The sequence below is a fragment of the Durio zibethinus genome, chromosome 10, assembly GCF_047325235.1.
Source record: "Durio zibethinus cultivar Kanyao isolate XHJ-2024 chromosome 10, ASM4732523v1, whole genome shotgun sequence".
Classification (NCBI taxonomy): domain Eukaryota; kingdom Viridiplantae; phylum Streptophyta; class Magnoliopsida; order Malvales; family Malvaceae; genus Durio; species Durio zibethinus.
The window spans coordinates 4,310,856-4,556,041 of record NC_143171.1 but is presented as its reverse complement, the minus strand read 5'-3'; the positions used below and the strand labels follow the sequence as shown (position 1 = coordinate 4,556,041).

At 32.3% G+C, this 245,186-nt stretch overlaps 24 protein-coding genes, 1 long non-coding RNA gene and 4 pseudogenes across 45 annotated transcripts in view; 15 read left to right on the top strand and 14 right to left on the bottom strand.

Annotated features, from left to right (window-relative positions):
• The first annotated feature begins 29,514 nt into the window (after nucleotides 1-29,514).
• Nucleotides 29,515-31,416, top strand: LOC111292440 (putative N-acetyltransferase HLS1). Its single transcript, XM_022884840.2, has 3 exons — nucleotides 29,515-29,841; nucleotides 29,949-30,124; nucleotides 30,252-31,416. The coding sequence occupies exons 1-3, from the start codon at nucleotides 29,662-29,664 to the stop codon at nucleotides 31,117-31,119; spliced, it is 1,224 nt and encodes a 407-aa protein (XP_022740575.1). The 5' UTR covers nucleotides 29,515-29,661; the 3' UTR covers nucleotides 31,120-31,416.
• A 6,897-nt stretch (nucleotides 31,417-38,313) lies between these two features.
• On the bottom strand, nucleotides 38,314-44,348 carry LOC111293006 (phototropic-responsive NPH3 family protein NPY5-like). Of its 2 annotated transcripts, none has more exons than XM_022885685.2 (5): nucleotides 43,468-44,348; nucleotides 42,194-42,913; nucleotides 40,940-41,009; nucleotides 39,368-40,537; nucleotides 38,314-39,171 (listed from the first exon to the last, which is right to left on the bottom strand). In XM_022885685.2, the coding sequence occupies exons 2-5, from the start codon at nucleotides 42,253-42,255 to the stop codon at nucleotides 38,605-38,607; spliced, it is 1,869 nt and encodes a 622-aa protein (XP_022741420.2). In that variant the 5' UTR covers nucleotides 42,256-42,913; nucleotides 43,468-44,348; the 3' UTR covers nucleotides 38,314-38,604. The 2 variants fall into 2 exon arrangements, with proteins under 2 accessions (XP_022741420.2, XP_022741421.2); XM_022885686.2 differs by lacking the exon at nucleotides 43,468-44,348 and adding an exon at nucleotides 43,120-43,465.
• Nucleotides 44,349-51,673: 7,325 nt separating this feature from the next.
• Nucleotides 51,674-52,880, bottom strand: LOC111292632 (zinc finger protein AZF1-like). Its single transcript, XM_022885106.2, has one exon. The coding sequence runs from the start codon at nucleotides 52,570-52,572 to the stop codon at nucleotides 51,871-51,873; it is 702 nt and encodes a 233-aa protein (XP_022740841.2). The 5' UTR covers nucleotides 52,573-52,880; the 3' UTR covers nucleotides 51,674-51,870.
• Nucleotides 52,881-58,516: 5,636 nt separating this feature from the next.
• On the bottom strand, nucleotides 58,517-60,628 carry LOC111292635 (glucan endo-1,3-beta-glucosidase 1-like). Its single transcript, XM_022885109.2, has 3 exons — nucleotides 60,134-60,628; nucleotides 58,866-60,035; nucleotides 58,517-58,762 (listed from the first exon to the last, which is right to left on the bottom strand). Exons 1-3 carry the CDS (start codon nucleotides 60,189-60,191, stop codon nucleotides 58,731-58,733), a joined length of 1,260 nt encoding a protein of 419 aa, XP_022740844.2. The 5' UTR covers nucleotides 60,192-60,628; the 3' UTR covers nucleotides 58,517-58,730.
• An 11,509-nt stretch (nucleotides 60,629-72,137) lies between these two features.
• On the top strand, nucleotides 72,138-77,677 carry LOC111293074 (formin-like protein 6). Its single transcript, XM_022885792.2, has 4 exons — nucleotides 72,138-73,900; nucleotides 73,994-74,193; nucleotides 75,945-76,186; nucleotides 76,311-77,677. Exons 1-4 carry the CDS (start codon nucleotides 72,393-72,395, stop codon nucleotides 77,103-77,105), a joined length of 2,745 nt encoding a protein of 914 aa, XP_022741527.2. The 5' UTR covers nucleotides 72,138-72,392; the 3' UTR covers nucleotides 77,106-77,677.
• Nucleotides 77,678-79,056: 1,379 nt separating this feature from the next.
• LOC111292879 (BTB/POZ and TAZ domain-containing protein 4-like) lies at nucleotides 79,057-82,263 on the bottom strand. 2 transcript variants are annotated; one of them, XM_022885497.2, is made up of 6 exons: nucleotides 81,945-82,263; nucleotides 81,096-81,432; nucleotides 80,478-80,608; nucleotides 79,875-80,181; nucleotides 79,473-79,786; nucleotides 79,057-79,364 (listed from the first exon to the last, which is right to left on the bottom strand). In XM_022885497.2, the coding sequence occupies exons 2-6, from the start codon at nucleotides 81,360-81,362 to the stop codon at nucleotides 79,196-79,198; spliced, it is 1,188 nt and encodes a 395-aa protein (XP_022741232.1). In that variant the 5' UTR covers nucleotides 81,363-81,432; nucleotides 81,945-82,263; the 3' UTR covers nucleotides 79,057-79,195. The 2 variants fall into 2 exon arrangements, with proteins under 2 accessions (XP_022741232.1, XP_022741231.1); XM_022885496.2 differs by having other exon boundaries at nucleotides 81,096-81,454; nucleotides 81,945-82,244.
• A 5,458-nt stretch (nucleotides 82,264-87,721) lies between these two features.
• On the top strand, nucleotides 87,722-90,181 carry LOC111292963 (cyclin-D5-1-like). The gene is made up of 5 exons (XM_022885629.2): nucleotides 87,722-88,501; nucleotides 88,611-88,697; nucleotides 88,772-89,063; nucleotides 89,148-89,281; nucleotides 89,404-90,181. The coding sequence occupies exons 1-5, from the start codon at nucleotides 88,220-88,222 to the stop codon at nucleotides 89,623-89,625; spliced, it is 1,017 nt and encodes a 338-aa protein (XP_022741364.2). The 5' UTR covers nucleotides 87,722-88,219; the 3' UTR covers nucleotides 89,626-90,181.
• Nucleotides 90,182-90,593: 412 nt separating this feature from the next.
• On the bottom strand, nucleotides 90,594-92,247 carry LOC149516366 (uncharacterized). The gene is made up of 2 exons (XR_016345953.1): nucleotides 91,215-92,247; nucleotides 90,594-91,103 (listed from the first exon to the last, which is right to left on the bottom strand). It is a non-coding gene; the product is annotated as an uncharacterized LOC149516366 (long non-coding RNA).
• Nucleotides 92,248-93,685: 1,438 nt separating this feature from the next.
• HEB1 (ARM repeat superfamily protein) lies at nucleotides 93,686-99,144 on the top strand. Its single transcript, XM_022885751.2, has 5 exons — nucleotides 93,686-94,826; nucleotides 95,317-95,781; nucleotides 95,889-96,956; nucleotides 97,336-97,519; nucleotides 98,081-99,144. The coding sequence occupies exons 1-5, from the start codon at nucleotides 93,792-93,794 to the stop codon at nucleotides 99,052-99,054; spliced, it is 3,726 nt and encodes a 1,241-aa protein (XP_022741486.2). The 5' UTR covers nucleotides 93,686-93,791; the 3' UTR covers nucleotides 99,055-99,144.
• A 628-nt stretch (nucleotides 99,145-99,772) lies between these two features.
• Nucleotides 99,773-105,398, bottom strand: LOC111293047 (calcium-transporting ATPase 2, plasma membrane-type). 2 transcript variants are annotated; one of them, XM_022885753.2, is made up of 7 exons: nucleotides 104,671-105,398; nucleotides 104,178-104,232; nucleotides 102,145-104,090; nucleotides 101,882-102,040; nucleotides 101,219-101,390; nucleotides 100,799-101,097; nucleotides 99,773-100,377 (listed from the first exon to the last, which is right to left on the bottom strand). In XM_022885753.2, the coding sequence occupies exons 1-7, from the start codon at nucleotides 104,842-104,844 to the stop codon at nucleotides 100,138-100,140; spliced, it is 3,045 nt and encodes a 1,014-aa protein (XP_022741488.1). In that variant the 5' UTR covers nucleotides 104,845-105,398; the 3' UTR covers nucleotides 99,773-100,137. The 2 variants fall into 2 exon arrangements, with proteins under 2 accessions (XP_022741488.1, XP_022741487.1); XM_022885752.2 differs by having other exon boundaries at nucleotides 102,145-104,232; nucleotides 104,671-105,129.
• Nucleotides 105,399-115,400: 10,002 nt separating this feature from the next.
• LOC111292975 (mitochondrial outer membrane protein porin 2-like) lies at nucleotides 115,401-117,890 on the top strand. The gene is made up of 6 exons (XM_022885652.2): nucleotides 115,401-115,554; nucleotides 115,690-115,757; nucleotides 116,600-116,710; nucleotides 116,801-116,887; nucleotides 116,973-117,181; nucleotides 117,288-117,890. Exons 1-6 carry the CDS (start codon nucleotides 115,506-115,508, stop codon nucleotides 117,592-117,594), a joined length of 831 nt encoding a protein of 276 aa, XP_022741387.1. The 5' UTR covers nucleotides 115,401-115,505; the 3' UTR covers nucleotides 117,595-117,890.
• A 1,032-nt stretch (nucleotides 117,891-118,922) lies between these two features.
• LOC111292026 (large ribosomal subunit protein uL24z pseudogene) lies at nucleotides 118,923-119,616 on the bottom strand (annotated as a pseudogene). Its single transcript, XR_016345610.1, has one exon. The product of XR_016345610.1 is annotated as a large ribosomal subunit protein uL24z pseudogene (transcript).
• Nucleotides 119,617-120,854: 1,238 nt separating this feature from the next.
• On the top strand, nucleotides 120,855-124,054 carry LOC111293239 (BTB/POZ domain-containing protein At3g49900). The gene is made up of 4 exons (XM_089767273.1): nucleotides 120,855-121,104; nucleotides 121,217-121,286; nucleotides 121,614-122,129; nucleotides 122,822-124,054. Exons 1-4 carry the CDS (start codon nucleotides 120,959-120,961, stop codon nucleotides 123,563-123,565), a joined length of 1,476 nt encoding a protein of 491 aa, XP_089623399.1. The 5' UTR covers nucleotides 120,855-120,958; the 3' UTR covers nucleotides 123,566-124,054.
• Nucleotides 124,055-142,674: 18,620 nt separating this feature from the next.
• LOC111292062 (adenylyl-sulfate kinase 3-like) lies at nucleotides 142,675-146,613 on the top strand. Of its 2 annotated transcripts, XM_022884249.2 has the most exons (7): nucleotides 142,680-143,125; nucleotides 144,356-144,496; nucleotides 144,907-145,056; nucleotides 145,159-145,277; nucleotides 145,419-145,503; nucleotides 145,587-145,633; nucleotides 146,035-146,609. In XM_022884249.2, exons 1-7 carry the CDS (start codon nucleotides 142,900-142,902, stop codon nucleotides 146,131-146,133), a joined length of 867 nt encoding a protein of 288 aa, XP_022739984.1. In that variant the 5' UTR covers nucleotides 142,680-142,899; the 3' UTR covers nucleotides 146,134-146,609. The 2 variants fall into 2 exon arrangements, with proteins under 2 accessions (XP_089622634.1, XP_022739984.1); XM_089766508.1 differs by lacking the exon at nucleotides 145,587-145,633 and having other exon boundaries at nucleotides 142,675-143,125; nucleotides 145,419-145,538; nucleotides 146,035-146,613.
• A 3,144-nt stretch (nucleotides 146,614-149,757) lies between these two features.
• Nucleotides 149,758-151,888, bottom strand: LOC111291928 (uncharacterized). Of its 2 annotated transcripts, none has more exons than XM_089766507.1 (5): nucleotides 151,549-151,888; nucleotides 151,017-151,164; nucleotides 150,553-150,623; nucleotides 150,230-150,433; nucleotides 149,758-149,826 (listed from the first exon to the last, which is right to left on the bottom strand). In XM_089766507.1, the coding sequence occupies exons 1-5, from the start codon at nucleotides 151,819-151,821 to the stop codon at nucleotides 149,794-149,796; spliced, it is 729 nt and encodes a 242-aa protein (XP_089622633.1). In that variant the 5' UTR covers nucleotides 151,822-151,888; the 3' UTR covers nucleotides 149,758-149,793. The 2 variants fall into 2 exon arrangements, with proteins under 2 accessions (XP_089622633.1, XP_022739794.2); XM_022884059.2 differs by having other exon boundaries at nucleotides 149,758-150,093; nucleotides 151,549-151,877.
• Nucleotides 151,889-152,171: 283 nt separating this feature from the next.
• Nucleotides 152,172-157,861, top strand: LOC111291929 (peptidyl-prolyl cis-trans isomerase CYP65-like; annotated as a pseudogene). The gene is made up of 13 exons (XR_016345609.1): nucleotides 152,172-152,434; nucleotides 152,541-152,602; nucleotides 152,694-152,797; nucleotides 154,060-154,151; nucleotides 154,240-154,329; nucleotides 154,449-154,524; nucleotides 154,625-154,997; nucleotides 155,440-155,711; nucleotides 155,794-156,085; nucleotides 156,318-156,431; nucleotides 156,547-156,745; nucleotides 157,405-157,583; nucleotides 157,724-157,861. The product of XR_016345609.1 is annotated as a peptidyl-prolyl cis-trans isomerase CYP65-like (transcript).
• A 5,139-nt stretch (nucleotides 157,862-163,000) lies between these two features.
• On the top strand, nucleotides 163,001-165,009 carry LOC111292533 (protein SHORT-ROOT pseudogene; annotated as a pseudogene). Its single transcript, XR_016345608.1, has one exon. The product of XR_016345608.1 is annotated as a protein SHORT-ROOT pseudogene (transcript).
• Nucleotides 165,010-167,474: 2,465 nt separating this feature from the next.
• Nucleotides 167,475-172,644, bottom strand: LOC111292600 (uncharacterized). The gene is made up of 3 exons (XM_022885041.2): nucleotides 172,193-172,644; nucleotides 171,035-171,641; nucleotides 167,475-168,629 (listed from the first exon to the last, which is right to left on the bottom strand). The coding sequence occupies exons 2-3, from the start codon at nucleotides 171,587-171,589 to the stop codon at nucleotides 167,778-167,780; spliced, it is 1,407 nt and encodes a 468-aa protein (XP_022740776.2). The 5' UTR covers nucleotides 171,590-171,641; nucleotides 172,193-172,644; the 3' UTR covers nucleotides 167,475-167,777.
• Nucleotides 172,645-175,288: 2,644 nt separating this feature from the next.
• LOC111293238 (uncharacterized) lies at nucleotides 175,289-178,475 on the bottom strand. The gene is made up of 9 exons (XM_089766506.1): nucleotides 178,171-178,475; nucleotides 177,894-178,093; nucleotides 176,916-177,191; nucleotides 176,758-176,816; nucleotides 176,524-176,560; nucleotides 176,346-176,417; nucleotides 176,121-176,271; nucleotides 175,859-176,026; nucleotides 175,289-175,753 (listed from the first exon to the last, which is right to left on the bottom strand). Exons 1-9 carry the CDS (start codon nucleotides 178,369-178,371, stop codon nucleotides 175,382-175,384), a joined length of 1,536 nt encoding a protein of 511 aa, XP_089622632.1. The 5' UTR covers nucleotides 178,372-178,475; the 3' UTR covers nucleotides 175,289-175,381.
• Nucleotides 178,476-179,681: 1,206 nt separating this feature from the next.
• On the top strand, nucleotides 179,682-183,106 carry LOC111291967 (ADP-ribosylation factor-like protein 8a). Of its 2 annotated transcripts, XM_022884121.2 has the most exons (6): nucleotides 179,682-179,906; nucleotides 181,034-181,115; nucleotides 181,414-181,446; nucleotides 181,597-181,718; nucleotides 182,602-182,763; nucleotides 182,859-183,106. In XM_022884121.2, exons 1-6 carry the CDS (start codon nucleotides 179,869-179,871, stop codon nucleotides 182,974-182,976), a joined length of 555 nt encoding a protein of 184 aa, XP_022739856.1. In that variant the 5' UTR covers nucleotides 179,682-179,868; the 3' UTR covers nucleotides 182,977-183,106. The 2 variants fall into 2 exon arrangements, with proteins under 2 accessions (XP_022739856.1, XP_089622631.1); XM_089766505.1 differs by lacking the exon at nucleotides 179,682-179,906 and having other exon boundaries at nucleotides 181,102-181,185.
• A 122-nt stretch (nucleotides 183,107-183,228) lies between these two features.
• On the top strand, nucleotides 183,229-188,191 carry DG1 (Tetratricopeptide repeat (TPR)-like superfamily protein). Its single transcript, XM_022884120.2, is given in 10 exon segments — nucleotides 183,229-183,890; nucleotides 183,982-184,173; nucleotides 184,361-184,442; nucleotides 184,538-184,729; nucleotides 184,834-184,947; nucleotides 185,508-185,601; nucleotides 185,716-185,873; nucleotides 186,496-186,933; nucleotides 187,199-188,011; nucleotides 188,013-188,191. Coding segments are annotated over 10 exon segments (2,709 nt in total). The 5' UTR covers nucleotides 183,229-183,309; the 3' UTR covers nucleotides 188,058-188,191.
• Nucleotides 188,192-190,890: 2,699 nt separating this feature from the next.
• LOC111292108 (telomere repeat-binding factor 2-like) lies at nucleotides 190,891-195,364 on the bottom strand. 3 transcript variants are annotated; one of them, XM_022884327.2, is made up of 7 exons: nucleotides 195,175-195,364; nucleotides 194,249-194,408; nucleotides 193,828-194,039; nucleotides 193,289-193,373; nucleotides 192,917-193,000; nucleotides 192,093-192,439; nucleotides 190,891-191,312 (listed from the first exon to the last, which is right to left on the bottom strand). In XM_022884327.2, coding segments are annotated over exons 2-7 (879 nt in total). In that variant the 5' UTR covers nucleotides 194,399-194,408; nucleotides 195,175-195,364; the 3' UTR covers nucleotides 190,891-191,311. The 3 variants fall into 3 exon arrangements, with proteins under 3 accessions (XP_022740062.1, XP_022740061.1, XP_089622630.1); XM_022884326.2 differs by lacking the exon at nucleotides 190,891-191,312 and adding an exon at nucleotides 191,855-192,023 and having other exon boundaries at nucleotides 195,175-195,313; XM_089766504.1 differs by lacking the exon at nucleotides 190,891-191,312 and having other exon boundaries at nucleotides 192,089-192,439; nucleotides 195,175-195,313.
• Nucleotides 195,365-195,913: 549 nt separating this feature from the next.
• LOC111291749 (NADH dehydrogenase [ubiquinone] iron-sulfur protein 4, mitochondrial-like) lies at nucleotides 195,914-198,424 on the top strand. The gene is made up of 5 exons (XM_022883713.2): nucleotides 195,914-196,171; nucleotides 196,306-196,394; nucleotides 196,837-196,966; nucleotides 197,304-197,333; nucleotides 198,156-198,424. Exons 1-5 carry the CDS (start codon nucleotides 196,007-196,009, stop codon nucleotides 198,210-198,212), a joined length of 471 nt encoding a protein of 156 aa, XP_022739448.2. The 5' UTR covers nucleotides 195,914-196,006; the 3' UTR covers nucleotides 198,213-198,424.
• A 312-nt stretch (nucleotides 198,425-198,736) lies between these two features.
• On the bottom strand, nucleotides 198,737-206,715 carry LOC111291748 (putative amino-acid acetyltransferase NAGS1, chloroplastic). 2 transcript variants are annotated; one of them, XM_022883710.2, is made up of 10 exons: nucleotides 206,223-206,715; nucleotides 204,614-204,701; nucleotides 204,091-204,299; nucleotides 203,692-203,843; nucleotides 202,782-203,205; nucleotides 202,593-202,690; nucleotides 201,925-202,036; nucleotides 201,471-201,630; nucleotides 201,003-201,075; nucleotides 198,737-199,132 (listed from the first exon to the last, which is right to left on the bottom strand). In XM_022883710.2, exons 1-10 carry the CDS (start codon nucleotides 206,601-206,603, stop codon nucleotides 198,982-198,984), a joined length of 1,848 nt encoding a protein of 615 aa, XP_022739445.2. In that variant the 5' UTR covers nucleotides 206,604-206,715; the 3' UTR covers nucleotides 198,737-198,981. The 2 variants fall into 2 exon arrangements, with proteins under 2 accessions (XP_022739445.2, XP_022739447.2); XM_022883712.2 differs by lacking the exon at nucleotides 206,223-206,715 and adding an exon at nucleotides 204,796-205,368.
• Nucleotides 206,716-216,997: 10,282 nt separating this feature from the next.
• On the bottom strand, nucleotides 216,998-222,882 carry LOC111291673 (transmembrane protein (DUF2215)). Its single transcript, XM_022883534.2, has 12 exons — nucleotides 222,722-222,882; nucleotides 222,231-222,450; nucleotides 221,955-222,112; nucleotides 221,718-221,863; nucleotides 221,552-221,614; nucleotides 221,315-221,407; nucleotides 220,320-220,481; nucleotides 220,098-220,204; nucleotides 219,785-219,954; nucleotides 218,052-219,669; nucleotides 217,826-217,949; nucleotides 216,998-217,225 (listed from the first exon to the last, which is right to left on the bottom strand). Exons 1-10 carry the CDS (start codon nucleotides 222,825-222,827, stop codon nucleotides 219,404-219,406), a joined length of 1,491 nt encoding a protein of 496 aa, XP_022739269.2. The 5' UTR covers nucleotides 222,828-222,882; the 3' UTR covers nucleotides 216,998-217,225; nucleotides 217,826-217,949; nucleotides 218,052-219,403.
• Nucleotides 222,883-223,044: 162 nt separating this feature from the next.
• LOC111291674 (zinc finger CCCH domain-containing protein 40-like) lies at nucleotides 223,045-227,329 on the top strand. Its single transcript, XM_022883535.2, has 5 exons — nucleotides 223,045-223,208; nucleotides 223,626-223,789; nucleotides 224,588-224,857; nucleotides 225,785-226,008; nucleotides 226,375-227,329. Exons 2-5 carry the CDS (start codon nucleotides 223,685-223,687, stop codon nucleotides 227,231-227,233), a joined length of 1,458 nt encoding a protein of 485 aa, XP_022739270.1. The 5' UTR covers nucleotides 223,045-223,208; nucleotides 223,626-223,684; the 3' UTR covers nucleotides 227,234-227,329.
• Nucleotides 227,330-229,120: 1,791 nt separating this feature from the next.
• On the bottom strand, nucleotides 229,121-231,990 carry LOC111292320 (uncharacterized). The gene is made up of 3 exons (XM_022884634.2): nucleotides 231,467-231,990; nucleotides 231,218-231,375; nucleotides 229,121-229,585 (listed from the first exon to the last, which is right to left on the bottom strand). The coding sequence occupies exons 1-3, from the start codon at nucleotides 231,714-231,716 to the stop codon at nucleotides 229,460-229,462; spliced, it is 534 nt and encodes a 177-aa protein (XP_022740369.1). The 5' UTR covers nucleotides 231,717-231,990; the 3' UTR covers nucleotides 229,121-229,459.
• Nucleotides 231,991-236,174: 4,184 nt separating this feature from the next.
• LOC111292723 (cyclin-D4-1-like) lies at nucleotides 236,175-238,051 on the top strand (annotated as a pseudogene). Its single transcript, XR_016345607.1, has 5 exons — nucleotides 236,175-236,642; nucleotides 236,718-236,804; nucleotides 236,956-237,268; nucleotides 237,358-237,473; nucleotides 237,723-238,051. The product of XR_016345607.1 is annotated as a cyclin-D4-1-like (transcript).
• A 5,433-nt stretch (nucleotides 238,052-243,484) lies between these two features.
• LOC111292088 (heptahelical transmembrane protein 4-like) overlaps nucleotides 243,485-245,186 on the top strand; it is a 4,903-nt gene continuing 3,201 nt past the window's right edge. Inside the window, exons 1-4 of one of the 8 annotated variants that reach the window (XM_022884288.2) lie at nucleotides 243,485-243,612; nucleotides 243,762-243,852; nucleotides 244,015-244,281; nucleotides 244,958-245,186. The exon at nucleotides 244,958-245,186 is cut by the window's right edge and continues 96 nt beyond it. In XM_022884288.2, coding sequence (XP_022740023.2) covers nucleotides 244,022-244,281; nucleotides 244,958-245,186 — 489 coding nt within the window. In that variant the 5' untranslated portion in view covers nucleotides 243,485-243,612; nucleotides 243,762-243,852; nucleotides 244,015-244,021. The other 7 variants (XM_022884286.2, XM_022884291.2, XM_022884285.2 and 4 more) reach the window with 7 other exon arrangements.

Below are 245,186 nucleotides of genomic sequence, written 5' to 3'. Positions count from 1 at the left end.
GTCTTCGTCGACTTGCTGGCTTGAAATTTTTTGATCTTTTTCTTGAATCTCCGGAGGTCATGTTCTTTTTTTCAGCTGGTTTCTTCTAGTTCTAATCCCTCTCATTTCACTAAGTATTCACAAACTAGTCTTTGAGATACATTAGTTTCCCTGTTAGCTAAGATATTTTCGACTCGACGTTCTGAAGGTGACTTCATGGTGATGACGGCTCTAGTTGGCTTCATTCGACTAGCATCTGTAGGATCTACATGAAAAGATTTCAGGTTGTTCATATGAAATACTGGGTGCACCTTCATCCACTTTGGTGGGTCAATTTTGTAAGAAGCATTCCTTATATTAGAAAAGATCTTCACTGGACCCTCATATTTGTGCACTAATCTATGATCTCTCTTTTTCAAGAATTTGGTTTGTTTAGGGACTAGTCGAACAAGAGCCAAATCACCAGCTTGGAATTGTTGCACCCTGTGACCTTTATCCGCTTATTTTTTCATTCGCTTCGATACCTTCTCTAGGTAGGCTTGTGCAATCTCAATGTTTTATTTTCACTCATTGTCGAGGTTGAAGGCTCTCAATTCTTCCCTTCATATTGCTCCAAGAAAGTATGGGGTAGCCTTGGTAATTATCCAGTGACCACTTCAAACAAGCTCTTATTAGTGGAAGAGCTTTTGTTGAAATTAAAGCAAAGCTGAATAACGTCCAATAACAAAGACCAGTTCTTCTGATTGACTTGAGCAAAGTGCCTTAAGTATTCCTCTAGTAATCCATTGAACCGTTTCGTTTAACTGTCGATTTGAGGGTGGTAGCTTAAGGAGATGTTAAGTTGGGACCCCAATATCTTAAAAAGTTTTTTTACCGTGAATCTCGAATCTTTATCGCTTATAATGTTTTGAGGGAGGCTCCAATATTTGATCACATATTTAAACTGTAGTCGAGCTGTGTCTTCCGTAATACAATACTTTTTAGTGGGAATGAATGTGGTGTATGTAAAGAAATGGTCAATCATCACCAAAATAGCTCCAAGATCACCAACCTTGGGAAAGCCCAAAATAAAATTAAGAGAGATGCTTTCCCACAGTCTAGCAGGCACCGGTAGTGGTTCAAGCATGCCTACAAGTCTTTTCTTTTCAACTGTCTTATTGGTAGATGAGGTAAGTCTTTGTATAGTTCATCACGTCTTATCGTATGTGAGGCTAATAATATCCCTGTTTTAATAAAGCCAAAGTACGTTGCCAGCCCGGATGTCTAACCTATAGTGTGTCATGACATTCCTTCATCAGCATCTGTCTCAGACCTCCTACTCTTGGTAAAAATAATCGGGGCCCTTTGGTCCACAAGACCCTATTTTTTTACCAAAAGTACTTGGACTTTCCTTCTTCAACTAGCTTCAGAATGGCATTGGCCTATGGGTCTTTCCCTAAATGATCTTCAATTAACTTGCGAATGTCTGTCGTGACTCTACTAGTCGCCATTGGAGTAATTCTTCTAAGGGCTGCTAACTTTGTTCGTTTGCTCAATGCATCAACCACTTGGTTGGTCTTTCTAGCGGTGTGCTCAAAATAAAAGTCGAACTCTGCTAAAAATTCTTGTCATCTAGCTTCTTTCGCTGTAAGCCTTGGTTGGGTTTGAGTCTAAGCCATTGGTCCTAGTCCAAATGAGTTAAATTGGCCTAAATTTTTTATTGGTTTATTATTCTGAGTTTTATTTTAATTATTTATTATTTTTTTATTATTTTAGGAGATAATGATTAAATTTAAAAAAACAAAGAAAAATTTTGCTAAAAATCTAAGGTGGTAAGGTTTGATTGGGATTAAAATATTGATAATCTTAAATCCCAGTTAAAAGAGGAATCAACATTGATCAAAAATTCTTCTGATCAATGCTTATAAATATAGGCTTGAGTACACAAAACACACACATGAAAATACAAAAAACAGAAGCCAAAAAAGGTGTTTAGGAGAGCAGAAGCAATTTAGAAATTTTAGGAATTTTTTGAATTTTTGGCAGATTTGTTTTCAGGTAATTTTTAAAAAATTTTTCATATTTCAGCGAAAATTTCAACACCAGTTGAATTTTTTGGCTAGTTTTTTGACACCAGTTGAACTTTTTGGTAAGTTTCCTAGAATTTGGCACAGATTCCAGCGTCGATTGAATTTTTTGATGAACTTTCGACGAACCAACCCAAATTTTGGTGATGTTTTTCAGAATCCGACAGAGATTCAATTGAAATTCATTCAGTTTTAGAGAGAGAGGGAGAGAAAAGAATGGGAAAGAGAGAGAAGTGGAAAATGAAATCTGTTGAAAAGGCTGAGATTTTAGCTTTATATACCCATTGAAAACGACATCGTTTTCTAGCCAAAAAAATCCCAGGATCCATGCGTTTTCTAGCGGGCAACCCGACCCATGCTTCAACCCACTTATATAACCTGCGTCCCAGTTGAATCTCGTCGCTGAGTCGAGCTGGGCCATATCCCAAGCCTCGTCTTCTAGTTGCCTCCTGTGTCTGCAGCCGAGTCGTTTTATTTTTTTGGTTTTTTTTAGTATTTTGTTTATTTATTTTTATGAGTATTTTTTCTTCATTATTAAATTTAGAAAAAAAATAATTTTTTTAGAATAAATATTAATTATCCAATGATGAAATTTATAGAAATTTCAAATGGTAAATTTCTATAAAATTTCTAGGTAAGAAATTTTGTCTAAATTTGTCCCTAATGGTGGAATGATTTAGAAAAAATTTCAATAACAATAATTAATATTTATTTTCAAACAAAAAAATAAAAATAAAAATTTAGGTTGAAAATATTTGATAATTATCCAAGGATGAGATTCTTAGAAATTTCAAATGGTAAATTTCTAAGATATCTCTGGGTGAGAAATTTTATCTAAATTTATCTCAAATGGTGAAATAACTTAAATGAAATTTCAACAAAAATAATTGTCATATTATTTTCTTTTCAAAAAAAAAATTTCTAAATAGGCCCAAATGGTGAAAAATTTAGAAATAAAAAAATAAAAATAAAGAAAGAATTTCTAAATATGCCCAAATGATGAAAAATTTAAAAATTTGAAAAGAAAAAATATTTCTAATTTGACCCAAATTATGAAATAATTAGATATATTTTCGACAAAAAAAATAATAAATAAGCATTTTTTCAATGACAGAGCCTCTTTAAGAAATCAAATGGGATTCTTCAATCTCTTGAAGTGAAAAACTATTTTTAGGAATTCAACCACATTAATGGAGAATCTTAAGAATTATTTTTAATATTTTAACATAAAAATTTGAAACCATTAGACTCAAGACCATAAGATAAATTTAAATAATATGGTACCATCCTTCGGATGGGCATGTAGGGGTGCTATGACTTTTTTCACATGTAATCGAACTCTCAAACTATGTTTTGGTTTGTAGATCAGAACCTATTCTTTTAGGGACCCTTAGTGAAGCTTAGGAGCTCCTTAAAATGATAGATTCCTTAGGTGGTCAATTACACCTAATTAAAAATATTGGTAGTGACTCCATTTGTTAAATTTAGTTATAGATTTATAGATCTATATATTATGATAATATATATATAATTTATTTATAAACTATTTAAATATATAAAAAAGTGAAAACAAGATTAGGAATAACTTTTGGAGAATATTTTGAAGAAGCTTTATCCATAATTTATTATTATCTTCACCAATAAAGAATAGTATAAACTCAATTTTGGTTTAAAAAGGTAAAAGAGAGAAGAGATGGAGGGGTTGACCTTTATATATGACAAAGATCCCTAAAACCAAGTTATGCAAAGTGAAAACGACAAAAACTCTATTACCCAATTTTAGTTGGAGGGCAAGTGTCCCTTTATATATATATACATATATATATATATATATGTAGACACCCAATTTGGTCCAGGTCCGGATCAATTGGGCCTAATCTAAATGGGTAAGCCCAATTTGATTTTTTTATTATATTTTTTTCTTTTGTATTTTATGTATTTATTATTTATTTATTATTACTATGTATTAATATATGTATATCTTTATTTTTTTTTCTGTTAATATCTATATATGTATCTTATTTATCTAGTTATATATTTATTATTATAATTTTTTTATTATTTTTTTATTTATCTTGTAGTATTTTTTATTTATCTTATTATTATTTTTAATTATCTGTTATTTTTTCTTTCTTTCTTTTTTCGTTTATCTGATTTTTTTTTCGTTTATCGGATTTTTTTTTTCTTTTTTTGAGGCTGAGATTGAATTCTGTTAAAGAATCCTACCGAGAATGGGGATTCAATTAGAGTACAGATTAGATTCAAAGATTGAATCCCCATCCAAAAAGGAGTAAGGATTGATAAGAAATTTTTTTGATCAATCCCTATAAATAGATACAGAATACAAAAGTAAAGGACTGACAGAAAAAAAACAATGAGCAAAGCTACTGATTTGAGAGAAAATGGGCGTATAGAGGGCTAATAAAAGGTTTAGAAGTGTTTTGAGAATTAGCAGAAATTTTTTGAAGATTTTTGGTGATTTTTTTTTTTGGGAATTTCTGGAAAATTTCAGATTTCGGTTGCATTTTCCGACCAAAGTTGTATTTTTCGACGAAAATTTTGGCCAACTTTGAAGGATCCCAGAAACCAACCAACTTTTCGGTGAACTTCAAGTGAAAAACCCAGATTTCGAGAAAATTTTTAGAATCTGGTGAACATTCAACCGAAGTTTTTCGGTCATTTAGAGAGAAACGAGAGAAAAAAGGAAGAAGAGAGAGAGAGGGGAGAAGCTTTCTGTCGAAAAACAGAGGAAAGAGCCTTATATACCCTTTCAAAATGATGTCGTTTTTGTTTTAAATGACCCAAAGGATCCGCGCATTTTACTGAGATCCGACATGACCCGAGCGTCAACCCGCTTCTTGACCCGCGCGTGTTGTCCCCCTTCCGAGCCGATAATCGAGCCGAGCCGAGGTCCAAAGCCGCTTCTTCAAGCCGTTTCTCTTTCTTGAGCCGAGCCGAGCCGTACTTCGAGCCGCTCCAGATTTTTTTTAAAAAAAATTTATTTATTTATTTATTTGTTTATTTATTTTTTTTATTTATTAGTTTAGGTTTATTTAATATCCTTTTTATCTTTATTTTATTTTTATTTTTGTTTTACTTTTCTTTATTTTTTTTATTTTTATTTATTTTCACTTTTATTTTGTTTCATTATTCTATTTTCTTTAAATAAAAATAAAAAAAATATTTTTAAGAAAAAGTTGAAAGTATCAATTTTTCTTAAAAATAAATTTTTAAAAAAGAGTTTTTGAGGAAAAGTTGAAAGTATCAATTTTTCTTGAAAATCAAAGTTTCCAAAAAATATTTTTGAGAAAAAATTGAAAGTATCAATTTTCCTTGATAATGAAAGTTTCCACAAAATATTTTTGGAGAAAAGTTGAAAGTATCAATTTTTCTTAAAAATAAATTTAAAAAAAAAAAGGTTTTTAGGGAAAAGTTGAAAGTATCAATTTTTCTCGAAATTAAAGTTTCAAAAAAATAAATTTTTAAGGAAAAGTTGAAAGTATCAATTTTTCTCGAAATTAAAGTTTCAAAAGAATATTTTGGGGAAAAGTTGAGAGTATCAATTTTTTCTGCATAAAAACAATCATTCTTTCCTTTTTTTTTATTTTGATTTTGATTTTGATTTTTCTTTAAATAATCCGATGATGGAGCATCTGCAAGTGAAACAATAATTTTTCTTGCATACTCTTGAGGTGAGAATTTTTTCAATTTTTTGCTAAAAGCATTAGAGTCAATTGAGAATAATTTCTAATAATTAATTACTTGGTAAAATTTTAAGACTCATTGGATAACACAAATTTAAGTTGATATCATCTTTTGATGAGCGTTGTGAGGGTGCTATAACCTTCCTCACATGTAACCGAATTCTTGAACCCTGTTCTGGTTAGTAGACCTGAACCTATTCTTTTAGGGACCCTTAAACTTAGGTGTTCCCTGGAAGGACAGATTCCTAAGGTGGTCAATCGCACCTTGATAAAAAAGATTGGTGGCGACTCCCTAAAAGTCAATGTCTAGCGATAGATCCCCGGATCTAGACGTAATGACAACTTGGCGACTCCACTGAAAAATTTGAGAGTCAGGCCAGCAAATAATCTGTGTTATCCAAAAGCCTAATAAAATTGAACTTTTTTGTATATATGTATTATTATTCATTCATGTTTATTTACTTTGTTAATTATGTCATTCATATGCATGAGCATAACATGAGCTTTACACCCGAGCTTCGTCCCTCTAGGAGGGAGTAAAGTACCTATTGCTTTCGTGAGGTCTAATGCCTCCGCAGTGGCTAGCGAAATACTCTCACTCAAATTGAACTTTTTTCGTTTGTAGCCTGTAATAGGTGAGGATTAAGATGCCTTACTAGTCTGTGATGGCTAAAGATGTAAGGAACAATTTGAGGACCTTTAGACTTTGACCCTAAAACCGCATATAGTGAACCTTAAGAGTGCCTAACCTATAGATAGAGCCATCACTCTTCCCTTTTAGAATTGACCAAAAGCATAGGATTCATCCCTTTTTACTTTGTGTGATGTTTAAATTTACTTAGTTATTTATTCTTTTTCTGGGTATACTAACCTTTTTCTTATTCTTTTGCATTGGTTCATACGCATATCATAAAGTTACATAAAGAACATTTGCTTGAAAAATGGTCTTCAACAAATTTTTTTCATGGACACCAATGAACGCTTAGTTTGTTCTTTATCAGTATTAGCACCCTATGGGACACCAAATGAAGTAAGGATCCAGTCAGAAAAGACTCAATTGAAGATGGGAGATTGCTTGCCAATTGGGTATGATTCTACCCTGTCTCAAGAAACATTTATCCTCCTCAAACAGAATAATTTAGAGGATTTGGTTGATATCTAAAAGAAAATGAATCCGTCAAGACAATAGTAGTTTTATCAGAAACATGGGCATATAGCATACCTTCTAGCAGTGGTTGTTGATAATCAACTAATTAGAGCTGTAACATAATTCTGGGATCCTGCATACAAGTGTTTCATCTTTAACGAAGCTGATATGACTCTCACCATGGAAGAATATTCAGTCTTGTTGGGTTTGCATCTCAAGACTCCTGACAAGATATATGTCAAAAAACATAAGTTAAGATTTCGTAAAAGTTTGGCTCAACTCATGAGGATAGACAAGAAAATTATGGATTCTCATACAAAGAAGAAACAAGAACAAGTTTGCCTACCTTGGAAGTTTTTTCATGAGTTTCTGATGCAACATGCCAATGAAGAACGGGGGTTAGACATATTTGCCTTGGCTATATACGGACTGATAATCTTTCCAAAGGTTTTGGGACATATTGAGATAGCGGTGGTTGATTTCTTCGAAAGTGTGATCAATGGCTGTAATCCGTCAACGGTAATATTAGCAGAGACTATCAGATCTTTAAGTTATTGTCATCGAAATGGAGGGCGTTTCATAGGATGCATATAGTTATTGTACTTATGGATGAAAAGCCATTTTAAACAAGGAAATGGTGTTTTCTCGAAGCTTTATATCCGTAATCATTTTCCAATCAAAAAATTCTACGAAAGTGGGTGGTCAAAGTGAAAGTCTAAACAAGAATGGATAACTTTCTTACAAAAGTTAAAAAGCACCAGGGTGAGATGGTTGGCCCCATGGATGAATCGTGAACCTATATTATATCAATGTAGAGATAGTACAGTGGTTCCACTTCTGAGTTTATGAGGAGTGACGAATTATGCACCACTCCTAGTGAGAAGGTAATTTGGGGGAGAATAGTTTATTCCTATGACTTATGGGCTTCATCAGTTAGATTTTTCTTACAGTGAGCCTAAAGCATTTCAAATGATGAATGAGATGATTAAAGCATGAAATAATCCCCAAAGAGTGAGTCCTAGACCGTTCACTGAAAAAGTCATCCCAGGGTACTTGGTTTGGAGAACAAAGAGAAGACAAGAAATGGTATTCACTTATGAAATCTCTCAACCACCAACAGAAGAAAAACTTGAAGAGACACCATTAGAGTTAGAGCTGGCAACAAAAGAATTTGAGTCTGAAAAGAGCAAGTTAAAGCAAGAGATTCAGAAGCTTCAAGAAAAAAAAAACCCAGTGGAAAGGTAGAGCCGAAAGTTATGGAGTTAAAGTTCATAAGATTGCTAGATAACGTGATACAACTACTGAAGATCTAGCAAAGTTACACCATGAGCATAAAAGGCTATGTGTGAAAGAAAGAGCCAAAGAGATAACCATTGTCGAACTGACTAAGGAAAATACAAGATTAAAGCAAGAGTATGCCGAATTAGAAGAAGAAAGCACCGAAGCACATGTAAAAATTAACATACTAAATAGTTATTTGAACAGGCTAAGTCAAAAATTGGATGAACAAAGAGACCACATCATTGCATTGGTTAGAAAACATAGTGAATTATCATACCAAGTCTGGTGTGGTAAAAGAGAGAACTTAGAAAGGCAGAAATACATTGAGCACTTAACAACCCAAATCCATAAAGGGGTATGTAAGGTAAGAGAGATGGTGGAAGAGGCAGAAGCAGTGAGACAAATGGTGACCCCAGTAGGAGAACATGGACAGCGTCTGTTGAACTTCATAGAAGAAGCCAAAGCCTAGTATGAATAGATCAAACAATTTTATAGCTATAATTCTAGGATGATAAACTCAATGTAGATCAAAGTTTTTTAGAATAAATGAAATTTTTTAGTTGAATACCATTTTAAGGCAAATGGTCTTTGCATACATGTATTTTTCATTCATTGCATTCTCATTCATTACACTTAACAAAATAACCATGTGATGATCATGCAAATTTACTAATCTTAAGATATGGTACTCAAGGTTCCAGGATAGCTCCATCTAGCAAAAACCCTACCTATCGATACAACACAAGATTCAGAGCAAGATAAATGGAGCAGAAAAATTCTCATAGATTTGAAAAGATAAAAAAAGCACAAGAGAAGATTGAAAGTGAGCTAAGCAAGATTCTGGAGGCTCTTAATAACATGAATAAAGGAAAAAGAGTTAAAGAAAATACAAGCCAGCAAGTTTTTCCATTATAAGAAGTGGTTGACCCTTTGTACCCTCCAAGTTTTGGCCCACCTCAAGCCCAGACTACTCAAGAGGTTTCGCCACAATACTTCGCATATCCAACATATCCTGAAATGCCATCAGCTTCGATCTCAGGGCAGTATAATAGCTATGTAAATCCTGTCTTCACAAAAAAGACAACAAAGCCGATTCCTGATCTAGATGATTTAAAAGAGAAGGAAAAAGAAAAGATAAGAGTAGAAGTTCAGGAAAGCTCCAAGATTAGCATGCTAGAGCAAAGGTTACGGGCTGTGGAAGGATTTAGCTTTTATGGGTCAATTGATGCTGCTAGGCTCTGCCTAGTTCCTGATGTGGTTATTTCTCATAAGTTTAAAGTATCAAAATTTAAAAAATATGATGGTACAAAGTGTTTCAAAACCCACATCATCATGTATTGCAGGAAGATGGCAGCTCATGCTCATGATGAAAAACCTTTGATGCATGTTTTCCAAGACAGTCTTACTGGCTCTACGGCCAGATGGTATGTTCAGCTGAACAGAACCCGCATTCGCTCTTGGAGCGATATGGCACATGACTTTATCGATCATTATCGACATATCATCGATTTGGCCCCTAATCGTTTGTCTTTACAGAATCTGAAGAAAAAGGTAAACGAGTCTTTTAAAAAGTATGCCCAGAGGTGAAAGGATGTTGCTTCTCAGGTACAACCTCTTTTGATCGAGAAAGAAACTACAGTATTGTTTGTTAGCACTTTAAAACCCCTTATTATGAAAAGATGATAGAGAATGCAATGAAAAATTTTGTTGATATGGTAATCTCGAGAGAAATGATTGAAAATACCATCAAGAATGGCAAGCTAGAAGAAAATAAAGCATCTAGTAAAAGAGTCCTAAAGAAAAAAAAATTGAAGCTCAGGCTGTGAGCTTTGATAGACAGCAACTTAGAGGTTATTCCTCCTACCTACCACCAGAATATTTGCCATATCATCCCGCTGTAAATAACACTTCTTTTCACCCATACCAACCATTTACATAATCATCATACCCCCAAACATACCAAACCCCTCATAGACCCCAAAATACCATGTACAGTCCTAACATTCAACCTACCCCAAGACCTCAAAATCGCCCAACTAACCCCATTGGTGGCTCGCGGGAGCAATGAACCACTCGTGAGAAACCTGTTTTTAACCCAATTCTAATTACTTATACAGAGTTATATAAGGAGCTATACAACAGTTATTTGATTGCTCCAAGTAAATTAGAACCCCTCAAGCCACCTTACCCTAAGTGGTATGATCTCACCGTCCACTGTGACTACCATTATAGGATTGCTGGTCACTCTACCAAAAATTGCACTACCCTGAAACACAAAGTGCAATGGTTGATCAAAGATGATATGATTTGCTTTGATACTGAAGGGATGACTACGTCAAATGTTAGTGGCAATCCTTTGTTAAATCATAATGTGAATGCTATAGGTGAAGAACAAGAGCGTCATGTGAAGAAGAAAGTGGCAAATATTAAGACACCTCTCAGCCAACTGTTCGATATTTTACGAAGAGCAGATATGATACAATTGGTAAATCCACACAGCTATCATGGAGCATATATAGCTGGTACTAGTTATAAGTATCATAATGGGACAATGGGCCATTCCATTGAGACCTGTGAGCAGTTTCACTAGGAGGTATAAAAACTCTTAGATTCACATTAGATGGAGGTCTATGAAGAAAAAGAAGACTTAAAGAATGTTGAGGTGCACATGACTGATAGGCCTGTAAAGCTGTTTCTAAAACCAGTGACAATTCAGTATGGAAACAAATCAAGATCAATCATAGACAAACTCTTTCTCAGGCCAGTAACTTTTAAAGTCTCGACTTTTTTTTCATACAAAGATGATAAAGTTGTACCCTGAAAATATGGTTGTGACACTGTAATTCAGGGGCAGGAAGAAGAAGTCTCCAAAGCTGACGCTTTCAATATAATTGGTGTAGGAGGCATTACTCGAAGTGGAAGATGTTACATTTCAAAAATGCTAAAGAACGCTAGAAAAGAGAAAGCTAAAAAAAGAGAAAGATGGAATAATCTTGAGATAGAACCTAAAAAAGATCAACCGAAGCCAGTATCAGAAAGAAAGGTTTGTGAATTCCTGAAACTGGTAAAACATAATGAGTATTCTGTTGTGGAACAGTTGAATAAAATGTCAGCTCAAATCTCATTATTATCACTACTATTGAACTTAGAGCCACACCAAAATACCTACTGAAAGTGTTGAATCAGGCATACGTGGCACATAACGTGTCTGTTGAATATGTGAACCACTTGGCTGAAAATCTAGTCATGCCAAATCACATTTCATTCAGCGATAATGAGATTCTTTTAAAGGGAAAAAAATATCAAGGCTCTGCATATCACAGTCAAGTGTAAAAGCCATATCATAGCCAAGGTCCTTATCGATAATGGCTCTACCATCAATGTCATGTCTATGTCAACTTTGGCAAGGTTACCCATTGATTACTCTCATATGAAAGATAATCAGATGATTGTGAGAGCATTTGATGGGACCAGAAGAGAAGTCCTGAAAGATATTAAGATGCCCTTACAAATTGGGCCATGCACCTTCAATGTAAAATTTCAAGTGATGGATATCTCTCCATCCTACAACTGTCTGTTAGGAAGACCATGGATTCACATGGCTGGAGCTATGCCCTCTACTTTGCATCAGAAGATCAAGTTCAATATGGATGGTCAATTAGTAGTGGTAGTTGAAGAAAAAGATATGCTAGTAACCCAACCATTGAGCACTCCATATGTAGAGGCTACCAAAGAAGCATTAGAATGCTCCTATCGATCTTTTGAATTGGTCAATTTTATAGGAGAAAGATTTCAAAATCAATCTTTTTCAAGGATAGTGGTGAGCCAAGTCATCAACAAGGGCTGGTATCCAGGACTTGGGCTAGGCAAAAACTTACAAGGAATTAAAGAACCTCCGATAATAAAAGATAATAGTGACAGGGTAGGCCTAGGCTATGAGATGACAGAGTGGAAAGTCAGAAGAAGGCCATCAAGAAAGATAACAAGACTGATGTTTATCCCACACTTATATGAAACTTTCAGACCTGGAGGATTCATGTATCCAGATACAAGAAAAAATATAGAAAATACTTTTGTCCAGTTAGCCATTAATGCTGTTGAAGATGAAGTATGGTTTAATCGAGAGGAGTAGGTTCACCTTTGTCCACCAGATTATGAGCTGAATAATTTGAGTGCCATCAAGATGCCTTTGACTTTTGATTTTGATACAATATAATTGTAACATCCCAATAGCTATTGCCCAAGGCATTGGGGTGATCTTTCTTTTTCGGACCATTCATCATTTATTATTTTAATAAAAATTAAAAAGTATGCATTTTCATTCATTTCTTCTTGTGTCTTCATTATTTCCATCTTTTCAAGCACATTTTGCCAACATATCCCATTTCATTCAATTTCAGGTCTTTAAATGAACATGAAGATATTCATGATAACAATCAAGAGATTAGCTTTGAGAATTCAATTAACACTGATGAACTTGACAATGAAAAGAATTTTGAAGAATATGTTATGCCTCCGGACCTAATGAAGATGATTGAACAAGAAAATAAGCCAATTGAGCCTCATCAGAAGGTAGTAGACTTAGTGAATCTGAGAAATGAAGAGAATAAGAAAGAGGTCAGAATGGGCACTTCACTTTCATCAAAAAATAGGTAACGATTGGTAGACCTACTTCGAGAATTTATAGATATATTTGCTTGATCTTACCAAGATATGCCAGAGCTAAGCACAGAGATAGTGGAGCACAGATTACCCCTAAAGCCAGAATGTAAGTCAGTTCAGCAGAAACTGAGATGGATGAAACTCGAAATGTTGCTAAAGATTAAAGAAGAGATAAAGAAACAATTTGATTCAGGTTTTCTACAAGTGGCTAAGTATCTAGAATGGGTAGCCAATATAGTCCCAGTTCTTAAGAAAGATGAAAAAGTGTAAATATGTGTAGACTATTGGGACTTGAATAAGGCTAGCCCAAAAGATAACTTTCTTTTACCTCATATTGACACACTGGTAGATAACACGGCCAAGCATTCGATTTTCTCCTTTATGGATAGTTTTTCAAGGTATAATCAGACAAAAATGGCTACAGATGATATGGAAAAGATTATTTTTGTGATCATGTGAGGAACCTTCTGCTACAAAGTCATACTTTTTGGGTTAAAAAATACTGGGGTAATATATCAAAGGACCATGGTAACACTCTTCCATGACATGATACACAAAGAGATCGAGGTGTATGTAGACGATATGATTGTGAAGCCTTGTGAGGATGAAGATCATGTCACTAATCTCAGAAAGTTATTTGAGAGGTTGAAAAAATTTCAGCTCAAATTAAATCCAGTCAAGTGCACCTTTGGGGTAAAGTCAGGGAAGTTGTTAGGCTTTGTGATTAGTGAAAGAGGAATTGAAGTTGATCCCGATAAGATACGGGCTATTCAAAACCTGTCACCTCCTAGTACGCCAAAGAAAGTTCGAAGTTTTCTGGGGAGATTAAACTATATTTTTCGATTTATCTCTCAACTCACTTACAAATATGATCACATATTTAAGCTTCTCCATAAGAATAATTTTGGGAAATAGAATGAAGAATGTCAAGAGGCATTTGATAAAATTAAACAATATTTATCGAACCCTCCAATATTGGTGTCACCTGTTCTAGGGAAATCTTTAATCTTATACTTAACTGTATGCAAAAATTCAATGAGATGTGTGCTGGGGCAGCAAGACAAGGCTAATCGAAAAGAGAGAGCTATTTACTATCTGAGTAAAAAGTTCACAGAATATGAATCTAAGTATTTTTCATTGGAGAAAATGTGTTGTGCATTAACGTGGACTACCAAAAGACTCAGACAGTACATACTTTATCATACTACATGGTTCATAACAAAACTGGATCCAATTAAGTATATCTTCGAGAAGCCTTTTTTGTCTAAGAGAATCGTTAGATGGCAAGTAATGCTCTCGAAATATGATATTATATACGTGAGCCAAAAAATAATAAAATAGGGCGCTATAACAGAATTTTTTACAGATCGTGCTACTGAAGAGTATGAGTCGATAAAGCTAAAATTTCCTGATGAAGACTTAATGACTATCTCCCAACTGAAGGAAAAGAAGCATGGAAGAAAATGTTGGAGAATGTACTTTGATGGAGCTGCTAATGCCTTGGAGCATGGAATTGGGGTAATTCTGATCTTTCCAGAAAAACAATACTACCCTATAACAGCGAGGTTAAATTTTAATTGCATAAATAACATCGCTGAATATGAGGCATGTGTCATGAGCTTACAAGCTGCTATAGATAAAGGAGTGAAGGTATTAAAAGTGTTTGGAGACTCAGCTCTAGTTATATATCAGTTGAAAGGAGAATGAGAGATTAGAGATTCAAAACTCATCACGTATCATAAGTATATTCTAGAGTTGACGAAACAATTTGAAGATATCCAGTTTGATCACTTACCTCGAGAAGAGAATTTGATTGCTGATGCATTGGCTACTCTGGCTGTAATGATTCGAATCAATGATAATACTGACATTCAGCCCATCAAGTTAGATATTAAGGATATACCAGCTTATTGCTCTAATGTTGAAGGAGAAGAAGATGGAAAGCCTTGGTATTACGATATCCTACAGTATATTAAGGATCAGTAATACTCAGTTCAAGCAACAAAAAATGATAAAAGGGTCATTCGAAGATTGGCTATGAGCTTTTTCCTGGATGAGGATGTCTTGTACAAAAGAAGTAAGGATCAAGTATTATTGAGGTGCGTAAATAAGACTAAAGCGAAAAAAATCATTGAAGAAGTGCATGATGAAATATGTGAGGCACATACCAGTGGACATATGATGGTGAGATAGATCACGAGAGTAGGATATTATTAGTTGACGATAAAGAATGATTGCATTGATTATGCTCGTAAATGCCATAAATACCCGATATATGCTGATAAGATCCATGCTCCGCCATCTGCTTTACATGTTATGACACCATCATGGCCATTCTCAATGTGGGACATAGATGTTATTAGTCCAATTACCCCAAAAGCTTCTAATGGGTACATATTCATTTTTGTGATGATAGATTACTTCATAAAATGGGTAAAGATAGCATCATATGCAAGTGTGACACGCTCTGTGATTTACAAGTTCATAAAAAAAGAAATCATCTGTAGATATGAACTTTCGGAGAGAATTATTTTAGACAATACCAAGAATCTAAATAGTAAAATGATGCGAGAAATATGTGCTCAATACAAGATCAAGCATCATAACTCGACACCATACCGTCTGAAAATGAATAGGGCAGTTGAGGCAGCCAATAAGAACATAAAGAAGATTTTGGAGAAGATGATCGAGACTTACAAAGATTGGCATGAGAAGTTGCCATTTGCATTACATGCATATCGAACGTCAGTTCGTACCTCTACTGAGGTAACCCCATTTTCTTTGGTTTATGAAATAGAAGCTGTACTACCAGTAGAAGTAAAGATCCCCTCTTTGAGAGTTTTAAAAGAAGTTAAGTTGAAAGAAGCTGAATGGATTGAGAACGTTATGAGCAATTAAATTTCATAGAAGAAAAGAGATTGGCTGTACTGTGCCATGGTCAGCTATATCAAAAAAGAATCATGAGGGCTTATGATAAGAAGATTCGACCACGTTGCTTTCGAGAATGAGAGTTGGTCTTGAAAAGAATTCTTCCAATCCAGCACGATAGTAGAGAAAAATGGACTCTGAATTGGGAAGGACCGTATGTGGTGAAACGGGCTTTTTCTGGTGGAGCGCTAATACTAACTAAGATGGATGGAAATGATTTATCACATCCTATAAATTTTGATGCTGTGAAAAAAAACTATGCTTGAAAAAAAATGAATGAAAATTAAAAAAAATAAAAAAATAAAAAATGAAAAAATAAAAAATGAAAAATAAAAAAAATAAAAAATAAAAAATGAAAAAGAAAGACTCAAGGCGAAAACCCTAAAAGGACAGTTTGAGTCATAAGGGGTTGTCTAAGTTGAAAACCTGAAAAGGTAGCTTAGATAAGGAGAATACAGCATCAAATTTTAAAGTCCGCTGATATGGAGGCTAACAAATTCGGAAGAGTTTCAAGTTGTTAAATACATCAGAGGATTGGGTTTTCAGAAAAAATTTTGAGATGTGTTATCATGATTATCTGATTGTTCATTTTGGGCTTTGCCCCCATGCCTATTCTTGTAATTCTCCCTTGGCTGAAATTTGCCAACATTTTGCTAATAAAAGACATTCTATTTCATTCTTTGTGTCTTTTTTATATGACTGTTTCTTAACCATTCAGATCATTTTCTTCTTAATACCCCACCATGAAAGAAATGTGCAAATGCATTCTTACTTTTTGAGTTTAAAATAATAATTGATAAATGAAAAAAAACATGAAAGATTGTTTTACATTACATTGAATAAGTCAAGAGTGATAAAGGCAGAATCAAGATGTTCAGTTCCTGATTAGGACATTGAATTTAGGAAAAGATTTCTTACAAGAAGAATGTGAGTGGAAGAGACAATTAAGAGCTACACTGGCTTGATCTTAGAATAGCAGTGTAATTGGATCTTTAAAGAATCAAAAGGCTTGACGCCCAAGAAAAAAAAAAGCTTGAGAAACTTGAGTACCATACATTGAATAGGAATTAATTGGCCAACATTTGCATAGCATGCATTGAAATTCATATGCATCACATAGCATACACTATTTTCAGGAAAGTATAATGTATAAATTCAAGAAGCAGGGGTATCCCAAGATCCCACATAGAGAAGATAGATGTGAAGACATTTTCAAAATTGAGAAAAAAAAAAAAGCTTGTCAGTTAAGTTCTTAATCCTTGAAATAGGATGTCTTTTGGTATCAGGGTTGATTTATAAGACCTTTGGGCATAATCTCCTGAAATTCCTTCAAACATAACTTTCAACTCCTTTGGACATGATTGTCAAGGAGCAATTTACTTTTCAAAGTCGTGGTGCTTCTGTTTAGAGAAGCAATTTATTTTTTCAAAGTTGTTGAGCCTCTGATTAGAGGAGCCATTTATGTTTCTCAAAGTCATTGAGCCTCTGCCTAGAGGAGTTTTGATCAAAAACAAAAAAAAACAAAAAAAGTAAAAAGGTCGAGTTGAGTCCTGATTGGGTGTCTACGTCTTTGCGCAATTTCTGTTTCATAGAAAATGTGCAAAGAGAGGCAGCTGTAGACATCCAATTTGGTCCAGGCCTGGATCAATTGGGCCTGGTCCAAATGGGTAAGCCCAATTTATTTTTCTAGTGTGTATTTTTATTTTTATTTTATTTTTTTTCTTTTGTATTTTATGTATTTATGTATTTAATAATTATTAGTATGTATTAATATATGTATATCTTTATTTATTTTTTTCTGTTAATATCTATATATGTATGTTATTTATCTAGTTATATATTTATTATTATTATTTTTTATTTTTTTATTTATCTTGTAGTATTTTTTATTTATCTTATTATTATTTTTAATTATCTATTTTTTTCTTTCTTTTTTCGTTTATCTGATTTTTTCTCATTTATCGGATTTCTTTTTTTTTCCTTTTTTTGAGGCTGAGATTGAATTCTGTTGAAGAATCCTACCGAGAATGAGGATTCAATTAGAGTCCAGATTGGATTCAAAGATTGAATCCCTATCCAAAAAGGAGTAGGGATTGATCAGAAACTCTTCTGATCAATCCTTATAAATAGATACAGAATACAGAAGCAAAGGACAGACAAAAAAAAAAAACAGTGAGCAAAGCTACTAATTTGAGAGAAAATGGGCGTATAAAAGGCTAAGAAAAGGTTTAGAAGTGTTTTCGAAATTAGCAGAAATTTTTTGAAGATTTTTGGCGATTTTTTTTCTGGGAATTTTTGAAAATTTTCAAATTTCGGTTGAATTTTTCTGCCAAAGTTGCATTTTTTGACAGAAATTCTGGTCAACTTTGAAGTTTTCGGTGAGCTGCCCAGTTTTCGGTGAATGATCCCAGAAACCGACCAACTTTTCGACGAATTTTCGACGAAAAACCCAGATTTTGGTGAAATTTTCCAGAATCCGATGAACATTCAACCGGAGTTCTTTGACCATTTAGAGAGAAGCGAGAGGAAAAAAAAAGATGAGAGAGAGATGGGAGAAGCTTTCTGCCAAAAAACAGAGGGAAGAGTCTTATATACCCTGTCAAAACGATGCCCTTTTTGCTTTAAGTGACCCAAAGGATCCGTACGTTTTATCGAGATCCGACCCGACCCGAGCGTCGACCCGCTTCCTAACCCGCGCGTGTCTTCCCCTCTCCGAGCCGATAGTGGAGCCGAGCCGAGGTCCCAAGCCCCTTCTTCGAGCCGTTTCTCTTCCTTGAGCCGGGCCGAGCCGTACTCCGAGCCACTCCAGCTTTTTTTTTTTAATTAATTAATTTATTTGTTTATTTGTTTTTTTATTTTTTTTATTTATTAGATTAGGGTTATTTAATATTTTTTTATCTTTATTTTATTTTTATTTTTATTTTTGTTTTACTTTTTTTTATTTTTTTATTTTTATTTATTTTCACTTTTATTTTGTTTCATTATTCTATTTTCTTTAAATAAAAATAAAAAAAATATATTTTTAAGGAAAAGTTTAAAGTATCAATTTTTCTTAAAAATAAATTTTCAAAAAAGGGTTTTTGAGAAAAAGTTGAAAGTATCAATTTTTCTTGAAAATCAAAGTTTCCAAAGAATATTTTTGGGAAAAAGTTGAAAGTATCAATTTTCCTTGAAAATCAAAGTTTCCAAAAAATATTTTTGGGGAAAAGTTGAAAGTATCAATTTTTTTTAAAAATAAATTTTCAAAAAAGGGTTTTTGAGGAAAAGTTGAAAGTATCAATTTTCCTCGAAATTAAAGTTTCAAAAAAATAAAATTTTTGAGGAAAAGTTGAAAGTATCAATTTTTCTCAAAATTAAAGTTTCAAAAAAATAAAAGTTTTGAGGAAAAGTCTCGAAATTAAAGTTTCAAAAGAATATTTTGGGAAAAAGCTGAAAGCATCAATTTTTCCTGCACAAAAACAATCATTCTTTCCTTTCTTTTTATTTTAATTTTGATTTTGATTTTTCTTTAAATAATCCGACAATAGAGCCTCTGCAAGTGAAACAGTAGTTTTTCTTGCATACTCTTGAGGTGAAGGAATTTGCTCAATTTTTTGCTAAAAGTATTAGAGTCAATTAAGAATAATTTCTAATAATTAATTACTTTATAAAATTTTAAGGCTCATTGGATAACACAAATTTAAGCTGGTACCATCTTTTGATGGGCGTTGTGAGGGTGCTATAACCTTCCTCACACGTAACCGAACTCCCGAATCCTGTTCTGGTTAGTAGACCTGAACCTATTCTTTTAGGGACCCTTAAACTTAGGTGTTCTCTGGAATGACAGATTTCTAAAGTGGCCAATCGCACCTTGATAAAAAAGATTGGTGACAACTCCCTAAAAATCAATGTCTAATGATAGATCCTCGAATCTAGACGTTATGACAATATATATATAAGCCATTTGTCTTTTTTTTTGTTCAAAATTATGTCAGCCATGTTTCCTTTCCAAATTTTTATTACTATAAATTTAAAATTATTCAATTATAAAAATTATATAAAATTCTTCACTTATAAACTAATATTTTAATAAATTCTACATAATTCATGATTCTAATGGATTAATTATAATACAATAATAATATGATACACGATCTGTTTATGTAACATACATGATGTGTTATTGATAAAAGATATGTAAAAATTAATGTTCGGACACACACATAAGCTCCATTGATTAAACATCAATTTTAAGTATTATTTTATATCAATGCATTATTTTATATAGTATTTTTTTGACATATAGAGCAGTTTGTCTCATTCTTCAACATTTAGCAATCAAGTTTACAATAAAATAAGCTAAAGAACTATTTTAATGGGGGCATGAGAGGGATTCAAAAGCTCATATACCTTCTTTTTGGCTAATTTTTAGTGCATGTCAACATCTGTTAAGATATTTCTTCCGGCAAGTTGTTCTATAATAAAGCAAATATACATATATTTATATATATTTATGTAGTATAAACGTGTAAAGAAAAATTAAATTTGTTGATTTAAATTCCAAGTGTGGGGGCTCTTTTTTCTTCCTGGAAACTCAGATTAAATATATAGCCAATCCTGAAAGTGACCTTCAGGGTTCAGAAACTTAAGCTCAGTCAAATTGTAGTTCAACTGTAAAGTTTAAAATTTTAATATATGCCAACAGAGTTGATTCAGATTTAATTGATAAAAAATTATACGTATTATAATACAAATTCAATGTAAATAGATTTTTGTTTATTAAATTTACAAATTATAATTGTATTAAATTTTTAAATTTAATATAATTACACATAAATTCAATATAAAAAAAGATTCAAATATTTTTATATACCAGTTAAATAGATCTTTGTTTATAAAAAGTTATTCGTAAATTCAATATAAATTTTTAAAAAATTTAATATATATTAATAGGATAATGTTGTCTCTGTCTAACTTTTTTTTTTTTTTACCAATACATACTAGTAATTGTTTTACTTGTTTGATTGCATGCAAGGCTTAGGTGGCTGTCAGATCATTCATGACATGGCCTGCATGGAATAATACGGTCACATCATACATGCATGATGATAATGATGATGATGGTGGGATGATGGTGATGGGAACTGAAAGCCTCCCCTCCCTCTTCCCATGCTGAATTGTTGTCTTTTTATAGGACAGTTGAGGAACGTACATAAACAAGACGCATAGCGCTTGTACTTTCTTACTATATATTAGTAATGGACATAAACAGTATGAGGGGTATTTTTGTACTTTCAGTTCATTTTCATTTTTTTTCTTATTATGTTGATTAATTAAAAAAAAAAAAAAAAACTAAGCCTAACCCCTTAAATTACAAAGGTGGGGAGCCACAGTCGTCACCTGTTAATGAAAATAGGATACATAGTGGTAAAGTCATTGTCCAAATTCTGGCTATGGGTAAAACCGTAAAAGTCATAAGCTCACAAATTTTTTTTTTCGATTTTCAGTTGACATTCACGAACAAATATTTATACTAAATCTAAATCAAACCTAAATAAGAGAACATGATAAAATTTTGAACAACCCAAGCGATCATTTAATTCTCTTATAGGTTACTGCTTTTGAAAGGAAATGATGGTGCAAATTTCAGTACTAAGATATTTTAGGGCAATTTTTAAAGATTCTATCACCTGGTCGAGTTTATATTATGGTTTAAGGTTTTAGGTCGTGTCCTCATTGACCCGAAACAAAACTTTGAAACCTTGTTCTAGATTTCCTCGTGCACCAAATATTGTCTCTTCGAACTTGGAAACATTGTCGAATCATTTTTATTATAATGACAAATGGGTTTTTCAATAGATGAAAAGTGAATATATATATATATATATATTTATATATATATCCACACATCTTTTGGGATGAAAATCTTAAAAATGTCTAATTGCAAAAAAGAAATAAACGAAGATGACCAAATGTTGCTTGAATGATTAGCATTGTCATGTACAAGAAAAATATAAATATATCGTGATGGATTCAAGGTTTAATTTAATGTATTCATGGACATCTAAAAAATTTTAAAAAAAATTTTTTTTATAAAATATTTTTTACACACTTTTAAAATTTTTTTCTGAACATCTTTTTCATCGATAATTTTTTTGTAGATAACATAAATTATTGATAATTCTTTATATATATATATTATATAAATAAACGCTATAAAAAAAAATCTTAATTCACCTCTGAGATATATACAACATGCGGAGGTTTCAAGTTTGATACATGTGTTTGTCTGTGTGAAAGAGGTTATCTAGTTTTGGCTAAAGGGTCAAGATTTGATTCCCAATTAAAATCTTTCATTGTAAAGTCCCATCTTGTTCATTGCATTGATTTACTTGGAACAATATCGTCCAAAAAAGGAAAACAAAAATACTTCATTGTAATACTATAAAAATGTATGAAATTAACAAAAAATATGGACGGTTGTGATTTTGTCTTCATGCTTGAGTTTACAACTCAAATGCATGTTCCCAACGTGTCACCATAACTGGATTATATGAAAGGTCATTTCAAAGGACTCTACATATTTATAATAGGGGATGTATATATATGATATATATTCATGGAAGGGATGGGGTGATGGGGCAAAACTGGAACGTCTGAATGAGGGGACATGGTGCATAATCTTGGGGATTCGGCCGAGCCAGAGCCGCTCCCTGGTGTCGGACTCTTGGCGTACAAATTGCTCAAAACCAAACAAAATAACAGTTTGAGAGAAATGACAGCTCCTCAGCCAGCCCTCTATCGAAGTACGTCCCCCCACCCCCCCCCCCCCTCTCTGACCTTTGTCTCCCCTCTCCTGTCAATCCTCCCAACATTCAAAGCTGTACTCCAATTTAACAGTTGGACATCCCCAAGGGCATCAAAACCCTCCCCAAAATGGTAATTATATTAAATGATTTTAAAAGATTCACTTACAAAATTGGGAGTTGATTGTTTCTCATTGTTTCAGGCATAGCTGTAACATTGCTCATTCTAGGTGTTTTGGTGATTTATGATTTCGTTTTATTGAGTTTCCATCTCCTGGACTCTTGCTCTTGACAGAAATGAACTATTTGTAACTCATTGCTCCATTTTAATGAAATTAACCTAAATGCTGAGAAAAAAAAACGGTTTAATTTATTGGTATAATATTGAATTTTTAGTTTCAATAATTAAAATTTAATTTATGATAATTTTAAGTATAAAATTTATTAAAAATGATATGCAACTCCACATTTTCTTATTCATTTTCACATCTTACTTCCAAATTTAGAATCATGTATATAGCTCTCAAACTAGCTTATAGAACCGACAATGTACAGAAAACAAAAAGAGTGGCATTAATAATAGAATGAGATTGTATTATGAAGTTGAAACCCAAAATTTTAGTTAAATAAGGAAGGTCATTTGTAGGTTGTTGAAGAGGGTTATGAGGGTCAAGCTTCTATTATGTCACCGACCTTAAAAACATGTAACGAAAAGGAAACAAGGGTCTGATTTCAGGTCTTCGATTTAGGCTTAAAATATTAACAAAATCCACGCCTTTTTGACCAAAAAAAATCAGATTCTGATTTTTGCCTGGGTCAAATATTTGAAGGTATCGATGACAAAAAAAAAAAAAAAAAAAAAACTAAGTCGAGCTTGAACTAGAGCAGGTGCTTGTCTAAGTCGTAGTCTCTTTTGTATTTTATTGATTTAATTACAACCTAGAATTATAAATATACTACCAAATTAAAACAAGAGTGACAAGAAGGTGGCACCTAACTCTTTCCATATATCCTTTCTCGAGCCACACCATCCTAATAAATTGGTTTTTCTTTTTCTTTGATGTTTGGTGGTCAACTTGGCTTAACCCTACTTTCCAACTATCTTAATTATTTTTTAATCAACCAATTAACAAGCTTGTTATCCCTTCCTTCCCATTAGACAAGACAATTTGGAAGACAATGGTAAACATGTTGGCTACGTGTTAATTTCTTTACTAACCCATGTTTGGTTTCGTACAATGCACGAGGAGTTCACATTATTTTATGCGATTATCGTCTGAAACCTAGTTACGCTAATCTCATCACCCTATGATATCTAACGAGAGACATTAGGTTAAAAAATTAAATAAACAAAAATAAAAACAAAAAAATAAGAGACATTGCCTAATATGAGGATTTCATGTTTCAAGTCGGCCCTACAATGTTAGTTGTGCTTTGAAATACTTAGTCATTATGTAATTAGTATACGATGAGATTAAAAGATCTGTACGAAGAATAAACTAGATTACAAAAGAGAGGGAACAAGATCCCTACAACCATCATTTCGAGGAAGTTGTTGTGGAATTTGTCACTAACTGTTTTATTTCACTGTTTAATTTTTTTTCATGTGAAACATGTTACCATGATACGTGTCGGGGACCCATATTCTTCCTGGCTGGAATTACATTTATTTTATAAAAATTTGACATCATACGTGACTCATGAGATATCATATTCTCGATATTAGGGTTTGTGGTCCTAATTTGGTTTAAACCCTAGTTATATATTTGGAACAAAGCTAGGTATTTTGATCTATTATCGACCTAATCAATCTTTTTTATGTGCGTAAATCTTGACCAAGGAAGAAAATGTGGGACAAAAGCCAAAAACTTCGCAAGAATCATGTGTTTTATTATGGTTATCATATTCATCAGCTCTTTCGTCATCATAGCCCATAGGTTAAGCATATTCTTGTTAAATAGGCTCATAATTAAGTAATATTATGAACCACCTTCAATAAGGAGACACAATTACTCCTCAAAAATTATTCTCTGCTCGGTCAACAAACTAGGGTCTAATGCTTTTAATTAACAAGATTAGAAGTCACTCGAAATATCTCTTTTGATTACATCTAAAGAAGGCTCAACCATATGTTTAGACAAAGAATAATATTGATTAGTAAAATGTATAGATGGATTCTTAGGATCACATACAATTTTCGAATAAGGGATTAATAAATGATGAGAAAGCAAGAATCTTATCATGACTTTTGTTTTGTATTTAGAATTATCAATTATTGAATTCTTCTCATTAAAATTAAAATTTTAATATTTTATCAACAAATCACATGATTTTTTATCATAACTTATTTATTTTATTGCCACTTTATTCTAGACCCAATATTTATCCAAGAAAAGAAGTATATATATATATATATATATGTAATATGCTTTAGCAAATTTGACCACCAAATCATTTGAAAGAACTATTGGTTTTTTAATTAAAGCCCAATTTGGATGTAATTTTTTTTCATTAGTTACAATTCCAAACTATTTACCAAATTTTGATAATTAATTAATGATTTTATTGTGTTCACATGTATGTTTTTATATTTGTATTTGCATGTCTGCATGTACATGAGATTATGATCATGCAAAATTTGGTGTGGACTTAGGTGAATAAAAATTTTATAATTCAATAATTATATGTGTCAGTGTTAATTAATAAATTATTTATTGTCTCCATCATCCATCATTATCATTATCATTATCATTCATCATTATCATTATCATTGTCATTGTCACATCATTGGTAGCACTACTATCAATTTACACACGTAGTGTCATCCCTGATTTCACTAGTATCATCATTGTAATTTCATAACTCTCTGTCATTGTCAACATAGTCACCTTCTTCAATTTTATTTTTCTCTTTAATTGGTTTTAATCACTTACCATAAATTTTTAAATTCAACTTTAGCACTAGCAATATAATAATATTTGTTGAAAGACACGTAATGTTAATTAAACCCATTTATAATAAAGTATTCTAAACTTAAATAATACTCTAGCATTATATAAATAAGAGATACTCAAAGATAACAAAAGAACCATGAATTTATAGCACAATTAATTATGCAATATGCATCGTGTAGTGAATAATTTTAATTATAAAATGCTTGAACTTCTCCAAAATGTTAAATTAAGGCTTTTGATTTGTTTCTTCATCAAATTGGTAAAGAATTCAAGGGTGAGGTATTGCACTAGTTGATTAATGATTTCAATTTTATTATGAAAGTAGAGTTAGACTATAATATTAAGAAGATGATGTGGATTTTCATATGGAGAAACAAAAGAAATGATTTTGCTAACAACTATCTAATTAGCTAGTTGCTTAATTTATTTACAGACATTTTATGGGCATTATATATGTATATATTATATAATTTATTTGTCTTAAGCTAATTGTGTTTGTTTTGAATATTGGGTTTGATTAAATGGAATGGGGAAGATGCATTATTTGGTTTTATAAAATGACATACATCAATACTAGAAATTACAATTATAATTGAACAATTTTTAATATACATTAATCGCTAAACAAATCGAACTAACAAACAAATAAATTAGTATATAATTAGACGAAATTCACATTTGATAAGACTTGAACTTGGTATTTAATAGTTTCAAAACATCATTCCGATCATTTAAACAAGATTTAATCGGTTGGTTTTACGCCTTAATTTGTGGTTACTTGATTTCATTTGTTTTATAACTAAACCAAATCCAATTATATATGTATGTTAATTTGTAACATTTTATTAAAAAAATAAAGTTGAACCTTATTCTTTAAGCTTTTCTACTTATAGTCTAATTTTTTTAATGTAACTTTTATTAAAAAGAGAACTTTAGCTGGAAAAATAATCAACTTTATCTATATGAACATCTTATCAAGTAAAGATGATAAATCACTTTTAAAAAATTAGAACTTGAAAGATTATATATTTATAGTTTCTTTTATGAAAGAAGACTACATTATTTTTGGTACAGAAATGAAGACTATTCTATTTTTTTTTTATTTTAATCTGTTTTAATCCTTAACTCCTATTTACTTAAATTACTTGAAAAAAATTACACATTTAAATTTTTTCAAATCCACATACATACCATCTCATTATTATAATTAAACCTAGAATTTTTTACCTTTGAGCTTTTTCAATTGAGCTAACAAACTTTGCATTATATAAAATGCAATAATAAGCAATGAAAGTACAGAAACCTTTCTAATTTTTTCCACAAATCTTAATTAAACAAAAATACTTCATTAGCAACAATAATTGCTAGTTTCCAATTGGAGAGGAGTCAAAATCAATCCCAATAATCACATACCACCTCCACCACTAACCCACATAGATATTTCAAAGGGACCCATCAAATGTAGGGTCCCATTTCCCTACTTTAATAAATTTACTTATTAAATTTACATTAAAAAATTTTCTATGCATAAATTACCATAAAAAATTAATTTTAAAAAAATTGGAATTTGTCTATCTCCAAAACTTAGGAAGCTCAGTTCTAACTTCACATGACTTGTCAGTGACTTTCCTTTCATTTTCCTGTTCCTTTTAATTAAATCCTCAATAATTTTATGTCATTTTCGACAAGTTATTTTTAATTAATTAATTAGTGAAAAAAACACACTTTAAAAACCATATTTGTTATAGAAACGATAGGATAATAAATAAGTAATCATATGATGACGTGTCCATTTCCTTTTAAGACCCAATCATTGTCGAAACCTTGTTCAGCTTCCAATTAAACTCCCAACTTTCTCCACTTAACTAAATTGAGATATCCCTAACATGTAACGCCCTTCCATCATTATCCATGCGGATTCACTTTCCTGATCCGCTTGAAACAATGTTGATGTTTTTTGTTTTTCAAAGCAGAGCAAAGTTTGCAAATTTACAAATACTCAGAATCAAATTTAACATTATTGAAATTCAGCTTTTAAAAGAATTTAATAATACTTTTATTTAATTTAAGATTCGATTAATGGATGCTTATAAACATTAGGTAAAATTTGATTAATGGATGTCTAATGGCAATATGGTAGTGATTAGTATTTCTTTAATCTAATAATAATAATTCAATAAAAAGATTATTCTCAATAAACACTTTAGTAATTAAATTTAAAATTTGAGACGAGTAAAAAAAAATTTATAAATAAAAACCTATTCTGCAACTAAATTACATATGTTCATTTAAATTATTGGACAAAGTGGTGATATGAAAGTAATGGATCGCATTATTACTTTTTTTTGTAGTAAAATAAGTATTATATATTGAATAAAGTTTATAAAATATTAGGAACGAGGAAAGCTTTATGGAATTTTTAAAAGGAAGTTAAAAACAATGCAAAGTTCCATCTAAATTATTTAGTCGTGCATAAAAGAAAAAGAAGAAAAATTGCCGATGACAGCGTGAAGAAATGTAGGTACCCATGAAGGGAGCCATCATGACCGTCCATTTGGATTCTGATAAAAAAGAAGAGGTTAACGATACCGATGATGATCGGAAAATACCCAGTAATATGTTATTCTGTTGATGTAAAAAAAAAAAGAGAGCGGTTTTTACGGAGTCCAGTCCACTTACGTCATGTTTGCAATTGGACGGCCAAAATTTCCTGGCTGCCTCATCTCCCCCGTTTCTAACGGTTTCCATCTCGCCACGTTGCCACTTTTTTCGTCCCGTTAATTAATGTTTCATTTGAATCGGGTCATCAAATTTCTCACCGAATTTTTAAAAATTTAATGACAAATGATGCAATGACATGTTGAAAAAATTTTTTTATTGATTCAAATGAAGTATGGATAAATATTTTTCTTATTTTAAATATTTAAAATTATTAAATTTTAATATAAATATTGTAATAAAAAATTTTCTATAAATATATCATGTCTATTAGCAAAATCTCCAATGTAAATGTTCCAATAAAACTGGTATTATTATCTAGGATATAGTAGCGAGGTGGATGTAATTTTTAAATTTCTTTAAAAAAATTAAAATTTATCAATAATTTTATTAGGTTATATTTAAAATTTTTGATCTATTAATAGTAAATAATAGGACATAAAAATATTTTGTAGATTTTATAAATTGGTAAATTTCTTCACTCACACCTTAAAAATTTTTAGATTACAGCTTGTCTCTGTAGTGTTAGTCTTGAGAATGACTGATAAAGGGTTATGTATATAAAAGAATGGCCATGATGGTGATGACGATGATGAATGAAGGACAAAGAAAGAGGCGAAGTAATGATGACAATTGACAACGCCTCAATCCATAGAAATTTAATGATTAAAATGTATTAAGAGTAAAAAAAAAAACCCATAAGATTGCGCAGCCATAGCCGCCATTTCCACTTCCACCCTTTTTGTAATGATTAATAATATAATTTTATTATTTTTATTTATTTACTATCGCCATTTAATTTTTTTTAATGATTAAACTTGCGATCGTCCTGAGGAGAGTAAAAAAAAAAAAAAAACGGGAAGAAGAAGAGGTAGGGACTTCTAAAAGCACTGAATGAAATAAAAAAAGCCAGAAGGGAAAAGGAAAGGTTCGGGGAATCTTGAGATAGAGAGTAAAAAAAATTATTTTCATTTTTCTTTTAATAAAAAACATAAAAAAATAGTATTTAAAGGCAGCTTCATATCATACCAATTGTTTCTCATGCTATGAACTTCTCAAGTGTTTTTCTCTTCCACTAAGAAAACTACAACACCACAAGAAGCTTAAAAGCCCTCTCTTTTCCTATTCTTTTCTTATGATTTGTGAATATACAGTTCTACATACGTGTTTTTCTTTTCTCTGATTTCAAAGTCCTAAGGTTTTCAGCCTGCTGCTGTCTCCTCTTCTTCCTCTCTTATTTCTTGCTTGTTTCAGAAGTTATTCAGCCTATTTTTTAGCCTTGAAAAAGCTGCGTTTTCACCTATATAAACACCTCTTTCGTTGTCATATATTTATCTCCACTCAAAAACCCCACTTTCACTGTCTCTTTATACATCCTTTCGGCTTTCTATTTAGTCTTTACTTTGCATTAATAGTGAAAAAGAAGAGAAAAAAATTATGGGAGACGATGAGTGTGTTATAGTGGTTAGAGAGTTTGATCCTAGCAAAGATTTAACAAGTGTAGAAGAAGTGGAAAAAAGATGCGAAGTTGGTCCCAACGGCAAACTCTCTCTCTTTACCGACCTCTTAGGTGACCCTATATGCCGGGTCCGCCATTCCTCTGCTTTTCTCATGCTGGTATTCGCACATTTTTTTCTCTCTTGTCCTCTCTTTTTATCCATTAATAAAATCCCACTCTTTTTGTTTTTTTCTTACGTTTTCATTTTTCATTTGTAATCAAGCAGGTGGCTGAATTGAGCTCGACCAAAGAAATAGTTGGGATGATTCGAGGTTGCATTAAAACCGTTACTTGTGGCAAAAAAATCTCTCGGAATGCCAAAAACAATGATCCCACCAAACCCCTTCCTGTTTACACCAAACTCGCTTACATTTTAGGCCTTCGGGTCTCCCCTTCGCACCGGTATTTGCATTTAATCTCTTTATCAAAAATGGACCAACAAAAAAAATATTTTTACGTTAATAACAGTAGTAATCAATGATTTTAATTCTGGGTTTTGTTCTGTTTTTGTTTTTTTTCTTTTTCTCAGGAGAATGGGAATAGGGTTAAAGCTGGTACTTAGAATGGAAGACTGGTTTGTCCAAAACGGCGCTGAATATTCTTACTTAGCAACGGAAAACGATAACCAAGCTTCCGTCAATCTCTTCACTGATAAATGCGGTTACTCCAAGTTCCGTACTCCATCTATTTTGGTTAACCCGGTGTTCGCTCACCGACTGCCCGTTTCCAACCGAGCCACCCTGATCAAGCTTTCCCCATCCGACGCTGAGTTGCTATACCGCCGCCGTTTCTCCACCACCGAGTTTTTCCCCCGCGACATTGACTCGGTGCTTAACAATAGTCTTAACCTGGGAACTTTTTTGGCAGTGCCACGTGGATGTTGTTATACGAAGGAGTCGTGGCTCGGGTCGGATAAGTTTTTATGCGACCCGCCAGAGTCGTGGGCGGTTTTGAGTGTTTGGAATTGTAAGGACGTTTTTAGGTTGGAAGTTCGCGGGGCGTCGAGGATGAAGAAAACGTTGGCTAAAACTACAAGGATTGTGGACAAGTTGTTGCCGTTTTTGAGGTTACCGTCGATTCCGGAAGTGTTTAGGCCGTTCGGTTTGCACTTTTTGTACGGGTTGGGAGGGGAGGGGCCACGCGCGGCGAAGTTGGTTAATGCCTTGTGTGCACACGCGCACAACTTGGCTAAAGAAGGAGGGTGCAGTGTGGTGGCGACTGAGGTGGCGAATCGTGAGCCGTTGAAGGTTGGGGTCCCACATTGGAAAAGATTTTCGTGTGATGAAGATTTATGGTGCATCAAACGGCTTGGGGAAGACTACAGTGACGGGTCCGTCGGTGACTGGACTAAATCACCCCCTGGACTTTCCATTTTTGTAGACCCCAGAGAAGTCTAATTTCTAAAGAAAGTCTAACCAAAAAAAAAAAAAGAAAAACATTACTAGTAATAATTTCTTTTTTTTTTTTTTGAACTTTAGGATTTTGGGGAAGAGAAAAGAGGGAATGAGAAGATATGGGTTTTGGAGTAAGAAAGAATATGAATATCCTCTCCTCTTTATTAGCAGATTTTTGGGTTTTGTTTTCTGTAAATGGATGTGGCTTTCAAGATCCTATTCTAGCCAAACAAAGCCTTACATCTTTTTAGGGAATTTCTTTTTTACTTAATTCCAAAGATTAAAATGTTTCTTTTGATAGGGATGAGAAATCATGTGTAATCAGAATATCCCTTCGAAGATAAAAGAAAACAAAAATTCCCCAATTGACTTTTGGCCCTATATTATTCTTTTTTTCCTTTATAAAAAATACATTGATTATATGCTTTGGATAGGTACCCTTACCCTTACCCTATCTTTATTTTTAATTTTTATTTGTTTAGATTAATTGGGTTCTCAGTATCTTTCTAGTTAAGGGGTGGTGGAGAAAATTGGACCACATTGGCAAATTGATCTTAAGAAATATGAAGTTCTCTCCCTAAAAAATAGATATATATAATTCATATTCAATATGAAAAGACATACGGTCATAATTGGGAACTTTTTGTGGATGAACTTTGGTGTTCTTGATGGATTCTTTTTCATTTGGGATTTTACTTTTTTAAAAAAAATATACTATAAGATTTGAGATGGATCAATGATGGGAGTTTGGCTTTTAGCTGCTATTGTTGGTTTGCCTTTGCATTCGCTCTTGAAAGGAAATTAAGATTGAAATTGATAGAGAATAGAATAAAATTTGATGTGTTTATGGCTCGGGTCCGGTTTGCGTTGGGATTATATTTAAAATTAATAATTTATATGTTTGTTTAGGTTTAGTTTAATTCAAAATTTTATATTTTTAAATTTTTTTAAGTTCAGTTCAAATTAAAAAGATAAATTCTAAATTTATTAATTAAACTTAATTTATATAATAAGTTTTTTACTTTAATTTAATAAGATTATATTTAATTCATATATATATAAATTAAAAATTAAAATTATATATGTAAAAATTAAAAATAAAATTATATAAAAATAAAATTAAGTTTAATTAAAAATATTTAATTTTTATTTTTAATTGTTATATATATATATGTGTGAATTAATTTTTATATAATTCATATATATATATAATTATATATATGTGAAATCAAATCAAACCGAATGAATTTTAAATTTTTTGTTCAAAATTCAATCCAAAATTTAAATAAAGCTAAAAGTTATGTCTAAACTCACTTAACCGATTTTAATTTTTTGTTTAATTTTTTTAAAAATTGAAACAAACTTTCAAATTTAAATGAATAATCCGACTCTTTAACACATTTAGACAATAGTCCCAATGATATTTCAAGTGTTTTTCTTTTTTCAATTCTTGCTTCTTTTTTTCTCTCCATTAATTAGGTGGTTCTTGTTTGGAACCGTGGCCATGGAGAAGGTGACTTTTTTTTTTTTTCTAATAACAAACCCAATCCTCCTTTTTCTTTAAAAAAAAACTAAACATAAAATCACAATAATAATAATGTACTATTAACTTATATTTAAGTATGCAACACTACCAATGATATTTTGATTTAATGAAATGAAAGTGATCTTAAATGTTAGAACTTTAAGGTTTTAAGTTTAAGTTTTATTATGTGTGGATTTAATTCAATTTTATATTAGATTTATCTAATTATATTTTAATTTATTGAGTAATTATTTATTAAATTTTTATACTTAAATATAATATTTGATTATTATTATAATTTTTTGTGTACTTATAATTTTAAAAAAAATGCAATAACTATCTATTGGAATGGAAAATATGATAATAACAAATACAATGGAGATATATATTTCCACCAAAAAGGGACAGTGCCAGAGTCAATAGGCTAAAATACTAAAAAAAAAAATTTTTACTTTCTCAAAATTTACAAATAAATTCTTATTCTTTTATATATTGCAACTAATTGAGCCTTTAAAATGTTATTTTTGTTTAATTAAATCTTTCTTTTGCATGAAACCATTAAAATCCGTAATAATAGGGGTTTAATTAAACAAAAAATACTTTAATGGTTTAAGCCGAAAAAATTAATATTCTAAGGGTTTAATTAGATACAATAAAATGATATATAGGGACTTATTTAGAAAATTTGAAAGCGTAGCTCGTTTTGTTTTTTATTGTTTCAAGTCTTCACGGGATTTTGCGCTAAGGCTTCATACGAATCATGAGGAGTGGAAAGCCATTGAGAAATTTTTGAAGCAGAAAAATCGATGAAACCTACAGTTTTAATTAGATGAGCATCTTTTCGGGTCAAAAAGGAACCTTTTACCTTGACCGGAACCTTTTACCTTGAGCAATTAATGGCTTACTTAAAAGAAATTACAATATAAAATTAAAATAATTATAAATGTTGAGATTTAAATTTTAAAATTTTAAAATAATTATATATATTATTATATAAATTATTTGAGTTAAATTTTGAGTTAAAAATAATAATTATTTTATTATATTTATAATGATAATATTTACATATCATGATCTTAGAGATGAGTCATAAATTTTATATTAGTTGTGTATTAGAGTTGAGATTAAAATATAAAAATTTATATTATTTTTTCTTTGTGAGACGTTTTTTATGAGACAAAATCGTGACGTCAGAAGAGTCAGAACAGACAAAACCTCATAAAGATATGAACTGACATTAAATCTATACTAGAGTTAATCTTGGGATATAAGGGTTCACATTATCTTTTTTTTGTGAGATAATTTTTTTTAGAACTAAATCATAAAGTCAAAGAGACCAAAACGGATATTACCTCACAAGGATGTGAACCATGACAAATAAACTGATCTAAAATATCGAATGAGTATATATTCAAATCTTAAAATCGCGCGAATTTAAAAATTAAGTCTCGACCTATCACATCAACACCGAACAAAAGATCCTAGACTTTAACTAATATTATGATAAAAACTGTAATTGTCCTCCAATTAATAAAAGATTGGTAATGCAACGCTCATGAATTTTTGATAAAGCTGTCTACCATTTTTTTTTTTTTTTTTGTGATCGTGAATTGTGATACTTGATAATAAAGCTTTTTGTTGTTGGGTAATATTGGCGGCAGCAACTTTATATTTTGTCAATAAAGTTGATGAATCCAGCATGAAAAAGCTAATTTGCTTTATTGTTCGGATTTATATTATTAGACTTTATGCAACATATAATCATAACATTACAAAATTTTCTTAAGAGATATGAAATGGAAATGATGGGTTTCGAACTTTCATCTTATATGGTTTTTAAAGTTTTTTTGTATCATTAAATCGAGAAATTGACGAGAAAAGGCTTAATAATTTAACCAAGTTAAATCTATTCCTATACACATGAAAAGTAAAAAATAATGTACTACAAGTTAAGGTAAACACTTCGAAAGGTAAGATATGTTACAATAAATCTGAAAGATACTCGTAATTTATGTAGTTTCTGGAATCCATTTTACATTGTTCTAACTTATATTTATACAAGTAAAATTTAAGAAGAAAAAACAGAAATCTTTAACTATTTCCTAGTTATAACTGTTGCCACTTTCTTCCTTGCTTTAACGTTGTTCATCATGAATGAAAACTGCTTCGCATGTTACCTCACTTCATGTAATTGCTTATAAGAAATAATTTATAGGACATTTTAATTCATAAAGCTAACAATTTTAGTATATGGGTACAAATTTAATCCTTAAATGGTCACCCTCCGATCCCCACTTTCTTTCAGCATTGCACAAAAGGATTACATTTTTTGGTATGAAAGCTTCTCGAATTGGACATGAAAGTACACAGGCGCCATTGATGACTAATTGCCAAAGTGGTCCAAACCTTGTCGAAATTGATTTTTTTTGTACTGTTTAGGTTGATGCAATGAACCAACATCTACCAACTTCAAAGTCTTTAAGGGAGTTTAAAGCTTAACTTGGTCGAATTGGACAAACAGATATCAAATCTGTTTTGTAATATTATCGTCATTGTTGTTTCTAATTATCCATTTAAGCAAATGACATGAACCGTTAAACTATTAAAGTTGTACATTGACAGGGTTGATTAATTGATAATTTAAAAAAAAAAAAAAGCTTTAATTAGGCAAAAGTAGGTGAGTATGGAAAGTGTTAACAAGCCAACAATCATTTAAATTTTAATTTCAATGATAAGATTCAAAGTTGAATTCTAAATAGTCTCTCAAGTATAAAAAAGTGTTAGGCAAGTTTTCGACCTGGGTTGTTTTCATTTAATCATGTTTAATCCAACCTAATCATTGATTAATTAACATATAAGTATGAACAGCTACTCTCCAAATTCCCATTATCTTCTGGTGTATACTTTAAAGATGTGGGTGGTTTAGGTAAGAGGAAGGGATGTGAACAAGTGAGCAGAGTGGGAAATTGTGGTCAAATTTGGGGGCTTTTTTTTTTTTTTTTCTTGCTTATCTTTGCTATTCTTTTTTCCCAGTCAATGGCTGAGCGACCCAAAGTTGTCTAGCCATTGTACTTTCCTTTTCAAGGCCTCTTTTCTTTCTCTTGTGGAATTGGAAATTTAACGAGAAGAGTGATGGTAGGTAAAATGTGATGTCAGAGTTTGATCAACTCAAGCAAAAAACAAAACAAAAAAGAAAGATTGTTCCAATTACAAGCATCTTTTGAGGTGAGTCCACTTGGTCTAATTGTCTTAAGACATTGGCTTTTTGTATGCTAATCTTTTAGAATATGAGTAAAGATAAGAGAGAATTTGATATTATCATAAGAAAAACCCACATTGACTAATATCTGGTGTTTCTTTTGAGTTAGAAACATAGCTTAATTTATCAGTAAAGTTTGAATAAAAATATTGATTAAATTTTTATTATTAAATAAATATCGATTAAATTTAAATTATAAATAATATTTTAAATAATTTTTTATATTATTAATTTTTATATTAAACTCTATCAATCTATTAATTTAAATTTTTTTATTAAAATTTTTATTAAATAATTTTTACTAAAAAATTTTATAAATTTTATCTAAAATTTTATGTAAATTTTATCCATAATTGAGTAGACCAAAAAGATGTTAGGTCCGGATCCAAGTCGGAAGACGGATGCCTTAGTCAAAAGCACACTTCCCACTTCCCGGTGAGGTTTCGCAAGTGGGAAATGGCATTGTTTTCTCCCTTGTTTATTGCATGTCCAATGCTTCTTCTCTTCCTTTGTGGATATAAATATAAGGGAATACTATAAATAGGTAGTAAATTTTAAAAAAATTTTAATATAATATTTAAATTATAAATTTATTAATTAAAATAGTATTTACTTTAATATTATTAATTAAAATGATGATACTCATCGGACAAACAATTTTTTATATACTAAATTAATTAACAAATATTTTTAAAATTTAAATATTATATTTAATATTTTATACTATTCTAAAAGTAGTTCGTGATATTATCCTTAAGCCCTAAATATGAAATACCTTCCAAGTCAAACACAAAAGAAAATAGGCAATAGTTTAGACTTTAGGGCAAAAAAACAAAGAAAAAGGCAAAGGTAGAGCTCATATAAAGCCGACATTGCCCAGACAGGGTGGGGAAACTTGGACTTGACCGAGACATGAGTGAGGAAGAAAAGTCTATCGTTATCTATGTCTCTACTTACCCTATCTCTAGTCACATACGTCTCTCAAATAACACTTTAATTTTATTGGGAATACAAAGATATCAAGTAGCACTAAAGTTTTCATATATTTTAAAGTTACTGAAAAAAAACTGTGTTATTGTAAGGATTTACTATTTTTTTTCTTGGTTATATTTCCTTCTTGTCTGGTCCAATTTTGGAACTGTGTAGTATGGAAAAAAAGGCATGTAAGCACATGGGCTTCCAGCTTTGACCTAGCCTGATGAGGCCTGTAGTCCAGACTTAGGCCTTTGAACTTTGTCCTATGGCACAAAGTCAGGTGGGGATCAAATCTGGTTCTCAAAATATTAAGCTTAAGGTGTCTTTAGTTGGGACCATTAATATAATGCTCTCTCTGGTAAAAGGAAAAAAAAGAAAGATGTTGCCAAAATGTTATTTGTATTAACGTTTTCACAATCAGAATTTCCCTTAAAAGTAAAATATTGAACAATGAACATGAATAAGAAAGTTTAATAGCTTTACTTTCTTTGCACTGCCTACCTATTGGCTGTTGCAGTTGCCGGTCTGTGCTTATCTTTCTTAGTCCATACAGTGAAATCGGTTTTGATAAAATTAAAAGTAACTGTAATTGTAAAATTAATTATTATAATGATAAGATTAAATACAATAAAAATCAGTGATAAAAATATATTTGGATGTAAACATAATAGTAATTATGAAATGAAATATAATTAAAAAAATAACTATTAAGAATATTAGATTAAAATTTATATATGATAAATTTTACAAATAATTGAACATTAATAAAATTAATTTTATTTGAAATAAAAATAATCATTAAAAACATTAATTTAAATTAATAAATTATTCTATATTTTTATTTAATATTCAACATGTTAAAAATGATTTAAAATAAAAATTTAAAAATAATAATAGAAATAAAAAATATTTAATGGGGGTAAAAGGGTCCAGTTGATAGACCAATGGTCCACTGGACCCCCAATGTGGGCTGGAAACTTAATCACCTCGCAGATTGTGTTATCCAAACGTATCTTCCAGTGCCATTGAACCATAAGAACAGCTCAATCACACCTCACTTTGCCATCGGTTAATTCCAAACGGGACCTTAGTTGTTTAATACTTTAATGCTTCATTTTAGGGGGTCCAGTGGCAAAACGAAAGCTTCGATGCGATGGAAATCCCTTTCACCGTCCATCCAAATATTTGGAAGCATAAATTAACCAAAGCAGACTATAACAGTATAGCAGAACTTGTTTTAGCACAAGCTCACTTTTAATTCATTAATTTTTTATACATTTCCTGTTTGCAGGGATGGCTTGATTGCTACACCCAGATCAGTACAGCATTCGAAACTTAGAAATGGTAATTACACAAAATAATTATCCAACCATCCATGATGTTAAGCAGTACTGCTTCATATCAGCTTAGTTTGGAATTGTTGCACATTGGGATCCTATTTGAGTTTAAGAATGGATGCTTTTGCAGGATATCAGAATTGTAAAGAAACTTAGCAACCTACTTGTTGCAACAATGAACAATCTAGAGCCTTTCATGGAACAAAATGTGGCAGTGAGCTTACAAATCAATCCCCGGTCTATTCAATATGCCTCCTTCCATTTGCTCGAAAAACCCAAGGGATAAATAAACCACATAGAAAAGTCGGTTCTAATCTTCTACAGTCATTTGAGAAAATTTTACAAACCCTGACAATGGCATGCTCCAATTCTGCTAATAAGAGCATCCTCAACTAAGATAGTGAATGTCTCCTAGTTCTGGACGGAGTGGACTTTGTTTCTTCCGCATTGACTGATCCAGGGCTCTCTGATGTATCAGAGCTGCTAATTTCCCCATGTCTTTCCTTACTTGACCAAAGTTTTGAGAAGATCTTTGACATGACCAAACCTTTCATTTTACTAGCTGCGGCCTTTTCGACATCACTTTTAGCAGCATCATTTCCGTTTCTATCACTGCCACTACTGCCTAATCTTAGAGTAGCAAGCTCCCCTTTCAACGCCTTGATATCCTCAGCTGTTGGCACAGAATCCCAGTCCTCTTCAGTGTTAGTTGTAGTGGTCCTTGAGCTGCCATGAGACCCTCCATGGAGAAGGGCTCTAATGGACCCTGGAAGATCAGGCGTGCTATTGCCAGCGGATGCTGTAGCCCTGACTTGCTCAAAGAAGAGGACCTGCACAACAACACGCATCGGGAGCCTCTCATTTTGTACAGCATGCATGCAGGCTTCGGGTGACAGCTTCTTGCAGTCCATTAACCTGCATATTCTCCTTCTCTCACTCTTGCTGATTCCAGGGTGTCCCTGTATTGAGAAGAAAACAACTAGTTTTAGAGGTTGGCCTGAAATTAAGAGTATAGCTCTTACAAAAACACATTTTCTCAGTTTAAACTGTATTTCGTTTTAGAATTACTTTAACTTGATATACAGCAATGAAGGAAAGAGAGAAAAGATGGAATTCCAAATGGTAAAAACCAGAGCAGAGAAGCTTATAAATTACCTTTAGATACATGTCTATGGCACGGTAAAGTCCATCATGAGAAGGTCTTGAAAAGCTTGCTACACTTTCAGCAAGATTGACAAATTTTGAAAGAGGTAAATTTGGGTCTCGTGCAATTTCAGCTAGGTAGCCATCGATTAGCTTTGCTACCAAAACTGTAGAAGCATCTATTACAAACTTGGGGCTTCTAATCTCCTGGAATTCATTTTCAATGGGGTCAGTTTGGGAACTGTGAGTCACAAACTCCTCGACTAAGTTGTGAACTATGTCAACATCATATATTGTTGCTTCTCCAGCTGGAGCTCGAATTAAAAGATCAGTCACTGCTGCCTCAGGAAGCTGCTGACCGATTCTCCTCATCAACTCATTTCTCTCCATTTCTCCACAATCCAATAAAATTGCTGATCTTAATAACCTAAGCAAGAAGCTACAAGAAACAGTTCCTTTCTCAGTGGGCAGCAGCCACACAATTGTCTGCACCAACGACCTATACTTTATGAAATCATTATTCTGGATCATACCCTTGCTAAAATCAGGCAATCTTCTCAGGGTGTACGCATTTAGGGCTTCTCCAATTACATCACCAGACACTCTGCCTTTTGTTTTAATTGTTGTTATCACACGCTTGTATAAATCAATATGAAGCTCACACAGATCTTCTACCCACCAGTCATTTGGAACCATTTGCGGTTTTCTCACACCATTCCATTGTGGACTATTTCCATTCTCCGATGGGAGCTTTTTCCTATTATAGGTGTATGACCACTCCACCTTAGAAGTATCAATTGACGCCTTGGAAGCTATGGAATCAAGGCAGTGGCTGACCACCTTTAGTTCCTCAGACCATGGAAGTAGAGATTTTGTTGTTTGAAGAACAATGATAGAATCTTTCCAGCTCCTGAATATACTTGAATTCAGGAAGACATCAATCTTATAGATAAGGTTTCCTTTCTCAACAGTTTCATACATTTCAAGGTATTCTGCCGCGCATCGAGCTGCGACAACATTATATGCATTGAGAGTTACTGTCATACCATAAGAAAACTTAGCACATATTTCAAAAGCAGCAGGTCCACCAGGTATATCCTGAATGTAGATTTCATCATTGTTCTCATCATTTGATGTTGCAACCAGCTTCTGCAAGCGCACACTTTTGGATAACAAAGGAAACTACAGAAACATTATAGATACAGACGTTAGCAACCAAAAAGCTATAGGGACAAAAAAGAATTGCAATATAGACAAAATTAAACTGGACCTCTTGGAATTATACTTATTTGCTTAGCCAACAAGTTTGGACCATTAACAGACACCATTATGATGATTAGACCGACAAAAAAATCCATGCACCAGTAGGAACTGGTGTGAAACAAAAGACCTAAGTAAGATGTCCACCTTTCAAGTGAACTTGTAGAGGCAGACAATCTGTTTGACTATTTCAGGTTAATGCCAGAATATATTGGCACATTGGACCACAAAAATAGGACAATTGAGTATATAACCTTTTATATCTCCTATGCTAATCAAAGCACTGTATCCTTTGCATGATGACATATTGATATGGGTCCATACCTTATGCAGATAGAATTTCACATCCCCGATGTTAATGACTATATCAGTTGCCAACTCAGTTGCAACATACCTGTCATAAACGTTTGTCCAGTCATGTCAGCAAAAAATCAAGGCACAATAGTCGCTGAACTTGAATATGGGAAAATATAAGCAGAATTAGGACAAAACATTACAAACAATCACATTGTTAATATTCAAGTAATAAATATAAGTTTCATAATTAGTCAAGGTCGTTCTGTCTTTTCTCTGTCATCAAGATGAAACAAAAAAAGAGGAACAATATACTAAGGGTTACACAAAATAGAAGCAGTTAAGTTGCTACAATTATAAATGGTACCAAGTTAAACAACATTAGTATATAATCGATGTATCTGACATATCTTACAGTAGAAAGGGTTTAAGTTCAACTTTTTTATCATTCCTCAATACATCTGAGAAATACATAATGGTGTTTAAGACATGTCACTGTCAGAAAAATAATTAATAATAATGAAGAATGCCCAAAAATACTTAAAAGAACTGACGATAGCAAAACATACTCTGTTGATGCAATTTTTACCCAAATAATTTTTATTCCTTTTCTTCTCTTCACAGAGGTTAAGAATGATTGATTTCTTCTCTGTATACTGTTACATGTTCTTTCAACAATCAATGTAGAAAATTATTAGGGAAATCTAGCAGACGAGCTATGTATTCGGGTCTCACTGTTGTGTTCAACCTTGAATGTAACCAAACCAGAAATGAATCTAACACTTTAAAAACTGGTATCTGGATATCGGAGCTGGGGAAAGGAAGCTACTTCAATCTTCAAGAATAAATATGTTATCTATATGGCTAATCTCCACCTTGATACTATGCCAACCAGCTAATTCATGGACATTTCTAAAAATGCATTTGCTTCCTCCGCTTATAGAAAACCAAAATTTCTAGTATAATAAATTGTGCCCAATATTTCTTTTGGTGTGTCAAAAATCATTCCACCTTTAAAATACGATGTTAATACGATGTTTAAGATAAGATTTGGTCATTTTGGGCACTGCCCAATGCCAGAGAAGAAAAGCTCAGAAAAATATATGCTCCCATAACTTAACCATACGGGGGAAAAACTAATTGGAAAGTGAAGGAGCAAGTACTAAGAATGCTAAAGAAAGCCATCAGCGTGCATATGATGTCTCTCCAGCATACAGAGAGGGAAAAAAGAAAAGAAAAAGAACATAAATTGTTACCTTACATAAAAGTAGATCACAAACTCACCTGATACTCTCTCCATCAGTCTGAAATGAATCAGGCTTGGATCCCAGTTTCATAAACTTCATCTCGCTAAAGAAAGATTGAAACCTCTTCTCTTTCTAGCACTCAGATTTTTACCTCTTAAATCTACAAAAATACTCCAGTAGTCCAGTGGCACAAATCAGTGCCAAAATCACCACTAACAGAGCTCCTTAATGTCAAAATATACAGGATGGATCAAAAGCAAATCATGTGCATTCCTTAGTATGATCGAATCTTTCACACAAAATGAGGACACATAAGGGGAGAAAAGGAATAAATGGAGATACAGTGATTTTACAAAGTGGTCACTTGACCGGGAAGAGACCCCAAAGAAATGGGTTGCTTCCTCAGTTTGTAACAGAAAGCAAGGACTCCGGGCAGAAACGGTCAGCTAAGAAGACATGGACAACAACACAAACTCTCAAAACATATATAATTCTCAAAACCAAAGACACCCCACTTGCCAAAACTGACACCACCTCCCTTCCCTTATTTGTTTATCTTATTCTCTTTGTTTTTCTATTCTCAATGGATCTCTCTCTCTCTCTCTCTCTCTCTCTCACACACACACACACCTACAACATTACCAAGAACTTTTGAGGTCCACAGAAATCCCTAAACACCAAAACCCAGAATGCACATTCCTTTACAACTCTTCTGTCGAGACTTTAACCTTTTACTCCTATGCTTAAGGTAGAAAACCTGCAAGAAAAGGAACAGCATTTCTCGGTATGAGTTGAAGAAACCAACAAATTAGTGGACATTAAGAATCAATTTTGGAGGTTTCTAAAAGAAATGGTACTTAATTAATCATCAATTCCAATAAAATTGCTTCAAAGTAGAGGAGGTAAATTTAATCACAATCGAAACTTCAGATATGTGACACAAATATCAATTCAGGAACATACCCATGTTCTTTCACCAAAATAAAAGCACTAACAACTGAACCACAAGAATTCATGGTCAGCTCCAAAAACGCCAGTACACAACCCGAAAACATCTCTCCTTTGCCGTTTTAAAACCAAAACAATCAACAAACTTTAAATAGACCCAATAACACAAAAAATGGCATCACATCAACAAGATCATATCTTCATTGTGAATTATTCCTCTGAGGTAAAGAACAGAAGAAGAAAACAAAAAAAAAAGGACTAAAAATCCACCTCAAATTGAAACAAAACAAAGTGATTGATTCAAAATAGGCCAATAAAAAACATGAAGAGAAGTAGACGTGGAGCATTAGAATACGAGCATACCTCTAAGGGGTCACTAGAAAAGAGACTTAAAATGTCCCAAAGCAGCTTCCTTTACTCTCACTCTTCCAAGTACGAAGAATCCAACATCTATCATCAACAGGCAACGAGCAAGCGGGATGTTTATTGTTCAGTGCATGAAGCAACCACTATATCTTTTGAGCCAGGGAAGGACACCAAAGAAACACCAAACCAAAAAAGAAGCCCCACATCGCATAAAAACAGCCCAACCAAAAATAACATCCAAAAGATGAGCTGGTCCTCATCTTTTGACATCCATCACTCCCCCCCCCCCCCCCCCCTCCAACATTTCCCACAAAAAGCCAAATCTTAGAATGTTCCCACTCTCTCTCTCTATTTCATCTTCTTTGAATCAGCACCACCGCCCCCACCGCCACCACTACAAAATCCTTACCCTCTTATCCCACATATATTCTGATTTCAACCCCCACCACCGTTCACTCCAAATATCTGTACTTCTTTTTAAAAAAACCAAACTTGACCACTCTTCGTTTTTGGGTTTTGAAAAAAAAAAAAAAGTGAACTTTTTATAATTCACCTTAGTAAAGCATGAAACTTTGAAAGAGAAAAAAAAAAAAAAAACCAAAAGGACCCCACCAAAGTTAGGAATTTTAACGTCTGTTTTTGGCATTTGGCTTTACTGTCTACATTCTTACGATGAAATAGCACGCCAATTCTGACAAGAATACCTTTGGTGCTCCCTGTATCAAATACAAACTGAATTTCACTTGGTTTTAGTGTGGTGTGAGATGAAAACAATCCCCTGTTTACTAGATAACGACCCATCCATCCCCATCTCGTACTTTCATAATAATGCCATCCATCCCATTTCATTGCTTTTTTTTTCTTTAATTTTTTCAAGTAAATTAAAAAAAAAACACTCTATTCATATTTAATACCAGTGAAGTAGTGAAATATTAGCTACTACTGTTTTCTCGTGATATGTTCCATATTATCGTGCTATTATTATGGGCCTGGGCCCATCTCTGGGTTTCACGTTGCTTTATTATGGCCTTTTCCTTCAACTTGGACACTTTTCACTTCCGTGCTTGCTTTTGACATAAGAATTAAAATTTTTTTTTTTGATTTTATTATTAATTAAATATGAAAAAAATTTTGTATAAGAAAGTTCTTAAATATTATTTTTTTTTAAACTAATTCAATACAATATTTAAAATATCAATTATCAAAGTTGTTAAAGTTTATTGTAAAAAAATTAAATTGGACAATTTATGAAAAGGAAAAAATATAAAAAAATAATTACAAAACCAATCAAATGTCGGTTGATAGCTTATTACTTGCATACCAAAACCCTATTTATTTATTTAATTGAATCTTTATATTATTTCTTTTTCATGTTCATAATCATTAGGTTTAAGTTAGATATAAAAATTAATTCTTTTCATTCCATAAAAATTATCTTTTTTTCTTAAAATTTAAATGCAAACTTTTAAGTTAAAATATTATACGATGATTAATATATATTATTTTAAAAATAATTATATAAATTAATTAAGTTACCTTCCAAATTAAAATAATGAATTTTAATTGATGCTAACGTGACTCCACTCATTTAGAATCATAGCATGATTTAGACTTGAAAAAAAAAAAAGATAGTGATGTACGTATAATTGTTGAGAACTTCGACTCATTTAATATTAGGTTAGTGTTAAAAGTATTTTTAGGTTCAAAAGATATATTGATTTATTTTTTTTTATTAAAGATCATAAGAGGTTTTTAAAATTTTTAAAATTGATATAACATATATAATATCATGTTAATTCGGATACGTTATTATTTTATCTTATAAATTATTCACTTTTTAATTTAAAATAAAAAATATTTAGGTATTATCATTTCATTCTCATTCTCATTCTAACATCTTTTTTTTTTTTTTTTTTTGTGATCTCTTTCGTTCATATTTCTTATTTACGTATCGAAATATAAATATAAAAAATATATTCTATCTTTACCCTTATCATTCATTCTCTTTCCATTTTTGTAATTTCAAAATTTTGATTTTTAGGTCAAACTCACATCTAGTTAGGATTGGTATAATGAAACTTATTAAATTAAGCATCTTTTTATGCAAGTTTTTGGCTACTTGTTCATTTAAAATCATTCATTTATTGATTTAATAAATCTTGGAAACCAGAAAACCGGTGGAAGTTGGAAGAAATTAATTCAATGAAGAATGGAACAATAAAAATTAAATTAAAAAAATTATCTTATTACTATTTTATATAATTGGATGTCCAATCACAATGATGAACAAACTCCTAGTAGTGGACAAAGTGTGACCACGATCTTTTTTCCTTATCCAATCTTTTATTCCCTTCACCTCACATGCATTGCTCCAATCCACTCAAATCAATGTTACTAAAATTTTCAATTAAAAAAATAAATTACTATAAAATTACTTAGATTTTATCATATTCTTCATTTGAACACATCCCCATAATAATAATGCTTATTTTTATTAATATTATTGTTAATTTTTTTTTTCAAAAAGAATCTCGTCAGTTGCCGTGAACTTGTAAATTGTTTCTTTTTAAATATATTTAGACTCACTGATGCATATGCTGATTTCTTGCTGAAAATTTGCATCAGTAGAATCTATGCGATGTGGGATTGATTCTTGAAGAAATGTCGAGACTCTTAGTTGAATATATCCGACACAAAATTGGGTGAAAAACAAAATCTTTTGAAAGATCCTGTCAGCACGAATTCGTCTACTGGGGTTGGGGGCATTTGCTGATGCTTATGGTTAAGTCAAAAGGATTTATTATTTAAAAAAAAAAAAAAAAAAACAAAGGTCCCACGTTTCTCTAATTTGGATGTCCAAATTTCAATACAATAATACCAATTAATAATTCTTTTTAATTTTGATACATGCAAAAAATATTTAAAGTTAGGGATATTTTTTATTCAAATAATATTTTGATCATTCATCTCATTAAAAATTGTCAACAAATTCATACATTTTCATTTTTCTCTTGACTTTCTTTCATCATTTTTAATTTAAACATCGAAATGCAAATATAAAAAATACTTATTACTTTTACTATTAACCACTCTCCTTTTTTTTTTTTTTTTTCATTTTAAGATTTCGACTTTCTCCTTGAAACTCACACCAACACTTAGGATGCATATGAAAATGGGTTTTTTTTTTCTTTTTTTCTATTTTCACAAATCGTAGCTTTTTAAAAATTGTCGATGAATTACGTTTTCAAAGTCTAATTGTTGAGCTGGTTTCTTGAAAATCTTAATAATAATATTTAAAAATGTCGACATTTTTAATATTAAAATAAGTGACATTCCTTGTAGACTAAATTGATTGTCATATATGTTGACATTTTCAAAAGACATATAGATGAAAAAATATATGTTAATAATATTAACATTGGAGAATATTATTGTTCATGGAAAAACATACAAGCACAACCAATTTTTAGTGATGTGTGTGCCCACTTGAAGGAGAAAGGCAGGATTGTGGATGTCAATTTGTGTTTGGCCTATTTGACCCATACCATGTGGTCTGCTTCAAATTGGAACAGGCTTTGCCCTATAGCATCATCATTTTTCTTTCCGAGAAAAACCATCTTTCCAGATCAATGGAAAATTCCTGACTTCAAGGAGGGGACCGGTTAGTTTCCACTAGATTTAATGATTCTATAACTTAAAATATAAATAAATTTGATAATTTGTATATTTTATGTTTTATGTTAAATATATGTATGAACACGAAAATTATCATATTATAATTTATATCGACATATTAAATATAAAATTTTTTTTATTTTTTTAATTTTATATAAAATTTTTATCAATTTTAAACTGCATTATTTTTATATATTTTTCATGCCATATTATTTTTGTGCGTAAAATTACCAAATCAATTAAAAACACCATCAGAATTAGTTGGACAGATCTCATTCGTATTTCTGTGTGCTCTAACTGCCATTGTCGTGAGAAAAGAAAAGGTTGAATCAAACATGAAATTAATGTTTCCATTTACAACTCACCCAAAATTACTAATTTATTGCAGACAGATGATAAAGAAGGAAGCTTTGTGTTACTCAAATTTAGGTAATTATGGCAAGGCACATGGCAACGGATTCTCATGCTCTTGTTAGATGCATTGGCTTAAAAATTTTGAGACAGACGACCATGAACTCTAATCATGATGATGGTCAGTATTATGAGTTTGATAACTTAAAAAGCAAGATCTTCCTGACATGTTTGTAAAGATAAGTTTGATGGGTTTTGCTTTCTAGATTCATAGTTTCAATGGAGAAAAAGGCAAAAAAAACAATCTTTAGTAATGGTGGTTCATTGAACTTGCTGAAATTGACCTCTCTCAGTTCATGCCGTTTATTCCTTTCTGATAAATCATTCGTTTTAAAGATTCCATGTCATATGCAATTCGGCTCATTGGATGTAATTTTCTGCACGATAGGAGTGTTAAATATGATTAATATTGATTATAGTCATGACTCCAACATCAATTTGGAATCTTTTCCACATCTAAACTATAATAATCACATTAGTTCACCTAAATCGACTATATTTTTAATAATTTTATATGCAATGCATTCAAATATTTAATTCAATGATTGATATATAATTTTTTTTTATTTTTTAATAAAATTTCAATTTTTTTCTTCTTTAAATGAAAAAAAAAAAAAAAAAAAACTCATATTCAACTAGCAGTTGATTGTTCATAGCCCAAGGTAATTGGTTCATCATGTTGATTAAATTTGAAAACTAGGAAGATGAATACCTTAACTTAATATTCACAAACATTAAAAATTATAAGCTATTTCAAGCTTAAAGAAGTGAAGAAATGATTTAGTTACAGAGTTGAATGAAAAGCTGCAAACTGATGTATAGGGGAAATTAACTTTGCAATATTGTCACTTGAGTAGGTATATAGATTAGGCTCAGACCTCAGATAAAATTTATTGGAGAAGAAGAACTGATCCCCACTAATAATTTCTCTTGACATTATAGTACTTACATGTCACTTAATCATAGTCTATGTGACAAATTGACAGTCTATGCTGAATGCTTTGAGCTTCTTTGGGGTGTGGTGTGGTCCTGTTCCGGAGAGTTAGGCTTTTTCTTTTACAGCTACTAATTTAATTAAACTTTCTTTCGTTGCCAAACTACCAACCTAGAAATCATGATCTTTGGTTCTTTTTTCGACAGCTAAGTGCACCAAAAAGTAAACACCTCATAAACTCCTCCAACTCACATGAATTATGATCTCACTAGTGCATAAAATTATCAAAATTAAATCCCAATATGTATTGTATAAACGATAGTATAATATCATATTATCCTCTAATGATTCTCGACCAAGAGCGAGAAACTGTTATAATTTGTAAAATTTAATGTATGCATGTGTACATGCACGTATGTATTTAAAAGAAAATAACCCATATGAATCTAGTGATGAAAGTGAGGACAAAGTGCGCGAGATGATTTTGCTGTTTATGATGGCGATGCTGAACTGAAGCTGGGGGGGAACAGGTGAACAGCAGGCTTTTGTATGAGAGTAACAACAAACGAACATGAACATTGCAGGTTCAATCCATCATGTTCATCACCTGTCTGTCTCATTTCGGCATTAGTCACGGAGTTGTCTGCCAATTTGTAGTTATAGGAGCGTTTTGTGCGTGTTAACTTCGATGTATGAAACGACGTTGCTGAAAAAGTTAGAGCTGGACCACTCGAGACAGCTGAACAGAGTAATGGGCCTACAATTGCGGTTCTGGCTTGGGTTAGCAGAAGTAGATGGACCCAAACCTAGGCCCTTTTTTAAAGCCCTGGTCTAGGGCAGTTGAAATTTCTTTGTCCCCGATCAGAGAAAACTTGCAGTTTGAGCTTTGACGTAATCGTTATTAGTTTCCAAACAAAGTACATCACATGCAATGCCTAAGTGGACTTGATCAGCTGGAAATTAAACAAGTTTCAACTATGACCCTGTCAAAGTTTTGGTCTTTGTCTTGAATTATAACCATTTTTATTTAATAGCAAAATTATAAAACATGGACCCAATCAGGTTCCAAGGCCAGCTCCATAGTCTACCCATTCCTTCTTGAGCCAGTTCAAGAGCCAGTGAACATTAAGTGCTTGTTTGTTTTTCTTTAAAAGAAAACCAATAATTCTAACATCAAGACCTTACCTATTGGTTTAGACTTCAGACTTTTAATTAGGTCATGCAATTTTTCTAACATCGATGACTGAGTCGTTTTTGTATCTAAAAGTGTTATAATATAGTCTTAGCAACTAACATTTTTAAAGTTCATTTGGTATTATTGATCTCAAATAGGATAAAAAAATATGACCAAAAAAAAAAAATTCCTGATTGCGGTGACTTTGTGCTTAATCAAAAAAGAAGATAGCAACCCAATTTGGCGTTGTAATTAATTTGTAATTGCAATCGGCAATTGTAATCATAATATGAATTCGAGACTTAATAGAATCAAAATTCGAAGCAAGATGTTTGATCAATAATAATCTTGTCAGTCATATTGATGCTGGAATATGCTTAAACTCTTGCACTCTTAGCATGATCAAATTTGGTAAAACTATCAAAGCAAATTAAAAAAAGAAAGACTTGGATTTGGAGTCATCTCTTTATTGCGCTATCAAAGGGAAAATTAAAGATTTGACCAAACATTTATATGTGTGTCGACCAATCAATAAATCTATTGACAAACAGGGAAGATGAGATGTATATTTAGAGATCCAAAAGTTTTGGGTTAGGTATAGGATTTCACATTTGAAAACCATATACAAATAACCAGAATCTCCTAATTATAGATAGGCCAGAAGGGACTGATCCAGTGGGATCTCGAGGGTGAGCTGGAGACAAGCAACGTGCATGTTTCTAGATTGTTGGTGCCCTTACATATCCCCAAAGTCTTAAGGGATATTAAGGATTTCATTTCATTTATTTTCTTTTCCTCAAATGCATCACATGGCTAGCTTGACCAATCAAAATACTGAGTGTTTTTTTTTTTTTTTTGTTGCCACCCAACTATAGACAGGTTTGGACTAATTGGATAACACCCGTTACTTTAGTTCTAGGTAATGATCTAATTTGATTAAGGCCAGTAGTTATGGTTTTGGACATGTTTTTCTAATTATAAAAAAGATTTTGCTAATTTACTAGCAACTATTTTAATATTATTATATTAAGTAATGTATTTTCTAAATGTATTGTTAGGACTCGTTCCTCCATTATCTAAACACTTCTAACCACTCCTTTGAATGAAAAAAAATATATACAGAAGTTACAATTCACATAGGTAAATTTCAATTATGAGATATAACAGCTTCAAGTTTGATCAATATTTAGATATATTAACTACTATAATCAAAAGTAGTAGTAGTAATTTTTTGAAACTTAGAGCTAGATTTATTGGATTCTTGTCAAGATGACGGGAATTTTCTCCAATCTTATAAAACTTTATCCCTATTAATGTTGAAGTCAACTTTTTCATTGTGTCCTTGATGGTTTTTTTTATAGCTTTTTTTTTTAATAAAAATGGATTAAGTTATATAAAGGAAAATCACATATATTTTTTTATTGAAATTAACTAGTTTTACTTTCACAAGTAAATATTACACTTCAAAACACTTATAGCTTCCATCTCTGGCAGGAATGTTCGTCGTTTATAAAATGTTAAAATTTTAATTTTAATTATTAAATTTCAATCTTTTAATAACATCAAATATAAAAAAATTATAGCTTTCAATCAAATTGTTATATGAATAGAGTTAATTAAAATTTCTTTTCATTTTCAACTATTTGATTTATTGATCAAGATAACTTTAAAGAGGACATCAAGGCTGAAACCTGCGTCTTCTCATTTTTCTTTAATGTAGGGCTCTGATCCCTTTAATGACAAAAAAAAATTATTTTCTTGTGAGTTTGTCTAAATAACTTGGTCAAAATTGTATGAATGCTTTTTCAATGTAGTTTCCTTGATTTCCTTTTTCCTTTACACAAGAAAAAGATACAAGTTCTTCACTGGAATTGGAATTAAAAATGGGTTTTTCATTTTCTTTTTTTGGGTTGTAAATAATTTTAATGAGACATAAACATGTGAAATGTTTCTTAATAGCAAAATTGAAGATCGTTACTATTTAGTTAAAAGAATTTTACTAATCTTAATTCAACCAAAGAAAATTTTTATAATCTCCTCAATCCTCATGTACATAAACATTACTACATTAATGTCCCAACAAAAAAAAAAAAATCATAAACAAGTAACGATGAACCTGCTAAAATAAAAAGAACTAAATAAGACAGCAAAGTCCACTCCAATCATTCGCCTGAGATTCTAAATCTAAACTTTTTTACTATGACATTCAACGAACGTGGCAGCTACCGCGCTTTGCCGGCGGCAAAGGACTCTCCACCTCTTCATCTTTTTGATTAACGTCAATAGTTGTTTCCTCTGGTACAGCAGTTGTTTCCTCTGGTACAGCAGGTAAATTCAAGTCAAAGTCACGTTGACTTTGGCTCGACGATTTAACACCATCGCTGCCGCTGTTATTGTTGCTACCAGCTTCATAGTGGCATCGTTTATGTCCTCCTAAGGCTTGACCTGAAGCAAACGTCTTGTAACAAATCGAACACAAGTGAGTCTTGCCGCCTGGGTTTATGGGAGGTGAATTAGTAGCCACCGTGGCTGTGGTGACAGCAGCAGCAGATACAGCAGCAGTGGTGGTGGTGGTGGGGTGTTCTTCAGCTCCAACAAGTTTCCTGTGACTGGCCTTGTGTCCTCCTAAAGCTTGATAAGATGGAAATGCTTTGTTACAAACTGTACACTTGTAATGATTGAGGGAGTTTTTGGCTGCAGCTGAGGGGCTAGTTCTGGTAGTGGTTCCCTGAGCCAGCATGAGAAGACAAAGGGCTAGGTATTCTTCTTCCGTTGGTGGGTTTTCAATTCTGGGTCGTTTCGTTCTTTTCCTCTTTGTCCACTGCTCAACACAGTGGAGGTCGACTATATCATCATGGTGGAGCAGTGGAGGTGCTGAAGTTGGAGAATTCAACGTTTCAAGAGCCATTAAAGAGACGGTTTTGAATGGTTTTGAGTGATCGTAGTGTTTGAGCGAACAAGAAGGAAGGATTTTTATATGGGGAGGAACTAGCTAGGAAGATGGAAGAGAAGGATAGAAGGAAAGTGCTTAATAAGTGGAGAGAAAGATGGGGGGAGACTGGAGAATTTGTGAACAGTTGAAGAGAGTTTACTCTGAGGTATGTTCTCACGTCTAATAAATTCGTCCTTCGGGATAGTGAAGTGTGGCATGGGTTATTATAGTTCTAAACAGAAGCAAATAGGTCTTTGTAATTGTGCAGGAATGTCAAATGGAGTGAAATTTTGGTGTAGTCTGCTAAGTGGTGACTTAATCATACGACTGTTTCCAAGTCAAAAACCACCACCTGCTCTTCTTCAACTTTCTAGCTTTTACCAGTTAAAAAATAACATTTATATGCAGTAATTTGAACAGGAACTTTTTTTAGGTGAGTTTGGCATTTGGTTTGGATACCCAAATATTGATTTATTCTTCAAGATCCCGATGTCAAACAAGCGTATAAATTCCAAATCAAAATTGAAGCTTCAAGAAAATTGTGACTTTCCAACAGGTTCAAAACATTAATTTTTGAATATAACTATATATAATGCCAAACCTACACTATACTTTAGTTATAAGCATTCGTTTATAATTTAATTTTTGTGAGATGGAAAATTTGTAGTGGAAACATGGGAGATTGTCTGAAATGTAATGTCAGCATCTCACTGTGTTGGATATATAGATGGGTGTGCTTAGCGTTTGCACCATGTTTGCCATAGCAGAAGTGGCCTAGTGGGAACTTGACTTTCCTTTTCGGTCGTCTGATTTTGATTGCGTGGCGTGTCACTTGGTATGCGAGGCGGCCAGCTTGCCACTTTGCTGGTTGTTGAGTCTTCTCGAAATTACTTGGGTCCTTCTATCTTACGACCCTACGGATCCATCAACCGGTGAGTGGTGAGCGGGATCACGCATTGACCCACAAGAAATCGAGCAACGGGTAGGATGCTCAACTGGACCACTAATTGTGAGAGTAAATATCTCAGCCCTTCTCAATGATCGGGTTAATTCCAGCACAAACGTGATAACGAGACGTGGTTAGGACAATTTCAGGCCGAACTCCAACCAGAGAAAATATCCAAAATAAGTGACAATTAGACCAATCAACAAGAAAAAATCGTCTAACATTATAAACTAAAATATCCAATCTCAATACTGGAAATTTGGAATACTTGCAAAATGGACGGTAGGAAAGCAAAAGAAAAGTCAAGAAAAGTCAAGGGCCAACTCTGAAGCATCCAAGCATACCAATTCCTTTTTTTTTTTTTTTTAAATTTGAGATAAATTATTCAATCATTCAAATCAAAATAAAATATATCATATCTAATAATTTAAAATAAATAATTGTAATCTCTAATTCGAGATGATCAGTAATTATCAAAAAATTTAAATTTAAATTTTTTTTATTTATGAAGATAAATTTTAATTAATTGACTCATTAAAAATTTTTGGTATTTCAAATGCGTGAAAAGAAAAAGTAATTTGCTGAAATCTTAGTCATGACGTGTAATATATTTGTTTTTGCTTTGTTTATTTTGGGTCTTTGTTACTAACATGACTTGCTCTACTTTGAACGTATTGCTAGTTGGTAGCTTATAAAGGCAGTGAGTGGTGACCCGAGTGACTAGGTCATGTTTTTGGTTGTGGCCGACGACTTAATGGGGGCCACATTATTCTCTTATGTTCTACAACTGTACCACACGGCAGCCATGTTTTGCTACCATCGAAACAGAAATGAGCTTGGCCGGAACATCCAATACAAGAAAGGGCGGAAAACTCCTTAGTTTTACAGTAAATGGGACTGGTTGAGTTTTTTTTTTTTTTTTTTTTTTTGGAGTTTTTAAAATTTGATATTTTGTTAAAATTTGATTATTGGATAAAAAAATTATTATATTGGTAGATTTCTCGAGGTTTAAGTTTTTATGAATCCGGTGAATCTTGATTTTTGTAGATGTAATTTTTATGTTGATTTGTACGGGAAATTCAAAATTGGTGTTGAATGGATATTGAAATTTATATCTATTTTTTAAATTTAATATTTCTTATTCTATAAAAAGTTTAGTAATATTTATTTATTAAATTAAACAAAAATTATTTTATTGTTAGAAGATCACCAAATGTTAAAAAATTGAATGGTAACATGGATTGATGCCTGTGATTTTTTTTTTCAACTTAATTTAAATGTTGAATCAAAACAAAAATATTATGATGGTTAAATGATTAAAAAAAAAAAAGAATCTAAGTTAAATAATATTTTGACTTATGAGTTAATACATAATAATTGTTGGATTTATGTTTTATTATCTTTTCATAACTAATCGAAATTAACATAGACTAAATTAATTAAGTTTGATATCCTTTGTAATTTTTTATATACTAAAATATGAAATATTGTATTTAGATCTTGAGTATAGATAATATTTAACTGTAATTTTATGTTTCTACAATTATTTTATTGATGTAGAAAAATGGTCCCACGTTTAAAGCAAGGGCAGAATATTAATAATATATATGAGAGCATTTTATTATAAATTTTTATTATAATCTTATAATTGTTTAATCATAAAAAAAATTATATAGAGTTTAATTATTTATAAATGTGAATTTCATATGAAATATATATAACTAACTTGTAACTCATGCAACGCACATATTAATTTTAATTATTAATTAAAATATTTAGAATTTGTAAAATTATTAATTCAAATTTATTGTTACAAATAAATTGAAAATGTTATATTAAAATAGCTATCAACAGTTAAATATCAGCCCACAATGTGAAATTTTTTGTTGCTTATAGGTAAAAAATTATTTTGAACCCAAAAGAAATTCCTGCGGAGCAAATATTATTTAGTAATTTTGTATATTATATTAATATATATGATTTTTACGTTTTAAAAATGATTATTAGATTTTGTATTGGATTTTATTTCTTCTTTTCTTATGATTGGACTCAAAAAAATTACTCGGCTTTTCATTTGGGCCTTGGGAACCACTCAAGCCCAATCTTTTCATCTCTCTCTCTCTCTCTCTCTCTCTTTTATTCGGTAAAATTTATTCTTCTAAATTTCGCCACTGACGACGTCGTTTATTTTTCCCTTTCCTCCCCCTCTTCCCCGCAAGGAAAAAAAAAAAAAGTTTCTATTTAGTTGATCGTTGATTGCCTGGAAATAATTTTCGAATTATATTATTGGAATGTGAAGCTTCAATTTTCTATGGATCCATGATACACCGGGGAGATAATCAATTAGCTTTGAACCAAATTTACTTTTTTTTTTTTAATTGAAAATGAAACTTTGTTTAAAACTGAAACCTTGTTTGTTGTAATTTATATTTTGCAGGTATTTGGAGAAGCAGAATGAGACACTTTCGGAATCTCATTCATCAATTTCTCACGAATTGCATAAACTTCAGCTAAATTTCTCATGAATTACACCCCGCCTTACCTGAGTTAAATCTTAAATATGAGGTTTTTACCGTTGGAGGTAGAAGAAGAGATGTTGATGATTAAATTTTATGAACTTAAGGAGGCTCAAGCTCTGAATAAGAAGGTATGCTTTATTTTTTTAGACCTTATTATAAACTTTATATTCGTTATTTGATTGAATTTATAGTTGAATTATATTTGTTTATAACCAAATTGAGTACTGGAAATAATTTTATGTTTTTAAATATGCTATTACTTCATGTAATTTCACTTATTCAGTTTGTCTGATGATATTGGTTTTACTTGGACAGAATGAAAACATTTCGGATAAGCACTCAACTGCTTTAGCTGGTCCAATCTGCAATGAAGATAATGAAATCATGGCTTCTTTTTCCTATTTAATTTGCAATGTCCAGAACTTAAGCAGCACTAAATTAGAAAAAAAAAATTTCCATGGAAGTATGCAATATGCAAGTTATGGAACCGCTGGATAGTTCACACTTCACGGTATAGGATACGTCTTGGTGCAATGTTAGAATTACTCCACTGTGACTCGCAACTTGCAAATCACAGTTCCTTAAAAATTAATATTTAATGAATTTTGATTCATATGAATATAATAAAATCAATTTTTAAAAATTAAAGTTAGATGAGAATTTTTTTTTTTTTAAGATGGAGTTTAGGTTTTAGGTGATATCATTTTAATTTGATTCGAATATATATATATAAATATATATTATTTATTTAATTTTAAATTTATGTATTATATTAATAAAATTATTATTTAATATATTAATTTAATAAAAATATTATATTATATAATTAAAATATAATATATATTTTAAAAATAATATTTTATAAATATATATTAAATTAAAATTATTAAATTAATTCAAATTAAATAAAATTGATCATGTTTATCTATATACTTATCAAATTAAATATAAAAAATAATATTTTAATATCAAATTTGAATTCAATATTTAATGAGTTTTCATACATTTAAATTTGATAAAATCAATTTTTTAAAAAAACATTAAAGTTAGATGGGATTTTTTTTAAAGATCGGTTCAAGTGATACTATCCTAATTTGATTCGAATATGTATATAAATATATTTATTTAATTTTATATTTATATATTATATTAATAAAATTATTATTTAATATTTTAATTTGAGACATTAACTTAATAAAAATATTATATTCAAAATAATTTATGTATAATTAAATTTTAATATATTTCAAAAATAATATTTTATAAATATATATTAAATTAAAATTATTAAATTAATTCAAATCCGATAAACTTAATCATGTTTATAAATATATATATATATATATAACGAATTAAATATTTTAAAAAAATTTAATATAAAATTAAACTTGAATTCGAATGCAAAATCAAATCACCCGAAAACTTGCTTTGACCCGTTGAGCAAGATTTGAAGGATACTTTATAAAAAGGCTGAACTGGTGGGCAACTCATATTTTCTTGACCTAATAAATGAGAAGACTTAAAGAACTGATGGGCTGCCCATTTTCTTTTACTACGAGTATAAAATTTCACGGGAATAGCAAATTCCTCTAGTTTACTGACTTAAAGATTTAGCGATAATAAAGTTTCAACAAATCAGAGTGGCGCAGCGGAAGCGTGGTGGGCCCATAACCCACAGGTCCCAGGATCGAAACCTGGCTCTGATAAGAGTGGCTTCCTAACGTGCATCTTTTTGCTACCAATATTTCACTTAACAAATCCAAAACAGGAGTTTTTGCCACCCAACAACATTTTTGCATATGTTGGTCTCATGTTGCGGCCGTAAACAAGTTGTCTAAACCAATCCAAAAAGCTCTAAATCCTCTTATAATCCCGCAAAAGTTATGGAGACTTCAATTTCTCATTTTGGTTTCAACTTCCAAAACAATCAGCAAAAATTCCTACTTCAAATAAATAAATAACTTTCATTTATCCATGAAGGACACCTTAGCTTCATTCATGTTTTGAATTGATCACATTGAGAAAAGACAGAAGAATGCAGATCCTCAACAAATCTAATCTTGTTTTATTATGAAGACACACATAAGCTTAAATGAATGAACGAATATCAGCAAAAGTGCAGAAGAGAACGTTGCTATGGCAAGCAGAGATGGTCAAAAACTGGCCGCATCTGCTTCAGTGCTTCACAGGTTTCTGTGCTACTACGATCTAGGAATTTCAAAAATTATCTCTTGAATCATGAAAATGATAGATTATTTGTTTAATGGCAAACATAAGTTAGAGAACATCGCTCAACTGTTAGACATCTTTATGAACATGTTGACATTGATTGAGCAAAGTTGGGAACCATTAGAATAAGCATTCCCAATAGGAAATGGAAAAACACCAAAGAAACTACTTTCTCGGGAAAATCCAGCAAAGAGATATGAAGCAAAAGTGAAGAGATCAAACAAAGATATAATATGACTAAAGCAAAAGGGCATTATATATATAGAATTAGAGTAAAAAAAGTCTTGCAAATTTGTCATAGGATACTCCATGACTACATGGTTAAAGAGGAACAAAACTTTTAAGTCCTACTTGCTACATGAAAAAGCAGACAAATTCACCTTGCAGTCAGACCCCACAAATCATACTTTATTCTGAAACAAACCCACATTCTCCATTGTTCAGCTGAGAACAAACCGACACTGAAGAAAACCTGAAACAAACATTAAGCCATACTGTAATTAAAAACTTTCAAAAGAAACCAAGGCAAGAGAGCTAAAATTTAAATGAGACAAATCATAGATTATGTTAATTACTTGGGTCAGCATTGATGATCATAGCAGTGCCTCCAAAATTGCAAGTTCCTCCATTTCTCTTGGTCTTCTGCCAGTAGCTATTGAAAGCATAAGAAGCATGAGCAACAGCGGTATCTGGATAGAAACAGCTCCCATCAGGCATAATCTCTTCACAATCAGCACCACCTTCACCACAAGCGTAGTCCATTGCTTCCTGTAGAGTCTCAGCGGGAACACTGGGCTTAGCCACACACCACAGCCTTTGTACCACTCCTACTTTTGGTGCTGGCGCTGTGTTATCGGCTGGATTACAAGGAGGCAAATAGAAACCGTTAGGAGAGCTGGCGGGAACGAAAGGCGGAGGCAACTCTGGAGCAATGGGGAAGGAAAATGGTGGTGGAGAATCAACAGGGAAGGAAATTGCAGGAGGTGAAGCAGTAGGGTACTGTGGGGGATGAGGCTTTTTGGCTACATTGGCGGGCCCAGAAAAGCCAATAGATGAATGGAAGGTAGAAGGAGCGATTTCTGGTAAAGGGGTTGGCCTAGCTGAGTGGGGCTTTACGAGCTTGGAATCCATGACTGAGAGCTTCCTGCTTATGATTTGTTTCTCTAGTTGACTCGAGACTACCACATTGACCTTCGTAAGCTCAAAAGATCCAAACCGTTTCATGAAATCCAGGTGGGAAGATAATAAAGTCAAACTTTCATGTAAAGAGGAAGACAAATTCGGAGGAGGGCTAATGGAATAAGTAGAGTTTGTGTTTTGAAGGAACCGCAGCAGAGGTTTAACAACCTTCTTAGCCAAATCATCACTAAAAAGAGGAGACTTTTGGTGCAAACAACTGGAAGAGAAAGCAACCGACACTTTGATATCTTTCTCTAAACCCCACCTGGTAAGAGAATGATAAATGTTCTTAAGAGAGGGTAGTAAAAGATCCAAGCTGTCTTCCTGATCCTTTTGACAAAGAAGACTGTCACCCACAAGAACGGTAGTGATCTTGGTAGCTGGAAAGTGAGCTAGAACATGAAGCCTGAGCCAACTCTCAGCCTTTAAAACACTGCCAGAAACCTCCCTGAGGACATTGCCATTCACAGGAACTGCTACAGGAAGATCGCTGTGAGATAATGCATGAATAACCTCAGGAGTTGTGTCATAAAGGTTAAGGTATTCAACAGATTCTTGACCTGCGCCTGCAAATAAAGAACATGAAAATTTTTCAAAAGATGAAGAAGAAAAAGAACCCACATTTTTATAGGTCTAGTTTTTTGAGGTTTACCCTTTTACTTACCAGTAAGACCCAAAAAGCAGAAAAAGGAAAAGCAAAAGATTAACCCTATCTTCAACATTTTTGTCCACAATAAAGATCTGAAAATGAACTTGGGTTGGGGCGGAGATGAACACTTGGGAACTCTAAAAACTCTTGCAAACCCTTTAAACCCCAACCTGTGTCTCTGACTCCTCCCTCCCTCGGCTCCCCCTGTGCAAGTTATGTCAAGTGGATTTACTCTTTGAAGTGTACAAAAGAAGCCATTTGAGCCTATTTTATATGTTCACCATGGATGGATTATACCTGTACCCTTAAAACAAAACTACCTATATTTCTATATGTTTTTTCACCAAACTCTAGCGCACGAGAATACAAGACCTAAAGAGCAAGCATGGAATGCATTATTGCATGCGGAACAGCATAGAAAGTTTGCAAAATCTTTGGCACCCAGATTTATTACATCTTACATTGAACAGAAGGGTCAACTTTCCTACTGTGCATTGGGACGCGTGGAACGAAAAAAAAAAAGATTGTGCATTGGGTGTGGGAAGTGTGAACTTTTGCAATACCAATTGCCCAAGACCCCACCCCAACATGTTCTATGTAGACCAGAGAGAGAGGACAATTGTCCTTTTCTCTTTCTTTTTTTTCTCTTTTCCGTTTTATGGAATCGAGACTGTTGTCTATATTTGTATTTTGTTCAACAGGACTTGGGGAGTATCTGAACTGGACCAGTTGTAACTTTGTCACATAAAGACAAACTTGCTTTAAAACGACGTCGGTTGATTAAAGAAAAAGGTTACTGAGGGAGTACGAAAGGAACAGGTTTCAGTGGGGCACATGAATGAAAAAGAACCAAAAGAGGCTCAGATATTTGTGGCAGAGTGTGGGGCCTGGTGTGATTGACGGTGGAGATCACCTTCATCAGGAGAAATTGATGATCTTCGATCTTTGACCTGACCAGTATTACCTCAGATTCTAACTTTTTCTATGTCTTTTTAGTGTCCTGGCTCCATATAGGCATACAGCTAATGGCTAATCCTATGACTATGGCAACACGATTTCATTTACCATGATTTGATGTTAACTGAAGCAAAACGAGCCCAAATTTTGGTGGTTCAATGAAAACAGAAAACCAGAAAGCATTCCAAGTTCCAACAAGCAATAAAGTAGGCCAAATCATCCACCCATCGCTACGTCTAGGCTTAAGCCGTGTTTCAACCATCGGTATCTCGGCCCTGTGAAACTGGGCCTCTCTTTCGTTCCGGATGGCAACTTGGGAATCTTTTAAGCTCAATGTGTTGGTCAATGTGACAAAAATAAGTCATATCCTGATTTCCATAATCCATAGACCAGTTTCATAAACTTGAAGAAACCAAACTTTTCCTAGTCAAAATTTTACTATTAAATTTCCATAAAGTATCTTAATTTTTGTTTGAAAGTTGGAGGGTTAATTTCTTCATAATTTACAATGGGGAATGCTCAACCCATTTCTTTCTCTCCTGATACAAATCCATTAAACCAATTTGAAGCTTTTGGTAATTGGGTTTAACTCCTTTGCCTTCCAAAGTCCTCATTTTTTTTTTTTTTCAAAAACACATGGACCATCTCTGATGATCACTTTCAATCAGTATACTTTCCAACACTTTCAGCTCTCTAATATTGGTTTAAAAGCATTAAAGTCTTATTTGACCTTTCTTATATAAATGCAATGTAAATTCAGAGATAGAAAGATTTGAAATTAAAACCTTGTTGTAAAGGAATTTTATTTGTACCAATTAAACTATAAATCTTAAAGTCATATGTCCAACTTTAGTTTTTTATTTTTTAAATGACATATTTGCCAACAATTGCATAATTTATTAATAGAATATTAAAATTTTAATTTTAATGACTTTAAATTCTGATAATTTTAAATGTAAAAAAATATGTAATTTGTTCGTGGATTGAAGCCAATTGCAAGCAAATCTTAGCTTGCAAGAATCATTAATCAAAGGATAAGCCGAACAAGACAATTCATATATTTTATACTACTTATTTTGTCTTCTACATTCTACCTTTGGCTAAGGAGGGAATTTGGGGAAAAAGTAAGAAATCCAAGTGCATTCCCAATTAAGACAAAAAATAATAATAATAAAGTCAATAATCACATGTAGAGTTAGTAAATTTTTTAATTTTAAATTTTTATTATCACAGCTCATAGTTCAAATTTTAATAATTTCAAATACAAAAAATATATAATAAAAAATTCAAGAGAAAACCAAGACAGATTTGACTCCAAGATACTCCATCAAAGAACTAGATTATATTTAATTATAATTGCCCTTTGAATAATATAAGAGATTGAGATTGCAATTAAGATTTTATTTTGATTAACGGTGAGATTAATTATGATGAGATTAAAAATAATAATAATTATTATTATAATTGTAATTAAAAAAAATTATTATAATTATAATTTAAAAAATTTAATAAAAAATTTATACTAAATGAATTTCATTTAAATTAATAATTGAATTTAACTAATAATACGATAAATTTAATTATATTATATTGAATATACGATTAAATCCAAACAGATATTAAGTAGTCCCAAGCGACTTGTTTAAGTATTGCTTTAGAACATAGGGAACCAATAGGGAATAAAGGAAAAAAAAAAAGGCTTATTTGTCTTGTGAACTAGAAATGCCTTAGCGATGTGAAGAAAAAGAAAAGAAAAAAGTTTTCGTGTCCTCCACTCTATGCACCAATTTGATCGACTATCTGTTGCACTCTTACTTCAAACACCGTTCTTACAAAAGCAAATAATTTCAGATAAAAGTTCATAAAAATTGAGGTGGAATTTAAGAGCTTGTTTTTTGTTTTTACCCATCTGCTTCTCCCCTAAGCAAGAGTAATTTTGGTATTTGTGAAAATTCATTATGTTTTGTCAACCATAGTGTAATTTATTAATAAAATATTATTTTTTTTTAATTTTAAATATAAAAAATTATTATGTTTTAAATCAAACGAAAATTTTTCTTTACAATAGATCAATTTTCTTTTTTAGTGTTGGAATTAAGATATTTTTCAGTCTTTTAGAGTAAGATGATTTATCATGCTACAATGATTAGGATATTAATAAAGAATTGGAGTATTTTCACACCAATAATCAACCTTTTCTATGAGTAATGAGTAGGGATGGGGAAGATGACTGATAAGTTCTAACTCATAGTAAATAATCAATCTTATAACACTGTCATAAATATTGGCGTTTTGTTAGTAATTACCAATAAAATATTAATGAAATACTGATAAAATGTATTTATAAAAAATTTTAATCATCAGTCACTAAATATTAACGAAATTTACCGACGAAATTAATTTTATCGATAATCTATAGATAAAAAAAATGATACAATTTATTGCAAAAATTTTTCATTAATAAAAAACTATTTTTCTGACAGTGGAATATGATCAACTCCAATCAATTGTCAGCCTTTCCTAGTAGAAAACTAATGAACAAGCAAGCATTTGTACTTATTCAAGCTTATAAATTCAAGGCTATGATTTTTTTATACTAAAGATCAGTCATCCATTTTACACTACACAAGCACGTAGCTTGAACATTTTCATCAAATTATCATGTACAAACTTAAGTTAATCATTTGACGAAGAATGAGGCAGATGATTTTGGTCATTTTCATTTTTTCCTCCCATCAAAGTGCCTAATAATAACAAGAAATCAACCTCTGAGCAAGCTTCTATGGGGGGGGGGGGGGGGGGGGGCGCTATGATTTTAGAGTCATCAAGCACCGATGAAACAGATGCTTTATCCCTTGGCTCTTGCCTTGCACTTTACTAAATTGCATGGCTACGAAGCAAAGATAGATGCCTGACGTGCTGCATGAAATTTCAGCCACTAGCTGCATGTGCTGCTGACTTTAGAAAAAAAGAGATGAGGTATTCGGTATTCCATAAATGCAGTTAAGAACTAGTCATGTTATGTCGCTTTTAAAGAGGAGATTAAAATTTTACTGGCTTACAGGAACTTTAAATCTTGTATATTCCATGGGGTTAATTTTTCATGAGAAATCTTAACTTTCTTTTATATAAAATCTATTTCACACTCACTTATAATTTTAGAGATTTAAATGAAAAAATATTAAAATTTTTATAAATTATATAAATTTTAAAAATTTATATATTATGTTAACGAGTAAAATGAACATATTAAATAAGTGTATAAACTTTTCCATAATTTGTTCTAACATTTTTTACTTAAAATTGCTAAATCAATTATTGCATTTTGATAACTAAAATTAAAATTTAATATTTTATTAGTAGATTATATAATTATTAATAATTGCTTTTAATAGATAAAGACTTTCATCTCAAGTAACCTTAACAGATCAATGGAGTTCAAATCCGAGTCCCCTTACTGTAAAGATGATCAAATTAATCAATTAGATGAATGATAAAAACATCTGACTTTTTACTGGATATAATATTTTAATTTCTCTGTCAAGAAAGGCACTATTTTCCCACCAACTTTTTATTCCCTAACTTTTATATAAATTTTCAAAGCTTGGTTCGATTGTTGTTTTTAAAAGATCATATTTAATAATTTTAAATTTTAAAATTATATGAAAATAAAAATATCACTCTACCCATTGTTGGCGATGTTGCCGGGCTAGTAAAATAAAAATATTTGTTACTAATAAGCAGTTAGTTCATTTGATTTGATTAAAATTCAATTTTTTCGATGAAAAAAATTTAAATTTAAATTTTATTGATAATTATTTATTAAAATTATTTTAAATATATAATTTATAATTATTTATTTTAAATTATTAAATATAATATATTTTATCTTAATTAAAAAAATTAAATAATTTATTTATCTTTAAATTTTTATTTATCATGTACAATTGAAGTTGACATTCACAAACCAAAATAAAACGACAAAATTAGGGGCCCGAATTTATAGTAAACAAAATCCCGTTCCTTGCGGGCTTTCCAGCATGTGTTATCATTTCTCACCAATAATTTCATTATTAAGATATTGTTTATTTTTATTTTAAAAAGAAAAATCTTCCCGTGATTCCGACCACAAAGAAACTAGTTAATCTCAAAGCACATTTTTTATTGGCTAATCTCCTATTTGATTTAGCTTTTAAGCACTAATTAAACGCTTCCATATGTCTTGTTCTTTGAAGATTGGTTCAACAACAGTGTCAGATCATATGACCATCAACCCTTCAAAATTGTCGGTCAATAGTGCTTTGATTGCAACAAGGTTGATCGGTTTTTCCTTGTTCCTGCTGCATTTTCAGAATATGTAAACACAACTACAACGACCCTTTAACTAATATTTATTATATATATTTTGAGCTTATATTTAATATATTATCAGTATATAAATTAATAAATTAAATAATAATATTTTATTAATAAATAAAATTTTAAAAAATTTTAATTTACGTATATTTATTTTAAAAATTAATATTTATTAATTAATAAAATATTATTATTTGATTTACTGATAGTATATAAAATTTATATATTTATATTAATCATATATAAAATATAAATTCATATATTTTAAAATCATATATACGAGTATAACAAAATGTGAGATTTTATTTATTTATTATTTATTTTGAAAATTTGATAGGATGGGTTTTGTCCTACACTAACAATGCACATATAAAACAATCAAAGAAAATAAAAATAATTCGTTAAGAAATATAAATAAAATTCATTTAATAGTATATTAGACAAGGTTGGAATGGTATCTAATTCTAATGCAACTTTGCCAGAAACTGTTGAAAGAAAACGATTCCACGAATAATGATTAAGAATTAAGTTGTGATTTTATAAGTAACATTCACTTTTTTTTTTATTTTTAATTTTTTTCAAAAAATAAAATGAATCCTTAAAGCAAACAATTCCTCACATAGAGTGAGAGCGACTCCTGACAGTTTTTGCATTTATTTTATTGATTCATTACATTGGCAATGATTCGTCGAGTTGGCTAAATCATGTGGTAAAATGAATAATTTCCATTCTTTTTAATATTGGAGTTATTAATACTTTGTATTATATTGTTCTACCAACCTCAGGAAGATTGTTTCAAAATTTATGCCCCCAACGGTAATGCCCACATGACAGCAAAACATTCAGCCGTTTGTCCTATCAATGGACCCCAAGGAAGTAAATTAAGGACATAGAAACTTCTTGCCTCTAAAATAAAATTGATCAAGTGACCAATGCAACAAAATTTTTTCCTTTTTATATTTGAGGTTTTAGGTTAAATCTTGATCGCTGTAACAAAATATTTTATATATAAATTTATGATATATATATTAAAAAATAATTTTTTTTCAACTATAAAATAAAAAATGATTTGATATTAAAATTTAGCTTACGTAATTCAAATAATTATTTTTTAAAAAATGATATCAAATAAATTTAAGAGTTAAATTTTAATGATTTTAAATTAAAACAAATGCATATCGTTGCATGCATTATTTAACTTTTCATTGATAAATATTATAACTTTTTTATCTCATAAATATTATTTTAAATTGATTTTTGGGATCAAACTTTAAATTCTGATTTTATTATATTTTTAAATATATTATTAATTAAAATAAAAAAACTACTCTGCAAAAATTTTGAAATAATAGGTTTTCAAATAAATTTATAAAATTTTAATTTAATAAAATATTTGAAACATCAATGATTAAAAAAAAAAAAAAACTTGATTGCAAAATGTCAAAATCAAACATTATTTACGAAGATTGAAGGAATATATTTTATCTTTAACTTAAATATTAGAGAGTAAGAGAGAAGGATGAAATATAAAATACGAAGATGAAAGGCAAAAAAAGATCATCGAGAATGGCAATGTCCTAACTCAAAGAAGCAAATCTTTCACAAACATTAAACAATTAGCCCAATAAAAATAAAAAAATAAAAAAAATAATCCAATTGTAAAAGAAATAAAAGAAGGTTAAAAGAAAGCAATTATAAAAAGGATAATATTGTCTTTCCAAGTGGCGTCCCATCCACAACTTAAATCGCGAAGCAAAAGGAATAAAATAAAAAAGAAATAAAGAAAGGTGTTACGTCAAGGCTGTCAATAATTATATGATATTTTTTAGTATGGTTGATAAAATATTTTAATTTTTAATAATTGAAATTTAATTTTTGATAATCTTAAATATAATCTTAATTAAAATTTAATTTATAATCCTATCACTTTTCATTTTTTTTCTATTTTAAATTACAGTGGAGTCCTTTGTCCCTTTCCATTTCTCAAATTCCTCTCGTACATTTTACGTTATCCCTGATCAAACTTCCCATTATTATTGCTATGATCATAGATCAACAAATGCAACATACAAATTGTTATAATTATGCATAATTGAATGTCAACATCTTTACTCATCAAATCAGGGACCAACTATCAATCAAACCAACCAAGAAAAACATTAAAGCAAGATCCCCAAACAGGCAAAAATGGAAAATACTATGGTTTATTATGCAATTAAATGAATATATTGAAGGGTGATTTAAAAGATTTTGAAAGAATAGACCTTTGAAAGTTAGTTCAATAATTAAAGTATTTCAAAATTCAAATCTTATGACCCTTAAAATGTTTGGAACGTGATTAAATTCAGACAAAACTTAAAGATATGTCTAATCATATTATCATTTAAAAATAATGGAGATGCTAATTTAAAGTAGTTGGCATTTTTTGGTCATTGGAAGGAAGATTAAATTTCATTTTCAAAGTTTGTTTTTGAAATTTTAAGATGATCTAAATAACTTCCTTTATTTATTGTTTTTTTTTTTCCAAATTAATTTTGATATCTATTTATGGAGAAACTTTCTTTTAGCATAATGGAGAAAGTAATCCAAATCGGTTTTGGTTTGACTCGATTTTTTTTTTTTTAATTTTGAAATAAAGGTGGAGAGGATTTTTTTTTTCAATAAAATTATTTTGTTGATAATTTTTTTTGAAGTTTGTTTCTTGTTAAAATTTCTTTCTTCAATCTTGTCATTGTAAATACTTGTTTTGTATGGATCTACTATTAAAATTAATAATAATAATAATAATAATAATAATAATAATAATAATAATAAATATATTTTAAAATAATTATTAATTATTTAAAAAAAAGTGAAAATAGGAAAAAGAAAAAGAAAACATAAAGTAAGGTGGCTGGTGAACGGTGTTACTGCTGCCATCGACCAGCCACCCTACAACCCATCTTCACTACCCACTAGCCGCCCACTTTCCTACCCGACCAGCTTCTTATCCAGCCATCAGACCAAACAACCACACTACAGCCACCTTGTCACCACCTGTTTCCTTTTGAACTCATTAAAATTTTTTAACTTCTTCCCCTTGATTGGCTCTCTCGAACCCCCCTCTCGAAAAAAACTTTCGGATAGATCTTCAAATCCTCCAGACATATTGCCTACAACACCCTCTCGGATATCCAGACACACAAAAAAAAAAAACCCTTCAACCCACACCAACCACGAAAACAGAAACATAAAAACAGAAACAAAAAAAAAGACAAACAATTCTCCCCGTAGGAAAGAACCTCAGCACCGAGTTCCCTGCAAAAACAAAGAAAATAGATCAATTTTAGTCTAAAAAAAAAAATAAGACAAAAAACTTTAAGCTCCGATCTACGACGATTTGGGCCATTTCTGACGAAAAGAAAGTAATATCTGAAAAAAAGGCATTGAAGAGAGTTGCCAGAATAATTTTTGTATTTTTCGGCGACTGAAAACCACCGACGGTGACCCAGGTGGCTACCAGCATAGTGGTCCGACGACCGGACGACGAGAGCCCCAGAGCTTTCTTTCTTTTTTCTTTTTTTTTGAAATAGGAGAAGAATGACCAAAAAAAATTTTGGTTTTATATACAAGGCTACTGTCCAAAACGATGTCGTTTCGGTCAATGAGGATCCGCGCGTTGACTTGGATTCAATTCGGGATTCGCGCAATCCGACCTGTTGACCCGTTTTTTCAACAGTTACTGACCGATCTAATTGAATCGGTCTGAACTAGATTGAACCGTAGACTTCCACCTAAACCGCAGATTAAATAGCTAAATCGGTTTAAACCGACTTTGATTGGACCGTTGACCAATCCGGTTCAGGTAAAAAAAAATTTTTTTTTAATTTTTTTTTTCTAATTTTTTTATATATTATTATTTTTGTTATTTTAACTATATTTTTTATATTTATGCATGATAAGTTCTTAAATTTGTTAGGATAAATTTTTAATTGTTTTAATAATAATAAAATTGAAAACAAGTCATAATTAAAAACATATATTAAAAATGGTAAAACAAATTATTATTATTATTATTTTCCTTGCCTAGATGTTAGAGAGAATAAAAAATATATTTCTAAAGAAATAATTTCGCTTAGATGTTAGGAAATTATCATTAATAAATTTTCATAAAAAGATATATATATAAGAAATTTTTAAATTAATTTTTAAAAATCATTAAAATCGAACTTGCTTCGAAAATTCGTCTAGATGTTGGAGATTTTTAGAAATGTTCGTATTTTCTTAAAAATGAAACCTCAAACACTAATTCTTAATTTTCAAAATCTTAAGTTTCTAAAACCCCTAAAATCCAAAATCCCCTAAAATCCAAAATTTTAAAATCCAAAATCCTAAAATCCGAAACCCCTAAAATCCAAAACCCTCAAAAATCCGAAATCTCAAACCTTTAAACTCTTAAATCCAAACCCGTAAATCAAAACCTCAAACCTCAAAATTTAAAACCGAAACCCTAAAATCTTCAAACTCTAAAATCAAAACCTTAAATTTTTCATACTTTAAAATCCAAGCCTTAAGACTCTCTAAACCTTAAAACCAAATCATAAAACCCTCAAAACTCAAACCAAAACCCTAAAATCTGAATCTTCAAAATTTTGAAACTCTAACCTTAAAACCTCTACTCAAGTCATTACTCAAAACATTCTAAAAATCGTAAGGACACGTATGAAAATTTCATTTGAAGCAATTTGTTCTCAAATGCCTCCTAGATGATATGGTATTTAAAAAATTTTACTTCGTTAAGTCTTTTCACACGATTTCTTAATTCGCATCAATAATAAAATTAATAAATAAAAAGTATAACAGTAAATTGAGATCTTAAATATAAACAGTTGCACCTAAGCTCTGCCTAGATGTTGGAGAGTCGGGGTGGCCTCATTATACTTGAAAATCTAACTTTTAAATTGCATCTCATCCTACATAAAATTCATACATACGTTAGCATGTTATTATCAGTATTTATTTGCACTATTCTGTCTTTAATTTTTATTTACTACTTAGTGATAAAATATTTTATAATAAAAAAGAATAATACTTTTAAAAAAATTATGATATTACAAAATAAAATAAAAATAACATTTCGAAAAAAATAATTTTTGGTACTCTACCTAGATGTTGGAGAGTCACCAATAATTTTTTATAAAGAGTGTTATTTCATTTTAAGGATTGTTGTGTTAAATCTTAAGCGAAAAGAGTTATTTTAAATTCTGCCTATATGTTGGAGAATTTTAAGATAATTCATTAACTTAAATATTTTCTTAATATTTCTAAATAAAAATTTTAGTAAAAATATTTTTTAAAACGAAGAGAATTAGTGTTAAATTTTAAATTAAAACCATTTTTATCCAACACCGAAAATAATGCGTAATTAAATGGTACCAATTTATAGGAGTTGTGGGGGTGCTAATCTTTCCCCACACGTAACTGACTTCTGGACTCAACTTGATTTTTCGTAGACTAAAATTTATCTTTTTGATAAACTTTAAACCTGTTTTTATAATTTTATTAAAAAGATAAACTTTTAGATGACCAATCATATCCTAACAAAGATTGGTGATAACTTTTTTTATTTTTTTTATTTTAAAACTCATTTACGTCTAGCGATAAAAAAATTGTTACGACAATCATATATAAAATAGTCAAAGTTTATGTAAAATTAAAGTTAATTAATGATTTATCCAAAAAATAAAGTTAATTAATGACAAAATAAAACTTTTTTTTTGAAAAAAACCAACATTAGCAACAAAATAATTACTCTCTTTCTAATATTCTTACCATTTTAAAAGTTTTATAATTAGGAGAATGAATTTCACTGATTTTCTTTCATAGAACATATGATTTTGTACAGCATAAAGAGGGTTTTAACCAAAAAAAAAAAATCTATGATTTGTTATCTTCAAATTTTCGATTAAAATACTGTTTTAAGTAGCAATTTTATTTTATTAATTTGATTAAATTATTCAATCATTTTTAAAAATAATATTTAATAAATTTATTATTTAAATTTAACACTTACAATTTTTTATTTTTAAATTACAATTTTTTTTTATATAAAGAAGATTTCGACAAAAAAAAAAACATAATATTTTTGTAAATTATTTTAATCTAACCTTAGGCTTTAAAGTCCTAAAGCAGTCAGTGGCCATAGAGATTTAACGACAACAAAGCAAAAAAAAATTTAATGAAATTTGTGCCACTGCAGTTCTCGATCCCAACGAAAGAAGAAACAATTTGATAGTAGCATTAATTAAAAAATGGACAAAAAAAGGCATCAACATGGTCCTTTAATTTTCACCTTGTCCATGCACATTATTGTCCATTTATTTTTGAAAAGAACCAAAATTTTTTTTTTAATTTTTAATATATTATATATTTAATTAAAAAAATTACGTATTTAAATTCTTTTAAATTCGTACAATATAATTGAGTTAATTTAAAAAAAAAAAAAAACCAAAGTCGATTCTCTCTTCCCTCCTCACATTTCATTTTCATAATTTAACTTCAGTTCATATTAATTTTTTTGAAAATGATATTTAAAATTTTAAGCTTATAATCTTTTTCTTAAAAAAAAGTTTAAAATCTCCATTTTTATTAATGAGAATTACCGCAGAAAAAGGTTTTAAATTTTTTTAAAAAAATTATATAAGAAATAAAAAATGCGGCTCCGGCTGATCTCAGCGATTAAGAGGGGGGGCATTCAGATCTTGCTGCAAAAAGAAGCTTCCCCTGACTAAAATAGTCTAATTCTTCTTTCTCTAAATAAAGTAGTATTTTTTTATTTTATTTTCTCTTTCTTTGTTTTGTTTTTGCTTTTTTTTTTTCTTTTGCAAAGGATCGAAAAGAGAAACAAAGTCCTCGCACCATAGATGAATTTGGAGAAAGAACAAAAGAACAGAAGAAGAATTTCGACCCAGAAAAATTCACCATGAGAGCTTATCATTTGAGCCTCTTTTTCATCTTACTATCACTGTCTACATCAACAACAAAAAGTTGTTATTCTCCTGCAATTCATAGAAGAGTTCTACACCAACCATTGTTTCCAGCAGGTTCAGCCCCACCTCCAGGCACTGACAGTTCTTTACCTCCACCTCCTCCTCCGGATAGTCCTATTTTTCCAGACCCAAGTCAGCCATTCTTCCCTGAAGTTCCTTCAGGGGAAACCCCAGATCAGAATCAACAGACTACACCACCAGCTGCACAAACCAATGGCTCAGTTCCAATCCCAACAGCCACACAACCAGCCAAACCAGCTAAAAAGGTTGCAATTGCTGTATCTGTTGGGATTGTCACATTGGGAATGTTATCAGGACTTGCTTTCTTTTTGTACCGTCACAGGGCTAAACACCCTGGAGAAAGGCAGAAGCTTGTTGGAGGGAACTCAGAAAGGTTCGAAGAAGACTCCAGGGTACCACCCTCGAGTTTTCTTTACATTGGAACCGTGGAACCTAGTAGGAGATCGGTGAGTGAAATGAATGGAGGAGCAAATGGTTCACCTTATCATAAATTGAATTCAGTGAAGAGATCGGATCGTTATAGGCCCAGTCCGGAATTGCAACCATTGCCTCCATTGGCTAAGCCTCCTACACTTGAGAATTCACCAACTGCAATGTCACTTTCATCTTCTTCAGAGGAAGAGAGTCGGGGCACAGCATTTTATACCCCACAGGGCTCAACAATTAGTAACGAAGAAAGCTATTATACTCCGGTTTCACGTCTGGCTAATAGCAATTTGGTGACTCCGGTGAGAAATGAAATAAATGGGAATGTTAATTCTGTTCCTCGTTCCAAAAGAACATCTCCAAAAATTAGGCTTTCAGCTTCTTCACCAGAAATGAAGCATGTTATTATTCCTTCAATAAAGCAACAGCAGCCGCCTTCTCCTCCTCCTCCACCGCCTACATCTCTGCCCCTTCAACAACCACAAGGTCTAGTAGCGCAGCTACATGAGACTCAAGAATTTATTTATGCAAAAAGGCCAAAATTCTCCTCTCCACCACCACCTCCAAATATGGCACTACTTCGATCAATTAGCAACAATTCCTCCCCACAAAGAATAAAAGTTCCGGTTCCAGTTCCAGTTCCACCTCCACCTCCGCCACCGCCACCACCACCACGCCCTCCGCCCCCAGCAGCAGCAGTAGGACTGTCAATAGCAAGGACAGTAAGGTCTTTGGAAACCAATGCGTCTCCAAAACCTTCCCAAGTGTTGAAAAAGCAAGACTCTCGGACTCCAAGTCCCAAAAATAGTCCTGGGAGTGGGACTAGAAAATCCATGGAAGAGGTTAATTATAAAGGTGCCAGTTCTTTAGAGAAGACAGATGCGGATGAAATGGATAGTGCAAAGCCCAAGTTAAAGCCTTTGCACTGGGACAAAGTACGAGCGACCTCGGAGAGAGCTACAGTGTGGGACCAGCTAAAATCAAGCTCATTTCAGTAAGTGATAAAACGTGTACATTTCCTGACTGGGTATTAAGTTTCAAGTACAGTCTCTAATCTTGGGAATTTTTTTTTTTTGCTTGTTTGCAGATTGAATGAGGACATGATGGAGACCCTTTTTGGCTGCAATTCCACAAATCCAGTACCAAAAGAACCTATTAGAAGATCAGTTCTGCCTCCTGTCGAACAGGAAAACAGAGTGTTGGATCCAAAGAAGTCACAGAACATTGCCATACTGTTGAGAGCACTGAATGTAACGAGAGATGAGGTGTCAGACGCTCTTTTGGATGGTATGTCATAAGTATCATTCTTTTCCATTTTCTATCAGTAATCACGTTCTTAGGTATGCTGGAAAATTTATCTTCCTTTCCTTCTTCATCTCGTTCCCTTTTTTGGTGGGGGTTCTAGGACTTAAGAACCTAAAATTTATTGGTTTTCACTACTCCCAAGGGTGTAAATTATAGAAAACCACGTTTTACCAACCTGGTGTCATTTGTTGATAGGTTCTTGAGCTCAAACATATTCTCACGCACCCTGTCTAAAAATATGTTTCTAGTTCCTCAAATTTCGAAATCTCGGTTGCATTGCATCTCCAGCCCTTGTGTAAATGAAAGATGAAGAACAGCAAAAATGTTGAATATAATAAAAACATAAATGAAACTTTAAGAACTTAATCAAGAATTCATTATCATTGCACTGAAAGAGAGCAAGAAAAAAGTTTGTAGCCATATATGGCCACTTGTATCCTTGTGTTAGTTTTCATCATGAAAAATAATACTAATTATTATATATAATAAAAGCTTTGAAGGAAAGAAAAACGAAGACTTAAAGGACAAGGACAACCATGATCTTGAAAGACCCTTCCTCTACAATATTTTATCTCTAGCTGTTCATATCTTTATTTACATTGCAATGACTATTTTAATTGACATCTTATATTCTTCAGCTCATCTTATTAAAAGAATCTATTTTATTTTATCGTTTCCTCAAGTGATAAATTGACTTTCAAGTCTTTTAAAATGCCTTTCAACGTCAAATCTTGGACGACATAAATACATTTTTCCATTCTAAACCATATTATCAAGTAATATTATGTTCAGAATCATTATACTGCTCATGCTCAAAGCTATCATATCCTACCTCTGTTTCTCTGCTCTGTAGAGTTAGGCTAACCAAATTTTCAGTGTCTCTGTTTTTCATTTAGATTGGTTCAAAGTTGTTCTTCATTCCTTCTTTTTCAAGGCAATGGGTATTGACTCATTTCAACTTCATTTATAGAGTTACTCTTATCATGTCACTTCTGCTCTAGTCGGTTATACTTAAGTTCTAATGCATTTTGGGCTGCAAACTGCATTTCTAGAAAACACTTGCAGCAACCTGTTGCATTTGCTTGCACTGATATTAAAGGGTGACTCACTGCTATGATATTAAAATGCCTTCATAAAGGTGACATAATTGTCTATAATGGTATTTGGCCAATCATTTCAAGCAATGCATGTCGCAGTTCCCCTGATAGTTACTTGCTGAAGTGACTCACTATCACTTCAATAGAAAATGAAAGATGGAACTGAAGATCATTATTTCAAGCTTATTTAGAGATGCCATTAACAAAACTAACCTTAAACACTAATGATCAATCTCTCAATTTATGATGACAACCATATGGACAAGTGATAACTGAGATTAGCCATAAAATGAGCAATTAGCATGATTTACATTATAGTTTCATCAGAAAAATCTTATCTATCTATCGTTTAAAATATACAGACCTAGCCCTTAAAGTTAAAATATGTATATGCACATGAGTGGAAGAATATAGACATATCAAATAAGACAACACCATGAGTCCATGACAAGAAATAAGCAGTCAAGCATAGCTCGTATTGAAGTAAGCTGCATATGCAGAAATGTATAGATCAAGGAAAGAAGATGAAAAGGTTCTTTGAGATGCCAATTGCAGGTCTTAATTTGCAAATAATTGTCTATTTAAATCTTGAATATAAGTTTGCTACATCACATGCTATTCTGTTTGCATTAACAGGTAACCCAGAAAGCGTAGGCGCTGAGCTTTTGGAGACTTTAGTAAAGATGGCTCCTACAAAGGAGGAAGAAATAAAACTTCGAGAGTACAGTGGGGACATCTCGAAACTAGGATCTGCAGAAAGATTTCTCAAGACAGTGCTTGATATTCCATTTGCGTTCAGAAGAGTTGAGGCCATGCTCTATAGAGCCAACTTTGATACAGAAGTAAAATATTTGAGGAAGTCTTTTCAAACCCTTGAGGTATTAAAAATCATAATGCTCAATGCTTTGTGATTTTAAATATCCTAAGACTTTCACTAAAAAGATTTCCAAAAACTCTCTAGTAAAGGCTACTATAAATTCATTTCTCTCTATGTAATTTCAGGAAGCAAGTGAGGAATTGAAGAATAGCAGGTTATTCCTTAAACTCCTTGAAGCTGTTCTCAGAACAGGAAACCGGATGAATGTTGGCACTAATCGTGGTGATGCTAAAGCTTTTAAACTTGATACCCTTTTGAAACTTGTTGATGTAAAGGGAACAGATGGGAAAACAACACTACTACACTTTGTGGTTCAGGAGATCATTAGATCTGAAGGTGCTGGTACTAACTCTACAAATGGGAATGATGAAAATAAAATGTCCTCCCACATTAAGGAGGATGATTTCAGGAAGCAAGGATTGCAGGTTGTGGCTGGGCTGAGCAGAGACCTCAGCAATGTCAAGAAGGCAGCAGGAATGGACTCGGATGTCCTAAGCAGTTATGTGTCAAAGCTTGAAATGGGACTTGAGAAGGTCAGATTGGTTATACAATATGAGAAGCAAGATATGCAGGGGAATTTCTTCAACTCGATGAAGATGTTTCTAAGAGATGCTGAAGAGGAGATTGCTAAGATCAAGGCAGATGAAAGGAAAGCTTTATTGCTTGTGAAAGAAGTAACTGAATATTTTCATGGGAATGCAGCAAAGGAAGAAGCTCATCCCTTCAGAATCTTCATGATTGTGAGAGATTTCCTGTCAACATTGGATCATGTCTGCAAGGAAGTGGGGCGAATGCAGGATAGAACAATGGTGGGTTCTGCTAGATCCTTTCGGATATCTGCAACTGCTTCACTACCAGTTCTTAGCAGGTATAATGTGAGACAAGATGGAAATTCTGATAACGAAAGCTTGTCTCCATGAAGTTGTGTGAATACAGGTTCGAAGAATATCAATTTAGCTCACATTCCCACAGTAAGACCCTTTTTCCAACTGAACCAACAGCAAAAATGTCTCATTTTCCATTACAAGCATGCAAAAAGTATAATAAAGAAGAAATGAAAAGCTTAGCATATCAATTCAATTTTAAGTTCAGATGGAGACATGGCTGTTGGCGATGAGGTACGCCCTTTTCCATAAGTAGATTCTCATTATGCTCATTTTGTATAAGAATGGAAAGCCTTATAGTGTCCATAGGCCAGAAACTATGTAATAATAAGTATAGCTTGTGGGAAAACTGAAAGGGTACTTTCATCTGCATCCGGCAATGAAATGGATGACCAAATGAAGAACATGCCGGTCGAAAGAAACAAACAAGCAGCATATATTTTTCTTTCTCTACTTCAACACACATGCAATAGTTAAGATTCAGATTTCTTCTTTTAGATCAGATTCCTATAAATTTTTGAGTAAAAGAAGAGTGCTTTTTATATTACTTTATGCCATTGTCTGCATTTATTTGATAATTACTAATAATATATCTAGCAGTTTTGCAACATTGCGTTTGGTTTGGACTTCAGAGCTATCTGCAATTCTGTATCTCAAGTTTTAGTTTTTCTATCTTGTTGGTATAGAAAGATTACTTTTTTTAAGTAAAGCAATAAATGAGATGCTCTCAGCATGAAACTAAAACAGAAAAACACACAGAAATGATCATACAATGAATGCTAAAATGCCAGAATGAAGTAAAAAACAACCAAACAGTTTCCATTCTCAAAGAAGATTTTTGTTACGTCATGGGTTTTTGTACATCAGGATAAGGTAACAAGACAAAGCTTTAAAAACTGAAAAATTATTGCAACATACCCGAAGTAGTTTAAAAGCCCTTTTTCTGACGTGTTTCCTCCATTGTCTTTTTCGGAATGTAGATGAGATGGCGTTTAACATTCTGTACTTCAGTTCACTGTAAAAAAACCAAAAAAAAAAAAAAGAAGGTTTTCTTGTCTTTTTCTTTTTCAGTTTTTCACTTCGCACGGAAGGCAAAATTACATTAGGACATTTTTCAGTCGAGGGAATGCCATGTTGTACAAGCGAAATGAATCAGGATGCAGATATTCCAAATGGCAACGGTCCAATCTTTGTCGGAATTTGTTTGATCCCTACCCAACTGGTATGAATATATATGTTTTATACATGTTGGTGTTGGTTCGTTGATTTGATTAAATTAATTGATTTTTTTTATATAAAATACTTGAATATAATTATAATTTCTCTTGTATTAATAATTTCATTAAAAAAAAAAGAAAAAGAGAACCTCATCATCCTTAAAATACTATGTCACCGACAGTTTTCATACATTAGTTTATTACTGATGAAAATCATTCATGGTCATGCACGTAATGCATCACCAAAGGCTAATGCTTGATCAAAATAGCCAAAAAGAAAAAAAAAAAAAAAGTTTATGCTTGATCCTGTTTGTCCCATTCCCCTCCTCTCACCCCCAAAGCAAAAAGAAAAAAAGAAAAAGTGCTTGACTGCTAAAGCAGATACACTCATCTTTTCCATTCCTTTTGATAATGAAAACTCTTGTATCAGATAGCAATTTTTAAGCGGTAGATTTCCCCACAAGAATAATTGCCATTGAATAGTTTGAAAGGGACCATTATTCATTTATGCATTTGCCATTTGCTTCTGGAGTTGGATTGTCTATCGTGGATCCACCAAACATCATTGCATATTGATGAATGTGACATCATTGACTTTTTTTTTTTTGGTCAAAACTATCTGACAAAAATCTTATAAATCAAATCTTTCAATTTTGTTCATCAATAATAGGTTCCCATTTCACCTATCTGAACTTTTTCATTAATTGGCGATACCCCGTCTTTGAATTAGCTTTTGGAAAAGCTGAACTTGATGGTTAATGATTTGGGGGTTGATCAAAAATTGCATATTGCATATCACTTCTCTAGCTGCAAAAGGAGCCAGAAGAAAAGTTGTTGGGAAGCAGTGATTCTTTGCTTTTATAGTTTTATACATCAAGGGACAAAGTTAAATTAAATTTTACAAATGAATCAGGATCTGAGAAGCCTGGACTTTCTTTGTCGTGAAGAGATGGAATTTAAGTACACAGAGAACGGTGCACCTCCTCCAATTCTCTTTATTCTCAATATCTTTTTCACTAGTATTTTCCACTTGATCTCATCCTTCTTGCTTTGTTTCCTGATCTTCTCCTTGAAATTCCTGAAATGAAGGGTTGGATAAGTAATTGATTTATGCAGATTTAGATTAGTTATTTTAGTTACAAATTGACATCAAGCATGTTGTCAGAGGACAAGAACAATAAAGTACCTGCACAAAGGAACTTTGCACGAACTTGAATCAGCGCAGAGACGGGAGTGTAGCTCCAGTAGCTGCCACATTCTTTTGCAATGAATGCAGCCGCCAGGGACTCTCAACTTGCAACCAGCAAAATGACGAATAAGCAATTCTAGCCCTTTGCAGGCTCTATAATTGCAAGGTTTCTGTTCCTCTTTGAAATGCTTATCGCGTGGACCAATTGTCCTGCAACCATCTCTGCAAATGTGAACAAGAGCCTCCATTGCTTCACATAATTCAAGATAGATTTTCCGCTCATTTGATCTTTTGATTTTCTCCTTTTTCATCTGGAAATTACATTTTAACATTGATTTTAGAGTTTAAGATCAAAGTGCTCATAACAAGGGGAAACATCTTTACAAAGAAATCCCTTACATTTTCTTCATCAATCATGGATTTCACTAGTTCTTTTTCAAGTGCTGGATGGCTCTTCTTCATTGCTTTCCATCCTTCAGTAGCAGAAACAACCTTGAAGTTCCTTAGGATCATACGGTGACTAATCAGCGTGAGCCGAGGTGCATCAAACAGTAATGAAAGCTGGAAGACATCAACTACATTTTCTAGAGTAAGCAAGCCATGCTCTAGTTGCTGTTCACAAACTCGCTTCAACTGAGGAACAACAAATGAGTGTGATAGCACCAACAAGGGCAGGACAAATTCCTTCATTTCCTCTTTCTCATAACTACAATTAAAACCAATAACAATTAACACAGGTAGCATGAATGCATGATGCAACCACAAGATCTCAGTGGCACTAATTTCTACTAATAGTCTTAAAACTAAACAAGCAAAGAGCAGGTTAGCAGTTTCATTATTTTAGCTAAAATTTAAGTTGGCATTTATAATATTTTGAACATGAAGTTATTTTCCCAAAACTTAAACGTCCTTCATAGTGTCAAGATAACTAGTAATTTCCAATTACTTACTGGTTCACAAAGCTGTATTTGAAAAAATCTCCAATGAGAAAAGAGTAGTTACCAGGAAGAGTACAAGAATCGGATGAAAACCCGAACTGCATCTTCTGGAACACCATGGATTGAAATTGATCCCTTTTGACCAAAGCCTTTTGCTTGAATCAACATGCCTCTTAAGACAGGAGACGCCATACCCTGTTAGCAAATATCCAGTGAAGGGATTGAGTCAATAATTTTTTTTAAGATACGATGTCAACATTGTTAGATGGGGGTATTTTCTCTATTTTCTTATACATTCAAACACTTTTTGCAGATAGACTAAAAAGATAAAACATGCTAATGAACTAAATGAAGCAATGTCACAGCCCCAACTAGGGTTTCATTTGAAATATCCGTATGTATTACTTGTTGGGAGGATGAATCAACCTCTATAACTATAACTTCCATATACAACCAAATTTAACCAAGACATCAAAAAAATGCTTAATTAAACCATCAATGAGATGACTTGAGAGTGTTCAAAACTAGTTTTATATTATGAAGGAAAGAGCTAGTTAAAAGGAAAAATCAAAATTTTATGTTATTGGGGTATTCCTCAAAGCATAACATCCATTGATTTCATGACATTAAACAAGCTTTTACTATCATTAAAATCAGATATGGAAATACAGGGAGGGCTTACAAGAACATTAGCATGTGCATAGATGATGCCGCCATTATTAGATTTAATGGTAACGTCCGCCCTATAGCCTCCATCAAAGAGGCTATCCCACATATCCCTGGTGGCTGTAGAAACACAGCTGTTTCCAGTTATTGCTGATCCATTGTTCATCATAAATAACCGCTTTTGCCGAAAATTTGTAGCTGCACCTGGTAAAGGGGGTGGCGCTGGACAAACATTATTGGCACCTTGAGGAGATTGCTTTGTAATAGTTTCCATTCTTCCCATTAGCTTCACTTTTAGAAGGAATTGGAATTCAATGGTAACAAAACTCAGGGTTCCTTTTTCTTTCTTAAATCTGAAAAAAAAAAAGTTTGATACTGCAGAACTTTTATAAGTAACCCAAATCAAAAGCATTAATTTGACACAAATTGCATAGATATAATGCTCTTGAAAATTGAAATGTAAAATAAAGCAGAAGATTCAGATTAAAGAGAAGCAAGGCCAAGTTAACCAAGATTCAAAGAATCAACTTGAAAAATAAATTAACAATGGTGACCGATTACAAAAGAAAACCAAGCAAATATTAAAACAATTCAGGTTTAATCTGACTGTTTTTGATTTGTTATTCCTTCATCAGAACAAGATATGATGTTGGAATTCCTATTTTCCCTTGAGAAATAATGAAATTGAAACGTTAAAAACATTGGGAATTTAAATAAAGTTTTCACCTTTAATCTAATCAAAACGATCCGAAATTTGGAAAATGAAAAATCAATAAGAAGAAATTAAAATGTTTCCGTCCAAAATTCTCTGATGAAATCTCACAGAAAAAATGAAATCTAAGAGAGAGAGAGATGAAAAACATACCCTTTTCTTCTTTTCTTTTGCCTCTCTTCTTAGCGTAATTATTCAATGAAGAAACGGCGAAGGAAAGGAGAAAGGAAATGGCGACGATCAGTTCCTTTCTCGCTTTAAAGTCATCAATATCAATAACCGTCAAAATTTACCACCGCCAGATTCTGCTCCTCCTCCTCCAAATAAACAAACAAACAAAGCTGCCAACACAGAGCTCCACCGCCACGCCACCCAGTTAGGGTGCCAGAGGATGGGAATGAAAAAAAGAGAAAACCAACTTTTGAAAAATCTGTTACTGTCTAAATCCACTCTGTTCCGATCAAATCATTTTATCTGTCAGCAAAACTCCCTAACTAAAAATATCGTCTCGTGCGCGATTCCGCTTGCGTATTTCCACGTCCTTTCCCCACTCATTTCTCACGTGCTTAATTTCCAGCGTTTAACCTCATCTCGTAAAAAAAAAAAAAAAAACCCTGTTTCAACGGTTAATTAGCTGCCTGCCAGCCAGGACGGTGTTCGGGTAAATAATTGTGGAGTTTTGCCAGCAAGTGCTTTAGTATTCCTTAAATAAATTACTACTTATAAATGCAATAATTGTCATCTAATTTTACGAGTGTCAATGCATTGAAAAATATCTATTAATTAACATATTAATTAGTTAGCAGAATGCATAATTGTATTGTATTTATTTTTTTAAGAAAAAATTATAATTTATATATAAAAAAATTATAGGTGTTAAAATTTAAATAATGTATTGAATATCAATTTTAAAAATATTGTTAAACCAAAATTAAAACTTTAAATTTTTATTGTATTTTATTTGTTTTAGACAAAAAGGTTTTGCCCTTATTTTGGTATTTTGATTTAGGTACATTTTATTTTTCAATCAATAACCAATCAATATCGAGCAGTTTTTATATTTTTTTAATTTTTATATTATAATTTTTGTAAAAAAAAAATAATTGGGATGATTCAACCAAGCAATATTTTAAGATTAATTAATTTATTATTTAGCTTTAGAGTAAGATAAAAAAAAAAAAAAGGTCAATGAGACCTTAATTTAATGATAAAAATTTTTTAAAATTTTAAGGTCTTAAATTTAAATTTTATTATATGTAATTTGATCATTTAATTATATTATAATTTGTTAGTTGATTATTTAACTATTATAACTTGATTATAATGCAATATTTTTATGTAATTGAATTTCTTTAAAATTATGATGAATAATTGATTATTTAATTAATTATATAGATATAATATTTTATTATAATTAGATACAGAAAAAAATAGATATAATATTTTATTATCAAATTCGTTTATGGGTAGATATACTATTTTATTATAAAAATGGATACTTGTCTTTACTTCAAAAAAAAAAAGACACAAAAGTTGCTCAAAGTAGCTAGTCAAGCACTGTGGTGGTTACAATTAAAATTAATTCTTTTGGTGGCAATTGACCTACAAATTAAAATTGAAATATTAATTAATTAGATTTAATCACTGGCACTAGTAAACCATAAATGTGACAGACTGCACATGGTTTATCCCAGCTTTGGATCGACAAATTTTTAATTGCCGAAGTAATTATTTTTTAATACCCATCAACAAATCTGATAAATTGTCAGGAACTAAGTGGTTAAAATGTGATAAAGACGGGATGAAGAAGAAACTACATCACCTATATATTTTTTATTATAATTTTGTAATTATTTAATTATTATAAAAATTTATATAAAGATTAATCTTTTAAAAATATGATTTCTATATAATTTTTTATGAATCTTACACAATATTAAATTTTAATCGACTAATTAAATTTCAATAGTTGTAGGTGATATACTTACATAAAAATTTAATAATTAAATTTTCTTAAAGTTGAAAATTAATGGACAATAGGCAAAAAATTCAATAATCATTTAAGTACTTGATATTTTATTATAATTAATTAAGTCCTAAATCTTTTATATTAGATTAGTTGAATCCTTAACTATCTATTTTCATTCACTTAAGTTCTTAATCATATATTTTCATCTAATTGAACTATCAATTGAACGAAAATAAATGTTGACAATTAATCAATTTTCATATAATAAAAGCATGATTGATAAAATAAATATTTGATGGCTTAATTAATTACAGTAAAATAATAAAGACTTAAATGATTATTTAATTTTAATTGATGTACTTTTTTAATACTTATGCCAAAATTAATCATATTTAAACTTGATATTTAAATTAGTTGATTTATTCGGATTTAAATTCCAATATCTATAATTTTTTTCTATATTTTTTGTTAAAAAGAAAAAAAACTAATGCATAAGATTTTCCGTTATCAGCTCTTTAATGACGAGGAAAAGCAAACCAGAAAGAAAATAGAAACTAGTGTATCCGTTTGGATCAGCCCAGGAAGTTGTAAAATTGGTTCTTGGCTGGAATGATTTCATTGGGCTTCAATGAAGGCTCATGCATCTAGACATATATCCATCTTCAAAATTCATGCCTATTGCTGCAGCAAGCAACAAAAGAGATGGTGCTCAATGAGATTTTGCATTTTTATTAAGTAATTAGCAATGATTAAATTTGATTATTTTTAAATTTAAAATTTAATTATGCTTGTTCATATAATCATTCTTTATCTCAAACAATAATCTTAAATAAAAAATTTGGTAATTGCTATATATATATAGAACATGCATGAAAAATTTGTCTATAAACGTGTCATTGCACTATATCCAACTACGTTGGATTTTCATGGCTGACCATAATAACTATCTAATGTCTTGACATCGAGAGCCTAACTCACAATTTCATGAATGAGAAGAACATGGTATTGGAACCATGATTTTCCCCACACGGTGAGATTTTGTAAGAATTTTGTTATGTAAAAATCACAGATGAATCAAAGTTGTTGCTGACCATTTTGGAGTTCCCAAGAATTTTCAGTCAAAGGTTTTAAGTCCACAGCACTAAGACCCAAGCAAAAACAGCACCCTTGCAATGGGGGCACTGTAGTGAATATATAAAACTATAATTCATGGCAATAATAATAGTATTTTGTATGAGAGGGAGAGGGTTGGCAAAGGGCCAAAGGCAAAAGGGGCAAAACTTTGGATAGAGGAGGAGCGTCTTCATCTTCATAATATAAAACCAGAGTGGTCTGGTGTGGTCCAGCCTTTGGCACGTGAAGACGCTCCTCTCTCCCACCTGCAATTATCTTCATGTGTGTTATCATACCAACTATCAATGCTTTTCTTGGCTTTCCCCTTTGCTTAGCCCCCCCACCCTTTTTGCCATGCTTAATTTCCCCCCTCCAATTTAACCAACCAGTGGGACAACCTTATTATATACTTGTTGTGTAGCATTGGGACATTAATGTAGGTTTTCATTTCTTTTCCTGTTTTAAGAATTGAGTCTTGTTTTATCCATTTTAGAATTTAATGTAGTCCCCCTCTAGAAAACAAGCATGAGAAACTATTTGTTAAACTTATTTATGGGTTAAAATAATGTTTGCTTGCACAGCCATGCCTCTTTTTTTAGTTCTTTGCGCAGATGGACCATACATTAATCATTAAGTCAAATACTTAGATATTTTGATAGGGTATTCGGCTAATTAATCTAAAAAAAAAAAAATAAGTTTAGGCAAAAGTTTATCTTGATTGGGAAAATTTATTTATTTTTATTTGAACAATGGATCATTTGAAGAGTTTAAAATTTAGCAGAAAATCATGCATACAAGAATCATTGAACTAAATTTTCGAGCATTAAAAAAAATTGAAATTTTCAGCATCCGGTTGAAAATGAAACTGAAACAGCTATTAACACACTCATCTAACTTTCAAGGTGGCTCAAATTAAGTTTGTAGAGTATGCTACTTGTGTTAGATATGGCCATTTTTCTATCTAAAGAAATGAAGAATTATATAGATTAAAATTGTTTCCAAGGTGCAACATTAATATTCACAACTTTCAACCATCCCCTCTTTAGTTAGCTGCCAAATTTTATATAAATGCTACATCAGTAGTTCAATGCCTCAATAGGATAGCATTTCTTAAAGAAAAAAAAATTACAGCTTGTATTCATATCTTTCAACCCTTTCTTTCAATTAGCTACCAAATTCACATAAACACATTTAATGATTGCCATGATTCATAACATGAAATCTGCATGTTCATTAGAGTTTCTCCAAAAAAAAAAAAAAATCAACTGACACTGTTATTAAAGTTATATACTAAATAAAATAAAACATAAATTTTTTTTTTTGAAAGAACATATTCTATAAATGCAACAATCTTCTGACTGTTAAGAAGTTAAAATGGATTTTAAGCTATAATCAATTAATATCATTTAACAGTGCCAGTTTTTGGATCTTGTGTTCTCTCTTACTTTCATTTTTCTATTCATAATTTACTTTACTGTTTTGCTTAATAAAATAAACTCAAGGGTTAGAACTGCCTGCATATGCCTCCCTTGAAAAAGAATTCACTTTATTCTTCGTGGCTTTGCTCAATTTTATTGTCACATTCTTATTAAAATACTGTTCAATTTTAATAAAGTTTTAAGTTATCCAAAATGTCTAATAAGTTATAAACATTTTAGTTAGAGGATGTAATTTATTATGATAATCTAAGTTGCTAATAGAGCTGCACTGAGCCCATCTGACTGTTCTTAAACAACCCTTACAAGAATTTGAAAGTAATAAATGATTATAGTATTTTACTAGTATTAGGTTTGGACCATCATTTCAGAATGTATAAATATATGAAGGTAGATGACAGTGGGATTTGTTTCCAAACCTAAACACATTCAAAACTTGTACATGTGTAATTTTATAGCAACAAATGATTTTTTTAAAAATACGATTGGGGTATTCTTAGATTTTGTCTAATTATGTTAAAAGCATATTTTTTTTATATTAATTTGGTACATTTAAATTTAAATTTTTAAAATGTTTTCAATAAGAATATGACAAAAAAATATTGTTCCTTATTTATTGGATTAATACTTTGGGTATAATAATTTTTTTTTTTAACAAAAGAAGCCGAAATCTAAAAGGAATTAGGGATGGGAAATTTGCAACTGCTGCGAATTCAACTTCAACCTTGCTAGAATTTATTTTTTATAGGAGTTGGATAAACCTTTTAAGCTAAACCTAATGTTCTACAAAAGATCTTTGATATTGAAATTCCAATCTTTCATTAGACCAAAAAAAAAATGAGAAAGAAAATCATTGGCAAGGTCTTTGGCTATTTCATAGTATCCTAGTAATTGGAGGAAGATTAAAAAAAAAAGGCAAGGAAATTAATTAAATAAATATGTATAAATGAATAATGAATGTTATTGTAAAGCTACGTAGCCTTTTAGGTAATTCCATTTATTTCTGTTGACTTATGTACGAAGTTATTACCATTTTACTCGTTTACAGCTGTTATGGAATAGTGCAGATTTGAACATTGAAATTTTTTCACGAGCTTGAAGAAGATCTATCCTGTAGATTTGTACCATTGTCTCCCTAAGTACTAGGAACTCCGAATTTGTTTAATCAAATCAATGTTATTGTAATTTTTAGAACTTCCCATTAGAAAACAAAAAGAAAAGAAGTGTAATGATAATCGAAATGAATTTATCAGCTATGAAACTTTTGTGTTCATTTTTATAATGCAATTAAGAATTTTAAGTTTTGCTTAAACTTTTTTTTTCTATTTTTTTTCTCATGATTTAGGAAACTTTTTGACATTAACAAAGGGTGTCCCATAATTTCTCAAATGAACAAAAACTTTACCAATTCTACAACTTCCTAAATTTTAGGAATAATAAAAAAAACAGTTCGTTTATTCTTTTATTATAATCTCCCATAATTAATAGCAAATCACTCAAACCATGTAAAGATTTTATAATATAAAAGAGATTTCTAAGGATACCTTAAAATGACAATTCCATGGAGAGAATTATATCTATACTTCTTGTTGTACGTTCATTCTTGAATCTTGAGTCTACTTTTCTACTCTGCACTGCACCGTGATGTAATGCAAGTAACTGCTAAGTAACGCCTCTCTCTATATCTTATCCTCTAATTTTGGCGGCACCAAAACCGCTACTCATCATCAACAACTTCCCTTTCCCGGTTCCCCCTACTTGGTCTCCTCAAACGTGGATTCAACAGTTAACATATATAGTAGAAACTAGAAACAGGAAATAAACGACCAAACCCATGTTTTGTTTTTGTTCTTTTCTTTGAGATTTGAGATTTTTCCAACTGGTGATGTATAGAGAGTTGAGAGAGACAAATGGGAGAGTTCGACAATTTGTTTTCTTGCTCTGGTCTCTTGTGTCAAGAAACTGAAGAAGCTTGTTTTTCTGAAATCGAAGGAGAAGATGATGAAAGTATTTATTTGAAATATTATAAGTCATGTTTTGTTTTAGAGACTGAAGATGAGTATATTGAGAAGATGATACAGAGAGAAACTGATGTGGTATTCAAAACTAACGTATGTTTTAGTGATTGTCCAACTGCCAGTAAAAGTTGGTTGGAATGTGCTCGCTTGGATGCTATTGAATGGATTTTCAATGTTTGCTTTCCTTTTCCAACTTTATATTTTATCCTGTTTGTTTTTTATTGTTTTCTATTTTTTTTTTATGTTCAAATCGGTGAACATGTTTTTCTTTTCTTTGATTCAGACAAGAACAACCTTTGGATTCCAAATTCATACGGCTTACCTGTCTGTCACCTATTTTGATCTCTTTCTTTCAAAGAGATCCATTGATGTAAGTTTTTCTGAATTCTGTAAACAATGGCAAGTTTCTTGTTTACCTTTGTAACAATATTTGTGTTGATATAGGAAGGGAAGTTGTGGGCCATTCAATTGTTATCCGTAGCATGTTTATCGTTGGCAGCAAAAATGGAGGAATGCAGAGTACCTGCTTTATCAGAATTTCCTATACAAGATTATCAATTTGAGAATAAAGTGATTCAAAGAATGGAGTTATTGGTACTTAGTACATTGGAGTGGAAGATGGGTTCTATCACACCTTTTCTTTATTTGCATTACTTCGTCAGTAAATTTTACGGTGAATCTAGGTTTAAAGAAATAGTCTCCAAAGCTCTGGGGCTTATCTTGGCTATGATAAAAGGTAATCCAAGAATTTAGTTTTGAATGGAATTATGAACTTATCCTTGTATGATTACTCCTTATCGAATTGAATCTTGTGATGCAGAAACCCGTTTGGTGGATCATCGACCATCGATTATTGCTGCGGCTGCAGTGTTGGCTGCTTCTGATGGTCGATTAACAAGACAAGCGATGGAGCTCAAGATGGAATTCGTTTCATATTGGGGATCTGTAGAAAATGTGAGCTTTCATTTTTCAATGGTCTGCTATTCTTTATCATATAATTTTGTCAATAAAAATATCATACATATTTGTATAAATTGAACTGTTTACGAATGTGAACCTTACATTGGATTATGCAGGAACAAATATTTGCCTGCTATAATATGATGCAGGAAATAGAGATGAGAAAATCCAAGACACCAAAGTTTGTTATTTCCTCAAATTATTCTTCAGTACATTATAACTCAATTCGTGCCCCTGAGAATTCTTCTGCTGTCACTACTGGAGCTGGCACCAAGAGAAAACTTACATTCAATGATTCTGATCAAAATAGCCTGGCAAAGAAAATCTGTCGGCCATAATGAATGGAGTTTGATATTCTTTTTCTAATAGGATTTGGGTTTATTGATTGGATTATTTTGACAGAAAAAAAATTGGTTCTTGCAATTTGATTTGCTTATAGGTCTAATGAGTGTTTTCTGCCATTTCATTATGATTTGGTGTTGATGATTGGGAGATTCCATTTTCCAATAACAAACAAAAGTTTTTAGCCTGTGACAACCAAGAAGATAGAGAAAAAGGGAAAGTAGATAAATAAAAAGGGATAGCTTTAGCCTACTGTAAGAAGTATGAAGCTCACTGAGAGTCCAAACGCCATTGAGGAGGAAGAGATGATAAGAGAATGCCAGAAGGAAATGAAGACCATTTGTTTATATTTGTTTCCTGTACTGTTTGATTTGAAGAATGCTAGTGTTTCTTACCCACTGTTTTCAATTGGTTTGTATTTTTTTTTCTCTGATATTTTTTGTTGTGACAAAGGATATTTAAATATATATAATCAATTTGCAACTTTGAAGCCTACCTTTTGATAGGGGGGCTTGGGATGCTTCCTATGTATTTCAAAAGCCTGAAAGCCATGAGGATTGAGGGATTGTTTTTGTTAGATTTGATTCATCTGTGTTGCATTTGGGCCATGGAAAAGTATAAAAAAGGTGAATGGTGATTGGATTTGCCTGGAATGTTGGGGTTACTTTTAGATGAGTGGGAAGTTTCCTTTTCACTATTAGCTTGAAACAGCACTAAGATTGGGGACCATCTAAACCCCAGATTATGTTTAAGGATTCAAAAAGGAGCTTCTGTCCTGATAATGTTGCAGCTCAACTCATTTTAAATGATGTCAAAATGCTTGATTTGCGAGTAACTCCACAGTTTGAAGTTGGTAAAATAAGGTCATCTTGAGATGAAATGCAGGCTTTCTCTAACCGGTTAAATTCGAACAGTTTCTAATATCAATCAAGGTGGTGCAGTTAACTGATGTTTATATTCAAAATAACATAAAAACAAAACCATAAAACCAACTTAAATTATATGGCTAAAGTTGATAAAATCCATTTTTCTTGTAGTTTCAAAGAATATAATCTGGAAGGAACAGTTAAAAACATTCTTGTTGACGTTACAGGCGATCCTTTCTCAAAGCTGCTACCCGGTGCACCATTATATATGCGGCTATGCCATTATCTTTGCCTACACGTGAATGCTGATGATATTTTCTTCCTCTGATTGATGTTTGTAGGACCCAAGTAACGTCATGGAATTAGAGAATTTTGTTTTGGGGTGAATTGGATTTTGCGGGGATTTGAGGGGGCATGAGTTTCAAAATGGCAATTGGCAAATTGGGTGTCAGAGGCTCCACCCTTCCACATGCTTCCATGGGGTTCTTAGGATATCCAGTCTGGCATTGTACAGCATTGTATTTTACTTCCAGTTATTACCATGTATCCTGTGAATGGTACCTCTGCAGCAGTCATATCCAGAGGTTCAATGGTCCATATAATGTTGCCTGCATCCATGCCATTGCCAATTAATAATAACATTAGAAATGCATAGCTATTAAAGATTCATTGCTAAAGCAGATTAGGCAGCAATAATTACAGAATTCTGTCAACCATACATGTAGAGTTTTCCATGTCTTCTTTCTTCTGCATTCTTTTCAGCGGTTATTACTTGGTTTTTGTTGAGAGAAGAAAGGCGTCAAAAGTTCCATAAGCTAGTCACCAATCCACTACCAATCCTAACAATCTCCAAGGTGTCTATCAGAAAATGCATTTGCATAGGCAAAAATCAGAGGTACTCTGTTGAAGGAAAGTTTGTGTTTGAATGATAAACTTCAACTCAAATAAGGTTCTCATAGTTCTAAAAATGCACCTATAAAATGTCTTTATTCTTGGCTTCACATCACAATTGAACTTGTCAAAGTTCTTTTGATAAACATTGCTTCGATGATTGACATGACTACCTCTTTATTTTCAGCTGATATTCACACTTACCCGCAATTCATAGCCAAAATCAGGCTTATCCTATTGCAACAGAACAAGCTGATCTCCAAACCAAGATAAAATGCAGGCTTATCTTGATTGCAAAGGTGAGGAAACAATACCATTGTGCGACATTACAATGGAAAAATGGCAGGCAAAAGACACAGCAGGATTTGATTCGCTAGATTTTTCTCATACTTTCTTGAGCTCGTAGCTGGTCAAGGTGGTGACATTTAAGTGAACCAATGGAAGTATCTAAATTCAAACTACGTTTTCAGATTTAGAGTTATAGACAAGGGTCTGAATTGATCACATGAATATCCATATAAAACAGCAAGAATTTTGTTGTTACTATAGTGGAAAATTGGTTTTTCTATCATTGGGTGACATGAAAAAATACAGGGCCCTCTGGAGCAAGGCAGGGAGGGGAGGGGACCGGATTTTGAATAAGAATAAGAATGATTCATTTTTTTTTCCTATGAAGGTAAAAGTAATGATCTCTCTTGTTTGAATTTCATGAAAGATGTTTTGTTGATGCCTGAAGGATTAACCATTATTGAATATTCATAAGAAAGATAAATTCCATTTTTTTTCTTTTACAAAATTATAAGTTATTATCATAATCAAATATTACATTTATATACGAGAAATCATTTAATAATTAAACAAATCAACCAATCAATAAATTAGAATCAGACTAAATCAAGGTCTCATTAGCTAAATTATACATTGTTGAATGTTTGAATTTTTTTTTTTTTGGGGTTAGGAAATACAAATTGGAAAACCTTAATTAAGTGGTTGAATATCACTTGATACAAAATGGATCAGGAAATGGCTTGTGTTTTGATTTACATCAATTGTGAGTAAACAAATACTAACAAAAAAGGTTCTATTGGTTTTACTTTCTTTTCATAATATGCTTGACGTGAAAATGAAGAAGTAGAAGGAAAAAATATTTTTCTTTTTATTCATTGTTTTTGATAGAATTGAAAAATGAGGGGAAAAAAATGAAAAATATATATTATTTTTTCATTATATCCCTTATAAGTTTAAACAAAAAGATAAAATCTAAAAAATAATGGATAATTTTGTAAATTACATACTTGATTCATATTCCCCCCCCCCTTTTTTTTTTTTTGGTTTTGTCTTTTCAATTTGAAATGATTAATTTTTTTGTGAATAAGGATAAAAAATGATATATTTTTCTTCTAACAAACACACTCATCTATCCACTTTTTTTTTTTTTATATATATATTTCACTCTACCAAACACACTCAAAGTGAATTTGGTAAGTAATATTTATCATTTAAAACTTCAAATTTTAAATAAATTTTCAAATATTTAATTTTTTTTGCTAATATTTAATGTTTTTATACATGCAATTTTGAATTATATAATGAATTATTATAATTTTCATTTTATAAATTTCATCTCTTTCTTTTCAAAACTACAATATTTTATTTATGGTGAATGATTATTGTTATTTTGACAATACAATCTCAAATTTTATTTAGATTTAATTCCTTTTTTCAACTCACCTTCTCACCTCAATTTAATATTTTTATGAGTAAATATGTTTATGGGCCGAGTTGGATCAAGTTTGATTTAAATTTATAGTTGATATTAATTATTGATATATTTATTAGAATCCAATTTGACTCAATATTTTAGACTTTAAAATTTTTAAATTTAGCTCAAATTAAAAAAATAAATCTCTAACATACTCATTAAATTTAATTTATATAATAAAAACTTTAAAAATATTTTTTAAAAAACTAAAATATAAAAAATAAAAATGTTCATATATATTTATATAATTATAATTTTTTTAATTATATATAATTTATTAATTGATACTAGACTTAAATTTTTTGATCCAAAATTTGACCTAAATTTTGAATGAACCTTTAGACTTCGGTGGATAACCTACACTTGAATAGATTTATTTTTGGTGAAGCTATGTTGGATGAACCAGGTTTAAACATGGGCCTATTTCAGCAAGTAAACGACCAAATGGTCCAATTATATTTCAAAGGAAGTGGGCTAAAATGATGTTCAGATATGTCCAACTTAGCCCACGGAATATTGGAAAGATTAAATTCCACTTTGAAACCCACCCGGCCCAAACTTCATGCTCCTCAGCTTTTCCGCTCTCAAAAATTAAAAATTTAACTGTTCCTTCATTCCCCCCATTTTTCAAAAAGTAGAAGCCATGGAAAAGATGCTCCGCTCCTCCCTCAAGTCGTCCGCCGAGGACTTCCTCTCCTCCGCCTTGAAGCTGACCCTAAAATCCTCAAAATCAACTCTCAAATCTCTAATCCACTCAATCCCTCCTTCTTCTCCTCTCTCCTCCACTCTCCCTCCGTGCCTCCACCTCTGCATATCCGACTCCATCCTTTCGTTTCAAAACCCACCGACCCGTTCCGAAACCGACCCATCCCATTCTCCGCCCACAAAACGCACCCGCCGGTCTACCCGAAACTCCAAGCCCCAAGACGACGCTAAAAACGACAGCGAAAATCTCCGCGTTCTCGCTCACATCACCGGCTTATGCGTTTCGCATCCTCGAAACGCGTTTCAACACTCCGATTTAATTCCAGCCGTCCGATCTTTACACGATAATCTCATCCTTTTCGAGTCGGATCCGGGTTTATCCAACGAAATAGCGTGTTTTTGTGAAGAGTGGTGGAAACAGAACTTACCGGAAAAAGAAACCCTAATTTCCCAAATGCTGCCATTTTTGCTCTCAAAATCATTAACTTTGAAGAAAAAGGTTGATGTTCACAAAGTTTATACGCTCCGGGAAGCCTTCACTTTCTTCGATTTTGAAGACGAAAGCATCGAAGATTTGAAACTGTTGCTAATCCGATGTGTCATCGAGCCTTTGTTTTTGAAAACGGACGAAGGGAAGAGATTCGTGGCGTTTGCATTTGGGTTAAGTTTGCAGTTTTTGAAGGAATGTTTGGCGATGATAAAAGCTCAGATTCCATTCGGGAGGAAATCAATGTTAGAAGCTTATGGTGAGATAGTGTTTAAGGGATGGAAAGGAGCCGAAGGGGAATTGAAAAGGGAAATTGAAGACGGGTTTTTGATGGGTTTAGTTGAAGGAGCTATACATGCGAGTTCCAAAGGTTTGGGAAGTAGTATTAGAAGAGTTTTAGGTGGGTTTATTAATCAGAGAACTGTTGATGGAGTTGAGAAGTTGCTCTTTAGGCTTGCTGAGCCTGTGATTTTCCGCTCTTTACAGGTAGGTGAACTGATTCTAGTGGTTTTTTATGGAAATTTTTGTTTACTTGTTTTTTTATAAGGTGGATGTGAATTTCAACATTTATCTGGCATTAGGATAGTCTCTTTTAATGTAGAAAGAAGCAGAGAGCCAAATAAAAAGTGTTAGAAATATTTTTTTTTTCTTTTTAAGAATTTATAATCAAAGTTTTGATTTTTTATACATAAACTACATGATTTTATTTTTATATAAAATAATCATGTTTAAATTGTGGTTATATGTTTAGTTAGTTATGATTTTGCTTCTAATAAAAACAAGTAGCGAAAGTAACAATCATAGGAACCTTACAAATTTTCTAACTACTAATTTGTCGGAGATGTTTCCCTTTAGATTAGATATCTTAGCCTTGTTAATTAGGATGACTTTTGCTTTATAACTTGATAGTTTCTAACTCAGTATATGGGTGTTTTGCATGACAAGTATTTAATTAAGCGCCATGGTCCTCTGACAGGTTGCAAATTCAAATGTTCGACAAAATGCATTACTTTTACTTTTAGATTTGTTCCCTTTTGAAGATCCTGATGCTACCAAAGAGGCTAAAGATACATTGCTGGATAAACAATTCTTTTTGTTGGAGAGATTACTCATGGATGATTGTCCTGATGTGAGAGTTATTGCGGTGGAAGGTTGTTGTCGCATCCTCCATTTGTTCTGGGAAATTATTCCGTCATCAACCATTACAAAGATAATTACGAAAATTTTTGATGAGATGGCATATGACACATGCAATGAGGTTAGGCTTTCCACTTTGAATGGCATTATCTATTTGCTTGGCAATCCACAGTCTCATGAAATTCTTAAAGTGCTTCTTCCGAGACTGGGGCATCTGATGTTAGATCATGTTCTTTCCATAAGAGTTGCGACGGTAGATCTCCTTCTTCTTTTAAAGGACACCCGAGCTTTCCAATTTAATAAGGTATAAAGTACTTTTCAAATTTAATTTTACATCAGTAGTACTTTAATTCCTTTCTCCTTGGATGGGGACGTGGGGTTTGATGTTGTTCATTGCTCTATTTGTTAAAGGTGGTCGGTTTAGAAGTCTTGTTGAATACACTTGCAAATGACCAATCTCCAGTTGCTCGGGAAATTACAAGACTGCTTATGCCATCATACTTTCCCATAAGACTAGCCATTGAGGAGGCATGCAATCGCTGTGTCACGCTAATGAAAAGGTCTCCACTAGCTGGAGCAAGGTTTTGTGAATTTGCTTTATTGGAAGGAGCATCTCTTAAATCTCTTATGGAACTGGTCAAGGTTTTCATCAGCTTATTATTGTCGAATGCTAAACTGGATGCAGCTCAGGTTGAGGGTTTACTGGTTGCCTTAGCCAACCTTTGCAGCAGCCTTGCAAATGAGCGAAGTCAGCAGGATGCCCTTAAAGAGTTGTTTTCTGGTGAAAGGGTCAAGAGTTTATTTGCTGTTGCACCTACTGCACATGCTAAGTCTTCTGTTTTTGACATTTTATCCACCACGGCTTCAGATAATGTAGCTGGGCTCCTTGGAGATTGCATGGGCTTAGTCACTGATTGTAGTGATTTATCTGAAAATTTAGAAAAGCAAACTGAAGTGAAGTCTGCCCACAAATTATTGATGTCATGTGATGCCTTTGATAATATGTTTGAGGCTCTAACAAAGCTTTTGCAGAAAACTGCCTATCGCTGCCATATTAAATTTGACACTGAAGCACCAAAACAAAATGTTTCTCCTGCAAAAAGAAAGAGGTCGAAGTCTTCAACAAAAAGTTCTGTTAAATGGAAACATGTTAGTGGGAAAAAGTCATCCAATTTCGAGGATGATTATTCGGTTGCTATTGGAGTATCATGGCAGATAAAAGATATGCTTTCTTCTGAGGACACTCGGAAAGCAATGTTGGGTTCTCAAATTTTGGAACTGCCATTCCTTGCTCTCAAGGTTATCTCTGAGGTCAGCATTGTGCAGTGTGAGTATTACGAATACATGGATCCATATCCAGTGTCGGCATACACAGCTCTTGCTCTGCAGATGGCCCTGCAAAATGTTACCATTAGTAATGGAACCGATTATGATTCGAAGAAGGATGATTGTGTTGACTCTTCAGGATCAATTTCAGAGGCAAGATATGCTTTTCACTTTTCTTAAACTTCAATGCTTATTTTGAACTTCCTTTCTAGCTATCATTTGCATTACAGAGTTGTAGCTGGTGATTACCAATTCTTTTTGGAGTAGGATTGGTCAAAACTCAAAATTAACTAGAGGATTCCTTTTCATTGTTTATTTGCATTGATCCTGGTAAATCAGGTTACATTGTGACTTTGACCTGGCTGAAGTTTGTTAGTAGCAATAAATATTTGAAACTGCAACCATCAATTTCTCTTTGATATTCTCCGCTGGAAATTTTCTCTTTTTTATTTTAACTTTATTGTGGTTCTAAGTAAAATTTGGTCACTGATTTGCTAACTGTTTTGCGCTTTTTTTTTTAATCTTCTGACAGACCATGCTAGACCAGGTAATGGATCACCTGCTTAATTGTACAGATAAGCTCTTTGAAGCAGGTGACTCAGGAAAGAATGGAAAATCACCTACAGAACCTAAGCAGGACAACAGCAAGAGGGTCACACGTCCTGGGCAGAAAAGGAGGGAACCTCAAACAGATGTCTCTAGCTCTAGTAGTGATGGTAAGTGATGAGGAAGAAGGCATATGCACAGATTATCAAAAGGCGTGTGCATATGCATTCAAACGGAACTATTTAGCGTGGATATAGCAAAAAGTGCTTTAACACTAAGTTTAAACGTTTCTAAACCAACAATATTCCATTTGGGAACCTGTATATATGGGGTTGGATTTAGATTTGAGTTTACAAATCAAGTACATTGTTCGGGAATGAAATCCACTAGTAATTTCGAAAGGTCTAAATCTAACATTTCTCTACTAAAAAATCCCCGAAGTGTTACTCAATAATAATAAAAAAAGACTTCAATCACTTCTTAACGCCAAAAGTCAAGATTAGGAGAGACCCCTTGTACTAATATCATTTTCTCGAGGTCTCATTGCGGTTCCTTGTTCCACGGGTGGTTTGAATTGGCATCCCAGATTTATGAATGGATTTTTTGGAAGAACAATGACAGTAAAGAGAATAGATTATGATTTTTACCACCTGCTTCTGATTGTGTTGTAAATAAACACATGCTTACGCTTATTATTCTTATATATGTTACTACTTTTTATATTCATGTAGGATCTGTCTACACCAAACAAAAACGGACATCAAAGAAGGTGAAGATGCTTACGATGGTTCTCAAGTTTATCGTTGATTCTATTGCAATGGGTTTTGCTTCTCGAAACCATAGGAGGTGCTTGAAGTTTACATCGGCATATATGCAGTACATCATCTCTTCCTTAAGGCTGCTATCTACAGATATAGCACAGTTTAAGGAAGAGAAGTCAAAGGAATTTATTATATGCGTGAAGAGCTCCTTTAGCTATGCAACCAAGTTACTCAATCTAGTGCTTAATGCTGCCACAGAAGCTTTACCAGCACCGGTGGAGTCGTTTGGTCTTGCGGGTGACTTGCTTGATCTGATCATCTCAAATGAATTGTTTTTGGGCTCTAATTATGCAGCACGACTTGTTGCAGTAGCGAAGCCTTGGTTACCTGATTTGGTTCTGGCACTAGGTTCTACAATCATGCTTGAGCAGAGTCTAGAGAGGTCATATTTGACTGCATTGAATCACATTAAGCTCCATTTTCCATCATGGCTCCTAATTTTGGCAAAGATTGAGCTCGCTGAAATGAGTGAAGGTGATCCAGAAGAGGATGATAGAGTTTCTGAACCCGAATTCCCCGAGTTTAAGAAACTCATGGGAGTGATCATTTCATTGCTAAAGGGAAATCGCAGCATACTGGATGCAGTTGGCGTGATTTTCTTGGCTAGCTCAGTTGTAGGGCTAGAACGGAAGGACTTTGGTCTGCTACTTGGATTGCTACGCTTTGTTTGTCTGAAGTTAATCGGACAAGAAGACAAAGAGTGGAGTGGGCTTGACATGATGTTGGTTTCTCTGCTAGACATCTATCCTCGTATAGTGAGAGAGATCGAAGAACAAGGTGATGAAAATGAAAGCCATAAATTAAATAGTGCCACGGCATTGCTTGAACCTGTTTGGTTGTATCATGTTTATGAAAGTGGCAGGTTTTCAGAGATGGAAGAATAGACGGGGATCTTTTGTTAAAACTAAATTCCCAACTTTAAAAACAACATAAAAGAACCAAATTGTTAGGTTCCAAAATGCTTACTGATCTAATGCAAGAGTCATCTTGTTCTTGTCACAATGGTATCATATGAATTTTTAGCAGAAACTAATACCTTTTGAGTATATCATTCTCAACTTTGCACTGATGGAAGCAATGAAGTTACCAAAAGGAGTTTTTTTTCATACAAAAGAAGCCATAGCTTATGAATAAAAGAAAAGTTTCAAGTGTTGAGATTTTAAATTCATATTTATTAAATGTTGATTATATAAACTAATTGAGTTAAATTTCACATTCAACCAAAAGAAATTAGTGATAATAGTTCAGGGTTAATTGCAGATTAGACTGATGAATTTGAAACGGTTATATGATAGCTTAATGATCTAATAAATTCCCATCCAGGATTGGACGATTAGAACATAAGATAGATCTTTATACTTATGTGGAGATAAAACTCTAATCTTTTGCAAATGGTAAAAATATTGGCATTTCTCGCTATTTGGTACCGTGTAATGAAACTTCTCGTGCGAAAATAAAGTTGAGAAAAAAGATATAAGATCGTAAGTATTGAAATTTAATTTTCAAGCTTGTTGAATATCATTTCTTTAAAACAATGTCATGAAACAATTGAACTAATCTCCAGATTCACCGCATATATTTATGTTAAAAAAGTAAATAAAATTTTAACACAGGCAAATAAGGTATATATTCAATTACTAGAAAATATGGAAGAAATACTTACATGACTTGTATGTCAATTAGAAAATGAAATTAAGAACAAGAATTACAAAACATATATAGCAACCTAGTACTCGGCTTATAAACAAAAATTCAATCCAGAAAGTCTTTCAAAAAAAAAAAATTGATCACACCTAAATGCTGATCAAGCAGATCCCTGGTCGGAAACTCTATTTACCTTTTTGATTGCAAGAAAAATCAGTCATTTTCAATAAAGCAAAGAAAAGCTATTCTAGTCTAATATTGCAAGGAGGGACATTAAGGCTTTCTTGGAGTCATTCGCCAACAGCATCTACGATTATTGCGGTTCATACTGGGATCATCTTTATGACAGCAGCAATTGGCATGCCTAAGAATCCTATGAACACGCTTAGGAACCACTGTGAGCTAGTGAGAGGCGTTGTACTTGCAAATGTACCCAAAAATTCGATGATGATGACTTGGAAGACAGCAGTGCAACAAAGAACAGCCACGAAAACAGAATTACCTAATATGCCCTTGAAAACGTTGATTTCCTCCATGTTACGGGAGCTGATCTCATTGAAAACCTGTGGGAAAAGACCAATCATTCTTTGTAAAGAAACGGAAATATCATGGATTTTAACAAAGTTTAAATTTTACTTCATGCCTTAGTGATATATCATGTGCTGAGGCTAAACAATGCACACATTGACAGTCAAAAAAGTTAATCATCTAGATAACTAAATAAAATGGAACTTAGATAGCTGGCTATGCTTATCCCAGAAGCTTAAGAATTTAAAATTAGAAGCATGATACATCAAGCATGTATTCCTTTCAACAAAAACAATGCTGAATTCCTAGCCAAAAAAATTTTTCTTTTTGGCCGAGTAGCAAAGTTCAGTATAGATTTTTTTGTCTCCTGATTGCCTCTAGCATGACAAAATAGGTCTTTCAGTGTATGACAACATATATTAAAAGAGTATCAAGGAGTTCTTGATAAAAGGGTACCTGACAGAAGACAAATGAATTGAAAATAAGCGTGTTCAATATCAGGTCAGAATCAGGGCTGTCGAGATTAAACATTGCTTTTCCTCTTGCCTGAAGATACCATATTACCATCAACTGATACAAAGATTGCCCCAAGATATTCCTCCACATGATATTACTGATAAAATTTCCTTTCTTTCCAACTGGTGAACGCTTCATTAGTTCATCAGTTGGAGGCTCAGTTGCAAGTGCAAGTGCCCCCAAAGTATCCATAATCATATTGACCCACAATAGCTGAACAGCTGTGAGAGGGGCGCTCCCTGCAGTATAATTTGGTGCAAAAAAACATAAGCAAATATAACAAAATTATTTTCATTCGCAAGGAAAGCTAAAAAAATAAAAAGTTTAAAATAGAAGTTGACAAACGTATCCCTAACTTACCGGTCAAACATGCTGATGAGAAGTTAACAATCAGTGCAACAATGTTGACTGTCAGTTGAAACTGTACAAATTTTTGGATATTTATGTATACTGAGCGGCCCCATTTGGCCACTGTCACAATTGTTGAGAAATTGTCATCTAGAATTATGACATCAGCACTCTCCTTGGCCACCTGAAATTGAGAATGAGATTAGTTAAATCTTGATATTGTTAATATCCAGCATAACTTCATATAAATATTTTACTAGCATCTAACAAAAGACATTAACTATTAGAACACTCTAACATCAAGTGCATGAAAGATTGTTTCATTCTTTCAAATTAAGTAGCAAACGCCACATTAAAACTCAAGCTAAAATATATTTTTATATTAATAATACTATTCATTCTGGCTTCCCTCCTGTAGTTGAAGCAACTTTCCTCAAGCCTGGCTACCCAAAAGAACTCGTCTCTTCTCCTCATTTAACCCTATGCTATGTCTAGCACTCCACTGAAAACATGCATAGCCATCTGACTCATTCTTATGGCATTGAATATGTACTTCAGTAGATCATAATAATTTTTATTATGATTATAATATAAATTTCTTAGGATTGAAATTTTCTTTCATTTGATTGGGTACAACATGCATGCACAGTGTGAAAATATTAATGCATTGCTGACCTCAGTTCCAGCAATGCCCATTGCTAGTCCAATATCTGCTTCGTGCAAGGCTGGGGCATCATTTGTTCCATCACCAGTCACAGCAACAACTTCATCAAATGTAGTTCGCAAGTGCTTTACCAGTGTATGCTTGTCCATAGGAGAAGATCGAGCCATCACCTGCAAGAGGAAGGAAAATTTAGATATGAATTAGATGAATTCTCCTTGTTACAAGTACATAACAGGTAACAGTTTTCATGCCGAGAAAAAAATGTGGAGAGTACCTGAATCTTAGGAATTAAAGAAAGCAATTCCTCCTCGCTCTTCTCTCTGAAATCTGGACCTTCAATGGCTATACCATCATCGGTAAGAATTCCACATTCCCTGGCTATAGCCTTTGCAGTGTTTATGTTGTCTCCTGTAACCATTCGTACAGTAATCCCAGCAGAACGACAAATAGCAACAGATTGTTTGACACCAGGGCGAACAGGATCTTTAATACCCACAATTCCTATACACGTATACCCAGAAACTGGAATAGCATTATCAGGGGAGAAACCATTTTCCAATTCCACATAGGCAAGACAAAGGGTTCGAAGAGCCTCATTAGCAAACTGATTAATTGTGGCATTAAGATGGTTAATGGATTCTTCATCCAGGGGAACAACCTCCCCATTTGAATTGATCACCTTATCGCATCCAGCCAAAACTATCTCTGAAGCACCTTTAGTGTGTGCTCGTAGCCCTCCTTCAGGAAGCTCTAGCACCACTCCCATTCGTTTCTTTGTAGAGTTGAATGGTTCAACCTTAACAAGTTTTGATGCCTGTCGTTCTGCTTGGAAATCTCCACCCAGAGACAAGCCAAACTCTAATATAGCAGTCTCTGTGGGTGTTCCCAATATCTCACGTTTTCCATCTTTGTTAGTAACAATTTCACCCCCAGTGTTAGTAAAAATTGATTGTAGTAGAAGCTTCACAGCAGACTCTGGAATTTCAGAGCAGAAAGAAGCTTTATTATGGTTACCTACTTCCTTGACACTCGTGCAAATGCATGATTTCACAACCGTCATGTGATTAGTGGTTAGTGTCCCAGTTTTATCGCTACAAATACTTGTTGCTGACCCCATAGTCTCACAAGCTGCAAGGTGTCGAACTAGTGCTTTGTCATTCATCATCTTCTTCATGGCAAAAGCAAGGCTCAGAGTCACAGCCAATGGTAGACCCTCTGGAACTGCGACAACAACAATTGTAACTGCAACAGCAAAGAACTCCAGCATTTTCAATGCCTCATCGCCAGACCAACTCCAAACTGTCCCTTCTTGCAATTTACTGGTAAACAGTCCTTGCACCAACACAGCAAAAGTCACTACAGCAAAAAACAAGCCTACCTTCCCAATAATGGTTGCCACTCCATTCAATTTCACCTGCAGTGGGGTCTCATCATCTCCCCCTTCACTGAGGGTTGCCATCAATTTACCCCATTGTGTTCTCATCCCAACAGTAGTAACCATCATCTTGCATGATCCATCTTGAAGCTTAGTACCCGAAAGCATAAAAGGGTTTTCAGTATTCACCACTACCGGCTCGCTCTCCCCTGTTAAACTTGATTCATCAATTAGCACAGAAAATCCCGAGACAAAAAGCCCATCAGCAGGGACTTGGTCGCCAATATTAAGGTGTACAATATCACCTGGAAGTAAATCATATATAGACATTTTCTGCCTACATTCATTTCTTGTTACCTGAATGGTGATTTTCTTTTTCTCCTTGTCCAAATCCTTGAACTGTAAAGATTGGCGATAATCACTTGTTGCCGTGACAAACACAACCAACAAGATACTTGCAACAATCCCAAGTCCATCATGTGCTCCCTTTGGCCACCCTTCCATCGCTATCCCAACAATCAACGACACAAAAGCACACACCCCGAGGATCATAAGAGTCATGTCCTGAAGAGCTTCCCAAACAAATACCCAGAATCCCTTGGCTTCAGCCTCAGCAAACTTATTGATTCCATAAATCTCTTGTCTTTTATTCAACAAAGCAGCATCAGAAGTTAGTCCACTGGTGGTTGATGTGGAGAGTTTTTCAGCAATACCACCCACTCCACCATGAAACTTCAGTTTCTTTACATCATGGCCTTCCACAATGGATCCTAATTCATCAGCACAAAGTTGAAAACCAGCAGCCTTGACTTCTTCAGGAACAACATAATCACTAGGTTGTACACCTGCAAAAGAAGATTCAGGTAAGGTGAAAGGCAATTTTCGAAATAAAATGTAACAAATTTTACTTGAATTTGCGGCAAAAATCTCACCTGAGATAAATTGAAAAGCAGCTTTGGAAACCAATACAGCAATTCTCAACTTTTCCTGCAATGTTCCAAATCAGAATAAAAAATAAATAAAGAAGCTCTAAAATGCCAATTTGAATTATCATAATCCTATTATATTTAATCAAGGGAGCATAGCAAAGGAGAGGAAAAATAAAAAGGAAATTTGAAACCGCGAAACCAATTAATAAAACTAAAAATTGGAAATAAGTTCAATCAACTTGGAGAAGATAGAATGGCAATCAATAGATATATCACTCTATTTTTCCTATCTTTCTTTTTGAAAAGCTTCGAAATCCTTAAAACTCAAGCAAATTTCTGCCGATTTTGTAAACATCAAAATATAATCTGATAAATATAGACAAATATAGTAACAAAATGCTACCCCTTTACTACATTAAAAAAAATGAAAAACAGAACTTGAAAATGAAATTTCAACAGTTTCTAAATCAGAAACTGGATTCAAAATTGAACGGACCTGATTGGTACGGCGCATAGCAGCAGCCTCGTAACGTTTGGAGAGGTTGGCAGTGAATCGAAACCGCCGTTTCGGATTCTTAACGAAACCACAAACATTTCTCCATTTTTCCAAAGCTTCCTCCGGCGAGTGCTTCGACTTCAGGTCAAAGTTCTCACTCAAATAACTCTCCATCCCTTTTTTTCCAAAACTTTTCAAATCTCTTTCGTTCCTAAAACGGTTTCCTCACCTTCATTCAAATATATAAGAGCAAAATATATCCTGAAAACTACGAAGAAAAAACCTCTTAAACCGAATAAAAATAAAAAGAGTCGCATTCGAAACTTAAACCAACAACGGCGGAGGTTTCAGAGATAATTTCCTGGAAATAAAAAAATCAAAACGGAACAGAAAGAGAGAGAGAGTTTTTTTTTTTTTTTTTTTTTTAAATGGGAAAGAAAGTTTCTCTATTTAAGATTTAGAAACGGAGGATCCGAAGTTTGATGCATTAAAGTAGAGTTGTTTGAGCTGGTCTTCGTCTCCAAGGCTTCTCCTACTATTTTGGAAACACATGGAACGGGTTACTTGGGCTTTAAGTCAAAGGGTTTAATCGGCTTACGCGTTTGAGACTCGAGCTTCCTGAATTTGAAATTGAAGACGGCTTTTCACCTTTTTTGCTTTTGTTTAAAGCCATGACTGAGAACTCAGAAAGAAAAACATAAAAGCCATAAGTGATGGGTTCGACCACTGAGGCGGATTTTTTTGTCTCATTTTTCTAATATAGGAAAGCAGCGGGTGGGGACTTTATCGTACGCGGATTATACGCTCTTGGCACGCGGTGAGAATATTCTTTTTAAATAAATGTCGTTATCTAAGAAATAGTAATATGCTGCTATTAAGTTTACATTTAAATTTTATCGTATTTTTAATATTATATGATTGAAAAAATCACATAATTAATTAAATTTAAATATTAATATTAATAAAATTATTTATATTTTAATCATAATTATAATAATAATAATTATTATTATTTTTTTTAATATTATTAAAATCAATTTTATTATTTATTTAAATGAAACATAAATATTATGTATATTTGTTTGGATACTTATCATTTAAATATATGACTATCTAACTTTTAATTTTTATTTAATTTTTTAATTATAATGATCAATCGTTACATCCTTTAATTTTAAAAGTCTCATTTTAACTACAACTTTGATTGTTCACGCATAACATCTTCTGACTTGTAATACTTTTTTTTTTCTCGGTCCATAATCAATATATTTAAGCTCTCCAAGCCAATCCTAGTGTTAGGGTTATGAGCATCTTTCGACGAAACTTGCTAACTGCCCATTGGAACTCATTTTTTCAACAAACAACTTCTTCTGCAAATTGAAGAAAAAAAAAAAATCAATACCCTCTTTCAGATGTCCCTGCAATACTTGCAATTGAACAATATGTAATCCCTACTCTTGTCTTACTTACATAATATACAGACAGTAACAGTGCCCCATTCAACCAGCCTGTCCTTGAGAATATTCATGATAATGACTTGCGTTTAACTGTCTAGGGTAGCATGAAGCCCTAATGTTCCCCTCTCACTTGTCCCCAGTGTTAGTTTTTTTTTTTTTTTAAATGTATTGGAGACGTAGTTTTTATTTTTTAATATTGGAGAAAAAATTAAGGTTGTCTGAACTCCAACCCAAGTCTTGTAATATATCGTTAGTCTTTTTTAATTATTCCGTTAAGAGATTATTGACATCCAACTGTTAGTTGCAATAAAATTTAGGCATGCATTAGATTAGAAATATTTTCTTCGATGTATCATTTGATTTAGCTACAAAATTTATTTTATATATATACATATATATGATTTGTAATATTTCTGAGAAAATAAAAAGTGGACACTGTCGATTCAATATGGAACTCACAGTCTGATGTTTCTTCGTTTTTTCAACGCAATTTTAAAGATCTTTTCTTCATTTTATTTCATTCTTTCTTCTTCGGTGAATGGCGTCTTATAAAATTCATTTATTATTGGTCTTGATTTTTGCCATGGTCATTGTCGGGTCCACTTAAATTAAGCGTGTGTTGTGATGCTTAAATCTGCCAATTTATGTATTTATTTTATATAAAATATAAAAATTTATATATTTATATTATATTTTATATACAAATTATATATTATAATTATATTAATATAAAATATATTTTATTAATTTTATTAATTTTATATATAAATATTTTTAAAGTTTTTAATTATATTAATATAATATTTATATCATATTAACATAACATATTTTAAAATTTCAAATTGTTAACGGACTGTGCTTTTTATGGCGAAATCAAATAATGTGCCAAGAAAATTTTGAAGTCTTTGACCATATAGGGTGGGAGCAGGTAGGCTTGGCCTGCTTGAATTCAAGTTTGGACCGTTGGCGGTTAAAAGCACACTCGACTTGACGTACCTTCGAACTTTATAAACGACTACTTCTAGAAAAACCCATTGGGGCTTGATTTTTAAAACATCCCATCCGATTTGGAAAAAAAAATTTTTTTCAATCAATCACGTTTTTATGATAATATAATTGATCGAGTTCGAATCGATATAAAATTAAATTTAAATTTAAATTTAATTTAAAATTTAAAACTCAAATTCAATTAAATTTTGTTTTTTAATTCGATCTCAACTCAAAATAAAAATTAAGCTATTCGAATTTATTCAATTAAGTTCAATTAACATATAAAAATAAATTTAATTTTTATATTCAATAAAAATTTGATTATTTATGTTCGAACTCGAATTTGAGTTTAAAATATTTTATTAATTAAAATAATAAAATATATTTAAATATAAAAATTTGATTATGCTCGTAAACTATTTAAGTCAAGTATAAGAATACTCAAACTCGACTCGATCGATAAATCGAATTATTCGAATTCGAACTCGATTCGATAATAATCGAGTCGAATTTAAATTTTATTCGAATCGAATCTGAATAATTTGTGAGTATTAATTTATTATTTATACATTTAATTTTGATAATAATAATAATAATATAATAAAATAAAGACACGACAGAAGAAAAGTTGGTTGGGGGCTTCGGGTTTAACAGCTAAGGTGGAACTTGAAGCTGCCCATAACCAAATCTTGCTTTCAAACTTCAATTATTAGTAAATAAAACAAGAGTTGAAGTGGTTGATCTGTATAATTTATTGTTGAGGTACATTAGTTATGTCAAAGATATCGGGGAATAAACCAATGAACTAATATCTTGGATTTTGATAAAATCTATCCAACTTATCGACTTTGCAAGTCATGTTTAGTAACCACAACTTTTAACCAAAAAATATATATAAATTTGATGTGCGAGTCTATAATTTATTAATAAAAGTAAATTTCATGTAAATCTTTTAGTTTTAGCCAAATTCAACATAAATCTTGTAGTATTAAAAATAGAAAATCCACCTTAAAATTCTTAATTTTATTCATGAATTTTGTGCAATTATAAAATTATCCAAATATTAACCTAATTAAACATGAGCTTTTTGACAAGTTTTATCATTCGTTATTTTTCTTTTCAATTTTTTTTCCTTCAATTGTCTTTTTCAATTTAGATTTTTCTTTAAATTTCTTTCAATCGAATATCCTCTCAATCATTTTCATCTAAAGTTCTTCGAATTTAAGCTAATTTTACTTTTGTTAAAATTAATTTTTCTTCTTTAAATCACTATTTAAGGTTATTTTGTTCAATCCATTTTGTTTCTATTTCATCTAGTAAGTTTCTCATTTTATTTGGCATCTAATATCATGATTTGACTTTTGTTATAGTTTAAAGAAGCCTTAAGGAATCTATTACTTCTTTCATATGTTGTAATTGTTCTCATTTTAATAAAGTTGTTTGTTTGCTTTAAAGTTTGAAATAAAAAAAATATAATTTTGTTCATATTAAAGTTTGAAATAATTTAATGTAGACACCGATTTTATCTAAATTTTCAGAGTTGGGTTTCAATTTTACTGAGTAGCCTTAAGTTTATCGGATTTATCAGGTTCTTGGTCCAAGGCCTAATTTCATTTTTTCGGGCCTGCACCCATTGTTTTTAGTTTCATTTTACTTTTATTTTTATTTTATCATTTATATAATAATTATTAAATATTAAAATAAAATAATAAATAATAAATTAATTAAACCAAAAACAAAAAGATAAAAAAAATAAAAAAAGACAGGGGGTCGATGGTAGTGGGTGCTGTGCATGGCACCATTGGCCACCAATTTCACTGGCAAACCTTGAGACATTGATTATTCCAACCGCACCTACGTTACCATCAACCCATACCTTGAGCCACCAACTGCCCTAACAACCTACCGCTTGTTGCTATATCTTTGGTAGTAGGGATTACGGTCCAAAAACATGGGCTTGATTACCTAGGCCAGCCCTATAAATCAGGTTTTCATATGACCAGAAAGAAGGGGAAACTTTGCTTAAAAAACCAACAAACAAAAAAAAAACTTTGCAAAAAAGGAGACTATATTGAAAAATAAAACCATAAAAATTGATTTGCTAAAAAGCAATTTAAAAAAAAAAGAAAAAAAATCTCTGCAAAATAAAGAAACCAAGAAGAGCTACCAATAAAAAAAAAAAAGCTTCTATCAAACCAAAAACAAAGAACCCATTTTGCTTACACAAAAAACCAAAAAAAAAAAAAGAAACACAAAACTAAAATAAAAAAACATAGTCCCCTAGAACGGGACCCAACGCCATCAAACATAAAAAATAAAAAAAAAAAACTAAAAAAAAGTAAATTTTTTTTTTTTTTTTTGTGGAACTAAAAAGTTTAAAGGTCAATCTAAGCTTGTTGGTTGATTTTTAGGAAAAACGGGTTGAAAACGTAAAACATGTGTCGATAGAAGTTTTTGGTGAAATTTTGGGCATTTTCAATCACTAGGGACGATGCCCAGCAACCACTTGCAATGAGAAGCACGACGGTCGGCACGATTGATGGTGGTCGATTTTTGGAAAATGGGTGGCCAACCTTTGATTTTTTATAGAGAAAAAAAATTTTTTTAGGTGAATAGGAAGAAATGAGTTTTTTTAAAAAAAGTGTCATTTATAGTAAAAACCAAAAGGACAAAACGACATCGTTTTGAGCTTAAGATCCACATGTCAGCTCGTGACTTGACCTTGGATCCAAATAACCTGACCCACGACTTAGCATTCCTCAACTGCCCTTGACTGGTCTAGCTGAATCAACTTAGACCACCCTAGACTAACATTAATCGAACAGATGATCGGTCCAGTTTAAGTAATTTTTAAAAAAAATTTTGAATTATTTTTTATATTATTTTTATCATTTTGAGTTGTATTATCATTTTTCATGCATCTTTAAACTTTAAATTTGTTAGAAAAGATATTTGTTGTTTTTATAATAATAATTAATAAAAATGAAAACAAAAAGATAAATAACAATAAATAATGAAAAATATAGTCTAAATTTTTTATAATTCTATTAAAAAATTAAAATGAACTTTATAAAATAATATAATAATACTAACAACAATAAAAATAAAAATGATTTCTAATTTTGATAATTTTTAAATTTAAAAAATAAGAAAATAATAAAAAAATAATAATAAAATATAAGAAAAGAAATTTTTACCCAATAATGAGATTTTAAAGTATTCTAAGTAACGAAGTCTATGAAATCTTTATGCAAGAAGATTTTTTTTAAATACTACTAACACATTTAAGTATTTATAAAAAATTTTTAATACAATAAAATTTTTTCTTTCTTTATGAAATGAAATAAAGATTAACTAAAAATCATTAAATAAAATAAAATAAACTAAATTATAAAAAAAAATGAAGGAAAAGAAAATTTTTGCACGATGATGGAACTTTAAGGTATTTTGAATAGTGATGCTTTAAAATTCTCTATGTGAGAAGATTTTTTTTAAATACTACTAGTGCAATGGAGTATTTATAAAAAAAAATAAATATAATAAAATTCATTTTTTTTTCAAAACAAAAAAAAAATAAATACAATTTTTTAAAGAAAAATAAAATGTGTGCATCAATATTATCATTCGCATTGCATGCATGATTTTATTTTTTACAAAAAGTAAATATAAACCCCTAAAGATAAGAGTCTAAGGTATTCCGATAAGTAATGCCTAAAAAATCTCTAAGTGAGAAAATTTTTTCATTGTTACCAACGTACTAGAATATTTTAAGAATTACTCTAATAAAAAAGTTTTAATTTATTTTTCTCGAATAAAAAATAAAATAATAATTAATAATAAAAAAACTAAAATTACAATAATTAAAAGAAATCAAGGAAATTATTTTTAAACACTGAAACTAAGATCATTTTTGTCAAAATTAAAGGATAATATATAATTAATTGATATCGTTGTAAACGAGTGTTGTGAGGGTGCTAATCTTTCCCTACGTATAATCGACTCTCAAAGTCAAACTGTTTCATAGGCCTTAAAATTATATTTTTAAATAAATTTAAGTAATTTTAAGATTTTATTAAAATGATATATTTTAATAGGTAACCAATTACACCTAACAAAAAAATTTGGTGGCAATTCTTGTTTTTTTCCTTTTTGTTTTCTAATTGATTGGACGGCTTCAATACCGTTACAATAGTTTGGTAACTCCACTGGAAAAGTCATTTTTTTCGAGAGTTAGGCCAAAAATTAATTACATGTTATTCTCAATTTTGATTTAAAACAGTTTTAATCGGTATTTGATTATAATTTTCTTGATTTTATTTTATAAAAAACCAATAAAAAATAAAAACAAATTGAAAACAAAAAGAATTTCATACGCATTTTTTACTATACTTTTTGTTCATTTTTAATTTTATTTTTTTGTATACATTTTCCTCAATAAATTAGGAGACATTTATGCACACGATGACATGTTGCATTTTATGCATAAGTTCTATATCCAAGCTCCATCTCTTACAAGAGATGGTAAAGCACCTATGCTCTCATGATATAATAACTTTCACAATGGTAAGTGAGATACTTTCACTTAAATTGAACTATTTTCATTTGTAACTTATAATGAATGAAAATTGAAGTATATTACTATTCCAGCATAAGCGATAATGAGGAACAATTTGGGAAACTTTTAGACATGGTTAAATATGAACTAAGCTTATAATAAATTATAAGGGCCAACCTTAGGTAAAACCATGCTGACCATTTCGTAGAATTACTTGGATTAGGGCATGAGAGGAACATTCTAATATAATATACATTTAGGTGTAAGAATAGTGTAAGTATGACTAAAATAATGTAAAAAATAAGAAATAAGGAGAAATAAAAGAAAAATATTCATTTAATAAATTGACATATAGTTATATTTAACTAGTGCTTATTCAAAATTTGCATCTTTAAAAAATATTTAAAAAAAAAGACTTTTTAAAGTTTTTTTCAACAAACAAAAATATAAAAATAAATTTTAAAAAGATTTTTTATTATTTCTTTGTTTATTAACTGAATAAAAAACAAAAGCATAAAAAAAGAGAGAAAATTTTCTTTAAGTATTGGTAATCTTATGTGCTCGTTTTTCTATAAGAAGTTTTTTTGTGAATTATTAGGGTTATTATTATTTTTCTTTTTAAAAAAAGCAAAACCAAAAAATGTGAAAAAAAAAAGAAAAAGGTTTTTTTAATTTCTTTATTTGACTAATAAAAACCAAAAAGCATGAAGACAAATAAAGATTTTACTCCTTTTATTTTAACTAAAATTTTCTTTTGAATTTAGAATCAAGTTATTCTGTATTTATTTTGTGTTCCATATCTTTTTTTTTTTTAAGAGAAGTTTTAAAACTAATCAAATTATTTGGTGCGCCTTACAAAAAATGAAAAGAAAAGAAGAAAAAAAACATTAATTTACTTTTTCGCATTGCATTTAAAAGTCTTTCTTTATTAATTTTTTAAAGTTTTTCTTGTTTTCTTGAGTTTGTTACATGCATAATTTTTTATATAAAGCATAAAAAACATTCATCTTAGATAGTCTATCAATGAAATTTTTAAGGAATTTCAAAAGTCACGAATAGAACCTTCTGTTAGTGAGTAGTAGGTAGAAGAAAAATAAAATGAAAAGATAAAAAAAGATAAAAAAAGATAAAAATATCCATCTAATAGATTTTATTTGAGGCATATTATTTGATTAGTTTAATGTTTGTTTAAGATTTGCATTTGTAAGAATTTGCAAAAAAATAATAATAATAATAAGGAGAGAGTTGTGATTTTGAATTTTATCATTTGCAGTGCATTTAATCATTTTATGGTTTTGAATTTTATCCCTTGCAGTTCATTTAATCATTTTATGGTTATTTTTATTGTGTTTTGCATTTAAAAATAAAAAGTAAAAGATGCATTTCATCTCATACCCAAATGTTCGTGTCATTTTCATTGGATTTGCATTGTACATGCTTTGTACCTCATGCATAAAATATGTTAGTGTTTTTCAGATAAGTATGTTTCATCGATCACATACATGCCTCTCATTACTCATGTAGTATGTCATTGTATTTCATGCATACATATTTCATGCATACATATTTCATGAATGATATGATTCTATAAAATGCACATTGTACAGATTGCATTTTACGTTAATACATCTCACCACCATTGTAATATGATGTTGTAACCCGTTACATACACATTTACATAAGTGGTATAGTTTTTGTTACTTAAATATTGTATGTATGCAAATGTTCATCATCCAAGCATCATGCATCTTAATAATGTTTTAGCACCACTCATGCATAAGGTTCAGTGGTGCTAATTTCTTGCTACATCTTTTTAGCTTGTTTAGTTTTGTTTACAATATGAAAGATTAAAGGACTGAAATAGAATTGATTGAATAGGCTCAAGAATATACGAGGGGAAAAGTTGTGGAAATACAACAAGATATTGAAAGACAATTAATAGACTTAAAACATATATTGTCAGGGCTCTCAAAAGAAAAGAAAATTATTGAAACATTTAGGGCAAATTAAGAAGTTGCTGTTAAAAAACCATTGTACCCTTATGGATCCACACATCCCTATGCTCAGAATCTCCATACTACAAAAACACCATTAGCAGACTACCAACCTTACAATTATATTGGTACTAGACCATCATTGGCTTAGATAAATTCAATCTTGGGGCTACGCGTTATCATCTCGTTGTAATACCTAATTGAGATTATCTTAAAAAGCAGGAAAAGCTGAAAGGGGTGCTAGAACAAAGCAAAACAACATGTAGCTTTAATATATTCATTTGTCTACATAAGAAAAAAAACCAAGAATAAAGTTAAAATCATCACACATTTTCAACCTAATAGATTCTTATATCTTTATAACAGCTACTCAATTTTGTAATTTTAGCATCTTCATCTATTGGGTTGTTGGTAAACAAATATATTGAGTATTCAAACGTAAAATGGTCTCAATTTTAAGATCTTAACAAATTAGTTAATAGAAAACTAATGATAGGACTTATTTGTCTTATTTTTTTGAAATGTTTGGAGCCAGTTATTTATTTCTTATACTAATGGACTTATTTATATTGAAGTTAGCTAAAAATTTTAAGGATTTAGATAAAATTTACTTTATTAATAAATATTAAATTTTAATTTTAATAATCAAAATTCAAAATGATACGATCTTAAACATCAGTTCTTGCACGTGAAGACAACAACTTTTAGATTGCTAAATCACTTTGTTTAATGCCAGTTGCAGGCATAAACATTACGTTATTATTATTATCCCCATAAATCCTGGCTCTGAATAGAAAAAAACAAATAATTCACTCAACCAGGCCCAGCTAGGCTTGGGTCTCTGAATGATTTAGCCATCAAGGTCCAATTTCAAAGTAGCCAATGCCGATGATCCATATATCCTGGTAGTTGGTAGTTTGCAACGCCATGAATCCACGGACCACCATCCAACTCCATACGGAATTGTCTTTGACTTCTTTTGTGTTTATAATTTAATTTTAATCGAATTAAATAATTAAATAATTAAATAGAATTAATTAAATTAATTAATTGATTATTAAATTATTTTAGATAAATTATCAGTAATAATTTTTTAAAAAATTTATTTTCGATTAATTAGTATTTTAAATTAAATTAATTAAAATTTTAATCAAAATATTATAAAAAATATATATAACTAAAAATATATAAAATTATCTATTTCATTTTAAGTTATTAAAGTTTTTAACATAATATTTTAATATTTGAATATTTTTATTGAATAATTTTATTTAATTTATTTCACATATAAAAAAACACAAATTTAAAATATAATATAATATATTTTATAATTAAATTAATTCAATTAATCAAAAAATTAATTGAATTAATCCAATTAATTTCAATTGTTTAATTTTTAAAATAAAAAAATTGATTTAATTAATAAAAATAAAATAAAATAATTTAATTAATTTAATTCAAAATTAACTGAACCGATCGAATAAACATACCTACTTTCCTTTTGCTTAATATTAATTCTACTAACAATAAAATGAAAGCTTACTTAATTATAGTTCATAAATATCATTACTTTTCACCATATCAAGCCTTTTTCATTAAAAAATAAAGCTAGTACAATACCCATAATTCTGATCATAATTTCAATCAAATCAAACGGTCAAGAACACGCCACTTCCAGAACGGCCACACCTGATCGTCACTCTTAAAAATAATTTTTTAGGCATTTTCGTGGTCGTCTCCACCACTTCAAAAAAAAAAAACCCTCCGTCCTACGATTCTGTTTCACCATTTTTTTTTCTCTCCCAATTTCTCAGATCTTTTCCCGGTGATTTTACTGCCATGAGTAAGGGACCAGGACTCTTCGTCGATATCGGCAAGAAAGCCAAAGGTAAATCAAATCCTTCATCTATTTCCCTCTCCACCGTTCGATCTTTCGACCAACTCTCGAAATTTCTTCTTTACGTTTCAATAATGGAAATTCATCTGTTTATTTTTTAATTATCTCTTTTTTTTTAATGCTTAGATCTCTTGACAAGAGATTATACCTCGGATCAGAAGTTTACAGTTTCCACTTACACCGGTGCTGGAGTGGTATGCCAAAATTGTTTCTTTTACACCTTGAATTTTAATTAACGTTTGTATGGTAGTTAGGGCTTGATAGGTTATTCTATAATGAAATGCTGATTTGCTCGCTTAGATCTTTTATCAACTGATTTTGGAGTCCCTGCAATAAGATGTTTCGATTAATGCAAGTGTAAAGAGTTTGTGGCTTTAGTAGATATGTATGTCACTTCTTGTTTAAATTTCTTCAAATAGCCAAAAATCTGGAGGCATTTGAGAAATCAAGATTCTTGTCCTTTCTTTATTATTATTTTTTAATTGAAGAGAATTCTTTGTCTTAGGGGTGATTTCCCTGAATTTCTTATGAATCAGATTTATGATTTATCTTTGAACATGAAGATTGTGATAGTAATTGTTACTTTGAATTTATGTATATTTTTGTACTTATTCTCAAAGTGTTGTTGGATGAAGCTGTCTTAACTCCAGACGGGACTGGTTTCATCTAAATAAATGTTTTGTGTTACCACTTGTTTTGATTCAAAAGGAGTTGATATAAGAGGCAATTTCATCTCATGTTATGCGCTTCTCCTTCTCAAGTGTTTTTTTTTTTTTTCCTAAATTACTACTTTTCATTGTTGAAAGGCGGGTGGTTTGGATGTCAATTTAATCTCATGCTATAGTTTCTCCTTCTCAAGTTTTTTTTTTTTAATTATTACTTTTTATTGTTGAAAGGCGGATGGTTTGAAATTTGATGTGGTCTACCAAGATTAATGAACCTTCATGTAGTGTATGTTAAGCTAGATCCTTATAAATTAAAGTTTTGACAGGTCTTCATTGTGCTAATTATTCATTTTTTGTCCCCTTCTATTCAGGCCCTTACATCAACTGCACTAAAGAAAGGAGGACTTTCGACTGGGGATATTGCTGCACTATACAAGTACAAGAACACTCAATTTGATGTCAAAGTTGATACTGATTCTAACGTGGGTTCTTACTTCCTTTCTTAGGAAACTGTTGAATAATAAGTAGCTTTATCTAGCTGAGCATCGTATACTTTTACATTGTTTGGGCAGATCTCAACGACACTTACATTCACTGAGATTCTTCCGTCCACTAAGACCATTGCATCATTCAAAGTGCCTGATTATAACTCTGGCAAGGTAGGAAGTTGCCACTCCTAAGCAGGAATGCTTGTCGTGAGGATTTTTTATGTTTAAAAGTTTCTATCTGCTCTATATTTTGCAGTTGGAGGTTCAGTATTTCCATGACCATGCAACCTTTACAACAACAATTGGTTTGAACCAGACACCAGGTGTTGATGTCACAGCAACCATTGGCACGTCCGCTATCGCTTTTGGTGCAGAGGCAGGTTATGATACCACCTCAGGCAATTTTACTAAGTACACTGCTGGTATTAGTGTGACAAAACCAGATTCATGTGCTTCAATAATTCTGTAAGCTTTTGTACTCTACCATATATTACAAAGCTTGATTTTAAAATTGAATAGAAGCAACAACTTTCCAATCTTTTGTCCCTAATTTCTTTCTTTTTACTTTTAGGGGAGACAAGGGAGACAGCATAAAAGTATCATATGTGCATTATCTGGATCAGCTGAAGAAGAGTGCTGCTGTGGGTGAGATCAGCAGAAGGTTTTCCACAAACGAGAACACATTTACTGTTGGAGGGGCCTATGCTGTTGACCATCTCACGCTGATTAAAGCTAAGCTCAACAATCATGGGAGGCTTGGAGCACTGCTGCAGCATGAAGTCATACCAAAGTCATTGCTCACAATCTCTGGTGAGCTTGACACCAAGGCCTTGGACAAAAGCCCCCGGTTTGGATTGGCTCTTGCTCTGAAACCTTAATCGGTTCTTAGCTATTCAATGATGCTTTTGGGGTTTGATACCTTTAAAATTCTTTTGTGGTTATTGAAAAGGGGTGTCAATAAGTAGCTCCACAGGTGATTGGTATTCATTTCTAGGTTCTCAGTGACTGTGGATTGATGATTGATACTTTAGGCTTTCCATGATTCAATATGTAAGTTTTGCGCCATTTTGAAAATGGTAAATTTAAACCTTGTTTTATTGAGGCGTTCCTTTTAATTGGTTAAAAGCTAAGTGTCTTCATTTGCTATTTTGAGTAATCAACGAAAGTTTATTTATTCCAATTGCCTTACTTTAAATTTGATTTGATGGTTTATGAATTCGTATCTTATAAAATATTAAAATTTATATATTCATATCATGTTTTATACAAAAATATAAAAATATAAAATGTTTTTTTTTTAATTTATATATAATTATTGCAATAATTTTAAATTATATTAATTTTATGTCTTATTTTCGTATTATGTTTTGTATCGTATTATATTTTGTTATTATTAAATCTAATTTTAAGTTCAACCAAGGCTCCAACTCTTTCAAAACTTTAAGCTTATGGCAAATGCTCCAACTCTGTCAAGCTTATGGCAAATGCCCAGATCCTAAGAAACGATGGCTTTCAAGTTTCAAGTCTGGCAATCAGGCATCGGTCCCGACATGTAATCGTATTCACAATTGTCATTTAAATAGAAAAATAATTGCTTCATTCCTACGTATCTTTTTTCGTCCCTCCCGTTGCAAGCTCAGATTAGCTTCTTGCTTCCAAGCGAGCATAGTTAACTTAGTTATATTTCTATGGTTTAAACGTATATTGCAATGTCATCAAACCATTCATATTTTTTAGACAAACCAAAAAACAAAAAAAAAGCTTAAAGAGACATTAGCTTCGGTTGTATAAATCCATAATTCATATTTCCTATAGCAGAAGAAAACATAAAAACTTGATCCCAACAAGAAAATAGCTTTGGTTGAATTTCCAGATCATATCCTTTACCAATAACCTGCAAATTGGATGGCAAAGGTTTCTCATAAACCAGAGAGTGAATTGTTTTTTGATTCTAGATTATGATAAATTCAAAAGATGCTTTGCTTTAGCTATTCCATGCATTTATCCAAGATTCATGACTATGAAACTAGACCAATATTGAAGATTCCTCAATAACATCCACCAATTAAAAGGAAAATTAAACCATCAGAGCCTAACCCATCAAAGAAATACTAGAGCTCATAAAAAATACAGCAAAAACCAAAAACATACACACATACAATGGAACTCATCATAACAAAAATTGCTACATATAGCAATAGCAAAGTCAACAAAATCCCAGGTTCCTCATTGTATTACGGATTGATAACATTAAAAAAGAAACCATAAAAATAAAGTTCGACAGTTGCAAATTCCCTAAATAGTAACATAACAAAACATATCATAACAATAAAAGAAACAAAAGACAACCTTAATCGACACTCTGCATGATATCCTCAGCAGAGAACTTAGTACCCTTATCCTTATCAGCAGCAGCACGACCCTTAGCCTTACGATCCAGCAACGACTTCCTATCCTTGTCGAGCCTCAGCTTGGTGATGACAACCTTGGATGGGTTGATTCCAACGTTCACGGTCGAACCGTTCACTTTCTCGCGAGTGATGCGCTCGATATGGATCACCCATTTGCGACGGTAAACTTGTACCACCTTCCCTTCGCGGCCTTTGTAGGTACCACGAACAACTTGGACCTCGTCGTCCTTGCGGACAGGCATGGACCGGACATTGTACTTGGACCTCAGATCAGATGATAGCGGTGCGCTCATTAACACGCGGCGGAGAGACGAAGGTGCCGAGAAATGGGCCTTCCGGTTCTTGCGGCGAGAGGAAGAGACTCGTGGGTTGTACTTCATTTTTGCCTGGTGTGCGGGTAGGGATTGGTTCCTCTTCTACTCCGCGACGGCCAATGGAGAAAGAGGGGAAGCAGGGTTTTGAGAAACTATATGGTGGAAGCGTAGGCATGAACTAGGGTTACTTTTTGGATTTGTTGGCTTTATGGGCTAAAGAGTACTAACTGTCCTAGATGGGCCTAATGCTTCAATCAATAGTGCTCATGGGCAATTAAAAAGCTTCATTGGGTAAACTGAAATTCAGTGGCACTGCTCATGTTGGATGGACTTTATAACCAACACATGGGAAACTTTCTATCTCAAGCCCATTTTTACTGTTGAGCCTTTAACTAGTTTTTCCACCCAAAAAAAAAAAAAAATTCTTATGGTCATTTATACGCCAAATGTTTCTTCAAAAAAAAAAAGAAAAAAAAAGTTTTGTACTAAATAAAAAGGGTATGCTAAATCCAGATGAAATTGGCAACAGTGTTTTAACTTATTGCAATTTGAACTCATAAGGATTAGTTCAGTTGATAAGAAAATAAATATTTTTTTGTCAAACTAGTTTGATGTTTATAAATACGAGAGATTGAGTCTTCAAGATTATTCTTCGTAGAGGGTGTTAGTTTCACATAAAATATGAAGATATTCCAGATTGCATTATAAAAAAAAGTTACTTCAATTTAAGCTTAAACCTCATAGTTTCTAAACAATGCACAAAATACTCTTGTTATAGGCAAATACTATGAATTATAAAAAAAAAAAAAACACTACTCTAGTTAGCGCTTTGATGGAAAACAATACCCCAAAAGGCCCAATTACTAAATGCAATTGTAAGAGAGGATTTTGGCTTTTTTATACTCAACGGAGATGCTAGACCCCTATCCACACCCTTCCCCATTATCCTTGATTTATCTTTCTTGGTAATAAAATTTTAAGGTGCTTTTTGAAATCTATGATTGATTCTTTCCCCCCGATATATTGGCAAATAATTCACTGAAAATCAGGTGCTAACATGGCAATGAGCAAATAGCTAGCTTAGCTTAGCTCCCAACACTTGTCAATTTTCAACCATCAGGATTTGGAAGAAACTGGCCTTAGTGTAAACAAATTGACAAATTGGGTTATGCTGATTGGTAGCTGCAAAAATCTAATAGATTTTCCTTCCTTCAAATGAAATGAGGTAACAAGCAAAATCAAATTTCCAATACCATCTAGCCAAGAGAATTTGAATCAGAATCCAAAATATTTTGATTTCAAGCAATGGGTTATAAAAGCCAGCATTTATGAGCCATCACATGCAACCATTAATATCCCTACCAGCAAAGGATTTCCTCACCCTCCATCCCCCAAAACCTAGTGACTAGTGCCAGTGACAATAACAGCAATAAAACATTGACAATCACACCCAAAGAAAAAAAAACTTCTTTGATAAAATTCTTCAAAGAAAATCTGAAAAGAGATCAGCACAAAACATGAAGCCTTGGGGAAATCTAGGAGTAGTAGAAACCATCTATGAAGAAGAAGATTATGATGAGAACTGTTCCACCTCTCCTTCTGTTCTTTCTCCTTCAGTTCTTTCTTCTCCTCTTACACCACTCCATTCAAGAGTAGAGGCTTGGTATATATATTATGTAGTTAAATTATTTCTTTTTCCTTTTTTTTTTTTAAATTTTGATACTTATTTTGTAAGTTTTAATCTTATTTTATTTCTGGGTATTGTATATTATAAGGTCATTGGCAATGGGGCGTAAAACTGATGTGTTGATACATGTCCAAGGAACTGCTTTTCACCTTCATAAGGTATGTTGATTAATCAACAAGTTTAATTACAACAATGCTTGATCTGCTGGGTGACCAAAGTTTGATCCGAAATGTGTTTTTTTTTTTTCTTGGGTTTAGTGTTTATTAGAAATTTATCAATTTATTTCAAGAATATTAATTTCACAATGTGTGCAACAACAACTCATTTCCTGTTTGTCAAATGATGTCATTTTCCTATTAATTCCATTTGATGCAAAATTAAAGGGCACGGTATTTAATGTTAACGACATAAAGATCTAAACGGTGCGTTTAACAGTTGATGAATGATTATGGGTTCCCTTCGGCCTAATTTTTTTTTCTTCGCAGGATCCTCTGACGTCCAGGAGCACATATTTAGGGCGGCAACTAATGGAACAATCAGAATTAACGTTATCCCCGCCGTTTAACATAACGGTCGAAACGTTCGCTCTCGTTGCCGAATTCTGTTACGGGACCCACCTCCTCGTAACCCCTTTCAATGTTGCCTCCCTCTTGTTAGCAGCGGAACTCCTCGGAATGACAGAGACCAAAGGTGACGGTGATCAGAACTTGAAGCAATTGACGGAGAGTTACTTCAGCGGATTCGTCACCGTCAACAAAGAGTACGCGACGATTGTTTTCAGGTCTTGCTTGGCGTTGCTTCCGGAGGCAGAAACAACGGCGTTTCTGGTTAGTAGATATGTGGAGATTATGAATTTAACGGAAGATGGTGACGGTGTGGACGGTTATTTTGACGACGTTATTTCTTTGCGCGCCGAGGATTTTAAAATCGTGGCCGAGTCTATGCACCAACAATTTGAGTACCACGATTTGCTTTATAAAATCGTTGATTTTTATTTCGAGGTAAGGATATTATAATAATTTTATTTATCTCAAACTAACACGTATCATAATAAAAATTTTAATTCTTTTAAAAAATTTAAAATTATGATTTAAATAATAATTTACTAATACCAACAGTATTAATAATTAATATTAATATTAAATTTTAATTTTAATTCAATTAATTTATATAATTATTTTTAAAAATTAAAATACAACAAATTTAAATTTTAAATTTTCAACGTATGCAATTTTTTTTTAATCTTCGGATTAGGTAGGGTTTTTTTGTACCAAAACACTAGTACTAGTAATATTTATGAGAATGTTTATGCACCCAACCAAGTTCTTTATGTGCACATTTTTTTAATAGGTGCATTTAGAAAATTAGGTGAAGTCTAGGGATGAATAAAATTTGTACATGAATTTATTTAAGATTTTATATATAGGCAGGACCAGCTATTTGTTTGGTATCTATTTGTGATGGTTAAGATTAACGATAATAAAATCTAAAAACTTTGCAAGCTTAGTGATTACTATGGTAATTGTTATATTAACTTGTGACATTTGAATGGTTAAAGCTTGAAATTTTATATGGTATATGTTTGATTTTGAATATTAAGATGAACAAATAAAATTAATTACGAAATAGTAAAATAAATTAATAAGAATATTACTCTATCATTGATTGGAATAAAAATTTGTTGTTTGGACAGGAGCACAATGGGAAGATAACGGAGGAACAGAAGACTCAGATATGTAATTCCATTGACTGCAACAAGCTCTCACCTCAACTCCTCCTACATGCAGTGCAAAACCCTCGAATGCCCTTGCGATTCGTTGTCCGAGTCATGTTGGTGGAACAACTCAATACCCGGCGTTCCATTTTCTCAGCTGCTAATCACCATTATTCTCATAGGCATCGGCCTAGAGGCAACAAAATCACACTTGGTGAAATCCTCCAACGCGATGCCACCATGCGTGAAACTGCTCAACTCAAGGCAGCAATGGATGCCACGAGTACCCGCATCCAAACCCTGGAAAAACAACTGCTTTCCATGAAGAAGATCTTGCAAGAATCTGATGATCAGAATGAAGGAATAGCTGGGTCTAGAGATGTGTTGAAATTAGGCAGGTCAGCTAGTTTCCATTATGGTTCACGGAGTAAGATTGAAAGAGCAGATAGAGGAGCTCCTGCTTCAGCCAGTCTTCGATTGACTAGTGGTCCAGAAGAGAAAGCATGTGGGTCTTCATCATCCGAGAATTCATGCATTCACAATCCTAGAATCAAGAAAATTATTGGGCAGAGGTTGATTAAAGGGTTAAAGAGTGCGTTGCGGGTGTCAAATTCTGCGACCAAGAATGGTTCTGATCACAAGAAAAGCTCAAGCAAGTCAGAAAATTTCAAGGTTAGATCAGAAGGAGAAAATGGAATACTCTATTATTTCAGCCAAAGATGATCTCTGTCTTTTTCAAGAGAAGATCCATCTTATTTCACTCCCATTTTACAATCTTACAAAAAAAGAAAAGTATTTCTTACCCATCAACCATATTCATCAAGCACAGAAATCTTCCATTAGCATCACCATATATTATAGAGACAATATACAGGAGGCTAGGATTCTGATTATAATTTGGTTGAATCAACTTAACATGATTAATGGTTGACAGATAGGAGATATTTGATGGGAGTGATTATATATTAGGATCATAGATAGGATTACTCTTGGATCTAACACTATATGTTCTCACCAATTCATGATTAATAGGTACCAGTAGGTGTTTACTTTTAGCTTTTCTCAAAGGTTTTAATGGTTTTTAGGTTTTACTATTTACCCTTTTTAATAAATGACTAATGCTATTTTTCATAACTCATGATTGATAGTGTTTGTGCACATTTCATGATTGAATTTTAATAGAAACAAGTAGTGATTATAAGTTGTGAAAAATTAGTGATTATAAGTTGTGAAAAATTTACATTTGTGAAATTTCGTCATGATGATAAAGTTGATAAAATTTTAAATTGTATCATTTTTATATTTTATTTTCGTGTCTATTAAGTAATATATATATATATATATATATATATATATATGAATTTTACAAATGGAGCATTCTCGTCAAAGTTAGAACATTGATAGTTGACGTTAAAGATCTCAAATTCTAATTTTCAATTCCAAAGTTTCAAAGTCTCAATTGTTAAGGTTTTCCCCAGGGATAAAATCGTGTGTTATCCCTGTGTTTCATGCCTATAAATTAAAAATCAATTGAGTTTTCCGTTGTTTATTTATTTATTTATTTTTGTTTACAAAGGATAAAAAAATATGGTATCATAATGAAGGAGAAAGTTAAAGGTATATTTCACTTATAATTTTTTTTATCATAATTTTATAATTGTTTAATCATATTAAAAAATTGTATAGAGTTTCATAACTTATAAATGTGGATTTATATAAAATTAACAAAATTTATATAATTTTAAATTATAATTAATTAATTATAACATAATAATTATAAATGATATATTCTCAAAATTAAGAGCCCATGCCCCCATAATTTATAGTTTTTGACTTGTTAAAAGCAAGAATAATAACGGTTCGAATTGAATTAGATTTGATTTAATTTTTTCGAATAATACATAAAATTATGAATTTTAAAATTTGATCTGAATTTAAATCAAATATTTATATGATTTGATTCAATTTAATCTGAATTTTATTAGTTTGATTCAGTTCATCAATTTTTTAAATTTATTTTTTATATATTATTTAATATAATTTTTAATATATTTAAATAAATTTTAATATAATTAATTATTTTTATTTTATAAAATTTTAAAAAATATATAAAAGTTGATAAAAATATTAATTCAATTTAGTTTGGTTTATTTTCAGATTTTTAACTTTTATTCAAAATTTTATTTGAATTTAATATATACATTTAATATCTAAATTTAATATAAATTAAATAAAAAAATCATTACTAATCAAACTGAGTATTATAATCTTGAATGGATTTTCGGTTTTCTCACTCTAGTTAAAGGGTGCATCTTGAATGTTCTTTGATGTTATCGTCTCGGTCTCCTTGCTGAAATTATTTCTTCCTTTGAAAGGAGCAGGTAGGGTCACCTTTTCCTCGTGAAGAATTTAGTGGTGCATCCAACCAGGCAGAGCCAGAGTTTGGTGAGGAAAGACCCTTTTTTTTTTATAACATTTCTAATTTTTTTTTAATTAACTATAATATATAAACTTTAAAATTATATATAAATTGATTATAGAAAAAATTTATTAATATTATCCGATTACGTGTTCATTATACAAAATTATCAACATGCTTAGCAATATAAATTAAAATATATTTTTTTATCCAATTTGTATTGTATGCAAAATCAATCAATTATTGATTGTTACATAACATTCACTTTGCATTCACATGGATTTTTTTTATAAAATATTTAATAAATGATAAATATATAATAAAATCATATATACTAAATACTATATAATTGAGTTCAGTTAATGAAATTAAAATTTAAGTTAAAAATATACATCATTTGATAATTCTTGTGCAAATTATATATATATTTTTTAGATAAAAAATAATAACTCGTTTTTTATGCTTGTAATTGGGTATACTTTATTTAATAAACAATCAGTTTATTTGCTAATAGAAGCATTTCTTTTTGGCAATTTGCTAAAAAAAAATTATTTGATATAGGGATTATAAACAATACCAAATTTAAAGACAAAGATTTAACGTAGAATAATTTATCGAACTCTAGGCATTTCTCTTCCTTCTTATTTTTCTTCTTCAACGTCTTTTTTTTTTTTTTTAAATCTAAAATGCTAGAAGTTTTAATATTTTAGATTAGGGATTGGAAGTTCCGAATTGGATAATCAATATAATTGTAGAATTAGCTAAAAAAATTTTGCAAAGTTATTACTTAAATAATATAAATAAAAATAGGTTAGCCAATAAACTAACTTAAACTCTAGTTGGTAGGATTGGCTGCCTTATATATAAAGGATGGAGAGGACTGAGGAGTGCAATTAATAAGATTTTGACTTTGTCTAAATATGACATTTTAAATTTTTAAATGGGTTTTAAATTATATAAGAAAAAGAAGAAACTATTTTTTTTATTTTATGAAATTTTCGTTTAAACATGAGATTATTTATGAAAGTATTAATACAAAAGAAATTATAATCATTTCAACTAATTAATCAAATAATCAAACTAATAATGAATAAATGAATTTAGTTGAAAACTTTTTAAATGAATTTGAGATTAAACTCATACATGATAAAAATTAAACTTAGTCTCTGAGGTTCTTGACCCTAAAATTTAAGGGTGTTCATAATTCAATTTTAGTTGAATTAACTGATTGAATCGATTTAATTCAATTAATCAATTGACCATTGAATTAAATTTGAATGATTATTGAAAATTATTTTAGAGAAATTTTGATTTTTTGTTTATTCGGTTCGAAAATCAAATTAATCAAAAATTTAACTAAAATATAATAAAATATATTTATGACTAAAAATATATAAAATTACCCATTTCATTTCAAATTATTAAATGTTTTAACTTAATACTTTAGTATTTGAATATTTTTGTTGGATGGTTTTATTTAATTTGTGTTAAATATAAAAAATTAAGAATTTAAAATATAATATAATTTAATATATTTTATTATTCGATTAATCAAAAAATTAACCGAATAGATCGAATTAATTTCGGTCTATTAATTGTTGAAATTAAAAATTTTAATTCAATTAATAAAAATAAATTAATATGATTCGATTAATTTGATTTTGAATAATTCAATTTAAAATTAATCAAACAAATTGAATTAACACCCTCCTAAACCTAACTTTACTTTTAAAAACATAAGCTTTAACCTTTTTTTTTTTTTTCAATTTAGAAGTTTCATCAACTGTTGAAAATTGGATGTTGTTCTTTTTGTTTTTCTCTTGGCTCTTATTACTTTTGTAACAATTTGGAATAGTGTAGCTAGGAAGGAAATTATTCAGAATATATAAGAAAGAAAAGGAAATCAAATCTCGCAGATACCATGGCAACATAGTAATGTAATATTTAATTTTTCTCTTTGCTTAAATTAATTACTTTATTCATACGAAGTTAAAAATAAAATTGTGTAGTTTTTATTTTAAATCTATAAAAATTATACATTCAAAATTAAATCCGATGATAACAAGTGGCAAAAAAAAAAAAATTGAATTCAAAAAAATTGAATTTTCTTTTAAGGCAAGTAAAATTATCAATCGAGTCAACTTTGCACTGATGTGCTTCAAGATCTTTATGTCAAGTATTCTCATCACTCGTGATTAAATTATTGTTAACAAGAATAATAATTTAATTAAACATTATATTGTTTTTGGGTTTCCATTACGAGTATGGTTTTGATCGACCATCATGTGCAACGCATGTTCTTCTTGTCCCAATGGATTTCGATTTGTCGTCAACAAGATCACCCAGAATTTGGGTCGTTTCTTTTGTCGAATGGCCTCCATCTTGATGCCCACAAAAGCTGCTTTTGATTTTTTTAAAAAGAAATTTTCATTGTGATTTATGACTACGAATCTTAAAATCTTTGTATCAAAACATTCAATTTTTTTAATTGTAATTGTGTACATCTCTTACTTAAAAAGTGTTTTTTTTTTAATTATTATTAAATTTATTTGATTATATTTTAATTTATCGGTTAATATTTTTATTGAATAGTTTTATATGTAAATATAATACTTAATTATAATAATAATTTATATTTATAATTTAAAAAATATCTTTTTTAATTAAAACAAAAAAAAAATTGAAAATTTGACGGATTGTCTTTCACAATTTCAAGTCATAGATGCATCAAAATTTCATAAAATTACAATTCATTTAAATAAGAAAATAAAAATTTCAACAAAAATAAAATAATTCTAATATACTATTATGAAATTATATGATATTATAATTAAAATAATATATAAAATTACGATATGATATATAATTTGTTTAATAAGTGAAAATATTTTATATATAAATATAACACCTATATACAATATTTTTAAAATCAATAAATAAAAAAAAATTTTATTTTTATTTTTTTTTGTAGGAAACTAGAACTAGATAAAGACATAAAATAATGCGGTGCAAAAGTTTTTTTACTACATCATCAGCAAGTAGGATCAAAATAAAAATAAGAGAATTTTGAAATAACATAAAAGGGTTTTCATAAAATTCATATTTTGCAAAATGATCACTACCAAAACGATCCAAAGTATCAGCACAAGTGTTTCCTTCCTTAAAAATATACATGACTTCGCAGCAATTAATTCCCAACAACAACTTCCTATAATCATTGATTAAAGGTTGCAAGCACAGGTTAAGAGTGAATTGGATTTTTATCAAAGAAATGACAGCAACAACATGTATTTCCACATCTAAATTAGAAATATTTAGTTGTTTAGTCAACATTAACCCATCTCTAAAAGCCCATAATACAACAAACGTATTCTTTTATATCCCATAAATCTAGTAGAGTCAGCCACTCATCTTCCTGTATGATCTCTAATGATGGTACCAACCCTTACTCTCCCTGGATTTCTTATAGAGGATCTATCGGTGTTTAGCTTAAAACGTCTATACTCAAGTGGTTTTCATTTAATAGGAACAAAAGATACTTGTACGTTTCTCAACTATCTCTGGTTCAAGGTATAGAATTCTCTCGTTTTCTCAATCACATGCTTGATTACGTCTACTCTTCTGCTGCTCTCTTTAAAAGTCTTATGATTTTTTTTTAGCTACTTCTCACATGATATAGGCGAATAACAAGCCCAAGAATAGTGTTTCGATCTTCTATTGTCGGTAACATTAAGTTGGACCCAATCTCTAAAATCACCGCTTAAACACAGACCCGCAACCTTCCCTTCGTTCCTCCATACGTGCTTGGTCCACTGGCATTCCCGTAAAAGGTGCTGAATCATCCCTAATATGGTAGTATACACTTGCACACTTATTAATACACACTCCAAATAAAAGGATTGATTTATTTATGCACGTGTTTGGTTTTGGCACCCAACTTAGTTTATTGGTGCTACCAAACTCTACCACCGAAAAAAAAAAAAAAAAAGCTGAAAACTAGAAATTTTATTTTATTTTTATCTTAAATTATGTAAACGGTATTGATTTTTGCAGAATTAAAAAAATAATTTTAATATATTTAATATTAAAATTAATGATTTTTTATAAAATTAAAATTCATAATTTTTAATATTAAAAAAATAAAAATTTTAAATAATCAAAAATAAAAAAAAAACATAATTTTGAAACATTAAAAAAAAAATTGAATAAAAAAATGGAATAAAACAGGCACTAGAGCCAAAGCCAAGGAAAGCTAAATCAAATTATGGCATCCGGCCACTGAGTGCGATCGTGTGATAATGATCAGAGCCAAAACCAATCCACGCATTCTGGCTACTTCACCAACAGCAACTCCTCAAGACTGTAAAGGCCAGGGCCATGGCCGGTTGGATGGTCACTATACTTTTATCAACTCTCTATTTTCTTGCTTTGGTATTATTTTTAATACTAAGATTTAGATGGAATTGCTTATATTAATTAAACTCGTTAAGTTCTTTAATATCGTCACCTAATTAGGTGTTAAATTTATTGATTTATCTATGGGTTTCAAACGATGAGTCAATAATTTTATAATTAATTATTTGATTTTATTGAGAAATCTAAGAAATTTTGTGTACAAAATTGCTCTTTAATCGTCTACTATTAGCTAATTTTCTTTACTCTTGTAAAGTAAAATTTTAAGAAAATTTTTAATATTTAGAATTATTTGTCTTAAATATAATATTTCCGAATAAATAATTTTCTCAGAATTGCAGTCATATAAAAAATGTGATATGCAATTGCATATATGGGATGAAATTTTGATTTCATGGAATCGTGAGGTTCTCATAGAATTTTGACATAAAAGAAACTCTAAAATATTATCTTTATTTTGTAAGTTAAAATATTAGCCCAAATGATATATATATATATATATATATTCATATTCTTAATGCGAAAAAGAAGAAGTATAAATTTGGTTTTTTTTTTTTTTTTTTATTAATATCAACGAGTGATAAAAAGCGAATGCTAAGTGTATTAGCACTCGTCGTTTAAATCTTCTCACAGTTCCTCATTGGTAAGTAATTTGTAACTCAAAAAATCAACCAGTGAAAATTCAATAAATTCATAAATTTTAATTGGATTAACAATTTGTTTTAATTTTAAAGATAAAATAACTTTTTTTATTCTTAAACTTTTGATTTTATTTTCGAAAATAAAAAAAAAAACCTCCATTAAACTACTAGAAAAATTGTTTTTTAAAAAAAACTCGATTAAGTCATTTTAAGTTTTTTTTTTTTTTTATATATATATATATTTTTGATTGCTTCAAGTGGTCTAACCTATGGTGGATAACCCAACTCGTCCTAGTAGATTTCAACCCGATCTAATCTTATAAGATCGATTTTTTTTTTGTTTGAAAAATCAAGTTTCGAGTCGAATTGAATAGTATTAAGAAGAGGTTGGGCTCGGGTTTTAAACAAACCTGACCTGACTTAACTTGATATTATATAAAAATAATTTTTTATTTATATATATTTATATAATTATATATTTAAATATTTTATATTTAAAAATAATATTTTATTAATTTCATGTCGAATCGAATCGAGTACGATTTATATACTATCGGATCGAATTGAGTTCGGGTATGAAAAAAAATTAAAAAAATTTAAGTCGGATCGAGATCAAATTTAACGAATATAAAATCAGGTCATATTTAAAACGAGCAAAAACCAACATCAACTCAACCCGTTGCCAACCCTAGTCCAACCTCATTTAACAAATTGACCAAACTTTTCGGCTCTTTCAACCTCTCTATTCATTTTTTTTTTCAAAAAATGTAAAAAGTAAACATTAAAAGTATCAATCAAACAAAGTTTTAAGTAATAAAAAATAATTGTCGGAAATATATTTGGCTACATGCCTTTTAAATGCATGATGATGGTAGAAACATTATTTATAGACATTAAAGATCATGAGAATTTGTCACATCAAGCCTAATTTATTTGGTAAGAATAACATAAAGAGCAATATATTTCATTCATTTATAATTAATGTTTATAAACTTGACTTGTTTGTAATTAAAAAAATATTAATTGTATTTTTCATATCAATATTTTTTATTTTTATTTATTAAAATTTAATGATTTTTAATAAAAATAAATAAATTAAATATAAAAAATTATTTTGTTAATTTTAAAATATCTTGAAGTATAAATATAAGCATTAAATATAAAATAAAAGAAATATTAAATTTGATTAGGGAATAAATGAATTAAGCTATTTATAAACTATTTAAATTTCACTCGATATTGAATACTCAAATTCAACTTGTTTATTTTCTAATTCAACTCAATCTCAAGCTCTTCAAGTAACAAATTGACCTAGAGCTTTTAAATACCCAAACTAAATAGTTTTTTAGCTACATTTAAGTTTTTTATATCATATACAACAACAATACACTATATCTTATATCCCATACTCTAGGGTCAGTTGTATAAAAAGCTAAATAAGATAATTAAGTTAAGTTGTAGTTTGAATTTTCTTATCCATCAATTTCTATCAACGACTACTGTAAACACCCTAATTGATCCGAACCCAAGCCCATTGAGCCTGGTCCAATAAGATTTGAGCCTAAGCAATTGGATCTAGTCCAATGAGGGGCAAGTTGGCCCAAAATTTTTTTATTGGTTATTTTATTATTCTGAGTTTTTATTTTAATTATTATTTTAAGAAATAATGATTAAAATAAAAAAAAGAATAATAAATAATAAATAAAAAAATGAAAAAGGTTCTGTCGTTGATTAGGCTAGTGGCAGAATTATGGTTGAATTAAATTTCTATGGTATAAGGCAGGATTATGGTCAAAGTGGGAGTTAGAATTAATAAAAAATTCTTCTGATTAAATTCTATAAATACTCACTTATTAGAGAGATGAGACACACAAAAATACAAAAATTAGAAGCACAGAGTAAAAAATCAAAGACAGCAAGTAGAAGCAAAGATAGACGTGTTTAGGAGAGCCAGAAGCAATCATAGAATTTTTAGGAATTTTCTCATAATTTTTGATACTTTTTCTGGAAATTTTTTAAAAATTTCAGATTCCAGTGGGTTTTTCGACGAGATTCATATTTTTTTGATGGCTTTTTTCCAGTTTTCAGTGAATATTCAACCGAATTCTAGACGGGTATAGAGAGGAAGAGGAAAAAAAAGAGGAAAGAGAAAGGGAAGGAAGTAATCTACGAAAAAATAAAAATTGGAGCCTTTTATACCATCCAAAAATGATGTCATTTTAAGTGTTTTAGTTAGTCAGGATCCGCGCGTTTTCATCTGGTAACCCGACCCAATTGCAACCCGGTCTAATGACCCGTGTCCCAACCAGACCCTATAGCCGAGCCCTTTTCTCGAACCGCGTTTCTAAGCCACTATTTGTGTCTTAAGCCGAGCCGATCTAAGTCACTCTTATCGAGCCGTTTCCATTTTTTGGTATTTTATTTATTTATTTAATTTAGTATTTTGTTTTTTTCCTTAGTTTTTTTATGATTAATTTTTTTAATATATATCTATATGAAAAGTAAAAAATAGAAAAATAAAATAAAATTTTGGGAATAAATATTAATTATCCAATAATGAAATTTATAGAAATTTTTAATGGTCAATTTTTATAAAATTTATAGGTGAAAAATTTTGTCTAAGTTTGTCCCAAATGGTGGAATAATTTAGATAAAATTTTAATAACAATAATTGATATTTATTTTCAAAACAAAAAAAGAGAAAAATATAAAACTATAAAAATATAAAATTTTAGAATTAAATACAAATTACTCAAGGATAAGATTCTTATAAATTTCAAATGGTAAGTTCCTAAAAAATCTCTAGGTGAGAAATTTTCTCTAAATTTAACCCAAATTGTGGAATAATTTAGATGAAATTTCAATACAAATAATTGTATTCTTTTCCAAATAAAAATTTGGTTGAAAATATGTGATAATTATCCAATGATGAGATTCTTAAGAATTTCAAATGGTAAATTCCTAAAAAATCTCTAGGTGAGAAATTTTCTCTAAATTTGGACCAAATAGTGGAATAATTTAGATGAAATTTCAATAAAAATAATTGTCATATTATTTTCCTTCCAAGGAAAAAAAAGAGAATTTCTGAATAGGCCAAAATGATGAAAAAATTTAGAAATTAAAAATAAAAAAATATTTTTAATTTGGCCCAAATGGTGAAATAATTAGATATATTTTTAATAAAAAAATAAAACTAACAAAAATTTTCCTGACAACAGAGCCTCTTTAAGAAATCAAATAGGATTCTTGAATACTCTTGAGGTGAGAAAATATTTTTAAAAATTCTACCAAATTGATGGAAGAATCTTAAGAATTATTTCCAATATTTAACATAAAAGTTTGAAACCATTAGACTCAAAATCATATGATAAATTTAAAATAATATGGTACCCTCATTCGGATGGGCATGTAGGGGTGCTATAACCTTCCTCACATGTAACGGCTCTCAAATTCTGTTCTGATTAGTAGACCCGAATCTATTCTTTTAGGGACCCTTAGTCAAGCTTAGGAGTTCCTTAAAAGGATAGATTCCTTAGGTGACCAATCACACCTAGTTAAAAAAGATTGGTGGTGACTCCATTTGCTAAATCTAGCTATAGATTTTTGAATCTATATATTATGACAATTTGACGACTCCACTAGGGACTGGAGAGTCGAGCCATAATTTTTGAATTTATCTTATCATTTGGTCTAATGGTCTTAAATTGTAATTATTTGTTTACTAATGTTTTTTTTTTATTTTTTATTTGATTTGGGGCATGAAACCTATGTGTTCCTTCACACATACTAACACATACAGCATTACATGAGCTTATATCCGGGCTCTGTCTCTTTTAGGAGAGAGTAAAGTACCTACGCTCTAGTGATATTATAATCTCCGTAATGGCTAGCGAAATACTCTCACTTAAATTGAATCATTTTCGTTAGTAGCCTGTGATGGGTGAGGATTGGAATACCTTACTAGTCTGTGATGGATGATGATGTAACGAACAATTTGAGAACCTTTAGTGGTCAAAATGGCCTAACCCTGCATATAGTTCATCCTTAAAAGGTCAGCCTTAAGATAGAGTCATTCCTACCCATCAATAGATCTAACCCAAAATTAAGACACAAAAAGGAACAGTTTGTGATTTAATTATTTTATTTGCTTGATTTTGTGCACCTGTATCATTTTCATTCAACACATCATTTTCATATCATTTCATTCTATGCATCATTTTCATGCTCATGATTTAACATTATCATTTGCGTCATTTTCATATAGGGAATGTTTGCCACATCTCATACCTACATCTATAGAAAGACACATTTCATTTATTCGTCAACATATCATGCATAGCATTTTTTTATCATAATTATGGTATGAAAAGTTTAAAAATAGCTCCACCAAGCAAGAACCCCACTCGTCAATACAATACAAAAGCTCGAGTTAGACAGATAGAATAAAAAAATTTCAATCATCTCGAGAGTATAAAAAAAGCCCAAGAAAAGCTAGAATGAGAGTTGAATAAGATTTTGAAGGCTTTGAACAAGTTGAACAAGGAAAAATGAATGGAAGAAAATACTAGCCAGCAAGACCATCCATCACAAGAGGTGGATTACCCACTGCATCTTTCTGATTTTAGGCCACATCAAGCCTAACCCACTCAAGGTCCACCACCCCAGCAGTTCACATATCCTGTAGGGTACACATACCCTAAAATACCATTAGTTTCAAATCCACCACAGTACCAGAGTTACTTAAATCTTATCTTTACTAAGAAAGTAGTAGAATCAATATTAGTCCCTAATTTGGATGATCCAAAAGAGAAAGAAAAGGTAAGGCTAAAGGAGAATGAGGCTTTAGAAGGTTCCAAAGCTGAATAAAAAATAAACTTATTAGAAGAAAGGTTACGGGCCATAGAGGATATTGATTTTTATGGTTCAGTGGATGCTGCTGGACTTTGTTTAATCTTAGATGTGGTTATTCTTCCAAAATTCAAGATTTTAAAGTTTGAAAAATATGATAGTACAAAGTGCTAAAAACTCACATTATTATGTACTATCAGAAATGGGCACCCATGCTAATAATGAGAAGCTATTGATGCATGTATTCTAAGATAACCTCATTGACTTTGCTGCTAGGTAGTATGTCCAGTTGGATAAGACTCGTATTCATTTTTGAAGTGATATATCCCGTGACTTCATCAATCAATACCGACATATCATAAATTTAGCCTCTAATCATCTTTTCTTGTTGAATATAAAAAATAATGTTATTGAATCATTCAAAGAATACGCCCAGAGGTGGAGAAACATGGCTACTCAGGTGCAACCTCCCTTGACTGAGAAAAAAATCACGGTGTTATTTGTCAACACTTTGAAATCTTTCTATTATGAAAATATAATAGAAAATGTAACAAAAAATTTTGCTAACATGGTGATCTCAGGTGAAATAATTGAGAATGCCATTAAAAATGGTAAGTTGAAAGGAGGAAAAATTAGGAAAGCATCAGAGAAAAAAGAGACTGAAGCTCAAGCTGTAAACTTCGACAGATAATTTAAGGGATATCAACCCTATCCATTTTAAAGTTACTCTCCATACGATCCTGTTATGAACAATGCCTCATACCAGCCCATACCACAACCATCTTACTCATCTACATACTAGCCTATTTTAGCCCCCAAGCTCTCACATACAGTCTTAACATTTAACCTTCTACAAGACCTCAAATTTATCTTGTTAGCCTAGCAAGTGGTTCACGAGAGTAACAAATTACCTGAGAAAGACTTGTATTTGATCCAATCTTCATAACTTATATGGAGTTATACCAAGAGCTCTACAATAACCATTTGATTGCCCTCAACCGTGTAGAGCCATTCAAGCCACCTTATCTTAAGTGGTATGATCTTACAGTCCACTGTGACTATCACTATGGAATTGCTAGTCATTTTACTAAAAATTACACTGTTTTGAAAAATAAGGTACAATGGTTAATCAAGAATGGGATGATAAGTTTTGATCAAGGAAGAGCAACAACACTTAATGTTAGTGACAATCCATTACCTAATCATAATGTCAATGCTTTAAGTAAGAATCAAGAACACGTTGATCCAAAAGGGCTTGAAAAGTTACAATGAATCAGGAGGCAAGATGTCGATAAAGATCCGTCATCTGATTTCATAGGGGCATAATTTTGATAAGGATGCTAAGGCTAGTTAAGAGTTGCTTGTCATTTTAAGATTTTTTAGAGTAATGATAGGATTTCTTTTATGCAATAGGATTTCATTTGTTATCATTTTAATAAAAGGTAAGGATAATGCATTTCATTACATTTTTTCTTTCATTCAACCATGGTTTCATACTTTGTTACCTTTCATACTTTTTATTCTGTTTCTTAAATTTCAGGTGATGAATGTTTAGACAATTATAGTAATAATTCTGAGATTTAATTTTGAGAACTCATTCACATTGATTTGAGGAGACTATTTGAGCAAAAGAAGCTAGTTACTAGTAGATGTGAAATTGACATATAATTTTTTATATAGATCCATGAGCTTATTTTTGCTCAATAGATGATGTTCAAGGAAAACATTCACATTTGAGATGAAAAATTATCATTTTTCTTTTACTATTCAAAAAATCATTCATTGCTACCCCTTGAGCCTGCTATAATTTTTTTCTAAAAGAATTCTGATCAAGAATCACCTTCTACACTGAAGGATAATTTTTAAGAAAGAAAAGAGCCTAAAGATCATAAAAAGTCTAAAAAAAAAAAAAAAAAAAAGAGAGCAAAGAAAAATGTCACACCTGATTTGGGATAAAGTAATGTGAATCTTTTTATGAGGAGTGAAGTGAATGTAAAAAAAAAAAAAGTAGTGAAATAATGGGGTAAAATGCCAAGTTGCATTAAGTGATAATCTTTTGGTTTTGAACAATTTTAATATATGTTTTGAGCCATTATATCAATTTCTTTCATGACCCTTCATCATTACATACATTACAACCTTTAAAAGTTAATTCTGATCAAATTTGAATGCTGGAATTGAATGGTCATATGTTGGGCTAAGACATGCTCGTGATGGAATGATAAAATCATTCTTGGTTGCTCTAAAGATTGATGTGAAAGATGGGTGAACAAATGAAGAAAGGAAAAAAAAAAAAGAAAAAAAATGAAAGAATGAAAAAAAGATGAAAATGAAAGAAAAGAAATACTCAAATTGAAAACTCAAAAAGGTGATTTGGTAGAAAAATTTTTGAGCTGAAAGTTTGATAAACAGTTCACATAGATGATAGATCAAAGACATATGAAGATCTCTTGAAGCTGGAGTAAAGTTCAATAAGCTCAAAGTTGAATGAGAAGCTTTGAACTTTTAGATATGAATCTTTAAAGTTTAAATGAGAATATTTAAATGTTGGATGCGAGTCTTGCAAGTTGTAAATGCGAATTTTAAAATCTTACAGATCTGAATTCTTGCACATCTGAAATTTTGCAAATCAAATTCTAGTAAAACTAAAATTTTGATAATCAAATTTCAGTGAATTCTTGCGAAGCTGAAAGTTCTTGCAAATTTGAACCTTTGAATTTTGAACTCAAATTGTGAATCTTTGAGTTTTCCTTATAAATTTCATCAGACATGATCTATAACTCATCTGGTAATGATTGTTCATGAGCAATTTATTTTTTAAAGTTGTGGTTGCCTCTATTTAAAGGAGTAATTTATTTTTTCACAGTTGTATTACCTCTGTTTAGAAGAGCTTATTTACTTTTTCCAAAAAAAAAAAAGTAACAATAACAAAAAAAGATGAATGTGTTGGGATGATCATATGCAGGGTATCTATGTCTTTGCACAATTTTTGTTGCATGGAAAATGCACAAAGAGAAGTAGCTGTAGACACCCTAATTGATCTGGGCTCAAACCTATTGGGCCTGGTCCAATAAGGTTTAAGCCTAAACAATTGGATCTAGTTCAATGAAGGGCAAGTTGGCCCAAAATTTTTTTATTTGTTATTTTATTATTTTGAGTTTTTATTTTAATTATTATTTTAAAAAATAATGATTAAAATTAAAAAAATAATAAAAAATAAAAAATAAAAAAATGAAGAAGGTTCTGTCGTGGATTGGGCTAATGGTAGAATCATGGTTGAATTAAATTTTCATGGCATAAGACAGGATTATGGTCAAAGTAGGAGTTAGAATTAATCAAAAATTCTTCTAATTAAATTCTATAAATACTCACTGATCAGAGAGAGGAGACACACCAAAATAAAAAAATCAGAAGCACAGAGCAAAAAGTCAAAGACAACAAGTAAAAGCAAAGATAGACGTGTTTAGGAGAGCCAAAAGCAATCATAGAATTTTTAAGATTTTTCTCAGAAATTTTGGCATTTTTTTCTGGAAATTTTTTAAAAATTTCAGATTCTGATAAGTTTTTTGACGAGATTCATATTTTTCGACAGCTTTTTTCTAGTTTTCGGTGAATATTCAATCGGATTCTGGACAGGTATAAAGAGAGGGAGAGGAAAAAGAAAGAGGAGAGACAGAAGGAAGAAAGCAATCTAAGAAAAAACAAAAATTTGAGCCTTTTATACCGTCCAAAAACGATGTCGTTTTAGGTCTTTTATTTAGTCAAGATCTGTACATTTTCATCTGGTAACCTGACCCGATCAAGACCCGATCCAATGACCCACGTCCCAACCAGGCCCTATAGTGAGCCGAGCCATTTTCTCGAGTCGCATTTCTAAGCCATTATTTGTGTCTTAAGCCAAGCCAATCTAAGCCGCTCCTGCCGAGCCATTTTCATTTTTTGGTTATTTATTTATTTTATTTAGTATTTTATTTTTTTCCTTGGTTTTTTTTGTGATTAATTTTTTAAATATATATCTATATGAAAAATAAAAAAATAAAAAAATTTAGGAATAAATATTAATTATCTAATGATGAAATTTATAAAAATTTTAAATGATAAATTTTTATAAAATTTCTATGTGATAAATTTTATCTAAGTTTGTCCCAAATTATGAAATAATTTAGATAAAGTTTTAATAACAATAATTAATATTTATTTTCAAAACAAAAAAAAAAGAAAAATATAAAATATAAAATTTTTGAAATTAAATACAAATTAACCAAGGATGAGATTCTTAGAAATTTCAAATGGTAAGTTCCTAAGAAATCTCTAGGTAAAAAATTTTCTCTAAATTTGACTCAAATTGTGGAATAATTTATATGAAATTTTAATACAAATAATTGTGTTCTTTTCCAAATAAAAATTTGGTTGAAAATATGTGATAATTATCCAAAGATGAGATTCTTAGGAATTTCAAATGGTAAATTCCTAAAAAATCTCTAGGTGAGAAATTTTCTTTAAATTTGGCCAAAATGGTAGAATAATTTAGATGAAATTTCAATAAAAATAATTATCATATTATTTTTTCCAAGGAAAAAAAAAGAGAATTTTTAAATAGGCCCAAATGGTGAAAAAATTTAGAAATTCAAAACAAAAAAATATTTCTAATTTGACTCAAATGGTGGAATAATTAGATATATTTTTGCTAAAAAAATAAAACTAACAAAAATTTTCCCAACGACGAAGCCTCTTTAAGAAATCAAATAGGATTCTTGAATACTCTAGAGGTGAAAAAATATTTTTAAGAATTCTACTAGATTGATGGAAGAATCTTAATAATTATTTTCAATATTTAACATAAAAGTTTGAAACCATTAGACTCAAAACCATAGGATAAATTTAAAATAATATTGTACCATCATTCGGATTGGTATGTGGGGGTGCTATAACCTTCTCCACATGTAATCGGCTCCTGAATCCTGTTCTGATTAGTAAACCCAAATCTATTCTTTTAGGGACCCTTAGTCAAACTTAAGAGTTCTTTAAAATGATAGATTCTTTAGGTGGCCAATCATACCTAGTTAAAAAAGATTGGTGACGACTCCATTTGTTAAATCTAACTATAGATTTTCGGATTTATATGTTATGGCAACTACATTTTAATCTAATTTGTTAACCATCATATTATTTTTTATTACTTGCATTTATATTATTCGTAATTTATCTCTAGATGTTTTGATCTCTTTCAAATCTAGAGACTCAATTCTCTTAACTAGTGCACAGCTAGACCTACGTTTCATATATCCAAACCATCGCAAACAATCCTTTTTCATATTTTTTTTAATTCAAACTACCCTAATTTTTTTCATATCTCTTTATTTTTTATTCTATCTCTTCTAGTCTTATCACATATTCATCTATGTATCCTCATATCCGTTACGTTCATTTTCTTCTTATATTATTTTTTAACAGCCTAACACTTAATTTCATATAGTAATGCAAGTCTTACATTTGTTTTATACAACTTCATTTTTAATTTTAAATATATGTTGTAATATACATATAAATAAAATATAATAATAATTTATAAATTTACAAATTTTATTGAATTTTATTTTGAATTTGAGCTCAAATATGATCTCTTCACATAAATTAAGGATGTCATAGCATAATTGAGTAATTATATTACATTTTGAGCCAAATTTGAATTAAAAAACTTACTATTAAGTTTTTTAATTGAGTTAATCTCAATTATATATTGTATCGATTCAATGTCAAGTATAACATTATGTCGATTCAATTTGACTCAATTACAAGTTTTAACTCTTATTATTACAAATATAACATTAACAATTATTCATTAAAACATTTATATGTATGTATATAACAATTAACAAGACATCATTTAATTAAAATTATTTGCCTTGGTGAAGTTTAAATAATGCAATTCATTACAATTGTATATCTCATAACTTGAATAGAAAGTTTTTATCCAAAGTGATTATCAAATATTATTACTACTATTTATTGTGACTAAAAATATATTTTTTATATAAAAAGTGAAGGTTAAATACTCCTTTGGTTCTTATATTATATATATTTTTTAATTTAATACTTAAATAATAAAATTCATAGTTAGATTTTTAAATTTTTATTTCGTCATTCATTTTTATATTTTTGACTAATATTGTTATTTAATTTGTTGATATAATATGAATATCTAATAATATGTTAACATATGTCAAAAGTCTAGTTATTGAACATCATCAATTGTCACATCATTATTATGAGAAAAATTCAACAAATTCAAAAAAAATAAAAAAGTCTTTAAAAAATTTAGGAAATCGAAAGAACCCTAAAAATTAAAAATTTTGATAAACAAATTTTGCAATATTTAAAAAATTAAAAAAATAAATAAAAAACCAACAAATTTCAAAAAAATTTAAAAAAATTAAAAATCTTAAAAAATTAAAAATATTTGAAAAATTAAAAAAAATCTTAAAAAGTAAAAAATATAAAATATACAAATTTTAAAAAAATATAAAAGAAAATCTGAAAAATTAAAAAAATCCTAAAATGTTCAAAAAAGAATCTTAAAAATTAAAAGGAATAAAAATTTAAACATAAAAAATCCAAAAAATGAAAATTCCAATTATTAGTTTTCAAGTTTTTATGGAATATTTTAATTTTAATTTTTATATTTTTTAGGTTTTTAAATTTTTTTTTATATATTTTTGAATTTTTATGATTTTAAATATTTTCCTGTTTTGAATTTTTGGATTTTATGATGGTTTCAGATTTTTCTTCTTTTCTTTTGAAAATTTAGAAAAATTTCATTTTAATATATTTTTTGAAATTTTATTAAAAATGTTAGACTTTTTAAAATTTCTTAAAAATTGTTTCAGATTTTGAATTTTTTAATTTTATAAAATTTTTTGAAAACTTCCTTTAATACTAATGTAGCAATCAATTATGCAATATTTATCGGATTTTTAATATGTATTAATATTTTATTAAATATTTATATCATATCAAAAATTGACTGACCATTTTAGCTTGATGCCAAAATAAACGTGGGAATTAAAATTGAAATCGTTAATTGTAAAATTTCTTTAAATAGTAATTAGTTCTAATCATTTATTCTTACACTGCCGTCAGCAAAATTGTCACCTATCAAGTCACCCACACAAACCCCACGCTCAATATATGCGCGTGGACTGCAAAACTGAAGCAAATCCGATGTTTATCTCGCCATTCATTTATTTGTTCTATCAGTTTCGTTGTCTTCTTTATCATAATTTATGGTAATACATCAAAATTAAAATATATTTTTTATTTCATTAAATTTATAAAAAAAATTTCAATCGTATTCTTTTTTATGTTTATTTTTATATTATTTTCGTACAATATTAATGCATCGCGTTTAAAACATCAAATCTACACATGAGATCCCCTTCTCAGTCCACTCTCCTCCACTTTCTATCGTCCACCTGTCGCCCACTGTTTAAAAAAAAATGATGGAATTACAGGTGGAAACAATTTTAATTATAAAAAACAAAAATAAAAACCGGCCATTTGCTACCAACAACAACGCCTTCCACGACAGCTTCCCACCGATAGCTCTAATCTCTATATATAAATCAGGAAATCAAATCATTTTGTAGTTTTATTACTGCTTCGCCGTTAACCTCTCCTGGCGCTTTCTTTCTCTGTCGGTCATTGTTTCATTTTTTTTTTAAATTATTTTAATTAAGATGGTTGCACTCAAGGCGGTACGGCCAGCAATTTCTTGTTCTTCTTCCGGTTTCGAGATTGGCCGGTCGGTACCGGTTCCCAAGGTTGGTTTCGTGAAGTTGCCGTTGCCGGCGTCATCACCTTCTTTGGGGTTGAGTAGCGGCAACAATGCGAGGTGGAGCTTGGTTCAGGCGATGGAGGAGTCGACCGTGGCGATTACGAATGATCGTGCTGATGTCATTTCTGGTATATATTTTTAAAATTTCATTGGTGATCCGGTGTTTAATTTTCTTTTTCTGGTCAAGAATTTGATTCCATTTTTTTAATTTAAAGAAAGTAAAAAAAAAAAAGGAAAAATGAAATCTTTGGTTTTTTTCTTAGAAATAAAGAAGTGGATTTTGGGACCCCCCTTTTCCTTGTTCGAGGAGAGGGAGGCTGTTAAAAAAGGCGGTATTTTTGGTTACAGCCAAATGTGCTATATTCAGCTGGCTTGGATATGTTTTTAACTAATAACTTTTTTTGGCCCTTTTATTTGGAGTTTTTTATTAAAACAAATGGTAAGGTGGAGGGAAGGGAAGGGCTAATTTGGTTGACTTTTGAAGTTATTTTCAGCCGAATTTGGTTGTAGAATTGCAAGCATTAGCATTTTTTACTTCGCTCTAAATTGGTTCTGGTTCCATTCTTTTAGACAGTGGCTACACCGAATTATTATCGATACTGTCATCACAAAACTGGTTCCTTTTAATTTTTATAGCCAAGATTGTTGTTTGTTTAATGGATAAGTTGGGGACGATGAAGAAGTTGAGCTTGGGGGTCTTTATTTTGGACATGGGTTGTGCCTAGCTGTGAGGTTATACCTGGCCGCTATGTCACTATCACCAAAATTTTTGTCCTTGATGGTGTTCTTTATAGAGTTCCAGCCTTGAAGTCATCAAATTTCCACTCTGCATATAAGTTCGATGAATGCTGACAAGGTTGGCCTTAAAAGCATAACTGGTTTTGGCCTGGTAAAATTCCTTAGCAAATTTATGAAATGGTTGGCGTCCAAAATCACATATTCCAGATTTAGATGGAGGTCTAAAGAACAACCACAACACTTCAGCTGAAAGACTGAAGCCATATTTTTTAAACAGAAAAAAAAAAAAGGAAAGTAATTAGTAAAATAACCTTTGCATATACTGGCTTCTTTTTTTGTGGTGATAGTACCTATAATAATTCAAGAAGGTCCATCTGAATCCCCAAGCATCAGCCTTTCAGATTTGATATTTTTTTTAGCTTTAGAGGCCGGTTTTTTTATTTTTGGCAAATGACTTTCCCATTTTGGGAGACATTGTTTTATAATGTAGCATGGGAACTCTGGCGATCCCTTGGAATTAGTTAGTGGCAATGATGACTGCACAAAGTCATGATTTCTTTAGTATATGGTTTCTTTCCAGCCGGATCTACTTGGGTTTCTGATTTCAAACGTCTAACTAGGTGAAAATCTCCGCCAGATGGCTACCAACGGAAAGGCTACGAACATTGTATGGCACAAAAGTTCAGTTGGTAAACTTCATCGGCAAGAGTTACTTCAGCAAAAGGGTTGTGTCATATGGATTACAGGTCTCAGTGGCTCAGGTTTGTTAAAGTATTTTATACGGATACTAAAATTTGTGCTAAATCTCTTTATTGCCATTAACTTATTTCTTGATTTTTACTGTCTATGAGTGTATAAGATGGCTTCTGGAGCTTATGACATGCTTTAGTAATCTCTTTTTTATGCTAAAACAACAATAAAAAGTTGACAAAAACTGAATCTTTGGTCTTTTAGTAGTGGAGGAACTGAAATTTTCAAAATCAAGAACTTAGGTCGACACAGCTGAGAGCTGACATTTCAGAGTGCCTTCCTTGTGATTATACTTGATCTTTGTTCTTGCTTTTTGTTAGTTTCTCCTTGCTAAACTGAAGAGTGTGTTCAAACATCATATTTTTATCCCATTATTTTGCACCCTCTCTTTCACTTTCTCTTACTGGGTCTACGAATTTAGGAAAGAGCACTTTGGCATGCGCTCTGTGCCAAGCATTGTATTCAAGGGGGAAGTTGACTTACATCCTTGATGGTGATAATGTTCGGCATGGTTTAAACCGTGACCTTACTTTTAAAGCGGAAGATCGTGCTGAAAACATACGACGTATTGGTAAACGCTGTTTGATTCCTCATCATTGTCCTTTTCTGCTTTATCGTTTCATTCTCTTCTTCTGATGGTTTTAACTTTCAACTTCTTGTTATTCACATACAGGAGAAGTAGCAAAGCTCTTTGCCGATGCTGGCATCATCTGCATTGCCAGTGTGATATCTCCCTACAGAAGAGACAGGGATAAATGTCGTTCACTGTTGCCAGAAGGAGATTTCATTGAGGTATGTGTTCCCTTTCAGAAACTTGAAATCCTTGGGCAGCATTTATCTGACTTGTGATTTATACTAAGGTGAAAGGCCTTTGCATCAGACAAAGGTTCTTTATTACTCTATGAAAAATTCAGTAGGCAATGCTTTGGACAGGTGTTCATGGATGTGCCACTGCAAATATGTGAGGCGAGGGACCCAAAGGGCCTGTACAAGCTTGCAAGAGCTGGCAAAATTAAAGGTGTCTGTCCTCCAGGATTTTGTATCTGAAGATTGGTATAATCTCACATTTTAAGAGTAGCTTATGTAATATTTTCTTTGTAGGTTTTACGGGTATTGATGACCCATATGAACCACCTCTGAATTGTGAGGTATGTAGATCATTGGAGTGACATTCTTGTTTGGCATGGGCTCATACTTGTTCAAAGATGCACCGAAATATTCTATATGCTCCAAACATGAAAGTTAAGCTGACACATATCTTGAAATGGCCTCAAACATGTTCTTGCTTAGATGCTAGTGTGCTTATGGATGGCTATAGCTATATGAATATGATAGATATTCTTTCATGATTCAAGTATCTGATATTGGCTGGCATATTTCTAGTCATCTCAATCTGAACATGTCAAAGCCATGCTTTAGACTAATTTGCATGATTCTGGAATTCCTGCATATTATTCAAAAGGGCTTTCCACTGTTTCATAATTTTTTATTTTTCTTTAAATATTGTATTCCAACATTCAAATTGAAGCTCAAACTTTCTATTTTGCAGTTAGTATTACCACAAAAGGGAAGCAACTGTGCTTCCCCATGTGAAATGGCTGAAACTGTGATATCTTACCTGGAGGAGAAGGGGTACCTGGTGGCCTAAGAAGAGAGAAACCCTGATATTCCTGGTTTCCATAATCACCTCTAATATAGTATATTGAATCAATGAAAATTTATTCTTTTCTAAATTAGGGAAATTTCGCGTTTCCTGCTTTAGGGAAACTTCTTGTTTCCCATATCTATATCCTGTTTCTGGCATCAAGGAAACTTCTTGTTTCCTGCATCTGTAGCCTGTTTCCGGTATCAGGGAAACTTCTTGTTTCCGACATCTGTAGTTTATGCCCTGTATTAGATAATTAATCGCTTGATTAATTAGTGTCAGTGTCCTTTATTAGGCCTTATTAAAGGCACTTGAGTAAATTGGCCTTAGTCTGGGAGCAAGGAATAAAGATGGACTCAAGGTGGTAAAGTTATTGGTGTATGAATTTGTATTGGTGAATGAGTTTGTGTTTTGTAAATTTGTAATGATTGCTTATGAATAAAAGGCTATCTCAAGTTTTTACTAAAAGATACCCTTAAATTTGTAGATTTCTTCTTTTCTTTTTATGTAAGTACATGGATTGTGTGTGCATCAACCAGGATTTTGCCCTGATTAAAGCATTTAGCTTAATGATCCCTAATCAAGCAATGTCAAATTGCTAGCCTAGAGAACTAGGGATGGGTATACCAATTCGCAACTAGATCAGCCTTTGAGCTCCCAAAAATTTTTAACAGCCTTCAGCATCTGTTTAAATGTGCAAGATTCTGTTTCGATCCCCCATCTCCAAGGTTTTTCTTTCAAACCCCTAAGATAGTCTTGATATAAAACATGGAAAATCAACGTGAAGGTTCGAGTTTCGATCCCCTACATCCAAATTACAACATAATAAAGGAAAGGATGATAATATTATGATCTAAATGAATGGCCATAGTTAACATAAACAGGTAAATATCTTGTGAGGATATGTATCTGAAAATGAAAATGGAGCTGATTTTTTACATTCCATTTTCCAAATCATTCTCTTTTACATTTGTTTTACATGTTGACTGGCTCCCTAAACAGAATTCACTGTAAAATCATCTCTGATATCTGATGAGTCTTGCCTATAGATCCCCAAGAAAACTTTGCTAAAATCGGCATCGTGTTACTTGGAGAAACTACTCATTTTTTTGACAGAAAGTCATTGACTTGATGGATTGCTTTTAACCCCAAATATTGTCATAGGCTTCTAGATTTGAAACCAAATAATAAAAATAAAAAAATAAAAAGATAGAAATACTTCCATTTACCTACCAACCAGTCTACCATAGAAAGTGTGAATTAATACAAATCAGGTATCCTGCAAAATTATCCCTTTTCTTATCTTAATTTGAAGAGAAAACTGGTATATACTTTCATTGCTTGGATGATTCTCATTTGAAGTACAGCAATGGTTGACACCTAGCAAGCACACTGCAGCTTGGAAATAAATACATGAATCGATAAATTTGCTAATACTTATCAATTAATTTGCCAAAGTGACAAAATGCTAGTAATTGAAAGCATGCCATATATTGATATATACGACATGTATTCTTCTTGATCAGTGAGTGACAAAAGCTTAAAGTGCAGCTAGAAACAGTACCATAAAACAAATCAGCTTAAATAACTGATAGATGGACGTTCTTAAAATTTCAAGAAGGAAGGAAGAAAGAAGGAAAAGAATATCAAATGTAGGCAAGACCGATCTCTGGTCTTGCATGTCCATGGATGGACAAGGAGCAGACAACAAAGGCCATGGTCATGGAAATAGCAGTTGAACTCGCAGCATCTAAAGTTGAAGAGAATTGCCTCTCTTGCAGACCCCAAAGCGTCCTAACAAGCAATCCACCATTGCCAGCACGAGGGCCATTTGTAGAAGTGAAAGAAAAGAGTATAAAAGAATAACAAGAGAACCCCCTGAGGTACTGCAGAAACAGCCAGACCTAAACTATATTGATCAGAAACTATCTCTTTCAGCTAAAAAAAAGGGGTTAAAGAGAGACTCAGAGCTTGTATATTGCAGCTGAAAAAAAGATGGGGGGTCAAGGGATTGAGTGATTGAGATTGCCGTCTTTTTCTTGGCTTTTCTCATGATAAAATAGAAGTAGTTGTTAATCATTCACTTTAAAATCCATTGGTAAGTCCTCATCACGTACAGATGAGATAGAAGCCTACATAACAAGTTTCAGAAAGAGGAAGACAAGGATAGTAGAACAAAACCAAGCTCTAATAGTATGTTAAAATGTCCGGCTAATAACAAATGGATATATGTGATAATCCAACTTCAATATAAAATTATAGAAAACTTAAGATTCAGATACGGTATAACACAATTTTAGTGATAGTTTTGTTGGGATATTTTTAGATCGGTGAAACAAAATTTTCGGGCATCTTTGGGAAACGAATACATCTGATCTGTTAAGGAACAAAGAATAATCAAATGAACATCAGAATTATAATTAAAATTTTGAGATGCGCTCCAACATATAAATCAATGACTGTATGCTTTCCAATTTTTATGCATGAAGATATAATTGCATGGTGTTTTCTTTACTTGCGAGTTAAGTCTAACTATGTCAAGTGGCATACAAGTGGCTTTCTTAAATTTGTGTAGATTACTCTTGTGTGAGTCTGTTCTGACTTTATCTCGAGCATTAACTTCAAAGGGTCCAACAAGTTTCATCGTTATAGTTTTTAAAGATAATATTAGGAAATATTTTTAAATTATAATAAAACATTTAATGTGATATTTATATTTAAAAAATTTTAATATAATATTTGAATTATGAATTTATTAACTATTTGACGAGTTATTTGTGGTATCATTTAAAGTTAATCACATTAAATATAAATATAATAATAATTAATAAATTTATAATTTAAGTATCAATTAAAAACTTTTAAAATTTAAATAAAATACTATATATTTAATTATAATTTATAAGCCATTTGTGACATTAACCATAATTTTTATATGACAACGTATAGGTAGTAAAGCCTGGATTCTGATATCACCTAAGCTATGCTATTTACTGTTTCTGATATCAACAGACAACATGGCCTGGATTTTGGAAGCAGACGGTTAATAGATTCAATAAAGCTCGATGCAATCAAATTTGCTTACAAAGTTATTAAGATTGCTTACCTTCATTTCTTTAGGTTTCCTATATTCTTTTGTTATCTAATAACAAAAGAAGTATTAATTTCAAGTATGCTATCTGCAACGTTAACTTCTTTGAGTTTTTTTCAATACAAAAAAGATGAAATAGAACAGCATTTCGGAGGGTTAAAAGGGTTTATTTAGAAATAGATTACTGAGATAGAAGGGAGATGATAATGATTGAATTTTTCCCTTTCCTTCAGGAGTGTCAAGATAGTTGAATTTGACAAGGACGGGACAGTTGAAAAGTATGAAACAAAAACAGCAATCTAACCTTCCTGTAGGATTGTTAACCAGATTGTGGTAAGCAAATTGAGCACCTAAATTTTTTTGCTCTGTTGGATGGCATTTGCTCCCTTGGTAATCATTCTTGATTCATCAAAGACTCCAGTATTGGTTCATACCTTCTCTTAAAAGCCAATTTATAATGCCATCCTCTCAAAAGTAGATGATGCACTAAATCTTCAATCAAATGAATTTCTTCATCGTGGCCTTCAAAAGTCTACTTGTAATGTTAAGGCGATAGCTAATTCATTGATGCGTCATATGTGCTGATTGTCAAAATCATCCGATGTCTGTATTCGTACATGTATGAATACATCAATAAAGAGGAGCTTGAATCATCCTATTTGAAAAATAGACTATTATAGAACATTTAAAATTACATGTAAAATACAAATAAAATGATATCAGGAGGCTTCAAGCATCAACAAGAAAGAGAATGAGGAGGGGACACCAAGGCATCGCCAGGTTAAGAATCAGTGATAATCATCAATGAAAACCCATCATCCAAGCAACTTCAAATGATTTGACTACACCTATTTCCCAGAGCTTCTATTTAACTGGGCAAGAAAAAAAAAGGGAAAAGGGAGATTAGAAGACTGAAAATGTAAACAAAATATGAAAGTGCATTGATTGAGCAAAAGGCATACAAGTACAGATAATTTTTCTCCATTATTTTCAAACTGGAAACTTTACCTGCATCTCTCTAGCCATTGAAGGTAGCCACCTCTCCCCCCTAATCCTTTTCAGTTCTGCAATTCTATCTTCCTCTCTCTTTGCTTTTTCTTTTGCTGCTGCATCTTTAGCTTCTAGTCTAGCTAATGATCTCTGGCTTGCATGCATTGCTGCAGCCAATATATCTTGTCCATCCACAGCTACAGATTGCAGTTGTCGTCTAAACTGCATGCCACCATGATAGCTAAATATAAATTAAGAGGGTTTAATAAAGAGTAAAATGATAAAAAAAAAAAAAAAAACAATTAACAGCAAGAAAAGATATATCCAAACCACAAGCAGACCTTTTTTGAATTCTTATCAATCCCTCTTGCAGGAAGGATTTTTGGTCTCTTTCTGGGTCCTTGAATTTCATCTGATAGCAAACAAAAAACCTTCAACCTCAAATACAATAAGGTAGGGTAACTCTTCCGAGAGCCAGCTCAGATGAAAAAAGCAAATGCACATTCAATTGCAATATCAACACCAATCAATCAGAAATTACCAATTAATAGGATATCCAGTAATAACTGATCCAATTTCTACAAAAATGATAGCTTGAATCCATGAAAGACTTCGCATTAGTTTTCAAAATAGGCTGCATTTTTTCCCATTCACTAAAATCAGCATCTAGAATCAACTACTTGAGACCAATGTACTAGCAACAGAGACAAGGAAAAATAGGTTGAACAATGAAGATTGATATGTAGAACGTAAAACATTCTCCTAATCCCAGAAAGAGATGGCAATGAGTGAAAAATATACTCACCTACGTGGTCAAATACAATCCCAGGAGTGGAATTTTTAAATAATCGAACTCCACCTTCATTTACCATACTATCATCGTCTGGGACATTACTGACATCCTTCACTATCACTAGAGTCTTCTCTAACATGTCTTCCAAAAGCTTATGTGCCTGCTTATGGTTTTTATCAGTCAGCAAACAAAACGAGCCAGCATAAGGGTTCAAATTGAATGAAAAAAAAAAAGAATTAGAGACTATGAATTCCAGCTTCGACAGTTACTAAAATCGAGTCCTTTTAAGTTGCTGAACCTATTGAAATACCCTTCATTTAAGTTCCATAGAAGAAAATTAGACTTCCCGGTACCAAATTTGATGCCAACTTACGGGAAAAATGAGTCTTTCTTTATGTGAAATATCAAATCATTAGCTGGACTCGATATGAATCTAAAAGTTCATATTTTTGAAGTTGATATCCAAACCAACTATTTGCAAAATTACACAGATAAGCTAATGCCAAAAAAAACCAAAGATAGAAACATGGGAAAGCTTGGGAACCTTGATTTGGTAATGTTTAAGCTTCTGGGGTTGCTGCTTTTGTTTTTCTTCTTCATCATCATCATCTGTATCTGGGGTTGAATGTGAAACAACGTTGCTTCTTGTTTTTGTTGTTGATGCTGTGAAGCTGTTGGAGAAGGATTTATTGAAACCATTAGCGGCGAAAGTGGAGGTGGTGGCGGCGGCTATTGATTGTATGGCAGATTTCCACTCTGCATCTCCGTCTTCTTCCCCACTGCTGCTGCCGCTTCTGGTTGGACTTGGTCTTCCCATTGTAAAGCATATACAATAATCGCCGCTGGCATTTCATTTCCCTTTAATTGGTGCATTTAACCCCGTAGGAGAGTTTCATAATTGGGCTCTAGCCTGCTTGGTTTCATGTAGCCCAAGCCCGGATTTAAACATTGACAAAAAGGGCCTGATATTTGTTCTTTATAACTGTTTTGTTTTTAATTGAAGTCTGATCAGAGACTCGCAGTCAACGTTAAGGAATACAAAGAAAAGCCTAATTGTTTCAACTGGCTTCAAATGGGGCCGTAGTCGCCGGTTCAGAGGGTCGGTATCGGAACCGGCAAACTGAGAACTCACCTTCTCAAGCGGTCAAAAGTCAACCTCCCTCCATAAACCAATCCCTAATCAGATTCAATCGTAAACCCTCGCGATCTCGCCAAACTCAATTTCAATAAAATTCCAACAAAATAAAGCTATTGACAAACCAGGAACCCTATAATTGAATTGTCCAAGAGAAGCTCGCGAAGATGGGGAAGAAACAGCACAGCAAAGATCGAATGTTCATAACAAAGACGGAGTGGGCCACCAAGTGGGGCGGCGCTAAATCCAAAGAAAATCGCACCCCTTTCAGACGCCTCCCCTTCTATAGCTGCGCGTATGCTTCACTGGCGATTCCCACATTTGTTTATATCGTTACAAAATTCATGTTCATTTACTTTCAACATTTTAATTTTCTTTTTTTCATGGGTTTTCTTATTCAGACTTACATTTACGCCCTTTGAGTTGCCCTATGCGTGAAGGATGGCAGCGTCTTTGATTTAATGTTGGTATCTTTATATATTCATTTGTTACTACTTCTAAGCTTTCATTTTTAGTGTAATTTAGGGTTTCATTTTTATTGTTTTCTGGTGTAGGAATATAATTCCCTATATTAGGAAGTTCGGGAAGAATCCGGTTACTGGGGCTCTATTGAAGCTAGAGGATCTTATCAGTCTTACTTTCCACAAGAATTTTGAAGGTTAGAGCTATTTTATTAACGAATTCTTTTTTTTTTTTAGTAACATGAATGAAATGTAATACTTGAGCAGCCATATGATATTTTGCCATGGTCATGATTAAGCAAAGCATGTTGTAGATTTAGAAGTAAATTTTATAGAGCTTATATTAAAAAGTAATGCTTGTTTGAAATATTGTTTCCTTGTTGTACAAAATATAGTGTAATAAAGGTGTTGTTCCTTGTTGTATTTGTTTATTTGACTTATATAGATAACATTAATAGCTTTCTAGATTAGTTTATAAGGTGCATGAGATTAACGGAGGATGCATATTTTGCACGTGATAAAGCCATGTTATGCAAAACGAAATTTTGGTCTTCTATTCTTTACTTCACTTCTTATAACATTTTCAACAATGTTGAACTTTAGTGTGCACCTCTTCTTTTAGCTATGGCTTGCAAATTCTGGATGTTATACAGTTATCTTGGGTTTGAATTGCAAAAACAAAACTATGATATGAGTTGTTGCTTGTTATCTTTAGGGTTATTCTCATTTTCTCTAAAAACAAGTGTATGAAGAATGCAAGTTCTAACAGATGTTGGAGTTATTTCATGTTCTTTTATTAGTTTAATTAGTTGATGTCCTGCAGGACTAGAGTACACTTTATCTTTATTTAAATTTTGAGCTGAAAATAAGAAGTTGAAATTAGAGTTGGCTATTTAACGGCCTTTTTGTTCAGCGTCATAGTATCATTTTTGTTGGTTGTGTAATGACATCGTTTTTCCATTACCATGAAGTTGGTAGATTGGAGCGAAACTAGTTATTTCGGCTATAAATCCCTTGAAAATGAAGGATAATGGGTTGGGAAAGTGCATATGATAATAAATCTTATGTTTGTTATAGTGCTGAAATCATATCTTGTGAAATCATCTTTAACTAATTGAGAAATGGAATAAATATTTGAAATGCTCTTTGGTGGTAGTGTGCATAAGGGCTATGAATTCTCATGGTTAATAGATTTAAACCTTGTCATAATAGTCTTGGTCTTCTTATTAATGTTGTCATATTGATTATATTGTTGCAATTTGGTAAAAGTGCTGTGCATAAACAATGTTCATTAGGATCACTTTCTTGTTTTATGTGCAGCCTTGTAGGTATACTGATCGCTTTTCTTTTTTATTTCACATTTTTTAAGAATTTAGTTTATTTTGGAGGTCTAGTCTTTGCAAGTTTGGTTTACTTCCATGCCTTAAGGATATTAAAATGGTTCCTTACCTCAATGCAGGAGAGTATCATTGTCCTGTGCTGAACAAAGTTTATACCGAGTACACACACATAGTTGCTGTGAAGACTTCGGGAAATGTGTTCTGTTATGAGGTTTAGTTTATTATTTATTGTCAAGGTTATGGTCACATGTGTTAAAGCACAATAATATTGTTCCTTTTTCTTTTTTTTTCTATTGTAGGCAATTAAAGAATTAAATATCAAGACCAAATGTTGGAGAGAGCTTCTCACAGATGAACCTTTCACTAAGGAAGATATCATTGCAATTCGGGTAAGTGGTACATTTAATTTATATTCCTTTTATCTCTGATTGATGCATATTTTAATTGTTTTGCCAGCATTACATTATGATTATAAGTTGGTTCTTGTTTTGCTGGTCATATTCTGCAGAATCCTAACGCACTTGACAGTAAGGTTACCCTGGATTTTGATCATGTCAAAAATAGTTTGAAGGTTGATGATGAAGGTATTGTATTTGTAGCTGTTTTGGCTCTGCTTGCTGGTAGGATTAGCTATGTCCAACCCTCCTTTTTCATGGTCTTATTTCTCATATAATCTCTTTGCAGAACTAAAGAAAATGAGTTCAGATCCAACTTATAACATAAATGTTGCTAGGGATATCAAGCATATGCTAGCGGAGCTCGGAACAGATAAAGCAAAGCAAACTGCTCTGCTTGGAGGTGGTGGCAACAAGGCTCAAAATGAGAGAGCTGCTACTTTTGCTGCCATTTTGGCTGCAATGTCTCACATCAAAGAGGCTTCAAAGTCAGATGCAAATGGAGAGAGTAAAACTCAACCTGCATTTAGTATTGTAGATGCTGCATCTGCTTCAGTACATGGAAGAAGTGCAGTGCAGCAAAAGCTGCATGAAGTGATAAAACTGCTTCTCAGATAGCTATGCACATGGCTGGAGAGAGGGCACCTGTGAATGCTAAGCTGGTAAATTCCTTGTTTTCTTGGCTTTGCTTTCGGACATCACATTTATCATAGAGCCCCATCCCAAACTAGTGCCTAGTTTGAAGGTTAATATCTTTTATTCAAACAGGATATTTTATCATGGTTTGAGTTTCTACCTCATTCTGTGTGCTGGTTGTTCTTTAGAGACGTTTGGTATTGATTTGTTGATTAGACATTCTGATGGTAACGACTTGTGATAACTATCATTCTATTATCAATCAATTGATAGTGGTAAGCTTATGTGAGAGTTGGTATATTAATTATATAGAAAGTGGAAAAGGATAATTCTTGATGAAGATGGTCATGGCTTTAGATTCTTAGTCATCATTTTAGATCAATGATGGGTTTTTAGCATGCAGAAAATGCCAGAAGATATCTCTAAAGAATGAGCCTTGGTCAGTGTTAACATTGGATTGTTTATCAGATGAAGAGCTGTTTTACAACCGGTGCTGCTTCACGATCCTTTACTTCTACCTCTTATGATCCTGTCAACAAAAATAAATTTGAGTTTGTTAAAGTTGAAAAAAATTCCATAAAGAAAGGTTATGTTCAGCTGCATACAACACATGGTGATTTGAACATTGAGCTACACTGTGATATAACTCCAAGGACATGTAAGAACTTCATCCCTCTTTGTGAACGTGGTTATTACAATGGAGTGGCCTTCTATAGAAACATTCAGTATTGTTACAATTGCTCAGTTCAAATTCTATCTTCTGTTTTCATTACTTGGCTTAATAGTTTGACTCATACTGATGAATTTATTGTTTCTGGTGTCTAGGAATTTTATGATTCAAGGCGGTGATCCAACTGGTACTGGGAGAGGAGGTGAATCTATATGGGGAAAGCCTTTTAAAGATGAACTGAACTCTAAGTTGCTTCATTCAGGAAGAGGTGTTGTTAGTATGGCAAACAGTGGCCCTCATGTAAACGGTTCCCAGTTTTTCATCCTCTTCAAATCTGCAAATCATTTAAACTTCAAACATATGGTTTTTGCTGGAGTTGTTGGTGGCTTGACCACACTATCTGCTATGGAGAAGGTTCCCCTGGATGACAATGACCGACCTCTGGTGAGTTTTGATGTTTTCTTTCCATAATTAGTGATTTTTCTAGTTTGTGTGTTTCCCATTATAGCACGTGCTTAATGTCATTGACATGGTTGATTGCTTCTTTAATACAAATGCAAGTTCCCTGCCTCTTCTTTGTAGTATCTAAGTATCTTTATTGTTCGAAGGATTGGCTTCTAGGATAATTTCGGTTCCAAGCCTAATTTCTGTGTGTTTTCCTCTGTTGCTTGTGCAGGAGGAGATTAAAATAATTAGTGTCACAATATTTGTGGATCCGTACTTGGAACATGATGGATAGGAAGAGGAAGAGGAGGGGGAAGGTGAAAAGACTGCTGAGGATGAAGACAATGTTAGTTTTGGACCCCCTGATCCTGAGAATCCTGGATTTTAGTTTTCCTTTTTTTTTTCCCAATTTATATTTCTGCTTTACAACTGATGATTTGGGCCTTTTCTTTGAATTCCAGGATAAGGTTGGGTCTTGGTATAGCAATCCAGGAACAGGAACAGCAGAATCGGGAGCTGTGGGTGGTGGTGGTGTTGCAAAGTACTTGAGGGCTAGGAATACTCAAAGTGAGTCTGCTGCTGTTGATACCATTCTAACAGCAATTTCTGTAACAAAGAAAAGGAAAGTTTGGCGGGACAATTTAAAGATTTTTCTGCTTGGTGAGTTTCCTTAATGCTGTACAATCCTTTTAAATGATACAAAATGTGCTTTGGAGCTTGGAAGCAAGGGATGCTCAAACTTGAATTCGCCATTTAATGCTGCTCTGACAAGAACCACTTTAGCAAAAATATGGGGGTGAAAGAGTCAATAGCAGAAGGATTTTTTTTTTTTTTTTCCTTCTCGGTAAGAATTTTGCCCAAGCTTGTAACTATGCTTATGAAGAGTGGATATGCTGGTAGAGGTAGTGTAAGTCACCATGGTGAAATATATTTCCAAGGTGGTGAAAAGAGGAGGAATGAAAAACCCGCATCATTCCTTTCCATTTATAATTTAGGCTGTGTAAAAAAAGTTGTATGGAATACAGGTCAGAAAAATTTTTTGGTTCTCATAAGATAACTTCATTCCTGTTTTTCAATTATAAGAAACAGATTTTTTCCAAATGATCTCTCTCTTTCTCTGAACTGTGGCTCCCATGAAATTACATGTTTTTGGCACTTCTATCTGGTTTCTTTTCCATCCTGTACCAATTTTTGCTTCCTGACCAGTTACTTTCAAAGTGCTGGTGTTTGGACCCAAAATTGGTTGCCTGTTTTCGATCATGCATGTGAAATACTTGCCTCACTGCTCTGGCATTTTTTGGGATGTGCCTTGTATATAGCCTGCTGTAAAGAGCACCGGTTCACTTGCATTCATAAAATTGCCTGCGCAATTGGGTCACAAGCAATGCAGGCTCCACCGATGCTCATTCTCACAAACCAGGTAGTCTTTGACACACAGCATGCTTGCCACATGCAGATTAATTGCTTTTGACTGGTTCTGCACAGGTTCAGATGTCAGGTAAGCGTGACTGTCTTTTATCAATTTTCCATGTATGTGTTGTATTTTAGTATTTGCATATATAGGAGTTTTCCTTGATAATATGATTGAATCTGCCGTACTGCCTGCTGCTTTCTTATACCATCTATTCTGTACTACAGAATGATGGTACCTGAACTTATGGAATGAGTTGAACCTTTGTTGAACTCCACACTGACTGGTCAGGATTGAAGTTCCTTTTGTATCTTTTATTTGGTAAGGATGCTTGCAAAATGCATTATTTGGACCCTTTTACATGAAACACACAATTTATAGACAATTATGCTGTAAACTCAAGGTCCTGCCATATTTTTTCCTCGAAGCTGTAAAGAATATTCCTAGTGTAGCGTTGTGACCTTTAACCATCCTGTGGTTAAATGCTGCCGTTATTGGCCTTACAATCAGTTGCACGTTAAGATTATTTTTAATGTTAAAACTGTGAGTCCATAAGGCATTGATTAGCCACATCCTCCGCATCAAAGCCATTGCCTGTTTTCTCAGGCCGAATGGCGCAGCAGGGATTGGGGTGCCGAGTCTCATTTCTAGTAAGTTGGATTTGGTGCTGCTATTGTACTACAAAGCACTACAGCAAATACAGTGGAAAATAGGTCATCCTAAAATCTATCAAAGCTATGAGGTTTGTGCGTTTAAAAGAAAAAGGAAAAGATCCCTGGCCTAAGGCCAGACACTCATTTTGTCTGACACCTTAGTGTTGCATTTCCAAAGAACTTCTTATGTTTTCTCCATTGCTATCCACTCAAAAAAATCTTTGCTCACTGCTCTGCATCAAGAACAAGAGGAGACAATATGATTATACAGCACACATTGGTGGCCCACCTCGACAAAACAGGTCATTTTGGTCATTCAGTGGGAGAGGATTTTGGATGTTTCCAATTGACGTTATCTTCCCCATATTAGTTATGCTGTACAAAGCAAAATCACTTTTGAGAATGAATGGCTTTTCTATCTCGTAGAACAGCTAGAAATAGCCATTATGGACCACTTCTCTTTGGTGATATTGCTAGCAAATGTTTATTTCCAACTTAAAATGTCATTCTCGACGTTGTCTAACTACAACTTCGTTAGCCGATTCATAGCTTTTTGGGACAAAATATTCAGTTTCTAACTGGAAAACCTCTTTACAGGAAATGATTGTCAACTTTCGGTGAAAGCTTGAAATCTATCAATGCTGTAACTAGGTTGGGTCTTGAACAGATTCGATACCTGTAAGGGAAAAATCTTAACCCCACCCCTCCCAAGTCTGTTTAATTATCTCCAAATGTCATTTATAAGAGATCGGAATTTGAAAATTAAGAAAATGATTATAAGTATTAAAATTAAAATTTAAAATTTATTGAATATTATTTTTTAAAGACGGTTGTTTAAATCAATTAAGTTAAATTGTAGGTTTAATTTGGTCAACCTTTTAAGATTTGATGGCAACAGGGACTTTGTTATATAATTATGTAGATTTTTAACTCAAAACTTGTTTCTATAATTGTTACAGGTCTCCACTAAATCAGTTTTGCTTAAAAAATGTTTAAAACTGTAACAGGAAATAAATGATGGAAAAATATTTTCAGTTGACCTCGAGTTAGTGTAGGTAAGGGACATCATATATACTAGTGATCTTTTCACAAAGTTGAAAAGAAATTTTATTAGTCGTGATTATTATTTTATACAATAATGCTAACTTAGTAAGAAAATTTTCATAAATTTATTAAATAAAACGTTTTTTACTTAGATCGAAAGATAAGTGTAAGATATATAGATATATGTTTGATATGAGTGTGTTTAAATATTTATATATATATATATATATATATATATATAAAGGATTGAGTTTTTATGTTCATATCCATTGAAAATGTCAAATGTAAATATTTTTAAAAAAATGAAGAGTTGATGCTGTCGGAGTAATATAGAATGAAACATCACTTATACAGATATTTACTTTGTCAATGGTGAATATAATAATAATAATGACTCATGTATATCATGTACTATTCTATAATCCATCCCTAACATATGATTCTGTCTAATATTAACTTGCACATGTAATATCCATGTCAAACTGATGCGTTCCTTTCTGCTTTTGTTAATGGATTATTTTCTAGACTTCTCTTTTTCAGTTTCTGATGAACAATGAATATGTCAATTCAGAGTTCATCCTTCAAGCTGTCTTCAATTGAAAGTAACTTGAGTAGTCTTCAGAAGGAGAAAGCTGATTTTTTTCGCTCTAAAGCTGATTTCAACAACTTTAAAGAGGCACAAATTAGAAACTCCTATGCCTTTTTTTTTTTTTCTCAATTGGTACTTTTCTACAGTATTAATTGAAAAGTTTTATTTCTCGTGAGATTATGGGCAAAAATTTGGTGAACAAACACTAAATTATTAATCCAACAGGTAGGGCCTCCTTAACATCATCGAACAGAGAAAAAAATAAAAAAGTAATTTCTAATCAAAGAGATTAGTTGCAAAAGAAAAGTCAGGGAAAGGGAAAGGTGAGGGCGGGGGGTGGGGTTCCAATTGCAACTACAGCTTTGTGACTATTGGCCTAATGGTGTCCTGCCATGTCAGGCAAAATCCATCCCCATCTCTATTTTTGCAGGTCCACTAAAGTTCTCTTTGGCAATGCCATGTGTCGGGTACAAACACTTTTCTGATATGGTCACCATCATGGTGGGGTTAATGTTTGTACAAACCCATGAGGAAAGTATGTTCCAGTGAGGAAAAAAAAAAAAAAAAAAAACTGATTGACAAACTCTGAAGCATGTCTTTCTGCTATCACAATTACTTTCTTTGTTTTTTGTTTTTTTTCTCAAATTTTAATTCTTCTTTTATTAACGCAAGACTTTGTTTTTGCTTTTCACCTTATTAATTCAACAATCACCCTTCTTTCTTTTTATGCGATTTGATTGAGTGATAAAGAAAATAAGATATGTAACTCTCGATCATTTAATTCTATAATTGATATATAATTTTTTTTATTTAAAAGTAAGATTCGAATATAATATCCTAAATAAATATTTTTGTAAGAAATAATAAGTTGACAGTACATTCCCAATCCTTCCAAAGCAAAATTCAAGCTATTGACTTGATAAATCAAGCATTACTCCCTCAGTGATGAAGTTATACAAATTTGAGATTCAATCTATGGGACCTGCTCTCTGGGGTTGAAGGATTTGAAAAAGAAAAGATGTTATGTTACAATACACAAAGAAAGGAGGAACTTGCAAAGTCTTTGTCTTACGTGTTTTAGTTTTCTGATGAACAATGAATATATATTTTATTATATATTTTTTAATAATTGATCTTAATAAATTTAAAAGATGAGAGAAACAAATCTAAAAAAAAAATTAATTTAATTTTTTAAATTTATTAAAATTAATAATTAAAAAATTTTATATTGATATAAATTAATCTTTCTTCCTATATATATATATATATATCTCTCTATATATATATATATATAATTAGCTTTGACGATGAAAAGATGTGATCGGAGTATTTCAGAGTTTAAAAGATAAATTTATCTTTTCACAACAAAAGGTGAGTCAGCAGGAGCTGTCACATGACGAGCCGATCTTATTTATCGAAATTAACCTCAACAATGCCTGTACAATATCCCATCTAATATGAACATGGCCACGCTAATGTACCTCCCAACGTTGGAAAACGACGCACCATGTCGGCACGGGTCAGGCCACATCGGCTCGACGCCCGCTTCCTCAGAACGGATCATCCTAGCCCAATCATGCCTCCCAATAGGTATAAATTACCCCTTTTTCATTCCGCATAAAGAGATCTTGCTCTTTCAATATATCTCTTCATTCTTCACTATTTCCTTTTTTTTCTTTTTCGAACGTCGAAACAATTCTTCCAACAATTGCTTCTAGTTGACTTTCGCTTTGTGATTTCTAAGTTTCTGCCTTCCTGACCGAGCTTGGCACATACAGATTGGAAATTTGAAACATTTCAGCTGGAGAAATATACTTTCATTCTCGAGAATTGAGTCTCCAAAACTACCCTTTTCTTTACCCTATATGCAAACTCCATGACTGTTGGGTACACATATCTGGATTGGAACGTAGGAGAAATTTGTGCACTCTGCCTGCCCTTGTCTGTGACCATCCTCTTGACTAGGGACAAAGAGTCCAAGCAGGAATTTTCCTAATGATTATTGAAGAAAATCGAGGACAAAGAACAATCCATGAGAATATATCTACAGCAAAATAAATGCACAGCCAGCTACCTTGACATTTGAATTAAAAAAAAAAAAAAGAGTACTAACCTAAGCTGAGCTAGTATAGTATTTTGCTGTCCCCTGAAAACCAAAGATAAGGACAATACCAGGAACCCTCCAACAAAAACATAATATAATCTCTCAAGTTTCAACCATTGATTCAAGAGAATTATGTGAATCATGACTGAATGTTATAATGCTAAGACTTGGCAAGTGCCAACCAAACAAAGATTATGTTTCTAGATAGAATTAAGATTGTGCTTGAATTAAGACAGCAAGGTGAAGACAATATAATTATTAGCGGATTCAATTTGACGAAGGAGTGCAATCATTGGGGGAAGCAACTTGGCTAGCAAGAAAACTTAGAAGAGATTGCTCAATTGAATTGTAAGATTTTTGGGGCAGTGCTGACATGGAAGAGAGGGGTATAGTTTTGGATTTTGGTGTTCTAGTGAAATGGACTAGCTAGAGCGTTAGTATGTGAAGTTGATTAAGGTTTGTGATTTATAAACTATTTGATAATATGAGGAGTGTGGGGGGTGAAAAGAAAAAAAAGGAAGGGAGAGCATGCTGGATGCCCTAGGGAAGGGCACAGTTTGGCAATAGAATAGAGTATTATTGTATGACAAATAAATTGATGTATGGGCTGGGATAATGTAATAGTATAGAAAAGGAAAAAGTAGCAAGAATTTGGCAGGGTTTGGAAAGGGATTAGGAGGCAAGAAATGTGAATGGCTTGTGTTGCGGATGATGGTGATGCACGCCGGCAGCTTTACTCTTCCACCTCTCTCTAACTCAATTGGCACGCCTGCTCCCACTATAACCTAAACATTTTAACACACTCTCTCTCTCTCTCTCTCCCTCTCAATGAAAAGCTATCCCACTAAGCCCATTTGGTGATATCGACCCTGTGTTATCTTTTTCTCAATCTCTTTCATCTTTTGTCAGACAGAAATTCTATTCCTAAAACACCAGCTAGCTAGACCATACCACCTTCCAAGTTTTACCTGAAAGCCCCATATTAGTCAATTCCCCCATGAATTTTTTTTAGAAAAAAGCACACCCTAAAAGTATAGGCCATACCAGAAAAGAACCCCAGCCCCTAACCCCACCTCCATTTTTCTCATCGATTACACAAAAAGAAACCACATTTTGTACTCATAAAATTGGATTCCCAAACCTTTTGCTTTCTTTATCTAATTGTATTTACAAAACACAAACAGTAAAATCCAGTTTTAAGATCCCCTCCTTTAATCATAATCTCTATATCCCATGATCTAGTAGTACTGTTAAAAACAGAAGCTCATCACCCATCTCTTCAAACACCCCTCCCAACAGCCTCAATTCAAAGTTTATTGATGTGGGTCTCTTGTTATTTGGTATTAGATGGATACCTTGTTTAGACTTGTGAGCCTCCAATCATCCGATCAATCTTTCAACTCTAGCAGAACTTCTAGCAGCTCTAGATCCCCTAGACAAAACCATCACTACCAACAAGAAGACGAAGGATGCTACAACTTTTACATGGATGAAGAAGACTTCTCTTCGTCTTCTTCTAAACACTACTATCCTTATCATCATCAACAACAACAACAACACCAAACCCACCCTTCCACCACCACCACAACTCCCACAACCACCACCACAAACATATCTACCCCCACCACTCACCATGCTTTTGAGACTTCTGACTTCTCTACTAATTTCTCCCCTTCTCGTGACCTAAACTTTGATTTCTCCGGCAAGTGGGCTACTGATCTCCTCCTGGAAACAGCAACCGCTTTTGCTGATCGAAACAGCGGACGTGTTCAACAACTCATGTGGATGCTTAACGAGCTTAGCTCACCCTATGGTGACACCGACCAAAAACTCGGTTCTTACTTTCTTCAAGCCTTGTTTAGCCGCATGACTGACTCTGGTGAGCGTTGCTATCGAACCTTAGCCTCAGTATCTGAGAAAACCTGTTCTTTCGAGTCAACAAGGAAGATGGTATTGAAGTTTCAAGAGGTAAGTCCTTGGACTACTTTTGGTCACGTTGCTTGTAATGGTGCAATCATGGAAGCTTTCGATGGTGAAAGCAACTTACATATAATTGATATCAGCAACACTTATTGCACCCAATGGCCTACTTTGCTTGAAGCCCTAGCTACCCGTACAGATGAAACTCCACATTTAAGGCTAACCACCATCGTTGCTAGCAAAAACGGTGGCGTTTCAGGTACATCAGGAGCTGCGGCAGGAGGCTTAGCTGCAGTCCAAAAAGTAATGAAAGAAATAGGAAACCGAATGGAAAAGTTTGCTAGGCTTATGGGAGTTCCCTTTAAATTCAATGTGATACACCATGCTGGTGATTTATGTGACTTAGATTTATCAGAACTTGATATCAAAGAAGAGGAAGCCTTAGCCATAAACTGTATTGGCACATTACATTCGATCACAGCGGTTGATAATCGTAGAGATATTATGATATCGAATTTCGGGAGATTGCAGCCAAGGATAATCACTGTCGTCGAAGAAGAAGCTGAACTTGACGTTGGGGTTGATGGGTTGGAGTTTGTTACTGGTTTCCAAGAATGTTTAAGATGGTTTAGGGTTTACTTTGAAGCCTTGGATGAGAGTTTTGCTAGAACAAGCAATGAAAGGGTGATGCTGGAACGAGCAGCTGGTCGAGCCATAGTTGACTTGGTGGCTTGTCCACCATCCGAGTCCATCGAGAGGCGCGAGTTAGCCACGCGCTGGTCCAATCGGTTCCACGCAAGTGGGTTTAGCCCTTTGGTTTTGAGTGATGAAGTGTGTGGTGACGTACGCGCCTTGTTGAGAAGGTACAAGGAAGGTTGGTCAATGGCACAGTGTCCTGACGCCGGAATATTCTTGTCTTGGAAAGATCAGCCGGTAGTTTGGGCCAGTGCATGGCGGCCTTGACGACGGCGATAGGCGTTTTGTTTTTGCATGGGAGTGAGTGATTCACACGCGTGTTATGTTTTTCTTGCACGTGTAATGGGATTGGTATTTTAATGGGGTTGGTTAAATTACTTTGTGTTTTTGGAAGACAAAAAAAGGCAGATAGAAGGAAATGGGAATGCCAAAGAATTTGCTTTTGATCATTTGTAATAGGATTGGGAGTAAATTGATTTTCACTAACTATAATTAATCTTCGTCTTACCATTTTGTGGTTTTTTTTTTTATTATTGTATGGAAAAATAGGGTTATGGTGTTTTGATATAATCATCAAATATACGAAGAGGTTTATTATTATTATTTTTTGTTTAATTGAGACAATATTTAATATAATTGATTTATATGATTATCTTAAAAGACAACATTCGAGATTTAAAATTTAAAATTAAATATTTATAATTTCTTTCATTGTCTCATATTACATCATCCGTTGTATCAAAAAAATTTCCGCTATTTAATTACTCAAACAAATAATATATAGCATATATAAATATGTATATACGATTGAAGGCCAAATGAAATATGAGAATTTTTCTATTTATTTTCCGTTGCAATAAAAAATTGATGTTTCATTTCATGACTAATGGAAATGGATTTTTTGCATCATCGTATCATTTTGAGACTGAATCTTTCATCGATTATTCAAATGATGCCTTAATCAATACTATCTACTTAATTTGACTCGTAAACAAATGGCGAGCTGAAATTATCCCAAGACTTGTACACAATTAAGACAAAAAGAACCAGTTTTCATAGTTTAAACATAAGGTTGGTGTTGGCCTAAATAAAAAATCAGCAATGCTAAGTAATCTTTAAATCATTGATAATATATATATATATATAGGTCCAAAATTGAAATGGGGTTGGTATTTGGTGTACAAGAGTGATATCAGCTTAGGGTAATAATTAATTAATTTTGATAACTAAAAGAAGGTGTAATTAGAACTTTCAATTATATCCATCTAAGAACAAAAATGAATAGGTCTTTATCTAGTTTTGGGGCCGTCGAATCTTAGGACGGCCATTAGTTTAGGGGGTTGGGTTCCAATTGTGGGGAATCTTATAAAAAGGTGTTTAGTCATAAGTGGTATGCCATTGTCTTGGTGGCCAGCACATTTTTGTGTTGGTATGGTCTGAGCTAGACTCTCTTCCTTTGTTTATTTTTTTAATTATAAATGCACATTAAACTTTTTTTTTTCTCTTTTTCACTTTTGATTTTAGAAAGGGAAAGCTTCGGTATTGCCCAAATAAATTGGCCCCCACCATAACCTAAAAAATGCTTTCATGGTGGTGTAGCAACGTTAACAAGTAATTGCCTTTGGCCCACGCCAGAGTAGGAAGAAGAAGAAGATAAAAATAAATAAATAAATAAATTTTTATAGTGGGAACTTCTTTTTAGGGTTCACATCTTAATCTTTTGATGAGACTTGCCCCCTCGCATTTCATCTTAATTTATTTTTATTTGTGTTAATGCCTTGTTTTAAATATCTTTTTCTTTCTTTTGCTTTTAAAGTCAATAATAGTAATATTTTGTATGCAACTTGTTTACGTGTATTCTCATCCAAGATATGTGTGTGTTTTTTATTTCAAAAGAGAGTCGGTCCATCCTTCCTTTAGCTTAAGCTTTGAATTGCTTTTTGTCGTTGACATATGACTCTCTCTTTGGACTCAATATTATGGCCAAACTTCAAATTGTAACATGTTTAAAAATGATTATTGAATAAATTTCTTAAATGCCTTAAGCTCCATTTTGATTGGATGGACGGTGAAAAAAAAACTAAAAATGGATGAAATTTGTACTATTAAATAATATAATCTAGTGGAACAAAGCCTTGTCTGCAAATAAATTTCAATGGAATATACCATTTTGACTAGAATTAGTTGAACTTTATGATCATGATTTAAATCTAGGAGGTAGGCTTATTGGGGAGTTAGGGAACATTCCCATAGGAGTTGTCTAATCAATCCAATGGAGTAAAAGCCAATGTAGGAATTAATAATGCAAACATAGCGACAATTTTCTTTATTGAATTAAGCTTCAATATTTTTATATTTCCTTGAAAACCCTAATTTATAAGCCTAGTTTAGGTTAATCTATATGATTTAAATTTTCTTTTAATTCTAACTACTTGATGGAAGAAAATATATTTGATTGCCGATCAAACTGTATGTACCCAAAAGGTCAATTTACTCGAAATTTATTTTATTTCTTATAAAAAAGGGCTTTAATTTAAGTTTTTGGGACAGTGATGGGCCAGCAGGATATGAACTAGCTATGGGTGGAAGGGTAGGCCCTCAAGCTTTTGGGAGTAGGGGACCTAACCTTTTTTTGTTTTTGGTAGGACAACATTGTCATCGTAAATTATGGTCCCAAATCACTGTCAAAGACTCCCAATTGTTCTCTCTTCTTTTTTTTTTGTCCTCTCAAGTTTCAAAGAAAATTTCACTTGCTTAGAAGGTAGCACTAGGAAATTTTTTTCAGAAGCAATTTGCTTATTTCCATGTGCCCCAAGCCCCCAAACAAGAATTGATACTTCAGATCTGAGTATATGGGCCTTTTCCTTTCGACCTCGGCAAACCGAATCATATTACTTACAACTATTGCATTATAATTAAGTAATTACAATTTAAAATTTTTAAATTTTACAGAAAAAATAGAAAGGCCAACATAAGGAACTGTGCGTAAATTATCAAGGAAAAAATATCTCAAAAGTCTCAAACAAATATTTATATTCTCTGTGAAAACTATAATCCTCAAATGCTAATATTTACTATTACCTACTGACAAACTTTGTAAGTTCACTGACAGTGCAGGAGATTTTGAACATGTACACCAAATTATTGAGGTGTGTGAGTTCAAAAAAGGCTTGGCAAATCAAAGAGACAACAATGCTAACCAGTGAAAGAATAGGTGAAGAGCCTTGATATACAATACTATAAAGCCATATATTTGACAAGAAGAAAAATGAGAATCAGTTGGACACTCTCCAACTCGGGGGAAGTCTCCACTTACGATGCCAATATATTGACACTCTTGGCCATAGTGGAAATCCGAAATTGAACTCAAGAGGCCGGTCAGCAGGACCCCTAACTATTAAAGGTAACCAGACATATCTCGAGTCCCTTAAATCAGCTGGATTCCATCGATCCGCCATGAAAATATACGAACCTGGAAACCCCGGCAAGGGAATCACAAATGTACTCTGCGCAAAAAAGGTTGCAAGTCGAAACATTTTGTTCCCTCCTAAGCATGGGTTTCCCATTGTCTCCCATGGCCCCATTATGGACTCAGCAGCATGGGCCAGTGCTTCATTTGGTGCCCATCCGGTGCAACCTGATGTGATCATGTAATAAGTCCCCTGGTACTTAAAGAGAGCTGGGGCTTCCCGGTGCTGCCCAACCAGAACCCTTCGCATATCAGGCTTCACGTCAAGATAATCTTCAGTTAGTGGTCCAATGTGAAGTTCACTATTGTCCTCGGATGAATAAATTAGATATGCTACACCATCGTCATCTTTGAAGATGGTCATGTCCCTGCTCTCGTATCCATGGGGCCTTTGGCTACGGAGATAATCAAAAGGACCCGTCGGGTAATCACTAACAGCAATACCAACAGCAGCTTTAGTGTAGTTGGCATCATCAATATGCATCCACATTACATACTTTCCTGTCTTCTCATTGTAAATAACTTTTGGCCGCTCCAACACATTGGATTTGTGGAGATCATGGGTTTCATTTGTCTCTTCTGCAGCCAACACAATGCCTTCATTTTTCCATGTCCACAAATCCTTGGAAGAATAGCAACCAACTCCTATGATGTCAACCTGATTACAAGGTAACCAAACAATTCAATGAAACCTTCTCAGAACTAAAGAGTTAGATATGCAATCAAATGTTAAAATAAGATTGTATTCCTGAAAGGCTTTAATAGGTGCTAAAAATGAGGACAATATAGTGAAGGCACAATGATGGCCTGATGTCTTACATGTAAAGTATATCTACACACTTTTTTTTTTTTTTGTTTGGGGGAGAGGGGGGAGGGGGGAGAAGCTTCTACACATGCTAAACATAAAAAATAGGTGACAAAAGTCATCTCCTATGCATGTGAGTAAAGCTCAGAGTGGAAGAAGATTCTACCGGGAATGAATACTAATTATGCAGCATTTATCTTCCTTTGTCAGTCCCTGGGGTTGAACAACCAAAAAATGAAGTGGCTCAAAGATTTTCAATTTTTAACCACAATAGTCTGCTTAATCCAAAGATAATGGAGCTATATTGATATCTCTTTGGATTATTACTAAGAAGTTAGAGAAATGCTGCAACTGAACTACATCAATAGAGACAACCTCAATGACAAAGAATTGATTCTATTCCACTGTTTTAAAAACAACTACAAAGTTTATATAGAAATTTATCACTGTATCAAAACCATCACATACACCTACTTATGACTCAATCCCTACCAGGAGCTAGGCAGAATATATAATCTACATGATTTCAGTTAGAAATAATAATCTCAACATGTCTTCGTATTGCACTTAACATAAGTTAAAAAAATATACACACAGGATAAAGAAACTTCATTGCTACTAATATAAATAGGATAAAATAGCAAGTAAACAAGAGCTTATGAATATCAGAAGTGCTTCATCGGGCATAAAAGCATTAGTATTCCATGTCATTACACCTATATGACCATCTTTTTTTGTACACTCAAACCTTTAAACATTTAGAGATTGCACAGTGGGGCAGTTCTTGTATCTCAAGCATCATTGCAATTTAAAAAGAGATTGATAAAGATGACACCTTCCATTAGCTCATAACTCAAGCTTTTAGTTTACATGTATGAGTTTTTTTTTTAGCAAAAGAAAAAGGTTTAGCATCAATCAACCAAAAAGAAACAGAATGAATGCCAAGGACAGAGTCTCTACAATTTGGTTTAGTTTATTCCTCAGCATTCTAACTGAACCAAGATACTTAACTTTTCCACAAACCAAAACCGAGGAAGCCTAAATGCCAATTAAATCAAACTAAATAATTTGGCTTGGATCGAATTGATTTCATAGTGCATAAGCAGGCATCTTAATTGGGCTCAGGATTAAGCTTCTCCATTTCAAAATAAGTACCTTTTTGCAGTGAAAATATGCTTCTCTACACCAAAATTACTGTTACGTTCCAGATCACGGAATTGGAGATAACATAAGGATTTGGAAGATCATGAAGTTACGAAAGAAGGATTTGACAAAATACCAACAAAATTTATCTTTAGGTTTTAGTCCATAGTATTCTGGATTTGGATTCACTCATTTTATACTGAAAACAAGGGATTTCTATTGTAAGATACTAGTAAGCATGAAATGATACCCCAAAATACACTAATAATAGTGCAAATCATTCTAAGATAAACAGTTCAAAGTTTAGTACTTGCATTTAGGTAGTTTCTTATGTAAAGTTTAGTACTCTGAAGACAGAATTTGTAAGTCACCACCAAGGACAATATACCATTCACATTTTAGGAGGTCCTTATTAGTGATATTATAAATCATTTCAGCAATGAGGCACGGATGCCTAGTATACTTGTTTTACACTTTTATAGATATATCTTTATTCATTCTTCTTTCTTAGTATTTCTCTCCAATTTTCTAAGCATCATTTATATAAATCTCAGCTCTTTTTGTCAGAGTTTTCTTCAACTAGATCTGTCTCATCCTTCTATAACCCTTAAAACCCTTAGTCCTCAAATACTAATCACCCTAAAAAATCTTTTCCTCACAAAACAAATCCTATATCTTGTTTCTCTATGTTCTTTGGACTTGCCCCTGTGACAGAATGCAAGCAACATATTCTACAGTGACAACAAATACAGCAGCTATAAACCTACAGTTTTTTCACTGTTCAAGTACTAAACCCTAAAGTATTTTCCTCCAGACACAATAGATGCATTAAAACCCTAATTTATTAAGACTTAACTCATAAAAGCCACAAAAGTTGCCTTCTTAAATCTGCCCAATGTCAGGAAAATAACAAACCAGCATTAGATACTCAGTAATATTATACCAAGCTGAGCAAACAAGAGTACTGTGGTAGTTGAAGCATTAACCCTAGCTAGGGTGAAAGGCAGGTTGTTCAAGGGATACTGGCTACTCAGTCATTGAAGCATAACGACTAGTTCCATATTAGCAAAGCTGTAGTTGTAAATTAGATTATGTATTCAAAATGATAAACTTACTCGTGCTGCACCCTTTTTATGTGCATGGTAGGTGGGTCCATCTTTGTACTCTCCATACCAATAGTTTGTACTGGATCTTTCATCATATAGCATACCACCTCCATGAGCTTGAATAGGATTTCCTTCAGTATCCAACCAAATTCTCCCAGGATGATAGTAGTAGCTATCATTTCCTGGGTCCTTTAGTGGGTCTATGGCAGTTTTCATAGGTGGAAAGAATACATGGCGAAGCTGGGAATTCTCGTCAAGAAATTCATCAACCAGAGTGGTTGTTCGCTTGGGTCTTCGTTTAGCAGCACGTGGAGATCGTTTTCCCCTCGGAGGGGGAATTTGAATATTTTCCTCCTCCACCTGTTCAAGTTCACGGACTAGTGGATGACGACTCATATGCAATTGGATATCTCCACTCACTGCATTTCTACGACTAACAAGAGAGTACACTTGAAGCATAAGAAGAAACCCCACCAAGCTCCACAGCATAGCAGACATTGAGCATCTGTTCCCTACATTGAGAGGGAAAGCCGTTGATTTCCTGTATTTGTTCCTCACTCTCATATTCTCTTCCTTTTTTATCTCCAAGATAATGCTGCCATTAAGAAAATGCAACCTACGGAGATCCAATAAAAATGGGACCAAATATGAGTCACAACCATGCTAATCTACTCAAATCTCTTAATTTCATCAAAATTTAAGTACTTAAACAACGTGCACACCAATCCTATCGATTGGCTAGACTTAGATTGACTATCAATAGCAACCAAGTCCAGAACATGGCCAAAATGCACACCTTCAAGATTAGTATAGGCAATTATCAACTCCTAATAGAAAGAAAAGGACCACCTTGAAAGAACAAAATATTTATAATTGCATTAAGTTTAAGGTTTACCATCTACTCTACATGCACCATACATTAAATTCTAAACACCCTTTCATACTCAAATAAAAAAAATTATAAAGTTCATTATCAATGCAAACAAGGCAATTTCCATCGTTATCACCTCAAAATTATCAAACTTCTAAATTGTCATCTGTACATTATAAAAGCTAAAACCCCTATAGCAGATCCACAAAACATATGAAAAAAAACGAACTTAGAAGAAAACAATTAATACCCACAAAAAAAAAAAAAAAAGCAAAGAAAAGAAAGAGAAAACTTACCCGACAAAACTCTAGGAAAATTCCCAGTCCCAGATATGGGCATCTCTGCTTAACCCTTTCTTTAAAGTTCCAAAAACAAAACCAAGCAAATGATAGTCTGATAAAAAAACCCCAATTTGACACAGTTGCCAACAATCTTACTAAGAGAAAAGGAGTAAATTTTGACAAGAAGAAGAAGACAAAGCGAGGAGGAGTTGGGTAGTTTATGTCTGGTTTGTTTAAAATAAGATCTAAAGAAGGTTTTTATGAAGAAGAAGAAGAATAAGATTATGACTTTTGAACAAAGATTTTTTCCCTTTTTTTCTTTCACTCTATCTATTTCATCTATCTATCTTTTGTTTCTTTGTTCCTATCTCCTTTGTGCCAAGTTTTGAAACTTGGACTAAATGGTCTGATTTGTCTGTCATTTTCTCTCTTTCTTATGCCTTCGTTTCTACCCCATTCATCAGATCAAATGTTAGATTTTTTGCTGATGCAATGTAATCATAGTTTTTGTAACTTGATAGAATTTTGCTTTTGCTGTTGATGATTTTTTTAATTTTGGGAAATTAATTAAAATGTCTTACATGTAATTATTAAGTAATTAATAAGACCAACGGCTGTTCTATAATTGTTGATTTCAAAAACATCCAATGAGGTTTCGACAGTCAAAGACTTTGATGATTTATAGCTGTCCAACTTTCCTTATCAACGGACGAAGTTTTTCTTTCCTTAGAAAAATAGTAAAGAGGAAAAGAAAAGGAACAACATAAATTATTTCTATATATAAAGAAATCTTACCAAAATGAAAATTTAGTTAAAGTGTTTGATTAATGGATATTTTTATATTTTTTAAATATAATTAAATATTATTTTTTAAGTATTTGGATTTAAATTTTAGTATTTACATTGTGAATTATTTTATGAAAAAAGTTTACATAAAAATATTTTTAATAAATTAACTACTACAAGTTTTTTCCTTGATAAATTGAAGAAGTCTTTTAAAAATAACAAAAAAAAATCTATGTGATTAAACAGAAATTTTTTTTTTTAAATAAAGGAAATGAAAAGGGTTGGTCAATGGATTACTTGACAGCCTAAGTTGATATGGCATCTTTAGTTTTGATTAGTTGATCAAATTTTAGAACCAAACAATGGCTTTAGAATCACTAACAATACCTCTTAATGTGGTTGGTAGGGGACAAACATCTTTTTAAAAAGAAAATAATATTTTTATCCCCCAAAAAAAAAGCATAGTTTAGGCATGAAGATTTATTAATACTTATGAAATAGTATAATACGATGTAATTTAATACAAATATATGGGCTAAAAGAGTTGGCCATAAATTATTACCTAGAATGAGGACACGTATCTATGTTAATAATTAGTTTCTAAGTATTTTTTTTAATTGAATTTAAATTAAGGAGAAATCATGATTAATGACTAATAAAGACATGCTTGATCCTTAATTAAGGTAGCTTTCAATAGCGTTTAAGTGACATATTCATTGGTGTTATGCTTAATCCATTCTTTTGGCAGTAATACAAGAAGGAAAATTATAATTAACCAAATTTTTTAATGTATTTTCCTTTTTTTTTTCTTTCATAAACTCAGATAAATTACTAATATGTTTGCTCAATTAATCTCGCTTATCACAAAAGATTAGGTACGTGTTATTTTCCTTAATACAGAAAGTCACAAGTTCTGACAGCTTTGCATTTATTTATTTTGATGATCCTCTGTGAATTTATCAGAGTTTTTATAGTAGTTTTTAAAACCCCAACTCTCTGGCTGCAAGTCACTAGAAATGGCTGACAACATTTAAAATCATGGCCTGGCTTTAATTGTTACTTTAAACGTTTAAACCTAAAAGATTAGGCATCACATGCAAGAAATATAAATCATTGATTAATTAGAAATCTCAAGCTCAAATGATTCCTTCATTTTTGTTTTCAAGGTAAATTCTTATAAGATTAAGGTAATGTTGGATAAATATTAATAAAGGAAAAAAAAATAAAGTTTTTAAAAAGGAATGAAAGGATATATGTATTTTTTGTTTGAATAATTAAAATTAATAAAAAAAAATTTTTAATAATTATTATTTAGATAAATAGTAAAAAAGAAAGGAAATGATTCATTATTATAAATTTTTTTAATTATAATATTTTATTATATGTGATTTTAGAGTATTTTAAGATAATGATATATTTATTATCTTGTGTGATCTCATAATTGCTGCTATATCAATGATTTTTAATCAAGTGAAATTGAAAAATATTTTACAAACATGCATTGATGGATTTTTTTATCATTACCAAAATTTCAACACATTATCACTTTAGTGATATATTCATATAAAAACTATTAAATAAAAAAAATGCAATCACATAAAAACATTACATCTCATAATCTAAAAAATATATCTATTCATATTCAATTATTTATCAAAATTAAACCACCAAAAAATTATAAAAAAATTTTATATTGGAAGAAACATGTGAAGTTTGAAAAAAGAGATAGACTTTGAAAAAATTATACGAAGATAATTATGTAGTTTGATTTTTTTGACTAAATTTTTAATATTAATAAAAAGATAGATATAATAATCTTTTTATAAAAATAAAATTTTTGAACTTTCTTTTTCATAACTTTTCCCCCCAATTTGGAGTATTAAAAAATTGAAAATTACAAAAAAAAAAAAAAATTATTAAGTTTATATCTCTTTTCTTTTCTTTAAATTAAAAATTTTATTTAAAAAAAAGAAAGATTTTTTTTTCATTATTTTCTTTTATTTTCCTTTCCTTTCCCTCCCTTCAATCCAAACATAGTGTAAGATTTAATTTTTAATACTTGTAATTTGTTTTTCCTTTTTTTTTGAGATCTCGAACTCTTTTCGTAAAAAAATCATTGGTTTAGCACTTAAAAGAACCATAAAATATTTCATCATGTATAATCCTAGTTCTCCATTGGCAAAGTTTCATGCATTAATTAGAACAAATTTGAGCTTTAAAAGCGAAATTGTCAACTCATTACTCCATTAAATATGTTTTACCATGATTTACCATGTCTTAGGAAAATAATGAAATATAGTTTTTAGCTTCTTCTTTTTTTTTTTTTTTTTTTTTTTTTTTGAACTACAAAACTGATTGTGGCATGAATAATTTGGACAACCTAGCTAACCGAGGATATAAGTTTCACCATACATTTTGCTATTCTGCTGTCTGTCTAGGGTTAGCGAATAATGAACATCTAGAAAAGCTTCTTCCCTTTTCTTGGTAAGCTTTCAGAATCCAAGTTAACTCTAAAAACACCATGAAAACTGAAAGAGACAGCATCGATGCCCAAAGCCATCGTAACGATTTCCTGAATGGCCTGCATTGATGCAGGAAAATCTCAGAGAATGCATCTTTTACCATGGTGCATTCTGCCAAGTTCTGCAGATCAGGAAATACATTAAGCATGTCCTGGATAGAATAGCTATAAGCCGATGCCTTATTGTAAGTATCCTCAGGAAGGAATTTTCCATCACTTAAGCATTTTTGAGTAGAATTTTCTTTGTAACAGGTGAACCTTGAAAGCATCTGCCAATGAGTTTTCAATCAAAGGTAAACCTCAGCAAAATGTGTTACGGTTAATCAACTTTATAAAGATTTTCATGTCTTGGGGCACAAGTAATCTTTGCTTACATCTGGTATGTCGCCAATGGGGATGGCATGCTCAGGGCAATCTTCAGGTACATAGCTGTAGTCAGGTGCTCCGGCGAACGGGTCACATATCATCCCAAAGCCGAATAAATCATCATTTTGTTCATTCAACCCGATTCTTGAATATACCTCAGTTATTTTTAAGTTCAACTACAACAAAGAAACACATTCACATATAGTATCATATAAAACTATGTCACGTTTCTCAATTCTGCAATGCAAATACTAATCGATTTAGTACTACCTCGTCTATGAAATCATGGATAGTGGAGCCAATTCCAGTCAAGATTTTGTCTGAATTTTTTGACTTCATGCAGGGTAATATTGAGCTTAAAATGTTGTTTTGGGGGTCTTGCACATAATTTTCAATGGCTGAACAAGTATCTTCAATCAAACTGCATAGCGGCATGAGATTCTCAAAACTTCTGGCATGGTTGGGAAAGGCAATAAATTTCAAACGTTTACTCACGTGTGACAGAAAAAATCAAAGCCAGTCAAAAACCAGCACAGAGCTGTTAAGATCCAGCAGAAAAGAATTATGCTGAAATGAAGAGGGAGAAAACCATGGAAGCAAATAAGCAGAAGACAGAAGTTTACGTCTTAATTTACCAAGATAAGCTGAAGGAGAAATTCAGATTTTTTCTTACAAGATAAGTCCGGGGTGCCAATGTAACAGGAGCAGAACTGATCCAAAGCGGCAATCCATTATCCATTAGTATAATCAAATTGGAACCAGATATTAAAACATTGTTTTGAAGAAGAAAAGCAAGCAATAGTCCTTTGAAAACCGAATTCTTGATCGAATAGGAAGTATTTCTGCTACAAATCAAATCTGATATATATAATTTTATGTCAAACATAACTGATTAAGCAGAACTCACCTAATGCAGCAATCAACAACAGCAAGTTGACAATGGCAATCACAAGATGCGCAAAGTACCTAAGTCAAAGAAAGCAAAAAGAAGAAGAATGTAGACTGTAAAGTACATATAATGAAGACATTATAACAGAAAGCTAATCGCTTGGATTATCTGCTTACGAAGCTTGAATTGCCACATTGATTGATTGTTCATGTCTTCTAACAAAATTTCGAATGGTCCTTGATTCCTTTCCTAGTCTATGAGTTGTCACATTCAATTGCTGAGAAGTCTTTCGATCATAAGGAAGCAGAAGGTATTGCATTCTTGTCATTGCGGTGATTAGTTTTCGGATGGATCTGCTAACATCCTCTCCAGCATTTACAATAGTGTTTTTTAATTTCTTTGTTCTTTGTAGAGAGCTTTGGTTTGCTGCAATGACAAAGCTGGCAGCAACTCTTTGGGTTGGATCACATGCAAAAGTGACAATTTATCAGATTAGTTGCTATAACTTGCCAATGTTACTAATCTATACCCTGAATTGGCTTTGGTCAGCTTAAAAAAGTTTAGGGTGAATGGAGGTTTTTCCATTCTAAAACCAGAGCAGACCACAAAGCTTCAAAAAATATTTATCAATCATCCACTAAGGGAGATTGCTAGCAGCCAAATTTGAACACAAATCTTACAAATCAAATATTCGAATTTTATAAACTAAATCAATTTCGTTTACCATATTTTAGGAACATACATTTTTCATTCACCATTTAAGAAGCAATTATCCAGGTCACATACAAGAATCTTTCCATGATAATTTTGTGATTAGTTAAAATCAACCACCTTAAACCAGGTTTTTACCATTCTAGATTGAAGTTTAAGATCTCCGTCCAAAATTTTGAAGTTACAGCTACCTTAAATGCATGAAAAACTTTTTTTTTTTTTTTTTTCATTTCAAGTTTGAAGTTTGAGCTATCTTTGAAATCTAGAGTCCAAGTATTGGGCTTGGAGGCCCATGGCCCTTAACCTGTATATCTTGAATTCTGTTTGGGCTATGACTTAAACAAGAACCCATTTAGCAGAAACTCATTAAAAGTGTAACACGTTCATGCATTCCTACCAGCAATGAGAGATGGAAGCAAAGCTGAATTGATTGAGGCACTTACATGGCGAGCAACGTTAAGAGGAGGAACAACGTAAACAACAACAAACAGTAACGATCCAAATGGTCGGTAAAAGAAGAAGAGGAAGAAGAAGATTCGTTGCTGCTTATGTTCTTGAAAATCAAGAAAATTCCAAGACATACTCCAAATAATGTCCAAACTCCCGCCATTGCAAATCCATGAACTCCTGTAAATGCCGCCGACTGAAAACATCATAAAGACCCCCCAACAAAAAAAAAAAGAAAGAAGCAACAAAATGAATGCAAAGACAATAACTCACGGCCCAGTAATGCTTGTTGGTGACGTTATAGAATCCATGGTAGTCCTTCAACCGTCGAAGGGGATCGGGTCTCTTCAAGGTACGTTCATGATCATGAGCCCGTGATCCAAAAACTACCATCTTTGGTGTCAACGGGGAGGAGAAAACGAGTAGGAAAATAAATGAAGCAACAACTCCATTTGGTTTAGACATGAAAACCATAAAGAGGTTGGATCTTTTAGAGCAATGAGAAAAAAAGGGTAGAAACCAGAAAGAGAGATAAATGTTTGTATCAAGATTTTGTAACCTTTTAGAGAAGAATCAAAGAAAGAGAATATATTGCAGGGTCGCCTAACTTAAAGAGTAAGGTAAGAATTGCTTGTGGCTATGGTTTTAGTAAAAATATTTTGATCTGGTTAGTGAAAGGAAAGAAAATGTGTAGAGCAACGAATCAAGAGCCGAAATTTCTGGTTCATTTTTTGACCACCTCTTCGGTATATATATTTTAAATTTTTATAAAATAAAAATAATTATTTTATATATAAATTTATTTAAATATATTAAAAATCTATTAAAATAACACACACACACATATATATATATATATATATATATATATAAACTGATGAATTAATCTGAACCAATAAAATTCGATGTGATTAAATCGATTTCAAAAAATGATTGATTCAAATTCAGATTGAATTTTAAAAATTTATAATATTATATATTATTCGAAAAAATCAAATCAAATTGAATATAATTCGATCTGAACAGTTTTCACTCCTAATGTTATTGATATATCAAATTATTAATTCATGAACATGTGGTTTAGTCCAAATGATTATGAAAGTTAATGATATAATTAATTTTAACTCAAAATGTCTAATGAATCAAACAATCACATAAACCAGTAAGTGTATTTTATAATTTTCACATATAGAAAGTTCATTGCTTAAAAAAGAAAAAATGGATGTTCAAACTTTGTTTGGGTTTTGGGCAAGTTACTAAAAGATTCTAGTTAGAACTTGAACAAAGCCCATCAAATATGCTCAAACCGGATTTATGAGAAAATCGTTAGGCCCATTTTTTGGAATGGGTTCAGGCCCTTTTCTCCAGCACATGGTAACGCTTGAGCTTCCGTTAGACTCGAGACTCCCACTCTCCAATCACCTCCACAATCGTCTCCGTGACCCAACCAATCACATTCCTCCGTGAAGCCACTCGCCAAAACTGAGATTGTTGACTGTTCAATCTACTTCTTAATCCGAACTTCACTCACTTTTTCTACGGAATCTTTGGTCCCACTTGGTCCGAATTACGACAAACTTGCGGTTTTTTTAACTGAAGTTAAAGATCCAATAAAATCGAAACCGTCCATAAATTCCCAATCACCCACTATCAACGGCTGAGATTTTCCTCAAACATTAATAAATTTTTTTTCTTTCAACCACCCATTTATCGCCCACCGTAATTTAAAATCCGATTTGGATTAATTTTTCTTGTTTATATGGAAAGGAAATAATTGGAAATGAGGAATTCTTAAAAAATAAATAAATAAATAAAAATCGTCAGGCTAGAGGGAGGGAGGGAAGGAAAAGGAAAAGGCAGGGGCTGAGAGAGATCTCTGGCTCTCTTTCTCTTAGAAAATTGACTAAAAAAGTTTTTTTTTTTAATCTTGTTGCTTTAGATCTTTGGTTCTCTTTCTCTTTGAATCTCCAAATGGGTTTGTGGGAAGCTTTTCTCAATTGGCTTCGCAGGTAGGAGAAATTCTTTTTCTTTTTGGTTTCCTTCAATGTTACTCTTTTATTAATTTCTGATGGGTTTTTTAGAAAAATATTTGTATCGGATTGGGTTTCATTTATTTAAGCTAAAATCTCTTTCTTTATTCATTAACTTTGTGTTTTTCCAGCTTTTGTTTGAGAATACAGTCAAATTTCTTCTATATTGAAAGGAATAAATTGATGTATAATTCATGAACAAAATGGATAATTAAAGACGGGTTTTGATTTTTTTTTTTGACAAAAGAATGTTTGAATATCATATTCAATGCAATTCTCAATGAGTCAATGGTTTTACTTTGTTTTATTTCTGCGGTTGGGTGGGGCACATTATGACAACGTAAATCTGCAGATAAGGAAATCTTTATAAAAAATAGGACAAAGGGAAGGAAGAGGAGAGGTTAGTTATTCTTGGGATGAAGGGAACTGTATGGCATTAAGGTTCCAGTTGTCAAAGTTTGATTTCTATAAGGAAATGCAATCTAGGTATCCTTGCTAGGAGTGTTTTCTATGGTGGTGAAGTGAATGCACTAGCTTTACGATATCGTGCCTTTTGAGGCATATACTAGTTTTATTAGTATGAAGGTCGTGAGCTTTATCTTTTACTGGTTTTGATCAAGCTATAGTTAGTGGTGTGATTCATTAAAGTTTTTTACCAGAGTATTTAAACAAATATGTTTTTTGCTCTGCAAATAATTGAGCTCTAATTTAAGTTCTAAATGCTGTTCCGATTTCACGTGGATTTGTGGATGGTTCGTATATATAATTTTTTTTACGGGAAGCATTTTCTTTTTAGCAAAACTGAAATTCACATATCAGTCAGTTTTATATGCTTTTATAGAGGTATATGTTTGGAGCATTCTTAAATGAATGCCACGAAAGTTAAACATGCTAAATTGCTAAAATTGTGAGCGGTATTCTGCTAGATTGATTTTGTTGCTTTATTCAATTCATTGGTTTTAGTCAGTCACCTATCATTGCTGAGTTTTCAAACCTTTATTTGTTTTAAACTTTTTCTAAGTCTCTTCCAAGTTGACCTTAGTAGGTCAACCTTCACAGTATATGTTGTTTCATAGGTTTTACTTTTCGTATATGTTGTTTTGCAGCCTGTTTTTCAAGCAGGAAATGGAGTTGTCTTTGATAGGACTTCAGAATGCTGGAAAAACCTCATTAGTGAATGTTGTTGCTGTAAGTAAATTAAAACTTCACTTGTAAATGTCATTGGAGTCTATGTTACTTGGACTCGGGTGAGTTTCAGGTATGTCTGACACGGGTATGCTCATTTTTTTTCTTAGTTTTTCCATATGTTTGGAAGATTGTACCTACTTACCCATGTCTGAATATGTGTCGGACACGGGTACTTCATGGAAAATGAAGAGTCAAAGTAACATAGGTTGCAGTACAAAGGGTCCATTACTAGCAATCTAGCATGTGTTTTGTCTTATTCTGTGGGTTGACTCTAAGTTGGTTAGTTGTTCTTTTTCAGACTGGTGGATATAGTGAAGATATGATCCCTACGGTGAGTCATATCCATCTAAGTGGATTTGTATTTGGTTCATCAGTTTTTCTTTTATTTGTGAATGGAGATGATTTACGTTCCAATGCTGTTATAGTCCTTTTCTTTCTGTCATAGAAGTAAGGTAACTAATTCTTAATGGCTTGTTTTCAGGTTGGATTCAACATGAGGAAAGTGACAAAAGGAAATGTTACAATAAAGTTGTGGGATCTTGGAGGTCAACCTAGGTTTCGCAGTATGTGGGAACGATACTGCCGTGCGGTTTCTGCAATTGTGTAAGAAGCTACTTTTCTATTTTCATAGACTTGTTATTTGAAAGAACTTTCTTCTGAATTGCTTTATCAATTTTGGGGTAAGAAAAGTTTTCTTTGCTAATGGTTTATCCATCTCAGCTTTGGTAGTGAGCATTTCAAAGATGGCATTGTTAATATTATCTAAAACTGCATGTTCCTTTATTTCTGTTTAGGTCTATGTCTTCAAAAAGCATTGCTCATGAATTGAAGGTATTAAATTCTTTGTTATAAACTCTAGTTGGTATTTGGAAAGGTTATATAGCCTAGATCTAAAAGATGCAAAAGTTATTATCTATAATTATTGCAGTATTTGACTGGTCTTCAGTTACTTGCCTTCGTACTTCTCAAATCGTGAAACCCTGATATAGTTCTTAGTTATGTGAATTGCATGTACGTCTTTGTATATCTATTAGCTAACCATGAGCATGAGTCCGAAGAGAAGAATCAGCAAGGAACTTCTCTTTAATGAATGGTACCTCTTAGGATTTCTTACTAGTTTGATATATCTGCGCCTTAGGCAATAACACGTTACAAATAGGTTAATAAAAGGTCGGGTATTAAAATTTATACCTATAATTGGATCAATTGTTATGAGAAAATAACAGTTGTTTCTCATTAAATTGGTTGCAACTGCTATGTTATTTGTGTATGAGCACATGTTTTCCCTATTAGAACCCAGGTTGCTTATTTAGTTTTTATGGTAGTGAAACTATGTAAATAAATCCCATAAATTCTTTTAGGTGCATTTCTTTTTTGGATCCTGTTGCGTGTCAAACTCGGTTATGACTGGATGTTAAATGATAGACTGGCTATCAAATTCTGCAGAGGTTTTGGTGAATTTACATCTACTCTGATTTTCTTGCAGTTATGTGGTGGATGCTGCTGATCCTGATAACCTGAGCATCTCAAGAAGTGAGCTTCATGATTTGCTGAGTAAGCCCTCACTTAATGGCATCCCTCTTCTGGTCCTAGGCAACAAGATTGACAAGCCAGGAGCTCTGTCAAAACAAGCTTTGACAGAAGAAATGTAAGAGACATTCACTTGACTCACTCATTAACTGGACAAAGCAGAATTGTAGGATTAAGTAGAAACTTTCTCATAATACGGAATATTCTATGCAGGGGACTCAAGTCAATTACTGACAGAGAAGTTTGCTGCCACATGATATCATGCAAGAACTCAACCAACATTGACTTAGTTATTGATTGGCTTGTAAAGCATTCCAAATCAAAGAGCTGAAATAAGACTTTTCTTTCTCTTTTTTTTTTCAAATTCTTTTTGTGATGAATTCTAGTTTCCCAAGGGATACGATTTGTGTTGTTTGAGAATTTCAATTTTTGGTTTTTCCCTAAATTTTCTGATTGATCAATTGTGTTTTTTCCCTAACAAGTGTGTTTGGATTCATGTCAATGCTTTGGGTATCAATGGTTTTTGATAAGGTGTCACGTTAAGAAAATCTTCAGGTAAAAACAAAAAGAACAAAAAAAATCTTTAAGATATTTAATATATGTAATTGAAATAATTGAAACAGTCTAAGATAATGTGGCTGACTCCAACTCCATTTTGAACCAAATGGAAGCTTCAATAGTCCCTTGTCCTCAACTCCCTACCCCTCTGCTTCAGTTCGAACCAAAAACTGAAAACATCAAAAGAAAGCTCCTAAGGAAAGGCGTTTACCCAACTCCCAAAATTGTTCGAACTCTTAGGAAAAGGGAAATTCAAAAGCATAACCGCAAAAGCAAACAATCCCAATCCGAAACGCCGCCGCTGACCGCTTCCCAGCTCGAAGCTCTGGCCGAAGAATCCCACTTTTTAACCCTGAAACGCGAGTACAAACGCTTCTCCAAAGCGCTCAACGCCAACAAGGAGCCCCAGAGTCCTTCCTTGGTGGGAAAACCATGGGAGAGAATCGAAGCAGCCAAGCTTCGGGAGTTCGTTTCCAAAAACGAAGACTTCCATGGAGAGACATTGAAGAGAGAGAACCTTGTGGAACTCCGAGAAATGTTCGAGAAGGATCTCCGGTGGGTCCTGGAGGATGATGTCGTCGTGGAAGACGATGACTGGCTGTTACCGAGTAAAAAGCCGGTCCTTGATCGGGACCCTTCAAAACGGTGGCGCAACGAGAAAGAAGCAATTCGTTTTCTCGTTGATAGGTTCCATGCTTGAACTTCATTTTCTTTTATTTTTAATTTTCTTTTTTTTCACTTTTGTTTTTCATTAATTAATTTGTTGAACTAATTTTAGGTTAAGTGAGAGAGAGATAACTGAAAAGCATTGGAAATTTGTGAGGATAATGAAGCAATCAGGGCTGCAATTTACAGAGTGGCAGTTACTTAGGATTGTTGAAGGACTTGGAAAGAACGGGAAATGGAGGCAGGCAATGGCCGTCGTCCAATGGTTGTACGGAAATAAGGAGCGTAAAGATTTTAAAAGCAGGTAATCTTTCTTCCCTTTGCATTGAATTCAATTAATTTGCATAAGATTTTTAATTTGTGAGGATTTTCCTTTTTGGCTTTTAATGTTAGTTGGAAGTAAAGTTACTGGACAATTAGGTGTTTTGATGTTGGTATGATGTCTTAAGACTGTACAATATATCCTATGAACAGATTATTGTATTTTGTAGGTTTGTTTACACAAAACTGTTGTCAGTTCTTGGGAAGGCGAGAAGGCCTCAAGAAGCTCTCCGGGTTTTCAATCTGATGCTTGTAATACTCCACTGTTGTATTGCTTTATGCAATGGGAGATCTTTTTGAGTATTTATGCAATGCTGCTGGCTTAATACTTGCTCTAAATTGTTCAGGGAAACTGCCATATATATCCTGATTTAGCTGCATATCACAGTATTGCTGTTACATTGGGGCAAGCTGGTCTTTTGAAGGAACTGCTGAACATAATTGAGTGCATGAGGCAGAAACCTTCTAAAAGAATTAAAAATATGCGCCGCAAGAACTGGGATCCAGTGCTTGAACCTGATCTGGTTGTATATAATGCTGTATGTAAGAATTTCTCTGTTTGTTGTTCTTTTTGACATTCCCTGACATCTTTCAATCCATTATGTAACGATATAATAATTTTCTCTGGCAAAACGCTTGCCAGGTTCTGAATGCTTGTGTCCCACTGCAACAGTGGAAGGGTGTTTCCTGGGTGTTTCAACAGTTGAGAAAGAGTGGTCTGAGACCTAATGGAGCAACATATGGGATTGCAATGGAGGTACTTATAATCCATGATGCCTACATTTACACTGTGTTTCAGGAATCTTACTTTTGGTCCTAAGAATACAAGTAATTTAGTATTGTTCCAATGATGGAATCATGGTCATTTGAATGTGTGTCTTAAGATCATGTGCTATCTTTTGTCAGTTATTTTTCCTGCAACAAAGTGGTGATTAACTCAGCTTTCAAAGCTTTAGATTCCAGACAGTGGCAAAATACATTTAAATGTCCGTTGTCCATTTGTCTCTACAATATTTCTAGCAAAGGTTACAGTAGTAATGGGGTATAACTTTATAAATGACCTCTCAAGGGTACCATTTGAGTGAAATTGCAAAAGTCCTGATGTGTGTTTGCATGCAGAACTTGATTTTCTCCACTATATTTCATGTAATTTAAAATCATAGGAGCCTAAATATAAATTAGTTTTTGGTTTGCCAAACCCACCTTAGTGGAAATATGCTTGGTGCTCTAAATGAAGGAAAGTATATCTACGTGCAAATGTTGTTTATCCTCAAGTTGCATTCCTATTCAAGTCTTACAGGAGTTGCTTATTGATAGGTGATGCTGCAATCTGGAAAGTATGATCTGGTCCATGAGTTTTTTGAAAAAATGAAAAGAAGCGGAGAAGTTCCAAGAGCACTTACATACAGAGGTAATCATATTTCCTTCTTTTTTTTTTTTTGAGCACAAGTTTTGTTCTCGTGTTTCTGTTGAAAATGTGGTTTCGATAGCTAAGTCAATGCTGCTTTGATCTCTGGCTTTCCAGTTCTTGTCAAAGCTTTTTGGGAGGAAGGAAAGATTAATGAAGCTGTGGAAGCAGTCCAGGATATGGAACAGAGGGGATTAATTGGAACGCCCAGTGTCTACTATGAGCTAGCTTGCTGCCTTTGTGAAAATGGGAGGTGGCAAGATGCTATGATAGAGGTAAATTTCATTCTCTATGGCATTTTAACTTGTTACTGGATCTGAGTATTGAATATGGCATATCTGAATCACGGATACTCTTTTTCAAGTTCTCTGCTAAGAGAAAGAGTCCCTGTCCGCACAGTGGGTGGGGGCAGGTGGAGCACAGAGAGATCATTTTATGGATATTAATGACTTCCACGTGCATACCGGCTCTTGTTTTAGAACTGATGTTCCCTTGTTCTTCTGATTTTTTTGCAAACTACAATGACTTCAAGCACCTATTGCCATAATTACATTGGTGTTATTATTATTTATAGCACTGCAAGAGGATCTGAAAAAAAATTCACATTATAATAAGAGGGGGACATGAGGAACCATATGAAATTAGAATCATTTAATCTTGACAATTTAATGGCTTGTCTGACGTTTGATATGTTTTTCTCCTGGCCTTCTCCTTTAGATTTTTGTATTTTTTGTACTTATGCTAGATAGAGATAGGAAGCACACAAAGAAGTTCAATAATAATTATTTCATGTCAGAATTTTTTCTATCTTTTTGTGCTTTTACCTCTGTATCTATTTTCTCATTGGTGTTGGTCGTAGATCTGGAAAATTTAACTTCATCTAAACTATGTTCGCAGGTGGAGAAGATGAAAAAACTCTCTGATAGGAAACCTTTGGAGATTACGTTTACTGGTCTGATAATGGCTTCCATGGATGGTGGACATGTTAATGATTGCATTTCCATATTTCAATACATGAAAGACCATTGTGCACCCAACATAGGAACCATAAATGCAATGCTTAAATTGTATGGCCAGAATGATATGTTTTCTAAAGCCAAAGAGTTGTTTGAAGAAATCAACAAAGCCAAATCTGGCCCTTATGATTCCCTGAATGGCAAGTTTACTAGCCTTATCCCAGATGGGTTCACGTATAGCTTAATGCTGGAGGCATCTGCTAGTGCACACCAATGGGAATATTTTGAGTATGTCTACAAGGAGATGGCTCTCTCTGGATATCAGCTAGATCAAACTAAGCATGCAATTCTACTTGTGGAAGCATCCAGAGCTGGGAAGGTAAGCTAAATTTATCTTCTTCTTATTTGAACTTTATGAAGGTGTTAAATTTATTATGTCCTTCTGTATTATTTTTGAAGCTGTTAATTCCACATTGGACCAGAAAGGCTAATTTTTCATGTCCTCTGTTGATTGTTGAATAACCATTATTTTGGATCTGACCAATTTTTTCTAGAATTTCTTTAAATTGAATTTACTGGAAATTGCTAATGCACAGAAAGAAAGGTGGAAAAATTAAGTAATTAGCCTGCTTTGATATGTGCAGTGGTATCTATTAGAGCATGCATTTGAAAACTTTTTGGAAGGTGGAGAGATTCCCCATCCTCTGTTCTTCACTGAGATGTTAATTCAAGCTATTTCTCGAAGTAATTATGAGAAGGCTGTCACCCTGGTCAACGCCATGGCTCATGCCCCATTTCAAGTCAGTGAAAAGCAGTGGACTGAGCTTTTTGGGAAAAGTAGAGACAGGATTACTCACTGTAGTTTAGCGAAACTGTTGGATGCACTCTCCCATTGTGAATTATCATCCGAAATCACAGCCTCCAACTTGTTAAGATCCTTGCAATCTCTCTGTGGATCTGCCTCATCGACAAGTTCCATGTCCCTTCGCAGTGAAGTTGCTGGTAAATCAGGGCCAAATGGTATTGATGGGGAAAATTTTGGTAGTGAGAGATTAAATATTCCAAGTATTTATGGGGATATGATAGGTGAAAAAACTAATGCAGCCATGGATCCTTCTCCAGAAGCAACTAATGTATCATTTGCTGTTTTATCTGCTAACCAAAATGAAAAGAAAGAAGAGAGTGGTGCTGATGCAAATTTGGTACATAGGTTATCAAAATATGATATGGACGATAGTATATCCAAAAAACTCACCCGCATGGGAGATTTCGTGGATGATGTTGCATCTGGTGGGCCTACTAATTGTTTGGGTAAGCAGTTCTCTTTGTTAAATTTAGATGAGTACACCAAGGATGTCGATGAGACTGAAATTGACCTGCCAATCAATGATGATGAAGCTGAAATGGACTTGGAAATCTCTGCGCATGAGATATTGGAATCATGGAAGGAAAGCAGGAAAAAAAAATGAGATTTTCTTTCCCATCCATCTTGGCCAGAAGTGAGTGGCACCATTTTCCTTGCATTCTCAGAACTCAAAGTCTGGTATTGCAGAACAGCTTGCCAGCAAAGTTGAGGATCCTCAAAGCTGAGAGAATGTAGCAGAAAGAGCTGAAATATTAATGAGAGAGAGTTCCAGGAAGAGGGTCCTATGGTTCTACCATCACCTTCAAGGAAGGTATGGTCAACAGACCTAACAATCAATGCAAGTGCCCTGGAATGAGGAAGTCTAGGAATGCTAGTCTAGCGTACAACAAGCTCCTTCAATGGATTTAAGGGGCGAACGATGTTTCCACTTGAGAGATTAGAAAGCAAATGAGTCACTTTGAACTGGATAAGAATATGGTTGACATCTCTTAGGGAAGGAAGCCAACTCCTTACTTGCTATTGATACCCTGCTATTCATTTAAAAACAGGTATTTCCATGTATTACCAAAAGTGAAAAGTAGCTATTTGAATTTTAGATTTTTATTTTTTCATGTCTCAATTGCTAAATTAATAATTTATTAATCATTTGTTGGTAATAGTAAAATAATTCAATTTAAAATTATTCAATTAGATATAATTCGATTGATTTATGTAATTATTTTAAAAAAATATATTTATTCAATTTGAAATTTAAATTTTAATATTATAATTTTTTTGGATTTCTTTTGCAAAAAAAAATTACTCATTTTGAAGTCTTAAATTTGAAAATAATAAAAATTGTTATCTAATAAATAAAATCATAACTTGGGAAAAACGAAGGTATTAATTAAGCTTCAAATAAAATTATGTTTTAGCCGAGTGCTCAAAGCTTTGTCGGAAGGTTCAGAAAAAACAACTATTAAAATCTCGAAATTGACCTCATCTCCTTCCTACCTCTAAAACCCTCTGATACCCCACTGAAAAACTTGAAACCCCATTCCTCAAAATGTTCCTCATAACCGCAAAAATCCCCCCCAATTCCCTCATCAAACTCCTCATCTCTTTCCCATCCAAACCTATTTCTCGCTTCTTTTCCACCACTATTGCTGAAGATCGTACCCAGAAACTCGAACGCATTGCCGACGAGCTCTTTGACCTAACAAAACTCGAACGCTACGACTACTCCATCCTCTTCCGTCTCAAACTTGGCCTCAACCGCTACGGCCCCGCCGTCTCCGGTGTCACCTCCGCAGCCCCCTCAGCACCCGGATCCGCTTCGGGCGCAGCCGAATCGAAAGCCGCAGAAAAGACGGCGTTTGATATAAAGCTGGAGAAATTTGACGCAGCAGCGAAGATAAAGATAATAAAAGAAGTGAGGGCATTTACAGAATTGGGATTAAAGGAAGCTAAATATTTGGTGGAGAAAGTTCCGGTTGTGGTTAAAAAGGGAGTTACTAAAGAGGAAGCTGAAGCCATTATTAAGAAGCTCCAAGCATTGGGTGCTGATATGGTACTTGAATGAATTTTTTTTTTCTATTCTTTTTTTGTTTGTAGAATGATTTAGAATAATTGCTGTTTTAGTGAAATAGGTAAAAACTTTTCAAGATTTTTTTTTTTTTTGGCGGCATTACCATTGGAATTTGAAAGCGAAAAGCTTTGATGAAATGAAGATAGTCTGATATGTGTGAAGCTGGATTAATCTTCCAAGCTGAAAAGATTGTTTCTTTTTGGAAAATGTTTACTTATCTTCTCTGTTATGGAAATCTTTGGAGATGTTGGATGCCTTAGATGTGTTGAATAGATTGGATTAGACTGTGGAGAGGATTGAAGTGCTTTTATTTGGGCTAATGTTAGGACCTGTAGTTTAGCTTCCTGCCATGCTTTATAAAATATTCTTTTGCTAGTTTCCAAGACTGAGAATGCTCAATGAGATGGAAGTGGAGGCAATGGCTTTATCCTTAGTTCAGTTTGATACTTTGATTGTTGTGGCAGCGTGTTATCAACTTTATTGATAGTATCTGGCTCATGGCTCCTCTTGATTATGGTTAGTACAGTACTGCATTTTAGCCTATCTGGCTACTGTAGTTATACACCAAGATATGGTTTTATTCCAAATTTCTTTGACATTTGCTACCAAGGCTGAAATGCAGCTGCTGCTTTAGCAAATTGTCGTGTTTTTTAACTTGTACAAAGTCTTAGTGCACCTACCTGGGAACTCGGAGTTATTGGAATGATGTGCTGCCACATTTAATTGTTGCGTCTCTATAGTCTTTATGTTTTGGAGCTTTCTTCTGCTGATTATCTATTTTCTCAGTTTCAAGAGTCTTGGTTATATATTGAAGTATTCCTTCAAATGAGGAAAGGGAATTGTTAGTTGGTCACTAAGTATGGAGGGATGACTTGCTTCAGTTTGAGATCTGGTTTTTAGCCCTTGAAAGGAGTCAATTTTATGCTTTATCAAGCCCATTGTACATGTATCTGTAAAAATCCGTGCCCATCGTCAGCTACCTTTAAGGGAGTCAATGTTATGCTTGCTGTTTAAGCATACTATGTTAGATGGGCAACGAGATGGATCATTATTGAAAGATATTGGAATGACCCGTCAAATTTTTTTTTCCTTGCCAGTTTATGGATTGAAAGTAATCTTTGTTTCCGCATAGCAGACCAGGACCAAAGGCCAAAGGGCTTCATGGTAATATAGTATTTTGCATACCACGGGAATGTGCATCCAGGCAATCGATTAAAAATGAAGGTAACTGGAGCTACTTCTGCTCCAATCCGATTAAAAGTATGGACCTACAAACTTCACAGAAAGATATATAATCAAGCAGTTTTTGGGTAAGTTAATCATTTTTATTTTTTAACTAACAGATGGTGTAGTTGCAATTCAAACCAAAATATGACTGGATTGAAACCCCCTACCCCCATCCGTGAAAGAAGAAAGAGAGATAAGTTCCTTTATTGAAGTGACCGTTAGCCAACAATAAAACTACATAGCTTGAACACCCACTTGCAAAATTGCAGTTTAATTTTACATTGACTCTCACAAAAGACAGATCATATCTCAAACGTGCCTCATAAATGCCTATCTCTATTTCTTTTGCTATATCTCTATCCTTTACTTCATGCTAAAGCTATATAATCACAAAAACCACTAAGCTCCTCACCAAATGTTTGTTCAAAAAGCAGAACTTCATGGATTAATCTCACATTTTCTTCTTTACAAGCCCATTATATTTACAGTTGTAGTTATTATCACAGTTGATGTACCAGGCCAACATGATGTCTAGTCCGATGCATGGTTCCAGCAACGAACTAAGACCAAATGGAAGGTATCTATCCATTTATGCCATCTGCACAAGTTTGCAACTGATATCAAGAAGACAAACAATAAACAGGAACATGGTAGGGGTAAAATCTTGTAAACCATAAGATGTCACAATATGGAGCGATATCATTGGAGCACAAATACTAAATTCACAAAGGAAAACCAATAATGCATTGTAGTTTCTGAAAACATGAAAATGATGGATGTTAAAAATGTCTTGCCGCTCCATGCACTATTTCTTGGATATACGTGACAAGTAATACATTATAGTTTTGGAAAACATGAAAATGATGGATGTCAAAAATGTTTGGTCACTCCATGTCACTATTTCTTGGATATACTTGGGTATCAAAATCAACAGGAAAAGAGAAACATCCACGAGGAGTGAAAAACTGATGACAAAATCAAGTGAAAGTAACTTCATGATTTCAAAGGGATTTTTATGAAACTATCCAACCTCTGAGTTCAAAGAAGTCTAAGGATATACTATTTAAAAAGAATAGCTATCCTTACTAAATCTTTGTTTAAGAAACTTCTCAACATGGAGAAAAAAAGGTTAAAGTAGGCTCGCAGAAATAAGTGAAATAAAATTTGTTCAACTGTTGCCAAGTAGTTGCAATGAAGCTTTGTTGATTGGCAGAGCTGCAGGGGGTAAATATCATGACTATGACTAGATGTACTCTTGGTTACGATCCAACCCTCTTAAACAACCAACACGAGCATCCTTTGAGAAAACCTGTGTTTTGAGATCTATGAACATGGTTCAATAAGAAGAATACTTAAGGACTGATTAAAGAGGATTTACCAGGTATCTTGCATCCTAGACTTCAGAGCTTTCTCTGCTGCTTTTGCAAATATTTTTGCTGCTTCTGCTTCAGCTTCTGCTGCCTCTGCTTCTCTTGCTGCCTTTTCAGCCTCTGCAATTGCAACTTCTGCCTCTGCAACTGCTTGTGCAGCAGCTGCAGCAGCCTCTTCTGCAGTCATGCTCCTCATTTTTGACAACTCTGCATCAACTTGGGTTTTAGTAAGAAAGTTGATGCTCTTCTTCTCTGCTTTAGAAGAATCTTTCTGCCTTCCTTCCAGAGGAAGCAGAGGAGATCTTCTTGCTTCAGAAATAGTTGAACGTGGTGCAATCCTGTACTTGTGATTCACCTATCAAGATAAACATCATAAAGATGAATCAAACCCAACTTAGAACATTCAACTTAATCTTCTTTAGAAACATATTTCCCCCTTTATGAGAAGATATGCCTAGAACTTTCCACATTGCATCAGAAAAACCAACATCAACATTTCACACAATTCTTGAGGAAGAAAAATATCAGTGTTGCTGGTTCCTTTATGTAAATAGGATGCAACCTTTCCAAGCTATCTTTCTTTAAATCCAATATTATGAGTGCCCGTCATATAAGTTATCTTAATATCACTTTCAGGAACATCTACGGCAAAAAAGTATCACCTAAGCATTTCCGTCATTGTTAAGGACCTTTTCTATGACCCTGGAACACAAGTGTTGAATTTAACTTTTCTGGCGGGCAAGCTACTTCATAGGTTAAATGATTTATAAACATGATGAAGATAATAATATTCTACAGATACTGTTCCATCAATAATCAACAACAATATTACCTTTATCAATGTCCCATTTGCTACCAACAGCTTTAATTTTGTTGCCAATAGCTTCTTGAGATTAGGTGGAGTAGCATATTTCTCCTATAATGTCAAAGATAAAACAAACTCAAATTAGTTTAGGTGTTTTAGGTAAGTCATTCACAATAGTTTCAGGGCTGAGCTTTATGTTTAAAGACTTGAAAATTGAATTTGGGCAAGAAATAGAGAAAAAGAAACCCTAAGTTCCACACCTACGCGAGAACAAGAAAGAAGGAAATTGTTGTTATATATAACCATTACTAGAAGCAAAAGCATTCAGCAGTTAAATCAAAAGGGTAATTTTTCCTTCTAGTATTTAGAATTTATGACTGATCCAAGATAGAAAAGTACCTCTATGCATACAGCAATGGAAGCTCTGTCAGAACCACCTGGCTCTTTCAAACTGGTAATAGCCTCCAATAAAATATTGTCCAACCTACAAGCATTGAGAGGATATCACTTAAGCTGCAATGAATATGCCTGCACAAAATCAGAATAGCATGGCTCTGAACACAAGATTGTTTTGGCCTACAATGATCAGAAGGTTGGATAATTTTGGTTTTCATCAGTTAAAAATAAGTGATCTGCAGCCCTAAGGCACTAACAAATATGTGCATTTACAGCCAGTTTGAAATGAATCCATATTGGAAATAAATAACTTTTGCCTTCTTGACCTTTTCATGTTTTAATGTCTGGGCACTTATAAGTCATACCCAAGTTCATGTTCAATATGATATAAGAATATATGTAATAAATAACCTTGAAATTGGTTTTTTTGGACCAGCTGTCCTTGGTGTTCCACTAATCATGTTTAACATCCGGGCACTCATATACCCAAGTTCAATTAAAGGTGAGTTTGATGTGATATAAGAATGTATATAATAAATAACCTTGAAATCAGTTTTTTGGGACCAGTTACTCTTGGTGTTCCACTAGAAACTGCAAGGGGCTTAACATCAACAACTTCTTCTCTTGGAGGTACAGTGGTTAGAGCCATAGGGTTATCATAATGTTTAGTGGCCAACTGATTTCTTTTAAGAGCAAGCTTGGCCTTCTGCCTTGAGCCCCATATGGCTGTTGCATTTATATTTCTCCATTTATCCTGGTCACGTTAAAACCATACACATTAGTTAATCTCTATGCATGACAGAACATTTACCAAAATAAACATAAAGCTCAGCTTCAATTGTTTAGGATACAATTAATAAGGCACTATCAAGACACAGCAATCTCCGGTCATTAAACCAGAAAACAATAAAATGATTATTTTGATGATGATTGGTGAATCCTGCTTGAGGCTCAAATACATACTTTAAGATCCACATTTGAGCGTGACCGCAAGATGGAACTAAACTCAGGATCTGAAAGTATATTGCGCCATTTTCCAGTTCCATGCTTAACAACTCCTGCCTTAAGGGCAGCTTCTTCTTCTGCTGTCCATTTCTGCTTAGGGGCACCCATGAACAAATTCCTGAAACCCCACAATATAAGAAAATATAAACAATTGAAAATTGAAAAGTTCAAACACTAATACTAACCAATCCTATATGCTTTCGCGCCTACCCATCAAATTTAGACAACCAACTAAAAGCATGAAACCATTTGGAAGGCCATAATCACATTAACTCAAAAACTAGACATTTACAGACAGTTTTGTGTGACACTTTCCAATAAATTGATCGGATTCAATTCTCAACCATTGAGAAATTCAAATAGTGCAAAATTCAAAATCAGAAACAAATACAGAAAAATATTCTTAATGCAATTCAGTTTAAAAAATTTAGACAAAGATTTATATACCCAAACGTGCTCTTAAGCATAAAACTCTTAACTTTCAACTTCTTTTGTCTCAAATTATACATAAATTTAGACTCAACTCATCACCAGAGGTAATCACAGCTAGGAAATGTAAATATAACTATGAATCTTTAATATCCTCTCAAACTAGTAAACTACGATCAAAATTATATTCTGAAAATGAAAATTTTATTGAAAATTTAAAATTCTAATACATTGAAGTCCATTTATTTCCCCTCTGCAAAATACTATTAACAAAAGAAATCAGATAAGTGCATTTTCATCCAAAGCTTAAATTTGATGAAATTTATAAAGGATCGATTTATTTCGAAAATTCCAAACAAGAAAAAAAAAAAACAAAACTTTGCAAATTAAGTAGTGAATTTTAAAAATTATGAGAGAAATTTTTTGAGAGAAAATTGAGATGATAAATGAAGCACCTGATCGAAGAAACGCGCGAAGGGAGGAAGAGAATTCACGCGGGGAGCATCGGATCTTTGTCGAGAAATGATTTCTTACAAAACAGAGCAGTGAAAAAAACATGCGAAGGAGACTGCTTTTTTGTTCATACGAATATTAAAATGGAAATTTCGATTTTTTTTTACGACTAAATATTTTTTTTATTATTACGATTTTTTATCATGGATGGATGTATACAATGATGAAACTTGCTGTAAATTTTCAAAATAACTTGTAGCCCCCTATTCTTTTCTAAATGAAAATAGGTCCCTAGATTTATGGGTATATTATAAATCAGCTATCAAAGTTTTTCATTTTTTATTGTTATTTTTTACAATTTCCAATATACGAATAAAAAAAATCTCAATAATAAGAGGAAAAATATATAAAATATTTTTCATAAAAAATTTTAAGATAAAAAAAATTATAGATGTGAATCGAATTAAACCTTGAATTCAAATGAAAATAATTGATGGTCCATGAGCTAATTTTTCTGGTGCTAGTTGACGATGTTTCTTCAAATCATTGTTATGTTAATAAATTCGAAATGCAAGATAATTAATCTCGTTAAAACAATTAATTTAACAACGAATTCCATAAAGAAAATGAAAAAAAAAAAAGCCTGGGGACAATTTCACAAATAAAGAAACAAGAATATCAAAACTGTAATTACCCGCAAATATATTTTATTTCTTTTTTTTTTTTTTTTCTAAAAGAAATTTCCAAAGCTGAAAAACGAGGAGGTTATTTTCATTTTCAGGAGCAGAGAAAAAAAGATTACCCAAAAAAACGGCAGAGATTCTGAGGAGGACAATGGCCGCCGCGAAATCACTGCAAAAGATGACGATCCAAGCTCGAGTGGTTCGAACCGCGCTGGGCTCTTTCTCAAGAAGCTTCTCTTCAGATGCATTGATGGAGGTCAAGCCAGGCGAGGTCGGCGCTGTTTCTGGAATCCCTGAAGAACATCTTCGTAGGAGGGTAAATTTCAAATTTTTGTTGAGGGTTACGCAATTTTCGATCGATCGCATTTTTCCTCTAATTTTTTATAGAATATGGAAATAGAAAATAATTAGTGCGCGTATTTATCTTTTTTTTTTAAACATTCTTCGTAGGTTGTAATATACTCGCCCGCAAGAACTGCAACTCAACAAGGATCTGGGAAGGTTGGAAAGTGGAAGATCAATTTTATGTCAACACAAAAGTATGTCTTTTTTTCCCCATTTCGCTGTTAGAATATTAGTAAATTTTTTAGTTGAATGTAACCCCAAGTTATCTCTAACTGCTGATGATTATAAATGTTAGAAAACCAAAATGACAAAATTAAGCTATCCCTAATCTTCAATCATCTGTTCTTGAATGCAAGTAACCAAAATTTTCCCATGTTTTTCACAGTTCCACACATTTCTTTGAAGATTCTGAATTTATGGTAAATTGTATCAAAGTTCTGCTTAGTGCTTGTTAGGTTGTGGTTTCATTGGTTAAAACTTGTTTTCTTGAACTTAGGCTACATTGTAAAATTCTTGGTGCGGTCCTGAATTAGCCTTCTTTTTGGCCTTGTTATGCACAAGTAAATCTTAAATGTTTTTCTTGTAACCATGATTTACATAATCAATAATTTCTTGTCGCTGAATAACATGGTGTAGGTGGGAGAACCCATTGATGGGTTGGACATCCACAGGGGACCCTTATGCTAATGTTGGTGATTCCGCACTCAGTTTTGATAGTGAAGAAGCTGCTAAGTCTTTTGCTGAGAAACATGGATGGGAATGTGTGGTATGCTCTATCCTGTTTTTCTTCCTTCACTTTTTAAGTTTTATCATAGGACTAAAGTATCAAACTATGTTCGTGGAGTATTATTCCATTTCTTGTTTTGGCCTCAAAATAACAAACTTTGATGATATTTGGTTCTTTTTTAGTCTGAATCGTTCTTAGATCAACTTTTTGTTGTGTTAGAATAGAATTGTTGTTTTTAATTTCAGATATTTGTTCCCTGTTGTTAGATGGAATATTCACTTGATTATTTTGTTATGAAAATATTTTTCTCCCTTAATCATCCAATTTCTATCTTTCTTGGACGCTAATTGGTGGTACATCTTGAACTCATATGCAGGTTAAAAAGCACCAGACACCAGTGCTTAAGGTTTGAACTCTTTCTTTTGCACTTTTGCTAATTCTGATTCTTTTGACATGAGCGTACATTGTAGCAAGTTTGGGAATGAAAACTGTGTTTACTTAATTTAAATCAGGTTAATTCTTTCAGTTAGGCATAAGAACAAAAACCAACTTGAGATTTCTAAAGGCAACTGATTAAAACAAACCAGTGCATCGTTGGTCTTTAACTTTTCATGCTTATTAATTTGGAATAATGCAGGCCCTGCACAGTCTTGATCCTTTACTAGACATTTTCTTTGGAATCATAGTAATTTCTGTTGTTATATTTTCAAACATTTTGTTGATAGGGTTTTCTCATGGCGTGTGCTAGATATTGTATTTCTTAGTAGCCTTCTTGTCACCATTTAAATCCTAAAATATGCGATTAAGTTCTTAAAGCTGACATTTGACAAGATGGAGTTACTTATGAGAGAGAGAGAGAGAGAGATATTGAAAGTTACAGTACTTGATAGCAGCAGAAAAGTCAAGCTTTTAACTTCGTTGAGACATCTAGGACATGGTTACTGTATATGATTATTGTATATGCTGTTAGAGTGTCCAAAAATCCAGAACAACAGACATTACATGCAATATATTCGAACATTAATATAATGGTCGATCTATTTCTCCACTATCATGTGGTAATGTGCTCTAGGCATATAAGCAGACTCACTTAGATCGTTGTACATCTATTTTTATGATCCTATGCATGGTTAATGACTATAAACTGTGTAGTTTCCATATTATTCATTTTCACTCTAGTTACAATATCCACAGTAGTATATCTTATCAAATAATTATCTGGTTGCAGGCCAAGTCATATGCAGACAACTTCAAGTGGAAGGGACCTGCCATATCCAAAGACTGATTCTATAATCTTGCAGATCCTTTTGCTTTTTTTCTACCATAATTCAAGTGGCACAACTGAGGCTCAGGTTTTCTTTGTTGAACATTTTCTGCTGTATCTTTTTATGACAATTCGATTAAAATAAATGTGATCATCAGCGACCAAATGGGCGTACTTTTTTGCCCAGTTTCGCCTTCATTCATTTATGATAGAGTTTAGATATATTCCATGTTTGTTGAAGCCTCCATTTCCTTATGCACCCATTTCCCCAATATTCTTATTAGGCGACAACAAAGTTCCTTCTGGTTTCTATGGTGAATTCCAAGCCGACAGCTGTTTAGCTTGGTGGCACGGGTCCTTTTGTATGACAAGTTTGAATCCTGTTGATGGTCAGAGCAGGCTGTTTTTAAACCAAAAACTGGGGTTACATAAAACTCTGATATGGGTAACTTGACGACAAGACGCTAAAGTGTTCAGTCTTCAGCATAAACTAGTGAGACAGGATCACTTAACCAACGTGCACCTGTTTGCTTTAGATTCAGATATATATAAACCATTAAACTATATTACTTATAATTCGCCTACAAAATTGTGTAAACTACTAATATAACAAAATGGTTACAGCTATAATCAATTATAATTCATGACAAAAACCTGATGCAGAGAAACTAGGATCATCCCCTGATCGGTACGTAATTTACAGTGGTTTTGTGGCCAACCAGACCGACGAGATTGCATCCCCTGAGCAGCCCTGGTTACTTACCAAAGGGGCACTGTATGTGTTGCGAGCTCATTTAAATGTTCTATCAGCGGTAATTCCACTTCGATCTGGTAGCAACTTCTTCATGTAATACTTGGATTTACGGGACAGATTAATACTTTTCCTCCTTTCGTCTGGTATCATGTCAATGGTACATTCTCTGAAGCCACGCCTTACAAACCTGTAAAACCATAATTGGGTTTTCACTTTCTACTAATAAGCACTGGCCAGTTTTATATACCGTAACCTGGAGAGAAATAATGCAATAAATTGAAAGGGGAATATTCCATTGTAGACAAACTCTCTCTCTCTCTCTCTCTCTCTCTCTCTCTCTCTCTTTCTCTAAGATAGTATATTGATATAAAGTTAATTCAAATTTCTCATTAAATAGAGCATGAAAATGATTACAATAACAAGAACAACATATTAAGTCTTATATCTCACATTTCGGGGTTGTTTGTATGAAAAACCAAATAAGATAATCAAATTAAGTTGTAGTTTGAATTTTTTTATGCCACTCATTTTTTTCAACAACCACCTTTTCATTTAAATTCTTAATCATCATATCGTTTTTTATTATATGTATCCATATCTTTTATGGTTTACCTCTAGATGTTTTGATCTCTCATAGATCTAGAGACTCAATTCTCCTAACCGATGCACAATTAGGTTTACGTTTCATATGTGCAAATCATCGCAAACAGTCCTCTCTCATCTTCTCTTTAATTCGTACTACCCCTAATTTTTCTCGAATCTCTTCATTTTTGATTTTATCTCTTTTAATCTTATCACACATCTACCTAAGCAACATCATCTATGCTACATTCATTTACTTCTCATGTTGTTTTTTAATAGCCCAACACTCATTTCCATATAATAATGCAACCCTTACATTGTTTTATACAACTTCGCTTTTAACCATATAATAATGCAACCCTTACATTGTTTTATACAACTTCGCTTTTAACTTTAAAGGCATGTTGCGGTCACACTACGCACCTCATGCACTTTGCCACCTCACTCATCTTGCTTGAATCCTATGTTTTGACATTTGCTTCTATCTCAGTATCACTCTAAATAATTGATCCCAAATATTGAAACTGGCTACTCTTTGGTACTCTCTCACCATCCAACTAAATCACACTAGTACCCACTTCTTTGTAATTACTAAACTTGCATTTCATATATTCAATTTTAGATCCACTCAATTTAAAACCTTGAGACTCCAATGTACTCTTCCATAATTCTAATTTCGCATTAAGAGCATCACAAGTTTCCACAACTATGACTATATAGTTGGCAAATAACATACACCATGACACCTTATCTTGGATACATCTAGTGAGCTCATCCATAACTAATGCAAAAGGACTTAGAGTTAAGCCTTGATGTAATCATGAGGTAATAGGAAAGCTATTTGTCATGCCCCTAATCATCTTCACATTCGTTACCACTCATTTATACATATCTTCAACCATGTTGATGTACTTTAAAGGGACTCCTTTCTTCATTAAGGCCCACCAAAGCACCTCTCGAGGAACTTTATCATATGCTTTCTCCAAGTCAATAAATGCCATATGTAGATCATTTTTTCTCACCCGAAAACCCTCCAACAAAAGCCTTAAAAGATGGATCACCTCTGTTGTGGAGTGTCTTGGCATAAACCCAAATTGGTTTTTGAAAATAATGACATCACGTCACAACTTATATTCAACTACTCTCTCCCAAAGTTTCATAGTATGACTCATAAGTTTTATTTCTTGATAGCTTGAACAATCTTGTATATCACCTTTATTCTTATCTAAATGCACGAGTGCTCTTCCTTCATTCTTTTGGCATCTTTTGGGTACGCCAAATTTTGTTAAAAGGATCCGTCAACCATCTTATCCCTATTTCACCCAAACATTTCCATACTTCAATCGGGATTTCATCTGATCCTATAGCTTTCTTTAATCTTATCCTTTTCTAAGCCTCTTTAATCTCATGCAAAAAAAATGATTACATGGTTGAAATAATGACTATTTCATAAGTAGTGGGAGAAAAATACAAACCAATCAGCAGTCCGAGTTGTCAGCAGGAATAGCATATCCAATCCAAGGGAGGATGCCTTCTTCTCGACATAATCTGCACAAAAATTGATTGATATCAGCAACAGAGAATGATTATTAGGAATAATACGGTTGGTTGACCACAAAAAAAAATCATGTAGTAGTATCACATCAAAGTGATGCTCATAAAAATAAAAATCCAGAGCATTATTTCAAACTTAGATTGTAAGAACTCAACTTATCAGCAAATTTTTTATATGCAACCCTGCAGCCAAAAAAGGTGCTCTGTTGGAGTTGGCATTTCTAAAATTATTATTATATTTTTCAATTTGTAAAGATGCTTCCATAAGATAAGAACTCAGATAACAAGTTCTTGCATTGCATCTCTTTCAGCTACACCAGAGTAAGTAGCAACGTAAGATGATGTCCCATATGGCATAAGTAGTGAAGTTAGAGATGTTCTCATCATACCAAGCATTTTATCTCCCTGTCCTTGTCCTCGGCATTCAGGAGAAACTGCAATACAAGCAACTTCCCCACACTTGTCCTTGAAGAAAGGAAAAAGAGCACCACTAGCAATGATTTGACCTTCCCTTTCCATAACAACGAATGAATCTATGGCCTTAAGTAGCTGCGCAAACAAAAAGCCACACAAGAATTTAATTTTCAGATGTTGGCTCTGGCACAAAAGAATAAAGACATTTTTCCCCTTCCATTTTGTTTGTTTGGTGAGATTTGAAACAAAGGCTAATTTAATCAATTTGGTCTTTACAACTAAAACACCCAAGAACCACTAGAAGAAAAGAAGCGTGCAAAGTAGGACCAAACTTTTATTCTTATTCCAACAAGTGCATCATTGAAAAAGCATATAAATCAATAAGAAAGTTAAATTGGTCAAGCAAAAGTCTAAAAGAACAGTACAGACCTCCTCATCACTCCTGCGAACCAATGTGCCAGACTCTTCTAAAGGTTGTATAATTTGCTTGATTCCAGCGAGGTCTGTCACCTTTGCCATCCTAGCCCCTTCATATAGATCACTAAATAACAAGCAACACCAAAGCCAGCGAATTGAATGCAAGATAGCTTAATAATCTCACAATAGCATTTCATATAAACTAACAAATGTCAGCCACATGAAGTTACTTTGAGATCCTAGTAGTCCTTGGAAAGAAGGATATCAGAACAACATATCCCTCCAGTTTGTCCGTTGCCAAATGTTATGAAACTGATCAGTGCTTTGTGCATGACCCAGCAATTAACTAAGAAATATCACATGCTTCTGAAAACCATTTAAGTTGGAAAAAACTGTGATAATACTAGAAAGTCCTATAAAGTATCAGCAAATTCAAATAACATGTACCTATAACTCTACTGAACCCTTATACTTAGTTGCATATAGCATCCATTTTAGGTTTAACCCTCCACCTAAGTGGCGGAGCCCACAAAAACATCCAAATAGGCAACCAGTAATGCAAAGATTGAGAACTCACAAAGCAAATGCAGATACATAGGGAATTTAATGAACCATGTTTTGTACTTAATGCCTATTTTCCCGTAAGGTTAATCAACAGATTCATTAAAAATGTTAAATACCTGGCCACCATTGTCCCCATTCCATCTCTTTTGAACAGTTCCAATAATAAGACCCCACCGATAGTGCCATCTAACAAATGAACTCTTTGTACACCACCCTGATAATGAAGCAGAAAATACAATTGGCATATTGTTTGTTGGGAAAGCATATAAATTTACTAAGCTGGCAGAAAAACTATTGAAACTTACTCGGCATACAAAAGCTGCAGCAGCCAACTCTGAAAGATAACCATTTTGTCGACTTAGCCGCTCCTGACCTCCAATAGCAAAGCCCTGTTCTCCAGACCATAGTCCATTGCCATTATCAAAACCAACACCATTCTGAAAGGTTGGGTTACGTGTTGTATTAGCAGCCTTCCCATTCTGCGAAGAGTTGACAACTGCAATAGAATTATTATGTCCAAGGCATGTAAGGTCTTCTTCACCAACAGCTTTCACATATTTAGCTGCTATCTCGCTTTGCTCAGCCCGCTGACGGATTAACATATCTGCTTCTTGAAGAGGTAAGAAATTAATAAGGCGTCCATTCTCATCCAAAATCGGACCATCTATAATGCAAATAAGCTTATCTGCTCCAATAGCTAATGCACAAGCCGTAGCAACTTCATAGGTGCTGAAATGTAGGAAAATAAAAAGCATTAGCAATCAGGTTTTAAATCATTGAAAAGTGAAACAAAACTTTTTAGGCAAGTCCAAGAAGCACCATATAGCAATATGTTTTAGTTAAATTAGAACAAGCTTACAAAATCAAAACACATATGCAAGGAATACAAGGACTGCTCATACTGAGACAAAGTATATTCAAACCCACAAGAGATTGTAACTTCCAGAGTTTGGTTTTCTTTCCACTAACATAATGGACATCTTTTTAATACTACATAGGCAACTAATGAGACACCAAACCAAATGATCCCACCATATGAGAAAAACAACTTAGATAAAATAAATGAAGATGAATAATAACTACTAAAAATTGCAGAATATGACTTATTTTCCCTCACAAAGTTGCTCTAGAGGATAAATCAAGGAATTTTTACTTCAGCAGAAAATATATAAGTGCAAGCTGCAACCAAATACTATTAAAAGTTACACAGCTTACTTGCAATTCAAAACTTCTCCAGAGCTAGAATACCCCAGGTTGCTTAATATCACTATACAACCACCATCAAGCCTCTCACGCATGCGAACAACATCTATTTTCTTGACTTCACCTGTTGCTCCATAATCAACACCTTCAACAACTCCTCTTCTCTGCAAAGGGTTTAACAAGATTCACAGAGGCAAAAATATAAGAAGTCTAAAAGCAGAGCACATACTAAAAACATTCTTTTACAGACCACCCGTTACCCTACATGTACATACACACATAACGTAAAAGCAATATATTCTCACTCGTCATTTTACAAGGATATAAGCATAGTTTCAAAGAGAGAATATTAATCCACATAAAAGCATAACCCACATGCAAATGTTATTTTAAAAATATAAACATTCTAACCTTGGCTGCAAGGAAGTTACCACTAGCAACGCTCACACCAACTTCATGCCATCGGCTACTATCACCATGTCGACGGATATTATAGATGGAAGGTCCAGGGGAAAGTTTTGCCTCTATCATTAGACGAATCCCTCCTGCCGCTTCCATTGCAGCAGCAAGAGATTCAGAGTCTGTTATTCTATATCTACCATCATACTTTGGTTCATGCCCTGCAAATTTTCATAGCTCATTTTAACCTTTAAGTACTACTAATCTACATAATGTAAACAAAAATTTTAATCACAGTTAAAGTGAGATAAAGACTGAATTATCCACCAAAAACACGTGCTAGAATTAGGCAGAAAAAAGGTTACTAAATGTTGCCAAAGCTTCAAAATTGCTAGGATTAGAAATATAAAGACAAGTAATACTACAAGATATTATTGAAAAAAAGTGAAGTAATAAACCTACTTCCATGATCATTTCAATGAGAAACAAAGTGAAATAAAAGACCATTAAACGACAATGTTTTTGTTTGGCTCACCTCTCTCGGCCAAAAGCTTATCGATTTGCACGTGAGTTCCCGGAACAATAACAAATCTGATCCCTAGGTGATGCAAAAACGCAATATCCTGCAATTACCAAAAAAAAAAAAAAAGTTAATACCTTGACCATAAAAAAGGATCAGAAGTTTTTAAATTTTGTTTTTTTTTTGTTTGTTTTTGCCTTTAGAATGGCGTTCAAAAATTGGGAAGCGACGATTTCGCCGGAAATAATAACAACGAAAGTGCTGCCACGGTGGGCCCAGAGGTAAGGCCAAGCCTCGCGGAACCACCGCACAAACTGCTTATCGTCGACGGAGTTGTAAGTCTCCTCCACGCTATCTTCTTCGCTAAGTACATTGCGCTTTACCAAATCACCTCGCTTGGACCCGAGTTTGGGTTTAAGAGACTGAGTCCAGAACTTCAACTCGGATTTCAATCTTACGACACCGTTTCCGAAAGCATGGCGGGATGAAAAGAGTTTGACTCGAGCGGGAGAGAAAAGAGGGACGCGAGCTGTTGACCATGAAACAGCCATTTGTGGCGGCCCCGAATAGTTTGGTTAGAGCGCGGAAGCATCTACTACCAAGCCTTTTTCTCCTTACACTTACAAGCAAGCAATTTGAAAATTAAAAAAAAATTGCTAATTATGACACGTGGTTGCGGTTAATGATGTGGGATCAACCGAGAAGCCGCCACGGCTGAACTGTGGTCGGTAAAAAGAGAAGGTGAGACCGACGCTGAATTTTTTTAGTATTGTTTAGAAATAAGAAAAAGATACGGAAAAATAGGAAAAAAATATATTTTTGCCAAGAATTTACTCCTCTAAATACTATATTTATTTTTAAAGCCAAAGTTTAATAAAATTATTTTATAAATTTTAAAAAATAACATCCAATAAATTTCATCACCTATAATTATTTAATTCTCTTTTATTTTTTATTTTCAGTTTAAGACTTTTTCACATAAAAAAATTATTGACATTGACTTCTAAAAATCGGTAAAAGATAAACTCAGGTAAAATTTTGTAAAACAAAGCTTTAAGAGACCAAATATGAATTTTCTCCTTTATTTTTAATATTATCCAATTTTGTCAACTTTTCACTTTCAATCAATCTTTCTGATCGTGAAAGAGCCATTTTGAGGGGCCCCTCATGAATTTATCATATACACCTTCATAAGGGTATTTTAACTAACGTTTTGGTTGCTTTATGCAATACTTTAGTTTTTTTAATTAGGTTTTGATGATGCAAAAACCCAATTTTTCATGTCTAATTTTCAAAAAGAGAAAAAAACAAAGCAAAAGCAAAATATCTTGTCTACTATTTATATATATAAAATACTATTTGTCATGACTAAGTTGCATAACTTCTTTTCATGGACCAAATTGTACGATTGATTAATAGAAACAGAAGACCAAGAAAAAATCCATATTTTACCTGATAAAAATTTCTCACTCTATGTTTGATCAAACAAAATGAGAAACAGAGCATTGTGTATTTGGTTTTCGTATCATAAGTTAAGGGTTTTTTTAGATTAAATTCATTCATGTAATTTAATCTTTTAATTAACCTAATTTTCAGATTATCAAACAACAAATAGATGGAATACCTTGAGTATGGAATCCAAGTATGGACTAGCAACAATTTCTCCTGACAAGAGCAAAACAAATGTGTTTCCTCGATGCAAATAAACATAAGATTGTGCTTCCCTGAACACTTCTACAAACCTCGAGTCGACTTCCTCTGAAATATCATAAAACTTCTGGCAGCAGCCATTGATTTCCACTTCACCGTTCCATCCACACCCTTTCACCACCGATCTTCTTGTTCCCTTCCTCATTATTTTTCTCGAACCATGATTAAACATACTCCTTCGGAAGCTTTTAAAACTGCAGAAACTCGATTTACGACATGAACCGCAAAATATTTCCCCATGATTTTGTTGTGAATTCCATGCAGGAGGACTACTTGCTTTAGCGGCAGTTGCCATGTATTAGTTTGTGGAACATTTAATTAAATCATAATGAAAAAGTTTTCTTGAATGAGAAAAAACCAGAAAACGCGGCTAAATGGTGGAGTGAAGAGGTGGATAGGGAAAGAGAAGGGTTAAAAAAAAAGAGGACGAAGACGATTAAATTTACCTGGGAATCTGAGGCACAAATGGTGGCCCCCATAGCTTTTTCTGTTTTTTCTGGTCATCAGCTTTATATAAATCTCAAAGGAATATTAAGTTTGTTGTATCTATTTATTCGATTAACAAGATCAATTCTCACAAGCGTTACGTCAACATTGTCATATTACGTTCAATGACTTTTCATCATAAAAGAGGCTTGCTCTAATTAAGGAAGGATTCGTTCAATTATTTTCACTGACCTCTCATCAAAATATTATTTAAAATAAGATTTATCAATTTTTAATTTACTTAAAATCATTAAATATAATTTATACTTATTTAAAATCATTAAATATAGTTTACAATCATCCACATAACTTCTTTTTAAGCTTCACATAAATTTATTATCAATTATCAATTATCAATTATCAACTATCAACTATCTTAATAATGTCACTTTTTTTTTCATATATAAGGTAAAAAAAATACCCAAATAATGTATGAATTAAGTATCCTTCCTCTTGAAGCTTCTTCAATAGATATTGTATTCCTTTTTCCTCACCAAAATCTAAAGCACTCTATTGATTGGAACGTTGGAGCGCTTCCTGAAGGACCAACTCCAACACCCCTTGACCGTGTTTTCTTGCTACAGGTTCTAACCTCCCTTCACATAGCTTCCAGATCATTTTCCTTAAGCTAACACCTAAAAACACTTTCAACAATTGGCTCCATTGTAGAAAATAACAGCCACGTCTCATCCCCACTTTCTGAAATAGCAACACAAGTCATGAACATGACCACCCAAGCTATAGCCATCTCTATTGTAGCAATCATGCTCCCAACCCCCCCCCCCCCACCAAATCCCATCACCAAACCTTTCATAGTGGACACCATGATATGACTTCATTTTTTCATTTCCTAACCACCTAGTGTTGTTAAATGCATGTACAATGCAACTAATGGATTATTATCAAAACTTAACGGGAATTTTATCTCCAAACATGACCCTAACCTCCCATTGGTCCACACTATCATAATATATAGATCTATGAATCTATAGCTGGATTTATCAAATGAATGAAGTCGTCACTAATTTTTTTTACTAGGTGTAATTAGTCACATGAGAAATCTATCCTCTTAAGGAGTTCTTAAGCTTGGTTAAGGGTCCTTAAAAAAATAGGTTCAGGTCTACTAACTAGAACAGGGTTCGGGTCTTCGGTTACATGTGGAAAAGGTTATAGCACCCTCACATGCCCATCTGAAGGATGGTACCATATTATTTGGAATTTATCCTATGGTCTCTGAATCTAATGGTTTCAAATTTTTATGTTGAAATATTAAAAATAATTTATAAAATTCTCTATCAATCTGGTAGAACTCTTAAAAAATACTTTCTCATTTCAAAAGTATTCAAGAATCCCATTTGATTTTTTTAAGAGGCTCCGTCGTCGAAAAAAAGTTTATTTATTATTTATTATTACTATCATTTTTGTTGAAAATAGATCTAATTATTTCATCATTTGGGCCAAATTAAAAATATTTTCTCTTTTGAATTTCTAAAATTTTCACTATTTGGACCTATTTAGAAATTCTCTTGTTTTCTTTTTTTGAAAAGAAAATAATATGACAATTATTTTTATTGAAATTTTATCTAAGTTATTTCACCATTTTGATCAAATTTAGAGAAAATTTCTCACCTAGAGATTTATTAGAAATTTATCATTTAAAACTTCTAAGAATCTCATCCTTGGATAATTGTCATATATTTTTAAGCCAAATTTTTGGTTTGGAAAAAAAATACAATTACTTTTATTGAAACTTTCATCTAAATTATTCCACCATTTGGGATAAATTTAGAGAAAATTTCTCACCTAGAGATTTCTTAAGAATTTACCATTTAAAATTTCTAAAAATCTATCATTGGGTAATTTGTATTTAATTCCCATGATTTTTATATATTTTTTTTCATTTTTTATTTTTTTGTTTGAAAATAAATATTAATTATTATTATTGAAACTTTATCTAAATTATTCCACCATTTGGGACAAATTTAAACAACATTTTCACCTAAGAATTTTATAGAAATTTACAATTTGAAATTTTTATAAATTTCATCATTGGATAATTAATATTTATTCTCAAAATTTTTATTTTTTATTATTCTATTGAATAAAATAAGTAAATAAATAAAATAAACAAAGAACTAAATAAATGAATACACACGTAAATGAGTAAAAAGTACCTTTCAATATTATAAATAAAGCATTGTTACTTTAGTAATGTTAATAAGTGTCCCATCCATCTAAATGCAAATGGCTTTGCGCAAGCCTCCCATGCAAAGCCAATAGTACCTACTTACAAGAAGCTTTCATGACTTTGGTCTAAATTGGATATTTCCTCCACGTGCTTCTCTTTAAAAATTATTGTTTTTTAAAGAAAAACAAGTCTTTGTTGAAGAATACCCACGAATTTCGAGTGCGTTTTTTCAAGCTTGACTTTTGCTATGGTAATGGAGCCTAAAGTTGTGGTTATGGATGATAATATTTCTCAACTAATGGTGCTTGTAATGGCAAAGTGCTTAGGCGGTGCTATCAAAGCTTAGAGACCCCGTGTGGTATTGATGATAATAGTGACAGTAGATCTGTGTTGATGGTGATTATTCTCATATAGCAGTGGAGACTGCAGTAATGAAGACGGTGATCTAGCAAAGATGACGATGGGATAAACATGTTTTCCAAACTTTATGTACCTCTATTTTCTCTGTATTTCTTCTCTATCATAACTTAGTTTTCGATTGAATGTTTAATCGAAAACTGGAAACTTGCTTCGAAAACTGAAAAATCTGGCTGAAAAATTCAAGTTTGATCAGAAAGTTCACCGAAATCAGAACCTTTTTCTTTTGCTTCTATTTGCTCTCTATTTCTTTTTGTCTTTGCTTTGTGATTACTAGGTTTATTTATAGGAACAATCAGAAATTTTTTTTATTAATTTTGATTCTTTTATTTACACTTATCCTTTTAGAAATTGAACCCAACTACAACTCTGCCAAAGCCATTCGCGGTAAAATTTGCATAAAATTCAACCTATTATCTCCTAAAACTAATAATAAGTCCAAAAATAAAATAAATAAAATAGATAAAAAAATTAAAAAAATTGTAAGATAAAACCAAAAAATATAAAATAAATAAATAATGAAAGGAAAAAAATGAATGGCCAATTGGGTCAGATAATGTAGGCCATGTTGAGCTAGGCTTAATTAATTTGGGTTTAGGCCCAGACCTTGTTAGACAAGGCGCAATGGGCTCGGGTCCGAACTAATTAGGGTATCTACACACACCACTGCTGCTAAACCCTCAAACCCAACCTCTCAACCACCCTTTTTGCAAGTCCTGTATTCATAGTTAATTAATGTTATTCACTAGCAAAACATTTCTCATGCCAAATCTATTACATTCTCAGCTCCATAAATTCCCATATACCAAACAAACATGTAACAAACTTCTTTTAAGTTTTATCATGCATTAATAATCCAGATCCAACTCTTAAATGCCCAAATAGTATCCAACAAAAATTACTCTAACAAAACTAGCAAGCCACCCAGCAACCTTCACTAGAAAGACCTCACCTAAAAAAAAGCTCTACCTTTTCTTTTTGAAAACCACCCAAGTACCCCCTAACATAATGAAAGTTATCCTTAACCCATTTAAGACAACATTTACCCCATCGAACCCATTACACAAAACCAAACCTCTATCAACCTCAACCCTAAAACAAGCTGGCAATGCTTGTGGCAACCTTACGAAAGGAATTGGCTAACATTAAGAAGAAAAAAATATAAAGATCTACAGTGGTTAAAAGATGACCATAACCCTTTAACCATCCTTATTAAACAAGATGACATCCTCACTTCCTTTAAATTCCCTAAAAAAACTTATAATAAAGCCATTAACCCTTAAAGATCACCTAGACCATTTCGGGACTTTTATGGACCTTTATAATGCCTCAGATGTAGTTAAATACAAAGTTTTCCTATAACTATGCAAGACAAAGCCTACACGTGGTTCTATTTAATGGCCATAATGACCATTGGCTATTTTGATACATTTAGTATATGGTTTCTACCCATTTCCTTAGTAGCAAAGTTACAGTATGCTCTTCTACAAACTTGTTAGCTGTAAAGTAAAAACTTGATGAAACTTTACATAGTACCTGAAAAGGTTTAGCATAGTTATCCTAGAGATAAAAAATCTAAACACAGAATGGGCCATTCAAGCATTCACCTCTAGAATAAGATATAATCACTTTAGATATTCCTTTATTGAAAACAAAACCCGAACAACTGTATCAGCTCTATAAGAGAGCTTAGAAATTTACAAAAATGAAAGATTTTTGGGTTGCAAACAGAGTTAAAAGGCATAATCGGTGTTCAAAACATCTGCGAGGTGATAACATGCAAACGAAAACCCCTAGCTAGTGATTCCATAACAATCGCTAATCCCACGACCAGCCCAGAAGGAAATGCTAGCAATATAGCACCAGTTAATCCTTCAACTACACCCTAACCATTACCAAACCACAAATAGAACCTTGAATGCCAACACCCAATAAAAAAACTAATCAAAGACCAAATCAAGTAAGATTAGCACCTAAAAGACCAAACAATCAACCCTTAACCAAACAACACTATAATTATCACTCAACATGGGGCCCTCCACTGATGAGTGCATATCCCTTAAAAAGAGATCAAAAGACTAGATAGCTTAATTAATAATCATTCTATTAGCCATGACAAGCACCAAACATCAATCTGCCCATCAATGGACATGCCCACCCACCAATAAGATAGAAATCAATTCAAGCAAGAAGAAGAGGCTCGCCAAGCGAAGGTAACTGGCAAGCTACTAGTTTATGGGATAATCCACGTCATAATTGGCGTAACAAAAAATTATGCTCACAACAAGTCCAAGTTCAATCCCACCTACGTAATGTCATGGCTATCTACGTGGCCTTAAAAGATTAAAAATAGACGATTGGCGAGTAAAATTTTTTTAAAATAACACTTATATCCTAGTAGATAATGGCAATGATCATATTGTGGTTTTGGCAACGATTGCCAACTTTTAGATGCAAAAAGTAAAATTTTATGAAAGTGATACTAACATCTTGAAAGATAATGACAATGACAACATCATGGTCTTGACAACCATCGTCAACTTTCAAGTGCAAAAGATCTTAATTGATAATGGAAGTGCAGTAGACCTTATCCAATACTAAGCCTTTAAGTATATGTGTTTTTTAGACAATGACTTGAAGCGTTAGGGCCCATATTTGGTTTCACCAATCAACCCATCGTAATTAAAGGATCTATCAATCTACTATTCACTATAGGGGATAAAGAACACAAGTTGACGGTTATGGTAGATTTCTTTGTTGCAGACTAGCCTTTAATGTATAATGTCATTTTCTGCAAGCCATTGATGAAGAAGCCAAAGATGGTCATTACCATTTTCTCAAAGACAAGTTCCCAACACCTATAGGGGTAAGGTTCATGAGAACCAATCAGGTGATTGCTCATCGATGCCACTTACTTTCCTTTGTAGTTAACCCTAATGGCAGAAAACAGCAACATAAACAACAACCAATTCTCTCTTATCAACACAGTTCACCAAACCAACGTCCCCTACCACAATGCTTTCTCATCCAACACATTTCTCTAAGCTCTTTCCAAAGGTCTGAGAGCAGTCACTTTATAACCCTTCTTAAATCTAGAGGTAATTATTGTATCTATTTATTTAGTCAACAAGGTTGACTTTCTTTATTGCTAAGTCAATACTGTCACATCTCCACAAGTAAGGGTTGTTGTTCAGACTCTTTACCATAAAATAGGCTCTCCAAATTACCTCAATTAATATTCCATCAAAGCATTATTTTAGAATAAATTCAATTGATTTCCAATTTATTTGAGATCATTAAATACAATTCATACTTATTTAAAATTATTAAATGTAGCCAACAATTACCTATATAACCCCTTCTTAAGCTTCATGTAGCCTTATTATCAACTATCAATTGTTTTGATCATCTCATTATCCTTCTTCTCATATATAAGGTAAAAGAAGGCCAGGTATAATATGAATCAGATTTTCTTCCTCATTAACCTTCTTTAATAATTGCTATATACCTTCTTTCTCATCAAAACCTATAATATTTTATTAACTTTAATGTTGGAGCGTATTTCGAAAAATCAAATCTGAGTGCCTTTTGACTGTGATTTTTTGTTGTAAGCTCCAAGTTCCTTTCACACAACTTCTATGCCACTTCCCTTCAACAAACACCTAAAAACAATTTCAATAAGATCAATTTTAATTTTAATGATTTTGGGACTTTAAACTTTTTTATTAAAGCTGATAAACATAGAAAGAAAAGATTTTTTGTTGGATGTTCAGAGATGAAAAGAATGTGTATCATACATGTGAGGTATATATTCAGTTGTAACTCAAATCCGAATACCGTATCCTCGTGTGCTGGAATTTTTTTTCTTTGATGTTAATTTTTATAATTACTTTTGATTTTATTTTAATAAGTTTTCTTTGATCGGTGTTTTTACTATTTTTTTGTTTTTTAATAAAAAATAAAATGAAAATATGGAACAAGCATATAAATACAATTTGTTTCGGGCTTGCTTTCCCGGAAATTCAAATGCATCTGTCCTGATTTCAAGGAAGATTCTGGTTCCAACTGCAATATGAATGGGATTAATGCGAAGTATTTATGACTATGTACTTGTTTTCTTGCTTCCTTTCTAAAAATAAAAAAAAATTAGTAAAGATTTGAATAAATATACAAAAAATATACTTTTGGAAAATCAATCAATGTACAAATTTTCTTCTAATATATAATTCCTGTATGTACCTTTAGTGCATCAATTGTAGTGTTAATTTAATATTACGCAGTACTAATGTAATTTTATGATTAAACATAATATTAAAAATTATGATATTATAATTAAAATAATATATAAAATTATGATATAATTATAATATTATATTAAGTAATTACAGCGTGATTTTCTCTTTAATTAATGAGAACCTTATTTATATAAATAAGAAATTTTTGTATATTATTTTTTCAAGTCAGTGAATGCAGTTCGGTTGGTATTATTTTTTGATTATTTGTTAATATTCATTAACATTTGATTGATTTTTTTACTGTTTAATTAACTTTATTATATATATAATTCTAAAAAAATTAAAACATACCTAGATGGGAAATCCCTGTTCCATCAAGCAAGTCTAAAAATAATAATTTGAGTTTGATTTGAATAAAAAATATCAAGTTTGGACCATTGACGGTAATGGTATTCCCCGTTCGGCTCGGACGGACTTCAAAGTAGCAAAAAATTTACTACCAATAAAACTGCCAGGGTCCCTCAACTGTCCTTCCCCCGAAGGCTAAAATCAATGAAGAAATGGGACATTTTGATTACAAAAAAAGAATAAGAGCATTATTGTGATGAATTATTTCATCAAAGATTCCTTTGGCATCTAGGGATGTTCTTTCATCGAAAAGGAATTCTCTTATCCCTAATTGTCGTTTTTAACAATTTCAAGAAATCACTCGATTTTTTAAAATTTACTTTAAAACTCACAATTTTTAAAAATTTAATCGCTAAACATATTATATGAACTAATATTTAGTTAGATCAATAAGGTATTTATTAATTATAAGATTTTGGTTAAAGGCTATTTTTTCTTCACCGAGCACCGATCATCACTTAATTTGCTTTTAGTTTGATAATGGTTAGAAGTATTTTTGAATTTAAAAAATATTTTGATTATCTTTTCTTATTAAAAATCATTAATAAACAATAGAGATATTTTAAATTTTTGAACCGACCTACATCTAAGGTCATATTATTATATTGACTTGATCACTTTATTAATGTACGTAATAAATTTCTCTCAATGTTGACTTTTTATCTTTTAGTGAATGATTAACATTTAAATCAGTTTGATCTTTCAAATTATCTTTCAGATTAACTTTGGACAATTTAAATTGCTGGACATCCTTTAATTTTTAACTATAAATTGGATCATCTAAATACTATTTTAAATCATCTTATATTCTTCTATTTTCTTTATTTTTTTTAATTTTCTCTATAATTAATTTTTGATTTGAGCATGTAAATAAAAAAATTAAAAACATTCATAACCTCTGTTTTTAACTGTTTTCTTTTCTTCTTCTAATTTTATAATTTTATCCCTTCAGCTTAACTAGACACAAACAATAACCATACGATGTCATATGAAAATATTAAAGCACGAATCAAGAATATTCAAAATGCATGCCTTCGACTTAATGTTCTTTATGACATAATATGCCATTACCTTGGTATTTTTTAAAAATATATATTATCTGGACGGTTTCTTTTTTTTATTAAATAATTTTTTTTAACAAGTGCAACTTTTTGAAGGAAACTTTTACAAATTCAGCTTTTCAAAAATTTGGGTCATCCGTACATATTTACCGTTGAATTAAATATTTAATGTTCTTACCATTGGAATAAAACGGTCATCAATAGTCACAAAATGACACAAATACGAATAAATTATTAAGTAATCTAGATCACTCATTTTTTTTCTTTCAATCACTAATTTCTAACATGTTTTTTTTTTTTTTTTTAATTTCCTCCTTTTTCACATTTTGATTTGAGTGTCGGACACAAACATTGAATTAACTTTCGATTTTTATCTTTTGTCTTTCTTTTCTTTTCAGGTGTCTACTTTCATATCAATTTTCAACAAAAACAGGTGTTTTTCTAGTTTGATCTGTTCCTTTTTTTTTTTCTTTGTGCATATCATGTTTTGTTATTTCATTGGATAGAGTTCTGAATTAACCTTTGCATTATTAGAGTCGAATCTAAAGTCACAAATTTCAAAAAAGGAATGCTGCACAATTTTTGACTAAATTTTAAGTTCAAATTTGACAATATTATCGTTATTCTTAGTACTAAAAAAATCATGGAAATTCAGCTGAAGAAAAAAAAAAAGACCAAGCAAAGGTGAGAAACTTAATGAAAAACATGTTTTGCATAAATAAATATATTGACATATTGCAAGTTGTTTTCTACCACAACTTCAGTCTTTAAGACCATTGGCCGAAGTTGTTGAGTAAAACTAAGTTGTTTTGGTCCTTTAAGCAATGTTTGATTTCTCAACAGCTAATAGCTTTGATGAAAAAAAATTTATTTTAAGGTTTAAGGTCTAGATACAAAAGCATATAGTTTCAAACCCTCAAATTTTTTTATTGGTAAATAATCTGTAATTTCAAAAAAATTTAAAAAAAAATCTATAAATTTAAATTGACGATTTATCTCCACCTTAGAAATAGAATAATTTTTCGACTCTTAAAACTTTTGTTCATAATATTTATGGGTTTGACTTAACCTAAATTGATCTTGGTGGGTTGGGCTAGTGAAATGTTTAAGTTACACTTTGCTGAAAACTGAGCCCAACTTGAACTAGGTCCGGCGAACTCGAGTTTTAATAATTTGAAGAATATCGTCATTTATCAATTTGAAGAAATTTTTAATTTTCGTAAGCAGGTTTAATATCCGACAAATCTAAGATAGAAATATATAAATATGTATTATCAATTTTTTAGGGAATTCAAAATGGCAGTGGATCTATATGTTTATACTTATTTATAACAGAAAAAAAATCAACATTGAAACATGTAATTAGCATATTTGATTGGATGGATATGTAATAAATATGTAAATGACCTTGCGAAGTTTCTAAACTTCGTTAATTATGAATAGAGTGATAAAAGTTTAGAAAATTTGTATTATGTTTTTGGTACAAATTCGTAAAATAAATAAAATAAAGAAATATTCATAATAAGTTAGTTCAAAGACGAGTTTTCTTTATTTATCAATCAGAATTTGATTTTTGCGGAAAGTTCTAAAAATGTAAAATTTTATATGCTTCAAACTTTTTTTTTTTAAATACGTCTTAAGAGCATCTGAAAAAAAAATTAAAAAAAAAAACCCTAAAATCATCATTAATAAGCTGTGGTTGGGTTGAAAAGTAATTGAGAGATGCCCGATGGGAAGTGGAAGAAGGAGAAAGGAATCGAATTAAAACCTCACGGCATGTGAGAAAAATGAGAAGCTATTCTCTCCCACTTTCCAGAAGCAACATTCCAGGCTTTTTCTTCACAAATCACATTACAAAATCATGCATGAGAAAAGATCAAATATATGCTACTGGTTGAATTAAAAACAGATGTTCTGATATAGTTAAGGGATAAAAATCTTCATGTTCTACATTCAAATCCGAATAAATAAAATCCATACACATTGGATAAAAGTAATTTCCCTTGATTTAATCTACTAAAAACATATTAAATGATCAACTATGGACAAATGACCAAGCTGATCTCTTCATTCTCCTTAGAAGCAAGCGTCCAGAAGGCAACAACAGCAGAGAGCTGCTATGCTGCAGAAGAAACAAGACAAAATCATGTCAATTTGGGTTTTGCAACAAATATATCTAAATATAATTACTTACAAGAGTTGCCTCTTCATGTATTAAATGTAATCAAACTTATCATATACCATTTTAATTAGAGAGATTGTTTTCTCCTGGTTATCTAACAAGTAAGATTAGTAGTCCAGTTAGCCTCAAATTAACCGGCTAAGCTTGACAATGCCAGTACATTGGACGACAAAGTGATATTGAGAATTGATTGCCTTTTCCATGGAGCAAAAGACTGAATCCTGATGTAGGAAACCAGGTTCCTGAATATCATGCCAGGCATGGCTGAAGACGAGCAGAATTTCCCATGAACCAAACGAAGTATCAAAGTCTACATACTAGAGTTGGAAAAAGAATAAGGTTTTGTTTTGATTAGACAAAATCAACCATCATAAAGCCCTGGAAAAACAAGTGTCTCTCGCAGATCATAAAATCAATGGTCTAGAAGCAGAATAAATCATACACTCCTATGTGCACACGACATGGATGGAATTGATTAACAACAAAACTAGTTTTGATTGGAAGCCTGAAACAGATAAAAGAGAGACATAGAACTTTTACCATCCTTCAAGGAAACCGGTTTCCTGCTGCTGCCTAGGAGGAGGTGCTGCGTACTGTGGAGGAGGGTAGGCGTAAGCTTCAGCTGGGTACCCTGGCGGTGGATATGCATCCTTTGGAGGATACCCTGCAAATCCATAATAATAACAGTAACACTAACAAAATCAAACAAGAAAAGAAATCCAAAATTCAAGAACCATATCCTTTATCCTAAACGTAAAACAAATACCTTGAGGAGGAGGAACACCAACAGGAGGTTGCTGCTGATTGTAGTAACTCATCTTTACTTCCTTCTTCTTCTTCTTCTTAAATGTCTCTCTCTCTTAACAGAATTTCTTGGTTTTGATATTCTTTTCGCTTTTCTTCTGAACAAAGTAAAAGAAGACTTGGACCAAAACACAAAAACAAACTCTGGGTTCTTGAGAATCGAGGATGATTTTATGTAGGTAACTGATAAATCGGTAAAAGGGGTAAGCCTAAGGAAGCCTGGAAGAAGTTTCCATAGGTGCTAAACCGACTCTTCACTCTACAACGGACGAATATAGACGCTGTTTTCTTTTTTCAGCTTTTTATGATGAAGAAAAAGATAAAAGATGAACACCATCAAGTAAAGGAATAGGAATTTGGCATCTTTCACAGTTCAATGTATAGTTGAAGAGTGGCTTCCGAGTTTCACCTAGAAGTTGTTTTATCCCTATTGTAGTGTGGAACCGCCCAGCCAACTAAGCTATTCCCACTTCATTTGAGTTGAGGCCATGATTATTCTTTTGCAGTCCAGCAGAGCAATGGGCACATTTACATAGAAAATCGACATCCATTGTCGAAACATGCATTTTACATCATGATCCATTTGGCAAATTTTACCCGTTGCATGATATGATGTGAAATGTACCTTTTGGCTGTATTTTTCAAAATTATGCGTCAATTTTCTCTTTTGTTTATTTTAGAAGCACTTTTTTGACTCTTATCGTCTTGGTTTTCAACTTTTTATCCTAAATAATCGATTCTGAGTTTGAAACTCTGCTTAAAACACCTAGCTTTTTATCCCTTCAACTGTACGCTAAATTGTATAATTTGTCAAATTCAAATAAAAAAGCGGGCCGCTACTTCAAACGTAACTTTCGTTTCATAATAACCCCTTCTATGTTTCTTTTGGAGAAAAACGTTGCTTTCTTTTATATAATACACGTCCAAATAAATAAGACATGAAAACCACATGAAATTTAAGTGAGATGCACTTAAATTCTAACCTTGAAAATATCAAAATCTAGAAGTTCATAACAATAAAAATAAGGCTCCCTACCTGATATCCTTCAGTCACGTACTAAGTTACATCACATAGAATTGGCACCTACCTAATGGCTTAGAGTTGAAGAGAAACTTGCTTTTTTAGTCAGTCCCCAGATCTAACACAAGATTTTGTACATGAATTATACTTTTATATATCTAGTACAACATTGACATCATTCTTAGTTATCCCAAAACTTCGGCCATCAAACCTTAAAATGCCGAATGTTTGTTTTGAATTTGCCAGCATCTTTCAACTGCACTGCCTTGAATCTACAATGGACAATTAGCTACTTAAGACCAAAGAAACCACCAACGATTTCGGGCAGAAGCACTGGTAGAACTATTGCTGGGTGCTACAGTGATCCTCTCAGCATTGGCGGCTGCCCATTTGCTGAAATCAGGTGAAGAAACAAGTTCTTCAACGGCCCTTTTCGTGGAGTCTCTTGTGAACTTCTCCCACTCACCTTTTGAAAATTTTCTCCTCTCTGGTGTGTTGTGAATCATGGAAGGGTAAGAGTCCATATCTGACAGCTGACTAGGAGATGTATTGGTAATACCTAAAGGAATGGTAACAAAGAATACCTAAGTGGTTTTCTGACATAATCAATCGACAAAAGACAATACTTTTCTTAGGTTATGTCTAACTTGAAGGATCAAAATTATCGAGCAAACCTTGCATGGAAGTATTACAAGAAGCCATGGGAAAGTGTTTAGACCGTCGCTTAAGGAAATTAGAGTCTTCAGGTCTCTTGCATGTATATTCATCATGAGAATATGGATCTGATGATAAATCAGGAATACGAGTGTTTCTTCCAATGACTTTGGCTAACTTGAACAACTTCCTGCAGAAGTAATCCACATAATGTTAGATCTAATGGCAACCAAAAAGGAACAAATACAAAAGATGAAATCCAAGCAGATTTTATACTGTTAGAATGACCAAGCCCTATGAAGGTAAAGAAAAGAAAAGGAAAAAAAAACATACTTGTACACACGGCGAAGGAATCTCAATCTAGTGACTTTACGCAATACTGATGAGAGCATTAACCCAGATAAAAATGCCTCTGCTGCAAGGAGGGGATCCATAGAACTCTGCAATGATATGGTATATTACATTATTAACAAAGAATGAAACTATAATTAACCATTGGTGAGGGATACCTTCATTGAATTCAAGAAAGTTATAGAGATTATGAGGCAGTAAAACCTGAAGCATCATTATAGCAGCCACTATCCGTATGGACCAAGCAACAAAGTAAGATGTGCTTATGTCAATTGACCCGTCTCCAGTTAGGACAAGTTTGCGGACAACCCAGAAGCCCAACCAAGCTCCAGCCAGAACAACAAAACCCAGCAGAAATATAGCCAACTGAAATTTCAACATAGAAAGTAGTTCAGTATATTATCAGGACATAATTTGCAAAGCTTATCACCAGTTACCACATTCAATGATACAAGTTTAAACCAGTAAGCCATAAATACTACATGTCACATGTAACTACAACCACTTATAAGTTAAAAATGAAGCAACAAAATAATGCTTATGCAAATCTGGAACCAAGTGAAATATAGAGTATAAGTAGAAACTCTATTCTAAAGACAAAGAAATCAGAAGACTGTAAAGTTCCTGCTCCAGCTAGAATAAAGATATAAATCTAAGGAATTTAGCAAATCAAGTATTCAATTCTGAATTTTTTTCATTTTTTTTTGAAGTTAACATTAGCATGTGGATTTTTTTGCTACTTTAGAACACCTATATGCAACTATAAAATATTGTCCACAACCGGAAGGGGAACAAAAGAAGAGGAGAGAATAGCTAGAGTTCAAATAATTCACACAACTATTATAAATTAAACACCATAATTTCTAGAAACAGCAAGAATTCAATATAAATGAATCCTTAACAGAACAGAATATTAGCAATTCTACATTGATTTTACCATTTCATTTTAAGCAATAATATCATATGAATAATAGTTTGATTTGACAGCCAAAATCAATGAGATCTGTTAACTCAGCTACCAAGTTCCATCATTCATGGTTCACTTGTTACCCGATCAAATTCACGGTGTCTCATCCAACATGAACATAGTATTTGATAACAACATATAATTAATAGCTGAAACATCCTAGAGGTTATGCTCTGCATCATAGAGAAACATGGAGAAAGTGTACAAAATATCTACAGGATAACTTACATACAGGATTATACATATCTTCAGTGATTCCCATATCTGAAAGTATCGAATGCAACAATCCTGGTAAATAGCGGAGAAGAAAAGATCCCAAACCAACCTAAAACAATGAAAAAAATCATATGTGAGAAGAATTTAAAGAGAACATAGGCAAACACAGATGCATGCATATGGAACTGCAGACACACACACTAAAAGAAAAGCACCAGGAAAAGGAAACCTCGGCTGTACAGTTTATACCCACCATAGATGAATATATAACAATTGCAAGTGAGTTCTTCCGACCAGTTGGGAGAAGCTTCATTCCCTATCAAACATAAGAATATTAAGCATGTCAGAGATTGATAGCACAACAGACGGCGAGTGCAAGTTGAAGAAGTTTCAACTAATTTATCAATTACTTTATTTACCTGAAACAGGACTATCAATACCACAAGGATGACCCCAACTGCCATGGCACTGCTGTAGTAAAATACTAATGACTGGCTTAGGGTATAGGACACACTCCACAACACAATGCCCAATATTAAAAGTATTATACGATATGGGAAAAATTCTGCAAAAACAAAAAGAACAGGGTAGATGAACAAGTTTCAATTGTCAAGACATAAAGCAACAAAGATAGAAGGATCACAAACTTTACTTACCCTCTTCAATGGACACCTCAAGGGTCTGTGTGGATGAACTGGTCATCCGTATATCTAAGAGCTTGTGATCAAAAGGAGACATGGGTTTAGCCCATAAACCCTTTGAAACCTTCTCCCACTTGCCTTGAGGGCACATCCCTATCCCAAGTGAAGCATTCCTGCAATTGGAAATACAGTTCAAATTTTGTTTGTTCTCAGCCCAAGGAAAGCTTCTAAGCCTATCTTTTAATGAGCTTATTACTGAATTCAACAAAGTATTTATGCGAAACAACTTACCTATGGAAACAAACTTCAACATTCGGTATGCGTAGGGTGGAATTCCCTTGTGAAACCTTCACCTTAACTGAATGAGCAAACTTCTTCAGATTCCTAAACCTAGACAAACCATCAATGCGAACTCTTTCACAAACAACTCTAGTTCCAGGCTTTAAACCTGGAGACTTCTCCACTTGCAAGCCAGGAGTTAACTGCAATGTCTTATTGAACTCCCCAACAGCTGCAAAAACAAAAACAAAACCACAGCCATTCCAATAATCAAAATTTAAAAATTTCCATTATTTATGAGGAATTAAAAAAAATGTCACAAAACAAAATATCCAACAAATTAACTGACAAGATACTTGAACTATTCCTTTCTTAATCCTCTAATTTCGCCAAAAATCAACTCTTTAATTGCTACAAGGGAAAACGAGACCCTAATTCGTAGAATTTAGAGGGGTAACATAAAAATACAAAAAGAAAGAAGAAAAAAAAGGGAGAGAGAGTACCCAAAGAAGATTCGTAGGAAAAGGCAACGGAAGAAAAACTTGAAAAAGCAACGAAGGTAAGACAGAGAAGCAAAGCCGTGTTCCGGACTCGTTTCCCGGGAACCATCGTTCTACCGGGATTGAGGGATCTGAGGAAAAGGCACGCTTGTAAATACGAGTTTATATTGAGGGCAATTCTGCTATTTCAAAGGATTTATATAGCTTTGGGCTGGCGGAACCAGATCCACCCACCTTCCAATGACGGTTGAAATTTGGGCTTAGACTGGGCCCCTTTTGTGCCAAACACGAAATCACAAAAAAGACACTAAAAAAAGAAAAAAGAAAAAAAAATCCAACGGCGCAAGACAATCCCTTATCTGTCCCTCGAGGCGGCCCGCGATAAGTCCCTCGCTTCCATGTACAGATCGCTTCCACCGTTGAGCTTCAACCGCAGACGCCCCTACCACAACCTTCACCGCCACTGTCCACCGTATTCATCGCGGTTCAGGTACTTTCTAGACTCCCTCTTTCAACTTTTGTCCTTCTTTTAAACCTTTTTTCTCTTTTTTTTTGTGATTTTCGTATTGTTGTTGGTTTATATCAATTAAATGATTTTAATTCATTCAGGTGAATCGGAAAGACGGGAAAAATAAATTGAAATTGCTGTAACGTTATTGAAATAGTTTGATACGCATTTTTTATCTGAGTTATTGTGGTTATTAGTAATTGAGTATATGCTTCTAATATACAAATTTCCAATCCCATAGTAAGAAAAGTCTGCTAAAGAATCTGTATTTCTATTTGGTGTGTTTCTTTAATTGGTTTTTTATGGTTTCTATTATGCCTGCAAATTCGTATTAGAAGATTGTTAATCAGATTTTGATACAGTTTTCCTGTCTTTGTTTCTTTTCTTACTCGGGTTAAGATTAAGGAAATAGAAATCGAAGGCTTTGAATAGCTACAAGACCTATTGCAAAGTATACAATGGCACACAGATTGTTAAGAGATCATGAGGCTGATGGGTGGGAGCGCTCCGACTTCCCTATCATTTGTGAGTCATGCCTTGGTGACAATCCGTATGTTCGAATGGTATTAATTCTTCTCTCTTTGATACTCTCTCTCTCCAAATCTACAGCCCTCAGTTGGGGAATTTTAAATTGTTTCCTACAATGGGAACGAAAAGCTAAGTTTTAAGTAACTAAATTATAAGTTCATGATGTATTGAAATATTGATATGATTTTGTTATGGGTTTTACCTTTTATTTATTTTTATGGTTTTGCTTGTAGGCATATCTATACATCGTGTATAAGGATGGGAGCAGATTTGTGAAATACAGAAAAACTTTCTATAATGTGGTCAAAATTATAAATCAAAATTTTTACAGAGGAAATTGTCAATGATTACACATTGGTAATCAAATTTGAGTTTAAGTGGGCAGGTTTTTTTACTGTACTTGTCTTGACTCTTGCAAATTTTTGCTAGGGAAGAACTTGGAGACTTATCATATTGTTCCTTTGCTTTTTATGCTTAAATTCTATGACTTCTATAACCTTTAATTAAAAATGGAATGAATTCTTCCAAATGAATTCACACTAAAATAACAAGATGATTTACACTGTAATATAGGAATTAGTAGTAATACTAAATGGACATCTTTGAAAATTTCCGTTCTGTCTATGTTCACTGTTGCATTAGTTGAGATAACACAAATAAGCATCTTCATAAGTGGTAAGAAAGGTTTTTGAAGATTACTTCATCTAGACTATGGTTCTATACCTATAAATTCACCGTGGAGTCTTCTGATAATGTTTAATTTCGTTTTGTTCCTTAAATAATGAAAATTTCTGTGTTTTACACTCATGGGTTCTATACACTTTGCACTACAGACTAAAGCAGATTATGATAAGGAGTGCAAGATTTGTACACGACCATTCACAGTCTTTAGGTGGAGGCCTGGTCGTGATGCAAGGTATAAGAAAACTGAGCTTTGTCAGACATGCAGTAAGTTGAAAAATGTTTGTCAAGTCTGCCTTTTAGATCTTGAATACGGATTGCCAGTTCAAGTTCGGGATACTGCTCTTAGTATAAATTCCAATGATACCATTCCAAAGAGTGATGTGAATAGAGAGTATTTCGCCGAGGAGCATGACCGTAGGGTATGTATCTTTATACTTTTTTTTGGCCAGTAGTTATGTGTCTTCATACTTAATGGCTATCTTTAAGTATCATTTTATGAAGAAAGTAAAGCTAGTTAAAGTGTCATCTGATATAAAAATTTTCAAGCAATTTCCAGGTAAACTGTTTACTCTATAGAATGCAGTCCTTTTAGTTATCATCACAATAGCTGAAGCGTTTAGCATTGGCATTGCAAACTTGCTGTAAAGATTCTTTTCATTTCTATCATGCATTATTAGAGATTTGCACACTGTGAAAGTTGAATTTTTATCATGTTCATGTCAAACATACATAAGTGTATATTTACATTTTTTCAGTTGACATGTGAATTTTGGTATATAGTTTTTCATTGATGCTGTAGTTTTAGCATGTTGTTATTTCAAGTTGTATTACTCCCATATCTCCTCCTTTTCCTCATGGTAACCAGCAATTACTTCATGCTAAGAGTTTGAGTTCAGAATATTCATTGGATTTGGATTTGGTTTTGGATTTGTGGTAATTTCAGTTATCATTTACTATCACCTGTTGATGAGAATAAATTTTTATGGTCTTATGTTATAGCTTTTCCGCTTCAGGTTTATAGGCATAGAATTTTGAAGGAAACTGTAAGATATGTTAACAAACATTGGAATTGTTATGGAGTGCTGTTTATGTTATAATTACTGTTCCATATTTGCTGAATATCTCATGTTCGCCTTCTCCCTCTCTCCTCTTTTCTTGACTATGCATGGAAATAAAACTCTATAGATGTGGGAATCTTCTAGCAGAATTAAGATTTTTAATGATAGCGCGAAAGAGATGGAGTTTGACGGTTTTAATTATGCCTAATTTATTTGTTTAAGGTGGCTATCGTCTCCTATTTCCTTTTGTGTTTTTCTCTTATGCTTAAGTAAATTTGTGATTTTCAGGCCAGAGCTGGTTTAGATTATGAATCCTCGTATGGGAAGGTACGGCCAAATGACACTATTCTGAAGCTTCAGAGAACAACACCATACTATAAAAGAAACCGAGCACATATTTGTAGTTTCTATGTGCGGGGTGAATGTACAAGAGGTGCTGAGTGCCCTTACAGGCATGAGATGCCAGAAACTGGGGAGTTGTCTCAGCAAAATATAAAAGACCGTTACTATGGGTAAGGTTTGAGTGTAGTCTCATTAACGTCATACTTCTTAGTCTTTTAACAAGATATGTTCTTTTGCTCTCCCCTTTTGTGTGAATTTGATTGTTAATTGTCAAATGTGTTTGGGTGTGGAGAGGGAGGTGAGTCGGACATGTTCATACCCATGAACTATTCTGTCTTGATGTGTTTTTTGTCAATATTTTTAGCATTTTAATATTCATCTTTAGATATGAATGATAATACTGCAATATGTTGACAACTTAATATTTATTGCGACAAACCTACTGCTTACCCAAGCAGATTGATGCTTTCAGTGCTTGATGGTTTCTAATATTGTGATTAACTTTTTGTTGCTACTTTTCCCCTAAATTGCTGCAGGGTGAATGATCCAGTGGCACTAAAGCTACTTAACAAGGCTGGTGAAATGCCTTCTTTGGAGGCTCCTGAGGATGAAAGCATTAAAACCCTTTATGTTGGTGGGCTTGATAAAAGGGTTACGGAGCAAGATTTGAGGGATAACTTTTATGCCCATGGTGAAATAGAATCGATAAAGATGGTGCTGGATAAGGCATGTGCCTTTGTAACGTACACAACCAGAGAAGGAGCTGAAAAGGCTGCGGAAGAGCTTTCTAACAAGCTAGTCATAAAGGGTCTCAGGCTGAAGCTAATGTGGGGTAAGCCCCAGGCACCAAGACCTGAGTCAGAAACCTCCGAGGGAGCCAGGCAGCAGGCTGCAGTGGCTCATAGTGGAATGTTGCCTCGGGCAGTAATATCTCAGCAGCAGAATCAATTCCAGCCATCTGGGCCTGGCGTGCAGGACCAAGCTCCACCTATGCAGTATTTTAATATCCCACCTCCACCTCAGCTGGATAGAGCCTTCTATCCATCAATGGATCCTCAAAGGATGGGTGCCCTGGTTCCATCTCATGATGGGGAGAACAAATCTGGATCAGAAAAACACCAAGGCATGCCACCCGCACCTGGGCAGTATCCTCATCAGCATTATCCACCATATGGGTACATGCAACCAATGCCACCTTACCAGCTGTATCCACCGTATCATTCGGCAATGCCTCCGCCTCAGATGTCGTCTCAGCATTATCAACATTCTGGGCCACTGAGGCCTCCACCTCTAGTGAGTGCACCTTTAACAAGCGCACCACCAGCGTCTACTTCATCAGGTTCTGCACCTGCAGTTCCAGGGCCATCTGCCGCATCTGAGTCATCTCATCAGTGAAGGTCTCGCCATATTTTGTTTTTGCTAACATAATAATGCAACTTGTTAACCCTAAAACATATTTTTATCTTTGAGTTGCAAAACTTCTTTGATTTATCTTTAGTGTTTTTTTATTAGCAATCAATTTGCTTTTCTTGTGAGTTATGCTCAGCTTAGCCCACGTTTAGGTCAAGCTTAAACTTGAAGAAATTCATTTGTAAAATACGTACCATCAACCATGAGTTTTCCACTCGAGGGCATGTCAAACATTTAAAATGAAAACAACAAACGCCCATGAATTGAAACCGACAAACTCCTCTGAGACTGTTCATGTTTCAACTCAGCATCAATGCAAATGCAAATTGATTTCTTCCGCTTGTCAATAACACAGCCATTCAATGAATATCTCGTGACTCTTAAAATTTATGCTAATACAGTAAGGGCTTTATAAAGTACAAGCAAGGCAACCCACAAGTGTTGATGAATAACCGACCAAATCAATGTGCAAGACATTCTTTCGACAGCGCAAAAAACTAGTAACTCTCACCATCAACAATCTCTTTTGATTGATATATGTGTAAATCTAATATAAATTTCTTTGAATTTTGTGATCTGTCTTGATCTTGAACCGAGGAAGCCTCCTTTACCTATTTTTAAGTAAAAAAAAAAAAAAAAAAAAACTAAAAGCAGCAAATCCTCCAACATGCAAGCCCCAAGAAAATTTGGTGGACAAAAGATCCACTAAATGGGAGAATGTAATCAAAAGAAGGGGAAAGTAAACTTTATGATTGATCAATTATTCAAAGTTTCGAACTACAAAACAAAACAACATTGTAACATTTTATAATGTTGAAAAAAAAAAAGTCATATAAGTGGGCATCGCACTACCATTTGTTGGTGCCATTCTGCTGTAAATCTCTGTTCTTTTTCTTTAACCAGTCGTTAATGATATATAATATGACAGAAACTATAATCAACAGCATTATTTAATTCCCTTTTCAACACCTTTTCTTCACTTAATTTTTTATGGCCATTTTCTTCACTTAATTATTTAATATATCATCTTTTCTTTTTAATTGCTCCTTCAAACCTCATTATGTTTCCATTTTTTATATGAATAGATTATAGATTGAATTATTTAATTCGTAGTTTCATAACTAATAAAATTTAGGAATTTAAGTCAAAGAATTGAAAAGAAAAACATAGTTGCTAACTACAATAGCTATATATTTCTAGAATTAATTCTCTCAATTAAATTGAATCACAAAACATTGAAAAACTTCAATGAGTATCCACATGGAAAATGTTTCTTTGCAATGAAAATGAGACGATGGTCCCCCAATTAATTACAAATTTTGCATCCTAATACTTGAATGCTACCACTGCTTTTTAATATAGAGAAAAAGTTTTTTTTTTTCCTTTTTCAAGTATTTTGAGAGGAAATACCGAAGCAATTTTGACCCAATTGCTTTATTATAATAGATCCCTTCTTTCCCCAGCAAACAATAGTACTACTACTACTACTACTACTGTTGTTTTTGCAGTTCCCCACCGAGAAGCTTTGGACCATCACATTTGCATTTTGTCTTCACTTCCTTTTTGGGGGCCCTCTACTAATACCCATTGCCAAAGAAACGATATAAATTAATTGTGATAACAAAATGGAAGAGATACTATTTGATTGTGTTTCTTTTACTCTTTGATAAGAGTTTTACTTTTGATTCTTCTTACATAGTTATTAAATTCCACTAGTTATGATTCAATAAATCCATAATTTAAAATTTAATACCTGCAGTTTCTTTTATTTTTCAGACAACCATCAGCGATTCTTTTTACTGGCTTGAAAATATTTAAAAGTTTCGAATTTGAATTCTGAAATGAAAAGAAAAGTACTTTATCAATCAGGTATTATAAAAAGAACAGATAGAAAGAGCTCATTACGTTTATAATCTAACTGTCCAAAGTGTTTTACATCTAACACGAACTCTAGCCTCTAAATCTAGTAGGAACTAATACTAGAAATTGATATAACATTGTAGAATCTTCAGAAAGGAAAAGAAAAAGAGAATAATATGAAGGTATTGGAAAGAGTGAAAGGATGGGTTCTTATGCCTATGGCTTATACAGTTGTTTGCTTTTTTAATGCGGGGAGAGAAAGAAAATGACAGGGGAAGCATGCAGCAGTCCTGGAAGAGATATATATATATATATATATATATATATATATATATAGCTTTGCTCGTGCGTTCAAGTTCCAATCTCTGCAATGCTCTGCAAGGCTGGCCTCCATTGCCCCCCACCACCACCATGATACCTTCCCATGTACCTACTGCTGCTGCTGCCACCACCCCTGCTTCCCAGTATATTAGCTTCCTGCACCACCCGGAAAAAGGAGGGAGAAATTAGAAAGGAAAGATTGAAAAAGAAAAAAAAAAAAGGACAAAGGCAAAGGCACCCATGAGACAGTGACAATTCCATAAACTTTTTTGGGGTTCCATTATTGATTTGTATAGAAGTTTGTGGGGTCTCTGCCAAATTGAAACCCAAGTTTTCCACTAAAAATGGATCCTGTTCACTGAACTTATCCATTCAATTGGAAGCTTTGCATTAACACTTAGATTACAAGGGAAGAAGACAAGTTATTGGACTAAATTCTCATGGACAACTATCAACCACCTCCTGTCTAATTAACTTTTGAAAGGCACACACGTGCACAAGCAAGCATTCACCACTCAATGGATACAAACAAAGTATAGAGTCATTTCATGTTAACAAAATTTAAGATATTTCCCCACTAAAAAAGCTCTAGCTTTTTCGGAAAGTATAACATTCATAATTAACAACAATTATGTCTCCATATACAAGTAACATCATGAAACTTGCATAAAAATGCATGGTGAATGGTGAATGGTGAATGGTGATAAATGGTCATTTGATTCTATTTGTTAGTATTATTATATCAATATACCATTAATTTTTCTTTTTCAGAATGACCATTAATTGTAAGTTCAGCTACAATAAGAGGATCACATCTTAACATTCATCTAGAAACATTATCCTATGTATGTTTTAGAGTCCTCTATATTCACATACATATATGTACAAGTAGTAGAATTTAGATATATCATATATCACATTTTCAAAGTAATAATGTTGTCTTTACTTCCCATCACCCACCTTTTTTTAACCTTGACTTGGCTATCTCAAATCTCAAGTACAAATAGTTGAATTCACCTTGACTTGGCATTGCCATTGTTGGTCTAAATGTGTTAAATGCTAGCATTTACAACCACATTTACCACAAGGGAAAGGCATCTGGAAATAAAACCTACCCAATTGGTAAAAGGGTAACTCAACCAAGAAAAGAAATACTAGTTGGTCTTACCAAAAATAAAAAAAGAAATACTATTTGGTAACATGATTAATATGCCATTATTTCATAAGGTTTCTACAAAAAGCAAGATTGGTAATGACTAGTGTGACTCATCACTGAATAATCAGATACCAGGAAAAGGGACCTAAACAATTGGTTAAAGAAAGTTCAGAGAAATGCCTCGAGATCTGTTGTTTAAACAAAGTTCAGATTCTTCCAAAGTTCTCAAATTTCAGAAGAAAACATTTTTAACTCACCAACCCATAAAGAAAAAAAAAATGCTCTATGACAACACTTTGTAGATGCAGGTTTTCCTTTTCACCTTTTTTTTTTATTTACTCAAATATTATTTAGTTCTTTTTTTTTACCATGAAGTTACTTTTCTGCATCGAAATGACAAAGGGGGAAAAAATACCCATCCTTACCTCTCAAGACTTGAAACTAAGGCCCATAATTCCAATCCAACATTAAACAGTAATTTATTAGTACTTAAATTTAATTACATTTCTTGACATTCGAGTCCCAAATTAATACTCATGTCAGAAGCTTAGCTCATCCTTTCTGACAAGTTCTGCTGATTTTACAGGAAACTTGAAAGTGTAGTGTTTACAGTCTGAGCTTTGTTTTATTACCTTAACAGAACTGCAGTTCTCAGATTTGGAGTTAAGTTTTGGATTCGAATTGGAAGCAGCTGGCAAATCCTTTCTCTTCAAATCCATCCCAAGCCCTCCTTGTTTCAACAGTTTTCCAAGCTTCACGCACTTCTTTGCAGCAAACTCTTTCAAAACATCTAAAAGAAGAAACCCACCAAGATCAAGAAAACAAGAAAAGAAGGTGCCTTTGGCAAACTATAGAGACGTAAAAATTAAGTTATGAATTACCTTCAAAGCTAATGAGTCGATAAACTTGACCGATTACTAAAGTGTCATCTGGTTTTAAGAGCTTGAGCTGCTTCAATGGCATGCCATTTTCGTTCTTTAACGTCGGTGAGGTTACCACAAGTGCAACGTAATGGCCTGGATTTGAATTCATGATTTCATTAGCACTGACAGACCAGTAAATCCTCTCGATCTTGTTCCCCGGATGTTGAATCACGACCGTTGCTGCTTCAGCTGCTTGACAGTTTCCCATATCTTTACTTCGAGAAGAACAAAAAAAAAAAAAAGAAGGAACCCTTCACTGCAAAACTCAACTACACTCAAGAACAATGAACGTATTGTTTTATGGAACACTTCGACGTTATCCACGTTAAGGTGAAATAACCCAGAGAAGTTTTACGCCATGCGAAAGCAAAGGAAAGGGTTGGCTTGAAGGAGAAACAAAAATCGAAAAGGATGTGGTGGTTTGGAGAAATAATGAAAGGAAATTAAGGGGTCTTAGGTGCTTATATCAGCAAGCTAGTAATGATGAAAATGAAGCGTAAATGCTGAACAGTGGACTGAAGGGATTTTTACTTGGTGCGTTATATGGGGCTAAGAGGGAGACGTGTTAGACCTGCAAAAACCACCTGGGTTGCGTCTAGAGGGAAGATGTGGGGTAAAAGTAGGGCCTCTAGTGTAAACGGAGATCTTCTTCCAATTGAATGAGATCGTTGTCAACTGATACAAAAGGTTGGTTGCTTTGCCACTGTTATAAATGGAAAAGGACCAGTGGCCCCCTTCACACAGGAACCCTAGGCTCGGGGTTTTTTGCCTCCTTACCCCAACGGGGAAATGCAAAATTTAAGTTTTGAACTTTGCAAGCTTGGTTTAAAGGTAGTCGTCACACTTCAACCAGGCTTTAGTTTAACGATGAGGAGAATACTTTAGATTTAAATTTTATTAGGTATAAATTCAATTATTTAATTATATTTTAATTTATTAATCGATTATTTAATAATTATAATTTATATATAGTATAATAATTGATTAATATAAATTTAATATTTGATTACAATTGTACCCTTTTTTTCAATATTACAATTGTAACTTCAAAAAAAAAAAGTTATCACACAAACTTGGTATTATGATTTAATCCTAATAATTAAAGCTTAACTTATACTTAATAAGTAGATTATATTACGAATATTTTAATTAAATAAATCTGATTTCAATTAAAATTTTATAATTATAATTAAGTCACGTCAAAACCGGATTTCAAGATATCTTCCACATGATCGAATTTATGAGATAAAAATTCAAAACTCCTACTTTTACCTTACTTTTTCATTTTGAGCGATTTATAGTTTGAATATAACAACTCAACTCATTACTGCATCATAAGATGATACATGAATTAGTATGATTTATTGGCACACGTAAATAGATCCAATTTGATATTTTTTTGGAAGTAACAAAAAAATATACATATATTCATATGTATATACATACATAGATATATGTATATATATATATGATCTAATTAATTATTAACATTTTAAGGTAAAATTTGTGATTCAAATGACCATTTTAAAAATAAAAATACTTTAAGTGGAATGAAAAAGTAAAAGAATTAAAACATCTACATCAATATCCCTAAAAAGGGAAAATGAAAATATTATGGTTAGTGTGCAAATACATATGAAAAGGGGCATTTACTAATCCTAAGAGTTGTAAGGATCTAGGGCTGATCTAGATATTCGATTTTTTTAGCAAGTGAAAATAAGAAAGGTTTCCATCAAATATATTTAGATTTAATAATTTAAAATATAATACGATGACATGACATGAATATGATACAAAAATAAAATATAAAAATGATATAATTTAAAATTTTAATAATAATTATATATAAATTTAATAAAATAAAAAATTATATTTTATATTTTTATATAAATACGAATTATAATATATAATTTATATGTAAAATATAATATAAATATATAAATTTTAATATTTTATATTACATAAATATACGAATCATCATAAAAAGTACAATGTCTATTTCACTTTTGGGTCTTAAATCTTAATCATTATTTTCCCTCTAAAGTTGAAGATACTTTCACTACAAGTTTTCATAAGTTTCTTATTATAAATTGAGGGTTTGAAATATTGATTATTGAAGGCTAGTATTTTCTAATTAAGCTAGCTCTTTTCAATAAACCTCCACTTTCTACTAATACCAAAATTGAATTTTATCAAATAATTAGTTATTAACTGAGAATAACATGATGCTATCATCTTCTTTCGACTTTAATTCTTCCACTAAAAGTAAGGTTTGATTCCATATCCTAGTGGCTAGTGTAATTGTCATTAAAAAAAATTAACTATACATAAACAAAATTACAATTTTTTTCCTTCTTTGATACTGATTACTTCCCCTATTCTTTTTCTTGGTTGGGTAATTACTTTTCAGGTTAATTTTTTAATAATTGAGATAGTTAATAATTGAACTTAGTAAAACTAAAAGTTCAAAATTCTAGCTACAGGTCATATAACTGATTTTTTTTTTATATAAAAAAGAAAAGATGAGTTACAATTTTTGGTGCTCTATTGATGTTTTGATGCTATAAGAGGTTATTTTTGTGCAAAAAAATTTTAAATGAGAGGAGATTATTTTATTTCAGAATCAGAATATATAATAATTATTAGATTTTATAAATTAAATATTCAATCTTTATTAACGTGACAAAATAAGAAATTTTCTAATTTTACTATTGTGCTTCATTGGAGCTTGATGTGAAAAATTATCAATTTATTGCCCAGCAACATTACACCTAAACAGATATATTTCCTGATGATTAAGGTAAGATGATGAGCAGACAAAATATACTTCGTAAACAGATATTGATAGACCCTGGCTGTTGGTTTTGGTGGCATGGATTCTTAATGGTGAAAGTGGAAATTTAATGTACCAGGAAAAAAAGACAGTGGAACATTAACTAACTTGCACATGCTCAATTTCTTCACTAGTGTAAATTCCATGCCAAGCAAGCTAGAGAGTTAGGCTAGCCAACAATCATGGCGAACATGTTTGGTTTTAATTTTCCCAAGTCATATGACTCTTAACTCTCCCATCTTTTCTTCGATTTTAGTTGCTGGTCAAACATGTTTTTGGGCCACTCCCGGCAATGAATTTATTCCTGTAACCAATTTTTCCACCGCCAGCCCACCGCATAATTAATAATTTGCCAATAATCATTTCTATGCACAATCGCCACCTCTCTCCTCCGTCAACTATGGGTTAAAAGTTCTACCAAGCGATATATATTGATATAAAGCATGTAATTAAGAGGTTCGGTACGGCTTTTACAGAATGGGAAACTTCAGGCATACTACTAAAAATAGCCCACAGGTTTACCTTCAGAAAGCGAAGTTATTTTCAGGCCCAAACAGAGGGCATGGAGCCATTGACCCAGCTCTACTCTACTGATTTGGAGCCCAATTGCCCAAATTCAGCCACTCTTTTATTTTTTTTTCTAACAAAATATTTTTAATTTTACGAACAAGATTAAGAGGGAATAAGTATCCCGAGTTATTATTTATAAAAGACATTAGCCCCAGAGTTTGGCATGATTTTGAACTTCAATGTGGTTGCTATATGGGTTATATAAGCTTCGCCAAAAGGCGGAGAAAAATATTCTATTATAGAATTTGTAATAATATTTTATATTTTGTATATATCAAAAAAGAAAAAAATTAATGAAATAATTTAGTGCAAAAGGCAAATCCTTTTAATTTTTACTTCTGTAAACGAAACAGAATTGGCCATAGTTTCTGTAATTAATCAATGGGATATCCTTAAGAATGTACCAAGTTTAGCAATAAAGGGGATCTGGTTAATATCAATCAAGGTCCAAGGACAAGCCTAAAAAATAATAATGAAACACATCCTGACATGTCATTCCAGTTGTAATCTTACTTCCAATGGCCATACACTTGAAGATAGATTTGCTCCCCGGAAAGAAAAGAAAGGAGATTCTAATCAGGAAGTTTTGCTTGTTTCTGGAAAGAGAATACTTGCATTTGCATTAATGATGAGTATATTTTTTCTACTGTTTGATTTATTTGGTCAAAGAAATGAAGAAAAATCTTTTACATATCTTATTTCATTTTGAATCTGACATCTAGACTCAATCCAAACCTTCAATCCTAGATAAGAAAAATATGATATCAATAAATTCATAAAATGGTACATTTTATGATGGGGATCATGTAAAAATTGACTTGGTGATTTAGCGGAATTCTTGCTGATTTTATCTTTCGATTGGGAGCAGGTTTTCTCCTTAAGTTTGGTTTATCATAGTTTACATCAACTTAATATCAGGTTTGGACTCTTTGGTTTGTCTACCGGGGAACAAGTCAGTAATTTGAGCTCTTATCCCTCCCTTCTGTTGATTCGTTTCTTTCTGCAAAAAAGAGAAACTTATAGCTTCATTTCCTTTGTGGATTTTGGAAGTGGAAAAAGTACAATGATTGCGATAAAGATAAGAGAACGTCAAGAATTACAGCAGGGTGTTGCAGATTGAGAAACACTGGAATCCGTAATTAGATAAGTAACAAGTAGTGAAAAACAAGTAATCGTTGGTCTTCCACAAATTCTAGGACCAGGCATTGGCCCTACTCTATTTGGATCAACTCCAAACGAAGTTTCATGCACAATTCTCTGAAGGGTCCCCCACTAGATTCTCCTACATCAGCAAGAGAATTGCCCCACTTCCCCCAGGCAAAATGTGAACATTTTTAAAGCTTCCATGTTCAGAATCTCACAAAGAACTTAATCTAATTAGGAATCTAAACCGTTACTTGAAAAGGGAGTGATCATATTTTAGCTTCTATTAGTTCACTACCACAGAAAAATTCAATGGCTGTGTCCCTAAACCTTCCAACTCTTCCCAATTTGTACTGCAATGAAGCAGCTAGCGACGTTGTCTCCTGGGAACCTGATTATGATGAATGTCAAATTGTTCCTTTGGCATCTTCAGATTCATATTTCTTCATCGATTATAACGATGATTCTTTAATTAATATGTTTGATTCAGAGGTTGATCAGTTGCTGGAATCCAAGTTGCTTTCAAGATTTTATGATCTTCCTGATATTGTTACAGCTCGTCAAGAGGCAGTTCAATGGATGCTAAAGGTAGTAGAAGTTTTCTTGAATCTCTTCTCTTCTTTGTTTTCTTCTAATCATAATCAATTGTTCAAAAAATTTCAGGTGCACTCTTTCTACAGGTTTAGGCCTGAAACTGCTTATCTTTCAATAAACTACTTGGATCGTTTCCTCTCAGCTCGAGCTTTACCGGTATTTAAATAGACCTTGGTGATTGTCATTTCTTTTTTTTTGGTTTGATTTGATCATATTATCATTTTGTTTGTTGGGTCTAATTAATTAGAAGAGTTTGAAGATTATATTTACTCCTCCACTTTGGTTGGTTTTTGATGTTCATGTGTAGCAAGGGAAAGGGTGGCCTATGCAGCTTTTATCAGTATCATGCCTTTCTCTAGCAGCAAAAATGGAGGAAACAACCGTACCCTTTCTCATAGACTTGCAAATAATAAAACCCAGATTCTTGTTTAAGCCCAAAACAGTCCAAAGAATGGAGCTTTTAGTCATGAAAACTCTAAATTGGCGATTGCGCACCATTACTCCTTTTGATTTTGTATATTATTTCATTGCAAGGATTTCATGTATCAATAATTCCCAACAAAACAGCCAGTCAGATATTTTTTCTTGCGCCTCTGATCTCATTATTAGTACATATAAAGGTAATTTCTGATCAGCCTAAAATCTTAAAATCTCTTCTATATTTTCCCATTCTTCCTTTGATCCTAGTTTGTGTTGATCATTTTAGCAGCCATTGATTCCTTGGGTTATCCTCCATCAGCAATTGCTGCAGCCGTGGCACTATGGCTGACTAATCACAGTGTGGACAACCAGAATTTGGGGTGCTTACACAATAGAGTGAACAAAGTAAGACCCCCCCTCCCCCTTAAGGATTTGCATGCATGAAGGGAAGTTTTTTTTTGGTTTTAGTTTCCTAAGGGATCAGATCAAATCTACCTAGAACATGCCTTCTTCAATGCATGCATGAATTGCTCTGGAACCAAAGAAAACGATTAGTCTGATGATATTTTTTAGTTTGTATGTTTCAACTTTTAACCAAAATCTAACAAAAATCGACTAATGAATTGGTAAAACTTCTCTTGACGACGAGTGCAGGAGATGGTAAAGAAGATTTACAGGATCATTCAAGGGAAAAAGTCTGGTTTGGAACCACCGCCATCAAGTCCCACTGGTGTGCTTGATGCTGCTATCCAAGGAAGCTGCAAACTGCAGAAAATTGGCAACAGAATATGAATTCCAGCAATAATAACTCGCTGCAAAATAAGTGCTAATGGAGCAGGAAATTAATGTTTGATTTACTGATAGAGGAAAGAAAAAAAAAAATCATGTTTTGGTTTGTAATTTTATGCAATTCTTTTTACAAAGTGTCCCTGATTTTCTTCTTCTTTTCTTCCTTTATTTATTTATTTCTTTTGGTTTTGTTATTTGATTATGGCAAAGTGATTTTGATTTGTGAGAAAGTTTTTCTCACATTGCATTTTCGCTTGATGCACTAATATTATTCTACTTTTCGCTTGACGCACTAATAATCCACTTTTATAAGGAAACTTCTTTGCCACCATGACAATTACATATTTACAAAATTAATCCACACAATTTAATTAGTAGAAATCCATCTTTCTTGAAAAAGAAAAATTCAAGTTTTTTTTTTATCTATAACTAATAATCTTTATAAGAAAACAAGAAGGTAAGCCCAAATTTACGATTTGATTAAAAAAAACATAGACCCCGAACAATTTGAAAAATAAAATACTACTTAAGGAAAGATGAAACTAAAATAAATATAAATCAAATTAAGGATATTAAAATTAAACATAACAAAATTTTGTTTTTAAAAATAATTTTAAATAAATTATTAATTATGTTCGACAACGACATGAAAAATTAACTCAAACTATTTCATCGTATATTAGTATAATATAATTATAATATTTATTTTTAAATTTTTAATCTAATGATTATAAGCGTTTGAAAAAATATTAAAAGTTTAGTTTCGAATCAAAATTTTTTTTATTTATACTAAAATTTTATTTTTTTAATATAACAAAAAAAATTATAATATTCATACGAAAAATAACAGCTTCATTGAGCAAGAATTTATCATTACGAATAAAGTCACAGTCACAGGCACTTAAATCTTATCACAACTTTTGAGTTTTAATAAAGTGTACTTGATGAGAATGAATTAGTGGTAACAAAAAGAGGGAATAATATTTAAGGGAGGAAGGATCGTTGGTACCCAAAAAAGTAAAGAAAAGCTCTCTCTCTCTCTCTCTCTCAATTTTCATGGATTGCTATTTCATCACGGCCCGACAGGTCGTATCTGTGAGGAATTGTAATGGGGATAAAGGAAGCTTCTCTTGCTTTCTTGTTGTTGATGGTGAGCCACACCCGTATCAATCTATCATCTATTCCGTTGAAGTCACTTCCTAATTGCTATCATTATCAGGGGTGTATACTTGTGAATTTATAAACAATTTTGATTATAATTCATTTAAATCATTAAAAGTTGAAAATTTTAATATTTTATAAAGTATCACATAAAATTTATATTTGTTAAAAATTATACATGATATAAAATAAAATTTATCTTTAAATTTTTAAAAATATTATTGTAAAATAATATTTTATGTGTTTAAAAATGAATGCTTAAATAAATTTAAATCTGAAATTTTGAAAAATGAAAAACGTACCTGTACATCTACTCACATCGGCACGATAATGAAGTACTCTTGCCGGGCGCTCAATAAAGCAAAAGCGATAAATTTTGAAAAGCAATGAGCCATTGGCCCACTTGATCATAGGCTTTAATTGGCTATAATTCCCTTCTATTGGGATTTAAATTTTTATTAATATAAAAAGAATTTTTTTGTTTTTTTCACCGGTTCAAGTAAAGAGATCATGGAGATTAACGGGTTCGTGTTGTACTCAAAGCTTGGTAATAGCTCATATAGCACATTTTTAAATTTGTTTATATATTTATTTATTATTCATAAACACTTTTTATTTTTATATATTTAATGAATATATTTATTTAATATTCATGAATTTTGTCACAAATATTAGTCGAATTAAACATAAATCTAAAGTAAATATTTTATCATTTAAATGAATTAATTTTAAGCATAATGAATAATTTTTTATTAAATATAAACAATTTAAAAAATAAATGAATAAATTATAATTATATATTCATTCATATTCAATTTATTTATGTCTTTAATTACTATTCAAATATATGAATCACAAGGATATCTTCTAAATCTATTTGTCATCCCTTAATTATACAATACAATTATCATTACTGTGTTGAGATTTTATTTTATTTTTTGATTTACAGGATAATGTCTGTAGGTAACTTTGAAAATACGATTTGTCCAATTTATCCAAAAAAAAAAAAAAAAAAGAAGGAGAGAAAAAAAAGGGACATCTAAATTAAGATTCTAAATCATGTTTTAATATTTAAGTCAATAATTGAGTGAGGCAAAAGTGAGTGCTAGTAGAAAGGATGGCTATGGAGGGAATAATGTTAGTCTTACTTTCCAGGCCCTTTACTTTATAATTCTCATACTTAAAAGATATAATTGTATGACACATGCTTATCTTCTTCAGCCACCTGCAGAGTTTAGTTAAGACAAATAGCATACATATGACACTTTTCATTTGTGAACCTCGAAAATTAGGCTTTATCTTTGGCTTTTGGCTTAGGATAGAAATGGATCTAATAATCACCATTTATTTCAAGCACCTACAAATTAATGTTTATATCTCACTTGCATGAACATATATATTTAAAACAAAAAAAAAAAAAACTAAATCAACGATGAGAGTTGGAAGGTAAGGAAAAAAAAAAACTAAGAGCCTGTAAAGTTTTAACATTCAAGCCTAGCTAATAATGTTTTGTGTTGTTTTAATAGCAATAACTTAGTTGATTGCATCAAAATAATATGAATAGATGGAAGAGAAAGTCATGGCTTGTATAAATAGTCAAAGTCACAATTTATGTCAAATTTGATGCCCAAATTATGCACATAATTGCCGATGTTGAAACTTCAAGGAAAATCCACCATTCTCCTTTTCCTCTATTACTGACCTTCCTTCTTTTTTTTTTTTTTTTTGTTTTGGCAATTTTTATCATTAGCTATAATAATTTTCGTTTATAAACAATTAGGTCATAAAGGGTTTAGGAAATGTAATTTATGGTAATTGGATTTAGATTTTGGATATTTCAAAATTAATATATTATATATCCATTTGTTATTTATTTATTTATTTATTTTTTGACATTATGATGGAAAGGATTCTTATCACGAGAATTCGGTCATAAAACGATATCATAATATGATAAAAATCTCTATTACCTCATTGTTAAAGGACCTCTAAAACAATCATTAAAGAGTATGCTGAGGTTTTTATTTTTTATTTTTTCTAAACCAAGAGGAAAAGATGTAGTATTTGGATTTGAACATGAATTGTTTAACAAAATAATTACATATATTCTTTAATTACAACGTAATAATGATGTTTTTTATGAAATAGAATCTTCATTAGATTACAAAGTAATACAACAGATAGTTTAAGATAGACTCCCAAACAGGAAGCTGTCCATCATTACATTCAATCCAGGCAATACTATGAGCTAAAGTAGTAATGATGTGTAGCAATGATATTTTTTATATGTAGACAATTTTAAGCTTTCGGTGTAAAATTTAAGAAGATAAAAGTGTATACTCTTAACAGCTTATATGAATAATGCTTTGCTCGCTAAACTTGGATGAAAATTGGAGGAAGGTGATTCAAGTCTCTAGGCTACGGTGATATGGTCTAAGTATTTGAAAGGCAAATCTTTTCTACATAGTTCTATAAAGGGCATTATTGCTCTTGTATGGCGTAGTGTTTGTTCAAATAAAGAAGTGGTGAGAAAAAGTTGTTCTCGTTTGATCTGTAATGGTCAGAGAACTTCTTTTTGGTATGACAAATGGATTGGTTACAAAACTTTGGCGGAGAGCATGGATAACAATATACTGATGGATAGGAGGGATGACATAGTTAAACGATTACTTGAATGTTATGGTAATTGGGACTGGTTACGTTTAAATTTTTTTTTTGTAGGAGTTTGTTTTCTTTTATTCCTTCTATACATTCTGAAATTGACAAAACGATTTGGCCAGCTTCTCTCAATGGGGTCTTCACCATGAAATCAGCATATCATCTTATTAAGGATTAACGTCAGAATCCTGTTGGAAGTGGCCCTCGAAACTTAAGTTATCTTCAATGATCCCACATTTTCTTTGGTTAGCGTTACATAATAGGTTGCTAACAAAGGGAGCCTGTGTCAAAAGATGAATCTCGAATAAAGTTAGGTGTCCCTGATGTGCTGCGGAGGTGGAAGACTTGTTGCATGTGCTTAAAGATTGCCATGAGTCTCAAGCCTTCTAGGGCAATTGGTTGAATTTTAATTTATGTAGAAAAGATGTTTTAGTTAAAGGGAGTACATATTGGCTTACTCTTTTTTTTTTGTTTTATTTATTAGCACATAAGGCAATGGAGGAATAACAGTATCTTCGAAGATGGTTTTTTCTAGCCCCCTAATACTTTCCAAAATATTTTGGCTTCTATAAGGGGAATTATTGATTCTAGGGCAGTCAGTTTTTGTTCTCCTTCTAAACAGATTTGTTACATAGCATAGCAGCATCCTCCAGAAAGGTTTATTAAACTGAATATGGTTGTTGCAGCAAAATCGAATCCGGATCAACTATCTGCAAGGGGCTTCTGCAGAGATAGTCGAAGTGGTTGGCTATTTGCATTTACTAGTAAATTGGATCAAGGGCCAATTATTAAGGTTGAAAGTTTTGCTCTCTATACAGGTTTTTTGGAAGCTCTTGCATTCACCAAGCCATAGAGACCTTATTTTTCAAGTGATCCATGAGTGTCAATCTTTAATTAAGAGGGATTAGATTTGTTCTCTAAAACATGTGTATAGGGAAGTCAATTTTGTGGACTTTTTATTTAACATGGCTCAAGAAAATGAGTTTGGAGTTCGACTTCTTTATTCTCATTCAAAGGTTCACGTAAGTTTTTTACATGATAATCTTAATGCAATGGCTAAGCCACTGGCCTGCGTAATGTAAAACGAGCAACCGTTCTTCAGTAAAAAAAATGTATATTCTTGAGCAATATAATATGGAGAGCTCATGCTTAAGATTTTCATTTAAATATTATCATAGTCTTATCATTCAAGGTATATTAAAGTAATTTTGCGAGTAATCAAGAGTATATGGCTATATACTGATATTTAAAATAAAATCATCGCATCTAATAAAGCATTAGTTCAACAAAAAAAAAAAAAACTTTTATGTATGATTTGCTTCAATTTTAATTTTAATTTATTCAATTGTGTGTTATTTTATATATGCTAAAAAATAAAATTATCATATCAAATTTAAAATTGAAGTCACCTAGTTCTAATAAATTATATAATAAAATAAACGTTTAATTCATTATTATTTAATTTAAATTTAAAATATTTCATTTGTGATATTTAAAAATCTTACCTAATAACATAACGAGGATTTAATAAGATAACGACATAAAATAATTCAACATCAAATAATGTTCTCATAATCCCTAAAAGCTTTCTTTTCATGTAATTAGAAATTCAAAAGCCCAATCAACAAAATTGCATCACAATCAAATTGGATTCAAAGTTTTTCTGTTGTTGGGATATTACCGCAAAATCCAAAAAAGTATTAAGGGGTTCAACGCAAAAATAAAAATATCCAAGTTTTTTTTAAAAAAAAATAATTCCACCCATTATAAATTTATAATTATTTATTTATATGACATTTCTCCGTACTTGTTCCGTCCCCACAGCGCGACGAGATCGCATCCAAACAAAACAACCTTCCGTATCTCTTCAGATGTCTTCAACGAATCTAATTCTTTTCCGTTATTTTCTTATCTAATATGTGTCTCATTAAATGAGGTTTCATTCTTTAATTTCTTAAAAACATTAGTCTTTTTGCTTTCTTGGAATGTGACTTTGTTCTGGTTTAAGATTTTAGTGGTTTGGTTTTCTTGTACTTTCTTTCCGGTTTCTTTTCCTTCATCTTTGTATTTTTTTTGTCTGTATAGAGTCCTCCGCCTGAGAATTCTGTATTTATAGAAGGATCCCCATCTGGGTTTTCATTGTCAACTGGTGATTCTTCAATTTTCTTCATTTCAGGTACCCTTTCCTTTCTTTTCTTTGTTGGTTTTTTTTATTTATTGACAGATTGTTGAGTTTGATGAAAGATTTTATGTCTAAATAAGAAACTTGGGGGTTACCTTTTTTAAATGAATTTTTGGGTTTTTTTTTTTAGTTGATGAATTGTTATTTGGTTGAAAGCTGAAAGATGGGCAGTGTGGAACAATTTTGTGAAGATACAAATATGACAGCTGAAACAATGGAGAAGTGTAAAGTGAGCTGTTCAAAGGAAGGGAATGGGAAGAGATTGTGGAAAAAGGTGAAGTATCAGCTGGTAGAGTACCACTCATTGCCTGGATATTTGAGGGACAACGAGTATATTGTGGGCCATTATAGATCAGAATGGCCAATGAAACAGGTTTTGTTTAGCATCTTCACAATTCACAATGAGACCTTAAATGTTTGGACGTAAGTTTTATTTGCTTGCCAATTAGTATCCCTTTTAATTTTTGGAAAATGCGAACTAGTGCCCTTAGGGTACTTTTAAGGCAATGTTGACTGAGATTAGTTTCATGTTTAACAAAATAGTTGGCCGTTAATGGGCTGATTTCATTTCTCATGCTTTGGATGAAAATAATTCTTTAAAAAAAACTTGATAAGTGCTCTTTGGGCACTTTTTAGCAAGATCCTTAGTTCTTTAGAGAGTTGAATACTTGCTTTTCTTGTGGTTTATATGAGGAATATATGGTTGGTTGTATCTAGATTTTGTGGGATACATATTTTTTTTGTTCCAAGAAGTTTGATATTTTATGTACTTGCTTTTATGTTGAGTAAAAGACCTGTGCTATCCATAAGTACAGTTGTTAGACTTACCTTTATCATGGTAAGTACAGGATTTAATAACTGTGTTTTAACCTTTGGAATGGGAAAGAGAAGATTAGAAATTTAGGGAAGAAATATAAACATGTATCAGTTTGTGAAGTAATTTTCATGGTGTTATCAATTGAAGTATCCTCTTTATTTCTTCCATATTCTAGTCCATGCCTTCATGTTTCTAAGATGACTGTTCCTTTATAAGATCAGAGATTGGTATATGTTGTCATTTGTACTATGATATGTCCAGTATGACTCTAACCTTTTACAGGCATTTGATCGGGTTCTTTATTTTCCTTTCCCTTACCATATACACTGCAACGAAGGTTCCAAAGGTTGTTGATCTTCACTCTCTGCACCATATTCCTGATGTATTGAGAAAGGCTGATTTACACAAATTGCATTCAGAACTCATTACATGCCTGCCTTCCTTACCAAATATACCTGATTTGCACAAACTTCGGGAGGAGTTAAAGACTACTTTCCCTTCAATGGATTTG

Coding starts and splice junctions, on each gene's coding strand:
- LOC111292440 (XM_022884840.2), top strand. CDS start 29,662: ATGGGAGACGATGAGTGTGTTATAGTGGTTAGAGAGTTTGATCCTAGC. Junction 29,842..29,948: donor CCTCTGCTTTTCTCATGCTG/GTATTCGCACAT, acceptor GTAATCAAGCAG/GTGGCTGAATTGAGCTCGAC. Junction 30,125..30,251: donor CGGGTCTCCCCTTCGCACCG/GTATTTGCATTT, acceptor TCTTTTTCTCAG/GAGAATGGGAATAGGGTTAA.
- LOC111293006 (XM_022885685.2), bottom strand. CDS start 42,255: ATGAAGTTTATGAAACTGGGATCCAAGCCTGATTCATTTCAGACTGAT. Junction 41,010..42,193: donor ACTGATGGAGAGAGTATCAG/GTGAGTTTGTGA, acceptor CGTTTATGACAG/GTATGTTGCAACTGAGTTGG. Junction 39,172..39,367: donor CCATAGACATGTATCTAAAG/GTAATTTATAAG, acceptor TTCTCAATACAG/GGACACCCTGGAATCAGCAA.
- LOC111292632 (XM_022885106.2), bottom strand. CDS start 52,572: ATGGCTCTTGAAACGTTGAATTCTCCAACTTCAGCACCTCCACTGCTC.
- LOC111292635 (XM_022885109.2), bottom strand. CDS start 60,191: ATGTTGAAGATAGGGTTAATCTTTTGCTTTTCCTTTTTCTGCTTTTTG. Junction 60,036..60,133: donor CTGCTTTTTGGGTCTTACTG/GTAAGTAAAAGG, acceptor CTTTATTTGCAG/GCGCAGGTCAAGAATCTGTT. Junction 58,763..58,865: donor GATCATCAATGCTGACCCAA/GTAATTAACATA, acceptor TGTTTGTTTCAG/GTTTTCTTCAGTGTCGGTTT.
- LOC111293074 (XM_022885792.2), top strand. CDS start 72,393: ATGAGAGCTTATCATTTGAGCCTCTTTTTCATCTTACTATCACTGTCT. Junction 74,194..75,944: donor GTCAGACGCTCTTTTGGATG/GTATGTCATAAG, acceptor TTGCATTAACAG/GTAACCCAGAAAGCGTAGGC. Junction 76,187..76,310: donor AGTCTTTTCAAACCCTTGAG/GTATTAAAAATC, acceptor ATGTAATTTCAG/GAAGCAAGTGAGGAATTGAA.
- LOC111292879 (XM_022885497.2), bottom strand. CDS start 81,362: ATGGGAAGAATGGAAACTATTACAAAGCAATCTCCTCAAGGTGCCAAT. Junction 80,182..80,477: donor CGATTCTTGTACTCTTCCTG/GTAACTACTCTT, acceptor TTTTAATTGTAG/TTATGAGAAAGAGGAAATGA. Junction 79,365..79,472: donor TGCAAAGTTCCTTTGTGCAG/GTACTTTATTGT, acceptor CCTTCATTTCAG/GAATTTCAAGGAGAAGATCA.
- LOC111292963 (XM_022885629.2), top strand. CDS start 88,220: ATGGGAGAGTTCGACAATTTGTTTTCTTGCTCTGGTCTCTTGTGTCAA. Junction 88,502..88,610: donor CTATTGAATGGATTTTCAAT/GTTTGCTTTCCT, acceptor TCTTTGATTCAG/ACAAGAACAACCTTTGGATT. Junction 88,698..88,771: donor TTTCAAAGAGATCCATTGAT/GTAAGTTTTTCT, acceptor GTGTTGATATAG/GAAGGGAAGTTGTGGGCCAT.
- HEB1 (XM_022885751.2), top strand. CDS start 93,792: ATGGAAAAGATGCTCCGCTCCTCCCTCAAGTCGTCCGCCGAGGACTTC. Junction 96,957..97,335: donor CTTCAGGATCAATTTCAGAG/GCAAGATATGCT, acceptor ATCTTCTGACAG/ACCATGCTAGACCAGGTAAT. Junction 97,520..98,080: donor CTCTAGCTCTAGTAGTGATG/GTAAGTGATGAG, acceptor ATATTCATGTAG/GATCTGTCTACACCAAACAA.
- LOC111293047 (XM_022885752.2), bottom strand. CDS start 104,844: ATGGAGAGTTATTTGAGTGAGAACTTTGACCTGAAGTCGAAGCACTCG. Junction 104,233..104,670: donor CTATGCGCCGTACCAATCAG/GTCCGTTCAATT, acceptor GGAACATTGCAG/GAAAAGTTGAGAATTGCTGT. Junction 101,391..101,881: donor TGGGCATTGCTGGAACTGAG/GTCAGCAATGCA, acceptor TCTCAATTTCAG/GTGGCCAAGGAGAGTGCTGA.
- LOC111292975 (XM_022885652.2), top strand. CDS start 115,506: ATGAGTAAGGGACCAGGACTCTTCGTCGATATCGGCAAGAAAGCCAAA. Junction 115,758..116,599: donor CTTACACCGGTGCTGGAGTG/GTATGCCAAAAT, acceptor CCTTCTATTCAG/GCCCTTACATCAACTGCACT. Junction 116,888..116,972: donor CTGATTATAACTCTGGCAAG/GTAGGAAGTTGC, acceptor TATATTTTGCAG/TTGGAGGTTCAGTATTTCCA.
- LOC111293239 (XM_089767273.1), top strand. CDS start 120,959: ATGAAGCCTTGGGGAAATCTAGGAGTAGTAGAAACCATCTATGAAGAA. Junction 121,287..121,613: donor CTGCTTTTCACCTTCATAAG/GTATGTTGATTA, acceptor TTTTCTTCGCAG/GATCCTCTGACGTCCAGGAG. Junction 122,130..122,821: donor TCGTTGATTTTTATTTCGAG/GTAAGGATATTA, acceptor TTGTTTGGACAG/GAGCACAATGGGAAGATAAC.
- LOC111292062 (XM_022884249.2), top strand. CDS start 142,900: ATGGTTGCACTCAAGGCGGTACGGCCAGCAATTTCTTGTTCTTCTTCC. Junction 145,278..145,418: donor CAGAAGGAGATTTCATTGAG/GTATGTGTTCCC, acceptor TGCTTTGGACAG/GTGTTCATGGATGTGCCACT. Junction 145,634..146,034: donor AACCACCTCTGAATTGTGAG/GTATGTAGATCA, acceptor TCTATTTTGCAG/TTAGTATTACCACAAAAGGG.
- LOC111291928 (XM_089766507.1), bottom strand. CDS start 151,821: ATGGGAAGACCAAGTCCAACCAGAAGCGGCAGCAGCAGTGGGGAAGAA. Junction 150,434..150,552: donor TTGATAAGAATTCAAAAAAG/GTCTGCTTGTGG, acceptor GGTGGCATGCAG/TTTAGACGACAACTGCAATC. Junction 149,827..150,229: donor CAATGGCTAGAGAGATGCAG/GTAAAGTTTCCA, acceptor GTACGAATACAG/ACATCGGATGATTTTGACAA.
- LOC111292600 (XM_022885041.2), bottom strand. CDS start 171,589: ATGAGAGTGAGGAACAAATACAGGAAATCAACGGCTTTCCCTCTCAAT. Junction 168,630..171,034: donor ATAAAAAGGGTGCAGCACGA/GTAAGTTTATCA, acceptor CCTTGTAATCAG/GTTGACATCATAGGAGTTGG.
- LOC111293238 (XM_089766506.1), bottom strand. CDS start 178,371: ATGGTTTTCATGTCTAAACCAAATGGAGTTGTTGCTTCATTTATTTTC. Junction 176,561..176,757: donor GTTGTTGATTGCTGCATTAG/GTGAGTTCTGCT, acceptor GCTTTGGATCAG/TTCTGCTCCTGTTACATTGG. Junction 176,272..176,345: donor TTTGATTTTTTCTGTCACAC/GTGAGTAAACGT, acceptor GCCGCTATGCAG/TTTGATTGAAGATACTTGTT.
- LOC111291967 (XM_022884121.2), top strand. CDS start 179,869: ATGGGTTTGTGGGAAGCTTTTCTCAATTGGCTTCGCAG. Junction 181,447..181,596: donor GTGAAGATATGATCCCTACG/GTGAGTCATATC, acceptor GCTTGTTTTCAG/GTTGGATTCAACATGAGGAA. Junction 181,719..182,601: donor CGTGCGGTTTCTGCAATTGT/GTAAGAAGCTAC, acceptor ATTTTCTTGCAG/TTATGTGGTGGATGCTGCTG.
- LOC111292108 (XM_022884326.2), bottom strand. CDS start 194,398: ATGGGTGCCCCTAAGCAGAAATGGACAGCAGAAGAAGAAGCTGCCCTT. Junction 193,374..193,827: donor CCCAAAAAACTGATTTCAAG/GTTATTTATTAT, acceptor CAATGCTTGTAG/GTTGGACAATATTTTATTGG. Junction 193,001..193,288: donor CCATTGCTGTATGCATAGAG/GTACTTTTCTAT, acceptor TTGACATTATAG/GAGAAATATGCTACTCCACC.
- LOC111291749 (XM_022883713.2), top strand. CDS start 196,007: ATGGCCGCCGCGAAATCACTGCAAAAGATGACGATCCAAGCTCGAGTG. Junction 196,395..196,836: donor AATTTTATGTCAACACAAAA/GTATGTCTTTTT, acceptor AACATGGTGTAG/GTGGGAGAACCCATTGATGG. Junction 196,967..197,303: donor AACATGGATGGGAATGTGTG/GTATGCTCTATC, acceptor ACTCATATGCAG/GTTAAAAAGCACCAGACACC.
- LOC111291748 (XM_022883710.2), bottom strand. CDS start 206,603: ATGGCAACTGCCGCTAAAGCAAGTAGTCCTCCTGCATGGAATTCACAA. Junction 203,844..204,090: donor GTAACTTCCTTGCAGCCAAG/GTTAGAATGTTT, acceptor AACCCTTTGCAG/AGAAGAGGAGTTGTTGAAGG. Junction 202,037..202,592: donor ATGGGGACAATGGTGGCCAG/GTATTTAACATT, acceptor CTTGTTATTTAG/TGATCTATATGAAGGGGCTA.
- LOC111291673 (XM_022883534.2), bottom strand. CDS start 222,827: ATGGTTCCCGGGAAACGAGTCCGGAACACGGCTTTGCTTCTCTGTCTT. Junction 222,451..222,721: donor TTCCTACGAATCTTCTTTGG/GTACTCTCTCTC, acceptor TTGTTTTTGCAG/CTGTTGGGGAGTTCAATAAG. Junction 219,955..220,097: donor TTCCTTCGCCGTGTGTACAA/GTATGTTTTTTT, acceptor TTACTTCTGCAG/GAAGTTGTTCAAGTTAGCCA.
- LOC111291674 (XM_022883535.2), top strand. CDS start 223,685: ATGGCACACAGATTGTTAAGAGATCATGAGGCTGATGGGTGGGAGCGC. Junction 224,858..225,784: donor CCGAGGAGCATGACCGTAGG/GTATGTATCTTT, acceptor TGTGATTTTCAG/GCCAGAGCTGGTTTAGATTA. Junction 226,009..226,374: donor ATAAAAGACCGTTACTATGG/GTAAGGTTTGAG, acceptor AAATTGCTGCAG/GGTGAATGATCCAGTGGCAC.
- LOC111292320 (XM_022884634.2), bottom strand. CDS start 231,716: ATGGGAAACTGTCAAGCAGCTGAAGCAGCAACGGTCGTGATTCAACAT. Junction 231,376..231,466: donor TCGACTCATTAGCTTTGAAG/GTAATTCATAAC, acceptor TTCTTCTTTTAG/ATGTTTTGAAAGAGTTTGCT. Junction 229,586..231,217: donor AGAACTGCAGTTCTGTTAAG/GTAATAAAACAA, acceptor CGGGTGGTGCAG/GAAGCTAATATACTGGGAAG.